General features: G+C 31.9%; 10 protein-coding genes and 1 long non-coding RNA gene across 17 annotated transcripts; 7 read left to right on the forward strand and 4 right to left on the reverse strand.

Moving 5' to 3' along the window:
- Nucleotides 1-17,414: 17,414 nt before the first annotated feature.
- On the forward strand, nucleotides 17,415-18,548 carry LOC130670416 (cyclin-T-like). Its single transcript, XM_057473817.1, has one exon. The coding sequence runs from the start codon at nucleotides 17,415-17,417 to the stop codon at nucleotides 18,546-18,548; it is 1,134 nt and encodes a 377-aa protein (XP_057329800.1).
- Nucleotides 18,549-25,796: 7,248 nt separating this feature from the next.
- LOC130670417 (cyclin-T-like) lies at nucleotides 25,797-26,699 on the reverse strand. Its single transcript, XM_057473818.1, has one exon. The coding sequence runs from the start codon at nucleotides 26,697-26,699 to the stop codon at nucleotides 25,797-25,799; it is 903 nt and encodes a 300-aa protein (XP_057329801.1).
- Nucleotides 26,700-31,755: 5,056 nt separating this feature from the next.
- On the forward strand, nucleotides 31,756-32,889 carry LOC130670418 (cyclin-T-like). Its single transcript, XM_057473820.1, has one exon. The coding sequence runs from the start codon at nucleotides 31,756-31,758 to the stop codon at nucleotides 32,887-32,889; it is 1,134 nt and encodes a 377-aa protein (XP_057329803.1).
- A 9,075-nt stretch (nucleotides 32,890-41,964) lies between these two features.
- On the forward strand, nucleotides 41,965-70,084 carry LOC130669842 (uncharacterized). 2 transcript variants are annotated; one of them, XM_057472951.1, is made up of 21 exons: nucleotides 41,965-42,422; nucleotides 42,493-42,642; nucleotides 46,876-47,186; nucleotides 47,396-47,588; nucleotides 47,672-48,040; nucleotides 49,027-49,197; nucleotides 49,280-49,432; nucleotides 51,681-51,836; nucleotides 56,491-56,606; nucleotides 56,701-56,911; nucleotides 57,937-58,001; nucleotides 58,064-58,274; nucleotides 58,496-58,614; nucleotides 59,205-59,409; nucleotides 59,487-59,792; nucleotides 61,466-61,713; nucleotides 61,816-61,888; nucleotides 66,168-66,227; nucleotides 66,710-67,251; nucleotides 67,339-67,625; nucleotides 69,859-70,084. In XM_057472951.1, the coding sequence occupies exons 1-21, from the start codon at nucleotides 42,194-42,196 to the stop codon at nucleotides 69,992-69,994; spliced, it is 4,311 nt and encodes a 1,436-aa protein (XP_057328934.1). In that variant the 5' UTR covers nucleotides 41,965-42,193; the 3' UTR covers nucleotides 69,995-70,084. The 2 variants fall into 2 exon arrangements, with proteins under 2 accessions (XP_057328934.1, XP_057328936.1); XM_057472953.1 differs by lacking the exon at nucleotides 66,168-66,227.
- A 10,398-nt stretch (nucleotides 70,085-80,482) lies between these two features.
- Nucleotides 80,483-212,169, forward strand: LOC130669308 (neurocalcin homolog). 3 transcript variants are annotated; one of them, XM_057472109.1, is made up of 6 exons: nucleotides 80,616-80,754; nucleotides 170,969-171,227; nucleotides 199,765-199,989; nucleotides 207,386-207,504; nucleotides 209,803-209,991; nucleotides 210,066-212,169. In XM_057472109.1, exons 3-6 carry the CDS (start codon nucleotides 199,920-199,922, stop codon nucleotides 210,264-210,266), a joined length of 579 nt encoding a protein of 192 aa, XP_057328092.1. In that variant the 5' UTR covers nucleotides 80,616-80,754; nucleotides 170,969-171,227; nucleotides 199,765-199,919; the 3' UTR covers nucleotides 210,267-212,169. The 3 variants fall into 3 exon arrangements, with proteins under 3 accessions (XP_057328091.1, XP_057328090.1, XP_057328092.1); XM_057472108.1 differs by lacking the exon at nucleotides 170,969-171,227 and having other exon boundaries at nucleotides 80,483-80,641; XM_057472107.1 differs by lacking the exon at nucleotides 170,969-171,227 and having other exon boundaries at nucleotides 80,614-80,754.
- LOC130669309 (neuronal calcium sensor 2) lies at nucleotides 80,621-170,156 on the forward strand. 4 transcript variants are annotated; one of them, XM_057472111.1, is made up of 6 exons: nucleotides 80,621-80,754; nucleotides 81,156-81,366; nucleotides 128,970-129,088; nucleotides 137,457-137,600; nucleotides 161,531-161,659; nucleotides 169,550-170,156. In XM_057472111.1, exons 3-6 carry the CDS (start codon nucleotides 128,978-128,980, stop codon nucleotides 169,724-169,726), a joined length of 561 nt encoding a protein of 186 aa, XP_057328094.1. In that variant the 5' UTR covers nucleotides 80,621-80,754; nucleotides 81,156-81,366; nucleotides 128,970-128,977; the 3' UTR covers nucleotides 169,727-170,156. The 4 variants fall into 4 exon arrangements, with proteins under 4 accessions (XP_057328094.1, XP_057328096.1, XP_057328093.1 ...); XM_057472113.1 differs by lacking the exons at nucleotides 80,621-80,754; nucleotides 81,156-81,366 and adding exons at nucleotides 110,873-111,206; nucleotides 111,407-111,648; XM_057472110.1 differs by lacking the exons at nucleotides 80,621-80,754; nucleotides 81,156-81,366 and adding an exon at nucleotides 110,873-111,648.
- Nucleotides 94,237-95,208, reverse strand: LOC130670419 (cyclin-T-like). The gene has a single exon (XM_057473821.1). The coding sequence runs from the start codon at nucleotides 95,206-95,208 to the stop codon at nucleotides 94,237-94,239; it is 972 nt and encodes a 323-aa protein (XP_057329804.1).
- An 846-nt stretch (nucleotides 212,170-213,015) lies between the features above and the next one.
- LOC130669306 (uncharacterized) lies at nucleotides 213,016-216,502 on the reverse strand. The gene is made up of 2 exons (XM_057472105.1): nucleotides 216,172-216,502; nucleotides 213,016-215,610 (listed from the first exon to the last, which is right to left on the reverse strand). Exons 1-2 carry the CDS (start codon nucleotides 216,250-216,252, stop codon nucleotides 213,133-213,135), a joined length of 2,559 nt encoding a protein of 852 aa, XP_057328088.1. The 5' UTR covers nucleotides 216,253-216,502; the 3' UTR covers nucleotides 213,016-213,132.
- Nucleotides 216,503-216,707: 205 nt separating this feature from the next.
- On the forward strand, nucleotides 216,708-219,214 carry LOC130669307 (uncharacterized). Its single transcript, XM_057472106.1, has 5 exons — nucleotides 216,708-216,975; nucleotides 217,058-217,251; nucleotides 217,352-217,729; nucleotides 217,807-218,035; nucleotides 218,479-219,214. The coding sequence occupies exons 1-5, from the start codon at nucleotides 216,822-216,824 to the stop codon at nucleotides 218,634-218,636; spliced, it is 1,113 nt and encodes a 370-aa protein (XP_057328089.1). The 5' UTR covers nucleotides 216,708-216,821; the 3' UTR covers nucleotides 218,637-219,214.
- Nucleotides 219,215-282,394: 63,180 nt separating this feature from the next.
- On the reverse strand, nucleotides 282,395-283,507 carry LOC130670421 (piggyBac transposable element-derived protein 4-like). The gene is made up of 2 exons (XM_057473822.1): nucleotides 282,752-283,507; nucleotides 282,395-282,664 (listed from the first exon to the last, which is right to left on the reverse strand). The coding sequence occupies exons 1-2, from the start codon at nucleotides 283,505-283,507 to the stop codon at nucleotides 282,395-282,397; spliced, it is 1,026 nt and encodes a 341-aa protein (XP_057329805.1).
- A 1,028-nt stretch (nucleotides 283,508-284,535) lies between these two features.
- LOC130669320 (uncharacterized) lies at nucleotides 284,536-285,118 on the forward strand. Its single transcript, XR_008990158.1, has 2 exons — nucleotides 284,536-284,690; nucleotides 284,780-285,118. It is a non-coding gene; the product is annotated as an uncharacterized LOC130669320 (long non-coding RNA).
- The last annotated feature ends 3,240 nt before the right edge of the window (nucleotides 285,119-288,358 follow it).

The following is a 288,358-nucleotide window of genomic DNA, read 5'->3' on the forward strand; positions in this document are numbered from 1 at the left end:
ACGTCTCCGTTTGAGACTAGTGGGGAGAGCGCGAATCGTAGAGTCCCGTGAGCATGTATGAGTGACATGTGAGAGTATTAGTGAGCCTGTGAGTACCCTTCCACTCGTTTGAAACTCGCGCTGCGTTCATCGACAGAGCCGTAGTTAGTATTGTTGACGTGAGGAAATAGTCTCCAAAAGTAAGGTTAGAAAAATTAAAAAAATTTTATACATTGCTATGTAATTGCAATATTACATAACTATATTTATAATGAATCCAAATATTGTTCTTACTTTGAATTTAAGTCCTTTGATATTTATTATTTGATAAATTAAAAATAAAACATAAAATAATTGTTACTTCCCGCTTAGGTGAAATTCTTCGCCTTATAATACGGCCCTGTCACATTTGCTTCGCGCTCTTCCTAATTCTATCGGGCTCCGCCAGACCGAAGAGTGGGGTTTTAAGGTCAGACTCTAAAGGGTCAACTAAACAGGCAGTGTTTGAGAAAATAAGATTCTCGAGACTTGTGTTTTTCCCCGAGATCTTACAATTTATTATCTTGGAAAATTCTAAAGTTATTTAAGTAGTTTTCTAGCTATACATTATACTTAATTCGGTTCTATAGTTCGTCTGGCGCCTATAGTATAATTCAGTTCAAAGTCGTTGCTAACATAGAGCCAACTATTTAGTTCAATGAATAAAAATGAATTTAAGTAAAACTTTTGTTCAGCACCCCTGTGTTTGACTAAACGTTTCCGCGCAATTCTTCATTACAATAACCAAGCAAAACATTGTATCAGCATTGCCTGCAGAGTATTTTAGATTATAATTCATTTACAATTAAATTTAGATAACTTTCATACCTTTTTGACCTGGTTCTACTGTGCGCTAAATTGACATAAGTTCTATTAAGGGTACCCTGATTAAACAAAATGATTAAAAATGATTTAAAATGACTTGTTTTTTAATTATTTTAAATACTTTTTAATCCTTCAAATCATTTCTAATCCTGTCTTTTATGGACATTGAACGTGTGAAATCACTTTTAAGCATTTTGTTTAATTAGAGTAGATCAGTATACTTGAGTTCATTAGGTTATGTGCTTATATTTATTAGTTGATTTTAACACGAAAAATGTGTTAAATTTACACATATGTTCTGTTAAAAAAACAGATTTTATGTGTTCAATTTTTTTTAACATAAAATTTGTGTTAAGGATCAACAGAAACGCAATGTGTTGAATTGACGTGAAAATTTGTGTAGACCGTTTGCAACAGACGATTTGTGTTGAAGTTAACACAATATTTCTAACTGTGTAAAATATATGGTTTCAAAATAAATTATTTCACATTTAATTATTACTTACACCATTAGAACCTCCAAGACTGAATGATTTATTTACGTTTTATTTGGTAAAACAATAGTAGAAAAAAGATTCAAGCTTCAGTTTAAATTAACTATCGTAATATGATTGTTTACCCTTTTGTTATACTATTTTGAAAATTAACTAAGAAGTTTTTGAAATTTCGCGCCATTATTTGCAATCGATATATCGATAGTTTCACCCTGTAAAATCAGACTATCGATTGTCATTTAAAATAAAAATCAATAGTCGACTTTCCATATGTGACAAATAAATACCATGTAATATGAACAAAAAACTCTTTTTACTAGATATTCATTGGGACAAAACTCTGTACTAACAGAAGGCATTCACAGAATTTAAACATCTCGTCACTTAAAGAAATTTGTAAAGAAACACAAATACTTAAATAACTTTAGAATTTTCCAAGATAATAAATTGTAAGATCTCGGGGAAAAACACAAGTCTCGAGAATCCGGAGACACGGTAGTGTCTCGCGCCAAGTACGCGTTCCAAACATGTACAACATGTGTGTCGCGTCGGTGTGAGACGACCGTGTCTCTATTCTCGAACCATATGTCACTTTAACCTCACTCATATTTTAAATCCAAATTAATAAATTATTGGGCTTTGTCAGCCTATAATATTAGTTCAGTTATTCATAATTATTATATTCCTATTTAATTTTCATAAATTTAAACTGTTTTTGTTAATTTAATAAAAAATTAAAAATTACAAAATTTTAATGCCCCCGTTTTTCGGATCTAACGAAGAAATTACTACGATAAGACGAATTTTCGGCTATTGGCTACCTTCATGTTACACTTGATGATATGAAGTTAGCTTATGCTTACTTTCCAGCTTTAAATTCTTCTCCTTCGATTTAATTGGCTACCTTCATGTTACACTTGATGACATGAAGTTAGCTTATGCTTACTTTCCAGCTAAATTCTTCTCCTTCGATTTAATAGCAATTACACGTCAAGTTCTGTTTTTTATTTTTCTGAATACTAGTTGAGTGCAATATACAGTGCAACTTGACAAAAAATCTCACTGCAAATCTTTTGCTGTTTTACGTCAGATGTACATTTTGAGCAAGTTGACGTCAACTTGCAGACCGAGTCGCTTTGGGGAAAGTGAGGACATCATCAAGTTGAAAACTTAGCTTGCCCGAAATTAATACCCTACATTTGACGGCAAAATGACGATAAAAAAGGTAAAGAGCAAGATTTGTGGTAAACTCTCTGTCATTTGCACTGTATTTCACACTAATGATGTAGTTAAAATACTAAACAACAGAAGTTGACGTATATTAACTGTTATATTGAAGAAAAATTTGTTCACCCGGGAAAAAATGTTTTTATAAAATTTTATACAATTTTGTAAAATTTTGTAAGATTTTATAAGATTTCACAGCAAAATTTTATAAAATATTACCAGGCCATTTTGTGTATAATAAAATTTTATAAAAACATTTTTTCCCGGGCAGAAATTTTAAAATTCACCCCTGATAGCCACTTTATCCACAACTTAACTTCAAGCTACTGCTGTATTCTAAAGCCAACTTTAAGGAAAGTGTTGGAGAGCAACCAGTTACCTTTAAGTTGACAGTAAATTGTCTGTACCTTGAATTCAATTTGATTACAAGTATTACTGCCAGTCAATGACGTTAAGTTGATTGAGTTTCACTTCAAATTAACGGCAAGTTTTTCTATCAAATTACATTCAGATGACGGTGTTAAATTTGCATCAACTTGCACGTAAGTATTCTCCAGCCAAGGCTTGCCAGAAATTTGTCGTTAAGTTAGCCGTAAATGTTTCACTGCAGAACTTGCTAAACAATTATCTTTAAAGTGTGGCTATCAGGGATTCCGCAGCAATCTAGGATACCACAGTATCAGCTCCGAAATTGAAATGATACTTTTGACATCTCGATGACTACAGTATATATAAAAAATATCAGTCTAACTTTTAGCTCTCATATCATACACGTAAAATAACGTGTACAATTGACGTGAAATTATAGCTGTTTTATACCAAGTTTATATGTGATTTTATGTGTGGGAGAGAGCAATGAATTGAAATGACACTTTTTGCGTACTAGACCTCATCGAGATGTCAAATGTTTCACATCAAGTTTTGAGTTAGAATGTTGATCATCTAGAAAGCTAGAGATCTAGAGAGATCATTCTCGCCACCGGATTGGTCTAGTTAGATTTCCAAGTGTACGACAATTTTTTGCTAAAGTCGTTATCAGGATATATCCTCATTCCGTTGCAATGACCCTAAAGCCACTCTAGGTAGAAATTGACAGTAATTTGACGTTGAAATTACCTGAAATTTGCTGCCCAAGTTCAACTCGCCCGCAGGGTCAACCGATAGACCGATTTTTTTTTAGTCAATATTGGGAAACTTAGAATTCTGATACGCCAACTGGTGGCTAAAGCTATAACTACTCGAAGTAGGCTAAATTATGAATGTTTACGTGTGTCTATACGTCTAGCAGCTAATATGAGTAATAAATACTTAATTGTCTCTATAATTATTGTGTACCTGTGAATTAAAAAATTGTTTTCGTTCAATTAAAAAAAAATTTCGAATTTATAAACATGGAATTTCCATCAAAAACAAGTATATGTAACATATATTGTTTGTATACATCTTTGTTAATTTTGAATATTTATCTGATAATATGTTTAAGATGAATAAAAAAAAATATGTATGTATAATAATTATTATTGTACCTACAATTCATAATAAATATATGTCTTTTTCATAAAAAATTACTTATTTAAAATGTTTATTTAATCCTGTTGACAGCAAATAATTAACAAGATACATATAAAAGTATCGACACCAAAATATAATTTTTGTTAAGTAGAAATTTTCATGACCTAAATTTATATTAGATTTTTTATTTATTCTTTTAATTTAATAATTATATTTTTCATAAAAATGTTTAAACATCTGAACTAATTAATTAATAATCTCGTTATACACCCGATCAACTTCTTTATGTAATTGGACTTAATCTATAACGTAATTAATTTCAAGTATAGAATTGATGTATTAAAGGTATGACAATAATGTAGGATTATTTCCTTTATTTATAAATATATTTAGGATGTATTGAAATTCAACCCAATAATGAACTATTGAACTAAAAAAAAAAAGTGCATATTTGAATGAATTTATGAATTTAAATTGAGTTATTATTTGATTAGTGTATGAATTGATTTTTATCATGTGCTAGTACATTAATAATTAAGAAAATAATCCATCTTATGGATTCAATTTTTCGATTTACTTAATCAAATCATTTATTTTGTCATTATATAAGCCTAAATAATTTATAACTTTTCCTCATTTTTCAATAATTAGTACTGTTTCATACAAGTTTATACTGTAATCATTATTATCCACTCAAACTTATACATTAGTATGTTCTTTATTTTTTTTAATTCCTGCCGCGCTAGAGTTCAAACCAAAAACAATCAAAATCTACATTAACTTTATGGCAATTTCTGGATCCTTAGGCGGGACACAGCTTAAGATCACTTCACTTATGTCATTTAGGGCCAGTTTTTCAATCCGAGTTTATTTTTATCCGGGTTTTAATTATCATTGCTGGTATATCTATATATTATTAATATATAGGTATACTAGCAATATTAATTAAAACCCGGATAAAAATCAACTCGGTTTGAAAAACTGGCCCTTAGTTGACAGAAAGCCTCGCCAGAATTTGACGTCACATTGACCGCCGAAAATTAGTGTCGAATCCTTTGATGGTAATTTGTTATGAATTCGGAAGCAATTCAGCTATCGGAGGTTCTCCCTATACCTTTCCGGCAACACTTTCTGTTAACTTACTTTCCAAAAGCGGGCATACGTTCCCTGATAGCCACACTCTAAATATAATTGCTTAGCATATTCTGTAGTGAAACATTTACGGCTAACTTAACGACAAGTTTCTGGCAAGCCTCGGCTGGACAATTATTGCGTGCAAGTTGATGCAAATTTACTGCCGTCATCTGAATGTAATTTGACAGAAAAACTTGCCATCAATTTGAAGTGAAACTTCCAATCAACTTAACGTCATTGTCTGACAGTAACACTTGTAGTCAAATTGAATTCAAGTTACAGACAATTTACTGTCAACTTAAAGGTAACTGTTTGCTCTCCAACACTTTCTTTTGTTGGCTTTAAAATACGGCATTAGCTTGAAGTTAATTTGTAGATAAGGTGGTTATCAGGGTTAATGACAACTATTCCTAATAGCCACTTTAGCTTGAAATCGACAGTAATTCGACAATTGAAATGACCGAAATTTTATGCCCGAAATCGCTTACAATTTGACAACAAAAGTCAGAAAAAAAATTTGCGGTTAATTTTTCATCAATTTAGAGGTAACTTTTGTCACTAGAAAAAAAACCCTAACAAAAGTTTCCTTTCCTAATAGCCACCATAACCGCAAATTAACTTCAAGCTACGGCCAGAATCTGAAGTCAACTTAACAGCAAAAGTTTAAGAGCAAAAAGTTGCGGTTAAGTTGTCAGTAGATTGTCTGTAACTTGAATTCAATTTGACTTCTGACGTTACTGTCAGATAATGACGTTAAGTTGATTGAAAGTTTAACTTCAAATTATTAATCGGCAAACTTCATAGCTAAGACTTGATGTCAAACTAATTGCATAAAGTATGTGAACAATTAATGAATGTTAACTTGCTATCAGTTTAGAAGCAATTTTAATTTTTTATTTGACTTTTAAAAATGAGTTGCAGATTCGGTTTATGCATATAGGTATATACATAATATAATGTGGATAGTTGTCATTGACTATCAGATTTAAGTATCGTTGAACAAATAATAAACTGTGTCTTAAGAACAGTTTTATTGTTATTCGTTTATTTGTTTTTTAAAAATATTTCAGACCGATTAATTGTTCTACAAAAAGAAATGAAATCCCACCAAAAACAGATTCTCTGTAAAAAGTTGCGCCAAGTACACGTTCAAAATTAATTTTAGACTACATTGAAAATAATATTCTTACAAAAAAAACTAAAATCATAAGAACACCAAGTACCTTAAATTTTTTTTAATTTATTAAAAAAAAAAAATTATCACTATAAAAATTAAAAAAAAAAAAAAATACTTGAACGTACTTGGTGTGCGTTATGCAAAAAATTAATTATTCGGTCGTGTTATATCTTTTGAATGTTTCACAGTTGAATAATATATTAAACTGCCTTTAACCGCGCACACCAAGTACGTTCAAGTATTTTTTTTTTTTTTTAATTTTTATAGTGATAATTTTTTTTTTTTAATAAATTAAAAAAAATTTAAGGTACTTGGTGTTCTTATGATTTTAGTTTTTTTTGTAAGAATATTATTTTCAATGTAGTCTAAAATTAATTTTGAACGTGTACTTGGCGCAACTTTTTACAGAGAATCTGTTTTTGGTGGGATCTTATTTTCTCAAACACTGCCTGTTTAGTTGTCCCTTTAGTCTGACCTTAAAACCCCACTCTTCGGTCTGGCGGAGCCCGATAGAATTAGGAAGAGCGCGAAGCAAATGTGACAGGGCCGTATTATAAGGCGAAGAATTTCACCTAAGCGGGAAGTAACAATTATTTTATGTTTTATTTTTAATTTATCAAATAATAAATATCAAAGGACTTAAATTCAAAGTAAGAACAATATTTGGATTCATTATAAATATAGTTATGTAATATTGCAATTACATAGCAATGTATAAAATTTTTTTAATTTTTCTAACCTTACTTTTGGAGACTATTTCCTCACGTCAACAATACTAACTACGGCTCTGTCGATGAACGCAGCGCGAGTTTCAAACGAGTGGAAGGGTACTCACAGGCTCACTAATACTCTCACATGTCACTCATACATGCTCACGGGACTCTACGATTCGCGCTCTCCCCACTAGTCTCAAACGGAGACGTTTCGAGATCCTCTGACTCTAAAGGATTAAATAATAGGATCACAGAAAATTGTGTAATTTATTTAATAAAAACGAAAATGTTGTGAAATAATGGAATTTTTGCAAGATTACGGAAAAACTCTGGTACCTAAATCAGACGATACTTAAGCCGATGAAGGACCTCGATAAAACCGGGATATTCTATGTTGATCATAGAAGAGAATGTTGGCATAGAAGCGTCTCGGGTCTTAAAACATCATACGACAGGGAAAAATCTTAACAACGTTGGGTGACAGCCCGGGTGCAGAATAGACGGAGCAGCTGGACAAGAGGAGACTCGATCTTGCTGAAAGGAGTCGCTCACGTGACGCCAGATGGGGTAAGCTCCTAGGATGGGCCCAATCGGCACTTATACCATCACCTCAGACTTGAAATTTGCAATAATTTCATGCAGGTTTTGCTCAGACAGTACGACGGAACCTTTTGGTACCCCTAGCTCTCAAAACATAATTTGTAAATTTATTCTTAATAATATATTGACAATGTTGATTTATGCCGCCTTTAACCAAAAATTAACATTATTTAAACATTTTATTTAGTTTATATTTATTTTATATAAAAAAAAATTTCACGCATTCCGCATGAAAAAACTTCATATCTGAAAAAATATATGAATTTTACAATGTGATATATTGCACAATATATAAAATAATATTTATATTTTCGCCATATTAATATATGATAATATATTGAAAAAAATATATTGCTACAATATATTGATCATACACAGAAAAAAAGGATACCTTGGCGCAAGAAATTTTTTTTTAGCGCAAGAATATTTTTTGCAATTTTGAATGAAAACGAAAATTTTCTTGGTTCAAGAAAAAAATTTTTTTAAATTTAGTCATCTTGGCATAAGATTTTTTTTTTATTCAACCGATATAATATATGTTTCTTGAAGTAAGAAATATTTTCTTAAAGTGAGAAAAATAAATATTTTGCCCCAATATATAATCAATTGTCAGAAAAGTAAAATATTCTTTGTTTAAGAATAATGTATTTTGAATCGAGATAATTTGTGACTCGAGTCAAGAATTGAAGGTACTCGACTCAATGGTAAGAAATATCTTGGTTCAAGTATTTTGTTGTGTTGCGGCGAGTAAGCGTAGACGTTTGAACCAACAGCAACTGCGTTCACGGCCCAACGCAAAAATTCTCTTGGGAACGCTAACTGTACGGCGGTAGTGTAGACTCTACGTTGTACAGTGTGCTTACTGCATATAGGTAAAGTAAACGAACGCTCAGGGAATGATCGGATAGCATAACTGGTAAAGTTCTCGCGTGATGCCGAATCGGTCTGGGTTCGATTCCTACCATGAGTAAACCATTTATTTTTTCTTCAGTTGTTCATAAACCATTAATCGAGGATGTTTATTTCTTATCCCCTCTACTGCCGTATCGTGATATTCTGAATATACACATATTATTTCCTGCTTCAAAACATTTAATATTTATACTAGGTTAAATTCACTCAAAAATATAGGACGATATATTTTTTCAAGTAGAGTCATTTATATTCTTGAATCGAGACTACATTTTTTTAAGTCAAAAAAAAAAATCATCAATGGGAGAATTTTATGTCTTCCGTGAAGTAAATATTTGCATGATTCAAGAAAAGTTATTTTATTAAGTTAAGATTATAATTCATTTAAATCAAAATTAAAATTTTCTCATTACAATAGACCGTTGTCTTGAGTCGATAATGTAGTTTTCTCAAACTGAGAGTAAATGTTCTTCTGCCACGCAAAAAAAGTTCTTGGTTTCCCTGATTAAACAAAATGATTAAAAATGATTTCACACGTGAAATGTCCATAAGAGACAGGATTAGAAATGATTTGAAGGATTAAAAAGTATTTAAAATGATTAAAAAACAAATCATTTTAAATACTTTTTAATCATTTGTTTTAATCAGGGTTGAGATGTTGATATATATTGTGACAATTTACTATACTCACCAACCAAGACAGAAAAGTATCTTGTTTCGATAGTTTTTTTTACTTAGTTGGAAACAAAATAAATTTGATTTAAAATAATTATTCTTGAATCAAGATGATTTAACTTGAATTAAAATTTAATTATTCTTGACACAATATTTTTATAGTATTAGTCGAAGAAAAAGTTCTCGGATTAAAAAAACCCAATTGCTCAGCCCAAGAATAAAAAAATGAAGGCAAAAATTATCTTGGGCCAAGTCAACCTTTTTTTCTGTGTATATTTATCAATATAAATTTTTTCATGTATGTTTAGCATATATATCTTGGTATATTTTATTATGATATATTGATATATTGTATTGAAAGTAGTACCCACCAAAAACAGATTCTCTGTAAAAAGTTGCGCCAAGTACACGTTCAAAATTAATTTTAGACTACATTGAAAATAATATTCTTACAAAAAAAACTAAAATCATAAGAACACCAAGTACCTTAAATTTTTTTTAATTTATTAAAAAAAAAAAATTATCACTATAAAAATTAAAAAAAAAAAAAAATACTTGAACGTACTTGGTGTGCGCGGTTAAAGGCAGTTTAATATATTATTCAACTGTGAAACATTCAAAAGATATAACACGACCGAATAATTAATTTTTTGCATAACGCACACCAAGTACGTTCAAGTATTTTTTTTTTTTTTTAATTTTTATAGTGATAATTTTTTTTTTTTAATAAATTAAAAAAAATTTAAGGTACTTGGTGTTCTTATGATTTTAGTTTTTTTTGTAAGAATATTATTTTCAATGTAGTCTAAAATTAATTTTGAACGTGTACTTGGCGCAACTTTTTACAGAGAATCTGTTTTTGGTGGGATTTCATTTCTTTTTGTAGAACAATTAATCGGTCTGAAATATTTTTAAAAAACAAATAAACGAATAACAATAAAACTGTTCTTAAGACACAGTTTATTATTTGTTCAACGATACTTAAATCTGATAGTCAATGACAACTATCCACATTATATTATGTATATACCTATATGCATAAACCGAATCTGCAACTCATTTTTAAAAGTCAAATAAAAAATTAAAATTGCTTCTAAACTGATAGCAAGTTAACATTCATTAATTGTTCACATACTTTATGCAATTAGTTTGACATCAAGTCTTAGCTATGAAGTTTGCCGATTAATAATTTGAAGTTAAACTTTCAATCAACTTAACGTCATTATCTGACAGTAACGTCAGAAGTCAAATTGAATTCAAGTTACAGACAATCTACTGACAACTTAACCGCAACTTTTTGCTCTTAAACTTTTGCTGTTAAGTTGACTTCAGATTCTGGCCGTAGCTTGAAGTTAATTTGCGGTTATGGTGGCTATTAGGAAAGGAAACTTTTGTTAGGGTTTTTTTTCTAGTGACAAAAGTTACCTCTAAATTGATGAAAAATTAACCGCAAATTTTTTTTCTGACTTTTGTTGTCAAATTGTAAGCGATTTCGGGCATAAAATTTCGGTCATTTCAATTGTCGAATTACTGTCGATTTCAAGCTAAAGTGGCTATTAGGAATAGTTGTCATTAACCCTGATAACCACCTTATCTACAAATTAACTTCAAGCTAATGCCGTATTTTAAAGCCAACAAAAGAAAGTGTTGGAGAGCAAACAGTTACCTTTAAGTTGACAGTAAATTGTCTGTAACTTGAATTCAATTTGACTACAAGTGTTACTGTCAGACAATGACGTTAAGTTGATTGGAAGTTTCACTTCAAATTGATGGCAAGTTTTTCTGTCAAATTACATTCAGATGACGGCAGTAAATTTGCATCAACTTGCACGCAATAATTGTCCAGCCGAGGCTTGCCAGAAACTTGTCGTTAAGTTAGCCGTAAATGTTTCACTACAGAATATGCTAAGCAATTATATTTAGAGTGTGGCTATCAGGGAACGTATGCCCGCTTTTGGAAAGTAAGTTAACAGAAAGTGTTGCCGGAAAGGTATAGGGAGAACCTCCGATAGCTGAATTGCTTCCGAATTCATAACAAATTACCATCAAAGGATTCGACACTAATTTTCGGCGGTCAATGTGACGTCAAATTCTGGCGAGGCTTTCTGTCAACTAAGGGCCAGTTTTTCAAACCGAGTTGATTTTTATCCGGGTTTTAATTAATATTGCTAGTATACCTATATATTAATAATATATAGATATACCAGCAATGATAATTAAAACCCGGATAAAAATAAACTCGGATTGAAAAACTGGCCCTAAATGACATAAGTGAAGTGATCTTAAGCTGTGTCCCGCCTAAGGATCCAGAAATTGCCATAAAGTTAATGTAGATTTTGATTGTTTTTGGTTTGAACTCTAGCGCGGCAGGAATTAAAAAAAATAAAGAACATACTAATGTATAAGTTTGAGTGGATAATAATGATTACAGTATAAACTTGTATGAAACAGTACTAATTATTGAAAAATGAGGAAAAGTTATAAATTATTTAGGCTTATATAATGACAAAATAAATGATTTGATTAAGTAAATCGAAAAATTGAATCCATAAGATGGATTATTTTCTTAATTATTAATGTACTAGCACATGATAAAAATCAATTCATACACTAATCAAATAATAACTCAATTTAAATTCATAAATTCATTCAAATATGCACTTTTTTTTTTTAGTTCAATAGTTCATTATTGGGTTGAATTTCAATACATCCTAAATATATTTATAAATAAAGGAAATAATCCTACATTATTGTCATACCTTTAATACATCAATTCTATACTTGAAATTAATTACGTTATAGATTAAGTCCAATTACATAAAGAAGTTGATCGGGTGTATAACGAGATTATTAATTAATTAGTTCAGATGTTTAAACATTTTTATGAAAAATATAATTATTAAATTAAAAGAATAAATAAAAAATCTAATATAAATTTAGGTCATGAAAATTTCTACTTAACAAAAATTATATTTTGGTGTCGATACTTTTATATGTATCTTGTTAATTATTTGCTGTCAACAGGATTAAATAAACATTTTAAATAAGTAATTTTTTATGAAAAAGACATATATTTATTATGAATTGTAGGTACAATAATAATTATTATACATACATATTTTTTTTTATTCATCTTAAACATATTATCAGATAAATATTCAAAATTAACAAAGATGTATACAAACAATATATGTTACATATACTTGTTTTTGATGGAAATTCCATGTTTATAAATTCGAAATTTTTTTTTAATTGAACGAAAACAATTTTTTAATTCACAGGTACACAATAATTATAGAGACAATTAAGTATTTATTACTCATATTAGCTGCTAGACGTATAGACACACGTAAACATTCATAATTTAGCCTACTTCGAGTAGTTATAGCTTTAGCCACCAGTTGGCGTATCAGAATTCTAAGTTTCCCAATATTGACTAAAAAAAAATCGGTCTATCGGTTGACCCTGCGGGCGAGTTGAACTTGGGCAGCAAATTTCAGGTAATTTCAACGTCAAATTACTGTCAATTTCTACCTAGAGTGGCTTTAGGGTCATTGCAACGGAATGAGGATATATCCTGATAACGACTTTAGCAAAAAATTGTCGTACACTTGGAAATCTAACTAGACCAATCCGGTGGCGAGAATGATCTCTCTAGATCTCTAGCTTTCTAGATGATCAACATTCTAACTCAAAACTTGATGTGAAACATTTGACATCTCGATGAGGTCTAGTACGCAAAAAGTGTCATTTCAATTCATTGCTCTCTCCCACACATAAAATCACATATAAACTTGGTATAAAACAGCTATAATTTCACGTCAATTGTACACGTTATTTTACGTGTATGATATGAGAGCTAAAAGTTAGACTGATATTTTTTATATATACTGTAGTCATCGAGATGTCAAAAGTATCATTTCAATTTCGGAGCTGATACTGTGGTATCCTAGATTGCTGCGGAATCCCTGATAGCCACACTTTAAAGATAATTGTTTAGCAAGTTCTGCAGTGAAACATTTACGGCTAACTTAACGACAAATTTCTGGCAAGCCTTGGCTGGAGAATACTTACGTGCAAGTTGATGCAAATTTAACACCGTCATCTGAATGTAATTTGATAGAAAAACTTGCCGTTAATTTGAAGTGAAACTCAATCAACTTAACGTCATTGACTGGCAGTAATACTTGTAATCAAATTGAATTCAAGGTACAGACAATTTACTGTCAACTTAAAGGTAACTGGTTGCTCTCCAACACTTTCCTTAAAGTTGGCTTTAGAATACAGCAGTAGCTTGAAGTTAAGTTGTGGATAAAGTGGCTATCAGGGGTGAATTTTAAAATTTCTGCCCGGGAAAAAATGTTTTTATAAAATTTTATTATACACAAAATGGCCTGGTAATATTTTATAAAATTTTGCTGTGAAATCTTATAAAATCTTACAAAATTTTACAAAATTGTATAAAATTTTATAAAAACATTTTTTCCCGGGTGAACAAATTTTTCTTCAATATAACAGTTAATATACGTCAACTTCTGTTGTTTAGTATTTTAACTACATCATTAGTGTGAAATACAGTGCAAATGACAGAGAGTTTACCACAAATCTTGCTCTTTACCTTTTTTATCGTCATTTTGCCGTCAAATGTAGGGTATTAATTTCGGGCAAGCTAAGTTTTCAACTTGATGATGTCCTCACTTTCCCCAAAGCGACTCGGTCTGCAAGTTGACGTCAACTTGCTCAAAATGTACATCTGACGTAAAACAGCAAAAGATTTGCAGTGAGATTTTTTGTCAAGTTGCACTGTATATTGCACTCAACTAGTATTCAGAAAAATAAAAAACAGAACTTGACGTGTAATTGCTATTAAATCGAAGGAGAAGAATTTAGCTGGAAAGTAAGCATAAGCTAACTTCATGTCATCAAGTGTAACATGAAGGTAGCCAATTAAATCGAAGGAGAAGAATTTAAAGCTGGAAAGTAAGCATAAGCTAACTTCATATCATCAAGTGTAACATGAAGGTAGCCAATAGCCGAAAATTCGTCTTATCGTAGTAATTTCTTCGTTAGATCCGAAAAACGGGGGCATTAAAATTTTGTAATTTTTAATTTTTTATTAAATTAACAAAAACAGTTTAAATTTATGAAAATTAAATAGGAATATAATAATTATGAATAACTGAACTAATATTATAGGCTGACAAAGCCCAATAATTTATTAATTTGGATTTAAAATATGAGTGAGGTTAAAGTGACATATGGTTCGAGAATAGAGACACGGTCGTCTCACACCGACGCGACACACATGTTGTACATGTTTGGAACGCGTACTTGGCGCGAGACACTACCGTGTCTCCGGATCTTTGTTAATATACAGTATGATGTATATTTTTTATATAAGTTTTCCAGTATATTGCAAAATATATAGTACTATACATATTTTTCGTACTATGGTATGTTACATAGCAAAAACCATGCATTTCAGTTTGCAATTTTCATTTCTATGCTATTAGGCAGCTTTAAAAAAATATAGGTGTATAAAGACTATAATTTTCAATATATCGAGAAAAAAATAATTTTTTATCTATTGGAAAATTATACCATAAACCATAGATTTAAACATATAAGTTCTTCCATATACGATCAATTATATACAGACAATATATCACAAATTATATGAGTCAAAATATATGTAAATTTTATGATACTGTACTTTATAAATTACATATATACCATCCATATATGACAAAAATACATTGAGAATTATATGAGATTATATATATAGAGAAATATAAAACATTATATGAAAAGAAATATATTATTAAAAATATATACTCCAATATATGTAAAAAAAAGGCCATTCGGCAGCCGAAATGGAAGGTAGATTTTCCAATTAATCTATATAAAAAGTTTCATACATACATATCTTGTGATACATGTTAGTGTATAGTCATGATATGAAATTAGGCTCGTTTTCTAAGAGTAAGAGTAAAAAAAGACAACGACTATTTTCGATAGAGAACTTCAGATAGTTGGTTTGACAAAACATTATATAGGTAATTTACTAAACTAACCTTCACGTAAACAAAGTATAGAAATTTTAATTAGTATGAGATCATAATTGTAATGACTATTACGATGGCAAGATCAGTTATAATTATAGGACGTACAGGTACGATTGAAACAGCATAAATAATAAAAAAAATACTTTTAAAATATAAAATAGCAGTGAAATTTACAGGTTATTTTGTTCACACTATAATACAACTGACAAAATTGTATTATAATGGGAAATGCATAAGTTATGTGAAATGAAAACCATATTTTCAACATTTTTTGATTCCATTAAAATTTTTAAGGCTATCAAATTATTGGAAGAAATGGTCAAAACATTAAGTTTAAGGTCTTTAATTAAAGCTTATCAGACAATCTTTCAAATAATTTTTACTGGAGTTGTCTATCAGTTTTAGTTTTAATGTTATATGAACTTCAACAGTGAATAAAAACTGATTTTTTCGAAAACTCGTGGAAATTTCAAACAGCCATAACTTCACAACTATTCAAACGATTCAGCCCATCTTTGAACTTGATCAAGATAATCGCCTATAGAATAAGTGTGAAAAATTTCATTAAGATCCGATAAGAACTGTAGGTGCAATCGTAATGACAAGACCAGTTATAATCATACGTCGTAGAGGTACATTTGATACATCATAAGTAATAAAAGAAATGCTTTTAAAATATAAAATAGCTGTGAAATTTACAGGTTATTTTGTGCACAATAAAATACAACTGACGAAATTTGATTATAATGGGAAATGCATAAATGATGTTGAATGAACACCATATTTAAAACATTTTTTGATTCCATTAAAATTTTCAAGGCTATCAAATTATTTGAAGAAATGGTCAAAACATCAAGTTTAAGGTCATAAATTAAAGCTTATTAGACAAGCTTTCAAATACTTTTTACGGAAATCATCTATGAGTTTTAGTTTTAAAGTTATATGAACTTGAAAGTGGATAAAATGTTTTTTTTTTGAAAAATCGTGGGAATTTGAAACAGCCATATCTTCTAAACTAATCGAACGATTTAGCCCATCTCCGAACTTAACCGTGGTAATCGCTCATAGAATAAGTGTAAAAAATTTCATTAGCACCCGATAAGGATTCTAGGCGCAATCGTGTTCTCAAAACTTGGTTCTATTACATATATATATATATATATATATATACATACATATATAAATTTTTCAACGAATGGTATTTTCGAACTCTACTCAACTAACTATGATAGGTTGTGACAAAATTCCTTGAAAAATCGACCATGCGGACAAATACAATACCTAGATTTTTAAAAAAATCTACCTAAAACATATATTCGTGAATATATATTTTTGCAGCCATATATTTATCACATATTCACCATATATATTTTTAACAATATATAACTTTTCCATGCGGGGAACTCAAATATTAATTTTTCCTGTATAAACAATAAATTTTAATATTTATTCTATAGTTATTTGCGTTTGAATTACAAGTTAAAGAATTACTATTTAGAATGATAATATTTACTAATGATTTTATCATTATATTATTTGTCGGCTCTTAATGTACACAGTTTATTTATTTCCGTGTACTTTAATTTTCAGAAAATTTTAAATTCATTATTTGAGACTTCCACATAAATATTCAATTACGTACTTAAATATTCGCCATCAGGTCTTGAGTTGTTCACAGAAAAATTAATTACGTTCACACCTGAATATTCAAACCCTAATGACCATAATATTTTGAGTCATTAGTCTAATGACCTTTTCTACCTCAGGTAAATTTCTTCAGCCCCAAACTATTAGTTTCTAATTACCCCCATATCCATTGTTGTGACAATTGCACTAGGACAAAATCTTAAACTGCTTTGTTATAAAATCCTATAAATATCAGAGTCTTGTCAATATTTTTTCACTTTATTCTCGAACTCCATACCCGACAGTTCGTCTGAGAATATATTAAAATTTACGGAAAAAACAAAATTGTGTTATTTCAAAGTGCGTAAGCTGTTTCAGTATAAAGTACGAAAGTTAACAGTGAAGTTCGATAGATCCTGAAAAATTTTGTATAAAAATGGCGCAAAAGTGGTATTTGAACAAAGAAGAGCTGAAGAACTCTCCAAGCTTCAAGGATGGTATCAGCGCGGAGAAGGAATTAGACTATAAACAACAAGCCGCTTACTTAATAAATGATTTAGGCAAGCGGCTTAAATTATCAGAAGTTTGTGTACATACTGCCATAGTGTACATGCGCAGATTTTTCATTCACCATTCATTGGCCAAGTTTCATCGTTATGAAGTTGCAACGGCGGCAATTTTTGTGGCGGCAAAGGTTGAAGAAGAGCCACAAAAATCGAAGGAGGTAATAAGTGCTCTTCATATCTGTTTGAAGAAAACCAGGGATCAACAACTGGACACTACGACTGCCGAGTTCCAGGAGAATGTCAAAGCACTCATAGTAAATGAGCGTATTCTTCTAGCAACACTGGGATTTAAGATGGGAGTTAATCACCCTCATCATTACATCACGGAATTCTGCAGAGAAATAAAAGCTTGCAAACAACTATGCAAGATTTTTCTGCAGATGGCGAACTACACGTTACAGATGACATCAATGTGCCTGAAGTACAAACCGGCAGTTGTGGCGTCGTATTGTATTTATTTCACCATCCAATCGTCGCAGTGGAAGATTCCCGAAATCATAGATGGGAATCTTTGGTTTTGGCTGCTCGATACAAAAGTGACCTTCGATCTGCTGATAAAGATGGACAGGGAATTCAAAGAAGTCTTAAATAAACTGTCACCGAAAATACAAAAACGCGTGATGTGTTTATTTAAAAATCCACCTGTCCGAATTAACTCAATGAATCGGATTGTGACAAGCTCCAGTTCATCGGCTCAAGAAAGTGTTTCCACTAAAACTGAATTGAAGCAATCAAGTTCTCGGCAGAAAATCAGCTATCAGGAGTATCGTGATAGACTGATGAAGAAAAAATGTGCGGATTCAGATGGGTCCTCGACATCTTTACCTCAAGCTGCTGGAGAAGTACAAGAGAATTCGGTTGGAAGTACCTGTCAATTTGCACCAGCAACTGCAAAGAGTCAGGAAATAACAATCGAAGTCCTAGATGACTACATCCGTAAGCGTGAGAGTTGTCATGATATGGGCAGCATTTATTGTTCTTCTAAAAAACGTAAGCTAGAATAGTTTCAATAAGAGTTTTTAATAATAATTGTAATTTTTTGTAAATAATTTTTCATGACACGGTAATTTATTACTATAAAATATTATTTTAGTTTTTATTATTTTTATAAATTAAATATTGAGTATAAGTTTTAATTGTATAAATGAATCATGATTATATTTTAAAAATGTACATTTTATTTAATAATTTTAATATATTTTTTGTAAATAATGAAATAATAATGTAATTAAAATTAATGATAATGTACCATAGGCTCAATCTTAATTTTTAAAAAATAAAATATTGAAAAAACGAATTCCTCACTCTTTATTATTTATCAATAAATTCTATTTTAATATAGTTAATTATTTTATATAAGTAATTTAATTTTAAGACTAATAATTAATTCCCCAAATTTGTAATCATTTTAAAATCTTCTAAATACACAGAATAACTACAAAAAATTAAATTCAAAATATAACTTTCTAATTTAAAAAAATAAAAATTACTCCGGATAAAAAATTTAAAAAAAAAAATACGATCCTGAAATTAGCAGATAATTCAAAATGTTCTAATTTTTTTTTCAACAATTTAATTAGAAAAATAAAAAAAAAATAAAACAATAAAAATACGCACATGTATCAAGTTTAAAAAAACCATAGGTGTAATTTTTTTAAATGTAATGTTTAAAAAAAAATCCAAAAATTATTAGACCTCGGCTAATTTTAGTGTCATAAAATTTTTTTTTAAGTTGAAAAAAAAAGTAATTATCTAATAATTTCCTTAACAAATATAAGGTAAAAGAGCCAGTTATTGACCCTGGCCTAGTTTCTGACCTTTGTAACTTTTTTCTTACTTACTTAACCCGTTGAGAACACACGGGGTCCAGCGGGGTCTTTTTAGATTTAAAAATGCTTCAATATTTGTCTGGAGTCCATTGGACCCTATGTGTCCTCAACGGGTTAAAAAACTATAACTTCAAAAAGAAAATCAATTTTTTCTTAATTTATTGTAATTTATTCTGAGCCTAATTAATGGCAATTTAAAAAACATAGCAAATATCAACTAAATAAGAACAAATATTTTAGCCATAAGCGGCTGAGGAAGCGATTTTTAAGTGGAGTCTAAACAGTTTAGGTTAGGAGGATAGATAGACAAATCATAAACTAGTCGATAGAATAATTGTTTTTCTCATTAAATTAAATTTTACATTAATTGTTATAATATAACCCCAACCAGCACTCTAAAAAAGTCAGAAACTGGGCCCCTAACCTTAGTAATTTTTCTATAAATTATAACCAAAAAATACCGTAAAATTCTCTCAGTTTAGATTGAAAAATTATAATAATTTTATTTATGATACTGAAGTTAGCAGACGTCTAATAATTCTTTGTTTTTTTTTAGGCGATAAACCATAACAAAAAAATATTTTTAAAAATTGCACCTGTATTTTTTAAAATTTTCTAAATGTGCATATTTTGATTTTATTTTTTTACAATTGATTTATTGAAAAATAACAATTCAATAGTTATTGGCGTAACTAGTAAGGTAAGTGATTCATAATGTGTCAGCGCGATGCGTTTAGCACGAGTCGCAGGTGCGCAGGCACGAGCGAAGCGAGTGCATACTGCGCATAGTCCATCGGCTGAAGAGGAGGTCCCGTAAACATTTTTTTGGGCACCGGGTAAATCCAACTGTATCTTATGTATTTGGGGCCAAGTATCACGAAAATCGGGTCCATTTTGTTCAAAAGTGGTGCAAACAATTGTTTATAACAATTTAATTGTTTAAATCAAAAAAACTCCCGAACGGCTGGTTTGTTGGTGCAGTGTAGAGGAAAAAAATGTTCAGAATAAAAAAATACACAAAAAAGGTATCATGTGTTTTCTTTGCATCTCAAATATTTCGCGAGATATAATAAAAAAACGAGCCGGCGCTCGGACTTCTCCCTCGCGCACTGCCTATGCGCGAGCTCTCTCTCCGCCAAATCGCGTCAGATGCTGGATAGGCCGGAATTTTTCTAAGTTTTTTAAATTAAAAATCATAGAAAAATAAAAAAAAAATCGATTAATTGTCGATAATACCAATCGACAGCATTTTTTCTGAAACGAATTTTTGTCGTATCGTCAAAAGACGTTTTTTTTTTTGTTCACGAATGTTATAAACAAATGGATTTTTTCAAAGTCTAGATTGGGATAAAAAAATCGATAAAATGTTGATACTACCAATCGACAGCATTTTTTATGACACAAATTTCTGTTGTATCCACAAAAGACGTTTTTTGGTATTATCGACATTTTTTCGATTTTTTGAACCCAATCTGGACTTTGAAAAAATCCATTTGTTTATAACATTTGTGAACAAAAAAAAAACGTCTTTTGACGATACGACAAAAATTCGTTTCAGAAAAAATGCTGTCGATTGGTAGTATCAACATTTTATCGATTTTTTTATCCCAATCTAGACTGAAAAAATCCATTTGTTTATAACATTTGTGAACAAAAAAAAAAACTTCTTTTGACGATACGACAAAAATTCGTTTCAGAAAAAATGCTGTCGATTGGTAGTATCAACATTTTATCGATTTTTTTATTCCAATCTAGACTTTGAAAAAATCCACTTGTTTATAACATTTGTGAACAAAAAAAAAAACGTCTCTTGACGATACGACAAAAATTCGTTTCAGAAAAAATGCTGTCGATTGGTAGTATCAACAATTAATCGATTTTTTTTTTTATTTTTCTATGATTTTTAATGTAAAAAACATTTTTTTTCCTCTACACTGCCCCAACAAACCAGCCGTTCGGGAGTTATTTTGATTTAAACAATTAAATTGTTATAAACAATTGTTTGCACCACTTTTGAACAAAATGGACCCGATTTTCGTGATCCTTGGCCCAAAATACATAAGATACAGTTGGATTTACCCGGTGCCAACAAAATGTTTACGGGACCTCCTCTTCAGCCGATGGACTATAACGAAGTAATAGGGGAACCTGGGGCATGAAGGCCCCCCTTAAAAATTTAGTAATTTTTTTTCTTTCATTTTCGGTCAAATCATGTTATTTTTGATATTTTAAGCTGATCGGCGATATCTGGGGCATAATGGACCACCTGAAAAAAAATTTTCTACAAAAAAATTTTTTTTTTTCTAAACTAAAATGAATTTGAAAAATTTACCAATTAAAGCTCTTTTAGGTCAATGCACTAAAAAAAAATTCGCGAAGTGTTTAACAGTTTAATATAAATTCATTGAAATGTTGAAACTCCGGACAGGAGTGAGTTGGGAATGACATAAAATCCACATCACTCCGAGATCACTTCGCTAAAAAAACTCCCAAATTCCCCGTAAAAAAAATTTTTTTTTGTAATAGAATTTTTCATACAATCTATCACTAAAACTATATTTCTATACTATCTTTGTGTATTCATCAGGAATTCATCTGAAATTCATATATTTGTGTCAAAATCTTACTTCCACATGATATTCAGCGGATCACCTGTGGAATACCGCAACTTTTTTACACGGGCAATTTTTTAAGTTCATTTTTTACTTAAAAAGACTTGAAGATTGGGGGTGTATGCAGCCAGTTTACCGGGTATGGTCAAGATGGACCAGGGTTCGGATCTCCCGAATCTCCGTCGGGAAACCCACACGGAAAAATTATATATCCGTATATATTCGGGCAAATCTGAATATATGCCGCATATATAATTTTTCCGTGTGGGAAGATTGGTGGTAAAATTTGAGTTGCGGTTAATCAGAAAAAATAGTGAAAGAGTTACATGAAATTTTGTTAAAAGTTACTTTACTCTTAAAATTCTCTTTATTTATCATTTTAGTTATTACATGTTTGTTGTTACATAGTTTATGTTTCTTAAGTTATATTATTTTGTACCCGTTTGCTCGCAAACTTTACAAAGTTTGTTGATATGTTTTAATTTTGTGTTTTTATATTTATTTAGTGTTTGTGTTTCATTTTGGCTAAAAAATTTTGTTAAAAAAAATCCCTTTATGTTAGAAGTTAGTTCTGAAAAAAATAACAACAATAATAGTCGCATCGGTATTGGCGACCCAATGAGAACTTATTTAGCAGTGGAGGAAAAATTTTCTCATCTGTGAGTGGCTCGCAATTACCGATGCAAAGTAATCAGAAAAATAACTGCGTCGGTATCCGCGAGCCAATTGAATTTTTTTTAAAGAGAGGGGAAATTTTCTCACCTGTGAGTGGCTCGCAGTTACCGATACAAAATAATAACAATAGTAATTGCGTCGGTATCTGCGATTCAATGACAATGTAATCAAAGTCACGAGAAAAATTTTGTATAATTTTCGGTGGCCTATAAAAATTATATGGAATTTTTCGGTGATAAAAATTTTGACACTCGATGATTTTCTTTGACATCTTGGGTACTCAAGTGTAATTAATTTACTTACAGGAATAATAAAATAAAATAATTTTAACTTTTCAATCTACACTTAGAGAATTTTACGGTATTTTTCATGTAATATTTTATAGAAAAATTACTATACGTATTGTATAGCATGACGGCATTATAAAATTTGTAATTTTGACAAAGCAACATATTTAAATTTATTTTAAAAATTTTTACTGACTACATCGCAATTTATTATACTGAATTAGAGTATTGAGTATAAAATGAAAGCAACAAATGAAAAAAAAATAGGTCTGTCAGTTGACCCTGCGGGCCAGCCCCAAAACTTCCCGCTGTTTTCGAGCTCAAGAACCTCGAAAACATTATTGTGAATACATTTTCGAGCTCGAAAATACGTTTGTATGCTGATGTTTTCGAAAAAAAACGTTTTTCACCATTTTTTCTCCAACGATATCTCTCAAACGAATAAACCGATTGAGACGGTTGAGGTGGCAATCGACGCGTTTTATCAAGTTCTAAAGCTGATCAAATTTTGAATTCGATTTATCGAGTTGTTTTTGAGATATTTCAGAAAAAATAAAAATTTTTTTTTTTAATTCTTTCGACAACGGTTTCTTTTGAACGAATAAACCGATTTTGATGGTTGAAGTGGCATCCGACGCGGCTTATAAAGCTCTAGAGCCCAGTTCATTTTGGAATCAATCTATGGAGCACATTAAAAGTTATCCAAAAAAAACATTTTTGAAAAAATTTTATTTTTGGAATATCTCTGAACGAGCCCTACCGATCAAGCTCAATTTTCTCACGGCTTCAAGATATTGACAATCCGCGTCGAATGACACCTTAAAGTTCAAAAGCGGTTCATCCGTTCAAAAGATACAGGTATTTACATACGTACGTACGTACGTACATACATACACTCGGATATGATCTTGAAATAAGTCAGAATAGCTTCCTAGGACCTCAAAACGTCGACATCTGATGGAAATTCGATTTTCGTAAATCGGACAGAAACCAATAACTTCCCGAATTTTTGAAAATTTACAATTTTCTTAGCGGGAAGTTAAAAATTCATAATTTTCAAAATATATTTCGATATTTTTTGTCTGCTTCCACTAATAAACCGATTTTTCTCTTCCCGACCTCAAAAATTCAAGAATTTTATATCAATAAAGTTTCTATTTATTTATTTTAATAATTCTAATTTTTAAGAATTATGAAAATCTGAATTTTCAAATTACGGCTTTCTTTTCAGTCCTAAGAAAAAATAATAAGAGACATTTTTTTTTTTTTTAATTAAATTCTGAACAACTTTTACTCGAAAAATTTGTTTATACGGCCAATATTTTCACCGTAATTCTAAAATTAATATTCATATGAATAATTCAAATTTTTGATAATTGTGGAAATCTTAATTTTGAAATTACGGTTTTCTTTTTAGTCCTAAGAAAAAATAATAAAAGACATTTTTTTTTTTTTTAATTAAATTCTGAACAACTTTTACTCGAAAAATTTGTTTATACGGCCAATATTTTCACCGTAATTCTAAAATTAATATTCATATGAATAATTCAAATTTTTGATAATTGTGGAAATCTTAATTTTGAAATTACGGTTTTCTTTTTAGTCCTAAGAAAAAATAATAAGAGACATTTTTTTTTTTAATTAAATTTTCTAGGACTTTTGCTTAAAAAATTTTTTTCAACAACCAATATTTTTTCCGTAATTTCAAAAATTTGACACCAGTATTTATTATTGCTTGATTTTAAATTAAAGCAAAAATCTTGGCCCTATTTATGACACTGAAAGTAGCCGACGTCTAATTTTTGAATTTTTTTTTCAAACATGACATTTTAAAAAATTGCACCTATAGTTTTTTTAATTTCATATATGAGCAATTATTTTTTTTTAATTAAATTCTTGAAAAATACATTTGAAAATTTTTAACTGTCTGCTAACTTCAGGATCATATTTTTTTTTTAAATTTTTTATTCGAAGATAATTTGTATTTTTTAAAAATAGAAAGTGATATTTTGAACTAAATTTTTGATTTTTATTCTGCATTCATTAAAAAATTTTATAAAAATTTAATTTGGAAAAATTAACTAAGTGTAAGTGCAGTAGACATCCGACAATTTTTTAATTACATCTAAAAAAATTAAATAATTAAAGTAATAAAATTTTTAAAAAATGCATCTACTGAATTTCGAATTGTCTAAATATGAATTTTTCATTTTATTTTGTAAACATTTTAATTTATTATTTCAAAGTTTGAAAAATTGTCAGATGTTCGCTAACTTTACTGTCATAAAAATTAATTATTACTCTTAAAATAAAATTACTTATATAAAATAATTAATTATATTAAAATCAAAACAAAAAGAGGATTTCGTTTTATTAATATTTTATTTTTCAAAAGACATGATTAAGTCTATGGTGCATTATCATTAATTTTAATTACATTATTATTTAATTATTTACAAAAAATATATTAAACTTATTAAATAAAAAGTAAATTTTTAAAATATAATTTACTATTTTACTATTTACTATTTACATAAAAAACTTAATATTTAATTTATGAAAATAATAAAACCTACATTAATATTTTACAATAAAAAATAACTGGATGATAAATAATTATGTACAAAAAAGTAAAAAATTATTGAAACTACAAAAGCTTACGTCTCTTAGCAGAACACAAAATACTGCCCATGTCGTAATTATTTTGATGCTTACGGCTGTGGTCCAGATCCGCTTCAGTTGAGGGTACAAGCTGGCAGGTACTTCCAATGAAATTATCCTGAACTTCTACATCAGGAGGTGAAGAAGTCGATGATCCATCTGATTCAGATTTTTTCTTCATCAGTCTATCACCGATACTCGTGATAGCTGATTTTTCGTCGGGTCCTTGGCTTCTCGACTTCAGGGTTACCGGAAACAATTTCTGGATCCGATGAACTGGGGGTCGTCGCTATCCGATTCACTGCAGTCACTTTGACCGATGAATTTTTAAATAATCCCATCACCCAGTTTTTTATCCTGGGTGACATTTTATCTAAAACCGCTTTGAACTCCCTGTCCATCTTAATCAGTAAATCGAAGGTCACTTTGGTGTCGAGGAGCCAAAACCAAAGATTCCCGTCTATGACTTGGGGAATCTTCCACTGCGATGATTGGATGGTGAAATAAATACAGAATGACGCCACAACTGCCGGTTTATATTTCACGCACATTGACGTCATCTGTAAAGTGTAATTAGCCATCTGCAGGAAAATCTTGCATAATTCCTTGCAAGCTTTTATTTCCCCACAGAATTTCTTGATGTAATGATGAGGGTGACTAACCCCCATCTTGAATCCAAGTGTTCCCAGAAGAAGTTGCTCATTTGAAGTTAGTGCCTTGACCTTCTCCTGGTTCTCGGCAAAAGTAGTGTCCAGTTGGTGAGCTTCGTATTTGTTAAGGCAGACATGAAGAGCGCTGATGACCGCCTGCGATTTTTGTGGCTCTTCTTCCACCTTTGCCGCCAGAAAAATCGCTGCCGTGGCAATTTCATACCGGTGAAACTTGGCTAATGAATGGTGAATAAAGAATCTGTGCATGTACACAATGGCAGTGTGCACACAGACTTCTGACAACTTTAGCCGCTTGCCCAAATCAGTTATAAGGTAAGCGGCTTGTTGTTTGTGATCTCGCTCCTTCTCCGCGCTGATGCCATCCTTGAAACTAGGAGAGTTCTTCAACTCTTCTTTGCTGAAATACCAATTTTGAGCCATTTTTATTCACAATTTTTCACTGTTAATTTAACTTCACTGGAAACTTTCTTACTCTGCACTGGAACAGCTTAAGCACTTTGAAATAACACAATTTGGTTTTTTCCGTAACTTTTGAAATATTCTCAGACGAACTGTTGGGTATGAAGTTCGAGAATAAAGTGAGGAAATATTGACAAGACACTAAAATTTAAGGGATTTTATAACAAAAGAAATTGTCACAACAATGGGTATGGGGGTAATTAAAAAGTAATAGTTTGGGGCTGAAGAAATGTACCTGATGTAATTAGGAAAAGGTAATTAGACTTAGAACTCACAATATTATGGTCATTAAGGTCTGCATATTCACGTGTGAACGTAATTACTATTCCTGTGAAAGACCAAATGGCAAATAATTAAGTTTGTCATTATATATTTATGCCGAAGTCTCAAATAATAGATTTAAAATTTTCTGAAAATTAAAGTATACGGAAATAAATTACCTGTGTACATTAAGAGGCGACAAATAACATAATGACGGTAATCAGTAAATAGTATCATTTTAAATAGGTATTCTTTCATTTACAATTCAAACGTAAATAATTATAAAATAAATATTAAAATTTATTGTCTATGCAGGAAAAATTAATTTTTGGAATTTAAAATTTGTAATTTGAAAATTAAAAAATTATGATGTGTATTATAAAATTTATTTTTTATATTGACATCCAGGTTTCGGGTTTTAATTTTAAACATCACCCGTGTAAAAAATTGCGAAATTTCGCCGGTAATTCACAGGTGATCAGCTGAATATCATGCGTAAGTCATATTTTGACACAAATATGAATTTCAGATGATTTTCGGATGAATATCAAAAGATAATATGTAAAAAAAAGTTAGTAATAGATTGTAATGATTTTATTATAAGTTGACACGTAGAATGGGAGATATTTTTTTTAAATTAGCAGTAATAGTCCATCGGCTGAAGAGGAGGTCCCGTAAACATTTTGTTGGCACCGGGTAAATCCAACTGTATCTTATGTATTTTGGGCCAATGATCACGAAAATTGGGTCCATTTTGTTCAAAAGTGGTGCAAACAATTGTTTATAACAATTTAATTGTTTAAATCAAAATAACTCCCGAACGGCTGGTTTGTTGAGGCAGTGTAGAAAAAAAAAATGTTTAGAATAAAAAAATACACAAAAAAGGTATCGTGTGTTTTTTTTGCATCTCAAATATTTCGCGAGATATAATAAAAAAACGAGCCGGCGCTCGGACCTCTCCCTCGCGCACTAGCGACTGCTTATGCGCGAGCTTTCTCTCCGCCAAATCGCGTCAGATGCTGGATGGGCCGGAATTTTTTAAATTAAAAATCATAGAAAAATAAAAAAAAAATCGATTAATTGTCGATACTACCAATCGACAGCATTTTTTCTGAAACGAATTTTTGTCGTATCGTCAAAAGACGTTTTTTTTTTTGTTCACAAATGTTATAAACAAATGGATTTTTTCAAAGTCCGAAATGGGTTCAAAAAATCGAAAAAATGTCGATACTACCAAAAAACGTTTTTTGACGATACGACAGAAATTCGTTTCATAAAAAACGCTGTCGATTGGTAGTATCGACAATTAATCGATTTTTTGAACCCAATCTGGACTTTGAAAAAATCCATTTGTTTATAACATTTGTGAACAAAAAACAAACGTCTTTTGACGATACGACAAAAATTCGTTTCAGAAAAAATGCTGTCGATTGGTAGTATCGACAATTAATCGATTTTTTTTTTTATTTTTCTATGATTTTCAATTTAAAAAACTTAGAAAAATTCCGGTCTATCCAGCATCTGACGCGATTTGGCGGAGAGAGCTCGCGCATAGGCAGTCGCTAGTGCGCGAGGAAGAGGTCCGAGCGCCGGCTCGTTTTATTATTATATCTCGCGAAATATTTGAGATGCAAAAAAAACACATGATATTTTTTTTGTGTATTTTTTTATTCTAAACATTTATTTTCCTCTACACTGCCGCAACAAACCAGCCGTTCGGGAGTTATTTTGATTTAAACAATTAAATTGTTATAAACAATTGTTTGCACCACTTTTGAACAAAATGGACCCAATTTTCGTGATCCTTGGCCCTAAATACATAAGATACAGTTGGATTTACCCGGTGCCAACAAAATGTTTACGGGACCTCCTCTTCAGCCGATGGACTATCACCACTTTACGACTGTCGCGACAAATTTGTTGCCAGGATTAGTGTTTCGTCTACGGTGCACCTGCTTGCTATAGGCACTACCGCTCAAAATTTTAATGTGACAAATAAATACCATGTAATATGAACAAAAAACTCTTTTTACTAGATATTCATTGGGACAAAACTCTGTAATAACAGAAGGCATTCACAGAATTTAAACATCTCGTCACTTAAAGAAATTTGTAAAGAAACACAAATACTTAAATAACTTTAGAATTTTACAAGATAATAATTTGTAAGATCTCGGGGAAAAACACAAGTCTCGAGAATCTTATTTTCTCAAACACTGCCTGTTTAGTTGACCCTTTAGAGTCTGACCTTGAAACCCCACTCTTCGGTCTGGCGGAGCCCGATAGAATTAGGAAGAGCGCGAAGCAAATGTGACAGGGCCGTATTATAGGGCGAAGAATTTCACCTAACCGGGAAGTAACAATTATTTTATTTTTTATTTTTAATTTATCAAATAATAAATATCAAAGGACTTAAATTCAAAGTAAGAACAATATTTGGCTTCATTATAAATATAGTTAAGTAATATTGCAATTACATAGCAATGTATAAAATTTTTTTAATTTTTCTAACCTTACTTTTGGAGACTATTTCCTCACGTCAACAATACTAACTACGGCTCTGTCGATGAACGCAGCGCGAGTTTCAAACGAGTGGAAGGGTACTCACAGGCTCACTAATACTCTCACATGTCACTCATACATGCTCACGGGACTCTACGATTCGCGCTCTCCCCACTAGTCTCAAACGGAGACGTTTCGAGATCCTCTGACTCTAAAGGATTAAATAATAGGATCAGAGAAAATTGTGTAATTTATTTAATAAAAACAAAAGTGTTGTGAAATAATGTAATTTTTGCAAGATTGCGGAAAAACTCTGGTACCTAAATCAGACGATACTTAAACCGATGAAGAACCTCGATAAAACCGGGATATTCTATGTTGATCATAGAAGAGAATGTTGGCATAGAAGCGTCTCGGGTCTTAAAACATCATACGACAGGGAAAAATCTTAACAACGTTGAGTGACAGCCCGGGTGCAGAATAGACGGAGCAGCTGGTCAAGAGGAGACTCGATCTTGCTGAAAGGAGTCGCTCACATGACGCCAGATGGGGTAAGCCCCTAGGATGGGCCCAATCGGCACTTATACCATCACCTCAGACTTGAAATTTGCAATAATTTCATGCAGGTTTTGCTCAGACAGTACGACGGAACCTTTTGGTACCCCTAGCTCTCAAAACATAATTTGTAAATTCATTCTTAATAATATATTGACAATGTTGATTTATGCCGCCTTTAACCAAAAATTTACATTATTTAAACATTTTCTTTAGTTCATATTTATTTTATATAAAAAAAAATTTCACGCATCCCGCATGCAAAAACTTCATATCTGAAAAAATATATGAATATTACAATGTGATATATTGCACAATATATAAAATAATATTTATATTTTTGCCATATTAATATATGATAATATACTGAAAAAAATATATTGATCATAAATTTATCAATATAACTTTTTTCATGTATGTTTAGCATATATATCTTGGTATATTTTATTATATATTGATATATTGTATTGAAAGTAGTATCTTTGTTAATATACAGTATGATGTATATTTTTTATACAAGTTTTCCAGTATATTGCAAAATATTTAATACTATACATATTTTTCGTACTATGGTATGTTACATAGCAAAAACCATGCATTTCAGTTTGCAATTTTCATTTCTATGCTATTAGGCAGCTTTAAAAAAATATAGGCGTGTAAAGACTATAATTTTTAATATATCGAGAAAAAAATAATTTTTTATCTATTGGAAAAATATACCATAAACCATAGATTTAAACATATAAGTTCTTCCATATACAGACAATATATCACAAATTATATGACTCAAAATATATGTAAATTTTATTATATTGTACTTTATAAATTACATATATACCATCCATATATGACAAAAATATATTGAGAATTATATGAGATTATATATATACAGAAATATAAAACATTATATGAAAAGAAATATATTATTAAAAATATATACTCCAATATATGTAAAAAACATATATTTGTGAATATATATATTTTTGCAGCCATATATTTATCACATATTCACCATATATATTTTTAACAATATATAACTTTTCCATGCGGGGAACTCAAATATTAATTTTTCCTGTATAAACAATAAATTTTAATATTTATTCTATAATTATTTGCGTTTGAATTACAAGTTAAAGAATTACTATTTAGAATGATAATATTTACTAATGACATCATCATTATATTATTTGTCGCCTCTTAATGTACACAGTTAATTTATTTCCGTGTACTTTAATTTTCAGAAAATTTCAAATTCATTATTTGAGACTTCCACATAAATATTCAATTACGAACTTAATTATTTGCCATCAGGTCTTGAGTCGTTCACAGAAAAATTAATTATATTCAAACCCTAATGACCATAATATTTTGAGTCATTAGTCTAATGACCTTTTCTACCTCAGGTAAATTTCTTCAGCCCCAAACTATTAGTTTCTAATTACCCCCATATCCATTGTTGTGACAATTGCACTAGGACAAAATCTTAAACTGCTTTGTTATAAAATCCTATAAATATCAGAGTCTTGTCAATATTTTTTCACTTTATTCTCGAACTCCATACCCGACAGTTCGTCTGAGAATATATTAAAATTTACGGAAAAAACAAAATTGTGTTATTTCAAAGTGCGTAAGCTGTTTCAGTATAAAGTACGAAAGTTTACAGTGAAGTTCGATAGATCCTGAAAAATTTTGTATAAAAATGGCGCAAAAGTGGTATTTGAACAAAGAAGAGCTGAAGAACTCTCCAAGCTTCAAGGATGGTATCAGCGCGGAGAAGGAATTAGACTATAAACAACAAGCCGCTTACTTAATAAATGATTTAGGCAAGCGGCTTAAATTATCAGAAGTTTGTGTACATACTGCCATAGTGTACATGCGCAGATTTTTCATTCACCATTCATTGGCCAAGTTTCATCGTTATGAAGTTGCAACGGCGGCAATTTTTGTGGCGGCAAAGGTTGAAGAAGAGCCACAAAAATCGAAGGAGGTAATAAGTGCTCTTCATATCTGTTTGAAGAAAACCAGGGATCAACAACTGGACACTACGACTGCCGAGTTCCAGGAGAATGTCAAAGCACTCATAGTAAATGAGCGTATTCTTCTAGCAACACTGGGATTTAAGATGGGAGTTAATCACCCTCATCATTACATCACGGAATTCTGCAGAGAAATAAAAGCTTGCAAACAACTATGCAAGATTTTTCTGCAGATGGCGAACTACACGTTACAGATGACATCAATGTGCCTGAAGTACAAACCGGCAGTTGTGGCGTCGTATTGTATTTATTTCACCATCCAATCGTCGCAGTGGAAGATTCCCGAAATCATAGATGGGAATCTTTGGTTTTGGCTGCTCGATACAAAAGTGACCTTCGATCTGCTGATAAAGATGGACAGGGAATTCAAAGAAGTCTTAAATAAACTGTCACCGAAAATACAAAAACGCGTGATGTGTTTATTTAAAAATCCACCTGTCCGAATTAACTCAATGAATCGGATTGTGACAAGCTCCAGTTCATCGGCTCAAGAAAGTGTTTCCACTAAAACTGAATTGAAGCAATCAAGTTCTCGGCAGAAAATCAGCTATCAGGAGTATCGTGATAGACTGATGAAGAAAAAATGTGCGGATTCAGATGGGTCGTCAACATCTTCACCTCAAGCTGCTGGAGAAGTACAAGAGAATTCGGTTGGAAGTACCTGTCAATTTGCACCAGCAACTGCAAAGAGTCAGGAAATAACAATCGAAGTCCTAGATGACTACATCCGTAAGCGTGAGAGTTGTCATGATATGGGCAGCATTTATTGTTCTTCTAAAAAACGTAAGCTAGAATAGTTTCAATAAGAGTTTTTAATAATAATTGTAATTTTTTGTAAATAATTTTTCATGACACGGTGTTCAGTCACGAGCTTAATCATTTTGAAAAGCTTCGTGTACTTTCGCTACGTACGGGAGCAGCCGAACTCGCTACTGACTTGAATGTCAGAATAGTGCCGGGTCACTCGCTATCTGGGCCCGACACCTGCAATTTCTTACTCATGACCGTGCCACGTTGGCATGAGAACCCGCTACCAGCCGGCCAATCAGAGAAATTGGCGGCTAACTATTTCCTGTTGGCGCGCTTTTAAGCCAATGGGAAAATTCGTTACTGCAGCCATGCTGCCACGTCACCACCGAGCAGCCATGAAGGAAGAAGACGACGTCTATTCCTAATCTACATCGAGCAGTACAAACTCAGCTATCCATCCAACCGCTTCGCTCAAAATATATCACTAGTGTGATATAAGTCTGAACCGCTTCGCTAAATCTCTGTTTAAATATTCTCAATAATTAGCTAGTATATCAAGGCTACTAATTATTGAGTATATATTGAATTGTTGCTCGCGTCTTATTAATTATAAATTAATTGTCGCGTTATTAACCGCTACCGACCACGTGTCGAATTTATACGCGTATTCGTTTACAGTCGCATTCGCTATCGCGTATCTTGTAGTTGCATTCGCTATTTTTCTCATAGTTTTAGTGTACATATTGTTTAATAAAGATCTATTCTTTTATCTGTAATTTGTGTTAATTGTTAGTTATTGAATTAACCACACCTACACCAGAATCCCACAGAGCATTCGCTCATTATACACACGGTAATTTATTACTATAAAATATTATTTTAGTTTTTATTATTTTTATAAATTAAATATTGAGTATAAGTTTTAATTGTATAAATGAATCATGATTATATTTTAAAAATGTACATTTTATTTAATAATTTTAATATATTTTTTGTAAATAATGAAATAATAATGTAATTAAAATTAATGATAATGTACCATAGGCTCAATCTTAATTTTTAAAAAATAAAATATTGAAAAAACGAATTCCTCACTCTTTATTATTTATCAATAAATTCTATTTTAATATAGTTAATTATTTTATATAAGTAATTTAATTTTAAGACTAATAATTAATTCCCCAAATTTGTAATCATTTTAAAATCTTCTAAATACACAGAATAACTACAAAAAATTAAATTCAAAATATAACTTTCTAATTTAAAAAAATAAAAATTACTCCGGATAAAAAATTTAAAAAAAAAAATACGATCCTGAAATTAGCAGATAATTCAAAATGTTCTAATTTTTTTTTCAACAATTTAATTAGAAAAATAAAAAAAAAATAAAACAATAAAAATACGCACATGTATCAAGTTTAAAAAAACCATAGGTGTAATTTTTTTAAATGTAATGTTTAAAAAAAAATCCAAAAATTATTAGACCTCGGCTAATTTTAGTGTCATAAAATTTTTTTTTTAAGTTTATAAAAAAAGTAATTATCTAATAATTTGCTTAACAAATATAAGGAAAAAGAGCCAGTTATTGACCCTGGCCTAGTTTCTGACCTTTGTAACTTTTTTCTTACTTACTTAACCCGTTGAGAACACACGGGGTCCAGCGGGGTCTTTTTAGATTTAAAAATGCTTCAATATTTGTCTGGGGTCCATTGGACCCCATGTGTCCTTAACGGGTTAAAAAACTATAACTTTAAATAGAAAATCAATTTTTTTCTTAATTTATTGTAATTTATTCTGAGCCTAATGAATTAACACTATATATTGATATCTGTTCATATATTATGATATCAAGGTTATGAAAATTGTGATTACAAATATTGAAATAAATTAATTAATGTTATCATTAAACTAAAATCATAACTCATGAAATTACCAATTTTTTATGAACCAAAATACAAAAAAATCGTTCAATTTACTTTCAAAACGTTAAAAACGTTCAACTTACGTATAATATTCCAACTCGGGTGATTAAACAAAACGATTTGTGACGATTAAAATTTTAATCGTCTTCAACAGTCATAATCGTCATGGTTTTTCACTTTTAATCGTCTCTAATCGTCAAAAAACGATTTATTATTTTCCCTATCGGTTTTGGTGCCACCGTGGGAACTCGGAAAAAACTCGACAGAAACTCGGTGTTTCGAGGGAGTTTCGACAGTGTTTTCGCGGTAGAAACGTTGCGTTCGTGTGCAGTTACGACACGGAGTTTTTAAGGAGTTTTGTTCGTGTTTTTGAAGAGTTTTGCCAGTTTTCTCTTGGAGTTTTGTTGGTGTTTCCTTGTAGTTTCGTCGGAGTTTCCACAGATTCTAGCGATTTTAGCGCCACCGTAGAAATTCGGAAAAAACTCGAGCGAAACTGGCTGTAACGCGGAAGTTTCGACAGTGTTTTCATGCCAGTAAAGCGGTATTTTTGTATACAGTTACGACGCGGAGTTTTTGCGGAGTTTTGTTGGTGTTTTTACTGATTCGTTGGTTTTTTTTCAGAGTTTTATTGGTGTTCTCTTGGAGTTTCGTCGGTATTATCACGCAGTTTTCTTGTTGTTTTGTGGAAGTTTTCCATGTGTTTCTTCGTAATTTAGTCTGAGTTTTTACGGATTCTCGCGCTTTTAGCGCCACCCTAAGAATTCGGAAAAAACTCGATTGAAACTGGGTGCACCAAGGGAGTTTTGACGGCATTTTCATGGTAAACAAGCCGTATTTTTGTGTACAGTTACGACACGGAGTTTTTTTGATGTTCTCGCTGAAGTTCGTGGGTGTTTTTTTGGAGTTTCATCGGTGTTTTCGCGGAGTCGTGTTTGGACTTACTCGGAATTTCTATGGTAGTTATTCATAGTTTTTGCGGAGTATGTTGAGGGTTTTTTCGTCGTTTTGGTAGTGGTAACTTGGAGTTTGTGTGGCATACTTATCCCTCGCGGATTTGAATCACGGTCGAAACACAGTGTACCCACGGTGATTTTACGGTAAACCCACCGTGGTTCCACGGTGTACCCACGATGGTCCCATGATGTATCCACAAATTTAAAAAAAAAAAAAAATCCGCGCACTCGTAGGCTCGATCCCGAGACCTTTGAATTTGAGGTCTGATCTGTTATCCACTGTGCCAAACCTTTTTTTTTTTTATTTTCAAGTTTATTTATTTAAGGTAGTTCCAGCGTGGTATAGTATAGTCAGGGTATTTACTATAGACAAAAATTTAGAAGCCTCGGCACACAGACATTCACACATACAATTACATATTGCTAGTTTCAGTGATCTGGCAACGTTGCTTTGAGTGTTTATATATTTTTGTTTACGGTCTCAGTATATTCAAATAGTATTGCGCTTTCTAATAATATTAGTTAATTAAAAAAATGCCCAAGCAATTACGGCACAAAGGTGGCAATTGCAAAAATAACGTATTACGAGTTACTTACAACTACGTTCAATAATCTTGGAGGAAATGGCATTGTTGAGTTAATGTCAAGTAAATTAGAATGGAAAACCTAGAGTAACCAAAAATAAGAGAATAATTAACAAACTTATTAATTTTTTAAAACCAAACATTGAGTGAAGTAAGTCATTTATTTATAAATTACCCAAAGTTTATTTTAACGTTATGTTACTTGTGTTAAATTTTTATTTAAATATATTTAAATATTTATACCGTCATTAAAAATTCATGTTTTTACTTTATGTTAATTTTTTTATAAAATATATAAGTTTAAAAGAAAAAAAAAGTGTTATATTTATTTATTTATTTATTTATTTAATCGTTTCTGTATTTATAACTAATTTAAATAGTGATTTAAATATTTTAGTTACGCAGCTAAATTTTACTAAAACCGTGAAAAATTTGAATTTCCCGCTTTTTATTCTACGCTATATCAGAGAGCGTTGCGCACAGCGTTGCCAGATCACTATTATTTGTAAAGGAAGCAGGTTGGAAATGAATCGAAAATTATTTTTTTTAATTATTATAGCTCGATAACAAAATGGTGAGGTTCTACTTTTATTGTTTTCACTTATTCTAAAAACATTTTTCAACACTCTCCTACTTTTTTTTCCAATTCTGTCGAGAGAATTTTTTAATATAATAAAAAATAGTTGGAGAGACCGGACATTTTACATGCTTTAAATGGGACATGACCCTCAAAATCGCGAACTTTGTCTTTAAATATCTCGTGATCTAAACGGTCAAAAATTATGAAATTTTAGGAATTCATAAATAAAGCTATTCTAAACCTGTGAAAAAAATTTCAGCCGAATCTGTCGTAGAGTGGTTTCATGCTGGAACTACCTTAATCCAGAATTGATAACTGTTGCAACGGACGTTGTAAAGTCGAAATGTTTGTATTTTTCATATGGTAATAGTGATTATTTTGTTACTGTACCTTTATTACAATATAACAATTGATTTTGAAATTAGTTTATACATTTTATTTATATGATAATCCTAATCTTTTCAACGTTAAAAGTATATTTAATGCTTGCATTTAAAGATAATTTGTGGTAACTAAAATTTTGACACTACAAGCAAAAATAAAAATTAAGAAATTTTACATGAAATTACACTATCGATTATTAAATCGATACATAATATGAAATAGTATAATACATTGTATAAAATACAGTTTAATAACATAAAAATACCGTTTATTTTTATGCAGTCATGACATTAATATTACCTCAGTGGTATGTAAGAGGATGACCTGAAGCTATAATGCTCAAGTATGACGTTCATCGTACATCAATTTTACGTAAAAATATGAGCCGTTTCTTATGTAAGCATATGACGGTATTATTATATCGCTTTTATGTCAGAATATGACTTGTAAGTTATGTCATTGTATGATTTATTTCTTACGTAAATAATACATAAATTTATGACTTTGATATGACGTCACAGTATAATAGGGATAGGACATAATTTTTAGGTAATATTTAAGTCACCATTATGATGTCATATAAAAGTCAAATTTTAGGTCTGTTCTATGTCATAATTATGTCACACTATATGACATCATCTCAAAGTCATTTTTATGTCATATCTATCCCTAGCAGACCTGATGTACCGTAAATTTACGGTAATTTTACCGTAAATCTACCGTAAAATTCGAGTAGATTACCGTAAATTACGGCGGGTATACCGTAAATTTACCGTCGAATACGATAAATCTACCGTAAAAAATTCAGGTGGATTACCGAATTACCGTAATTTACGGTGGATTACCGTATTTCCGTATTTTACGGTAAATCCACCGTAAATTACGGTAAATCCACCGTAAATTACGGTAAACCCACCGTAAATTACGGTAAATCCACCGTAATTTACGGTAAATCGGTATTTTACGGTGGATTACCGTAATTTACGGTGGGTTTACCGTAATTTACCGTAGTTTGGGTCCGTTAGGGATGTGAAAATTTTATGATCTCTATATGACCTGTCTATGACGTCATATGAAGGTCATGTGTTCACTGGGTAAAGATGCGCGAGCATGTCAGATGCCCACAGTGCAGTTCAACAGTCCCAAGCGGCACAAAAAAAAATTGTTTTGTTGAATTCAAGTTGACGATTGGTTAATTTAAATTCATGATAACAAATTGTCGTTTTAAATTTAACATAAAGTCAACAATTTTTTTTTGTGCCGCTTGAAGTCCTGATGATTCCTTCTCGAGTCAAAATTTAGAACCTATTTTAATATTTAACTACCCAAATAGAGTCTACATGGAGGCAATAGAGTTTGAGCTAGCTCCTACAATACCCCGATGTCCCTGATTAAACAACTGAATTCAATCGAATTAAACAGAATTAAATTTTCAATTCTATTTAATTCAGATAAACTCTATTAATTCGGTACCTAACTTAAAAATGAATTCTGTCTAATTCGGCAGTAACACCAGAATTTGACCAAATTTAAACGAATTTAAATAATTATATTCGGTTTAATTCTGATTAATTCGAAAATAATTCTCCAATTTCTGGTTCTGAATCCGAATTAAACTGAATTGAAACGAATTTGAAATTTTTAAATCGGTTTTATTCTGTTTACTTCAAATTCAAATTTTCAATTCAGTTGAAGTTTGTTTTGCAGAATTCAACAGAATATAACAGAATTAAAATTTTTAATTCGATCGAATTCAGTTGTTTAATCAGGGGTCCTACAATTTTTTTTCTGTATTCAATAATAAAAAAAAAAAAAAAAAAAAAGTTCTAACTACGAAAAAGCAGAAATTCAAGTCACAACTCTTCCAATGATACTAATTAAATTATCAATCCGTATATGATTCCGAAGATAAAGAAAAATAAATTTGGTTTTTTCGTCAGGTCGTTCTCGAGATATCTTGATCATGTATTATTTATATGTTTTTGAACCACAGATTAAATGTGAGTGAGTCGTGGGACCTTGTCAGGTCGATAGTAACGCTCAACCTCTTTGCTTCGTGTTAGAGGTATGCAATACCGTGTGCTACTGATAGGGTAACAATTAGTATATAAAAAAACTATACAATATTTGTACCTACAATAACAATAATCGTTTGAATAAAAATTCTAAAATAGATATATGCTTTATAAAATTTATTTATACAACCGACTCTTAATAAATTCAATAATATTAAATGAATAAATATTTGCATTTGAAATTTTGATTTTCAAAATTATTTATCCGTTATTAATTTTAAAATTTATCATTAGACTACAAATATAGCATGTATGGTTCATCAATTCGACCAATCAGTTTTCAAAATATCATTTTTTAACAAAGATAATATTTGAAATTTTAATAAAATCCCGGGAAAAAATAATCAGACCTGATCAGACACGAAAAATGACCATGCCTGGTCTGATCAGGTATGTTCATGTCCAGCCGGGTAAAAAAATTATCGATAAAAAATGGTCCTATATGATTATATATAATTATGTATAACTATATACATTTATATATAATTATTTCTATAAAAATAAAAAAAATTCGGGCGTGTGCAGGATTTGAACCGGGGACCTCGCGCTCGAAAGTTTAACCCGCAACCCGTTGACCTAAGAAATTGACTTAAAAAGTAAATTTCGTATGAACTTCGAGTAATAAAAATCTTATACATGCTAGATTTTGAGTCAACAAAGTTTCATATCTAATTTATTAATTATTAATTTATAGTTATGTGAAATTATACATAAGTTATATATAATTATAACTACGTTAGATATATATAATTATAACTAAGTTAGTTATATTTAATTATAACTAAGATTTTAAATGTAATCCCATATATCAGGTATGGACAGGCATGAACAGGCATGAACAGGTATGATCAGGCCTGAGCGTATTTAGCGCATCAGATATGAACAGACATGAATAGGCATGAACAGGCATGAACAGGTATGATCAGGCCTGAGCGTATTTAGCGCATCAGATATAAACAGACATGAATAGGCATGAACAGGTATACTCAGGCCTGAGCGTATTTAACGCATCAGAAATGAACAGACATGAACAGACATGAATAGGCATGGACAGGTATGCTCAGGCCTGAGCGTATTTAATGCTTCAAACGTGAACAGACATGGACAGGTATGATCAGGCCTGAGTGTATCTAACGCATCAGATATGAACAGACATGAATAGGCATGGACAGGTATGCTCAGGCCTGAGTGTATCTAACGCATCAGATATGAACAGACATGAATAGGCATGGACAGGTATGCTCAGGCCTGAGTGTATCTAACGCTTCAGATATGAACAGACATGGATAGGCATGGACAGGTATGCTCAGGCCTGAGCGTATTTAACGCATCAGAAATGAACAGACATGAACAGACATGAATAGGCATGGACAGGTATGATCAGGCCTGAGTGTATCTAACGCATCAGATATGAACAGACATGAATAGGCATGGACAGGTATGCTCAGGCCTGAGCGTATTTAACGCATCAGAAATGAACAGACATGAACAGACATGAATAGGCATGGACAGGTATGCTCAGGCCTGAGCGTATTTAACGCTTCAAACGTGAACAAACATGGACAGGTATGATCAGGTCTGAGCGTATTTAATGCACCAGACATGAACAGACATGAATAGGCATGGACAGGTATGATCAGGCCTGAGTGTATCTAACGCATCAGATATGAACAGACATGAATAGGCATGGACAGGTATGCTCAGGCCTGAGCGTATTTAATGCTTCAAACGTGAACAGACATGGGCAGGTATGATCAGGTCTGAGCGTATTTAACGCATCAGACATGAACAGACATGGACAGATATGATTAGGCATGATCAAGTCTAATTTCAGGCCTGATCATACATGAACAGGCATGTTCAAGTCTGATCATTTTTTCCTGGGATAGTTTTATTATTCGATTAAGATTTTCCTACAGGGAAAAAGATATATCCGGGAATAAATACCGACGAAATAGCACACATACGACAATAAAAGATATAAGCGGGATATAGACTATTTTGCTACAATAGAAATTTTTTCGTGCGGGCTATATAAATAGCATACAGCAAAAATGTAGTTTATTAGCTGTAACTTAGCAAAGTTTTCAACGTTGTTACGTTGTTAGACAGGATTAAGTCTTGTTAGATTATCAATTCTTAGATGTAATAGTTTATAGTCAATCGTGAATCACCTTGCCCAGAATCTTTATTAGATAATATTTCTGCCGACATTTATGAGTTTTCCGCTTGGAACTGATCTGTTTTGTGGTTTTATGGTAAAACACTCGGTATTTTTTATATGACCCAAATTAAGTCATTACCTAAATTTTTTTATAAATTTTACAATTATTTTTTGAATTATTGATATAAGTATAAAATCTTTTTGTTACATATTGTATAAAATAAAAATTCTGTAATGAATGTTATCAACTTATGTTTAATTATTTATCATATGCATTGTAAGCGTTCAAATGATAAAGTCATCGGAAACGTTTATCTCAATTTTGAAATAAGGCAACTTATTCTTTCCACGAAATAGACAATTATTAATACAATCTTTATTTTTTTTTTATCATTTTTTCTTTTTTTTTTATAAATATATATCACTGAGAAAAAAAAATTTTTCAGCAAAGTACATTTAGTCTACTCATTACAGCCATCGTTGGCTCAACGACGCGGCGAATATTATTTATTAATAGAAAATCGGCTTATATGAGTAAATTGAATCTACAATTCACATTGGATATATTTTTTTTCATGTGTTTAAATTCGAATTTATGGGTATGCTCGAAAAAAAAATTTATCATATCTCACCCGCTGACCACAAAGTGTTAGATCCTAAAATAGTATCATTGTAAATTAAAAAAAAATATGAAGTTACCATTACTGTTGACTGTTTTTATTACAACTATTGTAGTTGTTTTTAGTAGTAATTTACAAGTATTTCGTCAACAAATCACTATCAATGATCATTATAATTATTATTTACGATATGAAACTAAAAAAATGCTTTGCATTAGTGATAATCCAATGGATGCAATTATTTGGAATGATGTCTTAGATAACAATACTCAAAGAGAGGATGATAACATATTGCCAGGTAAAAATTTAATATTGAAACAATTTTTATTTATTAGTTATTTAATCTTTATAATCATGTTATTTTTTAGAGTCTATCGTGAATCAAGAACTTAAAGATAAGTGTAAAATTTCAATGTATGATTTTAAATGTTTCTCGCAATGGATAAATAATTCAAAGTGGGAGGTAGTATATTCGTTTAGAAATCCTATGGGTCCTGTTTTTGATATTCGATGGGAAAGTAAGTTCATTTTAATAAAACTATAGTTAACTTTTAAATTTAATGTTGGGAATTTAGGTATAGTAATCGTGAATGAAACAAATCAATTTATTGAAGGTTCAAGGTTGAAGTTATGTAAAAGGACTTCAATAATCTTGAATAACTTTTGAAGGAGTGAATTTAGCGAAAATTGTTAAGAGACTTTTTTTGTAGAGCATTCAATTTCCTTCAAGAATATTCATTGTCTTTTTCCGGAAACTTATTTTTACATGAATTACAAAATTCCAAAGTTGAACAATCAAATTTTAAAATCATACCAACGTTCAAAGCATGATTATAAGGAAACGGTTCATCTGACAAAAAATTTCAATCAGACCTTTTTTGTCGAGCATTAAATTTCCTTCAAAAAATGTATCTGAGTCGATTTCGTTTATCTCGATGGTTTGAGAGTTATGAGACAAAAACCCGCTCTTAAAAAAAAAATAAAAAATTGCGATGATACACCTCTTAATATCAAAATTAAGGGCTCAAATTTTCACAATAATTTTTTTTTGTCATCCCAAATAATATTTCCACAGTATCGTTAAAAAAAAAAATAGTCGATTTTTTTGGCCCAGTCTAATATATATTGTAGTGATTGGTATCTTAAATTAATATCACTTATACACTACAATGATAACACACTTAAATTATAAATAATAACACCACAATTAACAGCAGTAAAAGAAAGCAAGAGAGAGCAATATAGTTTATTGAGATACAATGTTTGCTGTTTAGTTGTCAATATAAGACTGACTGACTTTTGTCGCGAATCTATAAAACAAGAGAAGAAGGCATTTGTTTTCTAGCTATTCAAATATTTAAAAGATCAGTTTCACATTCGTTACACTACCCCCTTCTCAATAAAATTATCGTCCCGATAAAATTTGTGTTGGAAGAATCGAACTTAATTGAAATTAAAACTATTTACAATCTTCGTTCGATTCCGCTATGGTCCCAACACACCCTATCTATCACCCTACAGGGAAAAAAACACCATAGCCCAAAAACAACCCTGTAGGCTAACGCAAAGATAATAAAAAAAATAAAGAAATAGTCTATAGTTTAATTGAGCTAAGAATTGATAATAATAAAAAAAATAAAATATTCTGCTAAGAAGTTAATCAGTGCACGTGACTCTATTTTCCTATTCAACGAATCAAAATAAATAAAATTTAAAATGTAACCCTCCTCTTGATTGAATGGACTTTCAATGGGAATGGGATCAGGTACGGGATGGGAACAGGAACTCCTTCCTCTCCTCCTTGAAGGACTAGGAATGGACTCCTTCTCTCCTTCCCCAATGAAATTGGAAATATTATCTGCACATAGTAAACAAACAAAACGAGTATTTCCAATATTTTATTAAATTTTATTGCTAAATATATTTATCGTTTCATCCTATTATTTATTAATTGTTAATTATAAACTTTCATTATCGTGATCAATTCAATAATTTTGATCTTATATGCTCAATGTTCTGCCGTTCGATTCATCCAGACCATTCTCCGATATGTTATCTCGAGCTAACATACCAATGATTCTGAATAACACACGTTGCAACGAATTTCATTTTTCTCCCTAAAAGCTCCTCGGAAACTCTCCAGGGCATCCACCTATCTCTCAGAAGTCGTGGCCATCAACAAAAGAGAAATGTCGACTGTGTCAACTCCGGATGGATCCCAAAGCTCCAGTCAGGTTGCTCTTAGCCATTGATAAGTCCTCAGAATCAAACTTTTGATCCTCGTTGAGCTCACTTAGATCAAAAGAAATATCCAGTCTCCGATCAATGACTGAGGAATCCCGGGAACCCCGCAACGATTAATCGTTCAGGGCCCACAGCCAGACTTCCCTTCAGCTAATATACTCAAACCCAGAACATTTCCAGTCCTTATAGAATCCCGGGAATCCCTCGAATAACGTTACCACCGAGATCGTTCAGAGTCCTCAGCCAGACTTCTTTCAGAATCTCGGGAACTCTTCAGCAACGTCTACAGTGTGGCCATTCAGGGTCCACTGCCAGATTTCTCTTAAGGACTATACCAACATTTACGATCACTATTATCAAATTCTAGCTTTCTTTTTAAATTAGTTTTATAATTATCTAATTGTTTAAAATTATTATTTGGGTGAATTTTATTTCTTTCCTCACTGTCAATTAATTTTGAAATTGATTCTAATTCTAAAGCTCTTTCTAAAGCTTTATTTAACGTAAAAATTTTTTCGGATCTTAAAGAATATCGTAATTTTTTGTCTAGTAACCCACTAATAAATTGTTGAGAAGATTGGCGTTCAATCATATCATCTGTTAAATCGGGATACGCGAGGCGAGAAAGTTTGTCTATTGTTTCAGCAAAGCTGTCAAGAGACTCGTTAAATTTTTGTTTTTTATTTTGTAATTCATTTAAATAAACATAAGAAAATTTTCTTTCTCCGAATCGCGATATTAAAATTTCTTTAATTTTATCGTAATTTTTTAATTCATCCGACGATAATTTTTCTAAAATTGTTTGAGCTTTTCCTCTCAATAAAGCTCCTAAGTATGATGCATTAATTTGATCTGTCCATCCGTTGTGATTTGAAACGATTTCAAAATGTTTTAGATATCTATCAGCAGATATAGAAGCATCAAATGTGTCTGGCTTAATTGAATCAATCGGTTTAAAAACAAATGATGGTTTTGATGTCGCGTACAAGTACTTAAAGCTCAATAACTTTTTAACCGTTAGGATTACGAAAAAACTATTTCAATACTTTTTTGTAGAGAATTAAATTTCCTACAAGGGTGATTGATGGAAAATACAGAAAAAATTTTTTTTCGTCGTTTTACCGGATGATAACGTAAAAAAAAATTTTTTACGTGTTATTTAAATGGGAAAATATAAATGTATTGAGCTTCTTGAAGAATTGAGATATCAAGCTGCGCTTTGGAGGGATTTTTTTTTATACCTTAGAGAAGCTTTTGGAATAATAGCCAAAAAACTTTTTTTTTTTGGTCCACTCTAATATATATATATATTAGGGTGGCGCAAAAAAACCGACTATTTTTTTTTTTTCCATCTCGCATGAAAATTTGTTGGTTTACGATGTTTTAAGAAGCCCTTCCAAAAATCAGCTCGATAAAAAATTTTTAAGAGGTCGCTCACGAATTTTGAAAATATCAAAAATGATCGAAATTCGGATTTTTATTTAAAAAATTTTTTTTTTCTCGTGGCAGCAATAGTTTATATTTGTAAAATCATGACTATGCTGAAAATTTCAGCCCAAAATATAAATATTTAAACGGCGCTCAAGAATTTCGAATATTAACTGATAATATGTAACTAATAGTTTGAATTAGTTTTTATAACTCAATTATTGTTATTTCACTTAAATATAACTTTTGCATATCCAAAAATATACAGGACAGTCTTAAACAATAAAATTTGGTAAGTTTTGAATGAGCGAAAAAACCTACAAATTGGATTAAAAAATAAAAAAGTATGTAAATAACTTATTATTTCTATTTCTCGGGTTATATTTTCATTCATTGTCATGCAAATTGATAGTGAAAAAATCGAGAAGCTTTATTATTAATATTTAAGGGTCGCTCAAAAACGTCCAAGAGACTGCGCTCGGAAACATTCAAAATTCTTGAGCGCCGTTTAAATATTTATATTTTGGGCTGAAATTTTCAGCATAGTCATGATTTTACAAATATAAACTATTGCTGCCACGAGAAAAAAAAAATTTTTTAAATAAAAATCCGAATTTCGATCATTTTTGATATTTTCAAAATTCGTGAGCGACCTCTTAAAAATTTTTTATCGAGCTGATTTTTGGAAGGGCTTCTTAAAACATCGTAAACCAACAAATTTTCATGCGAGATGGAAAAAAAAAAAATAGTCGGTTTTTTTGCGCCACCCTAATATATATATATGAGTGCAAATGAAGAAAAACATATTGCCTTGAATTTACTTGGAATCTCTCGTCGACCCAAGTACCTAAGGTCAGAAAATTTGATCCATGCTAGCTTTCTTTTCCTTAAGTAAATATATACATATTTTGAACTCAACTTAAATATATATACTACAACTTAAATGCAACACTGTTCGAAATATTATTTCGAACAGAATATTTAGTAAAGAGAAGTATTTTAAATAAAATATATATAAGAATAAAGATTGATTTTTGTACAGAGAATCCAACATATAATAATGTTTTTTTCTTATGCAGACTTCCCAGAATATTCTAAACTTTCTGATAGTGATACGGACTACCATCCTGTTGAATTCTATAGAGATGACAGTCCATATTATACAATTTTACGTAAAAATGGGGCTCTAGTAGTTTCTATTCGTGGATCCGCTAATGCACAATTCTTGTTGTGTGAAGACAAAGATTATGAGCACAATTTCTGTTACTGGCTTATAATTGGCGGTTGGAATAATACCATCACTGGAATTAGGGAATGTAGAAAAGGAATACCATTAGAAAATTCAGCCATATATCCTGATTGCCGTATCCTTCGAGCTTCAATAACACAAGTAAAAAAGCAAAATATTATATTTTTTTTCTATAAGATTATTCATTTAATCTTTTCATAATTTTTTAAATAACGTGAAAATTTTTCTAAATATAAAACAGTTTATTGTTCTTAATATATCGGAAATTTCCCACCCGATCCTTTCCGAAATAAATTAATGGTTTAAATTTATAGTTTAAAAATTTATCGAGACGCAGTCATTTCTTTTAGCATTCTCCATTAAGTGCTTTTGAGTGGAAAACTTTTATTATTATATGGGATAAAGAAACACAAAGTATAAACTTATTTAATCCCCATGAATTAATTTTATCATATACTATTTCTAATTCAACTATTGAAAATTTTTTGGTATTTTATGGAAATCCAAATCCTTCATATAAAATGTTATATCGTTTTCATCAATGTAAGTATCATTTTATCATTATCGGATTGATGATTGATTATTGATACATAGCTTTCAAATAAAATATATTTTTGTCTGTTAAGATCAATATGTTCTATCAACTGATCTGGATACCAAATTAATCAGTCCACCACTGTCAACTGATTATTTTTCAGAATTTTGTGTTGACATGCTAATCGGTCTGTGTGCAGACTGTCAATTGATTGTAAAACTAATTGACAGTAATAATACCCAAATACTTACGGAAACTTTTTCAAGCGCAACTGTAAGACAAAAAGTTGACCATAAGCTTCCGATGTGGCAATATGTCCGTTTCAATGTTTCAAATGTCGATGGATTTCAGAATCCATTTAGTTTAGAAATTATTACAAACTCAACTAAGATATCAAGTATTGATCAACATCACTGGGCTATTGCTAATATAAGTGAATGTTTGACATCTAAATCAACAGGTATTAAGTAATAAGACTAATAAAAAGATTTCATGCCCTAGTGGATTCGAATTACAGTAAATTACCGTAATTTACCGCAAATGTACCGTAAATTACACTAATTTACGGTAAGTTGCCGTAATTTACGGTAGATTACCGCAAATTACGGTAATTTGCCGTTAGTTACGGTAAAATGTCGTATTTACGGTAACTCTTCTGAATAGCGTAAATTACGGTAAATTGCGGTAAAAAACGCAATTTTGCCGCAAATTTTACGGTGAATTGCTGTAAAAGTATGGTATTTTACCGTAATTTGCGGTAAATTACGGTAATTTACCGTAATTACGATCTGCTAGAGTGGGAACTATTCCCATAATGCATAGCACAAGTTCCCATAATTTTCTTTCCGTGTACAGAAAATATGCTCGTTTTAAACTCTACTTAAACCGATGATAAACAGGTGTATCAAAACTTCCCTCGCAGATTTGAATCACGGTGGAAACACCGTGGATCCACCGTGGTTACACGGTGGGTTTGTTCCATTTCACCACCGGCAATACACAGTATATCCACTGTGATTACGCGGTGTATCCACCGTGATTCCACGGTGGCTTTGTGCTATTTCACCACCGTGGTTCCACGCTGTATCCACCGCGTAATCACAGTGAAAACACCGTGTATACCCGGTGGTAAAATGGAACAAACTCACCGTGTTTCCACCGCGATTCAAATCTACGAGGGTTTAGATAAACACTATTCAAACTTAGTTTGAATAATTATGAAATATTATTCAGTTTAAAAAAAGTTTGAATTCGGTTAACACTTACAGTTTGTACGATTAATTAAATTTATGTACATTAAGTTTGAAATAGGTTTTTGAAACTAACGATAAACCCTGTTGAAATTTAATATAAACCGAAATCTTAATTAAAACCTTTTTTAGTCTGTTTAACCAATCCGCTAGGGATAAAATATAATTTAAAGTAAGTATTATTTATATGATACAGATTTAGAACATCAAATATCAATGACCCTCTCTACGCAAATTAACAGTGAATATCAGAACAGTGATGATATTAATAATAGCGATGATGTTTGGCCAAATATTACATGTCAAAAGTTTTCATATAATGAACCTCAAGTACTTACAGTTGATTCCCAAAATTTAATTCCAATAGGTAAGAAAAATGATCAGGTGATTTCACTATTTAGACAATTTAGCACTAGTACATTATAATTATATGTGATGTTTTCAATTAGATAATCTTCACTTGTGTCCTGAATCACGTATTGGACCGCATTGTATGACTGATTGTAATGAATATTTTGACGATGATTGCAGTTTCGTATCAATATGTGACAAACATAGTTGTTACTGTATACAAGGTCATGAAGGGCAAAAATGTAATAGCTGTAAGTATTATCAATTTTTTATATGTACCTTAAGTTCCGAACGTTCACTCTACCAAAAAAATACACTAATGCAAAAAATTAACGGAACAGAAAAATTTTAGAAATTTTTTAGTGATTTTTGCAAGACTGTAACTTTGTGAAAAATAATCGTATACGATTAAAAGAAAAACAAAAAATCACATATCGCGTTGGATTTTTCATAGAGCTCCTGTTGAGTCCCCTAATCTGGCAATCGGACTTCTCTTCGATATTTCTGACGCCTTTGACAACGTGTGGTGGCCGCGAGTACTCGAGGGTTTAAAGAAACAGGAATGCCCCAAAAATGTTTACAAGATAGTACAGAGTTACTTTGAGGATAGGACAGTCGCATTGTCATGGGGATTCGGGAGGGAAAAGAAAAAGCCAACAAGGGGATGTCCGCAGGGATCAGTTTTGGGGCCATTATTTTGGAACATTATGTTCGATGACTTGCTTAAGGAATTAGAATTATCAGAACACGGGAGTAAATTTGTAGCCGATGCTGACGACCTCCTCGTCATCATAGAAAGAACCTCACGCGCGGACATTGAAAGAAAAGTACAAGGGACGGTAGATTCGATACTGGAATGGTGTCGTTCCGCGAAACTTACGCTGTTGGAGTCCAAGACCGAAGCGATATTCCTCAAGAGAGATTACACCCGACGAAGTCCACGCAAGGACAAAGGTCCGTACCCCTACGAAGCGAAAAGACAGAAAAAGCCCAAGTATGATTCAAAGTCACCGAAAATCGTAATAAGTAAAACAAAAATAGCATTCAAAAAGAGCGTTGGATACTCAGGGGTACACTTTGACCAGGACCTCAAACCAATCACACACATAAAGACAAGGTGTGCGAAATTAGACAAAACTTTTGGTCGTTTACGCCGTCTCGTACGGACTGAATGTGGACTGCGCTTTCCAGCTATGTCCACCATCTACAGGGGTTACTTCCTGCCTGTTGTCACTTATGCGGCAGCAATTTGGAGTGACCTATGTGGAGTGGAAGGCTCTTAGGGCCCTGCAACGTCGAGCCCTGATTACGATGACGTGTTCATACAATACGGTATCGTATGAGGGACTTTGTGTAGTTGCAGGGGCAGTGCACATTCTGCTTGTGATTGACGAACGTTGCGCCTGTTACAATCGAACTGGCAAACAGGCAACCCTTGGATCCGTGACCGTGCAGCCAGATGACGGAGAATGCCTTGTCTCCCTCAGAAAAGAAATCATTCGCAGATGGCAAGAACAGTGGTCCACAACGGACGACGGACGCATGACATTCAACTTCTTCCCCGATGTTACTGAACGTCTAGCGAGCAAACACATGAGCCCTAACTTCTGGCTTACCCAGATTTTAATTTAGATTTTTACCCCGTTACAGTAGCAAACGATAATTGGTATCGAATTTACTCAATGTTGTCAAAAAATATTTTTTATCGGCATTGATTCTCAACTCCAATAATTCATATTATTTTACTTATTACGAATGCAGGGCTCGTCCTGTGGCTTCAACAGGACTGGCCTTTAATCCTGGTAGAAGCAACAGAGGACTGATCTTGTGATATATTACGGGACTTTTCTGTTGCAGCAACAGTTCTTTTTTCCATGCAGAAATATTAGGGTTCGTTTCATTTTCTTACTGAGTTTTTGAGCAACAAATATTAATAGTTTGCCAGTCTACATTAAACAGTTTCGAAAATATAAACTATCTAAGGCCACAATGTCGTCGGGATGAAAATCGCAGTGAACATTAAAATTTAAAATTAAAATAAAATCATAACTTTGAAAATGATTAAAACGCACTTACTCCACAGTAAAATGTACAATTTTTAATCTTAAGGGTTATTAATTGGCTAGAACGTAGAAATCGATCCCCCGCGTAGGAGTTCAAAAAAAAAAAATCCAGCGGGGCATATTCAAAAACACTATTTTTTATTTTTCACTGCTAATAAAGATGTGTCGTAAGGTTTGTTCCAGTCAATTTATTTTGACGAAGCTTTTTGAGGTTATTCGGAGGGTTGGGGGGGGGGGGGCTAAAAATATGCTCCCGTACAAAATTTAGCGGGGTAATGGAAATTTTTTTATTATTTAAAAAAAATATTTTTTACGTTGCACGAACATTCGAATCTTCAGGTACATAATTTTATTATATCGATATACACTTAGTATATACTAAGCTTCATATGAAAGCAATTGTTCTTTCTTTTTCATACTTATTTACTCAAAATAGCATGTCAAAATGGATTTTATGGATATGGCTGTCAAAAGCATTGTGGTAATTGTGCATTAACTTCACCAACAATTTGTAATTTTTATGATGGAAGATGTATAGATGGATGTATTGACTTACCAGATGTTTTTTATCTTCCACCATACTGTACAATAGGTAATGTTCCAAATTATATAAATTTTTTTAACATTTCTTCCACTTAAATCAAATAATATATCAATAACTATTCTGTAAAGCTTATAGTATTATTTTTCTGTACACAGAAAAAAATAAATCGTGAATGCAACATGATGCAGTTTTGGTAAATAAACATGATGGAATCATGTTGCATCCACATAATTTGTCATGTGTCGGCTACATGATAATCATGTTGCTGTAACATGAGGAAATCATGTGGCAGCAACATGTTTTGTCATGTTTCGGCTCATTTTAAATGAGTTTTCACTAGCCTCTACTAGCTTTTTTTCAAAGGGTATCATTGTGCAACTCTGAAAAAATGTTGCCATCATAAGTCCTAATTAATTGAGTTCCCGGGAAAAAATGTTCAGGCCTGATCAGACATGAGCAGGCATGAGTCTTCAGGCCTGATCAGACATGAAAAATGACCATGCCTGACCAGGCCTGATCAGGCATGTTCAGGTCTGTTCATGCCTGTTCATGCCCATTCTGGTAAAACAATTATTTATAAAAAATGGTTCTATCTAATTATATATAATTATGCATAACTATATACAATTATATATAATTATTTCTATAAAAATGAAAAAAAAAAAAATCGGTCTGTCAGTTGACCCTGCGGGCCAGCCCCAAAACTTCCCGCTGTTTTCGAGCTCGCTGAGCTCGAAAACATTATTGTGAATATATTTTCGAGCTCTTCGAGCTCGCAAATACTTTTGTATGCCATTGTTTTGTAAAAAACCATTTTTTAGCATTTCTTTCTTCCACGATATCTCGCGAACGAATTAACCGATTTTGATGGTTGAGGTGGCAATCGACGCGTTTTATCAAGTTCTAAAGCTGGTCGAATTTTGAAATTGATTTATTCAGCCGTTTTTGAGAAATTTCAAAAAAACCAAGGAAAAAATTTTTTTTGAATTCTTTCGTCAACGGTTTCTCTTGAACGAATAAACCGATTTTGATGGTTGAGGTGGCATTCGACGCGGCTTATAGAGTTTTAGAGCTGATTAGATTTTGGAATCAATCCATCGAGCAAATTGGAAGTTATCCAAATAAAACATTTTTAAAAAAATTTTATTTTTGAAATATCTCTGAACGCACCCTACCGATTAAGTTCAAATTTCTACGGCCTCAAGACATTAACAAGCCGCGTCGAATGACACCTCAACGATCAAAATCGGTTCATCCGTTCAAGAGTTATGAATATTTACATACATACATACGTACGTACGTACGTACGTACACACATACATACACTCGGACATCATCGTGAAATTAGTCAGGATAGCTTCCTAGGACCTCGAAACGTCGACATCTGATGGAAATTCGATTTTCGTAAATCGGACCGAAACCAATAACTTCCCGAATTTTTGAAAATTTACAATTTTCTTAGCGGGAAGTTAAAAATAAAAAATATGGGAGTGTCTAGGATTCGAACCGTGGACCTTGCGCTTGAAAGTTCGCCTCGTTACCTGTTGACCTAAGAGATTGAGTTGATAAATAGGTCTCGTACGAACTTCAAGTACTGAAAGTCTTAAGACTCATGCCTGTTCATGTCTGATCAGGTCTGATCCTTTTTTCCCGGGTTATACGTGATAGATTCTTGGTCAAAAAAATTTTATATCTATGAACAGACATGAACAGACATCACCAGGCATGAACAGGCCTGATCAGGCCTGAGCTTATTCAACGCTTCAGACATGAACAGACATGACCAGGCATGGGCAGGTATGATCAGTCCTGAGCGTAGTTAACGCTTCAGACATGAACAACCATGAACAGCCATGAACAGACATGATCAGGCATGATCAGACCTGACTGTATTTAACGCTTCCGACATGAACAGCCATGAACAGACATGATCAGGCCTGAACAGGCATGATCAGACCTGACTGTATTTAACGCTTCAGACATGAACAGACATGACCAGGCATGGACACGTATGATCAGGCCTGACTGTATTTAACACTTCAGACATGAACAGACATGAACATGCATGAACAGACATGGACAGGCATGGTCAGGTATGATCAGGCCTGAACGCATATAACGCTTCAGACATGAACAGACATGACCAGGCATGGACACGTATGATCAGGCCTGACTGTATTTAACACTTCAGACATGAACAGACATGAACATGCATGAACAGACATGGACAGGCATGGTCAGGTATGATCAGGCCTGAACGCATATAACGCTTCAGACATGAACAGACATGGTCAGGCATGAACAGACATGAACGGCCATGAACAGGCCTGAGTGTATTTAACGCCTCAGACATGAACAGGCATGGACAGGTATGATCAGGCCTGATCATGTCTAATTTCAGGCCTGATCATACATGAACAGGCATGATCAGGTCTAATTTCAGGCCTGATCATACATGAACAGGCATGGTCAGGCCTGATCATTTTTTTCCGGGTTGGTTCGAAAAATATCGTTCATATCAAAGATTTATGCACGTATCAAAATTATTAATATAAATATAAATATATAATAAATTAGTATAAATTAATCCGACTTAATGTACCTTATGCTTAGTAATTAAGTTGCAATTCAACTTGGACATGTTTTTTTTGGCGATTACTGTTTTAGTTTGAAGATGAGCGAAATCCGCCGTATATTTCATAAATGATTTATGAAAATTTTGAAAATACCGAAAATCCATTTTTACTTGGAGTTCCAAAGATTAAAAAAAATTACTTTGCATACCAAGTAAACAATAGAGTTCTTTTTTTAGCTAATCTCTTCTCTGGAGAAAATTCTATAAAATATTATACTATTAAATAAATATAAAATCATTCACCCCGCACTCATCATTCAAAATTCGATTTGCGTTTACTGCGCAAATTGTGTAAATATATCAATTTTAACTCAAAGTCATGTCTCAATTCCGTAAAATGCATATAAAAGTTCAAGCAACAAACTTCAATATTCATTATTCAACTTTCCGCCATGAAAATTGACAATTTTTGAAAATCAAGTTTTCATCAGATGTCGACGTTCTGAGGTCCTAGGGAGCTATTCTGACTGTTTTTATAATTATGTCCGAGTGTGTGTGTGTGTGTGTGTGTGTGTGTGTGTGTGTGTGTGTGTGTGTGTGTATGTGTGTGTGTGTGTGTGTGTGTGTGTGTGTGTGTGTGTGTGTGTGTGTGTGTGTGTGTGTGTGCGCGCTTCACAAGCTCGAAAACAGCGGGAAGCCTTGGGAATGGCCCGCGGGGTCAATCATTTTCCAGATTTTTTTATTTTATAAAATTCAAATTTTTAGTAGAAAATTCTATTTCATTTCTATTCTATTCAAAATTCTATTTAGTAGCAATTCTATTTCATTAAATGTGTGTCAAAGTGAGATGACGGGTTTCAGTTGTACAATTTTATACAATTATTTTTTCGAAGTTTATGATGACTATTAAATATTTAAAAAATAAAAGAAAAATGATAATTTTTAACTTCCCACTAAGAAAATCGATGATTTTCAAAATTTCGGGATGTTATTGTTTTCACCCCGATTTGCGAAAATCGAAATTTCATCAGATGTCGACGTTCTGAGGTCCTAGGAAGCTATTCTGACTATTTTCAGAATGATGTACGAGTGTCTGTATTTATGTATGTGTGTGTGTGTGTGTGTGTGTGTGTGTGTGTGTGTGTGTGTGTGTGTGTGTGTGTGTGTGTGTGTGTGTGTGTGTGTGTGTGTATGTATGTGTGTGACCGGTCTATAACTTTTTAACTAATGAACCGATTTGGATGGTTAAGGTGACAATCGAAAGAGCTTGTTGGCCATCAACTTTTCTGAAAATTTCAGATCATTTGGTCAAGTAGACTCGAAAATATTGGCAAATTACGAAAAAAAACATTTTTTTTTTAGTTTTTTATTGATATCTCAGAAACGAGTTAAACGATCGATTTCAAAATCTAATCAGCTCTAGAATTTTATAAGCCGCGTCGACGCGACCTCAACCATCACAATTGGTTAATTCGTTCGAGAGTTAGCGTGGGAGAAAGAAATGGTAAAAAACGGTTTCTTGCGAATATCTTTAAAACAACTGAACTAAACAACTCCAAAATCTGATCAGCTTTAGAATTGATTAAAACGCGTCGATTGCTGCCTCAACCATCAAAATCGAATCATTTGTCTAAGAGATATCGCGCGAGAAAAAAACGATGATAAACAGTTTTTTGTCAATATCTTTAAAACAACTGAACTAAACAACTCCAAAATGTTATCAGCTCTAGAACTCGATAAAATACGTCGATTGCCGCTTCAACCATCAAAATCGGTTAATTCGTTCACGAGATATCGTGGGAGATAGAAATGCCCAAAAACAATTTTGTTTCGAATACAATGGCATACAAAAGTATTTTCGAGCTCGAAGAGCTCGAAAATGTATTCACAACGATGTTTCCGAGCTCCTCGAGCTCGAAAACAGCGGGAAGTTTTAGGGCTAGCCCGCAGGGTCAACCGATAGACAGATTTCTTTTTTTATTTTGAACTAAACTTTTGCTATCATTTTATTATTTTTTAAACAATGCGAATTTTTATTTATTTTATAAATTTGGAAGGGTCTAGCTTCCATTCTGACTGCCACATGACATTGTTTAAGAACATGTATATTTATTGTTTTCGGTAAAGCTGTTGAAGCACGAGCTCCAACTATTAACTTCATCAATGAAACATCTGTTCAAGTAACTTTATCTGAAATTAATGAATATGATGATGTCGCTTTATTGATTATATTTGAAATTGAGGTAATTTTATAAATCTAAACATTGTATTACGTAAATAAATATTGATAATCTAATAAGTATTGTCAATAATCAGATTTTAATTTTAATTTTTTAGTCAAATTTAGAAAAAGAAAAAAGACAAAGTATAGTAGTATCAGATGAACTCATTAACGTTAAAAATACCATGACGAAAGATTATTTCATGTTTAATAATTTAAATGCTGGCGAAAGCTATTCCATAAGAACATTAATGACTCTAGAGTACAATATAAATCAACATAAACTTTTGGAAAGTCCCTGGAAATCATTCACGACTTTGTGTAATTGTAAGTGCTTTAGTATAGTATATTGTGTGATAATAGGAATAAAACAAGACGATTTCAGACTAGGGTGAAGCTGGCTGACTTTACCCTCGGTCTGAAATCGTGTTCCATCCTGTGTCACACTATATTTTTCATGATTACCTGCATTGGAACTTAAAGTTTTAGTGTCAGCAGACAGAAATTAGCTTGTTACACGATTAGCTGTAGAGACACTGGAACTTGAAGTTTCGATGCTGGTATCATGAAAAAACATTAACTTTTTTATCATAATTTTATTTTTTTATATACTATATATATATATGTATTAGAGATGTGCGAATCGGGTTCGAATCAAATCGAATAGAATAATTCAAACTATTTGAATAATTCTAATCTTCTGGTGTTATTCGAATCTTTTTGAATTATTCGTAACTTTTCAAATTACTCGATTCGAATGGAGAAAATTCTCATCAGCTTTCAAATATTCAGTTTTTGTTTAATGGAGAGCTTAGTTTTTAAAGTAACCAAATAGTATATTACACTACAAGGGCCGAAAGTTGAATTTTCGGCCCTTGTAGTGTAATATACTATTTTCGTTCGTGTCTATAAGCTCTATTTATCTCTGACAAAAATTTGAATTATTCGAAAAACTATTGCAGTTTCAAGTCGTTTTAAAGAAAATTTTGAAATTATTCGTAAATTTTCGAATAATTCGACACTCCGAATTATTCGATACATACACAGAAGAAAAGGATTTCTTGGCGCAAAAAATTTTTTCTTGTTCTAAGAAAATTTTTACTTGACCCAAGAAATTTTTTGTATTATAAAGTGAAAACAAATCTTTTCTTGGGGTAAGATAAAATTTTCTTGGAACAAGAAAAAAATTTTTTAGGCGAGAAAAAAATTCTTGAGCCAAGAAAAATTTTTTTCTTCAATTCATAATACAAAATATTTCTTGCGCCAAGAAATTATTTTTTTCTGTGCATAATTCGTGAGTTTGAACTATTTACACACCTCCAATATATATATATATATATGCATATATGTAGGGGATAAAAAATTTACAATTGAACCTAATACAACCAGTTTGTCAATAAAAAGGATATATGAAGAGGTAGAGTAATATTTTTTAATGTAATTGAGCTATAATGTATTAAATATTTTTAAATTTTATAGAGAATTTATTCCTGCCCTGATAATTGGTATACAGTAAAACTTGAAATGATATCGATTAACAATGAATCTACTTTGATAGCAACAAATCATATGCCTGAAACATTTCCAATATTATTGAATAATTTGCAACCATACACATATTATAATGTATGCATAAATAGTGTCGATGCAAAATTTAATAATTGCCAAGTAGTTCAGACACTTGAAGCTGGTATATAAAGATTTGATTACCCTGATTAAACAAAATGATTAAAAATGATTTAAAATGATTTGTTTTTTAATCATTTTAAATACTTTTTAATCCTTCAAATCATTTCTAATCCTGTCTCTTATGGACATTTAACGTGTGAAATCATTTTTAATCATTTTGTTTAATCAGGGTACTTAAAAAGATAAAAATTTATGAATAAAATATTTTTTGCATTTTTATAGAACCATCGGCCGTTGTAAATTTACATTGCAAAAATGTAAATACTAGTGTAGCTGAAATTGAGTGGCTTCCACCTAATTTTCCTAAAGGAAAAATACTTGGCTATAATTTAAAAATTAATGTAACGATAATTATACTCCAAAAAATAATTTTTTTTCTCCCCTCCGGGCGAAAAGCGTCAACTTTTCTCCCGCTGTGTGAAACGAAGTTTCCGCTTTCCGCCTCCGTCGAGGAGAAAAATAGTATTTACACCTTGGGCAGTAAATAAGAAAGCCTCAGATCACATGTTTGTTGACCTCGGCTTTCCTTCGGCCAACAATCCCTAGCGGATCCGAATTACGGTAAATACAGTGATTTACCGTAATTTAAGGTGCCTAGCAGAATTACCGTAAATTACAGTAATTTACCGTAAATTACGGCAATCTACGGTAAATTACGGTAAATTGCCGTAATTTACGGTAATTCTGCTAGGCGCCGTCAAATTGCGGTAAATTACGGCAATTTACCGTAATTTGCCGTAGATTACCGTAATTTACGGTAATTCTGCTAGGCACCGTAAATTACGGTAAATTACGGTAAATCAATGTATTTACCGTAATTCGGATCCGCTAGGGATTACATGAGATCTGAGACATTTCTTACTTTACTGCCCGAAGTGTAAAATATACTATTTTTTTTATCGAAATATTAAATTTAAATTTTATTTTTTAGGTTCTATATTATTTAGGATGCACAAAAAATTATTTAGATTCTCCTCAACATTTATTGCCATCTCGTTCTTTTATTATCTCTGAAAAATCTTTATCAAGTCAAATTACTGATTTGATTCCATACGTTTTATATGACGTAGAAGTTGAAGCATTTAATTCAAAATTAGGAGACTCGGTCAGGATTGAATTCGAAACTAAGGAGAATGGTAAAAAAAAAAAAAAAATATATAAAATAATTTAATTGATGGCTAATTAATAACACGCAATCAATAAATTACAATAGAAATACCTTCAGAAACATTTGATGATCTTAAATTTAAAAATAATGTAATAACATGGAGCAATCCAGCTGATTGTTCAACAATTACTGGACATATATGGGGTGCAAGAATATTTATAACTGGTTTAAGTGAATATGTTCAACATTATAGTACTCGATATGATATTTCTGAATATTCATTTAATTTACATAATGAAAATCTATATGGAGCTGAAAATTTCAAAATTAGAATACATGTAATCCACAGTCCTAATGGAATCCATAATGAAACTGCCTACTCCGAATTGACATTTATTACTGATCCACGCCGTGAGTTTTTTTAAAAGGTACCGGTAGGTAATAAGGCCTAGCTAAGGTAGATTTTGAATAGAATCGAAAATATTACATTTAATTATCGAAATGTATCATTAATCTTTATTTCAATACATTAGCCATAAAATATAATGGAGTAATGGTAATGTTTACCATGAACAAACAAAAAATTAAACTTTGACAAAAACCATACGAATAGGCCTAATTTTACTACGGTAGGGTAATAAGGCCTACCCGCATGAAAAAAACTTATACTCTGAAATTATATCAGATAATATAATATTTATTATATTATAGTATAGTTTAGAATATAAATAATTATATATTTAAAAATAACTACTTTTTTGCCGTTTTCAATATAAAATTTTATATTTTAAAAGTATATCAATATAATATATAATTTTATATTTTGGCGTATATTATCATTATAAAAACTCCATATAATATTAGATTATATAAAAAAAATATATGTCATTATATAGTATCAATTTATAGGTTTATATATATTATGATTTTATAATTCAAATTATATTATTAACAGTATAATATAATATATAATGCTCGTATATAAGCTTGTATATATTAAAAGATATACATGACACTTTTGTGCTTCGAAAAATTTTCAGTTCCATGAATGCTCTTTCGGTATCCTCTAAAACTTATTTTATTTTGAGTAATTATTTTTTATATTAAAAATTAATCATATAAATGAAAATTTATAGTCATAACGACTCTCTTTACAAACTTCCTTTCAAGTTCGATCTACATACTTAATTTACTCGAATAAAATATATTCTCATTGATACTCACAATCATCGTCAAACTGAAAGTCTTTATTTTTCATATTTTATTTTATATTTTTAGATATGTAATGTATTATATAATACAATATACAATTCAATATCTTGAGATTCTCCAACGTCAATTATATAAAAAAATATATTTAACAATATAATATTTAATATATAAAAAAATATATTCTATTATATATCATTCCAATATATCTAAATTTTTAATGAATTTTATAAGTTAAAAATTATATTTTATAATTATATTACATATTATGAAAATATGTATATATTTTTTTATAATTTAAATTATAAATCAAAGTATAATTTTGAATTTATATAAATATTATATTTTATTATACATACATTTTTGCCGTTTTATAAAATTATATATTTACGGTTTATTTTTTTATATATAATCAAAATATATGTTATTTTCACGTGGGTACGGGTTAAATAAACTGTAATAGTTAAACTATACTTAATAAAATTGGTATTAGAGATAAATCATCACTTAAATTTAGCGACAATACTTTTTAAGAGTCAGAAGACTAGATTGCTTTGCTCAACAGCACTTAAAACTATCAGTATCCTTTTTAAGAGTCGAAAGATTAGATTGTTTTTTTATGCTACGACAGCATATGACGGATGATGAAATATAGAAGACAGGGAACGTGGTATCGGGACTCTATAAACTTGTTGTAACATCTCTATGCAAGAGCCTTCTACTAGAGTAGCCTTTAGTGGAGGTGATTATTTTAAATATCATTTCTGTCACTTAGGCCTTATTACCCGACAGGCCTTATTACCCGCGGGTACCTTATTTATAAACAACATGCACTTAATAAGTTTCATTAACTTTTATGAAAAAATTTTTAATAGCACCACCGAAAGTTGAAAATTTTGAAATTGTTCAAGTTAATCAACAGGACAAAACATTAACTTTAAGATGGCAAGAACCAGTACCACCACATAATGGAGAAATCATTTATTATGGTATCAGATTTTCAGACAGCTATATTCAAACAACTGATCTTTTTTATGTTTATCCAAACGAAACATGTCAGTTATGGAATGACTCATTGTGTAAAAGAGTGGCTCAACCTTTTGGAAAAAGAGAGTTTATAGAAGTAAAATCGTTGTTTTTTATTTTTTTACTACAAATAATTTGAAATTAAATCAGTATATGACTTTAGTTACAGACCTATAATTTTTTAAACTGTTGATTATAGATAAGAGCATACAATAAAGGAGTCAGAGAACCTGGTGATGTAAATAGAATAGAATATCAACGAGAGGAACAAGGTAACGATTTCCCTGGCGGATTTGAATCACGGTGAAAACACCGTGGAATCGTAAACATCGTGGATCCACGGTAGGTTTGAGTCATTTTACCACCGTGTATACACGGTGTATCCACTGTGATTACGCGGTGTATCCACCGTGATTCGACGGTGGCTTCCCTGATGAAAATTTTTCGGACTTCTGTCTGAAAAACTCAGTTCTAGAGTTCTCAAGACTTTTTCAGAGTTCTAAAGACTTTTGCAGAGTTCTAAAGACTTTTTCGGACAAAAGTCCGAAAAATTTTCACCAGGGTTTGTGCCATTTCACCACCGTGGTTCCACGGTGTATCCACCGTGATTACACGATGTAACTACCGTGGTCCCACTGTGTAACCGATTTTTTGGGTACACCGTGGAACCACGGTGGCAACACCTTGTAATCTCGGTGGGAAAATGGAACAAATCCACCGTGTTTCCACCGTGATTCCAAACCGCCAGGGTTAATGTCTACCCTCGCAGATTTGAATCACGGTGGAAACACCGTGGAAGTGGAAACACCGTGGTTTTACGGTGGGTTTGTTCCATTTCACCACCGGGTATACACAGTATATCCACTGTGATTACGCGGTGCATCCACCGTGATTCCACGGTGGCTTGACCACTGTGTATACAGGGTGTTTCCACTGTGATTACGCGGTGTATCCACCGTGATTCCACGGTGGCTTTGTGCTATTTCACCACCGTGGTTCCACGGTGTATCCACCGCGTAATCACAGTGGAAACACCGTGTATACACAGTGGTCAAGCCATCGTGGAATCACGGTGGACACACCGTGTAATCACAGTGGTAAAATGGAACAAACCCACCGTGTTTCCACCGTGATTCAAATCTGCGAGGGTACCCTCGTGGAATCACGGTGGATGCACCGCGTAATCACAGTGGATACACTGTGTATACCCGGTGGTGAAATAGAACAAACCCACCGTAAAACCACGGTGGATCCACGGTGTTTCCACTTCCAAGGTGTTTCCACCGTGATTCAAATCTGCGAGGGTAGTTATAGCGTCAAAATTAAAAATATTGTGTAACATTCTGACTAAATGTTAATTCATATTATTTATTATTTAATTAGATAAGAATTAAATATTTCCCAGGTAGACATCATTGGAAAATCTATAGATTTCCTGTGATGTCACTGTTCGACTCTAATAGTTTTTAAATTTTGGTTGAAGGGTTTAATTTTAAATAATACACAATTTAAAATGAATTTAAGTATATTCTTCAATAAAACATTAAATTTCAAGTCAGTCGGTCACCGGACAGAGGTCCGGGGCCCTAGATGTTCGTCGGCTGACTGACTATTCTGTCTCCGCAGATCCAGTACAAAAAAATTACAAAATTATAAATCGTCCAACGTCGCATCTCAGGTTACCCTAGAGAACGTCGTCGAGGCCCGGGTCTCATGCCTCGTCATGAGTTGAGACTACGGGCCACGACGGTGTTCGCGGAAATCGCTTATCTGCTTTAGTTACTCTGTTGAGGAATTTTTCTTCATCAGAGTGACCAAAATTTTATTATGTATTGCCCAAAAAAAAATTCGAAAATTTATATTTAAATATAATTGAAGCCAGAACGTAACAATTGTTATATCATAATGATGAAGAGAAAGTGTTTTTGAAATAATAATCTTGAAGATGTTTTGGTAACAAATCAATTGTAAAATGTCCTCTTACACTGAGAGAACAATTTATTTGAGCCAAATGAGATTTGTTTCAGGCAAATAAATCCCATATTTGAATGGACCCAATTAGTATCTATTTGAGACAAACATATGGTTCATTTGAATGAAATAATGATTTGTTTATGGTTAACAAATCTGTATTTGACAGCGCCACCAACCGTAATGGAATTTTTTTCAACAAAGATTTGTTAACTATTAACAAATATATATTTTAATGAAATAAATGATTTCGTTCAGTCAAATAAATCTATTTAGTTGGCTCAAATAAATTGTTCTCTCAGTGTAGCATATTTAAAACACAACAAAAAATTTTTTTTTATTTTGATATCATCAATAAGACTCTTTTTCTATTTACATTTTGACAAAATCACGAAAATCATGTATTGATACTCTATTTCTAGAGCCAATAGAACTTTGAAGATCCTCGCTTTCGTATAGAAAGTAGTAGTTTATCTATCGAGTGCGATCGTGTTTAAGACACGAGCGTCTTAGACTCGATTATACTAGATAAATACATTAGTTTTTGTGACAGATATTTGAAATATACTACATTTGATGCCTATAAATGGCAGGTTATAAGCCCGCGTTTATTTATTTGGTAAGATTGTTTTGAGTATTTGTTGAAAATGAGAGAGAAGTCGGTAAGTGTACGAATTAAAATGATAATAAATTTTGTCACAAGATGGCTCGTTATATTACTTCGATATTTTTTGGTCGTTTGCTATCGCACATGTAACCGAAAAATATTTTTTGATCCGTTAATGACGTCACTATTAGAACGTATAGGTATCTTTTTTTACCAGCTGTATCTTATCAGGGGTTCGCACTTATCTCTCTGTTACACTCAAGTCTACGAACGGTAATATTTTTGTTGCACTTGTGCAGTAAATGAAAACTTTGGCCGAGTTTTTCTCTTAAACGAATATTATTAAATAATTGAAGCACACACTTCGCTAGATTAGACAGTAGTGCATCGATGTACAGTCTGTATTTTGTATTTAGAGATTTTGTTTGCGAAAAAAACTCAGCCAAAAATATCTGATAACCCCTGTTATCTAATATTTTTAGCTGCCGGCTATAGGCGCTAAATGTCGTACATTTCAAGTGTCTGTCAGAAAAAATTATTTACCTGCACGGAAAGATTGGAACACGACTGGTTACTGTTCTGCACCCGATTCGGTACGGTGCTGGAAGAAAATACTCGATTGTGGTGCAGCACCACACTGATTACTGTGCGGAACCTGACTGAGTGATATGCGCACACGACTCACCCTGATTAAAAACTGCGATTGAAACCGCTGAATTCCGATTGAAATCCGATAGACTTTCAATCAGAATTCATTGGTTTCAATCGGAGTTTTTAATCAGGGCAGTCAGGTCCCGCACAGTAATCAGTGTGGTGCTGCACCACAATCGAGTATTTTCTTCCAGCACCGTACTGAGTCGGGTGCAGAACAGTAATCAGTCGTGTTCCAATCTTTTCGTGTGTAACTTTTAATTTTATTAAAATTTTTTACTGCTTTTAATTATTGAATAGTATTTTCGTAATAAAAATTTTGAAGCTCATAGTTTTTATAACATTTATCTTAATCATAATAATTCCTTAATACATCCCGACTAGAATTTCTTCCTGATTTGCCTGAAGTACCATAAGGACCTTATCAGGTTAATATAAGGTTTGCCTTATTAGGGCAAACCTGACAAGTTCCTTGTCAGGACCTCGTCAGGATATCCCTATTCAAAAAAAAGTTATTTGCTATCGGGTCAACCTGACGAGTTCCTGATCAGGACCTCATCAGGAAATTCCTATTAAAAAAAAAAGTTATTTGCCATCGGGTCAACCTGACGAATTCCTGATCAGGACCTCGTCAGGATATCCCTATTCAAAAAAAAGTTATTTGCTATCGAGTCAACTTGACAAATTCCTGATCAGGACCTCGTCAGGATATCCCTATTCAAAAAAAAGTTATTTGCTATCGGGTCAACCTGACGAGTTCCTGATCAGGACCTCATCAGGATATCCCTATTCAAAAAAAAAGTTATTTGCCATCGGGTCAACTTGACGAATCCCTGATCAGGACCTCGTCAGGATATCCTTATTCAAAAAAAAGTTATTTGCCATCGGGTCAACCTGACAAGTTCCTGATCAGGACCTCGTCAGGATATCTCTATTAAAAAAAAAGTTATTTGCCATCGGGTCAACCTGACGAGTTTCTGATCAGGGCCACGTCAGGATATTCTTATTCAAAAAAAATTTATTTGCCATCGGGTCAACCTGACAAGTTCCTGATCAGGACTTCGTCAGGATATCTTCATTAAAAAAAAAGTTATTTGCCATCGGGTCAACCTGACGAGTTCCTGATCAGGACCTTATCTGGATATCCTTATTCAAAAAATAGTTATCCCATCCCTTTAAATATTTCATTTACAGGCTAAAAATTAAAAAAAGTACAAAAGAATATTATATAAAAATCACGTCAATCATTGTAGCACAGATTTTTTACTTCTTCATCAGTTATTCTTTGACATCATAATGAATATTATATTTACACTTTCAAGATCACTTGTGTATGTCAGCCCAGTGGATAGCATCGAGGACTTTGAATCGAAAGGACGCAGGTTCGAGCCCAGCAGTTATCGGGATTTTTTCATCAATAATAAATATGTTTACTCCCTCTAATTAATGCTCTCAATACAATAGATAACGTTCTCGATCGAATTAAAATTCTCTTATTTTTTTTTTTGCAATTAAATATTTTTTTAAAAATAATTACTAATAAGGTAATCCTGATAAGGATTTGATGAGGATATCCTGGTAAGGACCTGATAAGGCAATCCTGATAAGGACGTGATGAGGATATCCTGGTAAGGTCCTGATAAGGCAATTCCGATAAGGACCTCATGGGTCTTAAGCGTTACATCCATATCAGGATCCTCGTCAGGATACCCTGATCGGGACCTTATTTGAAATAAGGTTAACCCGATAAGGACCTCGTCAGGCCCTTATGAAAAATTCTAGTCGGGATATAATGCTATTATATCGACAGTATAATATTTTGCTACCAGAGTATTTAATAAACGTGATTAATCATTAAATGTAGCACCATATGCACCTGGAATAATTTCAATAAAAGAAATGGAAAAAGGAGTCGTGGAACTGAAATGGAAACATCCTTTAATTACTGGCGGGCCATTAAAAAAATTTATAATTAAAGAAGAAATACTTTCTACTCTTCTGGAAAATGAATCAGTTTTTAATAACTCAATTAAAGAAGTGGAATTTCCAGTTTATGAATATCAAACCGATTATTCTACTCAGTTATATCTTTTCTCATCTTCATATTATAAAATATCGATACAAGCAATGACAAATATAATACCAGGTTTAATAACAAGCGTTGAAATTACAACAAGTTGTACTTTGGCTTTTGAGTCTGAACCACGTATTTCAGAAAATAAAGAAAATTTAACTATCGATTTAATTGTACCACCTATAGTTAATAGCACCCATGGCAGTATGCTTTATATTATTATAAAAAGCACTACTTCCTTGTGTGATAATATCACAAAACTCGATGATATTTTAGAACAAAATATTAAACTCGAATACAATGAAAATGCATGGCTTGCTGGCTCATTTTTGGTAAATAAATAATTCTTAATCTTATATTCTGCATTCAAATTATAGACATATTCTTATAAATAATTGTATTTTTATATTTTATTTTAGGCTCATAATATAGCAAATCGTTCATTTACTATTGGGGATAATCGTACTTACAATAATATTACCAATTGTTTACTATGTGGGGGTGATTCATACGTCATTATTATTTTACTATGTGAGCAAGAAAACATATGCTCGAAAAAAGGTGATTTAGTTACTTGGGAATCACATCCGATTGAAATGAAAAAAAAAATTAAACTATTATCACACATGTTTTGGACTATTCCGCTATCAATACTCATTATTATTAGTGTCAGTGGATTAATTTATTATTATTATAAAAGAAAAAGGTCAGGGTTTATTATATTGCATATACAATGAATACACACACACATTATGTCATTATTAACGGTGACACGACATTTGACCCGAAGACAAAATACCCGACGACAAAAAAACCTGCAAACCAAAACACCCCTGACAAAACACCCGCAATTTAAAACTCTCGCCACACGGTGTGATGCTTTTTGGGACCAAGACAATTCATCCCGAGAATTAATTAAAAAAAAAAAAAAAAGAACGGAGAAAAAAATCTCTTTGTTTTTTTTTTTTCCGTGAAAAAAGAGTATTTCAATAAGGGGGTCCAGGGGCAAAGCCCCGATAGGGTTCAGGGACCTAGTACAACTTTTAACATTTTTTATGTGTGGGTATATTCTTTTAATTGCACACTCACAAAATTCATGAAAAAAGGGCGCTATTTTCCATACTTTTTTGTGTGTGGGTATATTTTTGTAATTGCACACACAAAATTCGTGAAAAAAGGGCGCGATGTTTTACACCCTTTTGATTGTGGGTACATTGATTTAATTTCACACACACGAAATTCGTGAAAAAAAGACGTTATTTTTCACACTTTTTTATGTGTGGGTACATTTTTTTAATTGCACACACACAAAAGTCGTATTTAATAATAATAATTGTTATTAATATTATATATTAATAACGATTGTTACTAGTATTTTATTTGTTCGTGAAAAAAAAATGTGTAATTAAAAAAATTAATTATTTGCGTTTCTCTCCATTTTATTATTTTGAGGATACAATTATATTATTGGGAGTAATTGTCGTGGGGATCAGTTGTCACTGGGATTTATACTCTAATTTTTTAATTTATTTAATATTATATACATTATAATTACAATTTCTTTTTTGTCTAAATACAATATTAAAGATATTCAACATCTAATGGTTGTCGCGGGTATTTTGGTTTGCGGGTGTTTTGTCGTCGGGTATTTTGTCGCGGGTATTTTGTCTTCGGGTTAAATGTTACACTGTAAAAAATCCGGAGTGAATCCGGAGTGAAATTAAATCCGAATTCACTCCGCATTCACTCCGCCACTCGGAGTTTTAAAAAAAATAACTCCGTATGCGGAGTGAATTGGGAGTTTTTTTTTAGCGGAGTGATTGCGGAGTGACGCGGATTTTATTTCACTTCCAATTCACTCCGGTCCGGAGTTTGAATACTTAAATAAATTTATATGAATTTATATTAAACTGCTAAACAATGTGTGTGCGTGTGTGCGAATGTGTGCTTGTGTGTGTTCGGATGTGTGCAAATGTGTGCGTGTGTGTACAAATGTGTGTGTGCAAATGTGTGCGTGCGTGTGTGTCTAAATATGTGTGTGCGTATTAGGGCGGGCCGAAAATCCGCTTTTTTTGAATTTTCATTATTAATACCAAAAATATTTTTCTTTGTACAAAAAAAAAATTTTTCGGAAAACAAAAAAAATTTTAGGTAGATATCTTAGGCTCGCCAAATCCCGCTAAAGTTAGAAGTTGTTTAAAATTTTTTCTCCAACTTAGTTTTATCGGGAATTTAATTTTCTACAAAAAAGGTCATATAAGAAAATTATGTAAAGTTGATGGTTACCGAGATAATTGCAATTTTGCTCTAAAAAATGAAATTTTTTCAAGATATTATCACTTTTTCAGGGTAAAACATGAATTTTATCATAAAAATTTCAGACCTGAATTTCAGACCTGAAACAGACCTGATAAAAATTTATTTATTTCTAACTTTAGCGGGATTTGGCGAGCCTAAGATATCTACCTAAAATTTTTTTTGTTTTCCGAAAAATTTTTTTTTTGTAAAAAGAAAAATATTTTTGGTATTAATAATGAAAATTCAAAAAAAGCGGATTTTCGGCCCACCCTAGTGCGTATGTGTGTGCGTATCAGCTGATCAATAATGTAATACGCGAGTTTTTACTTCGATTTTATTGAGTGGAGTTATTTTTTATTAATAATATTTACAAAACTCCGCTCCGGAGTGAATTTCACTCCGGAGGGATTTAATTAATAAAAAATTATCTACTCCGCGAAAACTCCCCTCCGGAGTGAATTTCACTCCGAGGGGAGTGAATAATTAAAAATTCATTCACTCCGCATTCACTCCGGATTCAATCCGCATTTACTCCGCGAATTTTTTACAGTGTACGTAGCCATTATTAACATTAATTAACTTTGAAACAAATATAGTGTTGTGGAATATTTATATAATTATATTAATATATTTTATTATAGATATCAAAGACAAGTTGTATCAGAGGCTGATTTTTCATCAGCATATTTTACGAATGAAAAACTTTTTCAAAATGAAGAGACCAATAATGTATTAGAAAAAGAAGAAACAGTTTCATTAACATCTACAAACATATAAACAGTAAAATGTTGAAACAATAAAAAATTTCACACTTCAGATACTGATATGTATATATATTTTCTGAAAATAAATAAATTTTAATAGCATAAATTTATTCATATGAATACAAGTTTAATTAAAAATAATATTATTACTTAAAAACTGTGACGGGGCAGATAGAGTTTGACTTTACACTTGATACTCTTACTATAATTGTTATTGCAGGCCGTACCCTTTTGGATTCCAAGCAAAGCCTACATATCTAGTCCGTACATTTTATAATAATCATAATTAAATTAAAATAAAATAAATTATCCTTAACCATTTCTATTCCTGAATCCAGGTAGTGTGCATATAACTATACTAAATATAAGAACTAATTCGAAGCTCCTTTTATCTGAGATGCTGCTACTGGACAAAGAGAAGTCGGTCGAAATCACAGGAACAGATAAAGTAGGATCTACCTTTACAAAACATTGATGACTATGATCATTTATTAAAAAAATAAAATATTATTCCAAATTTCGAAAATTCTGCTTTGCTCTACCCCCATGGAAAAAATTTATATGTCGAATATATTAAAAAAATATTTCTACATATAAATCATATATAAACGTAATATAACAAAAATATACGTCAAATATACTGAAAATATAAACGAAAATACGCTACATATAAAAAAAATATAAATAGAATATATATGGAATATATAACTTTTGGCCGATTTTTGTATATATAAAATATATGTTCAATCTAATGAAATTATATGTATAATATATTTTGTATGGATAATCATAAAGGCAGTAAAAGTTCAAAGAAATACATACAAAAAAATCTGAAAACCGCCTGACCCTGCGGGCCAGCCTTAAAACTTCCCGCGGTTTTCGAGCTCAGGGAACTCTGAAACATTATTATTTGTAAATTTTTGAGCTCTTCGAGCTCAAAAATTTGTTCGGCCGGTAAAACATAGCTTCACTGAAAAATTATAATTTTTGTCCGACGATATCTTTGGATAGCTTGGTGGCAATCGAAAGGGTTCAACAAGACTTAAAACTGATGACGTGAGGTGAATTGGGCAAGTGGTTTATAAGTTATACGCAAAAAACCAAAAACAAAAAAAATTTTTAATTTTTATTCTTCGTATAACTCGTAAACTACATGACCGATCTACCCTAAAATCTAATCAAGTCTAAGTTTTGGTGAGCCCTTTCGATTGCCACCAAGTACCTTCAAATCGGTTGATTCGTTCCAAAGATATCCTCAGACAAAAAAAAGATCTCACACACACACATACACACACATATATACACACACACATACACACGGACATCCACCCGGGAATAGTCAGAATAGCTTCCTAGGACCTCAAAATGTCGACATCTGATGAAATTTCGATTTTCGCAAATCGGACCGAAACCAATAACTTCCCTTTTTTTGAAAATTTGCAATTTTCTTAGCGGGAAGTTAAAAAACTTGGCGTGTATATGAGTTCAAACTTCATACAGGTCCAAAGAACCCAATACGCCACCCTGATAAAGATTACAGGGTCCCTGGTTAGTACACCTCTGAATGTATTGCTATACATATAGCAGCAGAGCCGGAATTGAATGGCAGAGCTGCATCCCTCACCAGACATTGCTGGTAAGATCAATGGCGAAAATACAAAATCAGCTGGAACCGACTCTCAAGCTCATGCAAGCAGAACAAACCTGGTCAAGAGAAACAAAGAGAAGAAAGGTGAAAGACATACTGCCACACTGTTCAAACTATGGGAATAGGAAGAGTAGCAGGACACCATCAACAGCATGACTATGTAAGGAGGCGGAATTTTTATTCCGTTATTTAAATTTAAAATAGACTCGCGCCAAAAGTTCAAGCGGCCTCCTTCTGCAAAAACAGTCGGCAAGTCAGCACACCACTAACGTCACAATATATACAGGGTAGAGGTACCGTTTTTGGCCGTTTTAGGGCCAGTTTTGGCCACTTGAAAATTTTAATAAAATAATTTGCAATTTACGCAACAACATAATTGATTTTTTTTTAATTCGTTCAAAGACATTTTAATTACTGTATTAGAATGAAATTATTTTCTAACTTTTTTATTAATTAAAATGAATTATTAAATGTCCAAAAATGGAGCAGTGGCAAAACAAAATTTTTTTTTTTTTTTGGGCACTACCAGAAATTGATAGGATATGTCAAAACAAAAATTCCGTCAGTAGATCGGCTCTTAAATTCAAGTTTTAGAGATAGCTCATCGCATTTTTCGATTTCCCATTTAAATAACATGGGAAAATTTTTTTTTGAAAGTTTGAAATTTTATTGCTCACCAGGGAATCAGTGTATCAAAAAAATCTATATATATTTTTGTTGAAAATTGAACGCTCTACAAAAAAATGTCTCTTATTGTTTTTCGATAAATTTAATTTTTCAAAAGTTATTCGAGGTCAAAGTTGAATTGATAGTAAATTTCAGTATTATTTGACTTTTTCGGCGAAACTATCAGACTTATCTTAAAATGTTATAAGACCTTTTTTGTAGATCATTTCATTTCCTACAAATTATCTTCTATTAAGTTTCCGAAATTTTTAAAAGTTCTTTTTGCGTTTAAAAGTAAGCAAATAAAATCGACCAGAATACGATTTCTTAGAACGAATTACAATTTAAATGTTAATTCGTTTTTTTTTTAATAATTCTAAAGATTGTGCTTGATCAGGCCTGAATATTCGCCAGCCGTGAGCATGCGTGGTCATGTATGAGAAAGCATAATCATGCCTGACCAAGGATGATCACGCATGGCTCATGGCTGGCAAATGTTCAGGCATGATCAGGTGTGATGATTTTTTCCCGGGATTAGAAACTTTTATTGAGTTCCAGAGCTGATTAAAGAGACGCTGGTGGATCCAATTTTGAGTAAATTACGGTTTTATAGTTTTACTATAAAATTTTTGAAAAAAATAGTATCTTACTTTGTTTGAAAATTTTCAATCTTATTCTCAGCGGGAAATGAAATGAATAGCAACTTTAAGCCATTGTTCTATTATTAGAATACAGTTTTCAATACAAAAACTCAAATTTCATGCCATGCTATAATTCTACTTCATTTTTAATCTAAAATATTATAGTATCTAAAAATGAAAATTCTAAAATTTTCGAAAACAATTTCAAGTTCGAAAACAATTTTGAAATTATAATCAGATTGGTGCGAGTCCACTAATTTCTATTTTTAATTTTTTAATCTTACTAATATATATTTTTATATATTTATGAAGTTATAAAAATTTACAAAATTATCTATTTTCGTAGATTCCATAGTTATTTACTTATAAAATTATTCGTGCCGATAATTAGTACATCGAAGTCTTTAAATGCATCGTCTATTAGCAGACGGATATTACAATTAACCTATCCTATTTTTAAATGTAAAAGTTCACTTTTAGATTTGTCTATTCGCGTTATAAGAGGTATAGTCATCCCAGAGATAGAATGAGATTAAAATTAGAGGTAGGGGTACGGAAGAATCATCAGCTAACTAAGGACAAAAAAATCTTATTCTTTTGTCTGGACAATTAAAATTTAATGAAATAATTGGAAGCATCAAAAAAATATTTTTTTTAATTTTTCCGGACTTAAATATTTTGATTTAAATAATTACAAACTAAAAATTGATTTTAATAGACGAATAAAAAAATAGTGTTCTGATCGATTTTAAGAGCTTGACATTAAAATGGATATAACTAGAAAACAATGTAGAATTTAAAAAAAATTTATCAGAGATAATTTGTAGAAAATAAAATTAGCTACAAAAAAAATCTCATGATGTTTTACGATAAGTTCGATAGTTTCGCCGGAAAAGTAAAAAGATCTCGAAATTTACTCTAACTTGACTTCGAACTCCAATAACTTTTGAAGAGATGGATTTATCAAAAAATGATAAGAGACTTTTTTTGAAGAGCGTTAAATTTCCTACAATAATGTATGCTGAGCTTATTCCTACAATAAGCCATTGCCGAGGTATAAAATTCCAAACCAAAAAATTTTTTCCCATGTTATTTAAATGGGAAATCGAATTTTTCGCTGCGCTAAGCCCCTAATTGACAGAATTTTTTTCAAGCAGGAATATTTTTTTTGTTCTATAAATTGTTAGTTTTTCAGGTAGGGCAGAAAAAAAAAATATCGCCTAAATATGAAACACCCTAGTGTGTATATGTGTGTGCGTGTACGCTGGTGTGTTTGAGTGTGTATGCACGTGTGTGTTCTTTTCATTTCAATGTCAAGCTCTTGAAATCGATCAAAACACTACTTTTTTAAGAGCTTGAAATTAAAATGAAAAGAACTAGAAAACGATGCGGAATTTGAAAAAATTGTACTGATAATAATTTGTAGAGAATAAAATTGTCAGCAAAAAAGACTTCATAACATTTTGTGATAAGTCTAATAGTTTCGCCGGAAAAGTAAAAATATCTCCAACTTTGTTTCGAGCTCTAATAACTTTTGAACAGATGGATTTATCAAACATGATAAAAAACCTTTTTTGTAGTGTTCAATTTTCTACAAAAATATGTATTAGTCTATTCGATTAATAGATTTATTACACTGAAAAAAATAATCGCTAGCTGTTAGCGATTTTTTTCTTTAGCAGTTAGCGATTTTTAATCGTTTGCTGGAAGCGATTTTTTCGCTAGCTGCTAACGATTTTTCCGCTAGTAGCTTAATAATAATAATAACACCGAACGGTGTATAAGATAACACTCACACCGAGTTAAAAGTACACCGTCCGAGCTACTAGCGAAAAAATCGTTAGCAGCTAGCGAAAAAATCGCTAACTGCTAGCGAAATAATCGCTTGCAGCTAACGATTAAAAATCGCTAACTGCTAAAAAAAAAAAATCGCTAGCAGCTAACGATTATTTTTTTCAGTATAACTAGTTGAAAATACTCAAAGTTAAAAAAAAAAATTTTCCCGTGTTATTTAAATGGGAAATTGAATTTTTCAATGAGCTAGGTCTGTAATCGACATAGAATTTTTTTTCTTGTGCGAAAATTTTTTTTTGTGTTGAACTGTGATTTTTTCCACATGCACTGAAAAAAAAAAAAATGTTGCTTCAAAATGACGCACCCTAATATAGATATAATATTTCGTTGTATTCTCCTTGACTTGCTCAAGATTCGCTCCAGAATTAATCAATATTGCTACTAGAGTTATAGCTGTATGTATAAGGCCTTATACTTAATTAAAGTAAGAGACTGAGTACTCGATCAGGGAACTAGTACCCGATCACTCATGTATATGCATATCTATATTTACTGAATTTCACTAAATATATTATCTATACAAATACATGGAGTGATCGGGTACTAGGATTTTTACCTTATACACCGAGAAAACAAAACCTCTTTTCAAGATTTTGCGTGTTTGTATCACCCCGTGTAAATATTTGTTTAATCATAGTAAAAATATACTCCAACCGAGTAATATTTTCTTGATTTAAGAATATGTATACTTATTTTAAGAAAATATTCTTGGTTGGAGTACATTTTTACTAAGATTAAACAAATATTTTTCTCGGGGGGATACAAAGATGCAGATACTTGAAACAAGTTTTTTTTTTTTCAGTGTAGCACACTTCTCATAGAACTCATTCATTCTTATAAAATCTCTATGGGAATTGGATTATATGAGATTTTCTAAACAGGGTCCCAAATAGAAATTACTTTGGGATCGCCCACTGTATGTATCTGGACCTCTTTGGGCCCCAATGGGGCATTCCCAATAGGGAAATTCTTATGAGAGCCCAAACAGTACCCAATCGGGAAATCCCAAACAAAAATAAAATAATTCATGGTCAGTATTTCCCAACTAGGTTCTGTGTGGGACCTAAGTGGGAAATCCCGACGTTAAAATAAAAAAAATTTTTTCACCTTTTTTAGGGGGTATCTCTTTTTGGCCGCAAAAAATAAAATTTTTTTTTTTTTTAACGGCAGTTGAAAACTTTTTCTGTACACTCCGAATACTATTTTTCGTTTCTTCATTTGTTATTCTTTGGTATCATAATAAATATACTATTTACACTCGCACGTTCACATACGTGGGTCAGCGCAGTGGACAGCATCAAAGACTTTGAATCGGAAGGATACAGGTTCGAGCCCAGCAGTCACCTGCATTTAATTAAAATTATCTTAGTTTTTTTCACATTTTAATATTTTCTTTAACAGGGGTACCCTAGTGGGATCTCTTGGGGATTTCCCTATTGGGGCCCACTTGGGTCTGCCCAATAAGGAGCCAGTTGGGGCTGCCCAATAGGCCTTTGCGTGACATCCCCGTGTTGGGTCCCTATAGGGCATCCCAATAAGGGCCCAATGGGTCTCTCCTAAAAATTTCTAGTCGGGGTAGTGTTTGATTAAATATTGTTATGATAATGCTTAAAATGCAATTTGAATTTAATTTTCAATAAAAATACATAATTCGTTATATGATTTTAAGTTTTTAAGGCAATATAATTAAGTGATTAATAATAAGATATATATGTATTTTTCAAGTCAAAAGCCCGTACGTGCATCACGTAAGCCAAAAATTGATTTGCGTCTAAATATGTGTTCCTTATAGAAATTTATTAATAAAGACATGAAATTCTAAAAAGCAAATTGAGTATATAATTATTTCTTCCCAGTGCAGAAGAACCTAACAAATTGGATTCATACATAATATATAAATATATATATTATTACATATATTTATATTTAATCATATTTTCGCAGGGAATTAAACGCTCTACAAAAAAAATCTTTTATCATTTTTTGATAAATCCATCTGTTCAAATGTTTTTGGAGTTTGAAGTCAAATTTATAGTAAATTCGAAATCTTTATACTTTTCCGGCAAAACTATCAGACAATTCCGGCAAAATTATCACAAAATGTCATGGGAATTTTTTCGTAGACAATTTTATTCCTTGCAAATTATCTTTAATAAAGTTTTGTAAAATTCCACATTATTTTCTAGTTATTTTCATTTTAATGTCAAGCTCTTGAAATCGATTAGAACACTACGTTTTTTAAGAGATCATCATTAAAATGAAAATAGAAGAAAGTCATGCGGAATTTGAAAAAACTTTTTTAAAATAATTTGTAGGAAATAAAATTGTCTCCAAAAATGATTCAATGACATTTTGTGATAAGTCTGATAGTTTCGCCGATAAAGTATAAAGATTTCGAATTTACTATAAATTTGACTTCAAGCTCCAATAACTTTTGAACAGATTTATTGATCAAAAAATAATAAGAGACTGTTTTTATAGAGCGCTTATAATTCCGGACGAAAATAAATCCTGAGCTTATCTGTAGAATGAGCCATCGCCGAGGTATAAAATTCTGAACTTAAAAATTTTTTTCCTGTCATTTAAATAGGAAATCAAAAATCACGAAGAGGCTCCTCGTATTATTAAGGCCGAGCTCTTAAAAGAATAGTGTTCTGATCGATTGCAAGAGTAGGACATTAAAATCGAAATAACTAGGAAGTTATGCGAAAATTGAAAAAACTTTATCAGAAATAATTTATAGACAATAAAATTACCTACAAAAAAGTTCTCATGACATTTTGTAATAAGTCTGATAGTTTCGCCGGAAAAGTAAAAAGATCTCCAACTTTACTTCGAGCTCCAATAACTTTTGATCAGATCGATTTATCGAAAAATGACAAGAGACTTTTTTGTAGAGCTTTTAATTCCCTACAAAAATTCATTCTGAACTTATCTGTACAATGAGCCATTGCCGAGGTATAAAATTCCAAACTTAAAATTCATTTTTTCCCATGTAATTCAAATGGGAAATAGAAAATCGCTATGAGACACCTGTTAATATGAATATTAAGGACTCTAATTTTAACAGGCATCTTATTTTATCTTCCTGCAAGTGTAGAAGCTGTCAGTATGCTGAAAAAAAAAGTTGCTCTAAAATAGCACACCCTAATATAGATATACACTTAGCATGAGTTAAATCGTTTTTCTTAATCAGGGTATTTTCACAGGAGAAAGACTATTTAAATGCAAAAGAAAAATTAGACTTTCGATACAGTACAGCTCATTCATTGTAGAAACCCATAAACTTTATACAATCATCGCAAAAAACGTAGGAAATACATGACTATTCTGCATCACAAAATAACCAATTGTGTAAAATTTTTAAGAGAATAAAAAATAAATTAAAAAGAGAGTTATAATTATAAACAAATAAAATGAATTTTTATTTATTGACTTCAAACATTTAACAATAATTGAAATAGTATCAAAATTTATTTAGAATAATCAAAATATGAGTGTACAATGTCAAAAATCAATGCGTAAAATGATTTACAGAAAAAAAAATTTATTTTTAATTTTCAAAAATCGAAAATAAATAGTAGTTCTGGAGATCCCATTACTGGACCGGGCTAAAAATTTAGGTATAAGTAGAAGTTCAAAATACAAAATTTTGAAAAAAATCAAAGGATATAAACATTTTTAAAAACTTGATTTAAAATTTAAAATTCCAAAATCTTTATAAAAAAAACTTTAAATATTTTTTTCTATAAAAGCCATTTAAAAACAAAAATTTGAAAAAAAAAGGACAAAATTTCCAGTCGGAGGCCCCCGTATTTATGACTATGAGTGGGGGCCGATCCCATTTTGGGATAAGTCTGATAGTTTCGCTGAAAAAGTAAAAAGATCTCGAAATTTACTATAAATTTGAGTTCAAGCTCCAAAAAATTTTAAAAACGAATTCGCTTTTAATTACTTACAAATTTATGAATTTTTATTTAAATTAAGAATTCGGGTATTTTTGATCTTTCACAAAAAATACACGTTTTGAAAATTAAAAAATCTACACGAGTATTTTTTTAAAATTCAAAAATTTTTGTTTTTTTTTTAAATTACAAGATATTTTATTTAAAAATAGCCGGTAACTGTTAAAAATAGCAGTAAACGGGAAAATAAAAAAAACACTTATCAAGATTTCGAAAAATTGCATATAAAAATCAAAAAGTAATAAGGTTTGTAAAAATTTTTAAACAAAAAATAAGTAATCTTAAAATTTAATTTTAAATTCTACCTCTAGTTTTTAATTTTTAATCTTTTTAAAAAAATGCTCGTCTAGAAAATTGAAAAATGTACACGAGCATTTTTTTTAAATTAAAAATTTTTTTTTTTTTCTAAAGTTATAAGATTTTTTATTTTTAAAATTGCGGGTGTCGGCTAACTTCAAGGTCATTATTTTGAGGGGTACTAAAACATATCACAAAATTGAGAAAATCAAAAATCAAAATTTTTAAAACCGTCTGATTTGGCGTGGAACGCCCTATAGTTATATACGATTCATACATAATTAGATCGGACAATTTTTCGTATATAATTCCCGCATGAAAATAACATATATTTTGATTATATATAAAAAAATATACCGTAAATATATAATTTTATAAAACGGCAAAAATGTATGTATAATAAAATATAATATTTATATAAATTCAAAGTTATACTTTGATTTATAATTTAAATTATAAAAAAATATATACATATTTTCATAATATGTAATGTAATTATAAAATATAATTTTTAACTTATAAAATTCATTATAAATTTACAAATATTGGAATGATATATAATGGAATATATTTTTTTATATATTAAATATTATATTGTTAAATATATTTTTTTATATAATTGACGTGGGAGAATCTCAAGATATTGAATTGTATATTGTATTATATAATACATTATATATCTAAAAATATAAAATAAAATATGAAAAATAAAGACTTTTAGTTTGACGATGATTGTGAGTATCAATGAGAATATATTTTATTCGAGTAAATTAAGTGTGTAGATCGAACTTGAAAGGAAGTTTGTAGAGAGAGTCGTTATGACTATAAATTTTCATTTATATGATTAATTTTTAATATAAAAAAATAATTACTCAAAATAAAATAAGTTTTAGAGGATACCGAAAGAGCATTCATGGAACTGAAAATTTTTCGAAGCACAAAAGTGTCATGTATATCTTTTAATATATACAAGCTTATATACGAGCATTATATATTATATTATACTGTTAATAATATAATTTGAATTATAAAATCATAATGTATATAAACCTATAAATTGATACTATATAATGACATATATTTTTTTTATATAATCTAATATTATATGGAGTTTTTATGATGATAATATATGCCAAAATATAAAATTATATATTATATTGATATACTTTTAAAATATAAAATTTTATATTGAAAACGGCAAAAAAGTAGTTATTTTTAAATATATAATTATTTATATTCTAAATTATACTATAATATAATAAATATTAAATTATCTGATATAATTTCAGAGTATAAGTTTTTTTCATGCGGGTTATATAATACATAGTATTATATATAATTTTTTTTACCCGGGAAACTATTCAACATCAGCTCTATTTATTCCATTGTGTTAAAATATTTTACTGGCTTAGTATAAATTTGGCGCGTGTTAGTGTTACTTCGGCAGCTCACTCTATCCCATGTATAGAACATTACGGAGCAAAATATCAATATGGCAGCCACTATCATGTCTGTACTACGAGTCGCTGTATCGGAAATATTTTGAATACGTTGTTTTTTCGTACGGCCGGTCGACAATAAATATATAGGTTAGTAGGATAAAACAGCAAGAAAATAATTTAAATTATCAAGTTTTCGTTCCTTTTACAAAAGAATATAAAGTTAATTGAGTGTTTGAATTATTGAATCAGTGTTTTTAACAGTAAGTAGATATTGAGAATGTTGTTTTTGCAATTTAAAAATTAATAATTCATATAAAATTATTTTCTATCTGGTGTGATATTTTTTCACGAGTTTCATAATATTTCTTATTATCTTTTTCATCATTATCTTTCATTGTAAATATCTCCATTGATTTTTTTTGGGCATTTATTTGCAAGCTTATTTGGCTTTTTTCTTTTTATTAATAAGTTTCGTAAAATTAAGTAGTTTTAATACATGCTTTGAAAATAATTATACGTGTGAGTCGTAGTTTATTTATGTTATTCGTATTTATTTTTATAAAATATTTTATGTTGCTTGTTTTTGTATCATGTTTGAATGAATACGAGAACGGGTGAGTCAGTTTAGTGAATTCTTTGTTTTTAATGTCCTTCAAATAAGTTAAGTGTTGTAAACAATAAGTGAACATGCTATAAAAAGTTCGTAAAATAATTTATTCGATCGATAATAAAAAAAAAGACATAATAACGGAAAAGTGTAATAAACAAACATGAATCTGATGGACATTCTTGTCAGACTGGCTAAGGACAACGCATATTTTTTTTCATCTGGAACTCGTCGTATTGAGATATTTACAATGAGCTGCATGTCGGTAAGTCTACATTTTTTATTTTTTAGTAGTGTTGCAGCAATCGAAGGAACTATTAGATTTTTCTCAATCGAATATAATCGACTGAAGGCAATCGATGATGGCGATTAATCGTTTCTAAAAAATCGATTTATTTCGAAAAAAAATAATTTTTTTTTTATTACAGCTTTAAAGTTGCAGAATCGATAGCTTAACAATCGATTGTGTAAAATAGATTTCATAATTTTTTGTTCGAAATAAGAAAAAGAGTATTGGTCTGAAATCACAAATTCGAAATATTTTTTAAATAATTGAAGTACTGTATTTTATTGATGACTTTTTTTGTGAAATATCGATTATTTCATCGCAACTTTAAAGTTGTAGAATCGTTTTATTAAAAATCGACTGTTAAAATCGATTGTTATTTACCCTAATAGCCACTTTAGCTTGAAATTGACGGTAATTTGATGTTGAAATTACCTGAAATCTGCTGCCCGAATTTGCCGACAATTTTACAGCAAAAGTTGAATATAAAAATTTACGGTTAATTTTTCTTCAATTTAAAGGTAACTTTTGACGAAAAAAAAAAGTCGGTAATGTTCATTCTTACCATTTCAGAAGGTAAGCAAATTTATACATAACATTGTCTACAATTTGACGGTAAAAAAATACTTAACAATTTTTCAAGTCAAATTAACAATAAATTGACAAAAAATTAACGACAACTTTTTTCTAGTCGAATTTTAAAGTGAATTTGCATTCTAATTCGGACAGTAAATTTACGTCAAATTCAGTAGCAAGTGGCATACAAATTATCGTAAAAAATGGAAATAAAGATTGAAGTTGACGGAAATTTGAAGAAAAATTTAACGAAACTTTTGTACAGTAAACTTTTGCTCAAGCAAACTGTGCTAATAGGGTAACTTTTCAAATAGCGAAAAATTTGGATCTATAAAGTTATAAATTGTTTATCTAACTTCAACCGGTTCTCTTACTTGTTTATCATTTGTTTGGCTGCATTGGTCAAGAAATTTTTATAATGTCTGAGTAAATAACTTTTAAAAACAAATTTTTTCTTTAATTAATTTTACAAAAAATCGATGTTAAAAAATTGTTTTCAAAAGAAAGAATCGATTTTTTTCAATTAACTGAAAGGCTTACAATCGCCCGGGAAAAAATGCTCAGATATGGTCATATATGATCATGTATGAATACGCAGATCTGATCAGATCCGAATAATTGCTCTGCATGATCATACCTGTTCATATATGATCACTAGGGTGGGCCAAAAAAATGACTATTTTTTTTTTCTTTAGTTACAGTGAAAATATTGTTTGAGATGATGGAAAAAAAAATTATCTTAAAATTTGAGCTCTTGATATTAATATTGAGGTGCCTATTTGCAATTTTTTATTTCCCATTTAAATAACATGGCAAAAAAATTTTTTTATCTTTAAAATTTTATTACTCAGTATCTGATCAACGGGTTGCAAAGATTGATACTTAATCTTGTAGAAAATTGGATGATCTACAAAAAAGGTCTCTTATGATTTTTCGCTAATTCCACTCGGCTCAAAGTTATTTAATGTTAAAGTTTAGCCTCAAATAGTTTATTGGCAATTTCACAATATTTTTAATTATGACTTTAAAAATATGGTTCGAAAATGAAAAAAATATTTCACTTTATGAAGTACACGTCACGTTTTCTGAAAAAACGTCGAATTTTTTTTGTAATCATTGATTTATCAGGGGTTCGCACTTTTCTCTCTATTACACTCGAGTACACGAACGGTACTATCTTTGTTGCACTTGTACAATAAATGGAAACTTTGGCCGAGTTTTTCTCTTAAACAAACGAATATTATCAAACAATTAAAGCGTACTTCGCTAGATTAAACCGTAATGCATCAAAGTGCGGTCTGTGTTTTGTATTTCAAAATTTTGTATCCGAAAAAAACCCAGCCGAAAATATCTGTTAACCCCTACTAATGTTTAAAACTTGACATTTCTTGAATCTTGAATTAAAGTTAAAATAAAATACAAGTATAATCTTAATTATCTTTCAACTATACTATCACAATTAATACAGCAATTTCATATTTATTAAACAAAAATATTGATTGAAATAAATTAAGAAAAATTTAATTTGTAATACAAATAATTATTTTCAATTGAAAATTTGTGAAGACAATATCTTTATTTCCTAGACTATTTATTAGTTGAGTATAAAAACTGTGGACTAATTAAAAATTCAAATAAATTTAAAATTCTAATTTAATTAAAGCGTAAGAAATGTTAATTATTAGCAATCAATAATTACAAAAACATTCAACATTTTTTCAGAAAATGTGACGTGTACTTCATAAAGTAAAATATTTTTTTCATTTTTGAACCATATTTTTAAAGTCAAAATTAAAAATATTGTGAAATTGCCAATAAACTGTTTAAGGTTAAACTTTAACATTAAATAACTTTGAGCCGAGTGGAATAAGCGAAAAATCATAAGATACCTTTTTTGTAGATCATCCAATTTCCTCCAAGATCAAGTATCAATCTTTGCAACCCGTTAATCAGATACTGAGTAATAAAATTTTAAAGATAAAAAAATTTTTTTGCCATGTTATTTAAATGGGAAATAAAAAATTGCAAATAGGCACCTCAATATTAATATCAAGAGCTCAAATTTTAAGATAATTTTTTTTTTCATCATCTCAAACAATATTTTCACTGTAACTAAAGAAAAAAAAAAACATTATTTAGTTATAAATAATGGTGATTTAAATGTATAGTGATGTCTCTCAAATGCAGGACTTCATTTAAGTATCCCCGCCAAATATTGTAGATAAAGTAGTAAATATCATTTTAATTATCCTCACCATAATAATTAAAATGATCTAACCTGTAAGTCAGTTGTAAACACACTTGACAGACAGATATTGTTGAATTTTATTTTATCTTATTCATTTATTAATTTGATGAATGGTATTTGAGAGAAATCTAAGCAAGTTGTTAACATTGTAATTTGAGAAAATGATTGAGATTATCAATATGCTGTTTTACTCTATTACATCCATTGACTTTGTAAGAACTAGACAAGGATGTTAACCATAAGAGTAACTATTGTTATTTTTAGGTATATTTGTTTCATATGTCAAATATTTCTATTAACAAACAAATTTTTTGATTGTTAGTTCGCCTGATGAAACTGAAATAAATCAGCGAAACGTTTCAAATTTTATAATATATAACATCTTCACTTATTGTCCAAAATTCCCAAGATTAAGTTATTTGAAAAAAAAAAAGGCCATTCGGCAGCCGAAATGGAAGGTAGATTTGTAAAAAGGCACATACAGACATATCTTGTGATACATGTTAGTGTATATAGACATGATATGATATTAGGCTCGTTTTCTTAGAGTGAGGGTAAAAAAAGACAACGACTATTTTCGATAGAGAACTTCAGATAGTTGATTCGACAAAACATTTTATAGGTAACCTAACAAATAACCTTCACGGAAAAAACTATAGAAAATTTTATTAGTATGAGATCATAATTGTAATTGCTATTACGATGGCAAGATCAGATATAATTTTAAAACTACAGGTACGATTGAAACATCATAAATATTAAAAGAAATACTTTTAAAATATAAAATAGCTGTGAAATTTGCAGTTTATTTTGTTCAGAATAAAGTACAACTGACAAAATTGTATTATAATGGAAAATACATAAGTTATGTGGAATGAAAACCTTATTTTCAACTTTTATTGATTTCATGAAAATTTCAAGGCTATCAAATTATTGAAAGAAATACTCGTAACATAAAGGTTAAGGTCATAAATTAAAGCTTATTAGTCAAGCTTTGGAATACTTTTTACAGAAATTATCTATGAGTTTAAGCTTTAAAGTTATATAAACTTTAAAAGTGAATAAAAACTGATTTTTTCGAAAAATCGTGAAAATTTTAAACAGCCATAACTTCAAAACTATTTGAACGATTCAGCCCATCTTTGAACTTGATCAAGATAATCGCCTATAGAATAAGTGTGAAAAATTTCATTAAGATCCGATAAGAACTGTAGGTGCTATCGTAATGACAAGACCAGTGATAATCATAGGGAGTAGAGGTACATTTGATTCATCATAAGTAATAAAAGAAATACTTTTAAAATATAAAATAGCAGTGAAATTTACAGGTTATTTTGTGCACAATAAAATACAACTGACGAAACCGGATTATAATGGGAAATTCATAAGTTATATGGAATGAAACCCATATTTTCAACATTTTTTGATTCCATTAAAATTTTCAAGGCCATCAAATTATAGGATGAAATGGTCGAAATATGAAGTCTAAGGTCATAAATTAAAGCTTATTAGACAAGCTTTCAGATACTTTTTACGGAAATTGTCTATGAGTATTAGTTTTAAAATTATATGAACTTGAATGTGGAAAAAAATTGATTTCTTCAAAAAATCATGGAAATTTCAAAAAGCCATAACTTCTAAACTAATCAACCGATTTTGCCCATCTTCGAACTTAACCGTGATAATCGCCCATAGAATAAGTGTGAAAAATTTCATTAAGATCTGATAAGAATTGTAGGCGTAATCGTGTCCTCAAAACTGCGTTATATCCCATATATATATATATATATATATATATATATATACATACATATATAAATTTTTTAACGGATGGTATTTTCGAACCCTACTCAACTAATTATGATAGGTTGTGACAAAATTCCTTGAAAAATCGACCATGAGGACAAATACAATAGTTAGATTTTAGAAAAATCTACCTAAAAATAGTCACTTTTTTGGCCCACCCTATTATATACTAGCTATGAACGCCCGCTTCGCTGGGTTATTTTTCTAAAATCTAACTATTGTATTTGTCCTCATGGTCGATTTTTCAAGGAATTTTGTCACAACCTATCATAATTAGTTGAGTAGGGCTCAAAAATACCATTCGTTAAAAAATTTATGTGTATGTATATATTAAACTAGAAATAATAACACCACATTTAACAGCAGTAAAAGACATAGTTTATTGAATACAGATGTGTGCTGTTATGCTGTCAAATTAAGCCTGACTGACTCTAGTCGCATTTCTATAAAACAAGCGAAGAAGGCATTTGTTTTCTAGTTATTCAGATATTTTAAAAGGTCAGATTCACATTCGTTACACTACCCCCTTCTCAATAAATTATCGTCCCGAGAAAAATTGAGCTGGAAGAATCGAACTTAATTAAAATTAAAACCATCTACGATCTCGGTTCGATTCTGCTATGGTCCCAACACACCCTATCTATCATCCTACAGGGAAAAAAACACCATAGCCCAAAAACAGCCCTGTAGGCTAACGCAAAGATGATAAAAAAATTTAAAAAAATCATCTATAATCTAATTGAACTAATAATTGAAAAAAAAAATATTCTGCTAAGAAGTTAATTAATGTACGTGACTCTATTTTCCTATTTTTCGAATCAAAATAAATAAAATTAAAACTGTAACCCTCCTCTTGGTTTGATGGACCTTCAATGGGAATAGAAACAGATTCAGGATGGGAACATGAATTCTTTCCTCTCCTCGTTGAAAGATTAGGAATGGACTCCTTCTCTCCTTCCCCAATAAAAGTGGAAATATTATCTGCACATAATAAAGAAAGCAAAACGAGTATCTCTAAGATTTTATTAAATTTCATATTTAAACATATTTCATCGTTACATATTATTTATCAGTTGTTAGTTTATAAACTTTCAGTGTAATCAATTTAGTACTTTTTGATCTTACATGCTCATGTTTTGTCGTTCGATTCATCCAGACCATTCTCTGATATGTCATCTCGAGTTTACATACCAATGATAATGAATAACACACGTTGCAACGAATTTTATTTTTCTCCCTAAAAGCTCCTCGGAAACTCTCCAGGGTTTCCACCTATCTCCCAAAAGTCGTGCACTACTTAACAAAAATGTTGGCTATGTCAACGCCGAATGGATCCCAAAGCTCCAGTCAGGTTGCTCTTAGCCATTGATAAGTCCTCAAAATCAAACTTTTGATCCTTGTTGAGCTCACTTAGATTAAAAGGAATATCCAGTCTCCGATCAATGACTGAGAAATCCCTGGAACCTCTTACAACGATTAATCGTTCAGGTCCCGCAGCCAGACCCCTTTAGCTAATATACTCAATCCCAGAACATTCCTAGTCCTTATAGAATCCCTTAAACAATGTTACCACTGAGATCGTTCAGAGCCCTCAGCCAGACTTCTTTCAGAATCTCGGGAACTCTTCAACAACGTCTACACTGTGGTTATTCAGGGTCCACTGCCAGACTTCTCTTAAGGACTATACCAGTCTTTAGTAAGTCTTCTAGAAAAATCCTTCAGTTCTTTCAGATTGAAAGAGATATCCTAGTCTTACTAATTGACTACAGAATCCCAGGAACCCTTTACAACGTCTGCACTGAGATCGTTCAGGGTCCCAGTCGGACTTCTTTTTTTTTTTTTAACTTCCCGTTAAGAAAATCGACGATTTTCGAAAAATTGGGAAGTTATTGTTTTCACCCCGATTTGCAAAAATCGAAATTTCATCAGATGTCGACGTTTTGAGGTTCTAGGAAGCTATTCTGACTATTTTCAGAATGATGTCCGAGTGGCTGTATGTATGTGTGTGTATGTGTGTGTGTGTGTGTGTGTGTGTGTGTGTGTGTGTGTGTGTGTGTGTGTGTGTGTGTGTGTGTGTGTGTGTGTATATGTATGTGTGTGACCGGCTTATAACTTTTTAACTAATGAGCCGATTTGGATGGTTAAGGCGGCAATCGAAAGAGCTTGTTGGCCATCAACTTTTCTGAAACTTTCGGATCATTTGATCAAGTAGATTCGAAAATATTAGCGAATTACGGAAAAAAAATTTTTTTTTTTTTTTAGTTTTCTATTGATTTCTTACACAGAAAAAAAGGATTTCTTGGCGCAAAAAATTTTTTCTTGTTCTAAGAAAATTTTTACTTGACCCAAGAAATTTTTTGTATTATAAAGTGAAAACAAAACATTTTTTGGGGTAAGAAAAAATTTTCTCGGAACAAGAAAAAAATTTTTTAGGCGAGAAAAAAATTCTTGAGCCAAGAAAAATTTTTGTCTTCAATTCATAATACAAAATATTTCTTGCGCCAAGAAATTCTTTTTTTCTGTGTAGAAACGACTCGAACGATCGACTTCAAAATCTAATCAGCTCTAGAACTCAATAAAACACGCCGATTGCCGCCTCAACCATCAAAATCGGTTTATTCGTTCGTGAGATATCGTGGAAGAAAGAAATGCTAAAAACGGTTTTTTTCAAAAAGAATGGGATACAATAGTATTTTCGAGCTCGAAGAGCTCGAAAATTTACTCACAACAATTTACTCACAACAAAACAGCGGGAAGTTTTGGGGCTGGCCCGCAGGGTCAACCGACGCCCAGATTTTTTTTTTATTATTGATCACAGTAGGGTGCAAGACGAATTACATGCACGATTTTATATTTCACATTTGAAATTTTTCGAATTCTATAAAATACGTTTGTATTCCATTGTTTTCGAAAAAAACCGATTTTAGCATTTTTTTCCCCCACGATATCTCAGGAACGAATTGACCGATTTTGATGGTTGAGGCGACAATCGGCGTATTTTATTAAGTTCTAGAGCTGATAATATTTTGAAATTGTTTGGTTGAGTTGTTTCGAAGATATTCGCAAAAAACCACACGTACACACACACATGGACATCATTCTGACCATTGTCAGAACAGCTTCCTATAACCTCAAAACGTCGACATCTGATGAAATTTTGATTTTCGCAAATCGGGGTGAAAACAATAACTTCCCAATTTTTCGAAAATCGTCGATTTTCTTAGCGGGAAGTTAAAAAGTTATATTGATAAATATATAATTAATATATTGTAGCAATATATTTTTTTTCAATATACACTTACGCAAAAAATTAAAGGAACAGAATAATTTTATAAACTTTTTAGTGATTTTTGGAAGGCTGTAACTTTGTGAAAAATAATCGTATCGAGATTTAAAAAAAAAGCATTTTAGAGCTTGAAATGTCTAGTTTCGGTGCATTTTTTCAAAATGTTTTGAGAGCTCCGGCTATTGCGCAAACATGAGAAATACCGCGAGACAAAAAATTTCAAAATTTTTTTTTTTTCCGAAGAGCCCACGAACCGTAGAAAAATTCTTTCAACTAAACCAATGCATAGGTCGTTTAGCAAATTAATTCAGCTTCAATTTGGCTTTATTTTTTAACCTCGTAGGACAATTTGTCGCAGAGATATCAGCCTTCAAACAAATATGATCCTTTTGGCTTTGATCATTGATATTTCAGGTACCAATGATCGCACAGTAAATTGAAGGACGGCGGTAAAAACTTGAATCAATTCCCTACAAGACCCTCATCATTTTTAAAAAAAAAAAATTTTTTTTATTTTCAACATCCATTAGAAGTAAGTGCAAAAAATGACTTTTTATGGTTTGTTAGTAAATCAACCGCTTCTCTGCAAAAATCGATAAAAAAATAATGTTGCCAGGGACATTTTTATCTTAATGTAACCCTAATAACCCTGTAAATTTTCAAACTGACCTATCGAAACGTTTTTCGGGAATGATCGATCAAAGTTTCGCTAAACAATTAAAGGAACAAGTTTTGTTATTAAGTCATCGATTATTCTTTAATCAAATTAATTATTTAAGATAAACCAATATGATCAATAATTTAATTGAAAAATAGATTTGCTTATAATTACAGAGATATGCATTTTATAATTAGTACTTTATTCTTATTTGAATTAAATTTTTCAATTAAAAAACAAAATACCATTTACTTTGAAACAAAATATCATTTACTTCATAATCAAATTCTAGTATACACTACATCATATACTTAATACCGTTGGAAAGCCGCGAATCTATCAAAAAATTCCAAGAATATATCGACAGTACACCCTTAAAACTCCGAAAAAACTCCATCAAAACTCCGTGTTAAAGCCGCTAAAACTTCGACGATACCCCAACGAAACTCCGCGAAAACTCTAACAAAACTCCGGAGAAACTCCTAGAAAACACCGGCAAAACACCGACGAAAGTCCAAAAAAACACAATGAAAACTCTGGGCGAACTCGAAGAAAACACGAGAGAAACCTTCTCTCATAACTGCACAAGAAACGTCGCCCTTCTACCATCAAAACACGCCCGACTAGAGTTTTTCATGAGGGCCTGACGAGGTCCTTATCGGGTTAACCTTATTTCAAATAAGGTCCCGATCAGGGTATCCTGACGAGGATCCTGATATGGATGTAACGCTTAAGACCCATGAGGTCCTTATCGGGATTGCCTTATCAGGACCTTACCAGGATATCCTCATCACGTCCTTATCAGGATTGCCTTATCAGGTCCTTACAAGGATATCCTCATCAAATCCTTATCAGGATTACCTTATTAGTAATTATTTTTAAAAAAATATTAAATTGCAAAAAAAAAAATAAGAGAATTTTAATTCGATCGAGAATGTTATCTATTGTATTGAGAGCATTAATTAAAGGAAGTAAACATATTTTTCATTGATGAAAAAATCCCGATAACTGCTGGGCTCGAACCTGCGTCCTTTCGATTCAAAGTCGTCGATGCTATCCACTGGGCTAACATACACAAGTGATCTTGAAAGTGTAAATATAATATTCATTATGATGTCAAAGAATGACTGATGAAAAAGTAAAAAATCTGTGCTACAATGATTGACGTGATTTTTATATAATATTCTTTTGTACTTTTTTAAATTTTTAGCCTGTAAATGGAATATTTAAAGAGATGGGATAACTTTTTTTTGAATAAGGATATCCAGATAAGGTCCTGATCAGGAACTCGTCAGGTTGACCCGATGGCAAATAACTTTTTTTTTAATAGAGATATCTAGATACGGTCCCGATCAGGAACTCGTCAGGTTGACCCGATGGCAAATAACTTTTTTTTTAAAAGAGATATCTAGATACGGTCCCGATCAGGAACTCGTCAGGTTGACCCGGTGGCAAATAACTTTTTTTTGAATAAGGATATCCTGATGAGGTCCTGACAAGGAACTTGTCAGGTTTGTCCTGATAAGGCAAACCTTATATTAACCCGATAAGGTCCTTATGGTACTTCAGGCAAATCAGGAAGAAATTCTAGTCGGGACCGTCGTAACTCCGTCGATACACTGTGGAAACACTGTAAGGGAGTTAACACCGTAGAAACTCCGTGTTTTCACCACGTTTTTACGGTGACGTCAATACTGCTAGGGTTAGTATAATAAATTTACATTCAGGAATAGTAAAATAAAATATGATCCTGAAGTTAGCAGGCATTTAAAAATTTTTGAATTGTTATTTTTCAATAAATCAATTGTAAAAAAATAAAATCAAAATATGCACATTTAGAAAATTTTAAAAACTACAGGTGCAATTTTTTCAAATATTTTTTTTTATGGTTTATCGTCTAAAAAAAAAAACAAAGAATTATTAGACGTCTGCTAACTTCAGTATCATAAATAAAATTATTATAATTTTTCAATCTAAACTTAGAGAATTTTACGGTATTTTTTAGTTATAATTTATAGAAAAATTACTAAGGTTAGGGGCCCAGTTTCTGACTTTTTTAGAGTGCTGGTTGGGGTTCTATTATAACAATTAATGTAAGATTTAATTTAATGAGAAAAACAATTATTCTATCGACTAGTTTATGATTTGTCAAATAAAGTCATAATTATTTGAATTGAATTAATAATTTAAATTGACGTTTTAAAAATTGACATTCAGAGACTTAGTTTCTGACCCTCAGAATTTTTCAGGTCGCAGTTTCTGACCCCCACAGTGGCCTAGTTTCTGACTCCCAAATTACACAAACCATGATTAGGTTATGAAGTACTTACCAAGTTTTAATAAACTTAAAGTATTATTTAGATAAATAAATCAAATATTTATCACAACAAAAGCATAATTTTTCAATATTTAAAATATAAATAATTAAAGTCACTTTAGCTAGCGCCTGTTCTCATTATTTTTCATTGTAGCTCGTTATCTTCTTTTTACTCTTGCATAAAAAAACAATAACAAAATTAATTTTGTCATAATAAAAATATTATTAAACTAAAAGAGTCATAACAATTTAATTACTATCGAAATTGACATTTCTTACAATAATTTTATCACGCCAAGAATTTGTATTTTCTAGATCTAATTATGATCTTTTATTTTTAAACATGAATATCAAATGTTAATTTATCACTGTATTGTGAATAATAGTAGAAAATATATGAAGAAAATTATGAATATTGCTATTTTTACATTTTATAGACATGTAATTAAACAGATGATCTCGTTCGCAGTAAATTATAATTTTAGGGTCAACAACCCCAACATACCTTTAAAAATGAGCCTAGTTATTGAGCTTCAAATTTCACAAACAAAACTCATTTTAATATGTTTTATAAATGTATTAAAATAAATTTTAATTAAATATCGATCTATCCATCTATTTTTCGTTAAATTTTTTTACTTACATGATAATTAGTGCACTGATTCAATCATCATACCTCCTAACCTAAACTGTTTAGACTCCACTTAAAAATCGCTTCCTCAGCCGCTTATGGCTAAAATATTTGTTTTTATACAGCTAATATTTTGTATGTTTTTTAAATTGCCATTAATTAGGTTCAGATTAAATTACAATAAGTTAAGAAAAAATTGATTTTCTTTTTAAAGTTATAGTTTTTTAACCCGTTGAGGACACATGGGGTCCAATGGACCCCGGACAAATATTGAAACGTTTTTAAATCTAAAAAGACCCCGCTGGACCCCGTGTGTCCTCAACGGGTTAAGTAAGTAAAAAAAAAGTTATAAAGGTCAGAAACTAGGCCAGGGTCAATAACTGGCTCTTTTACCTTATATTTGTTAAGAAAATTATTAGATAATTACTTTTTTTTTCAACTTAAAAAAAAAAATTTATGACACTAAAATTAGCCGACGTCTAATAATTTTTGGATTTTTTTTTAAAACATTACATTTAAAAAAATTACACCTATGGTTTTTTTTAAACTTTATATATGTGCATATTTTTTTTTTTTTTTTTATTATTTTTTTAATTAAATTGTTGAAAAAAAATTGGAACATTTTTAATTATCTGCTAATTTCAGGATCATATTTTTTTTTTAATTTTTTATCCGTAGTAATTTTTTATTTTTTAAATTAGAAAGTTATATTTTGAATTAAATTTTTTGTTTTTATTCTGTGTTCTTTAGAAGATTTTGGAATGATTTGGAATTTAGGAAATTGATTATTAGTCTTAAAATTAAATTACTTATATAAAATAATTAACTATATTAAAATAAAATTTATTGATAAATGAAAAAGAGTGAGGAATTCGCTTATTTCAATATTTTATTTTTCAAAAATTAAGATTGAGCCTATGGTACATTATGATTAATTTTAATTACATTATTATTTCGTTATTTACAAAAAAAATATTAAAATTATTAAATAAAACGTAAATTTTTACAATATAATCATGATTCATTTATACAATTAAAACTTATACTTAATATTTAATTTATAAAAATAATAAAAACTAAAATAATATTTTATAGTAATAAATGACCGTGTCATGAAAAATTATTTACGAAAAATTACAATTATTATTAAAAACTCTTATTAAAACTATGCTAGCTTACGTTTTTTAGAAGAACAAAAAATGCTGCCCATATCATGATAACTCTCACGCTTACGGATGTAGTTATCTAGGACTTCGATTGTTATTTCCTGATCCTTCGCAGTTGCTGGTACAAGTTGACAGGTACTTCCAACCGAATTATCTTGTACTTATCCAGCAGCTTGAGGTGAAGATGTTGACGACCCATCTGAATCCGCACATTTTTTCTTCATCAGTCTATCACGATACTCCTGATAGCTGATTTTCTGTCGAATACTTGATTGCTTCAATTCAGCTTTAGTGGAAACACTTTCTTGATCCGATGAACTGGGGCTTGTCACTATCCGAGTCATTGAGTTAATTCGGACAGGTGGATTTTTAAATAAACACATCACGTGTTTTTGTATTTTCGGTGACAGTTTATTTAAGACTTCTTTGAACTCCCTGTCCATCTTTATCAGCAGATCGAAGGTCACTTTTGTATCGAGCAGCCAAAACCAAAGATTCCCATCTATGACTTCGGGAATCTTCCACTGCGACGATTGGATGGTGAAATAAATACAATACGACGCCACAACTGCCGGTTTGTACTTCAGGCACATTGATGTCATCTGTAACGTGTAGTTCGCCATCTGCAGAAAAATCTTGCATAGTTGTTTGCAAGCTTTTATTTCTCTGCAGAATTCCGTGATGTAATGATGAGGGTGATTAACCCCCATCTTAAATCCCAGTGTTGCCAGAAGAATGCGCTCATTTACTATGAGTGCCTTGACATTCTCCTGGAACTCGCCAGTCGTAGTGTCCAGTTGTTGATCCCTGGTTTTCTTCAAACAGATATGAAGAGCACTTATTACCTCCTTCGATCTTTGTGGCTCTTCTTCAACCTTTGCCGCCACAAAAATTGCCGCCGTTGCAACTTCATACCGATGAAACTTGGCCAATGAATGGTGAATGAAAAATCGGCGCATGTACACTATGGCAGTTTGTACACAAACTTCTGATAATTTAAGCCGCTTGCCTAAATCGTTTATTAAGTAAGCGGCTTGTTGTTTATGGTCTAATTCCTTCTCCGCGCTGATACCATCCTTGAAGCTTGGAGAGTTTTTCAGCTCTTCTTTGTTCAAATACCACTTTTGCGCCATTTTTATACAAAATTTTTCAGGATCTATCGAACTTCACTGTAAACTTTCGTACTTTATACTGAAACAGCTTACGCACTTTGAAATAACACAATTTTGTTTTTCCGTAAATTTTAATATATTCTCAGACGAACTGTCGGGTATGGAGTTCGAGAATAAAGTGAAAAAATATTGACAAGACTCTGATATTTATAGGATTTTATAACAAAACAGTTTAAGATTTTGTCCCAGTGACATTGTCACAACAATGGATATGGGGGTAATTAGAAAGTAATGGTTTGGGGCTGAAGAAATGTACCTGAGGTAGAAAAAGTCATTAGACTAATGACTCAAAATATTATGGTCATTAGGGTTTGAATATTCAGGTGTGAACGTAATTAATTTTTCTGTGAACGACTCAAGACCTGATGGCAAATAATTAAGTTCGTAATTAAATATTTATGTGGAAGTCTCAAATAATGAATTTAAAATTTTCTGAAAATTAAATTACACGGAGATAAATAAACTGTGTACATTAAGAGCCGACAAATAATATAATGATAAAATCATTAGTAAATATTATCATTCTAAATAGTAATTCTTTAACTTGTAATTCAAACGCAAATAACTATAGAATAAATATTAAAATTTATTGTTTATACAGGAAAAATTAATATTTGAGTTCCCCGCATGGAAAAGCTATATATTGTTAAAAATATATATGGTGAATATGTGATAAATATATGGCGGCAAAAATATTTATATTCACGAATATATGTTTTTTACATATATTGGAGTATATATTTTTAATAATATATTTCTTTTTATATAATGTTTTATATTTCTCTATATATATAATCTCATATAATTCTCAATATATTTTTGTCATACATGGATAGTATATATGTAATTTATAAAGTACAATATAATAAAATTTACATATATTTTGACTCATATAATTAGTGATATATTGTCTGTATATAATTGATCGTATATGGAAGAACTTATATGTTTAAATCTATGGTTTATGGTATATTTTTCCAATAGATAAAAAATTATTTTTTTCTCGATATATTAAAAATTATAGTCTTTATACACCTATATTTTTTTAAAGCTGCCTAATAGCATAGAAATGAAAATTGCAAACTGAAATGCATGGTTTTTGCTATGTAACATACCATAGTACGAAAAATATGTATAGTACTATATATTTTGCAATATATTGGAAAATATATGGAGTACCATATATTTTGCAATACACTGGAAAACTTATATAAAAAATATACATCATACTGTATATTAACAAAGATACTACTTTCAATACAATATATCAATATATAATAAAATATACCAAGATATATATGCTAAACATACATGAAAAAAGTTATATTGATAAATATATGATCAATATATTGTAGCAATATATTTTTTTCAATATATTATAATATATTAATATGGCAAAAATATAAATATTATTTTATATATTGTGCAATATATCACATTGTAATATTCATATATTTTTTCAGATATGAAGTTTTTTCATGCGGGATACGTGAAATTTTTTTTTATATCAAATAAATATGAACTAAATAAAATGTTTAAATAATGTAAATTTTTGGTTAAAGGCGGCATAAATCAACATTGTCAATATATTATTAAGAATGAATTTACAAATTATGCTTTGAGAGCTAGGGGTACCAAAAGGTTCCGTCTTACTGTCTTAGCAAAACCTGCGTGAAATTATTGCAAATTTCAAGGCTGAGGTGATGGTATAAGTGCCGATTGGGCCCATCCTAGGGGCTTACCCCATCTGGCGTCACGTGAGCGACTCCTTTCAGCAAGATCGAGTCTCCTCTTGTCCAGCTGCTCCGTCTATTCTGCACCCAGGCTGTTACCCAACGTTGTTAAGGTTTTTCCCTGTCGTATGATGTTTTAAGACCCGAGACGCTTCTATGCCAACATTCTCTTCTATGATCAACATAGAATATCCCGGTTTTATCGAGGTCCTTCATCGGCTTAAGTATCGTCTGATTTAGGTACCAGAGTTTTTCCGTAATCTTACAAAAATTACATTATTTCACAACATTTTCGTTTTTATTAAATAAATTACACAATTTTCTGTGATCCTATTATTCAATCCTTTAGAGTCAGAGGATCTCGAAACGTCTCCGTTTGAGGCTAGTGGGGAGAGCGCGAATCGTAGAGTCCCGTGAGCATGTATGAGTGACATGTGAGAGTAGTAGTGAGCCTGTGAGTACCCTTCCACTCGTTTGAATCTCGCGCTGCATTCATCGACAGAGCCGTAGTTAGTACTGTTGACGTGAAGAATCTCCAAAAGTAAGGTTAAAAAAATTTAAAAAATTTTATACATTGCTATGTAATTGCAATATTACTTAGCTATATTTATAATGAAACCAAATATTGTTTTTACTTTGAATTTAAGTCCTTTGATATTTATTATTTAATAAATTAAAAATAAAAAATACAATAATTGTTACTTCCCGCTTAGGTGAAATTCTTCCTCTTTTAATACGGCCCTGTCACATTTGCTTCGTGCTCTTCCTAATTCTATCGGGCTCCGCCAGACCGAAGAGTGGGGTATCAAGGTCAGACTCTAAAGGGTCAACTAAACAGGCAGTGTTTGAGAAAATAAGGTTCTCGAGACTTGTGTTTTTCCCCGAGATCTTACAATTTATTATCTTGGAAAATTCTAAAGTTATTTAAGTATTTGTTTTTCTTTACAAATTTCTTTGAGTGACGAGATGTTTAAATTTTGTGAATGCCTTCTGTTAGTACAGAGTTTTGTCCCAATGAATATCTAGTAAAAGGAGTTTTTTGTTCATATTACGTGGTATTGATTTGTCACATTAAAATTTTGCGCGGTAGTGCCTAAAGCAAGCAGGTGCACCGTAGACGAAACACTAATCCTGGCAACAAATTTGTCGCGACAATCGTAAAGTGATGACATTTAGGGATAGGCGATAGTAAGAAAAATATCGATAGTCGACTATTGATTTTTATTTTAAATGACAATCGGTAGTCTGATTTTACAGGGTGAAACTATCGATATATCGATTGCAAATAATGGCGCGAAATTTAAAAAATTTCTTAATCAAATTTCAAAATAGTATAACAAAAGGGTAAACAATCATATTACGATAGTTAATTTAAACTAAAGCTTGAATCTTTTTTCTACTATTGTTTTACCAAATAAAACGTAAATAAATCATTCAGTCTTGGAGGTTCTAATGGTGTAGGTAATAATTAAATGTGAAATAATTTTTCTAAAAACCATATATCTTACACAGTTAGAAATATTGTGTTAACTTCAACACAAATCGTCTGTTGCAAACGGTCTACACAAATTTTTGTGTCAATTCAACACATTGCGTTTGTGTTGATCCTTAACACAAATTTTATGTTAAATAAAATTGAACACATAAAATCTGTTCTTTTAACAGAACATATGTGTAAATTTAACACATTTTTCGTGTTAAAATCAACTAATAAATATAAGCACATAACCTAATGAGCTCAAGTATACTGATCTACCCTTAATAGAACTTATGTCAATTCAGCGCACAATAGAACCAGATCAAAAAGGTATGAACGTTATCTAAATTTAATTGTAAATAAATTATAATCCAAATTACCCTGCAGGCAATGCTGCTACAATGTTTTGCTTGGTTATCGTAATGAAGAATTGCGCGGAAACGTTTAGTCAAACAACACAAATTTTGTGTTAATTTTCGAATAACACAAGAAATGTGTTACATTCTAGATTTTCCGAACATTTAACAAAAAAATCTGTTAAAGTAAATAAACACAAACGGTTTGTGTTGAATTAAGAGATTTCTGTGTTAAAAATCAACACAATAAATTTAACCAAATAATTTTTTAACACAAATACACAAAATTTCTAACTGTGTACTTGTATTTTAACTCATCGTTGAATAAAATAAATAAATTAATTATTACTAAATAATTTATCATAATATATTAATTATATTTAACGTAGATATTTATACTGCACTGGCTGCTTTAATATACTATATTGAAAGTATTATGTTCAATATTTTGAAAAAAGCGTTCCATGATGCAATTCAATTAGCAACTTTTTTTCCACTATCGAATTTCGATATTTTAGAAAAAAAAAATATCAACAATCGATCAATCGAACGCAAAAAATATCGCTTCGATAGTAGTCGATTGTTTGTAAAAACTATCGATAGTTCGATTAGTCGATTTTTATCGCCTATCTCCAGTCACATAGGTATATCCAAGTGGCCAGCTTAGCTTTTTGTTGGCTTTTAGTTACCTATTTGAAGTCAACTTTTTGCTATTTCTAAATGTTATCAAAATGGTAACAAAAAGTACTTTTGAAAAAGATAACTTTTAAAAGTTAGCAAAATGTTACCATAAAATGTCGTGGTAAATGGTGACTTTTTAGAGATAAATAAAAGTTACCAATTTAATGTTGAAAATTTTCATCCCAAAAATGTTACATATATTTTGACTATATAGTATTCAAAAGATAGCATGTTACGGTCAACATTTTTCCAACAATTTTAGGTTAACATTTTGCTATTATTATAGTATTTCATTTTGTTATCAGTTTGTTAACATTTAAATGTTTTCACCTACAAAAAAGGTGGTAAACGCTATATAAGCCGCCATTTTAGATATGTAAACGCTCGAGAGTGATGCGAACAATATAACCTGATATTATTTTGTCTATAAAATATTGTGATATTATTTATAATATTATTTTTAACTATTGATAACTATTGATCAACAATACTCAACGGCTCATAAGAGGTAAATTTTTTCTTATAATCATGGAAAATTTTCGACAGCGGAAACGAAAACCGCTTGATTTGCTTGGACCACGACAACTAAAACGACGTACGCAACATGTATTTATTTAATATTTTTTATTGATAGATATTTAATAATCACGTGGTAAAATGGAACAAACCCACCGTGTTTCCACCGTGATTCAAATCTGCGAGGGAAGTGACATGGTCCGGATTACACGGTGAGATTAAAATCTCAGCATGTTTCTTCTCATGCTTTGCGTTACTCAATCTCAAAATTAACAAACTCAAAATATAAAAGTAAGCTTATCAGATAAAAATAAAACTATAAGTTAGTGTCACCAGTGCTAGTTACAAAAACTAGTCTTGATATTAAGCTCACAATTACTATTACAATTATTGTTATTGATATAAAACCTATGAGTTTGTAACTAGACCTAATTAAAGTAAAAAATAATTTAATAATTTTACAATTATAGTACAAAAAAATAGTGCCTGACATAGAATAAGCCATTTTGTGTTGTAAAAAAATTTTTAATAAATTTAAGCATTCCAATTTTAAAAAATTTTACATTTGTCACAATAAACTGCGAGTGATTACAATTTACAAATAAACATAAACACAATTTTAAAAATGTTGTTTAGTTGATTCAATATATTAAACAAGAAAAAATAAATATTTCATTTCATGATCGAATATTTTTAGAATTTATGTTTGTTTATTTGTAAATTTTCAAATTTCCCGCGGTTTATACTACCCCTGACCTCTAATGATCCTCAAAATTGTTAATATTAAATCAACTAAAATAAGACAAATTTGTCAAATTGAAGTCAACTTTTTTCCATCAATTTGTTGCCAATGACAAGTTAACAATTTGTTATGTTTTTGGTAACATAAAACACATTGTGATTTGTTAGCAAAAAGTTGTAAAATGTCAACATTAAGTTATGAAAATGTCAATAAATAGTTAACAATTTGTCACCAAAAAGTTATCTTTTTGAGACAGAAAAAAGTTAACATTTTGGTGGACATTTTTTTTGTTAATTTTTTCGATACAAAAAATTTAACATTTGGCCACTTCCCAACAAATTGATCACAAAATGAAATACTATAATAATAGCAAAATGTTAACCTAAAATTGTTGGAAAAATGTTGACAGTAAAATGCTATCTTTTGAATAATACTATATAGTCAAAATATATATAACATTTTTGGGATGAAAATTATCAACATTAAATTGGTAACTTTTATTTATCTCTAAAAAGTCACCATTCACCACAACATTTTATGGTAACATTTTGCTAACTTTTTCATATTATATTTTGTTAACATTTTTATGATAACTTTAAGATAACTTTTAAAAGTTTTCTTTTTCAAAAGTACTTTTTGTTACCATTTTGATATCATTTAGAAATAGAAAAAAGTTGACTTCAAATAGGTAACTAAAAGCCAACAAAAAGCTAAGCTGGCCACTTGGGTTGGGTATATAAGGTAAAAGCACCAATTATTGACGGGGGTCAAATTATCGACGCTCTATCCCATTTTAGAACATATTTAATTACCTATTATATTAATAATGATCGTATACATTTTTAAACAATCTATATAATTTAAGAAATCGAAAAAAAATTATTATTAGTGAAAAATATTAAATATTCATTAATAAAAAAAACAAAATTTATTCGAGTCTATCGAAACAGCTTGTAAGCGTCAATTTTCTTAACTATTGCGGTTAGAAAAGCAGTCGTTTGAAACGATAATTTTAAATTATTTTTTCCATTTAATCACATCAATTTTTTTTTTTATAAATAAATAAAATAAAAATATCATATATTTACAGTGAATTATATGCTTTTTAATTTTAAAATAGTGGATGTAAATGATTAGTACATAATATTGAAGTTGTATCTCATATTGACAGGTCAGTAGACAGCGCCATAACGTCTTTTTTTTCAAACATAAATCCATTAAAAACTTAAACCATAATATTCGAGAACCCACGCTGTCATATGTATAATATTAAATTGTTATTAACAAAATGATTAATTGATTTTTATTTAATTGAAAAACATTTTTATTAGTTTCGTGTTTAAAATAAAGGCGAGTGAAAAACATTATAAAATAAATATTTATTTAGTTAAATTAAAAATTAACTTCATTTTCAAAAAGTAAATATAAAGTTCAACAGATCAATGACGCATGCGCATTAAGGGTGTCAATAATTGGAGCAACAGCATGTCAATAGTTAGATCAGTCGGGTTTTTAACCTGTCAATAATTGGTGTATCCGGGTAATTTATTTTATCGCTTTAAATTAATTAGTAAATGCAATTTATTATTATAAAAAAATATGAATTTGTTTAGTTAAAAGACTAAATAAGACAATGTTAAAATTAAAATTCAATAATATCAATCGTTAACATGTTTAAAAAAATGGAATTTTTTTTTTTTATAAATCAGTTTTAATTATAATTTTAAATAAACTGTTACGCTCCCGTAATATTTTATTATTTAACAATTAATATGCATTTAATTATAAATACCCAATTATCATTTCTGAGCCGTTCGAACGGAAATATCGCTGATAAGCATTTTTAGAACGTCGGTGCAGTTCATCTGTATTAGACACAACGAAGTGTATACGTAAATGAGAACTGGACTGTCTCGACCTCTCCATAAGGAACCTGAGAAGTAACACTGTATTTATTTTACCACGTGTTTATTAACTCGCTTTCATGTATCTCTGTTCAGGCGGAATTTTGTAATTGATTTTAATCTATCATTCTGATAAACTAGAGACTTGAAATTTTGAACATAGCTCAGACTTGGATGACAATGCAAGAAAATGAAAAAAAAAATCTGGGCAACAGTTGACCCTGCGGGTCAGCCCCAAAACTTCCCGCTGTTTTCGAGCTCTTTGAGCTCGAAAACATTGTTGTGACTACATTTTTGAGCTCGAAAATACAGTGCTCCCTCTCTATAATTCCCCTCGCTATGATTCTACTTCCCCTCATTTTGAGGGCTCTCGTTACATTGTATACAAAATATATTTGTGTACATTCAGAAAGAATGCGCGCGCATCTCTCTGTTTAGTACTTTTAAGAAAAAGTGGGGTCCTTTAAGAAGGAATTCTTAGAATTTTAGCCCCGAGTTGAGAATTATAGAGAGGGAGCACTGTACTTGTCTATGCAATGGTTTTCGAAAAAAAACCTGTTTTTTAGCATTTATTTCTCCCACGATATCTCGTGAACGAATTAATCGATTTTGATGTTTGAGGCGGCAAACAATGCATTTTATTGAGTTCTAGAGTTGAATAGATTTTGGAATCAATCGATAGTCATTTGTGAGAAATTTCCAAAAAAGTAAAAAAAAAAATTTTCGATCGATCTGAAATTTTCAAGAAAGTTGATGGCCAACAAGCTTCATTCATCAATCAGAGTCGTTGTTATATTAATTTGTAAGAGAAAGATGACCCTGATTAAACAAAATGATTAAAAATGATTTCACACGTTAAATGTCCATAAGAGACAGGATTAGAAATGATTTGAAGGATTAAAAAGTATTTAAAATGATTAAAAAACAAATCATTTTAAATACTTTTTAATCATTTGTTTTAATCAGGGGAGGAGGAAGGATAATTTATAATTAAGTAAATTGTATGTCACAGATTTTATTAATTTTAATTCGGAAAGTTTCGGGACTGGCCCGCAGGGTCAACTGATTTCCAGATTTTTTTTTTTAAATCTTAAATTTTCGGAACGGGTAACTGAAAGCATTCTGACTTCAGTTGAAAATAAAACACAGTGTTTGAATAATTTAAGTCATTGGCTGTCAAGAACTAAGCTGATACGCAGTGTGTTTATAATTACAATATATGAAAATTTCATATAATGATACTTTCGTTTAAGAAATAAATATTTAATCATAAGTACAAATTATGAAAATATATCAAAATTTGCTGTACACTGGTATGATGATGAATCAGAATGGACAATAAAGACCTGAAAGGTCTGTTTCGATGTAAAAAAATCAATAACACTCTACTACATTCTTCAGTTTTACTTTTAAATTTATAGCAAGTGCTGCCACAGCCGTCATTTTCATATACAATTTTTAACTTCCCGCTAAAAAAATTGAAAATTTTCAAAAATTCGAGAAGTTATTGGTTTCGGTCCGATTTGCAAAAACCGAATTTCTATTAGATTTTGACGTTTTGAGGTTCTAGGAAGCTATCCTGACTAATTTCACGATGATGTCCGAGTGTATGTATGTGTGTACGTACGTGCGCATTATGTAAATATTCATAACTCTTGAACAGATGAACCGATTTTGATCTTTGAGGTGTCATTCGACGCGGCTTGTTAATATCTTGAAGCTGTAAAAATTTGAGCTTAATTGGTAAGGTGCGTTCGGAGATATTTCAAAAATAAATTTTTTTCAAAAATGTTTTATTTGGATAACTTTTAATTTGCTCGATGGATTGATTACAAAATCTAATCAGCTCTAAAACTTTATAAACCACGTCGAATACCACCTCAACCATCAAAATCGGTTAATTCGTTCGCGAGATATCGTGGGAGAAAGAAATGCTAAAAAATGGTTTTTTTGAAAACAATGGGATTCAAAAGTAAATTAAATTACAAATATCTTTTGTAAATTTTGAACGCTTTCTATTTAAAATCAACGTACTGTTTTCTAAAATTACAACTCGTGTACGATTTATACATAGAAATGGTAAAATTACGACTCGTCTTAGTAGTTTTTCAAACGCATCATGCAAATTTACTCAAATTATGTCATAATTTTGTAGGGGAGAATGGGGTCAATTGAACCAGTAAGTTTAAAAAATCGAAAAAATAGAAAAGGAGTCGTCCTCTTGGAATTATATTTCAATACACTAAACCTTAGTCTGACCAAAATTTGGAACCAATTGGTATCATATTGATATGATGATTTACTTTAATAAAATTCAAGTTTTTGTGTTTTCAGGCATCTGAACTTTTTTTTCAGCTCTTGACAAATTGTTTAACAAGTTTTTAATTTTCAAATGTAATCATGAACTTTTTTTTTGTAATACCTTCTTTCATATATTAGTCATAAGTTTCCAACTTTACATCTAGTAAAATAGATTTTCAATATTTTTTTTTAAACTAATTATTACAATAAAATCATATGGCGTCAATTGAACCAGTACTCTCGGGGACGGTTGAACCACACGAACATCAGACATGCGGGCGCATCTTAACTGAATGTAAAAAAAAGCTAAACTAACCAAGAAAAAAATCTGGGCGTCGGTTGGCCCTGCGGGCCAGCCCCAAAACCTCCCGCTGTTTTCGAGCTCACGGAGCTTGAAAACATCACTGTGAATATATTTTCGAGCTCTTCGAGCTTGAAAATGCTATTACATGCAATCATTTTTTTATGAGCTTTTCAAGCTCTAACAAGTTACGTTTTATGCTAGAGTTTGAAAAGTTAAGAATTGAAAAACATCAATGAAGAAGCGGCTTTTAAATTTTTAATCTCGATTATGTTCTCTGAAATGAATGTATTGAGGCAGAAATCAATATCAGTGATCAAAATCAAGATGTGAGTGAGTTTTGACTTAGGTCAGAGCAATAATATATGAAATATCCGAGAAAAATATTAAAGATTAGGTTTTTTCAATTTTTTGCTGACAATATGATTAATACTAAAGAACAAGTTAGATGACATTATCTAAAAAAGACTATAAAGAGAAAGAGTTGGTATGATTTCAGACACATTTGAGCACATTATATTTTGATTTATGCGAAAAAAATAACATAAAATGTTATTTCTTTAACTTTTCAGCGCCGATATCTTTCGAACTAATTAACCGATTATGACGTTTGAGGTGGCAATCGACGCGTTTTATTGAGTTCTAGAGCTGATTAAATTTTAAAATCGATCGGATGAGTCACTTCAAAGATAATCGAAAAAAACCGTTTTTTACCATTTCTTTCTCCAACGATATCTCTCGAACAAATTAACCAATTATGATGGTTGAGGTCGCATTCGACGCGGCTTATAAAGTTGTAGAGCTGATTTCGATTTTGAAGTCGATCGTTCAACTCGTTTCTGAGAAATCAATAAAATAAACTAAAAAAAAAATTTTTTTTTCGTAATTCGCAAGCATTTCCGAGTTTACTTGACCAAATGATCCGAAATTTTCAGGAAAGTTGAGGGCCAACAAGCTCTTTCAATTGCCACCTCAACTATCCAAATCGGTTCATTAGTTAAAAAGTTATAGACCATTCACACACATACATACACACACTCACACATACATACATACAGACACTCGGACATCATTCTGAAAATAGTCAGAATAGCTTCCTAGGACCTCAAAACGTCGACATCTGATGAAAACTCTTTTTTCGAAAATCGGGGTGAAAACAATAACTTCCCGAATTTTCGAAAATCATCGATTTTCTCAGCGGGAAGTTAAAAATAATTATATTGACAGAAGTAGTGAAAGTGATTGTTGTAACATTTCATGTTATAAAAAATAATCAATATTATTAGAAGTATTGTAATTTCAGTTGTGAGCAGTAATGAATAGTAAATTATTCATTAAAGTCATTCGTTTGTGGTTCTAATTATCTTGGTTCAATTGTCGCCGACTACTGGTTCAATTGCCCCCACATAGGGGAAGATTGAACCATTTGATGCAGTTGTACAATTTCGTATTTATTAAAAATTTCCATCATTCGTTGTTATATGCTTATGAGAAATGATAGTCTATATTATCAAGTTTAATTTTGTAAAAAAAACAGTTATCATTTTGCTTTTATTCATCTAAAAAAAAAATGTTAAAGTATTTTGGGTTCAATTGACCCCACTCTCCCCTAATGACATACAATGATTGGTATTTTTACCATACCATGACTTTGTAAAAATATTGTAATTTTACATAAATTTTTTAACCGTGTATACATGTATTTGAAGTGTAATAGTTATTTATGTACCTTGGGTGAACCTCGCACCAATACGGTCGAGGTGAGTAATGTTTGCAGCAAGGATAGTATAAGGCTAAGGCCCGACAGGATAATTAAGATGATTAAAGGTAGTTTCCATCCTCGGCGGACGTATGCGGATTTTTACGTGCAGACGAAACTCAATCGGTAAATAATGCGCTTACGTGCTAATGGCTATTGAACTGTAATGAGCTCTATACCGTTGAGGAGGAAGTTGCACAAGCGTACACTGATCTTCATACAGTCGAGTAGCTCTGATATCACCTGTAGTTTCGAGAAGCGTGCCGGCTGCATGTTATGCAGAAAATATAATACAAAATCAAAAGCAAATTCTGAGTGTTACGGTATCTCTTGGTTGTTCAATAAGAATTAAAGTTTTGAAAAATGGATATGTGATCTGTTAAAATGTACTTATGACAAAGAGAAAAAGTACAGGGTAAACATATAGCTTTTCAAATTTCAACCCAGAGTGGAAAGTACCACGGGCCCAGGCTTGGCCCAGACTTGGCCCAACTTTGTAGAACCTTGGGCCAGGCTTGTAAGCCAGTCTTGGCCCAGCCTTGTAAGCCAGTCTTGGCCCAGCCTTGGTAGAAGCCTGGAATGATAATCTCGGGCCAAGCCTGGTTGCCAGACCTGGCCCATGCTTGGTTACCAGACCTGGCCCATGCTTGTTTGCCAGACCTGGCCCAGGCTTCCAGGAAACGAATAAATTTAATTTAAAAAAATTTATTATTATTAACCTCGTAGAATTCATGATCATTAACGTTTTAATTATCTAAGGGAGGTAAATGATGTGAAAAAAACTCGGTGGAAATTCTGCTGAACTCTGGACGCGAACTGCCGTCCTTCTGATTACTAGGTCCGAACGCTAGCTACTGGACGAACCTACTAACGTTAAACTGGTACATTTATATGATCTACTTATATAAACCATAGGTATATCCAAACTTGGGTAATTCTACCTTGGCCCAAGTCTGGGTTGCCATTGGACGGCCAAGGCTAGGTTACCCAGTCTTGGCCCAAGTCTGGCTTGCCATTGGATAGCCAAGGCTAGGTTACCCAGTCTTGGCCCAAGCCCGGGTAATCATTGTAACGGCCAAGGCTAGGTTACCCAGTCTTGGCCCAAGTCTGGCTTGCCATTGGATGGCCAAGGCTAAGTTACCCAGTCCTGGCCCAAGCCTGGGCCAATATAGGTGTGCCAAAGCTAGGTTCCCCAGTGCTGGGCCAAGTAGGGGCCCGTTGTTCAACTCTGGCAGCTCCTGTATGGGAAATAGTAAAAATCATTATTTTGAATTGTATACTTTCATTGGCAGGATGATATTTTTTAGACTGACTATAGTAAAAATTACAACTTAGACCATAAATTTTAAAGTTTCAAACAATAAAAATCTCCAAGTCGATATATATAATTTCATAGTTGATCGTTATTTCATCTTATGCAATCATAGTAATAATTTTTGTTCTAAACCCTCATTTTTATTATTTCAAATAATAAAAATTTATTTTTTTTCGTTGAATTTTATAATTGTTTATTTTGAATTATTCATTCCCGTTTATATCATTCAATTTAACTGTTGGCAATAATAATAAAAATTAAAAACAACTTCTGTAGAGTTTCTTATTTATAGGACTTTACACAATAACATTCTGACTAAATTTATTATTTTGTATACTTAATATTTTCATTATTTGAGACTGATTTCTTAATTGACAAACGACAGATATTTAAGCTTTGGCTGTTAATCTTTAAAGTTTAATTTTTTTAGCATTTACTTGGTCTCTTTTATAGTTTAAAATAATAATTTTATCTAAATAAACTGTATATTTTAGTATCCGATTTATATTTATTATTTATTAAATATTGAAATCACGATATTACTATTTCAATGAATATTAATTGCTAAAAATATTATAATTATTAGACATCAAGCTTTATTTATTACAGTTCCTTTTTTTCCGTGTATACAAACGCAGAATAATTTATAATCAAATCTTGAAAATAAAATTATTTGCCTGACTTTGGGAACGAACCTGGTCCTCACTGTTTTTTCGCACCCTGACCAAGTACGTAGACAGCTCAGCCACAATGACGATTAGAAATTTTGAATTTATAGCAAGTATATGGGTAGGATACAACGTCAATAGTATCATATACCGTGAACTAAAAAATACAATCTTGAAAAGTAATTTTATCTCCCGGAGTAGCAATTTATCTTACCGACATTCTAAAATGTATACTACCTACGTAGAATTAGATTGGAGATGTGACATTTATCAACTACGAAACAAAAATTACGACTAATGTACTAACTATTAATAATTCTAATAACAAATTCTACTTTTTGTAAGATTTAAATATTTTTATATGAATAAGTAAATATTGATTTTTTTCAAGCGAAAATTCAACGAAACTTCAATGTAATTTTTACGGTTAACTTGAATTTTCTACAAATGATAGTAATTTTAAATGTGTGTTGTAATTTTTAATTTTAGATAACATTTTTTAATATCTAATAAAATTAAAAATGAAATTTTTATTGATATAATTGTACTTTTCATTTAGTGAGATAAAACCGTTTTAGTTTCAAATAAAATAAAAATTACAATTTTAAAATAAAAATTATTAAAGTTGTGAGTGATTTTTGAAGTAATTGTCTCTACTTAAGATTGTAATTATTATGATAAATAAAAATTACAATCTCGATAGTGATCCCGTATGGAAATAACATATATGGTCAAAACATATGTAAAAATATATGATAAATATCAGAAAATATATGTGGCGAATTTAACTATATTTTCTGATATATTTTTTTTTATATTAAAAAATATAATACTCATCATATACGAGTCCATATATGTTGAGCATGTATAAAATATATATGTCAATCATATACAAAAATATATTTTTATTCTACATGAAAATATATATTTCTATCATATACGAAAAATATATTCTGATCATATATAAAAACATATATTTATGTTGTGTATGGAAAAGAAAACTTTCTTATTCGGATGACCAACTTCAATTAAATCAGATCTAAATTTTAATATATTCTTTAAATTGCAGTTAAAATTTTCAATATTAGTTAATTTGATGCGATTATGCCTACCCATATACATATACATACACCGAATAAAATATATACTTAAATATAACAAAGAAAATATATGATGTCATATATAATATAAATTATATGCTACCATATATTTCATTTCATATAAAAATTTTATATTTTTTAAATATAACAGGAAATATATCAATACAATATATTATAAGGTAAATGTAAATGTATATATAGCTTAATATAAAAAACATATAAGTAACATATATGAATACATATATTTACTACTGTATGTAATTTTATATTAAATCGGCGAAAATCTCTATATGACTTTTTATAATATACAATATAATATATCATATATTTTTCATTGCAAACATGTATGATTTTATATCTTTTAACCGTATATTATTTTTTCATACGGGATAATTGAAATAAAAAATTAATTTTCTGCTAATCATTGTGAATTTTTTTAAGGATTGTAATTTTTTGTTTGATATATCAAATTTTAAGCTATGGTTGTAATTACTATTTAATTTTGAGCGGTATTTTTCCCCGTGTATACATATAATCGCTTCACGCTTAGTCTCAAATTTCATGAATTATCAATTAAATTGGATAAATGTCGTTACCTCATTTCATTATTTAGTAACATTCGGTCATTTAGGTCATTAAAAGTTTCAATATATTTGAGAATAGAGTAAAATGAAAAACAGGAGTATTAGATCGTAGCATTATACTAGCAGCGGCGGCGCAAAGTACGGTGACCGTAAGTTTTCGTTGTTTAGTACGCAGGATCAGTATCGGAGCAAAAAGCAGTGAGAAATCAGTCTCTCCAGTGTCGTTCTACTTTACTACCAGTGCATCTACTGTTTTTAACTACTAAGGAAGAACAGTTATTTTATATAAATTTTGCCATACATAACTTCTGATTTCAATATAAATTCGGTTTAATTAAAAGAAGTAGCCCATACAAAATAATTTATATATTTATTAGCCTTAAATATAAGTATCAAGAAAGTGATCGATATAAAGGAGTGCCTGCATGTTTTTATAGAATAGAAACAGCAAAGGTGGGTCGAGTTGAGGGTTGGTAAATTGTGACGAGACTTATCAGCGAGAAATAGAGGACAAGTGAAAAGGTAAAAAAAAAAGGCAGAAGGCCATATAAGCAGGAGAGGAAGCTAAAGTTAAGATGGAGGTTCACGTTCCTAACTTAAGTCAATACTAATCACGAATGAAAAAAAACAAGGATTGAAAAATATTTTTTTGATCGGGAGATTATAGTGCAGGAAGTTTTTATTAACATTTCTCTGGCACTTATTTATTTATTTATTTTGAGAACTCTCTTAAGAGCAAATATTTAAATAACGGACAAATAAATTCATCTGGTTTACTTAAATCGTGTCCAACAGTGGTAAATTTTATGGCTGTTGCTTTGTAAAAATAAACACCGAACGATTGACAATCCTTTCAGTCAGAAATTCTCCTCGGTCAATATTGCTTTGTTAAAAATATAATATAACTTTTAATACTGTGTACAAAAGTGTCAGTGTATGTACAGCTTGTAAACTATAGTGACAGGTAAGCTACTCATCAACTTCGTGACATATTGATCAAAGAGCATATTTCATTTTAAAGTGAATAGATCTTGGTCAAGAACTAAGCTTATTTTTTATTGCAATGGTTTAGTAAAATAAATTTTGAAGTCGTTGTAAAAAAGATTTTGCTCGAAGGATTGTCTATTTTCCCCAAGTTTGGATAAATGGGTTTGAATACCGAAAAATTTAGTGAAATCCGATCCTACAGTATAAAAAAATTATTTACTTAAAAATTCTAATGATTTTAATGTCTTTATAAAAACGATAGGATTTTTGAAGTTGAACATTTTATTAAATGTGAAAAAAATTTCAAATAACTATTGCCTAAAGCTAAAATTGAGAAAGTCGTTATAGAAGTTACTTAAGTGTAAGCAACTTTGCATTATTATGAATTCCTAGTGAGCTCCAACAGTAAAAAAAAATGTAGAATTTAAAAGTTGTCATGGACATAACTGATTAGTATTCCATAGAGATTATACTGAACTCCGTAAGTTGTTAGATACTTTTTCATTTGTTAAAGCGTCAGGTTTCAAAATAAATTTTATAATTATTTTAACGTTGCAATTCATTTTAACACAACATAAAAATAAATATGTTTATCGATTTTATGCTGTATCATCAGATGAGAGTTTTATTTTTCAAACAGTACAAGTTACTTTTACCTTTTGAAAATAGATAAAATAATGAGCGTACATTTTATGTGACTATTAAACATTTTTTTACGGAATATATAAACGTAATAGTTTTTCATGTCTAGTACATATTCGAACAATAAATACTTGAGTGGGTAATATAGAATATATTATCGTTCTATAGGTCATTGAACATTCTTTATATTTATTACGAAATACTGTTAATTTAAAATAAAAACGTTTGATTTAATTGGTAGAAGCATCAAACGAGAGAATGCGTTAGAAAAACTGATCCATGCATTAAATACAATGAATAACTCACACTGAGAGAAAAAAGTGTATAGGGGAGACCGGGGCACGGCGTCCCCCTTAAGCCGGTAATTATTTTTTATGACTTTTAATCTATAGGTCAACCTAATTTAGTCCTTTTTCAAGCAAATCCATTAAGGTTTTACCAAAACTAAAAAAAAAAATTTTTTTTCCTGGAGCACGACGCCCCCCCCCCCCCTCCAAAAAAGCTTAGAAAAAATTTTTGTTTTTTTGTTTATTGAAAAAAAAGATTTTAACCACAAATATACTATTTCCGTACCTTTGCACTGTAAAAAATTCGTGGAGTGAATGCGGATTAAATCCGGAGTGAATGCGGAGTGAATGAATTTTTAATTATTCACTCCCCTCGGAGTGAAATTCACTCCGCAGGGGAGTTTTAAAAGTATTATTAATAAAAAATAACTCTACTCAATAAAATCGAAGTAAAAACTCGCGTATTACATTATTGAATAGCTGATATGCACACACACACGCGCACACATGTTTAGACACACACACGCACACGCAATTGCACACATTTGCAAACACGTACCCACACACCCAAACACACACTCGCACACATCCAAACACACACACGCACAAATCCGAACACACACACACTCGCACACACCCGAACACACATGCGCACACAGGCACACACACCCTCACATACACACGCACACATCCGAACACACAGGCACACGCACCCTGACATACACACACGCACACATCCGAACACACATGCGCACACATTTGCACACACGCACATACACCCTGACATACACATGCACACATTCGCACACATCCGAACACACACCAACACCCGAACACACACATGCACGCAAACACACACTCGCACACACACATTGTTTAACAGTTTAATATAAATTCATTTCAATGTTAAAACTTCGGAGTGGAGTGAATTGGGAGTGAAATAAAATCCACGTCTCTCCGAGATCACTCTACTAAAAAGAAACTCCCAATTCACTCCGCATGCGGAGTGATTTTTTTTAAAACTTCGAAATTCCGAGTGGCGGAGTGAATGCGGAGTGAATTCGGATTTGAATTCACTCCGGATTTTTTACAGTGTATAATCCCATGGACTTCGAATTTATTAGAAAAAAAATTTATTTAGCTGTTATAACCAGTTTTATTGAAATTTTTTTTTTTTTATTTTAACCACAATATAATCTCTTAACCTAAAAGAGCTTTAATCAATAAATTTTTCAAATTCATTTTAGTTTAGATAAAAATTTTGTTCTGTAGCAAAATTCTTTTTGGTGGTCCAGTTTGCCCCAGATATCGCAGATCAGCTTAATATATTTTTGAAACATCAGAGGTATCATGATTTGACAGAAAATGAAAAAAAAATTTTTACAAAATTTTTTAGGGGGGGCACCGTGCCCCAGGGGGCTGTAGCGCCCCGGTCTACCCTATTTCTAACAAAAAATGTTTAATTTAAGTATTTTAGATACTTAAATAGTGCCGAGCAATTATTTTCTTCATTGAAGTAAAATAATTACTTTGTTCAAGTATTTTATTTGCTTACTCGAACTGAGGAAAAAATTTGATTTCGTCAAAAAAATATGATTAGACATGCCTTTTTGATCTTAAATTATTTAGATTAGTTTTAGACATTAGCAAACATTTTTTTAACTTCCCGCTAAGAAAATCGATGATTTTCAAAAAATTCGGAAAGTTATGGTTTTCACCACGATTTTGGGAAATCAAGATTTCATCAGATGTCGACGTTTTGAGGTCATAGGAAACTATTCTGACTATTTTCAGATTGATGTCCGAGCTTCTGAATGTATGTGTGTGTGTATGCCTGTGCGTGTGTATGTAAACTCGTTGTGACTTTTTAACTAATGAACCGATTTGGATGGTTAAGGCGGCAATCGAAAGAACTTGTTGGCCATCAACTTTCCTGATAATTTCTTATTATTTGATCGAGTAGACTCAAAAATATTGGCGAATTACGAAAAAAAAAAAAATCTTTTTTAGTCTTTTATTGATTTCTCAGAAATGACTCAAACGATCGACTCCAAATTCTAATCAGCTTTAGAATTGAATAGAACGCATCGATTGCCACCTTAGACATCTCAATCGGTCAATTTGTTCAAGAGATATCGTGGGAGAAACAAATGGTAAAAAACAGTTATTTGCGAATATCTTTGAGATAACTCAATCAAAGAATTTCAAAATTTGATCAGCTCTAGAACTCGATAAAATCCGTTGATTGCTGCCTTAACCTTCAAAATCAGTTCATTTGTTTGCGAGATATCGTGTGTGAAAAAAATGCTAAAAAACGGTTTTTTTCGAAAACAATGACATACACAAGTATTTTCGAGCTCGAAGAGCTTGAAAATGTATTCACAATAATGTTTTTGAGCTCAAGGATAGGAAAACTAACACTATTCCGAGAAAATTTATTGTCTCCAAACAAAAAAATGTAATATTGCTTCAAAAAACTAACACATCTTTTTTAAAAAAAATATCTCTCATATTTAGAAAAAAAAATCGGTCTATCGGTTGATCCTGCGGGCCAGCCTTAAAACCTCCCGCTATTTTCGAGCTCCTTGAGCTCGAAAACATTGTTGTGGATACATTTTCGAGCTCTTCGAGCTCGAAAATACTTTTGTATGCCGTTGTTTTCGAAAAAAACCGTTTCTCACCATTTTTTCTCCAACGATATCTCTCAATCAAATTGACCGATTGAGACGGTTGAGGTGGCAATCAACGCGTTTTAGCAAGTTCTAAAGCTGATCCAATTTTTAAATTGATTTATCGAATCGTTTTTTGAGAAATTTCAAAAAAACTAAAAAAAAAATTTTTTTTTAATTCTTCCGTTAACGGTTTCTCTTGAACGAAAAAACTGATTTTGATAGTTGAGGTGGCAGTCGACGCGTTTTATTGAGTTCTAGAGTTGATCAAATTTTGGAATTGATCGGATGAGTCCCTTCGAAGATAATCGAAGAAATCCGTTTTTCACCTTTTCTTTCTCGATCGATTTCTCTCGAACGAATAAACCGATTGAGATGGCTGAGGCGGTGATCGACGCGTTTTATTGAATTCTAGTACTGATTAGATTTTGGAATTAATCGATTGAGCTATTTCTGAAAAATTTAGAAAAAACTGAATTTTTTTTTTTTTTTTGTATTTCTTCTATATCTTAAAGTCTATTCGATCGATCGATTTGAAATTTTCAAAAAAGTTGACCGCCACCAAACTCACACACACACACACACACACACACACACACACACATATACATACATACAGACACTCGGACATCTTTCTGAAAATATTCAGAATAGCTCCCTTTAGATTTCGATTACTTCAAATTTTACGATGTTCATATCGTAATTTTTACTAAAGAGCTCAAGAGTTTGTGTCATTTGTCCGAAGTATTATTTCTTAAATGAAAACTGCAATGCTATATCGTAAAAATTATGATTTCAAAGGTACTCTCTTAACATGACTCAGTGCTAATTTCATTAATTACGTTAATAAAGCTATATTCACTTCATAATCAGTGTATTTAAACAACAAATTAGTGAATTCTCACTAATAAATTTAGTACTACAATTTTAATTAGAAAATTAGTGAATTTCAGTCATGAACTAGCGATATTTTCATAATTTCTACAAGTGAAGCTATTATTCACTTCTCAATTTGTGAATTTCAAATTTTCACTAGTCAAATTCCACTAATAAATTTGACGCTACAATGTTCCCTAGCAAATTAATGATTTTCACTAATAACGTAGTGAAATCGTCAAATACCCTGGTCATGTTTGGTCATGTCCTGTCATGCTTAATCATATGTAGATACTTACAATCTCTGCCTGAACGTTCACGATTGATGCAAGAGTATTTTCATTATTGATACACGGTCATGCATGATCATGAAGGGTAATAATAATGCATGATCATCCGTTACTTTTTGTCTTTCATATTTAATATCAAATGACTTCTAGTGTTGATCATAAATAATTATGTATATATATTAGGGTGCTTCAAAAAAAAACTTTAATTTTTTTTTTTCGCTCTTACCCCCTAAAACGTTAGTGGTTGCCAAGAAAAAAATCCTCCCAAAAGATGGGCTCTCTAGCTCAACTCTAAGAGGTCGCTATTTTAATTTTAATTTCCCATCTGATTAACATGTAAAAATTTATTTTTTCATTCAAAGTGTAATTACTCGTACGCTGCTCAATATTTTCCAAATTTATACATAGACTTTTAAAGCTGAGTCCTCAAGCTTTCCAAAACCCTATGATAAGTCATAATTATCCCCAATTGGAGCTAGCAAAAAAAAAATCGAAAATTAACAATTTCATTTTGAAATACAAAATCGATACTTTTCAGATAGCTTCAATGGACATTTAAATAATGGTAATTATGACTTATCATAGGGATTTGGAAAGCTTGAGGACTCAGCTTTAAAGGTCTATGTATAAATTTGAAACATATTGAGCAGCGTACGAGTAATTACACTTTGAATGAAAAAATAAATTTTTACATGTTAATCAGATGGGAAATTAAAATTAAAATAGCGACCTCTTAGAGTTGAGCTAGAGAGCCCATCTTTTGGGAGGATTTTTTTCTTGGCAACCACTAACGTTTTAGGGGGTAATAGCAAAAAAAAAAATTAAAGTTTTTTTTTGAAGCACCCTAATATATATATATATATATATATATATATATATATATATATATATATATATATATATATATATATAGTGGAAACCTAAACATGCAAACATGCAAATAACCTTCTCAATAAGACAATTTATAGATAAATTGAGAAAAATATAGATAACCCGAACTGGGAATCGAACCCAGACCAATTCGGTATCGCGCCGAGTGCTCTACTATATATATATATATACACTTGATCATATAAAGTCTTGCATGGGTGTATGTCGCTATTCGCGTGAGTCAGTATTTATTCCATTGACTTCTGTGAAAAATTAATAATTAAATATTTTACTAGATATAAATATAATTATGATGCTATTTTTAATAATTTTAATAAAAAAATTTCAAAATAATAAAAAATAGAAGTTCAGAACAATAATATATTTATACGAAGAGAACGTCAATCATTACATCATTTTTACTTCTTCATCAGTTATTCTGTGGTATCATAATGAATATACTATTTACACTTACGCGGTTACATGCGTAGGTCAGCGCAGTGGATAGCATCAAAGACTTTGAATTAGAAGGGTGCAGATTTGAGCCCAGCAGTCACCGGGATTTTTTCATCGATCATGTATACTTCCTCTAAGTAATGATTCTTATACATTAGATCACATTTCGGATCTAATTGAAAGTGTCTTATTTATTTTTCGCAATATAATACTTTTTTTTTTCACCGATCTAATCAGTGGATTCTCATATTCACTTTTCAATTTAGTGGATTCTTATAATCACTTATCAATTCAGTGGATTCCCTTATTCATTTTTCAAATCAGTGAATTCTAATATTCACATATTCATACAGTAAATATTTACTAATTCTGCGTGGTACGATAGTAGCATTGACAAAAAGTGAATATGTACTTAAAATTAGTGAAAAATCACTAATTCATGTTTAGAGAGTAATTTTTTCAGAATGTTTTGAATTGTTCTGGAAATTCAATACAATTCTGTAAAATTCTAATATATATGTAAATGTTAAAATAAGTTCAAAATTATTTTATCGGTCTGGAACGCACAAGATTTTTTTCAAAATTTTTGAAACATTCGGAAAAATTCTACAATATACAGGCCGAAAAAAAAAAATTACAATACTTCCCATCGTAACGAAGTAATTATTCCCATCTCTACATTTTAATGATTCTCATTCTTTTATGTTAACTATTGCTATCGGAGATGATAAGCATTCTTATCCGTAATGATAATCATTGCTATCGATAGTTGAGGTCTCAGATGACAAAATTTAAAGATTTTTCGGGCATAACAAATATTACTATGTAGATGGTTACTACTACTATCGATAACTGTAAATATTATTATATGAGAAACGAACAGTTAACGTAAAAGCATGATAATGTTTATCACATACAGATGGTAACCATTCCCTATTGCTAGATGGTAATAGTTAGCATTTTTTTTTCAACGTGTATTTAAAATTTATAAATTACACGAATATATTCCAAACAACCCGATCGGGAAATATTCTAGACTGATGAGAATTAATTCCAAGTGATATTCGACATTCAAACATTTTAGAGCTTATCAGATTGTTTTCGGAATTTTTAGGGCAGTCCAGAAAATTAAATACATAAATAAATGCAATACCAAAAAATAACCCAGCGAAGTGGGTGTTTGCAGCTAGTTTATAATAATCGCTGAAAAGTTATCAAACGAAATATTTAAATAAAAGAATTCGAATGTCGAACAATGTATTTATTTTTAGGATAAATAAAAAATAAATGTTAAATTATTTTTATTTTGTTTGAAAACAAATTTATAAAACGTTTCCCTTTCATAAATTTACAAAAATTTTATTTTATTAATTAATTAATTGCTTTTTTTTTATTAATAATAGAATAATTAATTAATTTTATTTATTGGTTATATTTTTTTATTATGTGCCTATTTATATTTTCCCGCGCCTATCTGGTTATAATATAAGCGCTGTTGTCACATCGCGCTACTGTTTTGGTACTTTGAAATTGTCAAAAAGTTTCAAGCGTTTATAAATTATATTTCAGAAACGACGTGGTCAATAGTTTTCATTTCTTTTTTTTACATGGTTTGTAATTTCAGTTTTGAAAACATACAAAATTTTTAGAAAGATTCTACATTGTGTTTTGATTTTATTAAAAAAACATTGCCCGTAAATCTCTATTCTCGATAAGAGCCCGTTTTAAAATTTCAATATTTGAAATATAAAATTGGGGTGGTCAATGTTACTCAGATTAGTCTCATACGATTTGTAGTCAATCAAAGAAGACATTAAATTAATCCACGCAAGTATTACCTTAACCGGAGTAATAATAAAAAATCTTCAATGCCCGTGATATCTGACCATGGTCAGTTTTGTTTAATCAGGGCACAACCCCCACGAGTCCATACCTCTCTTGGGCCAAACACTGCTACCATATCAGGAAATAAAGAGACTCTGATCGAAGTGCGTTTGGAAAGGCCCCCCGTAGTACCATTCTCCCTGCGCTTGTCAACAGGTTGTTCATGGATAAGTGGTGGGACGCAACTTCTCCCCATACCCTAAAAAAGGATTTACTCCACTTGTTATCTTTCGGATTTAGAACAAGCTATTATCCACTTGTTTAGACCCTAAATTAATTTTTTACTTTCCAAGCTGTTGATGCTCTGATTATGTAAGCGGAATCGAAAATGGAGGACAGCTCAGGGGGGTTAATCGAGAAGGTGCTAAATCCAAAAAAAGTAAAAAAAATCCCATTTTCGACGCACATACAAATCCTAATGAGTGATGATTGTTGGAAGAAAATTTTCGCCATTTATTTTCTCATATTGTGGCTAATATTCATTTGAAATTTCAAGTTTGTAGGTCATATGGTTGAAAACTATGCAAATTTCCATTTTAGACGCTCCCGCAAACCCCCAAAAAAGTTAATTTTCTGAAAAAAATCGGTCTATCGGTTGACCCTGCGGGCCAGCCCCAAAACTTACCGCTGTTTTCGAGCTTCTTGAGCTCGAAAAAATTATTGTAAACACATTTTCGAGCTCTTCGAACTCAAAAATACTTTTGTATGCCATTGTATTCGAATCAAACCGTTTTTTAGCATTTATTTCTCCCACGATATCTCGCGAACGAATTAATCGATTTTGATGGTTGAGGCGGCAATCGACGCATTTTATTGAGTTCTAGAGCTGATTAGATTTTGGATTTGTTTGGTTGAGTTATTTCAAAGATATTCGCAAATAACCGGTTTTTACCATTTTTCTCTTCCGCGATATCTCTCGAAAAAATTAACCGATTGAGAAGGTTGAGGTCGCATTCGACGCGGCTCATAAATTTCTAGAGCTGATTAGATTCTGAAGTCGATCGTTCAACTCGTTTCTGAGAAATCAACAAAAAACTACAAAAAAATTTTTTTATTTTCTCGTAATTTGCCAATATTTTCGATTCTACTTGACCAAACAATCTGAAATTTTCAGGAAAGTTGATGGCCAACAAGCTCTTTCGATTGCCACGTCAACCATTCAAATCGATTCATTAGTTAAAAAGTTACAAAAAGTTTACACACACACACGCACATACACTCGGACATCATTCTGAAAATAGTCAGAATAACTTCCTAGGACCTCAGAACGTCGACATCCGATGAAAACTCGATTTTCGAAAATCGGGGTGAAAACAATAACTTCCCGAATTTTTGAAAATTTACAATTTTCTTAGCGGGAAGTTAAAAAAGAAAAAATTCATCCCTAGCGGTTTTGGTGCCGCCGTGGAAACTCGGAAAAAACTCGACAGAAACCTGGTGTTTCGAAGGAGTTACGACAGTGTTTTCGCGGTAGAAATGTGGCGTTTCGTGTGCATTATATATATAGTTATTATTATGTTCAATCACACAAAACTTTACTTAGCAAATTTTTATCCTGAAGTTGAGGTTATTTAGTATATTATGTAAATGTAAATACACCGTGACGAAGAGAGTACATAGGTGTATGCAATGTTTAATCAGGGCATCACTTCCAAGTCATCGATTATTCTTAAATCAAATGAATTATTTAAGATAAACCAATATGATCAATAATTTAATTTAAAAAATAATATACTTATACCCTGATTAAACAAAACGATTTGTGAGGATTAAAACTGTTTTTATCGTTTTAAATCGTCATCAATCGTCAATTGATGATTATAAACGATTACATTTCTAATCGCTTTAAATCGTCACGACTCGTCAATCGATGATTAAAGAGGATCAAAAATGATTACATTTGAATCGTTTTAAATCGTCATTGATCGTCTTTAATCGTAAAATAATATTGCAATTTCTGGTTACGCATAAAGATTAAAAACGATTTATGACGATTTGAAATTTTAATCTTCATGAATCGTTTTTAATCGTAAAATAATATATCGTCTTTTGACAATTAGAGACGATTAAATGTGAAAAACCATGACGATTATGACAGTTAATACTTTATTCTAATTTGAAATAAATTTTTCTATTAAAAAATAGAATATCATTTACTTTGAAACAACGTTTTTCATAATCAAATCCTAGTATACACTACATTATATACTTAATACCGTTGGAAAGCCGCGAATCTATTAAAAAAGTTCCAAGAAAATATCGACAGTACACCCTCAAAACACCGCAAAAACTTTAACAAAACTCCGTGTCAAAGCCGTTAAAACTCCGACGATACACTGACGAAACTACGCGAAAACCCTAACAAAACCCGGAGAAATACCGATAAAACTCCAAGAAAACAACGGCAAAACACCGCCGACAGTCCAAAAAAACACAGTGAAAACACCGGGTGAACACCGACCAAACTCGAAGAAAACACGAGAGAAACCTTGTCTCGTAACTGCACAAGAAACACCGCCCTTCTACCATTAAAACACCGTCGTAACTCCGTTGATACACTGTGGAAACACTGTAAGGGAGTTAACGCCGTCGAAACTCCGTGTTTTCACTACGTTTCTACGGTGTCATCAAAACCGCTAGGGATCCTATTGAGTTTCTCGTATTATAGCTAATATTGGTTTAAATTCTAATTCTGCCGTTCTCTTTATTGAAAAACGTGTTCAGTCGAGTTAAAGGTTTTACCTGGTGAAAATGTCCGGTAACCAAATTTCTCCTTAAAACGATTTTAAGTAACCTAGAACTATGGCAACTAGAAAAATCCAACAAAAAAATCGCATCGTAAGTTTCTTTCTTCTGTAAAAAAAAAAGACCAAAATTCTGATTTTATGCAAATATATGCATGCATGTATAAATTTTTGAACCAATGGTATTTTTGGACCGAACTCGATGAATTATGATAGATTATGACAAAATTCTTTGGAAATTCCACCATGAGGACAAATGCAAAAAAAAGATTTCTATAAAAAGCGCGATTATGCTTGAGGAGTGCAAAAAATTGATTTAAGGATTTTTATCAGAGAAATCGATCAACTTAGCTACTATAAGCCCGACTAGAATTTTTCATAAGGGCCTGACGAGGTCTTTATCAGGTTAACCTTATTTCAAATAAGGTCCCGATCAGGGTATCCTGACGAGGATCCTGATATGGATGTAACGCTTAAGACCCATGCGGTCGTTATCGGGATTGCCTTATCAGGTCCTTACCAGGATATCCTTATCAAATCCTTATCAGGATAACCTTATTAGTAATTATTTTTTAAAAAATATTAAATTGCGAAAAAAAAAATAATAGAATTTTAATTCGATCGAGAATGTTATCTATTGTATTGAGAGCATTAAATAGAGGAAGTAAACATATTTATTATTGATGAAAAAATCCCGATGACTACTGGGCTCGAACCTGCGTCCTTCCTATTCAAAGTCCTCGATGCTATCCACTGCGCTGACATACTCATGTGATCTTGAAAGTGTAAATATAATATTCATTATGATGTCAAAGAATAACTGATGAAGAAGTATAAAATCTGTGCTGCAATGATTGACGTGATTTCTATATAATATTCTTTTGTACTTTGTTTAATTTTTAGCCTGTAAATGAAATATTTAAAGGGATGGTATAACTTTTTTCTGAATAAGGATATCCTGACGAGGTCCTGATTAGGAACTCGTCAGGTTGACTTGATGGCAAATATCTTTTTTTTACATAAGGATATCCTGAAGAGGTTCTGATCAGGAACTCGTCAGGTTAACCCGATGGCAAATAACTTTTTTTTGAATAAGGATATCCGGACGCGGTCCTGATCAGGATCTCGTCAGGTTGACGCGATGGCAAATAACTTTTTTTTTAATAGGGATATTCTGACGAGGTCCTGATCAGGATCTCGTCAGGCTGACCCGATGGCAAATAACTTTTCTTTGAATAAGAATATCCTGATGAGGTCCTGACAAGGAACTTGTCAGGTGTGCCCTAATAAGGCAAACCTTATATTAACCTGATAAGGTCCTTATGGTACTTCAGGCTACTCAAGAAGAAATTCTAGTCGGGAGAAATTTTTAAGAGCAATAAACCCGTAATAATTATAATTGAATATCATAAAATGGAGCTAAGTTATAGATAATTGAATGAAAACATTTTAAATTTCCATCTTAAATGAATGGGAAAATTTTTTAAATGGATAGTGAGTTCTTAAAATTAAAATGAAGGACTAAAATTTTGTGAGAGTTTTTTTTCGATATGTACAATAATATTTGGTCACGGTAGTTATACGAAGTATGGTAACCGGTTGTCCGAGTTGGCCAGCTCCAAAAGTTCTTGTGGTTTTAGAGCTTCCAAATTCTGAAAATTGCATTGTGTGACGCATTTGCTATCACAATCGAATAATTTGCGCGAGAGATAATCTTGATGAAATATTTCCAAAAAAGGGTTTTTGTTGGATAACATTAGAATCACTTCATTAATTGACTCTCAAATCGGAATAAAGCCTGGTAAATCGTATCGAATATTGCATTGAACATCAAAATCGGTGTATTTGTTAAGAAGATAACGAGAACAAAAATATTTAAAAAAGTAATTTTCCTCTTTTTCCTAAATGGCATAATGTAATTCATCAAGAAAATTCCAAAAATTATGTCATATCTCTGTAATTCTTCTATTTTTCGATTGCCGCATGATTCCTTGTAATCGGTATAGTTTTGAAAAGTCGTCAAAGCCCTGATTAATAACTCCGATTGAAAACGTCCCATCGGATTTAATCGGAAAGTAATAGAAAAACTCTGGGCATCGGTTGGCCCTGCGGGCCAGCCCCAAAAATTCCTGCTGTTTTCGAGCTCCCTGAGCTTGAAAACATTAGTGTAGTTATATTTTCGAGTTCTTCTAGCTCAAAAATACTCTTGCATTCGAATTTTTTTTCTTGAGCTTTTCAAGTTATAACAAGTTACGTTTTATGTTAAAGTTTCGAAATTTATGAATCGGAAATCATCAATAAAAACGCGTTTTTTAAATTTTTACTTCATTATATTCAATAAAATAAATGGATTTAATCAGAAATCAATGTAAGAAATCAAACTAAAGATTAAAATGAGTTTTGACTCTGATTACAGCGTTAATGTATAAAATATCTGAAAAAAATGTTAAAAACTACGTTTTTTCAATATTTTTGTGGATGACATGATTTGAACTAAAGAACAAGTAACATTACTGTATGTAGTGATCCACAGAGACCATAAACACAAAGAGTTAGCATGATTTAGAATACATTATATTATATTGTATGATGATTTATCAGGGAAAAATAACTTAAAATGTTATTTTTCAAACTCTTCGACGCTGATATCTTTTGAACTAATGAACCGATTTTGACGTTCTATGTGACAATCGACGCGTTTTATTTAGTTCTAAAGCTGATTAGATTTTGAAGACAATCAGTTAAGGCGTTTCGAAGATACTCCGAAAAAACCGTTTTCCACCATTTCTTTCTCCAACGATATCGCTCGAACGAATTAATCGATTTTGATGGTTGAGGCAGCAATCAACGCATTTTGTTTAGTTCTACAGCTGATTAGATTTTGAAATCAATCGATCGAGTCATTTCTGATAAAATTTGAAAAAACTAAAAAATTTTTTTTTTTTCGTATTTCTTTCATACTTCAGAGTATATTGATCGATGTATCTAAAATTTCCAGGAAATTTGACGGCCAACAAGCTTTTTTGATTGGTGGAAGAATCGTCCTGATCGGTTAATTAGTTAAAAATTTATAGCAAGCTTACACACGTACATACACCGACACACACACACACGCATACATACAGACACTCAGACATCATTCTGAAAATGGTAACACTTGCTTCCTAGGACCTCAAAACTTCGTCATCTAATTAAAACTCGGTTTTCTAAAATCGGACCGAAACCAATAATTTCCCGAGATTTTTAAAACTTTCAATTTTCTTAGCGGGAAGTTAAAAAAAAAGATTATTTTCCGATTAAATCTGATTGAAAATCTTTAATCAGATTCAAAATCGGAAAATAATTGAAAAATAAAACTTATCGTTTTCCTATTGAATCCGTTCGAATCTGATTGAAATTCAATTGGAGACTTTGAACGCTCCTGAGCATTTCCGATTGAAAATTTTGTTCCGGTTGAAACTGATAGAATTTCGATTAAGTTTTAATTATATTCAATCGAATTCAATCGGAGTTTTTTAAAAGGATAGAAACGTCCATAAAATGAACAGTATTTACAATTTTTCTGATATTTAATACTCTAACGATCCGATCTGATTCATAACTAGTAAAATTATTAATATATAGAAATTCTATCGATTTCTGTCAAAATTCATTCATTTTGTCAAGAACAATCATCATAGAAGGGATCTTTTTTTGAGTTTGAACAGAGAGAATCGGTTTCTGTAGTCATGAAATATCATGAATAAAAGTTAAAAAAATAAAGTTATTGGTATTTTTCATTGAATAACTTCCAACTTTGAACGAAATTGCGAAAAAAACATGTTATCTTTCTCTTCTGTATTTATTGCTCTACGAATCACTATAATAGCTTAATTAGTTTTAAAGAAATTTTCATTCAAAGATTAAAAAAATAATATTTATTTTCTATTATCGTTGAATGTGTTGTAATTTCAAAAGCTTAAGATATCAGCGGAAAAACTGACTTCCTCTGTAAAAAATGGCGCAAAGTATGCATCTATCGCAGTAAAAATTATTGAAATCAAAATAATCACAAAGTACCTCAGTGGCACATAATAAAAAGTTAAAATTTTTCTTTCCGCCGATTAGGTATAATTTTTATATAATATAAAAAAAAAAGTTGAATTTAAAAATAATATGGATAAACTTGGCGAGTCAGTACTATATTCATTTATGACTTATTCAAGTTGATACTGACTCGCCAAGTTTATCCGTATAATTTTTTAAATTTCATTTTTTTTAGATTATATAGAAATTATACCTAATCGGCGGAAAGAAAAATTTTAACTTTTTATTATGTGCCACTCAGGTACTCGGAGATTATTTCGATTTCAATAATTTTCAGTGCGATAGATGTATACTTGGCGCCCTTTTTTACAGTTGAAATCTGTTTTTCGGCGGACTCCACTTGTTTTTGTTAAAAAAAAATCAAAGATAAATCTCCAATTCATAAAGTATAAAAACTTCGTAAAAATATTATGATTATCTATGCCCATATACCGTGATAATTCTCTGGTAATCCTATTGGGAATTTTTAATATAAATTTGCTCACTCAAAGTTGCGGCTTTGCGAAAAATTACTCTATCCACGGGATGAATAGAGTGCTTCAGAGCGAATTTTTCAGTATACATCAAATTAAAAATAAATTCTTAACAATCTTGTAAAGAATTATAAAATAAGCATAAACAAGATCTAGGTTATTAAAATTTCCACAGAATCTACTTTAAATGAAATATATTAGCATAAAAATTATTTTCGTAGACTACAATTTGTTAGAGCCAGCAAAAAAAATGGTTTAGATCTACGTAAATCTACACGGAAAAAAATAATCGGTAGCCGCTACCGATTGGCAATTGGTAGCCGGTACTGATTATTTTTCGATAGCCGCTACCGATTAATTTTCGGTAACAGCTACCGATAATTTCGGTAGCAGTTACCGATTTTTTTTCGGTAGCTGCTACCGATTATTTCGGTAGCTATTACCGATTTTTTTTCGGTAGCTGCTACCGATTATTTCGGTGGCTATTACCGATTTTTTTGGTATCAGTTACGTACACACACACACGCACTCGCACACACGCGTACACAAACGCACACATGCTTACACAGGGGAACACACGTGCACACAGGCGTGCACACATGCACACACGCACGGATACACACACACGTGCACTCGAGCACACGCACGCACGGACACACGCGCGTATGCACACGCACACTCGTGCACACACACGTGCACTCAAGCACACGCACGCACGGACACATACGCGCGTATGCACACGCACACTCGTACACACATCCCGTGTAACATCTCTCAGAAATAGTTTTTTTATGTCCATTGAAATTCGTCTGTAGAACCGAAATAATCGGTTGCAGTTACCGATTTCAACCGGTAACTGCTCCGAAATAATCGGTTACAGCTACCGATTATTTTGGTAGCTGCTACCAAAAAATAATCGGTAACGGCTACCGATTATTTTTTTCCGTGTAAGAAGTAGAAAAGAATAGATCCGTGTATTTTTTTTTCCTACCTCATGAGAAAATTAAACTAAGTTCAACTGACAGCAAAAAAATGAAGTATCTCGTAAAATTTTTATTGAAAAGCTGTATTGATATTTTGAGAAAATTATCCGTTCAAAATTTATTAACGTTTATCCATATATTCATTAAAATAAACATATCTAAGAAAAATTAAAAGACAGATTTTTATTCGTATATGCGGCTATTTTAATTAAAAAAGATGCTTTGTATTTTAAAAATTCATTTGTTTGCCGCGTTTTCTTTCTCTTTTTAATATACGTTTACGGCTATTTCTGTCTCTTTCTACAATATATATATATATAGCACAAATGTCGATAGTAAAATTATAGAATTTGAAAAATACTTATATTTGGCGCATGAGACGTTTCTATGGGGTATAACTTCTTAAGTACTAGACCGAATGATTCGATTCAGGTTGCAATCGAAAGCAAGTCATTTATTTATATGATGTATCTAAGGTCATTTTAGATCGAAATTCAACAGATTTTTTCAAATTTGATAATTAAATTTATATGTCAACATACTAATGGTTGGTTCGGGTATAGATACACGGCCAAAATTCTTGCGCTCTCACATTGTTCGATGCATACTTGGCGCGAGACTTGACCGCGTCTCTTGATTAGCTTCATATTGAAAATATTTTAGCTTGAAAAGCTCAAAAACAGTAGCATAAAAATAATTTTGATTATAAAATTTCAAAAATATTAAAAAACTTATGATTCACTTAGCAGCGTCAACAGTTTTTTTTAACCTTATTGATCAGGCCGAAATTTCTCCGATCTGTGGGGAGTTGAAAAATATTCAGATTTTCTGAGTTCGAAGAGTTCAATATTGTGAGAAGTTTTAGTTTTTAGCCCGTAGAGTCAACCATTTTCCAGATTTTATTTTTTTTATTATTCGCTGTGATTAAATGAAGAATTTCAATCATTTTTTAGCTATAATTTCTGGGATTCAAAAAATAATCGACTCAGGTCTTTGCAGACTCTAACTTTAAATATTTCTGTTCATTTTTGGTTACAGCACGTAAAATGGGTTGCTTTGGAAGTAAAGATAAACTCAGCAAAGAAGACATGGATTTTCTCAAGTCACATACGCGTTATGATGAAGCGACTATCAAGGAATGGTATAAAGGGTTCAAAGTAAGCCAATTTTTATATTTTTTTACTTTAAATTTGAAAGTTTCAATTATATAATTAGTTCATATGGAACCGAAACATGTGCGATCCGAGTAGAGCCCCGTAAAAATGATTTAATGTTATGTTCACAAGAATTAATTTACTATTCAAGAATTCAATGTCAAATGAATTAATTTTTCTGAATCAGCCATTTTTTATATTTTTTATATAAGCGAATGCTTATAACTTTCTAGAATGCAAAAATTTTTTACTTCCCTAATGGGCCATTTTTTTTTTGCTTTTTAGATTAAATTACAGAACAAAAAATTTAAAAAATTTAAAGGTTTGCATATCGAACGCTTATGTTGTATTTCGAATAGTTAATTCAATTTTATACATGATCGATATAATATTCCTCTTTAATAACAAAAATTTTTTTTATACGATTAAACCGTGTATTCCTTCAATGTACGATATCGGTGAAATTTCATTACTTAATTTATAAAATAATATCTTATACATCTTGTGGAATCAGTATTATATTCAAGTGTTGGTTTGGTGGCACAAGCGAAGCGAGTGCTGTCAATCCACGAGAGTATAATAAATATAAGCTAATAATAAGTATAATAACTCAAGCTTAAATAACTTTTGAACAGATAGATTTATCAAAAAATCATAAAGGATTTTTTTTTTGTAGAGCGTTAAATTTCCCACAAAAATATATCCTGGGCTTATTTGTACAATACGTCATTATAGAGATATAAAATTTCAAACTTGAAATTTTTTTTTTCCCATGTTATTTAAATGGGAAATAGAAAATCGTAATCAGGGAGTACTTAATATCCTACCAAAAACAGATTCTCTGTATAAAGTCGCGTCAAGTACACGTTTAAAATTTTTTAAAAGTAAAGGAAAATTATTTTTACACGAAAAGAAAGTCAAATCGAAAAATACCAAGTACCTAATATGATTCAAAATCATGGTAAACATTTTCATAAAATTTCAAAAAAAATTAAATAACAAAATTTCAATTTACTTGGTGTGCGTTACTACATTTATTGAAGTAAAATTAGTTTATAAATAAAATAAAAAAAAAATCTTTTTAACTTCTCGCTAAGAAAATTATAAATTATCAAAAATTCGGGAAGTTATTGTTTTCACCCCGATTTTCGAAAATCGAATTTTCATCAGATGTCAACGTTTTGAGGTCCTAGGAAGCTATTCTGACTATTTTCAGGATGATGTCCGATTATCTGTATGTATGTGTGTGTGTGTGTGTGTGTGTGTGTGTGTGTGTGTGTGTGTGTGTTTTTAATGAATTGACCGATTGAGATGGTTGAGGTGGCAATCGAAAGAGTTTGTTGGCCGTCAATTTTCCTGAAAATTTTAGATCGATCGATAAGATAGACTAAGACATTAAAGAAATACGAAAAAAAAAAAATTTTTTTTTAGTTTTTTTTTTAATTTTTCAGAAACGGCTCGATCGATCGATTTTAAAATCTAATCAGCTCTAGAACACAATAAAGCATGTCGATTGCCACCTCAACCATCTCAATCGGTTAATGCGTTCAAGAGATATCGTTGGCGAAAGAAATGGAGGAAAACGGTTTTTTTCATTTATCTTTGAAGTGACTGATTCGATCAATTCGTAAATTTAGGCAGCTCTAGAAATCAATAAGACGCGTCGATTGCCGCCTCAACCATTAAAGTCGGTCAATTCGTTCGTGAGATATCGTGGGAGATAGAAATGTTAAAAAACGGTTTTTTAACTTCCCGCTAAGAAAATCGACGATTTTCGAAAAATTGGGAAGTTATTGTTTCGAAAACAATGGCATACAAAAGTATTCTCGAGCTCGAAGAGCTCGAAAATGTATGCATGACAATGTTTTCGAACTCCAGGCAAAGTCAAGATGCCAACCCACCAGCCAATCATACCAACGAATGCAGGTATCCGTACGGGCAGAAATTGGTAGAGGACATATTTTTATATACAATATACCATTATTATTATTACATATATTGAGATATACATATCATAAAGTAAACTATACGTCGTAGCATTCCATTCTAAACTAATTATTATTGCATTTGTAATTAGTTTTAAGGTGATAAATAAATAAATCAAATAAAATACAACTTGTTGTGAATAACTAAACATTTTATTTAAATGTGGTAGTATAAGCACCGACTTTGTCGCGAATACATTTTCGAGCTCGATTTCACTCGAACGAATAAATCGATTGAGATGGTTGAGGCGGTAATCGACGCGTTTTATTGAATTCTAGTGCTGATTAAATTTTGGAATTGATCGATCGAGCCGTTCTGAACAATTCGAAAAAAACTGAAAAAAAATTTTTTTTTTTTGTGTTTCTTTTATATCTTAGAGTCCATTAGATCGATTTGAAATTTGCAGAAAAGTTGACGACCACCAAACTCTTTCGATTGCCACCTCAACCATCTCAATCGGTCAATTCATTAAAAAGATATCAAGAGTTTACATCCATACACACACACACACACACACACACACACACACACACACACACACACGCACTCACACACATGCGTACACAAACGCACACACGCTTACACAGGGGAACACACGTGCACACAGGCGTGCACACATACACACACACACACCAACACACACACACACACGCACTTACACACATGCGTACACAAACGCACACACGCTTACACAGGGGAACACACACACACACACACAGGCGTGCACACATACACACACACACACACACACACACACACACACGCACTCACACACATGCGTACACAAACGCACACACGCTTACACAGGGGAACACACGTGCACACAGGCGTGCACACACACACACACACACACACACACACACACACGCACTCACACACATGCGTACACAAACGCACACACGCTTACACAGGAGAACACACGTGCACACAGGCGTGCACACATACACACACACACACCAACACACACACACACACGCACTTACACACATGCGTACACAAACGCACACACGCTTACACAGGGGAACACACACACACACACAGGCGTGCACACATACACACACACACACACACACACACACACACACACACGCACACACACACGCACTCACACACATGCGTACACAAACGCACACACGCTTACACAGGGGAACACACGTGCACACAGGCGTGCACACACACACACACACACACACACACACACACACACACACACACACACACACACACACACGCACTCACACACATGCGTACACAAACGCACACACGCTTACACAGGGGAACACACGTGCACACAGGCGTGCACACATACACACACACACACACACACACACGCACACACACACACACACACACACACACACACACACATACAGACACTCGGACATCCTTCTGAAAATAGTCAGAATAACTTCCTAGGACCTCAAAACGTCAACATCTGATGAAAACTCGATTTTCGAAAATCGGGGTGAAACCAATAACCTCTCGAATTTTTGAAAATTAACAATTTTCTTAGCGGGAAGTTAAATAGTATATTACACACCTGGGAAAGTAAAGTAAGAAATGTCTCGGCTTCGCCTCGGCCAACAATTACATGTGATCTGAGGCTTTCTTATTTACTTCCCGAGGAGTGTATACTATTTTTCTCCTCGACGGGGCGGAAAGCGGCAACTTCGTTTTGCACAGTGGGACGAAAGTTGACGCTTTCCGCCCGGAGGTGAGAAAAAATAATTAATATTTAAAAAAAAAAAAATTAATAAAAACAAAAACATCAAAGTATTCGAACGTACATACCTAAATAGTTCATACGAGACTAAAATATAATAAAATAGCTTATAACAAAAGACAATAATGGAATCACCTTCCAAATATAAAATAAAATATGTAAGAAACAATTCTTGACATTGATAGAAAAAGTCCCGGAAAAAGATCCAAGTAGCGAAAGTTGCTTACAAATTAATTAAAAGTTAGTGTCAAGTAATCGGGATCTTCATTTTGAATAGTAATTTTATTTTTTCAAACGCGGGTGATAATTTCATCATAACTGTTGGAAGTAAATTGTTATTTTATGTTTAATAATCAGATAAAAGAATGTGTATTTACTCTGTTTAGAAAATCTTATAGAATCCAATAAATTCTCATAAACTCCTAAAGAGATTTTATGAAGAATGAATGAATCCTATGAGAAGTGCTATTGTTAAGTATAAGGGGACTTGGCATGAATAACTCGGTCTATAATAAGTCTGATCAGAACAACTCGGTCATTACAACTCTGGTAAAAACAACTCCGTACAAAAACAACTCCGGTCAAAACAATTCGATACAAAAATAGATTTTCTACTTTCAAGTATAGGCATTGCGAGAGAACATGAGCATGTATGATTAAGGCTTGCTCAATCTTGCATGATGTATGAGTAGTTATTTTGGGGGTAATAGGCGTCTCGGTCCCCGGACAAAATATCCCCGACAGAATATCCTCACCAAAATATCCCCAGACAAAATATCCCTGGTCAAAATATCAACCTGGGTTGGATATACACAAAACATGTGAAAAATGGGCACAGTACTATTTCAAGCATATAGGTTAATATATTTTATAACTAAATACACACGAAACATGTGAAAAATGCGCACAGTTTTATTTCAAGCGTCTACAGTGAAGAATGGTTTTCGACAAAATATCCTTATAATCCTTATAGCATATTTAATATTGATTTAAAGTGATTTGAAATAGTCATAGTTAAAAAGAAATATTATTTTGTTTTGATTACGTAAATTGTAAAAAAACGTTATTATCGTAATCATAAAGTTATAAATTCAGTTGGAACTGACAAATATACATACATGAGTAATTAATAAAAACTATAAAATTATATATATATATATATATATATATATATATATATATATAAGGGCGAGCAATTGACGATTAAAACAGTTAGTACACACTTAGCAGGGGTTCTAGGCCAGAATATCCAATGTAAAAAGATCCAATGCAAAAATAACCATGAAAAATATCCAATGGAAAAATATCCAGTAGAAAAAATATCCATAAGTAATAATTACCACTTGAAATAAATCCTTGTTCAAAAATATCCATAACCGCTTTGCCGATCGGTATCCACTAATTATAAGATTTATTATCAGTAATTATATATTAAACACATTTAAATTATAATAATCCATCAAACATATCATATTATTAACATGTTCTATATCTATTTCATGAGCCATTAATAAAAAAATACCCTATTTTCTAACAGTTACAACACATTTGTTTTATCATTATTGCATATATAAATATTCATTAAAACATCTATATTTTTACAATAATCGTATTAAAAATATCCATGTATAAATTGTTGTTTTCATATCAATGAACCACTTTTGCAAAGAATTATTATTCGCAACCGAATGGCCTAAATATCAAATAATAAAAATTTTTGTATGATCAGTCCTGAGTGTATTTAACGCTTCAGACATGAAAAGATATGACCAGACATAAACAGGCATGGACAAGTATGGACAGGCCTGATCATTTCTAATTTCAGGCCTGATCATACATGAACAGGCATGATCAGGTCTAATTTCAGACCTGATCATACATGAACAGGCATGGTCAGTTCTGATCATTTTTTCCCGGGTTCCTTAACCTTGATCCATAATCATTATGGCAAAAACAGTTCCAAGAATTGCTATTTTGGATATTTTTGAGAATTGATTATTTTCATTTGGATATGTTTATTAATGGATAATTTTTTCAATAGATATTATTGCATTGGAGATTTTTCATGGATATTTTTGCATTGGATATTTTTATGATGGATATTCTGACCGGTCACCTTAGCAGGTACTTAGCACCTAGAAATCAGCTGGGAGGTGTAGAGAAGGGCTGAGGACGCCTATTAGCGAGGTTCTTACTCTACACTCTCCAGCTTACCAAGTACATATATCTCTACTGTACTCTTCGTGCTAGTCAAGTCCAGTCCACTTATTGTAAACTCTAGTTCGTTAATCTATTGTAAAGCTCGTTTGTTTATATGAAAATCTAGTCAGTTAATTAATTTAATTTTAAAATGCATGTTAATAAAAATCAGTGCCATGACGCAGAGTCATCTCTAATAGTCTCGTCAAAATGGCAATCAAGTATTTTGCAGTCCACGTCCAGAATTTCCTACGTTTAATTTAAGAGATCATCGATGTGAGTCAGCATATAATTTAATTACGAGTTCTCTAAACGCGAAGTTCTCATATTTCAAATCTTGTTACATTTTACTTTTCCTTAATTTGTTTCGTATTATAAATCTTGGAATTCATTGATAATTTATTGGTAAGAAATGATTTAGAAAAATTGTTTGAGCTATATTATTATGTTACAAAAAGTCATAACGAACAAATCGTAATTGTGTAAGATAAATTATTCAAATAGATTGTATTACTCATGAGATCAGATCCAGGATCTCCTATTAACTTATATTAATTATAATAATTCTTTTAATATCTTTCTAATGTACATGTACATATATTTCAGTCATCTACGTTTGTTAAATAATCAGAATGTTAATGAAATCAATAAAATAATATTATAATAATAAAAATATATTATAAAATAAATTCCTTACATCATTTCCTCATCCTGTAATCAAGCTGCGTACTCAGTTATGCTAGGTATTTCAAAACCCAGTTGCTCACTCTTTGAGTAGCCGGACAAGAAGGATTGGTCGAGTTTCCCAGTACGGGGGAATAAGGGCATACGTTTACAAATTTTTATTTATTAATTAAATAATGTTGAATGAAATGATTTTTAAATGTATATGAGTAAAATGAAACACTGTTTTTATAAATTAAAAAAAAGTTTTATGTACTGAATCAATTCATAAAATCGTCCTTGAGAAATTATACAAAATCTAAAAAAAAATTTTTTCGTTTATTATTTTTCACAGTCTATTCAATCGAATGATTTGAAATTCTCTGGAAAGTTGGTGGCCGATGAGTTCTTTCAATTGCCGCAAAAACCATCTAAATCGGTTAATTCATTAAAAAGTTATAATGAGTTCACACACACACACACACACACACACGCGCGCGCGCGCGCGGGCATCATTCTAAAAATAGTCAGAATAGTTTCCTAGTACCTCAAAAAAGGTGAAACTTGAAATTGCGATTTTCGCAAATCGGGGTGAAAACTATAACTTCCCAAATTTTTCGAAAATTGTCGATTTTCATAGTGGGAAGTTAAAAAATAATGGCTTTCTTGGACGAATCCGTTTCCCATAATCGTTAATTTTAAAACAATTTTGCTTATAAAATGAATATGAGCGAAAATAAATAAATTAGGTCTCTATAATTTAATAAGTTCGACTTCAAACTAAGACACGTAAGTTATTGGAGATCGGTTGTTTGCTAAGGAAAGATTTTTTCATTTGTCCGTTAGTGTACATACGGTACTTGATTGAGATAGATCCCATTTGATCTCTTGATGTTGGTTGAATATAGCTACTATCGACTGTAAGCAAAGGTGGTATTTGTGGACGACACAAACACAAAACAGCTATCACAAATAAGGTTTGAAATACGACAAATCATTTAGAGATGTACTTTGTACTAGTTATAGATGATTAGATGTCAGGATACTAGATGCAAAGTAGGAACCTCATCAAGTTTTATCGGTTTTAATTATAGTGTCTACAATAAGTAGTGACTAGAATCCAAGTCGATTAGCAAATGCTAGCTTGTTCTTTTGTAGAGTAAATTGTACAATGAGACACTAAAGTGTCAACTTTCGAGCTGCAGCATATAATTTTTAGAACACTGATTGGTAGGTCTCTTGTGGCAAGAGAGTGTTAGTAAAAAAACTATAGGGCTTTAAGGACTTCTTATAGAGAGCCGCCGACTAGGCAGTCATTCCTCAAACCACTCCGTTGCTTTAATGTCTATGTATTTAATTATTTCAGCGAGAATAATGCAATAATAATCAATAGTGAATTTTTTGTGCACTTAAGAAAAAGTACACAGTAAAGAATTTTCGTAGAATTAACACAAATCCCGTGTTAAAAAACGTTTTACGCTTATTTATGTGATATTTTAACATATATATCGACGTGTGAAAAAAGTTACTCATAGGTATGTTAAAAGTAACAGAAATGAAGCTTAAAATATTGTGTGTTGATTTGACATTAACATTTAAAAAGCGTTTCTTCTGTATAAAATAATATCTGCGTGTATTAACAACAGATGTTATTTTTTACTGTGCACATGATGTTACTTTCTTTTTCTGTAAAGTATAAATTCAAATTCCGCAGCTAATTTCTTTATTAATTCAATGTTTATCTAATGTTAGACACTTAGAAATTATTGCTAATATCGTACTTTTATTTTTATTTTGCAGCAAGACTGTCCTAACGGTAGGCTGACGCCTGCCAAATTTGTTGATATGTACAAAATGTTTTTCCCTTCTGGTAACGCCGAAGAATTTTGCGATCATGTTTTTCGAACTTTTGACATGGATAAAAATGGTTACATCGATTTTAAGGTTAGTACCAATACAATTAATGATAAAACATATATTTTGATGATAAATCATAATAATTTGATGCACAAACTCACACACACACACATATACACATATATATACACGCGGGTGCGTGAAAGCTAGGACGTCATTTTGAAAATGGTTGAGATGACTTTCAAGTTGACATTTAATGAATACTCGGCTTTCAAATTTAAGACAGAAAACAATAACTTTTCTATTTTTAAAAAAACTTTCAACTTTCTCAACTGGAAGTAAAAAAATTCTCACCAATTTTAGATCTTTATTTAAATTTCAAGAACTTATATTGGAAAACAAAAATTTTGAACCGCATGGCAGCTCTTCTGATTTTAACCCGTTGCTAATCCATTTTTTATTTTTTCCATTTAAATAACATTGAAAAATAATTTTTTAAAACTTTTTCCTTCCGCTCACCGTTTTAAAAATTTTTTTTTGCATTTTGACTTATGAGCTTTTGTAGAGGACTAAATTTGCTACACGGTAAGAAATATTTTGCGGATCACTATCCCTGTGGAAAAGGTCTTATAAAATCTCATTAAAAAAATTGGCTATAAGAAAACGATCAGTATTTGTCCACGAAAAATCTCAAAAATTCTGATACCATTATTTTCTCATAGATGGTGCATCGAAAAAAATTTTTTAACATATCTCAGTTTGGGCGTAGACGCCATACTGTACGGTATCGAAGATTTTTATAGGTTATAAAATTTTATGTATAGATGATTCGACCATTGCGGGAATAGTAACATTGGCCATAGTTGTCGCGGACGCCGCAATTTTTGTATGGCCGTCAGGCCCATACTGCGTTGCCGTATTCACAATGCTTCTGGCCGATAAACCTAGTCTAACGACATCTATGTAGTTTTGGTGGTAATACGATAGTATACATTGATTGACACGCCAGAAATTATGGCGGGAAAAACTAGTAGCATTGTGCCCTCGGCATTGTAGTATGGGTTTCAGGGCCATGCTGTTTCGCCGTACCTGCTATGCATACGTGTAAGCAATACAATAGCTCCAGTACTATACAGTATAGTAAATAACGCCATACTTCTGGGACTCGATACAATACTGTCTTGGAATACTTCACATACTATTTTAGTATCTGTCTCGAGGCCATACCAGCATGGTGTTGAACGTCATGCATTTCTTACCGTGTACAAAAAAGGTCCTTTGAGTCGAGTCCGTAACTCAATTAGATTTCTACACAAATCGCTTCTTAGATTAAAATTTCGTAAAAATAACACTAAATCTCATCTAGCGGCCAATTATTGATAATGGATAAAAAATGTAAGGAACAATTTTGTAGAAAATTTTATGCCCTACAATTTTTGTAATCAAACAATTTATCCTAACTCTCAAAGTTTAGTAACTACAGTCTTTTAAAATATAAAATCGGGGAAAAATTTATTTTTTACGTCTCCAACAACTAATTTAATAGATCTACGTGAAAAAGACGAACCGAAAAATTGTGATATAAATACTGATACTGCATAAGTTGTGCGTGAATTTTAGACCTAACATAAATAATCAAGTTACTTAAACAGTTTAAAAAAAGTTTCTTAAATATATAAGACTTACAAAACCAGTACTATCTGTAAATTTATTAATTTAAACAATTTTACTGCCGTCAGATTTTAGTAAGTCCGATGACATACTATTGCTGGGTTCGACTTTTTCACGTAGATCTATAAAATTAGTTTTTGGAGACGTAAAAAATAAATTTTTTCCCGATTTTATATTTTAAGAGGCTGTAGTTACTAAGCTTTGAGAGTTACGACAAATTGTTCGATTAAAAAAAATTGTAGCGCATAAAATTTCCTACAAAATTGTCATTTACATTTTTTATCCATTATCAATAATTTGGGCGCTAGATGAGATTTAGTGTTATATTTACGAAATTTTAATCTAAGAAGCGATTTGTGTAGAAATCTTATCGAGTTACGGACTCGACTTAAAGGACCTTTTTTGTAACAAATTAAGTCCTACAAAAGTTCATAAATCAAAATGCAAAAAAAAAAATTTTAATACGGTGATCGGAAGGAAAAAGTTACAAAAATCTGGAAGTCGGTTGGCTCGGGAGGCCAGCACCAAAATTTCCCGCTGTTTTCGAGCTCAAGGAGCTTGAAAACATCACTGTGAATATATTTTCGAGCTCGAAAATGCTATTACGTGCAATCATTTTTTTATGAGCTTTTCAAGCTCTAACAAGTTACGTTTGACGCTAGAGTTTGAAAAGTTAAGAATCGAAAATCATTAATGAAGAAGTGGCTTTTAAATTTTTATTCTCGATTATGTTCTCTGAAATAAATGTATTGAGGCAGAAATCAATTTCAGTGATCAAAATCAAGATTTGAATGAGTTTTGACTTAGGTCAGAGCAATAATATATGGAATATCCGAGAAAAATAGTAAAGACTGGGTTTTTTCAATCTTTCGCTGACAATATGATTAAAACTAAAATACAAGTTAGATGACATTATATGAAGATCAGAAGACATTATAAAGAGAAAGAGTTAGCATGATTTCAGACACATTGTAGCACATTATATTTGGAATTATCCGGAAAAAATAACATAAAATGTTATTTTTTTAACTTTTCATCACCGTTATCTTTTCAACTAATCAATCGATTTCGATGTTTAAGGTGACAATCGGCGCGTTTTCTCGAATTCTAGAGCTGGTTAAAATTTGAAATCGATCGATTCAGCTGTTTCGAAGATATTTGGAAAAACCCGTGTTTCACCATTTCTTTCTCCAACGATATCTCTTGAACAAATTAACCGATTCAGATGGTCAAGGTCGCAATCGACGCGGCTTATAAAGTTCTGGAGCTGATTAGATTTTGAAGTCGATCGTTTAACTCGCTTCTGAAAAATCAATAAAAAACTAAAAAAAAAAATTTTTTTTTTCGTAATTCGCAAATATTTTTGAGTCTACTTGACCAAATGATCTGAAATTTTCAGGAAAGTTGATGGCAAACAAGCTCTTTCGATTGCCGCCTTAACCATCCAAATCGGTTCATTAGTTAAAAAGTTATAGACCGGTCACACACATACACACACACACACACACACACACACACACACACACACACACACACACACATACATACATACAGACACTCGGACATCATTCTGAAAATAGTCAGAATAGCTTCCTAGGACCTCAAAACGTCGACATCTGAAGAAATTTCGATTTTCGCAAATCGGGGTAAAAACAATAACTTCCCGAATTTTTCGAAAATCGTCTATTTTCTTAGCGGGAAGTTTAAAAATTATTTTTCACTGTTATGTAAATGGGAAAAATAAAAAATGGATTAGCAGCGGGTTAAAATCGGAATTAAGAGCTGCCATGCGGCTCAAAATTTTTGTTTTTCCACCGACTACAAGATTTTCAGGTGGGACTTAATAAAAAAAAATGAAGCACCCTAATACATATATATATACACTAATGCAAAAAATTAAAGGAGCAGAAAAATTTTATAAATTTTTTAGTGATTTTTGGAAGGCTGTAACTTGGTAAAAAAAAATCGTATCGAAAATTTAAAAAAAGCAATTTATAGCTTGAAATCTCTAGTTTAGGTGTATTTTTTTCAAAATTTTTTAAAAGCTCCGATTATTGTGCAAACATGAGAAATACCGCGAGCCAAAAAATTTCTAAATTTTTTTTTTTTTCCGAAGAGCCTACGGACCGCGGAAAAATTCTTTCAACTAAACGAATGCATACATCGTTTAGCAAATTTATTCAGCTTCAATTTGGTTTTTTTTTAACCTCGTAGGACGATTTGTCGCAGAGATATCAGCCTTCAAACAGAAAATGATCCTTTTGGCTTTGATCTTCGATATTTCAGGTACCAATGATCGCACAGAAAGTTGAAGGGCGGCGTTGAAAACTTGAATAAATTCCCTACAAGACCCTGTCATCATTTTTTGAAAAAAAAAATTTTTTTTATTTTTAATATCCATTAGAAGAAAGTACAAAAAAATGACTTTTTTTGGTTTTTTAGTAAATCTACCGCTACTCTGCAAATATCGATAAAAAAAATAATGTTGCCAGGGACTTTTTTAGCTTAATGTACCCCCAAGACCCCTGTAAATTTTTAAATTGATCTATCGAACCGTTTTTTGGGAATCATCGATCAAAGTTAAGCTAAACAATTAAAGGAGCAAGTTTTGTTCCTTTAATTGTGTAATCATAATCAAAATGAAAAACATTTTTTTTTTCGACTTTTCTCAAATTTTTGCGTTGGTAACTCAGCAAATGCAAGGAAATGACAAAAAAAAATAAAAAATTTCCAAAAAATGTCAAAAAAAATCAAAGAAAAAAAAAAAATTGAAACTTGTTTTTTGTGTTCTAAATTTTTTTTTTGACATTTTTTGGAAATTTTTTATTTTTTTTGTCATTTCCTTGCATTTGCCGAGTTACCAACGCAAAAATTTGAGAAAAGTCGAAAAAAAAAAATTTTTTCGTTTTGATTATGATTACACAATTAAAGGAACAAAACTTGCTCCTTTAATTGTTTAGCTTAACTTTGATCGATGATTCCCAAAAAACGGTTCGATAGATCAATTTAAAAATTTACAGGGGTCTTGGGGGTACATTAAGCTAAAAAAGTCCCTGGCAACATTATTTTTTTTATCGATATTTGCAGAGTAGCGGTTGATTTACTAAAAAACCAAAAAAAGTCATTTTTTTGTACTTTCTTCTAATGGATGTTAAAAATAAAAAAAATTTTTTTTTTCAAAAAATGATGACAGGGTCTTGTAGGGAATTTATTCAAGTTTTTAACGCCGCCCTTCAACTTTCTGTGCGATCATTGGTACCTGAAATATCGAAGATCAAAGCCAAAAGGATCATTTTCTGTTTGAAGGCTGATATCTCTGCGACAAATCGTCCTACGAGGTTAAAAAAAAAACCAAATTGAAGCTGAATAAATTTGCTAAACGATGTATGCATTCGTTTAGTTGAAATAATTTTTCCGCGGTCCGTAGGCTCTTAGGAAAAAAAAAAAAAATTTAGAAATTTTTTGGCTCGCGGTATTTCTCATGTTTGCGCAATAATCGGAGCTTTTAAAAAATTTTGAAAAAAATACACCTAAACTAGAGATTTCAAGCTATAAATTGCTTTTTTTAAATATTCGATACGATTTTTTTTCACCAAGTTACAGCCTTCCAAAATTCACTAAAAAATTTATAAAATTTTTCTGCTCCTTTAATTTTTTGCATTAGTGTATATATACATACTGTGCAAACTCTATATAAGGACACTCGATTTTACGTCGAACTCCGTAAAACGTCGAAATTTCTTGACTTTGGTTGGTTTACATTGTTGTCTATACAATAATACACTCCATATAGCATCACGCTCACTCTAATTAACGACAACAATAAGGCATTACTAATTACTAGGTAGTATTGACTAAGTTGCCATAATCAATAGAAATGTAGTTGTGTACGTTCTCTAGTTTGCTGTTTTATTGCTCTATTACCTGGCCCGTATTTACTTTTACTGAAATACCGAAGATTCTAAGAAATGCAGTTTTTTGCTTGTTGTATTAATGAACTTACACATGTTCTCAACTGCTTGGCTTTCGTTAAGTTAGTTACACGTTATCATAATCTCTCAGTTGCTTACAAACCCTCAAACTGCAAGAATGGCGAGTAAAAGAAAATCTTTGTGTGCTGACGAAAAAGTTTTATTACTACGCTCTGTAGAATCTGGTAAAAAAATTAGTGATGTTGGGAGACGGTTTGGATTTAGTCACTCTACCGTGTCTACCATATGGAAAAATAAAGAAAAAATTCTGCAAGCCGAGGAAGATTGAAGATCTGTCAAAAGATTGAAGAAACCTCAATATGAAGACCTTGATCAGGCGATGTTAGCGTGGTTTTACAGATAACGGCAAAATAATATTCCTATCTCGGGACCAATCATGAAAGCTAAAGCAGAACATTTTGCTGAAGAACTTTCATTAAGTGCTTTCAAAGCATCAGAAGGATGGCTTGGAAAGTTCAAACGATGTCACCATATCAATTGTGGTCAAATAAATGAAGAAGCACGCAGTGTCGATATCAGTGTGACTGACGACTGGATTAATAGAGTGTGGCCTGAATTGAAAGAAAAGTATGCTCCGAGTGACATTTTTAACATTGACGAAGCCGGTATTTTTTTCCCGTTGACTCCTGATAAGGTAAAGTACCCAGTAGTTGAACAGGTTCCGAAGTAAAACGTATTTGACCCTACTTTTAATATATAAAGTTGTATTTATTAGTTCAAATTAATGATTTTCATGAAAATATAAACAATTTTGAATTGATTGAAGCGCAAAATAACGCAGATAATCGAATATTTATATTTTGACAACGTTTTTAAGATAGACTATGAAAGGAGTAGTAGTTGAACGATCAACTCTGACAAGCCGCAGTAGTTGAACACTCCGGGAGCAGTAGTTAAACTAATAAAATTTATGGCAATAGGCACACCAAAATTTTTCAACGTTTTATTGAAATATCAAAAGAATTATAATATGTTATTGAATAATATTAAAAATAATACTCTGAATACGTAATATGATGATTTATAAATGAGAAATATTTGAATTTAATTTTTTAATTACATTTTCTATTACTCAAGGTTGAATTTGAGTCAAAACGATTTCAATAACGTAAATAACTTTCGAAGGAGTGAATTTAGCAAAAAATATTAAGAGACCTTTTTTGTAGAGCATTAAATTTCCTTCAAAAATTGGTCATGGTCTTTATTAGATATTTATTGATTCGTCAGTTACAAAATTCAAAAGTAAAAATGTTAAATAGAAAAAAATATATCAATTTATTAAGTTTAATTAATCGAAAACGGCTTGTCTGACGAAAATTTTCAATCAGACCTTTTTTGTAGGGAATTTAATTTTACATAAGAAAAAATGGAAATTAATTTTTTTTACTCCCATGTTTTAGCAGTTCTGACGTAAAACATCAAATTATGAATTAAAATTAAAAATAGAGATGATAGACCTCGTAAAACTAATATTAAGGGCTCAAACTTTCATGAAATTTTTTTTTTGTCATTCTGAATAATATTTTCGATATAGCTATGAAAAAAAAAAAATTGTAAATTTTTTGGCCCAGTCTAGTATTTAGAAAAGACTATTTCATTGGGTGGTATAATTTTTTTTACTTAAAATGATGATATACCGTTTTTTTTACTGATTGTTCGGCTTACGGTATAGTATCTTATTCATGAAATAAATAGCATCTATCGGCTATTTTCGACATGTCAACTTTAAAGTTAAAAAATATATAATTTTTTTGAGTTATCATTGAAAAAACTTACAGTAATCAATTACTCTATCATTGAATAATTATAACATGCGCATATTACTCATAATATATATACGGATTTTGTATAACAACAATTTTAAAAGTCTGTTCAACTACTGGTCCCTTTTTTAGAAGTGTTCAAGTACTGGGTACTTTACCTCAAGACATTAAAATTCAAAGGAGAAAAGTGTGTCGGTGGAAAACTCTCGAAAGAGCGTATCACGGTGCTTGTAGCATTGAATATGACTGGTACCGAGAAAAGAAAGTTATTGGCTATAGGTAAATCAAAAAAGGCCATTCGGCAGCCGAAATGGAAGGTAGATTTTCCAATTAATCTATATGAAAAGTTTCATACATACACATCTTGTGATTCATGTTAGTGTATAGTCATGATATGAAATTAGGCTTGTTTTCTAAGAGTGAGGGTAAAAAAAAGACAACGACTATTTTTAAGAGAGAACTTCAGATAGTTAATTTGACAAAACATTATATAGGTAATGTAACAACTAACCTTCACGTAAACAAAGTATATAGAAAATTTAATTAATATGATCATAATTGTAATCGCTGTTACGATGGCAAGACCAGTTATAATTATGGAACGTACAGGTACGTTTGAAACAACGTAAGTGATAAAAGAAATCTTTTTAAAATATAAAATAGCGGTGAAATTTACAGGTTATTTTCTTCACAATAAGATACAACTGACGAAATTGAATTATAATGGGAAATGCTTAAGTTATGTGGAATAAGAAACCATACTCCCAACATTTCTAGATTTCATTAAAAATTTCAAGGCTATCAAATTATTGGAAGAAATAGTCAAAACATAAAGCTTAAAGTCATAAATTAAAGATTATTAGACAAGTGTCCAGATACTTGTTACGGAAATTGTCTATGAATGTTAGTTTTGAAGTTATATAAACTTTAACAGTGATTAAAAACTGATTTTTACGAAAAATCATGAAAATTTCAAACAGCCATAATTTTAAAACTATTCGAACGATTCAGGGCATCTTTGAACTCGATCGAAGTAATCGCCTATAGAACAAGTGTAAAAAGTTTCATTAAGATCCGATAAGAACTGTGGGTGCTATCGTAATGACAAGACCACTGATAATCATAGGGATTAGAGGTACATTCGATACATCATAAATAATAAATGAAATACTTTTAAAATATAAAATAGCAGTGAAATTTACAGGTTATTTTGTGCACAATAAAATACAACTGACGAAACCGGATTATTATGGGACGTGCTTAAGTTATGTGGAATAAAAACCATATTTTCAACATTTTTTGATTCCATTAAAATTTTCAAGGCTATCAAATTATTGGAAGAAATGGTCAAAATATAAAGGTTAAGGTCATAAATTAAAGTTTATTAGTCAAGCTTTAAATTACTTTTTACAGAAATGATCTATGAGTTTTAGTTTCAAAGTTATATGGACTTTAAAAGTGATTAAAAACTGATTTTTTCGAAAAATCGTTAAAACTTCAAACAGCCATAACTTCTAAACTAATTGACCGATTCAGCCCATTTTCGAACTTAACCGTGGTAATTACACATAAAATAAGTGTAGAAAATTTCATTAAGATCGGATTTGAATTGTAGACGCAATCGTGTCCTCAAAAGTCCGTTATATTACATAAATATATATATATATATATATATATATATATATATATATATATATATATATGTAGTTTCAACATTTTGGTAACGCATTTTTTTTAATAGCTTAAAATGTTTCTGATTGCATGTCCTTTGATGGCTTTTTCAGGATTTTTGATGTAACTTCACTGTTATTGATATACATCAAATTTATGATCGTTTCAACATTTTGGTAACTATATATATACAAATTAACCGAACTATGCATTTTGGTAACGAACGGTATTTCTAGTCCTTCGGCTGAAGAGGTGAGCCCGTATATTTTGTTGACACCGGCTAAATCTGACTGTATCTTACGTATTTTGGGCCAAGGATTACAAAAATCGGCTCCATTTCGTTCAAAAGTGCTGCAAACAATTATTAATAACAATTTTATTGTTTAAATCGAAATAACTCCCGAACCACTGGTTTGTTGGGGCAGTTTATTTGAAACAAAATGTTCAAAATGAAAAAATACACAAAAAAAGTATCATTCTTTTTTTTTTGTATCTCAAATATGTCGCGAGATATGATAAAAAATCGAGCCGGCGCTCAAACCTCTCTCTCTCGCACGAGCAGCTGCCTATGCGCGAGCTCTCTCTCCACCAAATTCCGTCAGATGCTTGATAGGCCGGAATTTTTCTAAGTTTTTTACATTTAAAAATGAAAGAAAAAAAAAATCGTTAAAATGTCGATAGTACCAATCGACAGCATTTTTTCTGAAACAGATTTCTATCGTACCGTCCAAAGACTTTTTTCTTTTTGTGAGCTCATGTTATAAACAAATGGAATTTTCCAAAGTCCAAATTGGATGGAAAAAATCGAAAAAATGTTGATAGTACCAATCGACGGCATTTTTTTCGAAACGGATTTATATCGTATCGTTCAGACGTTTTTTTTTTTTTTTGATAATTAAAGTTATAAACAAATGGATTTTTTCAAAGTCCAGATTAGATTGGGAAAAATTCATTTGTTCATAACATTAGTTAACAAACAAAAAATAGCAAATTTTGCAGCCAACTTTTTATCAATTTGCACAGCATATTGCACTCATGTTGTAGTCAGTATCTAATAAGTCTGAAGTTGACCTATATTTGCCGTCAAATTGAAGAAAAATTTTGGAAGCAACTTGAAATTTAACTTACCCGAAATTGGACAGCAAAATAAACCCTAATCGTACAGTTTGCTTTAGCAAAAGTTTATTTTACAAAAGTTTCCTTGAATTTTTCGTAAAATTTCCGTCTACTTCAGACTTTTCTGTTTTTTACGACAATTTGTATGCAACTTGCTATTCAATTTGACGTAAATTTACCACCCGAATTAGAATACAAATTTACTACAGAGGTTGACTAGAAAAAAGTTGTCGTCAATTTTCAGGCCAATTTTGTGTCGATTTATTGTTAATTTGACTTGAAAATTTGTAAAGTATTTTTTTACCGTCAAATTGTAGACGTTTTTATGTATAAATTTGGTTACATTCTGAAATGGTAAGAAAAAACATTACCGACTTTTTTTTATCGAAGAAAGTTACCCCAAAATTGAAGAAAAATTAACTGCAAATTTTTCTTTTCAACTTTTGCTGTCAAATTATCGGCAAAGTCGGGCATCAGATTTCAGGTAATTTTAACATAAACTTACTTTTGATTTCGAGCTAAAGTGGCTATTAGGGAAGATCAGAAGTTTGCTAAGCAACCTTGGTTATCTGGGTAGGCAGGTAATGATTTAGTTCAGCCAAGCACGTCCATTGTTGTTAAAAATTTATAAATCTGAAGCTTGCAAAAACTTGCTGCCAAGTTCATCAATTGAGATTGTTAAACTAACATTTCATTAAGTTTTCCTGGCTATCTGGTTAGTTATTTTCTTTTGAAGCGCTAACTATAATGAAAGTTTACGGTAATTTTCTATGCAAAAGTGCTGAATTAACTGGCAGGCATTTTAAATAGACATCTACAAACGAATGACAAGAAATTATTCTTAATTATAACTAAAATACTATTCGAAATAAATTTTTTTGGCTATTATTAATAAACGTGCATAATTTTTATAAAAATATAAATAATAATAATAATCACATCTTTGACATCGATCTAACAAAATTGGAAAATTATTCAATAATAGGAAGTTATTAATTTAACTTCCGTTTTGAAATGTCAAATCGTACTCCGTTAAATCAAAATTTTGAAATTTAGTGCCTCGTGATTCTACGGGACGATAATAATCTTTGAATAAAGAACAATAAGATAATCAATAGAAATAAGTAAATTAAATAATTTGATGAATAACTATGTTATCTATTAGAATTGTTTAAGCTATTTTATGAGAAAGCAGACAATTATTTGATTATTTAAATTTAATTTATCGAAATGTCATCGGCTGTTTAATTTGCATGCATTTATGTTGAAACTAAAATTTTTACTTAGAGAGTCGAAATTTGAATTAATATAACTCTTCCGTTATTCAGCAAATTAAATTATCTACTAGATTTGTTCATACTATTATCGAAAGAAGTGTATGATCATATAATTATTTATACGGAGTAATTCACTTCCATTAAAAGTATATATGAATATTGTTACATATTGATAAATATAAATAAATGTAAACATAAGGGAGATCCGAGCGAAAGAAAATTATTTGTCTTTATTTATAAGCAGTCTTAACAAGCAATAGATTTCGCCTTATTTATAACTAAAATTTTTATATTCTAAATACATGATCATCTCTTTGATTTGTTTTTCAAAGCGTTTGAGCCCAAGTTTGAATTTGTTCGAACCTTCCATTGTATGAAAAATGTTTTGCAAACGATACCGAAATGTTGAATATAAAAAAATATACCTTTCCGTAATGTGACTGAAATGTTGAATTTAGTAGATTGTATTTCAGTATAATATTTTGGAAAATGCATTGGACTATTTTGTCGGCCAAATGAATTATTCAATAGACTTTCTTTAATTTTCTACAAAATAACACAGTTATATTACTAACTAAATTCAAATTTTCAGCCTAGCATCAGCTATTCAATTTTCGTGTGATGACGTTCAAACAAAAAATGCGATTTTGATGATCAGAATTTGTATTATCAATATTCATTTATTATTTAAATGAAGTGGATTATTTACAAGCGTTCTTCAAACTATTATCTAAATAAGAGTGACATTACATTCTTATTTTTGACTAAAATTTTGATATTTAATCCATCGTCAACTCTTTGATTTTTTCGTTAAGGAATTTAAACTCAAATTTGAATTTATTCGATTGTTCGATTGTATCGGATCGATACTCCCAACGATACCGAAATGTTGAATCCGACAAAAAAAGACCTTTTGGTAACGTTACTGAAATGCTGAATTCAGCTGATGACATTTCGGTAACGTTACTGAAATGTTGAATTTGCCAGATTGTATTTTGGTGACGTTACTGAAATGTTGAACTCGGTAGATTGTATTTTCCCGGGAAAAAATGATCAGACCTGATCATGCCTGTTTGTGTATGATCAGGCCTGAAATTAGACCTGATCATGCCTGTTCATGTATGATCAGGCCTGAAATTAGATATGATCAAACCTGATCATACCCGTTCATGTCAGTTCATGTTTAAAGCGTTAAATACACTCAGGCCTGTTCGTGACTGTTCATGTCTGTTCATGCCTGTTCATATCGGAAGCGTTAAATACGCTCAGGCCTGATCATACCTGTCCATGCCTGGTCATGTCTGTTCATGTCTGTTCATAGATATAAAGTTTTGTTGACCAAGAATCTATCACGTATAAGATTTTTATTACTTAAAGTCCATACGAAACTTACCTTTCAACTAAATCTCTTAGATCAGTGGGTAGCGAGTTAAACTTTCAAGTGCAAGGTCTACGGTTTAAACCCTGCACACGCCCGATTTTTTTTTATTATATATAAAAATAATTATATATAATTGTATATAGTTATTAGGGTGTTTCATATTTAGGCGATATTTTTTTTCTGTCCTACCTGAAAAACTAACAATTTATAGAGCAAAATGAATATTCCTGCTTGAAAAAAAAGTCAATTAGGGGCTTAACGCATCGAAAAATTCGATTTCTCATTTAAATAACATGGGAAAAAAAATTTTTTTTGGTTTGGAATTTTATACCTCGGCAATGGCTCATTGTACGATTAAGCCCAGCATACATTTTTGTAGGGAATCAAACGCTCTACAAAAAAAGTCTCTTACTATTTTTTGATAAATGCATCTGTTTAAAAGTTATTGGAGCTCGAAGTCGAAATAGAGTAAATTTGGAGATCTTTTTACTTTTCCGTCAAGACTATCGAACTTATCGTAAAACGTCATAAGACCTTTTTTGTAGACAATTTTATTCCCCACAAATTATTTGAAATTAAATTTTTTCAAATTCTGCATTGTTTTCTAGTTATTTCTATTTTAATGCCAAGCTCTTAAAATCGATCAGAACACTATTTTTTAGAAGCTTGGCATTATAATAGAAATAACTAGAAAACAATGCAGAATTAAAAAAAAATTAATCAGAGATGATTCGTGGGGAATAAAATTGACTACAAAAAAGATTCCATGACGTTTTAAGATAGTTTCGACGGAAAAGTAAAAAGATCTCGAAATTTACTCTATTTTGACTTCGAGCTCCAATATTTTTTGAACAGATCGATTTATCAAAAAATGATAGGAGACTTTTTTTTTTTAGAGCGTTTAATTCCCTACAAAAATGTATGCTGGGCTAAATCGTATAATGAGCCATTGCCGAAGTATAAAATTCCAAACCAAAAAAAAATTTCATTTCCCATGTTATTTAAATGGGAAATCGAATTTTTCGATGCGTTAAGCTCCTAATTGACTTAGAATTTTTTTTCAAGCAGGAATATTCATTTTGCTCTATAAATTGTTAGTTTTCCAGGTGAGACAGGAAAAAGATATCGCCTGAATATGAAACACCCTAATAGTTATACACAATTATATATAATTATATAGGGCCATTTTTTATATATATAATTCTTTTACCCGGATGAAGATGCCTGGCCAGGTCTGGTCAGACCCGATCATTTTTCATGTCTGATCAGGCCTGAAGACTCATGCCTGTCCAGGTCTGATCATTTTTTCCCGGGATGGTATAATCTTTTGGAAAATGCTATTAGACTATCATGTTAACAAATTGAATTATCAAATAAACTTCTTCAAACTTGTCACGTGAAAGGACAGTTATTTTACCAATTAGATTCGAATTTTTGAAATTTTAGCTGACATCAGCTATTTAATTTTTGTGTCCTCATGTTAGAACTAAAACTGCAATCTTAAGAATCAAAATTTAAATTATCAGTATTCCTTTGTTATTTGAATGAAATCAAATATTAACTAAATTTCCTTAAACTATTATCTAAATAAGTGTAACATCACATTCTTTTTTAAGACTAAAATTTTTCTATTGAATCCATAGTCAGCTCTTTGATTTGTTTGTCAAGAAATTAAAGCCCAAATTTATATTCATTCGAATGTTCGATTGTATCAAAATGGTATTGCCAACGATACTGTCCAACGTTACTGAAATGCTGAATTCAGCTGATTACATTTTGGTAACGTTACTGAAATGTTGAATTTACCAGATTGTATTTTCGTACCGTTACCGAAATGTCGAATTCGGTAGATTGTATTTTGGTATATGTTTTAAAACATGCTATTAGACTATTATATTGACAAATAGAATGATCGACAAGAATTCTTCAAACTTTTCACGGGAAAGGACAGTTATTTCACCAACTAGATTCAAATTCTCAAAATTTTAAGACGAGCATTAGCTCTTTAATTTCCGTATGCACATGTTAAAACTGAAACTGCAATTTTTAGGATCAAAATTTAAATTATCAGTATACATTTGTTATTCAAATCAAATGAAATATTAACTGAATTTTCTTAAACTATTATCTAAATAAGTGTGACATTACATTCTTTTCGTTGACTAAAATTATTCTATATAATCCATCGTTAGCTCTTTGATTTGTTTGTCAAGGAATTAAAGCCCGAATTTGAATTTATTCAATAGCTCGATTGTATCAAAATGGTACTGTCAACGAAACCAAAATGTTGAATCCGACAAAAAAAGACTTTTTGGTAACGTTACTGAAATGCTGAATTCAGCTGATTACATTTTGGTAACGTTACTGAAATGTTGAATTTGCCAGATTGTATTTTGGTACCGTTACCGAAATGTTGAATTCGGTAGATTGTATTTTGGTATATGTTTTGAAAAATGCTGATAGACTATTATATTGACAAATTGAATGATCGATAAGAATTCTTCAAACTTTTCACGGGAAAGGACAGTTATTCCACTAACCAGATTCGAATTTTTAAAATTTTAAGACGAGCATTAGCTATTTAATTTCCGTATGCACATGTAAAACTGAAACTGCAATTTTAAGGATGAAAATTTAAATTATCAGTATTCATTTGTTATTTAAATAAAATGAAATATTCACTAAATTTCCTTAAACTATTATCTAAATAAGTGTGACATTACATTCTTTTCTTTGACTAAAATTATTCTATATAATCCATTGTTAACTCTTTGATTTGTTTGTCAAGGAATTAAAGCCCGAATTTGAATTTATTCAATTGCTCGATTGTATCAAAATGGTACTGTCAACGATACCAAAATGTTGAATCCGACAAAAAAAGACTTTTTGGTAACGTTACTGAAATGCTGAATTCAGCTGATTACATTTTGGTTACGTTACTGAAATGTTGAATTTGCCAGATTGTATTTTGGTACCGTTACCGAAATGTTGAATTCGGTAGATTGTATTTTGGTATATGTTTTAAAACATGCTATTAGACTATTATATTGACAAATAGAATGATCGACAAGAATTCTTCAAACTTTTCACGGGAAAGGACAGTTATTTCACCAACTAGATTCAAATTCTCAAAATTTTAAGACGAGCATTAGCTCTTTAATTTCCGTATGCACATGTTAAAACTGAAACTGCAATTTTTAGGATCAAAATTTGAATTATCAGTATACATTTGTTATTCAAATCAAATGAAATATTAACTGAATTTTCTTAAACTATTATCTAAATAAGTGTAATATTATATCATCATTTGAGACTGAATTATTTGAGGCATTAACACAAAGTGTTACTGTTGTTACGCATGCTATAAAAAAACTTTAGGTAGCGTTACTGAATTATTCAATTGTATTGAAAAAATTTTGGTAACGTTACCAAAATGTTTAATCCAACGAAAAAATACCTTTCGGTAACGTTACTGAAATGGTGAATCTAGCTGATTGCATTTCGGTAACGTTACCAAAATGCTGGATCCATCAAAAAATACATTTTGGTAACGTTACTGAAATGTTGAATTCGGCAAATTGTATTTTGGTAACGTTACCAAAATGTATAAAAGTTACCGAAATGTTGAAACCGTTTGAAAAAAAGTTACCAAAATGGGGAAACCACATATATATATATATATATATATATATATATATAAATTTTTTAACGGATGGTATTTTTGAACTCTACTCAACTAATTATGATAGTTTATAACGAAATTCCTTGAAAAATCGACCATGAGGACAAATACAATAGTTAGATTTTTAAAAAAATCTACTTAAAAATCCACGTTGTTTTAAAGGTATAAAAAAATTACCAGTGACTTATAAAGCTAATAAATCAGCCTGGATGACCAGTCAAAATTTTGAAGCGGAATTGTGAAGATGGGATATCGAATTAAAGGGACGAAAAATACTGCTTCTTGTGGACAACTGCCCTGCTCACCCTTTCGTATCTAATTTTCGCAATATAGAGTTAGCGTTTTTTCCACCAAACACAACAAGTATTTTACAGCCCATGGATCAGAGCGTTATTAAAAGCCTCAAAAGTTACTCCTGAAAAAACTTTTTAATGGAATTGGTCGAATCTGAGGGCAAAACATCTATTAATATGCTGCACGTAGTGAATTTTTTATCAAAAACCTGGGAAAAGGTCACAGCAACAACGATTTAGCACTCTTTTCGCCATGCTGGACTTTATACGACAAGTGATGAAATAGATCACGAATCAGAGTTTGAATGTGAAGACCTTCCTTTAACTGAGTGGGTTAAACAGTTTAACGTCCCTAAAAATTTATCCGAAAATTTACAAACTTACATAGAAGTTGACGACAGTCTGGTTACCACAGTTTCATTGACAGATGGAGAAATTTTAAATTCTGTGAAAAATATCGAGAACCAGCAGGTGGATGAAGAAGATGAGACAGACGACCCTGAGCCTCCACCAAACATCAACGAAGCACTTAATGCAGCCAAATTGTTGGAAAAATATTTTTCATTCAATCAAATTGACGCGACAGTATCTCGTGATATGAGTAAAATTTATAATAAATTACAATTAGAATATTGGTGTAGCAAAAAATATCAGACTAAAATAACTAACTATACGCAATAAGCGTTGTTATTTGTATAATACACATGCACATGTTAGAACGTTAAAGTTATGCAATTTCTTTTTCTTTCCATTTAACGACCACTCTCTATAACATCAAAAAATGCACGGTCCCTTAAGTGTCGTTATTGGCAGGGTGCGGAGTATAGGGTGGGGACAATCGAATCGATTGTAGCGCCTGCAGTGGATAAAATACGCGTTAAATCGCACTTGTCGTGTGAATAGTTAAATGAAAGCAGTGTTAAAAAATAAGAACAAGTAGTTTTTGTGTTGTTAATTGCAAAAATACTGACAGAAATAGTAATTGCAAGTTTTATACATCTCCATCCATGATGTTCATCTTTGGCTAAAAATTATTACGTGGAATTTTTTAAATTACAAATTTTTATCACAAAGTGTTTTTAATTATTGAGTTTTAAAATTTAAAATTACGAATAATTGAAATCACTTTAATTCCTTTACTTAATGCAAATTAATAATTTTAACTTTGAAAAAATTATAATTATAATTATTTTAACTCATTTGTTATCATGACTATTATTGTTGTTATTATTATTATTACAAGCTAACCTTATGTCGTTCAAAATAATATTTATTTTGTATTTATTAAAATTTTGTATACTTATTTTTTTCAGTACAATCTACTCTATATTTTTCCACCTTTCAAATGTGGTATCACTCATATATTTCGCAATCTTTAAAAATTTTAATTATTTGTTTATAAAAACTTTCCGTATTCTCTCTGTGCTTTTTGAGGATGATTTAATGCGGTCGACAGATGTCGTTTTCGTCGCGCACTGCCAATATAGAGTTTACACTGTGTATATATATATATATATATATATATTATATAGGAATGGAAAATAATTACTGTCGATATTAAAAAGTTTAGTATAGATGGATGACGTTATGTCAGCCAGTTTACATTATTGAATTTCCAATTCTGACTTCATCGCAGTTAAAAGCATTACCACATTGTATTATATTTTGATTGTCGCATCGACGAACAGGAGAATAACAGTAGTTTTGTTCGTTCTTCAGCTAAGACATGATATACGAACAATAATGAATGGGATTGTGCTGTTATGAATTCAAAGTAGCCAACATCACATTATTTTTATAAAAAATAATAACATTGAAAACAGTTTCATTGTACACTACTTGCACTGAGTCTATCTCTGAAAATACCTGCCGTTGTAAAATGTTAACAATTCATTCAATGTCTGCATAAATTTTTAAGATTTTCAATGATTACTTATTCACTATGAGATTTATATTAATATTTTTTCATTATGTTAAAACACAATCAATACCTGAGTATTATTTTCATTGGGTTAGTGCTATAAACTCATCTGGTAGTATCAGCTACAGTTTTTTGTTCTTTTCAATTAAATGAAACGTATACACTTCTCAGTGATGAGTATATAAAAGTGTATGTATATATTTGCTCGAGTTTAAAAATTTAGCCTCATTTGAATCTTTACAACTCTGTAAAGCCTCCATTAAACCAGCACAAGTATTTCTGAACGTAATTAAACTTCTTTAGTGTTATTATGTTCAATTCATAATAGGTTCTTTAATATAACCTTACTTTTAACGCATCAACTTGATCTATAATTTTATAAAATTCTCATTCTCAATTCGCATGTATGGAAAAGTATATATTGTTAAGTCCGTAAAATAGTGATCTTTCATCCTCCCACCATTTTTCTACAATTAAGTCATTATTACACTTGCTCATTAGTGCAAATTCATGGACTTCATCACAGCCAAGTAGTGGGAGAAAATCCCTTTCTTTTGTAGACTTAACTATATGTAGAAAATATTTTAGATCTATTTGACTTACATTTTGTTAGAGCAACAATAAAAGCCACATTAATGTCAACTAGTATTGTAAAAGCAGAAATGTCCTTGTCAATTGGCCGATTTGAAAATGATCTTTGGTCATTTTTTAAACCCGAGTCGCAACCTAAAACATGGTTAGAAATTCTAGCATCAAGAGAAAAGAGAACTTACTAAGTACTTAATGGACATAGAAAAACAACTCTTATATAAAGCCTATATAAAAAACAAAAATAGATGAGTTGGGAAGAATAAATAATTGAAAACCCTTTGGTTGTTGTGAATGTTCAAAAAGTAAAAATTCATTTCTGTTTAACAATAGTTTAAGATAAATACGTGAAATATACACTGGTCACAATAATTAAGGGATAGAAAAAAAATTTGTAATTTTTGGGTGATTTTCAACATGCTGTAACTCGGTAAAAAATAGTCGTAGAAAAAAAAATTAACAAAGCAAATTGTAGGCTCAAGTTTCTAGTTTCCAGATTTGGACCTCAAATTTTTAACTTCCCGCGGAGAAAATCGACGATTTTCTGAAAATTCGGGAAGTTATTGGTTTCACCCCGATTTTCAAAAACCGGGTTTTCATCATATGTCGACATTTGAAGGTGCTAGGATGCTATTCTGACTTTTCCAGAGCGATGTCTGTATGTATGTATGTATGTATGTATGTATGTATGTATGTATGTGTGTGTGTGTGTGTGTGTGTGTGTGTGTGTGTGTGTGTGTGTGTGTGTGTGTGTGGATGTAAACCTCTCATATCTTTTTGATGAATGAACCGAATTAGATGGTTCTTGCGGCATTCGAAAGATATCTTCTGAACTTAGATTTTCAATAAAATTTTAGACCATTTAGTCAAATAAACTCTGAGATATTTAAGAAATACGAAAAAAAAAAATTTTTTTTTCGTTTTTTTTTAATATTGTGAAAACTGTTGGATCGATCAATTCCAAAATCTAATCAGCTCTAGAACTCGATAAAAGCTTTCGATTGCCACCAAGAACGTCTCAATCGGATAATCCGTTCAAGAGATATCGTCGACGAAAGAATGGAAAAAAATTGTTTTTTTCCGTTTTTCGTGGATATTTCGGAATCTATCATATCGATCGATTCCAAAATCTAATCAGCTCTAGAGCTCGATAAAAGCATTCGATTGCTGCCAAGAACGTCCCAATCAGATAATTCGTTCCAGAAATATTGTTGACAGAATAATAAATTTAAAATCTATATCTGCTTTTTCCATTGATCAACATCATAATTACTGAACAGAATTACTCAAAACTAATATGTTCTTCTTCATATAAGTCATTGAAAGTGATTGCTCAAAATTCGTCCTGTTCGCTGGTATCACGATATACTTACACGATGTAGATACAACGTATCACGTAAATACTTATTTTTGAGCTAATTTTTTAACATAATTGTAAATAAATATCTAAAAAACATTCATTCATAAATTTTTAAATTTTAACATAAACCGTAACCCTTTTGAGCTTGAAAAGCTCATAAGAAAAAAGAAACAAAGGTATTTTCGAGCTCGAAGAGCTCGAAAATGTATTTATACTAATTTTTTCGAGCTCTCAGAGCTCGAAAACAGCGGAAAGTTTAGGGGCTGGCCTGCAGGGCCAACCGATGCCCAGGTTTTTTTATCATGCACAGTTCCGGAGTAATCTTAAAAAAACCGACGAAAAAAAATTTTCAAAATGTTTGCTCGTCTTCCAACAAGTCTATGGGCTTCAATAAATTTTTTTCGATAACCTGACTTTATGACTCTTTTAGAAAATTTTATGCCCTTTAATTTGGCGGCCTCAAAAAGTCTCTACAACGATTTGGCGTTGAGTTATCATTGATCACAGCAAAAAAGTCTATTTTGGCTTTGATAATCAATAACTCCGGACGTATTCGTTGTACAGAGAATGGAAGTAGGGTTTTGAAAACTGGAAAACATTCTCTCTGTATATTCAAGTCGGGAGAGGTGATTGATATTTATCCCAATATTTAAATAACGTCAAAATTTGATTTTACCATGCCCCTCAACTTGGATATATTTTATTTGTCCATCTTAAATTACTGTTAAACAGAAATTATTTTTCAATTTTTAAATATTCACAACAATCAGAGGTTTACAAATGTTTTAATTTTTTTAACTTGTTTGTTAATTATATTAATTAACTAATGTGACGGGACCGAAGTCCACTTTCGTTTTACGGGAGGCCGTTTTCACGCCCTCTTGGGCATACACGCGTTACGGGGTCATCCTCATCTTCTGACCCAGACGATACTCTTAGCCGAAAAATATAATCGAGTGACGACTAAGGTGAACATGAACAGGAGGTATAATCAAAATCCTCATTGCGTGTGGTATCTAACCACAGCCACCACGAGTCCTACCTCTGTAGGCTAAACACTACTACCATCTCAGGAAATAAAGAGACTATAGTCGAAGTGGGCTTGGAAAGGCTTCCCGTGGTACCAGTCTCTCAGCGATGGTCAACATGGTTGCTTATGGATAAGTGGTGGGACGCAACTTCTCCCCATACCCGATGTAAAAGGCTTCCTCCACTTGTTATCTTTCGGGTTCCCAACAAGCTATTATCCACTTGTCTAGTCTCTGATGAATTTTCTATTTTTCGAGCTGTGAGACAATCAGATTATTTAAGCCAAATCAGAAATGGAGGACAGTTGGGGGTTTGTTAATTGTATATGAATATTAGACTGTTTCAAAATAAGGGATTTTTTTTTTTTGAAGACAGTTATTGTATGTATAACTATATATAATTAGATCAAACCAAAATTCATATCTTATTTTATTTAGGCATTTATATAAAATTTTCTTTCCTTCGGACGAGGAGAAAAATAGTATACACACCTTGGGCAGTAAATAAGAAAGACTCAGATCACATGTAATTGTTGGCCGAGGCGAAGCTGAGACATTTCTTACTTTACTGCCCTAGGTGTGTAATATATTATTTATATAGTTCGTAACGGGTTTTTCACCTCCGGGGATCTACCGGAGTGAAGTCCGAGTACACGTACAATTTGGCAACCTTGTTCAAAATATTTAAAGCGGGGCGCCAGGTGATTTAATACTCACCAAATAACAATTATTCAAAATCGACTCAGGGTGGCGGATCGGGGAAAGCTCAGGCACTTAAGATTACGATAAATAATTGATCAGAATTAACACAAATAATTATTCGTATTTTAAACAAACGAAATAATTGATCGGTATCACAAAAGTTATCGGTTACAAACAAAATATAAACTGCCGTCGTTGGCTTGACTCGATATAAACAAAACAAATACTCGTACTTAATCGAAAGACTAAGTTAGTTCGCACTCAAAACAAAACAAAACAATCGGTTGACGAAATAAAATAAACTTATCTTATTTTTCGAACACACATACAACGTAGTTCTTAACGGAATACTCGACTGGTGGCGTCAGAGTATCTAACACAGCAAGACTCGGCTGTCACAACGAATGAGAAAGAGATAATCCGCAATTCTCAGAAAATGCCGAATAAAATAAAATAAAATAAAAATAATATTTTATTTCGGTAACGCGTTAAATTGTTGTATCATATCATTATAACGCGTCATTAATTAATTAATCATTATTATTACACGAGACGCAATTCACTTATTTAATACAAAAAAAAAAAACAGTCGTACACTTATCAGTTTCGCGCTGATGCTTCGGCTTGTTCACTTGTTCCCAAAACTCGGATATTTGTTCACAAAATTTTCTTTTAATTAAATTTATTTGCTTGCTTGGCTGATTGCTGGCTACCATTAATCGGCCGATAGTCGAGTGCCATTAATGGGCCGAGGTTATCATTCCGGCTATGACCTGTTTATTGGCCAATAAAAGTTGCCATTGCTGAGCCATTAATCGACATTCTTCGCCCAGTAATGGCCCGATTTAGTGCCGATTTCCAAACTTTGTATGGGTTGGGCTGTAAACACATCACTTATGGCTCTCGTTGGAGAAATATTCATACGAATATTTCTCTAGCTGACTACGGGTCCTTGGATAACCTGCAACAAAGAGAGGTACATCTCTGAACGGCCACGCGGATGGTTTAAATAATAAGTATTTACTAGATATGACGAACGTCTTGTCACAAACTTTTCAACACCGATTTTAAAAAATATTTTATTAGTTCAAGTAATTCATTTTAATGTTTATTATAAGTTCATTATCGAAAGTATTAGCCATTTTTAATGATGGCTCAGGAACAAAAATTTAAATTGTCGACTTATGTAAAACCATAGTAAATTATTTAAAATTATATGAAGTTTCATATCATCATCTAAAACTTTATATAATTAATGTAATCACACTCAAAAGTTGAAGTTAAAGTGAATATTACTATGTAACATGATTTTATTGTTAGTAAATTAGTAGAATAAACCATTCAGTGCATATTAATTTTTTTATTAATAAAAAATCATGTGTTATCACTCGGGCTCGATCCTGGATCCTTCTACTTATGAGTCGAAAATTAGCAAACTATTCACTCGATGCATACATTATGAAGGATAATAGGATTCAGACCAGGACGTATTCTTTTAACTTCAAAAGTCCATAAATTTCAATTGTGTTTAGTTTATTTTTTGCGAAGTTAATTCAATACCTTTTCTTTCAGGAGTTTTTATTGGCAATTGATGTAACATCCAGTGGTACGCCTGAAGAAAAGTTAAAATGGGCGTTTCGCATGTACGATGTCGATGGAAACGGAGTTATCGATATTCAAGAAATGACTAAAATTGTTCAGGTACTGTACATAAATATAATAGATTTTAAAAAATCATTCTATGTTGTCCGCTACATATAGCCATCTGAATTCATACTTTACTTATAAAACCTATTCAGTTCAGTGTAAAATTTCGTTAAAATCGTAAAAAAATTTCGTTGAATATTAAAATAGCTTAAAGTAATAGATTAAAAAATTATTAGAAGTTCATTAAATTTTAAAAGTTGTAAGTATTTTCAAAATGATTATTGAAATACATTTGAAGTCATTTGACACTAGGAGTTCTGTTACTGTAAATTGATAAGAATAAAACTTAAATTGACTTTATACTATTTTTTTACAAAAACAAAATTTTTCGGAAACTATGAAGAAAAATTCAAAACAATGCTTAATTATATTTACAAAATTTATTTTGGAATTTTTAAAAAACATTTAAGAAAAAATTTATTTATAAATTTTTTGGGGCACCCTGTTTTGCCTCCCTCTCCCTTATATATAATTTTACCGAGTTTTCCACTATCGGGGACTTACTGGAAGTGAAGTCTACTCACCTGACAAGGGAAGACATTCGAAATACGGCGAATAAATAAAATACATTCCGTAATTAAAAAAATAATAACAATGAATTCATTTATGTCAATACATGCGTAATCGCACTCAATAATACCGCTACAACGTATCTTAGCTCGAAATTTAATTAACATGGTAATTCAAAAACTTCGTTGATCAACATTAAAAATTAACAATTGATTGATTATACAAGTTACGATTGGTTGACACAATAACTTAATAATTGATCGAATTAATAACGAAATTAACAATTTTTCGAATCAACACAAGTAACTATTGATCGATGGTTCAAATTCTCAAAGTGTCGATTTTATTAGCTGAATTGAACAATACTTGCACATTCAATACCACGTTCGTTATTCATATAGCACAAAAAAACAGTCATATTTAACTTTAAATGTTATGGTAAGAATAATTACTACGGCTTACTCAAAGTAACTTGAAGTCACGTACAAATACAGTCGAACTCCATTAATTCGGACATTTAGTCTACGAATGAGGACCGAGATAATGGAATCTGAATTAATGGAGTTCAACTGTATCCGTCGTTATCCAAGCTGGAATTGTCGGTTCACTTTGGTTCCGTCTTCTTCATCCGTATCGGCGATGGCACTGCAGTTGACTCTCAAAGATCCTTGGATTAATTATTGATTTGATACACCATCGACAGTCAGCCGTCAGGCTTGTATAACAGTCAACAAGCCCCCTGAGCTGCTTCAAGTCATATCTGCTCCAGCAGTACGGACTTCTTGTAGCCAAAGTTGGAAGCAGTAATCTATACGTGACCAAATACAATTTTTCAGCCCACGTCCGTGTCGTAATCGTCAATACGGCTTGCTAGTTGCCTATCAGGGCCCTTTCAGTGGCATTTCGCGATATTGAAAAAAAAAATCAAATGCAAATAATCAATAAACGTTCATACTTTCGCATAAACAACACTCAAACGGTTGGATTCGGGCTTGGACGACGTAATTTAAATTAATTAATTAATCCTAAATTAATTTCTTTAAATCGAATTTACGACGTATTAACGCATAAACACATCAATAACTCGTTGATATGTATGATGGGCCGAAGATAGGACATGGTTTTCCACATTTCACTATATATATATATAGGATATAACGCGCCGTTCTCCAACGATAGCGTCCACCGATCTTGATGAAACTTAGTATACTTGTTCTATGGACGGTTCCCTTGGATGAGTTCGAAGATGAGCCAATTCGGCCAATAAGTTTAGAAGTTATGGTTAATTGAAATTTTGTCAAATTTTCAAAAAAAAATTGCTTACTAATTCAACTGGATGTAACGTTTAAACGGAAAGAGATAGCTTATTTTTGTTCGTTCTATGTAAAGCTCGTTCGATTGCATTCAATTTTCACTATGCAGCTCATTGATTTAACCATTTTTTCTATGAGATAAATGGTTTTGAACATTTACAAAATATTATAAAAACTAATTTTATGTAGGTTTTCACTTTGATTATAGCCACAATTTTGAACCGATTGCCTTGAAAATTGGCATACGTATTTTGTGGGTGACTACCTTGATTGAGTTTGAAAATGAGCTCAATCGGTCGATTACTTTAAGAGTAATAGCATTTTAAAATTTTCAAAATGTCCAAAATTCATATTTTCACTTATTCTTTTTTCAATATCTTTTGAAAGTGTTAACTTATTGACTATCGGTAAAATATTCATCTGAAAGCTCTTCAAATAAGCTTTCATTTTCATGCCTACATATATGCAGGTCTATAAAACTGGCAGTGAAAAGTGTGCAGAAACCAATGCGATTTGCGCCAGAATTTGTCGCTAAATAGTTGCTAATTAGTTGCTGTAAAGCCGATTTTAATGCTCAAACCGATTTCAAGAAAATAAAGTTACAACTAGCTTATGCGTAAGATAGCAGTGAACTCGCAAAATCGGTGTTGCATAAGACGACTGATAGGTAGAAATTTGTTGCTAATTTGTTGCTGGAAAACAGTAAAAATCGCATCAAATAATTGAGAATCAGCTGAACCTAACCACCAAGAACTAATGCTTAAAGTTCCTACAACCTTCACACGCATTTTCAAAAACTAGGGACGGTCATTAATTTTGTTGCTGCCCCTAAATCAACTCAGTAATACTGAAAGAGCCAGCAACGGAATAGAAATAGAGGATCAAGAGGTCTTAACGATCGGCAACTGAAAACTGTTGGCCCTGCTATATTAACCGGTGGTTTTTATGGACTGAAAGTGAAAGTTTATTTTATTTCTGCTCATAAATAAACTCAAAAATAATAAAAGAGTCAGCAACAAAATAGAAATAGAGCATCAAGAGGTCCTAACGATCGGCAACTGAAAACTGTTGGCCCTGCTATGTTAACCACCTTGATTTTCATTGTTATAAAACTATTATAAGCAATAATTATAATTTATGTCTATAACATATTTCTGAGTTTCAAGAACCAACTGAAAGCAGTGTGGCAAGTTCAATGGTTAATGATTTTCATTCTATACAAAGAAACGATAGAGATGATACAGACGAGAGTAGTGCCGATTCCAGCAAAAGTGATAATAAATCCTAGATAAAGAAATTAAAACACACAAACCACTGGTCAGAAATAGGTGTGGAAATTATGAACGAAATTAAAATAATAGGAAAAAACCAGATAGGTGATAGGACAAATGCACATTTCATGCCTGCATTCCAAGAAAAGTTATTAAAAGGTCTAACAGACTTGCCATTATGGTCATGCGTTGTAAGGGATAAATTTAATTTTAGACATATACCTGCTTCCAGCGCTTATGTTGAAATCGATTTCAATTTAACTAAAAATTCATTTTTAAGAAATGAAGTATTGCCCATGAGAGTGGATGAATACATTTAAAAATATATTACATATATAAATGGCGAGCTGAAAATTATAGAGGCCAAAATTAATCAAACTATTGATGATGATCTAAAAAATGATGAAACTAATGATTACTTGAATCCTGATGATGAGTCGAATGTAAACACTCATATAGATGTCGAAAATCCTATTTTGTGTCCTGCTTGCCTGAATAATAATGTACCAACCGATATGCACAAGTGCTCTCAAAACGCTACTGTAAGAACAGGTGATAAACTACAGTATTTAGCGGTGCTAATCAGAATGAAGTAATGACAACCGATCTTTAGACATAACCATGTGTAGTATCCGCGTTGATGCTGACCCTTTAAGTTGAACTAGACTACATCTAAACAAGATACAAAATATTGTGTGGGTCAAAACATAATCGAACGAGAGTTGGACTATCATGTTCCCTGTAAATTGTACCACATTTTTTAACACGGCCGATTTCTCCGTGCGAATTTTTTGCTAACTCTCCAAGTTCTAATGATATTCTCTTAGACAAGCAAAAAATCGTTTAACGGGACACGTCAGTGCCAAACCAAAATCGAGCTGGCATGTTCCCTATTATTAGGTAACCCACTGTTTAACCCCGCCAATTTCTTTTTACTAATTTTTTACTAAGTTTTTAAGTGATGCTAGAAACTCATTGGGCAAGCAACAAAATGTTTGACGTACCACGTCATTTTCGAACAAAAATCAAGCTGGCGTGTTTCCTATCATCAAGTAACTCATTGATAAACTCAGATAATTATTACCTTCTAATTTCATGATGACGGGGAATGTCACACAAACATTTAACTGGCATCGTCCTATTTTTAGATAGCCCACAGTTTGACTCAGCCAATTTGTTTTTGCTAATTTCTTGCTGAGTCTTTCAGCGTTGCTAAATACCCATCAACCAGCAACAAAAAGTTTGATGGATGACATCAGTTTTTGACAAAACTCTTGAAGAATGACGTCATTGTCAAATGAAAATCAAGCTGGCATGCTTCTTATCATGCGAGAATTTGTTAGTGAATCGAGCCTATTTTTATTCGCAAACTTGTTGCTGACTCTTCGAGTGTGGCTCAATACATCTTAGATCATAAATGAAATATTTAAAGGGCCACGTCATTGTCAAACATGTTGAGTTTCTATTTTGTGGCTGGCTCTTTCAGTATTTCTAAGTCTATTCGTGAACAGCAACCAAACAAACTACTGCTTTCACTCCATAAAAACCACTAGTTGACATAACAGGACCGTCAGTTTTTAGTTGCCGATCGTTAAGACCTCTTGATGCTCTATTTCTATGTCATTGCTGGCTCTTTTATCATTTCTGAGTCTATTTATGAGCAGCAACAAAATCAACTTTTGCTTTTAGTCCATAAAAACCACCGGTTAACATAGCAGGGCCAACAGTTTTCAATTGCTGATCGTTAGGACCTCTTGATCCTCTATTTCTATTCCGTTGCTGGCTCTTTCAGTATTAGTAAGTTGATTTAGGGGCAGCGACAAAATTAATGACCGTCCCTAGTTTTTGAAAATGCGTGTGAAGGTTGTAGGAACTTTAATCATTAGTTTTTGGTGGTTAGGTTCAGCTGATTCTCAATTATTCGATGCGATTTTTACTGTTTTCCAGCAACAAATTAGCAACAAATTCCTACTTATCAGTCGTCTTATGCAACACCGATTTTGCGAGTTCACTGCTATCTTACGCATAAGCTAGTAGTAACTTGATTTTCTTGAAATCGGTTTGAGCAACAAAATCGGCTTTACAGCAACTAATTAGCAACTATTTAGCGACAAATTCTGGCGCAAATCGCATTGGTTTCTGCACACTTTTCACTGCCAGTTTTATAGACCTGATTCATGATCATCGATTAAGCAAGATTCTGAAGGTTTACCGTTTGGCACGAAAAAAAATCATTGTGGCGTTTTTATGGTAACGAGCCTTAACTTTAATTACCGATTCTATATCTTTCAATTGGTCTAATAGTATACTAGATATATTATGCATATGCGTTCAACAATGATTTAAGAGTTGAGTTTTAAAATGTTCTTGCTGGACACTGCGAATTTCCGAATTTCTGATAAAACAAATGAGAAACAAAAAAAACACAATTTCTTGAAATTAAATTAATTTTTACATGTTGCAACATTTTGCATATCTATATATTAGACCGGTTCAAAAAAATTGACTATTTTTTTTTTTCAAAACCCGTAGTGAAATATCTTCCTAGTCATGAAAAAAGAAGCCTGTGAAAACGGGAGCTCTTAATATCAATTTTGAAAGGTCGCTCATCGTAAATTTCTATTTTACGTTTAAATAACATGGGAAAAAAATTTTTTTATTTTTTTATTTTTCTAGCTCGGCATTCGCACGTCATTTAAATAAGTACATAGCATGTTCTTGAAGAGAATTTAACGCTTTACAAAAAAGGTCTCTTATCATTTTTTGATAAATCCATTCATTCGAAAGTTATCGGAGCTGGATGTCAAATCTATAATAAATTTCCAAATCTTTTTACTTTTCCAGCAAAACTATCAGACTTATCAAAAAATGTCATAGAATCTTTTTTATAGACAATTTTATTCCCTACAAATTATTTTCAATGAAGTTCTTTGAAATTCCGCATTGTTTTCTAGTTATTTTCGTTTTAATCTCAAGTTCTCAGAATAGAGTAGAAGACTATTATTTTTACGAGCTTGGCATTAAAATGAAAATAGTTAGAAAACAATGCGGTATTTCAAAGAACTTCATGAAAAATAATTTGTAGGGAATAAAATTGTCTATAAAAAAGATCCTATGACATTTTTTGATAAGTCTGATAGTTTTGCTGGAAAAGTAAAAAGATCTGGAAATTTATTATAGATTTGACTTCCAGCTCCGATAACTTTCGAATGGATGGATTTATCAAAAAATGATAAGAGACCTTTTTTGTAGAGCGTTAAATTTTCTACAAGAATATGCTATGGACTTATTTATATGACGTGCGAATGCCGAGCTAGAAAAATAAAAAAATAAAAATTTTTTTTTCCCATGTTATTTAAACGTAAAATAGAAATTTACGATGAGCGACTTTTCAAAATTGATATTAAGAGCTCCCGTTTTCACAGGCTTCTTTTTTCATGACTAGGAAGATATTTCACTGCGGGTTTTGAAAAAAAAAAAATAGTCGATTTTTTTGAACCGGTCTACTATATATACAGCTTGAAGATGAAATAAATTGTGTTAGAGGTGCAATTAATTAATGTGACGGGACCGAAGTCCACCTACGTTTTGTGGGAGGCCGTTTCCACGCCCTTTCGGGCGTACACGCGCTGCAAGGTTATTCCCTTTCCCGACCCAGACAACACTTTTTGCCAGAAAACATAATCGAGTGACGACTAAGGTGGACATTATCCGGAGGTATAATAAAAAAATCCTCGATGCGCGTGGTATCTAACCACAGCCACCACTAGTACATACCACTCTTGGGCCAAACACTACTACTGTCTCAGGAAGTAAAGAAACTCTGGTCGAAGTGGGCCTAAAAAGGCCCCCCGTGGTACCAGTTCCTATGACTGGTAACCAAGTTGCTTTAAGATAAATGGTGAGACGCAACTTCTCCTCAGTACTTTAAAAGGAGCTTCTTCCACGTTATCTTTTAGATTTCGAACAAGCAATTATCCACTTGTTCAGGCCCTGATGAATTTTCTACTCTCCGCACCTTTAGGCTCTCTGATTATTCAAGCCAATTCAAAGTTTAGAACAGCTCGGAGGTGTTGGAAGTACAGATATAGTTACATACTTTTTTGTGACTGCGTATTTTTTACGACAATCAGTATAAAATTTTACATTTTATTTACCGCCCCAATCGAACCATCTAATACCGTCCTTACCGTCAAAATTGATATGTTCTATACTTGTGATCGGTATAGACCGGTACAGGCTGAACTCCAAACATTGACCGGAAATGGCTTACGGCTTCGTAGGTCAGCTATAATTATCGATCCCAGGTCGATAATTTTTGAATCAATGGCTGTAAGTTCTGGCTAAAGAATGCCAACGGTTGTTAGACGTTATCAACGCGTTGTTGAAAAACTGCGCTGATTCTGATTTTGTGCTTCGGTAAAAACTGCCTAATCGACGTCTGCTCTTGGGTGCACGAGGTGTAGCATCAGCGGAAAATCGTTTAGCTGCATCAAAGGCGTTTTGCAATTCGATTGTCTATTTGATAGATTGCAATCGTTTGATTTTCGGACTTCCCAGTATTTTGTTAAGTGGCGACAAAATTTCCGCAATGTTCTTAATGAACTCTCCATAGAAATTTATGGTGCCCAGAAATCCAATTGGCAGTTTTAAAATAATAAAATATTGGAACAAAACTTTTTTAAAATTTCAACTTGAGACCCTCTACAATAACTATACTTTTAAAAGAAATAACACCTACAAAATGTTCTCTTGTCATTTTCGTAATAATTATTGTTTATTGTTCTTAGGCAATTTACGACATGTTGGGTGCATGCTCAAGTAACCGGCCAGCAGATAGTGCAGAAGAAAGAGCCAAGAACATTTTCGCAAAAATGGATGAGAACAACGACGGTCAATTAACGCAGGATGAGTTCCTCAAAGGATGTCTCCAGGATGAGGAACTTTCCAAGATGTTGGCTCCTTAATTTTAACGCATCTCAGTCAGCTAATAATTGAAATTTCACATCAGAATTTCATGATCTATTCAGTGATAATGCTAACCGCTCCAAAGAACGAAACATAATTGTCGATGTTGCATGCACGTTTCTTTAGCATATTGTTCTTGTGTAGTGGAGCTATTCAATTTCATTGATGCGGAAAAATTCACGGACATGTGTTGACCCGCATTTTCGTATTAACGATATGTGATAATATATCATTTATATATGATGTATTGGATTAGAGTTAATAAGCTCTAAACCATTGAAAATTGTATCGATTTTTATTCCAAACAACACTTAACTCATTCGATACTTAATTTAACTTAATTAAACTTTTGAAACTTCTATTGCACTGACAGTATTACTATCAACTTACTACTTTTTCTAATACATATAAAATAAACAACTATCCATTTAATAATAATAATAATAATAATAATAATAATAATAATAATAATAATAATAATAATAATAATAATAATAATAATAATAATAATAATAATAATAATAATAATAATAATAATAATAATAATAAAATAATAATAATAATAATAATAATAATAATAATAATAATAATAATAATAATAATAATAATAATAATAATAAAAATTATAATAATATTAATAATAATAATAATAATAATAATAATAATAATAATAATAATAATAATAATAAATAATAATAATTTCACCACTATTGATGGTATTTTCATCATTTTTTTCATAAATCTTGTAATTGTGTTATCACCAAGCCAGTAAATGGAATTTTTCAAATATATTTTTTGTTCACCCAAGTTACGGTTTAATATTGAGACGAGTAATTCTTTCATTTTTATTTATTGTGTTTCATCATGCTGCTGTCAGATGCATGCTTACCAAATTTTAATGTACATTGTTTTTCCCGGCTTCTATATATTATTTATTGTTCGATATCCGTAACAATTAGATAGATAATTAAAATATTTTATGTAGTTCAAAGTGCTCATAAAATATTACCAATATATGGAATGAGCTTTTATTAAATTTTTTACATAAAATAAATCAAAGAAAATTTTGCACTTTTTTTCGTACGAAAATGTCATATTAATACAAACATAGAAGTTAAACTATAAATGCATGTTAAAATAAGAGAATAAGGGAAAAGAAGTAAATAACTACCTGCACGAAAAGTAGTAGATGATGAATTTTCATCAGGTTACTTTATTTAAAACAAACCAATGTATTTCAGTGGTACTTTCAAGAATTCAACGCTTTCCATATGCTTGTAATTTATGACTTCTAACACGATGTTATAAGAAATAGTCGAATCAATTTCATATCCTATTTCTTTTCCTAGTTGTGATAACTTGTGAGTGAATTAGAGAATTATAAATACATGATTCTTCATAATCAACTCACACGTATAGTTATTAAAGTGCATGATAAATAGCACTTCTAATGCCCGATTTGTGTAAACTTTTAACTCGTCTTTAGTGGTCATCAATAAGGTAAGCGTAATAAATTCAACTGACTCATTATTTTGTTTTTATAAGACTTAACTTATTATATCTCTAATCGATAACGGGCTCTGGTCAATAATATATGGTCTAAAAAAAAAATTTCCGATTGCTCAAATAATTTTTTTCATTGTTTTTAAGATTCATTGAAATAATTCACTAATTATGTAATCTCAAACCATTTAAACCTTGGTTAGAGTTAACGATGTACTTTTCTTATTGATTTATCATAAATGTTTTTGAAATCTACATTCAACATCTTTTGAAATTCTAGTAAATCAAGAAATTTCGTTAACTCTAATTTTCGTTACAGTCTTCTTTGGGATAAAAAGTAAATATATTTCGTAAAAGATATTGAACATTTATATAAAGCATAAAGACTGTTTACAAAAAAAAAAAAAACGTTTGTTAAACTTTTTAACATAAAAAAAGCCTTGTTACGAAAATTTTCTTTTTTAAGCAAAATATTTTTCAAGTCATGCGATATAAATTATAGGCATTCTTACAATTTAATGATTATGTAGGTCAGTTGTAGGTAAATTTCTTTCACTATTGCCTTATCAGCTTATTCTGGTTCTGTTGTCTAATTTCAGAATCGCTTAACAAAGTTAAGAACAGAAATATCGTGGCATATTAAAAATGGCATAATATTATATCTGACGTCCGAAAAAATTAGCTATCCATTTATGTAATAACACAACTACTTCTGTGTTTTCATAATGAACTAATATTTGTTACTTTAATCTTAATATAAACTTATATAAAGTAAAATAAGTATTGACTTTTGTTTTTCGAATGAGAAAGTAAAAAATAGTTTTGTTAAAGAAAATCTTTTTGTTCTCACCATTACACAGAAAAAAAGGATATCTTGACGTAAGAAATTTTTTGCTGCCGTAAGAATATTTTTTGCAATTTGAAATAGAAACAATAATTTTCTTAGTTCAAAAATTAAATTCTTTAAAATTTAGTCATTTTCATTTGAGATTTTCTTTTTTATTAAGCCGACATAAAAAATATTTTACGGATTAAGAAATATTTTCTTGAAGGTAAATAGATTTTTCGCCTAAGGATGAATTCAATTGTTCAAAGATTAAAAAATGTTTACCTTAAAAATAATTAATTTTGAATCAAGATAATCTGTGATTATAGCCAAAGACAAAAAGTGCTCAATTCAAGAGTAAGCAATATCTATGTCACTTGTTGTGTTGGGACGTAAATATATTGAACCAATGGCAACTGTGCTCAGCCCAACACAAATTTTTTTTTGAGAAAGGTTACTAAACTATACTAAAGTGACAGTAGTGTAGAGTTTGCTAAAAATATAAATGGACTCGAGATGAAATTTTTTTTCTTCTAATTTTCGATCGGGAAAATTATAAAAAAAAAAATTTAACTGTCAAAAGACAAAATTAAATAGGTATTTTCATACATATTTCCTGTATGATATTCTGCGCGTACACATACTTTACTGCTTCACACACAGAAAGAGCATGCTTGTTGGAAATGCTATGGTGTCATAGTAAAGCCGGACTATGTTGGCCACTTGAAGAAAATTAAAACAAACACATGCAAAAATTACCACGGTCATAGTGAAATTTACAACAATTATATCAACAATTACTGTCTATTGTGAATTTTACTGTAGTCATAGTAATTTTTGCAATCTGTTTAATTTAATTTCCGTCAGGTAGCCAACATAGTCTGGTTTTACTATGACACCATAGTATATCAAACAAGAATAATTTCTCCGCGCAGCATTTAGTATCTAAAAATGCCACTGTTTGATTGTTTGTGTGGCTCACCGGACATATATAAATTGAACGGAATTTGGCATAGGTTTAAATAACGTAACTGGTAGAGCACTCAGTGCGTAAAGGAATTAGTCTGGGTTCGATTCTCAGTTCAGGCTATCCGATGATTATTCTCAATTTCTCTGTAAAGTCTTAATTAAAAAGCTTCCTTTCTTAATTTTTTACCTATTGTAATTTTCTTGAAAAAGTGGGAAACACTTCACGTAAATTTTCTGTATGATATGTTCTGCATGTATACAAACGTTCCTGCGTAAAAGAATTCAATATTTAAACTGTGTCATATCTAATCAAGAGTATAAATACACTACTTACAGAAATTAAGATATAAAAAAAATAGTAAATTTTTTAGCGATTTTTAACATGCTGTAACTCAAAGGAAAATGGTCGTACAGCAAAGAAAAAAAAGCAAATTGTAGCTTCGAGTTTCTAGTTTTCAGATCTGGCCTTCAAAATTTTTTATCATGCACGGTTCCAAAGTAATCCTAAGAAAACCAGCGCAAAAAAAATTTTCCAAATGTTCGCTTGTCTTAAAAAAGGTCTATGGGCGTCAATAATTTTTTTTTATAATCTACTCTTATGGCTCTTTTAGGCAATTTTATGCCCGTTAATTTGCCGCCCTCAAAAAGTCTACGACTATTTGGCGCCGAGTGATCACTGATCGAAGCAAAAAAGTCCATTCTGGCTTTGACAATTAATAACTCAGGACAAATTGGTCGTACAGAGAATGGAAATAGGGTTTTGAAAACTGCAAGACATCCTCTATAAGACACAAATAGTGGCTATTAATGAATAAAAAATTTTTTCGAAAATAAGGTTGTTGATTAAAAATAAGGTAAAAACTTGCATACTAAGGGATATTTGGAAATCTTGGTATAACTTTAGATATAACGCATAAACAAAAGATAACGTCGGTTTTTTTTCCAACCTCAAAGTGTCCCGAAAAAACCCTGAAAATTTCAAAGCGCTGCCATTTTTTTTCTTAGTGCTCCGAAGCTTTAAATCGATTTGCCAAAAATCGCATAATGAGCGATTCTTTGATTTTTGATCATTTCTTCAATGTCAGCTGGTTTTTTTTAGCGACAAGCTTTATTTCTTCAATCAAAAACATTAATTATTGGAAAAAATAGTAAAAAAATTTTTTTTTTTCTTCAATTTTGATTTTTTTAGAAATTTGTGTTTTTTTTTATATTTTTCTTTCTCGTCATCATCAAAACGATTTCGATGTTAAGAAAATAAAATGTGAAGATGATAAGGAAGAAAGAATTCGAAAAAAAAAATTTCGTGAAAATCAAATTTCTTCAAAAAAATTTTTTTACTATTTTTTCCAATAATTAATGTTTTTGATTGAAGAAATAAAGCTTGTCGCTAAAAAAAAACCAACTGACATCGAAGAAATGATCAAAAATCAAAGAATCGCTCATTATGCGATTTTTGGCAAATCGATAAATTTAAAGCTTCGGAGCACTGAGAAAAAAAATGGCAGCGCTTTGAAATTTTCAGGGTTTTTTCGGGACACTTTGAGGTTGGAAAAAAAACCGACGTTATCTTTTGTTTATGCGTTATATCTAATGTTATACCAAGATTTCCAAATATCCCTTAGTATGCAAGTTTTTACCTTATTTTCAATCAACAACCTTATTTTCGAAAAAATTTTCATTCATTAATAGCTACTATTTGTGTCTTATAGAGGATGTCTTGCAGTTTTCAAAACCCTATTTCCATTCTCTGTACGACTAATTTGTCCCGAGTTATTAATTGTCAAAGCCAGAATGGACTTTTTTGCTTTGATCAGTGATCACTCGGCGCCAGATCGTCGTAGACTTTTTGAGGGCGGCAAATTAAAGGGCATAAAATTGCCTAAAAGAGTCATAAGAGTAGATTATCAAAAAAAATTTATTGACGCTCATAGACCTTTTTTAAGACAAGCAAAAATTTGGAAAATTTTTTTTGCGCTGGTTTTCTTAGGATTACTCTGGAACCGTGCATGATAAAAAATTTTGAAGGCCAGATCTGAAAACTAGAAACTTAAAGCTACAATTTGCTTTTTTTCCTTTGCTGTACGGCCATTTTCCTTTCAGTTACAGCATGTTGAAAATCGCTGAAAAATTTACTATTTTTTTTTATATCTCTTAATTTCTGTTAGTAGTGTACAATGTACACTGTACATATTTTCAAGAAGGAAACTTTTTTTCTTTTAATTTGATAAACAAAATGCTCAATTCAAAATATTTTATCTTATTTGAATAAAGCAGTTATATTTTCTGAGAAGATATTTATATCAAATGAAAAATTGTACGTTTTAAGTTGTTAAGATTTACGTGATTCAAGCTTATAATTTATTTCATGCAAGATTTTAATTTTTTCATTCCGAAAAAACATTATTGTCTTGAGTCGAAAAAATTGTGTTCTCAAACTGAAAGTAAATATTCTTCCGCAACACAAAAAAGTTTTTGTTGTGAGATATTGATATATATATATATATATATATATATATATATATATATATATATATATATTAGGGTGCTCCAGAAAAAATCGATATTTTTAACTTCCCGCTGAGAAAATTGTAAATTTTCAAAAATTCGGGAAGTTATGGGTTTCGGTCCGATTTACGAAAATCGAATTTTCATCAGATGTCGACGTTTTGAGGTCCTAGGAAGCTATTCTGAGTATTTTCAGAATGATGTCCGAGTGTATGTATGTGTGTACGTACGTACGTATGTAAATACCTGTATCTTTTGAACGGATGAACCGATTTTGATCTTTGAGGTGTCATTCGACGCGGCTTGTCAATATCTTGAAGCTGTAAGAAAATTGAGCTTGATCGGTAGGGCTGGTTCAGAGATATTCCAAAAATGAAATTTTTTTAAAAATGTTTTTTTTTTGATAACTTTTAATGTGCTCGATGGATTAATTCCAAAATGGACTGGGCTCTAGAGCTTTATAAACCGCGTCGAATGCCACCTCAACTATCAAAATGGGTTCATTCGTTCAAGAGAAACCGTTGTCGAAAGAATTAAAAAAAATTTATTTTTTATTTTTTTTGAAATATCTCAAAAACGACTCGATAAATCGAATTCAAAATTCAATCAGCTTTAGAACTTGAAAAAACGCGTCGATTGCCACCTCAACCGTCTCAATCGATTTATTCGTTTGAGAGATATCGTTGGAGAAAAAATGGTAAAAACTATTTTTTTCGAAAAGCACGGTATAGAACAGTATTTTCGAGCTCGAAGTGCTCGAAAATGTATTCACGACAAAATTTTCGATCTCAAAGAGCTCGAAAACAGCGGGAAGTTTTAGGGCTGGCCCGTAGGGTCAACCGATAGACAGATTTTTTTTTTCTTTCGACTGTTGTAGAAAAAGCTAATAGCATGGAAATTTTATTTTTTTCTATAAAAAATCTCATAACTTCATATGACGTTGAGGAAAAAATTTGAGTCATGAATATTTTTGTAGGAAATTTTATGTTCAACAAAATTGTCCATTAGCTCATCAGCTCTAAAATGTACGATTCAAAAGTTACAGGTATTTGAAGTTGATAAATTTTTAAAAATCAATTATTTGGTTGTGATCTTTACATAAATCGATTCAAAAATAAATGAAAAATATGATAATAGTATAATAAATACGTTAAAATAATAATTTTGATCGTAGTTGAGTTTTATTCAAAGTAAATTTAGTAAAAACATTTATTATCTTCATGTCACACAAGCAGAAAATAATAATTTCTATGAAAAAGTATTTATAAAACATATTAAATAATCTTTAAGTACAAAATTTATATTGATGTTTTTAAAGCCTTTCTGTAATAAATGAAATTCGTTACAGAGCCTTTGTTTGATACTTTCGATGAGAGTAGCAGTTAGGGTGTGAATACCGTTGGAATGGTGATTTTCAAAAAGTCATCAACTTTAAATACCTGTAACTTTTGAACCGTACGTTTTAGAGCTTATGAGCTCATTGACAATTTTGTAGAGCATAAAATTTCATATAAATTATTCACGACTCGAATTTTTTCCTCGACGTCAAGTAAAGATATAGGATTTTTTATAAAAAAAGTGAAATTCCCATGCTATTAGCATGAGAAAATTCGAAGAGCGAGCGCTACCTTTCAAAATTGAAATAAAAAATCGTCCTTTTGACAGGATTTTTTTTTCGATATATAGAAACCGTTTTACAACAGCTGAAAAAAAAATTTCGATTTTTTTGGAGCACCCTAATCTATATACATATATAGATTTATCAATATTGAGGTACGGCAATACGCTCACAAATTAAAACAGAGAAGAGTGTTGCTTCAATAATTTTTTTTTTCTTAAGGGAAAACAGAATAGACTTGATTCAATATTTTTATTATATTAGTCGAAGAAGATGTTTTAGAATTGAAAAAGCGTAACTAGTTACACCAAGAATATAAAAAATAAATACAAGAGTTATCTTGGGTCAAGTCAACCTTTTTTTCTGTGTAAATATGCCACAAAAAGTTACTCATTGCAAAATAAACAATGAAACGAAAAATTATTCATCAGTTACATTGTACGAAATACAAAATTCAAATAATTTCATTTGACAGTACTAATAGCAAGCAAAGACAATCGAAATAATAACTGTTTTGAAAGTCATTTTTATAAATAGCAACAGATCTTGCATTTAAAAATAGCAAAGTGAATTTAAAAGAAATGCAGTTTATAGAAATTTAAGAACAGAAAACGTTAAATATAAAGATTATAAACTCGTAGCTTCAGAAGTTGAATAAATGTGGGCAGAAAAAAAATTATAAGTATGTATGTGAACTTTTATTCTGAAATTCATTATAATGCATAGTGGAAATTATGTAGTCGAAGTTAAAATGAGATGAATTTGAGTGACTTCGACCTTTCATTATGGAGGTGATAAGGTGTATAATTAATAAAATTATTTCATTCAAAAACAGAAAAAATACCAAGTGTATGACTATTTATAGAATTTAGTACGAGTTACCTTAATTTATTTAGAACTCTTTTGTCTTATTTGATATGTCCTGAGCTATTTCAACTGTACAACAACGTATTGATTGATATTTTATATAGTAATAGACACTGAAATAATTTATATTAAAGAACTCTTATTACTGATTATAGCTTTCATTCATTTTAAATTAAATATAAAATTTGTTTAAGCAAGGAGCAACATCACGGTGAACATCACGAAAACGAGTATATTTTTTTTTGATCCAAGGAAAGAGTATGATATTTAATTTAATGATTTGTTTTTGTTTGTACTTATAAAACAAAAGTTCATCAAATTATTGAAAATACAAAAGAAAATTTGATTTTTCAAATATTTCAATAATTTTAAAATACTATTAATATTTAAGTTCTCGTCCATGATCGAAATATTTCAAATAACTTAATCTTGGGAATTTGGACAATAAGTGAAGATGTTATGTTATAAAATTTGCAACGTTTCGCTGATTTATTTCAGCTTCATCAGGCGAACTAACAATCAAAAAAATTTTTTTTTCTTTATACCTTAGTCGAAAGTACGCACTTCCCTCCCTAATTTTAAGGCCTAAAGTCTTATTTCCCTCTCCTGGTGGAGTTACTCGCGCCTCACTTATATCGCCGGGAGCAAAAAATTTTTTTGTGCCTACAGAAACAGCCGGTTGCTGCCATCTAGTGATCGTCTACCACTTTATAAATAAAATTTTTCACGATAACGACGTAGATCGTTGCTTTATATATACGTCAGTATTTTTGTGTCTCGTTGTATATAATATTTTAATTAAACAGTGTAATTACAATAATAAGATGAATGAAAAAGTTTCATCGGATGAATCTATGGACGGGGATGAGGTGATAAAAGATTTTGATGCAGAGGCGAATTTTATTATTGAAAGTTTATGTATTTATTTATATATTTTTTATTGGCAGGAAAAAAAAACTTGTTCATAGGCATAAATTTATTTCCTTCGAAAAAAAATAATTATTTTTTATTTTTTGTAAGTTTAATTATGTCTTTTTTTTTGTTTTGTTTTTGATGCCTTCCCCCGCCGACCATACGCACTCGCTTCGCTCGTGCTTTCAAATGTCGTGGGGCAGGCATCAAAAACGCAAGAAAAAAAAAAGAGAGACAGAAAAAAATTAAAGTTTTATGTATGTCCGAAAAAGGCGCGTCAATAGGGAGCAAATAAAAAAAACATGGCGGACCTGTCAGCTGAAGGCAGAACGTGGTTGTATTGTTAATAGTATTCAAAAATGTTATTAATAAACGTACTTTCGACCAGGTATAAAGAAAAATCGTATACACCACACGGGAAGATAGTTAAAAGCCCTGCCCTGTGTGTCATGATGCCCTCGGCTTCGCCTCTGGCATCTTATCACACAGGGCAGGAATTTCAACTTTCTTCCCTTGTAGTGTAATATACTATTAAATTATCCTCACCATGATAATTAAAATGATCCAACCTGTAAGTCAGTTGTAAACACACTTGACAGATAGACATTGTTGAAATTTTATTTAATCTTATTCAATTATTAATCTGAATGGTATTTGAGAAAAATCTAAGCAAGTTGTTAACATTGTAATTTGAGAAAATGATTGAGATTATCAATATGCTGTTTTACTCTATTACATCCATTGACTTTGTAAGAACTAGACAAGGATGTTAACCATAAGAGTAACTATTATTATTTTTAGTTATATTTGTTTCATATGTCAAATATTTATATTAACAAAAAAAAGTTTTTTTGATTGTTAGTTCGCCTGATGAAGCTGAAATAAATCAGCGAAACGTTGCAGATTTTATAACATAACATCTTCACTTACTGTCTAAATTCTCAAGATTAAGTTATTTAAAAATACTATCCAAAAATTACAGTTTGCTGAAAGTTTATTAAAAATAATTAAAGTAAATTCTGATTCTAAGTAAGTAAAGAATAAAGATTTTTTTTCTTTACGAACACAAAATAGCCTCACACAAAGTCAAAATTCGAACAGTTTTTCACTAACAAATTGATGCAGTTTAATTTATTGTTTTGAAAAAAAAAAGGAAAATAAATAATGTCCCTTTAAGAAGGTTTGAGCAAAACGAGTCAACCCGCATAGAAAAGCTATATATTGTTAAAAGTATATGAAAAAATATATGGTGAATATGTGATAAATATATAGCGGCAAAAATATCTATATTGAAAAATATATGTTTTTTACATATATTGGATTATATATTTATCATAATATATTTGCTTGTATATAATGTTTTGTATTTTTCTATATATATAATCTCATATAATGCTCAATATATTATGATAAGAATATGTATATACTATCCATATATGATAAGCCATATATGGATAGTATATATATAATTTATAAGTATAATATAATAAACTTGATATATATATCCATATATTTTGGCTCATATAATTAGTGGTATATGGTCTCTATATAATTGATTATATATGAAAGAATTTATATGATTAAATATATGGTTCGCGGTATATTGGAATTATATTTTTCCAGTATATTAAAACTTATATTTTTCGCAATATATTGAAAATTTTATTTTTTCAATATACTTTTTCAATTTTTACACAATTCCACAAAAAAAGTCAAATTTATTATTTTTTCTCCTTCTGTTCATTGACCTTATATTTACTGGCAATAAGCTAAGAAAAGTAAAAAAAGTGCCATATATTTTACAATATATTGGAAACCATATATTTTGCAATATATTGAAAAACATATATAAAAAATATAAAAAATACTATATATTAATTAATATACTACTTTCAATATAATATATCAATAGAAAAAAGATATATTAAAATATATATGTAAAACATACATAAAAAGTCATATACTGATAAATATATTGATCATATATCCTAGCCATATATTTTTTTTCAATATATTATCATATATCAATACGGCAAAAATATAAATATTATTTTATATATTGTACAATATATCACATTATAATATTCATATATTCTATCATATATGTTTTCACATATAAAGTTTTTTCATGCGGGAATTTTTAATAAAAGAAAGCAATCAAATGGCTTCATTATTTTTGACATATGGTCTTATAAAAAGACGTGGCAACAGCGCGTTTTAACTTCTCAAACATCGATATTCGAATTAAAGCGGCAAAAATTTATTTCTAACCTCGTCTCTCTTTTTAATGTATTTCTATCTTCGTCTTTTCTCTCAGCTGCTCCGCGACGTTGCCAAAGCCTCGATAATATATTTCTCTGTCAATGAAAAAGATTAAGGACGTTCATCCATGAGACTTGATAGTAGATAAAAATTTTTATTTTTTAGTTTTGATAAGTTTAAGTATATACTAATTTTTCCTAAAAATTTGGAAGCTCGTTATGGATCATTTTGAAAAGTTATTAACGATTGAAAATTAAATTTTTAACATACAGTCTTATGGCAGATCAGATTTTTTTTTTGTTTTAAATTTTATATTTATATTATTTAAGTAGATACCATAATAAATATTGTTTTAAAAAATTCTTTGAAATATATAGTTTAGAGATTTGTTATAAAAAGTTAGTGTTATCGAATGTTTTAATTAATTAATAACTTTTTAAACTGAGATATTGAAAATTATTTAGGTGAACTTTCCACCATTTTGAAAACTGGCAACAGCGCACTGCACCGAAAGCTACACATACACATATACACACATTGAAAGTGTCAAAATATTACATAGGTTATAATCAGAGCTGTAAGAAACAAGTATACAATCTCCAAAAAATTATTTTAATAACGTTGAATGAAATATATAGTCAACTTAGATAGTTCCGTTACTGAAAAGTTGATAATGAGTTAATTCATGATCCAAAAGAATTCTTTAATTTGTCAACAAAATGAAATTACTTAGACTCTACAGGGTATATGTGTGTTTGCCAGCTGAGAGAGGCGTTGTTGCCAAATTTATTTAGCTGTTAAAATTAAGTCAAATCAGTCATCAATTGAAATTTACTGATATCTGCAAATAAATACTTGAAAAATATTCGATATACATTAATAAAATCGATAAATCATTGTAATATTTTTAATATTTATTGAAAATTTTTCCAAGAGCTAAATAAATTTCATAAAAATTTATTACTCATTTGAATCTAGCGTAGAGAATGAACGTCCTTAAAAAATTAAGTTCAACTTCAATTATTTAAATAATTACAACAGTAACACTATATTGTTAAAATGTTATCACATTTTACTAATATTCAATTTATAATATGTGATTTTTTATTTCTTACACTTGGAAGGTTAGTAATGATAAAAATAGAATAAGTCATGACGGATGCTTGTCAGCTATAAGAAACTGAGTATAAAAACTTTGGAAATGTCGTTCGTAAAACTTTGTTTTATAAGAAACGAGACGGTGGATCATTTTCAAATTTTGAGAATTCATTGATAAAGTACTCGTATAATCTATACATTAGGGAATTTCAAAAAACAACAAAAAGTTTTTTTTTCTTCTTGGAAGTAGGGTCAAAAGTTCCATTTAGATATGAAAAGACGTATGTGAAAAATATAGCCCTTAATATTAACATTAAGAGGTTCCTCATTGAACTTCTCTATTTTCCATAAGAATATCATGGAAAAAAATCTGTCTATCGGTTGACCCTGCGGGCCAGCCCCAAAACTTCCCGCTGTTTTCGAGCTTCTCGAGCTCGAAAACATTGTTGTGGATACATTTTCGAGCTCTTCGAGCTCGAAAATACTTTAGTGTGCCATTGTTTTAATAAAAAACCGATTTTAGCATTTCTTTCTCCCACGATATCTCAGGAATGAATTGACCGATTTTGATGGTTGCGGCGGCAATCGGCGTATTTTATTGAGTTCTAGAGCTGATAAAATTTTGGAATTGTTTGATTCAGTTGTTTCGAAGATATTCGCAAAAAACTGTTTTTTACCATTTCTTTCTCCCGCGATAACTCTCGAACGAATTATCTGATTTTGATGATTGAGGCGGCAATCGACGTGTTTTATTGAGTTCTAGAGCTGATTAGATTTTGAAGATGATCGTATAAGTCGTTTCTGAGAAATCAATAAAAAACTAAAATAAAAAAAAATTTTTAATTCTTATTCTTTGTATAACTTGTAAACTACATGACCGATTTACCCCAAAATCTAATCAAGACTAAGTTTTGGTGAGCTCTTTCGATCGCCACCAAGTACGTTCAAATCGGTTCATCCGTTCCAAAGATATCGTCGGACAAAAAAAAGTTCACACACACACACACACACACACACACACACACGGACGTCCACCCGGGAATAGTCAGAATAGTTTCCTAGGACCTCAAAACGTCGACATCTGATGAAAACTCGATTTTCGAAAATCGGACCGAAACCAATAACTTCCCTTTTTTGAAAATTTGCAATTTTCTTAGCGGGAAGTTAAAAAATTTTTTAGTGTCTTCTGATTTTTATAACTAGCTAACAATGCGTCATTGGAGCCAGCCCCAATACTTCCCGATGTTTTCGAGCTCGTTGAGCTCGAAAACATTATTGTAAATACATTTTCGAGCTCTTCGAGCTCGATAATACTTTTGTATGCCATTGTTTTCTAAAAGATCTGTCTATCGGTTGATCCTGCGGGCCAGCCCTAAAACTTCCCGCTGGTAAATATTACTATCGGCAATAGTAATCATTACTATACGAGAAACGAATAATTAACATAAAAGCATGATGGTAATAGTTACCATTTGTTTTTCAGCGTGTATTTGAATGAAACTTTTGAACCTGTGTCCAAGAAAAAAATAAAAATTTGTTATTTTTTGAAACGCCCTAATATATATATACTAAGTTTCAAATCTTAAAATTGAAAATTCTTTTTGCATTAGATTCGATCGAACCCCTTAAATACTAATGTTCGATGAATAAGCAGCAGTTGAAATTTTAGAATGTTCCGATAGATAAACGTGAAATATACGTACTGCAAAATCGAAAAATGTATTCGGAAAAAAAATATAGCTCCTCGAACTATCTGAAGTATAGCTATTCGTAAATCGTTACTACAACAGTACGTAGACTAATGGTATCCATACTGTATGGTTCTTTTAACGAAATATTAGACAGATGTGGGACTTACACGACTTTCCATAGCTGTCACTTCACACGTCCTCTGTATAACCTTATTGTCTACAAATAAGTCCAAAGAATCAAATCTGTGCACTCAATATTTCGTCTATTAATGACGTTAGAATATGCGAATTTTACGAAAATTCGTTATTTTTACATCTGGAAACTAAACCGTTGGTCGTAGAAAAAAAAGTTAGATAGTAATTTTGTAGTACATTTGATTCTCTACAAAATTGCCATTAAGGCCTTTTTTGTATGATGAAAAAATCAATAGTTATGAGTTCTTGAAGTCTTATTATTTAAATTATTTACTTATAACAATTAAAATATTGACTATAAAAAAAAAGTGTGTGTGTGTGTGTGTGTGTGTGTGTGTGTGTGTGTGTGTGTGTGTGTGTGTGTGTGTGTGTGTGTGTGTGTGTGTGTGTGTGTGTGTGTGTGTGTGTGTGTGTGTGTGGATGTAAACCTCTCATATCTTTTTGATGAATGAACCGAATTCGATGGTTCTTGCGGCATTTGACAGGTATCTTCTGAACTTAGATTTTAAAAATAAATTTAGACCATTCAGTCAAATAAACTCTGAGATATTTAAGAAATACGAAAAAAAAATTTTTTTTTTTGTTTTTTTTGGATATTGTGAAAACTGTTGGATTGATCAATTTCAAATTCTAATCAGCTCTAGAACTCGATAAAAGCTTTCGATTCCCACCAAGAACGTCTCAATCAGATATCGTCGACGAAAGAAACAGTAGAAAACGGTTTTTTGCAAATATCGTCGAAACGACTAAACCAATTATTCCCAAAATGTTATCAGCTCTAGACCTCAATCAAACGCGCCGATTGCCACCTCAACTGTCTTAATCGGATAATTTGTTCGAGAGATATCGTCGACGAAAGAATGAAAAAAAATTGTTTTTTTCGTTTTTCGAGAATATTTCGGAAACTATCAAATTGATCAATTTAAAAATCTTATCAGCTCTAGAACTCGATAAAAGCTTTCGATTGCCACCTCAACCGTCTCAATCGGTTAATTCGTTCGCGGAATATCGTGGGGAAAGAATTGGTACAAAACGGTTTATTCGAAAACAATGGAATACAAACGTATTTTCGAGCTCGAAAATACTTTTGGATGCCGTTCTTTTCGAAAAAAATAGTTTTTTACTATTTTTCCTCCTACGATATCTCTCGAACAAATTGACCGATTGAGATTGTTGAGGCTGGAATCGACGCTGTTTTTTGAATCCTAGTGCTGATTAGATTTTGGAATTGATCGATTGAGCCATTTCAGAAAAATTTGAAAAAAACTGAAAAAAAATTCAAGGAGCTCGAAAACAGCAGGAAGTTTTACGGCTGGCCCGCAGGGTCAACAGATAGACAGATTTTTTTTAATTAAAACAAAAAAAATTTATTTGTTTAGATTTTTGTAATTCAGGAATAGAAAAAGTAAATAAACAATCAACTATTAATGATATGACGGACTTTTTACGAGTTTTTTCATATATTTAAAATAGTGCTACAGAATCTTGATTCAAATTATTCTTAACAGATAATAGGTTAAACTGATAATTTAAATAAATCTATAATTGAGAATTTTGGAGCTCAAATTTATTGAGCTGTGGAAGATAAAATTTCCGCGTATATTTGTAGTGTATGGGATTTCTTTACCGAATTTTCAAATAACTGTTGTCTCTATACTCAATACTTTAATTGTTATAAGTAAATAATTCAAATAATAAGACTTTAAGAGTTCGTAACTATTGAACTGTTCATCATACAGAAGAAGTCATAAAGACAATTTTGTACAAAATCAAATGTTCTACAAAATTACCATTCAACTTTTTTTTTTATAGTCAATATTTTAATTGTTATAAGTAAATAATTTAAATAATAAGACTTCGAGAGCTCATAACTATTGATCTTTTCATCATACAAAAAAGGTCTTAATGGCAATTTTGTAGAGAATCAAATGTACTACAAAATTACTATTTAACTTTTTTTTCTACGACCAACAGTTTAGTTTCCAGATGTAAAAATAACGAATTTTCGTAAAATTCGCATATTCTAACGTCATTAATAGACGAAATATTGAGTGCACAGATTTGATTCTTTGGACTTATTTGTAGACAATTTATTGCTTAAGAAGGTTCATTGATCAATAATGTCAAAAAATAAAAATCTTCACAGAGTGCAGCCATAAATAATGTCAAAAAATAGTTTTCCCATGTTATTTAAGTGGGAAAACTTTGAGATCGATGATGGACCTCTTAAAATTGAAATTAAGGGTTGAAATTTCAACTGAATTCTTTTTCAGGGCTGACAAACAAATTTTTCGTGGGAGAGTAAAAAAAAAAGTATCGATTTTTTTTGGCACACCCTAATGTTTATACTGTACTTGTTGTAATGAAATATACGTTGTTTATCCATTAAATGTATCATTTTCTGAGCGAAACAATTTGAGTCAGTTTAACTATCTGTAAACTTACTGATTCTTCATCTAATAGTTAATTTATTAATAGTGGTGTTTTTACATTAGGGTGGTCCTTATTTTGGACATTTTCAAAATTTTATGCTCCCAGAGGCTTATGGGGTTCGAAATAAATAAAAAAAAATATCTTCCAAGTTTCAAGTCTCTATCTCAATTTAACCCGTGCCGCACAGCGATTTAAGTTTCATATTTGAATAACATGGGGTTTTTGGCATTAAACGATTAATTTTTTATTCCGACTGATTCTACGTAACGGCTGCGTTTTGTCTTGAAACAATTTTGATTTCCGATCAAAAAGTAATTTATATCGCAAGTAATGACTATTACATAAACAATATCCCGAGTTTTGTGAACAATTGAACAAGTCAAAGCCTCGGTACGGAACTGATCAACATGTGGGTGATCTTCATATAAGACCGATCGTACTAGTGGAAATATCTCGAGCTGTTATTCGTAACAACTCGCAACTACCGGTTAACGAATATTTTATTGAAGCAAAATGTTGTTCGATAGCTCGAGTTATTTCTCGGAATAAATTTATAGATGACTCGCTCACCGGTCGAAGTTCTCGTTGATCTAAGTTGTCGCCACGTGGTCGTCAAAATGGCGAGCCGTCAACGGCGTCTCAATTCCAATGACTATTGAAAATTTATTTTATCTAGAAATTTATTAATTAAGTTGGCTTGTCCAATCGGCACCAGCAAGATGATAATTTGCGTAAATATGACAATTATTTATAATTTCTATCTGCTCGTGGAATAATGACTATCAAGTCGGTTTTTATTAATTATTTAATTAATAATGTCGGCACAATGTCAATGTCGATTTAATTAATTACACTGAATTTTGAAATAATAAATTAATAACAATGTCGGTCAAAGGATAATTATTTAAATAATTATTATCGGTCAATTTTAATGTCAAAAGCGCGTGTTGTCGCCACCAGGTAGGTCCAGAACCGTCCTATCGTTCACTTTCGTCGATGCAACTCTCGGTTCCGAGTTCTTACTAATTACGAATTTACTAATTCATTATTAGTTGCTCATTGAGATCTCGGTATTTAACTTTATTCCAGAACAAAATGACTGTAGTCTAATTCGGTCGTGGAGTTGACGGTGGGTATTGACGCCAGTTTTCGATGTTGTAACTTGTTTAGTAGCAAGCTGCTACATACTGGCAAATTCGGTCATTTCTGCATTAGGTCAGATGACTATTTGTTATCAATATTTTGATTATATTGCGAATGACAATCAGTCGGGCCGGATTAAATATTGACGTCGGATGGTGGTGTAGTCCTCTTGGGCTCTGCTGGCCAGCAAGCAAGTATCTAGATACCAGACTAAGGGTACCAACTGACAATAAACTTAATTTGTAATCTAAAACTGATCATTAGTATTATTATTATTATCGAGCCTCAGATCCTTCTCATACCAGGTCGTCAACATGAACACAAATTTACGGAAAAATCATTAATATATCAGTGATCGATTACCTATTTGGTAATTACGAATTGTTAAAATGATCTCACCTTACATTATTGAAATACAACAAGGAGTTTAAAAAAAACTGAGTAACCCCGTATTGGCATCGAATTATTATAATAAATTCATCACGCCACAATATATATATTAGGGTGGCGCAAAAAAACCGACTATTTTCTTTTTTTTCGATCTCGCATGAAAATTTGTTGGTTTACGATGTTTTAAGAAGTCTCTCTAAAAATCAGCTCGATAAAAAATTTTCAAGAGGTCGCTCACGAATTTTGAAAATATCAAAAATGATGGAAATTCGGATTTTTATTTCTAAATTTTTTTCTTTCTCGTGGCAGCAATAGTTTATATTTGTAAAATCATGACTGTGCTGAAAATTTAAATATTTGAACGGCGCTCAAGAGTTTTGAATATCAACTGATAATATGTAACTAATAGTTTGTATTACTTTTTATATTTTTTTACAACTCAATTATTGTCATTTCACTTAAATATAACTTTTGCATAACCACAAATATACAGGACAGTCTTAAACAATAAAATTTTGTAAGTTTTGAATAGGCGAAAAAACCTACAAATTGAACTAAAAAATAAAAAAGTATGTAAAAAACTTGATATTTCTATTTCTCGGGTTATATTTTTATTCATTGTCATGCAAATTGATGGTGAAAAAATCGAGAAGCTTTGTTATTAATATTTAAGGGTTGCTCAAAAACGTCCAGAAGACAGCACTCGGAAACATTCAAAATTCTTGAGCGAGGTTTAAATATTTAAATTTTGGGCTGAAATTCTCAGCGTAGTCATGATTTTACAAATATAAACTATTGCTGCCACGAGAAAGAAAAACATTTAGAAATAAAAATCTGAATTTCGATTATTTTTGATATTTTCAAAATTCGTGAGTGACCTCTTGAAAATTTTTTATCGAGCTGATTTTTGGAGAGGCTTCTCAAAAGATCGTAAACCAACAAATTTTCATGCAAGATTAAAAAAAAAAATAGTCGGTTTTTTTTGCGCCACCCTAATATATTTATGTATATATATCAGGGTAGTCGTTAGAAATTAAATTTTCTTAGATGCCCCATAAAAAGCTTCTTTTTAGTGAAAAAATACGTGGGGAATTTGGTTTTTTTTTTTTTTTAATAAAAAGATCACGTGCCTCAGGATGATCAAAGTTCATTTTTCGATACAATCGCGGTTTTTTTTAATATCTTATGAAATATGGAGATTAAAGGAAAAAATCATAGGACCGATTTTGTAGGAAATTAAATTCTTGACAGTAAAAGTCATGTTCATTTTTTTATAAAATGTGTACTTACGAAGATATTTTTAAAAAAACTTTTGGAGATTTTATCAAATGAGCATTTAAAGGATTACTAATGTTACGACGTCATCAAGAAGTTGAGCGTCAACTCGAAGCTCAAAAGCGAGGATCAGCCACATTTGGTACGCTTGAACAGCCAGGCGAGTGGATTGCCGATTGAACGGTAAATCAAGTTTTCGAGATCTTGGTAACACTAAACAAAAACCTGAATAGAGCTATTGACGTTTTTCGTAACCGTTTACTATCGTGCGGATAATTTACGACGTAATCCTGACACGAGATTACGGACGGAAGACGATGTGCCGCTTTTCGATCGTGAAATGATGAACTTGTTTGCACAAATGTACAGCAATGCGGGCCACAATGCAGGGGTTAGCGTAGTAACTGCATGCACTTTGACGATCATGACAGTATCCAATACATCCAATGCGATGCTGATGATGGATACCACTCGAATACAACCGATACGATCGATTCTGTCAATGACATGCCCGTTACTGTCGACCGGTTTGGACACTGGTCACACGAAACCAATTTCAACTTCAGAACCGTATCAAGCAATCGGAGGAGAAGCCGCGGCAATGACGGACTCGATGCATGTTCCACGTCGTTATCAGCCAGCGATGCTGGAACACGTTGCAAACTGGCACTCAAAGTTCTGAAGACACGAAAATGATCGAATCGAGACGTTCCTGTTATGACTGAAAGAATGCCAAGAGACATATGGTCTTAACGACGCTGATATTTTGGAAAATATTCCATTATTGTTGACCGGAGCTGCCAAGACATGATGGTCTTGCAAGAAGTTCCAGATTGACACGTATAACCAATCCGTTATCGAGTTACGAACACGTTTTAATGAACCTGACTTCAAATGCCGCTTGCTTGGCGATATCGTCAACCGAACGCAAAGTGCGTTGAAACCCGGCTTGAACAATTTAGATGCTCTAATCTGTATATGGTCTCAAGTATTTAGACAGTTGCCGTTGGAGCTTCTGTTGGATTTCGCCTTTAACTGTCTGAGATCAAGGTATCATTTGGTGATACGACGATCCGATTTCGATTCGTTCGACCGGATATACGAGCTAGCTCGTAAATTCGACATTTCGCGTAACCGACGAGAAGCACAATACCTGATATCTTCGGTAGAAAGCGTGATTCCGGAATGTGTTTACCATCTAGATCGGTAACGATCAACGATCCGCAATGAAGATCAAACCGAAGAACAAAAAAAAGAACAAGATGAACAAGTTCCAAAATGAACCCACCAAACAGAGCAGTTGTAGCTCATCAAGTTCGTCTACCAGTTCAACGTTGCTGACACCGACAATACCGCAAAATTCGGCCCCGAGTAGCTTAAACGGACAGATAGCTCAGATTGTTACAGTGGTTCTGAGACAAAACGTTGCCACTGGAATCCAACGAGATGATTTCATGCCGATAACGATCGACCTTAAACTACGTAGTAAGTGCTTCAATTGTAAATAGACGGGTGATGGACATCATGAATATCCGAAACCTCGCTAAATTGGTTGTTGCTGGTAATGTAGTACCGAAAACGGCCCAAACCCGATGTGCAGGACCTACAATCGATACTGGTCAAGGTCCAGGAAGTGTTAATGAACAGGTTTTGAGGTTCAACTTGTCGAGGAGACCACCGTCGAAGGATCAAGAATACTGACCAAACCGACGATCAAACCTTTTGTAACCCCATGTTGACGTCTGGGGAGAAATGTAATATGTGGGAAGTTCGGCGCCGACTCGTGGTCCGGCATAATTTCGAATTTTGAATAGTTACTCGTTAGCAATATTTTAGAGCCATCTCTGATTGAAATTTGGAGATTGTCTAATCATTCTATTATACGCATGAATTAAAGGAGTTACGTTTTGGGCTTCGAGCGTAACGGTCGTATTTCACGTCTTAAACAATCTCGATTTCCGATCAACGAAGTGCTGAAAGTTTTCTTTTTGTTGAACAAGGAGTGCGAAGTGTGTTATTGTGCGTTTTTTTTTACTAACGGATACTATCTAATTAATTACGTATGATTACTGAATGGTAGTACAATTTGAACGAGTTACCGAAAGAAAATTTATGTTATATTATTTTATTTTATTCGGTACACTTCGGAGAGTTGCGGATTATCTGTTTTTTATTCTCTACGACAGTCGAGTCTTGCCGTGTACTATATTCTGACATCACTCCTCAAGTATTTGGTTAAGACTTACCATTGTATGTGTGTGTCGGAGAATGAAATAGTATTTCATTTTATTCCGTCAAGCAAACTTTTGTATCGAGAGTATGCAACAGGTTTCGTAAATTAAATCAAGATAAATTGTTATTGAATCGAGCATTATTGTTAATAATTACCGAGAGTTGTGCCTTTCTGACTGTGACCGACTTGTATGATCAAATTGTACGTTAAATGGAATATGAATCTTATGATGTAATGAGTAATTTTTTTGGTTTGTTTACATTTGTAAACACTTCTCAAGAAATGATGGACACTTCTAAGTGATAGAAACATTGGTTCTAAAGTTTAAGCCTGCTGGTCTGTTGATTCAAAAACGGAAGTATGTCTATCTAAAGTTGATTTTCGAAGAACCACCTATTATAAAAAATTCTTATAAAGCAGTTCCTTTAATTTTTATGCTCCTTAACTTGAAATTCCCTTCACTCATTTTTTACGAAAAAGCAAAATAAGTATTGTCTACTTCCGAGTATTCTCTAATTTTGATTCTAGGTTCAATCCTTTCGTAGTCAAAGTTAGAGAACTTCTATTGTAAGTGTGAGAACAATTTGTTTGAAAGTTCGAATCTGTAGGTCTTATATTTGGAAAATATAAGTGTTTTCATCTTTGAATCTGCTGCGATCATTGAGCTCGGAAAGTAACGTTTTCTATGAAGCTTCAACAGTTTGAGAAATCGAAAATAATTAGTAAATGAGCGTCCTTTAAATTCTTGTTCACAATCATACTTGATATCATGAATGTATTTGGACAGAAACTAATAAGAGTGATTGAGGGAGAGAGTTAGATGACTTTTAAATCAGATCAGAGCGTTAAAATATGAAACGTTCAATAAAAATGTGACCAATTGTGATTTTACATGTATTTCAAATGGAAGAATGAACTTGTAAACCGCCAGCTCAATTTTCGAGATATCGAGCTGATTTTTTAAGAGGATTTTTTTTAGGTCCCAAAGAAACTTTTGAGACTATGAGACTTAGAATAAAAAATCATTCTTTTTACACACCCTAATGGCCATGTATGATTCATTAGTTATGGGCATACATGATCATATATATATGATTCTTTATATGATTCATACATGGCCACGCATAACTTTATTAAAATTTTGGTATGGCCCATGCATGGCCATATATGCTTAAATATGATCCATATGTGCCCATGTATGAACTATATATGGCCACATATGACCATATATAATTCATTAACTACGGCCATACATGATCATCTATTGGCATACATAACTACGTATGGCCATATATAGCCTTACATGATTCATATATGGCCATGCATAACTTGACTGAAAAGTTGGTATGACCATGCATGGCCATATATAATCCACATATACGGGCATATAGGCCATGTATGAACTATATACGGTCATGCATGACCATGTATGTTTTATTTTTCACGGACATGGTCATATATGTTTTATTAATCACGGGCATACATAACCATATATGTTTTATTAATCATAGGTATACATGGTCATATATAGTCATACAAAACCATTTATGACCATATATGGCCTTATACGATTCATATATGGCCATGCATGACAGTACTAAAAAAGTTGGTATGCTCATGTATGACCATATATACGCCATGCATGGCCATATATGACGTATATGTGAACTATATACGGCCATACATGTTCATATGTGTTTTATTTTTCACGGGTCGTCAAAAAATTCTCATAACACGCTCTATTGTCCATCTAGAGAGTGCTGCTGTTTTACTGTAAATTATACTTTTTAAAAAACCGGTGTTTACTTATGTGTCTACAGATTAATTCATAAAAATAAACTTTACGTTCAAACAAAAAAAAACCCCACTGCCAAAATGACATATTCTTCGTAAAAAATTCTCAGCTTCCAGAAGAAAATATCAAATTTGAAGTAAAAATCGTCGCAAGGCCAGAAAAATCACTTTATTCGCTTTAATTAAAGTTTTGAAGATCTTTCGTTACTTATAATGAACCATCAATATTTTTTTGAAAAAGCTGAGAATTCTTCACAAAAAAATGCAGAGCTTGAATTTTTATTGAAAATATTTTTACTATAGAAAAAAATTAATGATAAAGTTGAAAAAAAAAACCGTCAAAATACATAATCTTATCAAACTTCATATATATTATGTATGACATTATATATAATTTTTTCTGATTATGTCCAAGTACTCTTTATCTAGAGCTACAGATTAAGATATATGTAGGTCTCTACATGATCAGATTTGATCAGATCTGATATTATCTTCTCTTAAATTTTTTTTTTAAATACATTCTATCGAATTGTGTTTTGGGGATATTTTTTCCGGGAATCAAGAATTATGGAATCATTATCTACTTGTTCCATCCTTGATGATTTTCTGCTCTTAAAGCTAAGATGCTTCGATTATATGAGATGAATTGAAAGTAGTTCCTTGTTCGGTATGTCGTCAAAAGAACAGCGTCTCTCTTGATGTATCTGAACTGAAAATAAAGATAACCGTCTATTGGATGACAGCGACTTTTGAGTTTTTGGAAGGTAAGAGGCATAATTGCAAATAAGTTGATGGGAGAAATGACTATCGCTCCAAAGACTATTCAATTTGGCTGTACAGTCACTTTGCTCCTGCTCGCTGTTTTCATAGCATATTAAGCGATCAGCTCGTAATTTCTCCACCCACCTAAAGTTATTCCTTTGGTTGGTCTTCCATTGATGTTATTGTTTTTTTATTATTTGGTTTGGTTATGATTTGAACCCTGATCTCCCGCGTGTAATTTATAACCTGTGTCTATCGGTCTGATCTTCCCTTCGAAGTTGGACAGATGGGCTTGAAATATAGTTTTATGAGCTTCTTCTATCAATTATTGATTTGTACCTGTATACTAGGGTGTCCGTAATTTCCAAAATTAGATTTTATTACTTGGCCATGTTATAAATTATTTATTTGTGGTCCAAATAAAAAAATCCGTATATCGGTTGACCCTGCGGACTAGATCCAAAACTTCCCGCTGTTTTCGAGCTTTTTGAGCTCGGAAATACTATTGTATGTCATTGTTTTCGAAAAAAAAAAAACGTTTTTTACTATTTCTTTCAGCAACGATATCTCTCGATCGAATTAACCGATTGAGATGGTTGAGGTGGCAATCGACGTGTTTTATTGAGTTTTAAAGCTGATCAGATTTTAGAATCAATCCATCGACCACATTAAAAGTTATCCAGAGAAAACATTTATGAAAAAATTTTATTTTTGGAATATTTTCTGAACGCACCTTACTGATTAAGCTCAAATTTTCACAGCTCGTAGAAATTAACAAGCAAGTAACAAAAGTTACAAATAGTTCGACAGAACCTATTTAGACCACACATGATCATAAAATTATTCAAAAATCATTTATTGTTACTGAAAATTGGATAGAAGCCAAAACCAAAAATAAGAATTTTCAGCAGCGGTAAAAAAATCTGGTCTATCTCTTTGACGAAAATTTTTAGAATAATTGGATCCACATGTATTTTTTTCTAATAATTTCAATTTCTCGTTTTCTAATTTGTAGGTAATTTGTAAGACTTGAAAAATGCATAGTAATTCCCAGGTCGAAATATCTAGCCTCGATCTAGCCTCATTGAACCCAAGCAAGCCTCAATTTTGAGCTTCAAATGATGTTCAAAAAGCCTCAATGAGCTAAATGATGCTGAATGATCCTCAACAAGCCTCGATGAACCTCAAGTGAACCTAGTCTCGATTATGTAATTTAAATTCGATTAGCATTATTTGAGGCTCATTGAGGCTCTTTCAGCCTTATTTAAGGCTCAAAATGCTTTTTTATTTCATTGAGGCTTGATTGAGGCTTACTTGAATTCGATGAGAACTGACTGAGACTAGATATTTCGACCCAAGAAATTAATCATCTAGAGAATAAACTAATAGAAGGGCTCATGCATTTTCCGATAGGTGTTGAAAGATTACATCTTATTTTTGGGTTTGTGAGCAGGGTTATCGCAAACAAAAAATTTATTCATTTGATTTGAGTCTAAGTAGTTTCTTTCCACGTTTAAGAATCACGTAAGTCCTTCTAACATTTTGGTTACACCTAGTACATTTAATAAGAGGAATTATTACCGTTTGATAATCTCAAGGTTCAATTTACATTTTCACCCAGGAAAAATAAATTCTAATTACGGAGATCTAAATCCAGCATTCTACTTAAATCTACATGATTATAATTTTTCATTTTACATCTATGTCGGTATATAGGGATGATAGATAAAATCCTGTAAACTAACAAGTTTACGAAATCACAGTTTCGGTTTTTGAAGAGGTTTTAGAGTTTCATTACATGAAAATTTTACAAAATTTTAGATGATCTAAGGAGATCAAAATGGATAAAAATTGATCTACTGATACCAATAAAGATTTTCAATCAGAAAAGTAAGACTTACACGGAAAACGAATTATTGTGATTGAAAGCGTCTAGCGTAGCACTATGTAAATTTTGTGCTAGGAGTAATCTGTATAGCTCTACTAGTAATCTAACCTAACCTAACCTAAATAATCTCCGAATAGCTACCCAGAGAGGAAAGTAAGACGAGTCCAGGTTTGGCCCAGTCTTGGTTCAACTATGTAGAACTTTGGACCAAGCTTGTAGCCAGCCTTGTTCCAGCCTTGATAGGAGTCTGGAATGATAACACTGTGCCAAGCCCGGTTGCCAGCCCTGAAAAATTGGTGAAAAATAATCGTATCGAGATTAAAAAAAAAAATTTTATAGCTTAAAATCTCTAGTTTCGGTGCATTTTTTTCAAAATTTTTTGAGAGCTCCGGCTATTGCGTAAACATGAGAAATACCGTGAGGCAAATAATTTCTAAATTTTTTTTTTCCGAAGAGCCCACGAACCGTGAAAAAATTATTTCAACTAAACCAATAGGTCATTTAGCAAATTTATTCAGCTTCAATTTGGCTTTTTTTTAACCTCGTAGGACGAATTGTCGCATAGGTATCAGCCTTCAAACAAAAAAAGATCCTTTTGGCTTTGATCATTGGTGTTTCAGGTACCAATGCTCACACAGTAAATTAAAACGCGGCGTTAAAAACTTGAATAAATTCCCTACAAGACCCTCTCATCATTTTTTGAAAAGAAAATTTTTTTTTATTTTTAATATTCATTATAATGTAAGTACAAAAACATGACTTTTTTTTTGTTTTTTGAGTAAATCAACCGCTACTCTGCAAATATCGATAAAAAAAATAATGTTGCCAGGGACATTTTTAGCTTAATGTACCCTCAATAACCCTGTAAATTTTCAAATTGATTTATCGAGCCGTTTTTCGGGGTAGATTGATCAAAGTTTTGCAAAACAATTAAAGGAACAAGTTTTGTTATATACACTTATCCAAAAAATTAAAGGAACAAGAAAATTTTATAAATTTTTTAGTGATTTTTGGAAGGCTGTATTTTCGTGAAAAATGATCGTATCGAAAAAATAAAAAAAGCAAATTGAAGCTTGAAATCTCTAGTTTGAAGATCTTTCAGCAAAATATTTTTTTGAGCCACGGTTTTTGCGGAATCAGAAGAAATAGGTCGAGACAAAATTTTTCTAAATTTTTTGGTTTCGTTTTTTAGGTCTACGGGGCCGGGAAAAATTTTTTCAAAAAAACGAATTCATAGCTTGTTTAGGAAATTTATTCAGCTACAATTTGCTTTTTTTTGTTTCTCTGTACGACAATTTGCTGCTGAGATATCAGCCTTCAAATGAAAAAGGATCCTTTTGTCTTTGATTATTGATATCTCAGCAAGAAATAGTCACACAGTAATTTAAAGGGCAGTTTAATAAACTTGAATAAATCCCCTACAAGCTCCATTTTTGATTTTTAAAAAAAAAAATTTTTTTTCATCCTTGATATCCATTTGAAAAACCTTTAAAAAATGGCCATTTTCTGGTTTTTTAGTCGACTCATCGCTACTCTGCAAATATTGATAAAAAAAATAATGTTGCCAGGTAATTTTACAGTTTAATGTACCCCCAAAAACCCTGGAAATTTTCAGATTGATCCATTGAACCGTTTGTCCGGTCCGATTGCTCAAAGTTTTACAAAACAATTAAAGGAACAAGTTTTGTTCCTTAATTTGTGTAATCGTTATCAAAATGAAAAAATTGATTTTTTTTTTTATTTTCTTTCATTTTTGCAGTAGTTATTCAGTAAATGAAAGGTAAAAAGGAGAAAAAAAATTTTTTTCCGAAAAACGAAAAAAAAAAATTGGAAAAAATTCTTGTTTGGTCTCATTTTTTGGAAAATTTTTTTTTCTCCTTTTTACCTTTCATTTACTGAATAACTACTGCAAAAATGAAAGAAAATAAAAAAAAAAATCAATTTTTTCATTTTGATAACGATTACACAAATTAAGGAACAAAACTTGTTCCTTTAATTGTTTTGTAAAACTTTGAGCAATCGGACCGGACAAACGGTTCAATGGATCAATCTGAAAATTTCCAGGGTTTTTGGGGGTACATTAAACTGTAAAATTACCTGGCAACATTATTTTTTTTATCAATATTTGCAGAGTAGCGATGAGTCGACTAAAAAACCAGAAAATGGCCATTTTTTAAAGGTTTTTCAAATGGATATCAAGGATGAAAAAAAATTTTTTTTTTTAAAAATCAAAAATGGAGCTTGTAGGGGATTTATTCAAGTTTATTAAACTGCCCTTTAAATTACTGTGTGACTATTTCTTGCTGAGATATCAATAATCAAAGACAAAAGGATCCTTTTTCATTTGAAGGCTGATATCTCAGCAGCAAATTGTCGTACAGAGAAACAAAAAAAAGCAAATTGTAGCTGAATAAATTTCCTAAACAAGCTATGAATTCGTTTTTTTGAAAAAATTTTTCCCGGCCCCGTAGACCTAAAAAACGAAACCAAAAAATTTAGAAAAATTTTGTCTCGACCTATTTCTTCTGATTCCGCAAAAACCGTGGCTCAAAAAAATATTTTGCTGAAAGATCTTCAAACTAGAGATTTCAAGCTTCAATTTGCTTTTTTTATTTTTTCGATACGATCATTTTTCACGAAAATACAGCCTTCCAAAAATCACTAAAAAATTTATAAAATTTTCTTGTTCCTTTAATTTTTTGGATAAGTGTATATATATATATATATATGCATGCAATGTCGAATTGAACCCTTCGCGGAATTTTGGAGTGTCATTGAAAGTATCCTATGTACTTTTCTATGACAAGATGTACCTCTATGCCAAATTTCATTAAAATGCCTTCAGTCATTGAGGTGTGATTGACGGACAAACATACAAACTTTCCTATTTATAATATTATAAGGATATATATATATATATATATATATATATATATATATATATATATATATATATACATACACATATACAAATACATATACATATAGATGAGGCATTCCACGTCAATTCGATTTGGTTGAAAATTTTTTTTCCTTTTTTACCCCATTAATAGTATATTACATACCTAGGCCAGTAAAAAAGAAAGCCTCAGACCACATGTTTGTCAGCCTCGGCTTCGCCTCGGCCAACAATTACATGTCCTCTGAGACTCTTCTTATTTTACTGGCCTAGGTATGTAATATACTATTTTAGGAATTTTTCAAATTTTTTTACCGGGCGGCATTTTCTTCAGAACTGAACAAAGCTTTTTTAAAGATAAAAAAAAAATGGAAAACGTTGGATTTCGGGATTGCGATTTTTCTCAAGAAAGTGAAAAATTCCAAAGATTTTAATATCTCAGAATTTTGCCGTATTTTTTTTCGGAAAGTACATTCAAAGACAAAAATTTAAAGAAAAAAACGTCCCAAATAGTCAATTTTAAAAGAAGTTATAGCTATTCGAAAAAATAAAAGCTTTTTTTTTTTAAAAACTCATAACTTTTCTCGGGTTGGGTAAAAAAATTTGAAAATTTCCTGAAAAATCATTTTAATGGGGTAGAAAAAGAAAAAAAATTGTAAGCCAAATCGAAAGGGGTCGGGTTCAAAAGGGGTCGATTTGACGTGGAATGCTCCATACATATGTATATGTGTGTTTGTCATTGGATATCTACATGTTAAATAATTTTTTTTGCAGATAAGTGTTCTGGCGCATTGTAACCGAGTTCAATATTATCATCGTTTATCTACGACTCAAAATTAAAAAGATTCGAGAATTGTTGTTTTAAAATTTATAATTACCACGTCTTTCAAAACATCAATTTTGTAGTTAATAAAAATTAATGAAACACAATGGGAAAACAAAACAGTAAACTTAAGCCGGAAGTACTTGAAGACCTCAAGCAGAATACGGAATTTTCAGGTAATTTCTGATTAATACAATTAATAGTTTCTTAATCCGAAGCTTTATCTTCCTCATTCATTCATATCATTTGATGAATATGAATTTTAATTCAAAATTCAAAATTCCAATGTCGATGTTATTATTACAGTTACAAAGTATTAGATTTATACTTGTTGAAGAAGCCTCCGGCCCGTGCACGTGACCCTACGGCATGTGCTGAAAACATTGCACTCACCTCATAAAGACTATCTTAGTAACCTAACTATGCAATATACTGTTAGGCTTATGATATTTCGGATAAGAGTAGAAGAGACTTCGATTTACCGATCTATATATGTCACATTCTAATGCAATTTTTTTAAACACAAGTATTTCATGTTTTAAATTGAGGCTCAATACTTTATGATCAGATAGTAATGTTGATTAACATTTTAATAGTGATAATTACTTTTTTTGTTAAATGAGCTTTACAACACTATCGAAAGTAATTAGTGCCGATCAATTTTTAACAATGTTAACTAGTAATATGATCACTATTAGTGGTTATCCTGCATAGAAAAATATATTACCGGAAAAAATGAATCATATATGACCATCTATGGCCAGATATGGTCATATATGATGATCTATATATGGCCACATATATAAATTGGCAATATATGGCCAGATATGACCATATGTAGTCATATATGAATATATATGTCTATACATTGCCAATTTACATATGAGATTGTAAATAGTCATATATGACCATATGTAGTGCTATATTTTCCAAAAAAATTGATAAAATAACGAAAAAAAAAATTATGACAATCAGATGTCTCATGTATTCTAATAGTCTCTGAAGTAGGTCATTATTTAATTTCTTCGATGAAAAATCGCGGCGTTGGCTGGGCTCGATCCTCGGTCCTTTAGATTCAAAGTCTGGTGCGCTAACCACTATGCTGGGTGATGAACATGAAATACAATTTTGTATTTATTTAGATGCAGGTGAATGACCATCCATGACCATATATGATTCGTATTTCCCGGGATTCTTAAGAATTCCTTTAAATTTTATTAAACTTTTAGAACCACATACATTTATAAATTCTTGTTTGTAAGAAAAAATATATTCTCGGAAATAAAAAATTTAGATCTAGCTAAATCTAATCAGAACTACAACGATTTCGTCTTTTACATTTTCCCCGGAGGCATGGAGAGTGAAAATTCTCTTATTTTTAAATCAAATTTCCTACTGATTTGAACATCTATTTCACGCAGTCCCCTGGACCCTCTACGTGATTACAGCTTATTTCAATTTTACCAAATTTCATAACGACACTTTTTACACTCTCACACCCTTTTAACAATATAAAAGTCCCTTTTCCTATTTTCTTATATAAAATTAATTTCCATATAACTATTTACCAACTTTAAAATCCTTTAATTTAATAAATCGTTTTCAAAATCACTTATCGATTTAATTAATTATTTATGACCACTAACCATTTCCTCATACCATTTAATTCATAAGTTCGTTTCAGCCGAGTTTACAATTTAATCCAGAATCACTTTACCGCGTTTGGCTCTATGCCACTTTTTACGTTAACAAATTATTAATTGATTTTGTTTAATTCATTTATCTAATTTAATTATAATTAATTTATTCTAATCTTAATGCTTAATTATATGTGACTAGATCCGTGACTAGGTTCGCATGAATATTTCCGGTGCGTGGTTTACATGACCTGCTTGGAAATTTCTACTGCGTAGTAAATCCGGCCTCCCTGCCTGGATATAACGAAGCTAATTTTGTTGTCCGGTTTTTGATTGTTTTTTTACACGATAATTGACACGGCAATAACCAGCGGACACGACGTTTATTTACGTATTTTAATTAATAAATATTCCGGCCTCTCTGCCTGGAATATTTTATGAAATACCTATCACAATTTACGTTGTTTTTTTTCTCCGTCGTTCGTGCTGTATGAGTTGTTCTGGTCCATGTCTTGTTCTCTCTAGTCCGTATTGTAGGTTCTGGACCGTGTATATCTCGTGTAAACGGGTCGACCCGAGTTCTTTTCTTTTGGTTAACTTCCTTCTCGAATCAAGTTCTCAGTTTTACTCGTCTTTTCCAAAATACTTAAACTCTCCTTCAATCTGCTATTCAGACGCAATCAGTAATAGTTGATTAAGAATACCGGCTTCCTGGCTGGTATTCGGCTCTCAGATGAATGAAAAATATCGCTTGGTTCCTCAAGGAAAAGCCAAGTGCGACTAAATTAGTACCTGATGTTCGGTAGTCAGCAGCCGTACGTCTGAATGGTTACCCGGTCCTCCCGGCTCTCTGTGTCCGAGCGTCTAGATGGTTACCCAGTCCTACCGGCTCTCTCCCGTCTCCGCTGCTGTTTTACAGTTTTAGTAATTTCGCTTGATGATTATCGGCTGTTATCGGAAAACTCCTCCTCTACTTAATTATGATTGGTCCTAGCGTGCGAGTATTTTCAATTAGTGCACCCGGCGACAAGTCAAAAAACTTATTTGGATGCTCTTTTGGGGTCACAGGAAGGGTATGTGACCATTGGTGAAAAATCACGATGTTGATCGATAATCCCGAGTCGAAATGTCAGGTCTGTTTTAATTGTATTTTTTGGCAAGTCAGTTTCAGAAAATTTTTACGATTAAAACAGACTTGCTGCTCTTGGTTGCTTTATAGACGCAGGCCTGTTTTTATCGTAATCATAGGAGTTTTGTCCCATTCTGACGCGTAGTTAATATACGTAGATTCGATGAAAGTAACTGCGAACAGGAACGCTGTACGGGTCCTTGGGCGCAGAAGTGGCACTGAATAAATCGCTGACTGAAAACACAAACACTTTTGGACGCCATTTTGTTGTTTAGGCTGCGCGAGGAGAAGTTGAAATTAAGTGTACGGGGTAGAAGATGGAAACGATGTTGTCCACCACGGACCGAGACATTGTACCGAGGGTGGGGGCAGAAATCTGCCTTTTTCCACTACGTTTGTCCATTGCTTTTGATTGCAGCCCACATCGTATAATCTCCATCTTTTCCCTCAAGTATCTCCTCAATTTACAACAGTGCTCACCATCAATCAAGGACTTTTCAGCGCCATAAGCCTTCCTGCATTCCTTTAAGGACACCGTAGCTTCCTGAACAGCAGACAATAATCCTTCGTAACTAAAACAGGATGAAAATAAACAAGTGTACGAATATCTTCATAGAGATGATTACGTATACTTTTTACCTGTTTCCATTTGAATTGTTAATTAAGCACAAAAGATATCGCTGCTACGTACGTAAAATAAAATTGCAGCTACTTTCACCCTCGTTTGGTTTAATCTGGTCAATTTAAGTTAAAATCTGCTGGTCTGATTTACCCGAGCCCAAGGCTCAACAAAATTCTATTTCAAATTGCTCATAAAATCCTCCAACGTGTAAAATTTTAGTCGTACCAATGTAATACTCGATTCTGCCATAAATAGCTAATGAGATGTAATATTTATATATCCGACCATTCCTCATGGAAAACTCTGACTTTAACAGATGTTTTAAAATCATTAGTCGACAAACCGCCTTGTGGGAAGCGTAAATACTATATATTTAACTGAGAGAGTATTTCTTTCCACCTTGTAGATGGTCCGAAACCTCTACATGGTATATTTTGTCTGTTATAAAATGTTTGTTGATTATAATCATTATTCAATAATTATTAAAGCCAGAATTTTCATGAGAAAGGTCATCAAAATTATCAAAACCCATTTGTATATCCAGATCATCTCTACTCGGGTCGCCTAAACAACCCAGAGGAGGTATCCGAATATTTCTCAAGCCCGATAGTATGTTGGGAGGCGTTCTTTTTCCAAATGATCCAAGTATATCCCTCTCCCCCCTACCAGCACCATGATTAGATAGAATCATAGGGTTGCGGAAAGATTGTGATAAACTTGGACATTTATATGCCCCATGAGAAGTTCCTGGAACGTTTAGGTCAAGAACAGCTGGCAGACGATCATGTACATACAATAAATTTTGATTTTGTAAATTATCTGAATCATTTGGTCAATTAGTATTAATCATGTAATTTTCAGTTCTATTGTTAACTAAATTTCTTCGTTGAATCATATTTTGAAATAAATTATTTTGAGGTAAAACCGGATTAAGTGTCACTAAGTTATTATTTGATGCTAAGTGATTCTTTGAATTATCTTGAGCCGGATTATTGACATCATTTGAATTATTTTGAGCTGGATTGTTATTGTTATTATTTACCTCATTATTATTGAGATTATTATGATTGTTGTGTACATGAACATCTAACCGAGCTTGTTCAAGAACCATCAGCCGTTTTAGGGCTTCAGTTAGTCTCCCTACTTGAGCATTTACTTCTTTTTGATTTTGAGTCCCAATTAAACCGGTCAATTTTCGACCCGAGCTCGAAATTTGTATTTAATTATTCGTTACCAAATTATCGATTCTCACCCCGACTTGAGCCAGAGGAAAAAGCGAAACTAGTTCTCGTATTCGACCGAGATTCGATTTGAATTATTTTGCAAACTACTAGCTGGCGTTATTACAAGTTACGGGACTGATGAAGTTACTATGCTCATTGCGCTAGTAGTTGTAGTGATATTGGTAACAGTGGCGTAAGCGGATGGGGACAGTGTTATACACGCCCCGCACCCTGCTATGCCGGAAGCGGCTCGGCATTGGGAGCACTCGCTTCAACTACGACTATGCCGTCGTTGGTACGGCGTCCCTCAGCCCGTGCAACGCTTGCTGTTTGAAAACGAGTCGCCATTTTCTGTACACCGGTACTTGTTCACGTAAACAAGGGATTGAAATCTGTTTTTAGAAATGAGCCTCCGAGACAGAGCTGACGTCAATTAAAATAATATTTTCGGAGCGATTAAATATTTAACGTAAAGTAAAATTTACTAGAATAAAATAAATAAATAATAAATACAAAATAATAAATAAATGAAATGAAATTTTTCCATAAATAAACCCCAAAATTAAGCCTATTTCCCTCTTTATTTATGTACAATTACCATGGACCTTCCATCCTCCAAACCTACTCCCTCCGGCGCTCACACCGCGTTCCGACGCTAACTATTTATTCCAAAATTTTACAACCTCCCAAAAGTTTTAGTATAAAAAATCTCTCTGAAATTTTTGATGTTAAATAAAAAATTTACGTTGGGCGCCAATGTAATGGGTGCACTTATTACATTAAATTGAATTGTGGTCTCAATGTAATAAGTGTCCCACACATGTGCAAAACTTTAGGTGTTTTGCAAACCTGTCTAGCTGGACTCAGTGCCTCAGGACGAGGATAAGCTCCGTACTGGACCACACAGTATTAAAATTAGGAGAGAAGTCTTATACCTAACTTATCAGGAAGGTTGTGATAAATTAATTTTATATGTAGTAGATAGAAATTTGTAGTGGAAAACCAAGATGTTAGTGGTAGTCGTAGTAAGGCACGTCCGTCCACGGCGGTTGCTGCGAGCCAAGAGACCGATAGCTCGTCGTCTCTGGCCCTCGTACCTCTCCACTCAGGTTGGCCAACCCCTAAAACCAAATGTCGGGACTAATTAATTAATTAATGTAACGTGGACCTAAGTCCGCTTCCGCCAACCGGAAGCCGAGGCCTCGCTCTTTTGGGCATACTCGTGTTGCGTAATCCCATCTCTTCTACCCAGACGACACTCTCAGTCGAAACCAAGAGTGGACATTTACCGGGGGTATAATCAAAAATCCCCATTGCGTGTGGTATCTAACCACAGCCACCACGAGCCCTACCTCACTCGGCCCCCATCCCTTCCATCCCAGGAAATAAAGAGACTCTGGCCGAAATGGGGCTTGAAACGGGGCCCCCATGGTACCAATTCCCTGTATTGGTCTACAGGCTGCAGATAAGTGGTGAGTTGCAGCATAACTCATTACCCTAAAAGGGTTTCTTCCACATTATCCCACTTGGATCGTAGGACGGCAACTAATAAAGATTGCCCTCTACCGTCATCCCCAAGTGATTATCATTTGCTAACTATAGCTTGTAATAGTATTCTGTACGGGCTTGTATACCTTAGAAGTTTAAGACAGTCAAAAGGGTAGGTCTCACCCGCGCAGAGGTACCTATTGGCTTCCTGCAACCACGGAGTTGCCACATGTTACAAGGTGCAAAACAAGTGGGCACCGCTAACGGTTGGAGTAATAGACTCAGAACCCGCGAAGAGGGTGGTACTTGCTTGGTCTGACGCCCCCTAGAGGGCGCCAAAACCTCTTCTGAGAAATGTCGGGACTTGACCGTAGCGACCCCAGCGCTTCAGTGACTGTATTTTCTTCATTTATTGACAGTTGTTGAAGAAGGAGGGCGGATCTTTTGGCGCGAGTCGAAATTGAATTTAAATGTAATGTGGAAGCATTCCACCCCGTTACACAGTTACGATCAAGCCAGGCCCGAAATAATAATAATGTAAAATATAATAATAATAGTAATATTATATTTAAAAATACCTAGCGACTCGGGTTCGAATCCCACTGTGGTCATATATTTTTTTTTATAATTTTTCATTTAAATAGCATAACATTATCCATAATTGCTAATAATAATTATTAGTTGTATTATGTATTGATCATAATTATATAATGATTCATTAAAATTAATATTAATAAATACATAATATGAAAAAAAACTTTCATGTTCTTTGCTATTCAAAATCAGGATTAAGAAGCAAAATTTTAATTTTTTTTTACTCGGGATCGTAGGTGGAGATAGGATGTTATAGCTTCAAGGTCAGGAGAGGTGACGTTTATTCGCTTTATAGAGATATAATCACACTACACACTTAGATATTACATATACGCTTAACTTATTAAATATTTTCGCCCTACCCGAGATTCGAACCTACAACCTAACGCTCGCCAGACTATCGCTTTACCCCCTACGCTACGGCCGATATATTCGGATCTTGTCTGAGGTGGGTTATAAGTTAGTCGTTATGAGGTTAGTCGGGGTATGAAAAATTGGCTCTATACTACGTCATTACCACTTACAACTTTTTTCACGTAAGAAGATGCCGGAGAATCCGAATATTTATGGATCTTTAAACGGTTAATGCTAGGATATTGATACCAATAAAAAGATATATAGTCATTTAATATTACGAAATGCCCGGTGAAGCGGACTCGTAAAAGCTAGTATTAAATAAAAGTTGATTAATAAGTCAGTTTGTAAGTTGCTATCTGTTGAATGAGTTATATTGTCACATTACTTTTTATCTAGTTATTCTGCTCACAAATATTTTTATTTGGGTTATTCTGTCTCGTATAGCTTGTCCACAGATCTATTGTTATGAAACCATTTTTTTTTATGTCAAATAAATACAACTTTATTTTTTTGTTCATTCAGATGCTGAAATTCAAGAATGGTACAAAGGGTTTTTAAAGGACTGCCCCAGTGGACATTTAAGTGTGGAAGAGTTTAAAAAAATTTATGGCAATTTTTTTCCTTATGGTGATGCTTCTAAGGTAACAAAATGAGGTTTAAATGTTTATGTTTTTTGTCTTTATAGTCCATACGCCAGTCACTGCTCTTGTCTCCAAGTTAAAAAATTTACAGTATACGGGATTTGAGAACAATTTTTATTTTTTTTCTAAGCATAAGGATTTTGAATACGAGGACTAACTTCGAAACTTCCCGCTGTTTTCGAGTTCCTTGAGTCAAAAGTTATCCTAAAAAAGCATCTTTTCAAAAATTTTATTTTTGAATAACTCAAAACGTTCTGTACCAATCAAGCTCAATTTCTCGTTGAATCTAGACATTAATAAGTCGCTTCGAATCCTGCATAAAAAATGCGAATTGATTAATCCATTCAAAAGTTAGAAAACATTTACATACATACGTAACTACACGCACACATCTAGACATTCGAACATCATTCTGAAAGTACTCAGAATAGCTTCCTAGGACCTCAAAACTTCGAGATCTGTTTGATTACGTCTCTTCTTGTTGAAATTTTACAGTTTTTTTAGAGGAAAGCTAAAAACTTAACTTAAAAATGACTGCTAAATGTGCTATATTTGTTATATTATATACGCATTCATATAAGCACGCGCCAGACAGCCGTACATAAGCAGATCATGTTCGTGCTCGTATTGCACATTTTGACTAACATTAAACATCGAAAAAACTATTAAAATTGCAGAAATACTTTTCAGGCAATTTTTCTTTTTTACTCAATTAATATACAAAATAAATGCTAAGAGAATTTTTTCGCTATCGGTAATAGTTTAACTAATATAAAGGTTTAAACAGTTAAACTGTACACGGAAAAAATAAATAGTAAATGCAACATGATGCAGTCTTGGTAAATAAACATGATGGAATCATGTTGCATCTACATGATTTGTTATGTTTCGGCTACATGAAAATCATTGCTGGCACATGATTTTTCTCATGCTATCCCAACATGATTTTTATGTAGCCTTAATAGCATAAAAGTAAGCTGCAACAACTAAATATTTATGCTTTAGAAAAATGATTTATTATCAAGCAACTAGATTTTTTTAGATTTATAATATTGCAGATGAAAATTAGAGTAAATTATCAAATTGAATCATTTGTAAATGATATTTTTGCTTAAGGGGTTAGGGGTAGTCAGGATTTTCAAAAAATCGATTTTTTGCTTGATTGCTGCTTGATAATAAATAATTTTTCTGAAGCATAAATATTTAGTTGTTGCAGCTTAATTTTATGCTATTAAGGCTACATGAAAATCATGTTTCTGCCACATGATTTTCTCATGCTACTGCAACATGATTGTCATGTAGCCGGAACATGACAAATCATGTGGATGCAACATGATTTCATCATGTTTATTTACCAAGACTGCATCATGTTGCATTTACTATTTATTTTTTTCCGTGTATGTAACATACATTATCCGAATTACACTATCCGAATTACAACAAAAAGATACCTATCATAGGTTATTTGACAAAACATAGGTTATATTATTTTGATTGTGAAATAGTAATTTATACTACATGTGTACTAAGAAGTGAATAATTTGACAATCATGTTTTTGTTTATGTCTGACTGTTCTGGTTCCGTCTGTCTAGTTGGTTACCTAGTTGTTCCGGTTCTCTCTGTCTCGGCTTCTGTCTTACGCTTACATCAAATTGCGCTCGATTTTTTTCGGCCATTATCGGAAAATATTACCCCTACTTAATTATCTTTGGGACTGATGTGTTGGCCTCTTCAATTAGCGCGCCCAGCGACGTCGAAAACTCATTTGAATGCTCAATAGGGGTTACGGCTTGGGCAAGTGAGCATTTGCGAAAAATCACGATGTCGATCGATAATGTTACAAATTTTCTCGCGTTACATGAGCTTACATAAATAATTACAGTATAAATGGAAGAGGTATAAAATAATATATATAGAGTAAGAGCACCAGTACCCAGCCCCTAACCAGTAGCCAGCCGGTCATATACTTTAACATTGGCTCAAAATATATATAGATATAATTTAACATAGGGTGGCTGGCTACCGGTTTGGGGCTGGGTACTGGCGCTCTTACCCTAGAAAGATTAGTTTCTGTTTAAATAATATTGGTTAGATAAACCAACAAAATGATTAAAACATATTCTTGAAAACTTGTTTTTTCATCTATAAAAACAATTGATAATAATAAAAAATTCATGCGACTTTTCTATTGTCCTCAAATCCCGTAGACCATACAATTTTTAATTTGGAGACAAAAACAATGGGTAGCGTAAGGACTATTACATATTATGTTAATAAAGTAGGATATTCGTTATCAGTTTGCAGAACATGTTTTCAGAACGTTTGATGCAAATGGAGATGGTACGATTGATTTTCGGGAGTTTCTGTGTGCTCTAAGTGTAACCTCTCGAGGGAAATTGGAACAAAAATTAAAATGGGCCTTCAGTATGTATGACCTTGATGGGAACGGTTATATTTCTCGACAAGAAATGCTCGAGATTGTTACAGTATGTTGGTTTCTTATTATAATATGAAACGTTGTCTACTGATTATCATTAATGAATAAATTTTTCATTTGTAGGCGATCTATAAGATGGTAGGGACAGTAATGAAAATGCCAGAAGATGAATCTACTCCTGAGAAAAGAACTGATAAAATATTTCGTCAAATGGATAAAAACAAAGATGGAAAATTATCTCTAGATGAATTTATAGAAGGTGCTAAAAGTGACCCTTCTATCGTGCGACTATTGCAGTGTGACCCAAGCGCACAGGCTCAGTGAGCTCTTAGACAATTGAATATTATTCAATAATGCCTTTTATGATCCTAATTTAGGGTCCGGCTCAATGATTTTACTAATAATTAATCCAATTAATGACTAGTATCATAGAAGAGTCAATTTTTATCTTTAATGATGAAATCTTGCTCACTTGTTAAAAGCACAAGTTATGAGAGATACGATATTTCTGTTTCTTATACTTTGGCAAAAAATATATAATAAATTTGTAAATTCAGTTAGAGAAAGATTAAAAGAATATGTTTAAATTGCATAACTTATCATAATAAATTGTAGGCTTTTCTATGATAATTTATGTTTAATAGAATTATATGCATCAATATTCATTTTTTAGTTTAAGCCGAATCTGCGTCTCAGAGTCATTGGGTCTAGCGCGCTTGCGCAAACCGCAAACTAGTCTATAAGGCTAGTCCAGTCGCTCCGTCACATTTGAAATTTTTGCGGAAAAAACTTATTGACAAATAACTATTAATATACATTACATATTTAATACTTTAAGCTTCGGAATTTATGAGATGTATCGTTTTACTGTAAAATTTTAAATGCCAAAGCTAATCAACGATCCTTTTTCGATACATAAGTATAATTATGTCGATACATTATCAATTCTATTGCAGTTCTTGTAATAAAACGATTATTAGGACGATTGGGATAGAAAACCTTTTCAAAGACGAATACATGCGATCGTTTTTGAGAGGTATAATATAGGAGTCGAATAATGTTATTTAAGTAAAAATACATAAATCAAATCAAGTCGATATAAGTCAATATAACTACAATTTGCAATATTTAATAATTTATATAGAAAATTAAATTACGATCAAACTTTTATCTAGTATTATTGGCGTTCAGAATGTGTTTTAGTTTGATACTCAGTGTTTCATTATCGTTTAATATTGGAAATAAGGTGATTAATATAGTACAAAAGTTGTAAAAGCAAAGCCATGATGAAAATGACATGTCTAAATATTTCATCGATAATTTGAAGTAAGTAGAGCCTCTATTAAAAAATAGACACACTGAAAATTTCATGTGCGAATTTCAGTCAAAGGATGAGTAAAGAATAACTAAATAGTGAACTTACAAGTAACTATATTTATTTCCATTCAAATTGGCTGAACTCATTAAATTTGTAAAAAAAAAAACAATTTTGAGTAATATTAAAATTCAAAAATTTAAAAAAACGTTTTCAAGAAGTCAAAATTCTAATAAAATAATGTGTATTAAGCTTACTAAATTTTTTAAAATACTTGTTTTTCAGTGAAATCGTTTTATCTTTAAAACATACTTTAATAATTCTTGCTGATGATTATCAATCTAATTATATTTCGCTGTAACTTTGAAGTCTTATTATCTATACACTAAATAAAATCGAAAAGCGAGACATCAAATTGTGGAATTTATCTTTAATCAATCAATAAAAATAAAACTATAAATTAAACTATGGCAAACGTTCTTTTTTTTTTTAATTAAAACTTGTTAAATCGTTTTGTATGGGCTTATTATAAGGAAAGAACAGTTATGAATGAAATCAGCAAATAAAAAAAAAATAACAAAAAAAAAATTTACGCATAATTATGTTGTTGGATATACTCACAGGAATTTAAGTTATCTCAAGTCAAGAAAATATTTTTGGTCAGACGTTTTTCGGAACCAAGTCAAGATTTTCTTGAGCCAATAGAATTTGTCTTGGTAAAAGAAAATTCCTATTGGTCAGAAGAGATTTCTATGTTATCCAAAAAATTAGAGGCTTTAAAAAAAATTTCTTGAATCAAGAATATTTATTTTCAGTCAATAATTTTTTTTTCTGTGTACATTTAATAAAGATATTAAGCACATTAATTAACAACTATTCATAATATCCCGGGAAAAACGGATTAGATCTGACCAGATATAATTATATCTGGTCAGATCTAATTATATCTGATCAGATCTATTTATATCTGGTTAGATATGGGATTTGAGATATAATCAGATCTAGTCATATCTGATCAGATATAAACAGATATAACTATATCTGGGTTGAAAAATTCATCAGACATGAACAGATCTAGTCATATCTGATCAGATCTAAACAGATATAACTATATCTGAGTAGAAAAATACATCAGACATGATCAGATCTAGTCATATCTGATCAGATCTAAACAGATATAACTATATCTGAGTTGAAAAATTCATCAGACATGATCAGATCTAGTCATATCTGATCAGATCTAAACAGTTATAACTATATCTGGATTGCAAAATGCATCAGACATGAAAAGGTCTTATCATATCTGGCCAGATCTAAACAGATATAACTATATCTGGATTGCAAAATGCATCAGACATGAAAAGGTCTTATCATATCTGGCCAGATCTAAACAGATATAACTATATCTGGATTGCAAAATGCATTAGACATGAAAAGGTCTTATCATATCTGGCCAGATCTAAACAAATATAACTATGTCTGGATTGCAAAATGCATCAGACATGAAAAGGTCTTATCATATCTGGCCAGATATAACTATATCGAAGTTGTCAACAGCATCAGATTCGATCAGATCTGATTATTAAGTAGTTATTATGCATATATTATAGTAAATCATATAAAGAATGAATAACAATAGGTCTTTAATTCTTTTACCATTTTATTTATTGACAAATATATTCCATTACATATTTGTTAAAGATTATAATTGATACATGTAGATATTTTTAACTAGATTCTATTTAATAATTTTTTTTTTAGTAATTGATCAAGACAGATACGCAAAAAGTAAAAAAAAAATAGTATTGACTGAATATTGTTCCATAAAAATGTTATTTTTATTGATGTGATTATTTATCTATCATTTTTTATTCTTTAATAAATTTTGTGTAAGTTATTTGGAGCTTGACATAAATAATTTTCAACTTTTATAAGAGTATTCATCGATTTAATATCTTTGAATTTAATTAAACAGAATTCGTTTTGTAGCTCAACTGGTATTATATGATTTATTTTTTCTCTACAATTGTGATTAAAAAATATTTTTACATGCATAACGCGATAATACTGTAAAGATACATATAAGTTGTTGTCAATAACAAAAAAAAATCGTATAGAACCATATTTCACTTTATTATTACTGGTAGTAATAATAACATTAGAACTGTCATTTTTAGTTTTTTGAAAAATTTGAGAGGTAAAAACTGTTTTATTTATGTTCGCTTTTGTGTAAATTGATACGGTTTTATGATCAAGACCCATAGTCTGGAAAGTTTGTATCTCAAACTCATTCAAAAATTCATTTTTTTTAACACCACTTACTTTAAATGCGTTCATTTTATCGTCTATACGATCCAATTCAGTACTCGAATCAACCTGATTCTTTAAAATTATAGCTCCTTGATAAATCGTTATATTGTTTATTACTTCGGAACCGATATTTTTAGTTCCGTGAATTTGTGAAACTATAAAACCATTGGCGTTTTCGAAAGAAAATGCAGACGTTGCCCAAAGTGGGCCCCACCGACGAACACATAGTACTAGATGCAGAAGTTGATGTACATTATATGTATACTCTCTGTCACCATATAACTCTTCGATATTTTTTACAAAAGTTTGTAAGCATTTCTCTGCCACCTTAAGATCATCTTCAACAATCTGACGTTGGAGCAAAATGTGTATGGCCTTTACGAGTAATAACCAATGGTCCAAATATTTTTTTGGTAAAAAAAGCGACAGAATCGGAATGGAATAGTATAGAATCCAATTATAAATTTCAGAAGCTTTGTAATGAGCGTGTAGAGAAAGTTTTCGTGGTAGTCTATGAAAAGAATGTGGAGGGCAAATATTCAATAACATTTGGTCAATTGCTTCTAAGTGTTCAGAAATATTCCAGTCGCCTTTTTTACAAAAATAAATATTCATAAATTGCTTGCCCACGCCCAGTAAGACCGAGTGCATGTACTCTGGCATAACACACGTAGCTAAATCTAAAAAAGGCAGTACATCGACTACTGATAAACCTTTGACACCTTTAATAAGTTTTCCTGGATTCTCAATAAGTTGTTCAGCTTGATCGTACATCCTTAACTCATCACGCAATTTGATTCTTTTATCAGTAAATTTATAAATACGAATAGTCTTACTCCCAACAACAGGTTGACATCGTTTCTGTTTTATCTCACAAATATTGCAACCATATTTTCCACTAAAATATTGAATATTTTGTATTTCAGCTCTTGCTGGTGCATCAGCAATGAATAAGGGTGCAACTACTTTAGAAATAAATTCCTTACGCGTAATAGGATCAATCCATTTTATTCCTTTCGTAAAACAAGTTACCAATTTTTCACAGAAAGGACGAAGAAAAGTATTCATCGATGGTTTTTTGTCTGAGTCACACCAAAAACCAATCATTACTAAATGAGATTCTCGTAGATGCTCTGGGAGTTCAGCTATTGTGAACATCAAGGGCCAACAATTTAATTTAGAACTATTGGATAGTGAAATACCATCTGTATTGAGTATTAATGTTAGATCATAGATATTTCTATTTCTTCTAGAGTTCACTCTAATGTACTCTGTTCCATCAACAATATCTTCAATAATACGATTTTCACGATTACGATTAAATTGTTTCAACTTTTTCGCTAAGTTTCTATGTTCAAACAGGAATTTAATAGCATCTTCAACATCATATTCGTAAAAATATGACATTACTTTACCATCCAAACAAATTTTACAATTTTTAGATTTACCCAAATCTATATCCTTGCCAATATCCAACGGACCATAGTATTTTAAGCATCGGTTGCAATAAAAATGTTTTATTGTTTTAGTTAGAGGAGCTCGATCTTTTACAAATTTAAATAAATTATGAACTGTAGCAGGCATATAGTTTGGTTTCGGCAAAAGATGTTGCAGTGTTTCTAAAATCTGTTGCAATGACTGTTTTGTCAATTTTTTTTCAATATATAAATCCATTAAGTACGAAACAGCTTTAGGAACATTGATATCACTACCATCGTATAACATTTCAAACGTTTGTCTGTTTACTTCTTCATATCTATTAGAATCATTATCATTATCATTAGTGTCATTTTCAATATTTTCTTCATGATCTGAGTCTGCATTAGAATCCACATTTAAGTCAACATCTGAGTCCGCTGAGACCACGTCTGAGTCCGCATCAGAATCCGAACTTGAATCATCATCAGAGTCTATATTTGAATCAGGGTTTGAATCCACATTCAAATCTGAATCCGTTATTTGTTCGTTTAAGCCTTCACGAATCTCTAAAGCATGGTTATTTTCCATACTTTTTCTCCATCTTTGTTGTGTTTTTAGAGGAACCTAAAAGATGAATTATAATTAATATTTGATATTATGTAAAGGCGTAATTACATTTTAATAGTGTATAAAAAAATAAGATATTTTGAAAATTTCATTACAAGTAAATTGAAACAAAAAATGTTGATATAAATTATTATGATTTAAAAATAAGAAAATATTGCAAACAATAAATATTTTTCGTTACAAAAATTAATTCGTTAATTAATTAATTAAAAAAAAGTACTGATGTACTACTCTATGCTATGACTTTAAATTAAGCAGACAAATTTAAATACTCCGAATTTGAAATACACAAACAAATAGTTAATTGCAAAAAATGCATTGACAAGTCTTCCAATTTCTTATATGTACATTTTTTTTCCAAATAAATGCTTAACATTAGACTTGTTATTACTTAATAATTATTTAATTTGTGTAATTAAAACAAAAGGAGTTAAATATATTTCATATTTTTTATTTTTTTCCAAATAAATGAAGAGCTCATAAAGGTAATAAACTGGGATATTAATCACATAACACTGGAAAATCTAATGAAAAATCACATGAAAGTTAAATTATTACCTCATGATCACTGTCCTTCCATAATTTATATTTTTTTCTAACTGCACCAGCATTTAAGTGTTCATTTGCTTCTAAAGACATTTTTAAGAAAGATAAAAGCTGTAATATATGTAATATATTCCTCAAATATATTTATTTATTTATGGTTATTTACTCTATTTATTAATTTATTAAATAATTATTTATTCAATCACTTTTTAATGGCTGTTTATTGACTAATTTTATTTAGCTGTTTATTGACCGTGTTAATTTGCACCTAATAAAATTACATTATTTTTTAAATTCGATTAATTAAAACACGAATGTAATAAGGTTTGACCAAAATTTAATATTTAAATTAAAATTAAAATTTAATATTTAATAAATTAAATTTAATATTTAAAGTAAAAAAATACTGAACTATTTTTCGCATTCATTTTTGTTTATTATTTACTCTTTAGTTTTTTATACTACATTCAGGTATACTTACCTACACGACTTGAGCCGAATCTCTCCGAACAATACTATTTGACTGGTTCAACTATACATTTCATCATTTCCTTAACCCTTTCATCCCGCCAAAATTATACAGAGGTTGTAAGTAGGGTACACAATACAGAGCGTCATTTCAGTTAATTTATATCATATTGATAACAAATAATTATTCCGATATGTTTTTAATTGAATGTAAGGCAGATAATTCTTTAACATTAGTTGAAGATCATGATGTGATATACAATGAGAACACAAAAGTAAGAGATGGTGATCTTGTCGTATTTTATGTTGGGAAAAAAACTTTTCAAGGTTATGTTAGAGAATACGGAGGTAAGGAAATAATTTATTAAAATTAAAAATAAAAAAAATAATTATACTAATTCGAAAGTAAATTTTGAAATAATTATTTAAGATGATGAAAAATCATTAAAAACTAAACAAAAGCAACTCCTTAAAGAGTATAAAAAAAATCAGAGCAAACCGAGTAAAGTAGTTACACCTGTGACATCTCCTGTTAAGACTCGACGAAAATTAAAAAAAGAATCTCCTATAAAAGAGACTAAAGAAATAGAAAAGGCTAAAAAGAATAAAAAAAAAGAAGAGAAGGTAATTATTTTTAGGATTTTATGATTTAAATAAATGGGATTATCACTAGAATTTTTTACTTGAAATCAATTATTGAATAACGTTTATTTTGCTTTGCTAGGTCACATTAAAATTAAGCCATGTCGAAACTCAAAAAGAGGTCGCTAATTTAATAAAGAAAAGTAGAGCCAATGTTTTGTCTAGCTGTGAGTCATCAGATGAAGAAGAACGTAGTCCAACCAAAGATGAGCTTAAAGCGGAATTAAAACGCTTTCGTGCTGCTCATAGAGGCTATAATTCATTACAATTAGCTAGTAATGCACAATCAACCCAGCAAAATGAAGATGTAAAAGTAATTTCATCAGACGATGAGAAAAAAACTGAAGAAGTGAATGAATTACCCGCAAAAAAAATGAAATTAAATGAGAACAATGATGAGAACAATGATGGTGAAAAGTCGGTCCCAAGTCAATTATTCGGAAAAGATCATTTGACACCAGTAAGTTTTATTGTAAAATTACATTATTGAAAAGTTTATTTATATTAATATTAAATATTGATTACTTAATTATTTAGATGACTCAGCTTGGAAACTCCGGAATTTATTGTATTACTAATATTTACGACTATGCATTGAGTGGCAAGCAAGTGACACATATCGCTCGTCGTTTAATTGATGGTGTATTTACTAAGAAAGCTATCGCTAGTTGTACTTTTACAGGCCAGGCTCCCAGAGCGCAAGGAAAAGAACGGCAAATAATTCCTGTTTCAGCACTGGACGATGCTGCTAAAAACGCTATTATAGGTTTGTTGATAGTTTTTCTTTTCCATCAATTTATTACTTAATAAAAAAAATAGATTTGGGTTTCAAACAAAAATTAAATTCAGTTTTGTAGTAATTTGTTTACTGGAAAATATCGATATCACTTCAGTAATATTTATAGTACAGTGATAAATTAAAACTTCATTGTTTTAGTTCATATATGTTCATGAAGTGTATATCAGAAACAATTCTGTGTCTAGTTTTACCGAATAATCGATTGTAGATTCTAATAATACGTAAATTAAGACGTATTTGAAGTTAATAAATATTTTTTGCCTAAATTAAAATACTAATGTTTTGATTGGTAATTTTTAGATCTTAAAGTACTTCAATATTTCGCGAAAAAATATTTGTTCGATTACTGAACAAAAATTGAGTATTTGTATTTATTTTAATAACAGTAATTATATGTTTTCCTCAAACAGATTTCGCTATTCAGAAAGGAGAATCAAGGCAGATCAAAATTCCAGATAGGAACGTTATTGTAGCTCAAATGTCTCAGAGATTGGGTGAAATAAAGCGTGAAATCTCATCGAAGGCTGCACCTGCACCACCTTTGCCTGATCCGGCGAGCCATGAATAATTTTCATAATTATTTGTGTTTACGCGAGAACAAGTTCATCTTTTATTATTTTTATTAATATGTTTTATGTTTAAGAATTTTTTTGATTGGATACTGACTCAAAGATTTTGTACTGGACAAATTTGTTTATGCGTAAACAATTTTTTAATTTTATTTTCTTTAGTTATACGTTTTACGTTTCAAAAGTTTGTAGATTGAGCAGTGACTCAAAAATCTCGCAGGAGTTAAATTTGTTGACGTGTAAACAAATTAAGTTTTTATTATTTTCATTAATACAATTTAAGTTTGGGAATTTTTAATATAAAAGTGTGTTTAAAAATGTTATCTCAAGCGAGAATGAGAATAAAAGACATATCTATTAACAGTAATCATCTTTTCTATTCCATAATAGCATCTGGATCTTATACATAAACATTTAAAATTTATCTAGGATATAATAATAAAAAAAATTGCAACTGAAAGATCTAGGTAGAGATCTGTTTGAATCTATCTGTTCAGATCTAGTTATATCTGGCCATGTCTTGCCAGATAAAAACAATTTAGAAATCTAACCAGATCTGGTGAGATCTAATAAGATTGTTTTTAGTTATATCTGGTCAGATCTGATTATATCTGGCCAGATCTCGTCAGATAGAGACAATTTAAAGATCTGACCAGATATGACCAGATCTGACCAGATATGACCAGATCTAATAAGATTAATTTTTCGTTATATCTGGTCAGATCTGGTCAGATCTGAAAAGATTATTTTTTAGTTATATCTGGCCAGATCTGATTATATCTGGCCAGATCTCGTCAGATAGAGACAATTTAAAGATCTGGCCAGATCTGCTAAGGCAGATCTGGCCAGATCTTTTTATATATGGCCAGATCTAATTCGTTTTTCCCGGGATATAATCGATCATAAAGTGAGTTGAAAACAAATTGATTAAAGAACTTCTATACCCATACTAGAAGCTATAATAAAAAAAAAGTTTGTGACGTTTAGAAAAATGAATAAAGTTAATCGTTGAATATACTATACCAAGTAATTTAATGCCATTCATGATAGAATACGATATACTAACAAGTTCCTGTAGTCGGTATCATGACAAAATATCCGACAACACAATAGCGACTCACATATATGTTATGTATATGACATATATATTATGAATGTCACGTATATGTACCCCAGTAATACGTACTTAAGCAAGTGCTCTTGTATGAGAGCCCTGTGCAAGGCCCATAGTTACTACTAGTGTGTCTTCTGCTACGTATGTGTCTTGCGTAAGATTGTGTAGCAAGAAACTGACTTGAAAATTGTCTATGATTTATTCATGGTATTGTAGGAAAGAATATTGAAGATATTTTTAATATCCCGGGAAAAAATGATCAGACCTGACCATGCCTGTTCATGTATGATCAGGCCTGAAATTAGACCTGATCATACCTGTTCATGCATGATTAGGCCTGAAATTAGACATGATCAGGCCTAATCATACCTGTCCATGCCTGTTCATGTCTGAAGCGTTGAATACGCTCAGGCCTGATCATGCCTGTTCATGCCTGTTCATGTATGATTAGGCCTGAAATTAGACATGATCATGCCTGTTCATACCTGTCCATGCCTGTTCATTCCTGGCCATGTCTGAAGCGTTAAATACGCTCATGCCTGATCATACCTGTCCATGCCTGGTCATGTCTGTTCATGCCTGTTCATGTCTGAAGCGTTAAATACGCTCAGGCCTGATCATACCTGTCCATGCCTGGTCATATATGTTCATGTCTGTTCATGGCTGTTCATGTCTGCTCATAGATCTAAAATTTTGTTGACCAAGAATCTATCACGTATAAGATTTTTATTACTTGAAGTTCATACGAAACTTACTTTTCAACTAAATCTCTTAGGTCAGTGGGTAGCGAGTTACACTTTCGAGCGCAAGGTCCACGGTTCAAATCCTGCACACGCCCGAATTTTTTATTTTTTTTATTTTTATAGCAATAATTATATACATGTATAATTGAATATAGTTATACATTATTATATATAATTATATAGGGCCATTTTTTATATATAATTTTTTTACCCGGATGGGCATGAACAGACATGAACATACCTGATCAGACCTGAACATGCCTGATCAGGCCTGGTCAGGCATGGTCATTTTTCATGTCTGATCAGGCCTGAAGACTCATGCCTGTTCATGTCTGATCAGGTCTGATCATTTTTTCCCGGGATGATGGAGCCAATGTTTCTGACGCATTTTTTTGCCCAAGAAACGCAGTAGATACTTGCGCATGGCTTGATCAAGATCTGCTTAAGACACGTGATACTCCCCATACTGTTGCTTCCCCCATCAGTTTTCACTTGAGCAGATCTTGAGCAAGCCATGCGCAAGGTAGATTCAACATGTCCTTGTCACCGATTTTTCTCTAGAATTGAATAATAGCTTCACCAAAATTTGTGTGTGAGATTAGCATAAGACTTGTAATTTAAATCTGCCTTAAATATCTGAAGCAAGACGCATAGGTGAATGGTGATGCTAGCAACTATGGAACTTGAGAGCAGGCTCATGCAAGCCTTGAAAAAAACTGCTATATGGGTATATGTTATGTATGTGACATATATATATTATGTATGTCACGTATATGTTACACTATTTAATCTCGCGACGACTACAATATCAGTTTGTTATGAATATTTTGTGGCGTGATTGTTTTGTCAATGGATATTGTGTTACGGAACCCCTGTAGTCTTCATCAGATTTTGATAATTTTTTTTTTTAATTAAGAAGAAATCTATGATGTGATTAAGAAACAAATAGTGCATTTAAATTATTTTAAATAGAAATTTTTTCTCTACTTGAATGAAAATGCCTCGAAGACTGTTATGAAACAAATAAGAGCCATTTGAAAGAATTTTCAGAAATAAAATACAAAATTTTTTAAAGTAAAAATAAGATGCCAGCTCAACAATGCTACTCGGTAATCATTACTCACAATCCGATATGGACATGCTTAACCATGAATAAACATAAGAGTAGTTGAAAAAAATCTATCATTGTTTTTTAAAATTTCCATGTTCAGCAGTCGGAGTCAGATAAAAAATGTATGGAAAGTTTAAGTGCATACCTTACCATTCTACGTGGTAACCAGTCCTTTTAGGTAGATTTCTTTAGAAATCGGACTATTGCAATGGGTCTCATGATCGAATTATCAAAGAATTTTGCCACCATATATCTTATTTTACCTACCCGATAAAAAATGATTTTATCTGATTATATATGAGTATATATGAGTATTAGGGTGCTTCATTTCGGAGCCAGATTTTTTGTTTTTAAGTGCATGTGGAAAAAACCATAGTTCAATACAAAAAAAAATTTGTCGCGCAAGAAAAAAATTCTATGTCGATTACAGACCTAGCTCATTGAAAAATTCGATTTTCCCATTTAAATAACATGGGAAAATTTTCTTTTTTAACTTCAAGTATTTTTAATCTCGTTAACAAGTTAATAGATTAAATAGACGAATACATATTTTTGTAGGAAATTGAACGCTCTACAAAAAAGGTCTCCTATCATTTTTCGATAAATCCATCTGTTCAAAAGATATTAGAGCTCGAAGTAAAGTTGGAGACCTTTTTACTTTTCCGGTGAAACTATCAGACTTATCTCAAAATTTCGTGAGTCCTTTTTTGTTGACCATTTTATTCTCTACAAATTATTATCAGTAAAGTTTTTTTAAATTCCGCATTGTTTTCTAGTTATTTTCATATTAATGTCGAGCTCTTGAAATCGATCAGAACCACTTTTTCAAGAGCTTGAAATTAAAATGAAAATAACTAGAAAACAATACGGAATTTAAAAAAACTTTACTGATAATAATTTGCAGAGAATAATATTCGCAACAAAAAAGACCCTATAACATTTCATGATAAGTCTGATAGTTTCAACGGAAAAGTAAAAAGATCTCCAACTTTATTTCGAGCTCTAATAACTTTTGAACAGATTGTTTTATCAAACATGATAAAAAACCTTTTTTGTAGTGTTCAATTTTCTACAAAAATATGTATTAGTCTATTCGATTAATTGATTTGTTAACGAGTTGAAAATACTCAAAGTTAAAAAAAAATTTTCACGTGTTATTTAAATGGAAAAATCGAATCATTCAATGACCTGGGTCTGTAATCGACATAGAATTTGTTTTCTTGCGCGATAATTTTTTTTTGTGTTGAACTATGGTTTTTTCCACATGCACTGAAAAACAAAAAATCTGGCTCCGAAATGAAGCACCCTAATGAGTATATATTAGAGTGTCTCAAAAAAATCGAATACTTTTTTTTTTTTTAATGAACGTTGAGAAATCGTAAGAGTATCTCTGGAAAAAGATCCTCTGAAAATATGAGCTCTTAGTATTAATATTTAGAGGTGGCGTTCAGTAATTTTCTATTTCCCATTTAAATAACATAGGAAAAAACTGTTTTTAGCTTCGGAATTTTGTAACTTAACAACGAATCGCTAAAGAAGATTGATGAAAACATATTCTTTTAGGAAATTGAACGATCTATAAGAAAGTTCAAAACAAAGATTTTCGTAAGTCAAGCCGTTTCGAAGATATCAAGCCTCAAAGTTAGACCTATTCAAAATTTTTGGATTATTTATTATTAAATGTGACAAAATTAATTTTTATCACTTAACCATCAAAATCAGTTCATTCGTTCAAGAGAAACCGTCGTCGAAAGAATTAAAAAAAAAAAAAAATTTTATTTTTTTTTAAATATCCCAAATACGACTCCATAAATCGAATTCAAAATTTGATCAGCTTTAGAACTTCATAAAACGCGTCGATTGCCACCTTAACCGTCTCAATCGGTCAATTCGTTTGAGAGATATCGTTGGAGAAAAAATGCTGAAAAACGTTTTTTTTTCGAAAACAACAGCATACAAAAGTATTTTCGAGCTCAAAGAGCTCCAAAATGTATTCACAATAATGTTTTCGAGGTTCTTGAGCTCGAAAACAGCGGGAAGTTTTAGGGTTGGCCCGCAGGGTCAACTGATAGACCGATTTTTTATTTTGAATTCGATTATTCTATACTGTAAGTAACTTAATGAACTTTTGAAATGATTATAGGTTTTATTTGTATTATCTCAGCACTATATACATTGTTTTCAATAGCTATTAATAGGATTGACAATCTAATTTTTTAAGATTGATAATACAATGCTAGGGGGTTTGATAGTGTATGCATTATTCACGCCTCTTCCAATGCAGGAGCTGCCAGAGTTAAACGACGGGCCCTTACTTGGCCCAGCAATGGGGAACCTAGCTTTGGCACACCTATATTGGCCTATGCTTGGCTTAAGATTGGGTACTCAGTCCTGGCTGTTACGATGATTACCCGAGCTTGAGCCAAGACTGGGCAACCTAGCCTTGGCCGTTACAATGATTACCCATGCTTGGGCCAAGACCAGGTTTCCCCCTGTCTTGGCCGTCCAATAGCAACCCAGACTTGGGCCAAGGTAGGATTACCCAAATTTGGCTATACCTATGGTTTATTTTAGTAGATCATATAAATGTATCAGTTCAACATTAGTAGGTTCGTCCAGTAGCTACCGTTCGGACCCAGCAATCAGGAGGACGGCAGTTCGTGCCCAGAGCCTAACAGAATTTTCACTGAGTTTTTTTCACATCATTTACCTCCCTTAGATAATTTAAACGTTAATAATCATGAATTCTACGAAGTTAATAATAATTCAATTTTTTTTTAATTAAATTTATTCGTTTCCTCGATGTATGGCCCAGGTCTGGCAACCAAGCATGGGCCAGGGCTGGTAACCAAACATGGACCAGGTCTGGGAACCAGGCTTGGCCCGAGATTATCATTCCAGACTTTTACCAAAACTGGGCCAAGACTAGCTTATAAGCCTGGCCGAAGGTTTTACAGTTGGGCCAAGTCTGGGCCAAGCCTGGGCCCGTGGTACTTTCCTCTCTGGGTTATTGGCTATCAAACTAACAACATCTCGAGCTTTTGCATCACACGTTTCTTCTTATTAATCTTACGCTGCTAATTGTTTTTTATATAAAAAAATAATTAAGATAATTTTTCGTTTAACCCGTTAGTACTCCGGTTATGAGCATTTTGCTTACAGGGCACTATTCAACTAATAGGATGTCGCTGTAGTGCAAGCGAGACACTAAAAATCACGAGAGTGCTGACGGGTTAATAATTTTTGAATAATTCAGTGCATTGAGTTATTTAATTATCAATATGACTTGAAATAAATCATTTGCATATATTATATAAAAATTTCTGATTATTTTCGCCCTATATCAGTGATATATTAGTAATTTTTGTTAAAAATAGATAGAATTGATCATTTATTATTAATTATTATGGATTTCTGATCATTAGTTTACTGAATATTTAGAGATATTCCTTATTGAGTTGATCATATTTGGTATATAAGTGATAAAAATTAATTTTGTCACATTTAAAAATAAATAATCCAAAAATTTTGAATAGGTCTAACTTTGAGGCTTGATATCTTCGAAACGGCTTGACTTACGGAAATCTTTGTTTTGAACTGTTTTATAGATCGATTAATTTCCTAAAAGAATATGTTTTCATCAATCTTCTTTAGCGATTCGTTGTTAAGTTACAAAATTCCGAAGCTAAAAACAGTTTTTTCCTATGTTATTTAAATGGAAAATAGAAAATTACTGAACGCCACCTCTAAATATTAATACTAAGAGCTCATATTTTCAGAGGATCTTTTGCCAGAGATACTTTAACGTTTTTTCAACGTTCATTAAAAAAAAAAAAAGTATTCGATTTTTCTGAGACACTAGTATATATGATTATATATGAGATCGTACATAATTATATATAATCATATATGGAATTATATATGATTATATATGGAATTATATATAATTATATGTGAACCTATATATAATTAGATCTGATCAGACCTGGCTGATGAAGACTAGATATAATCATATATAAGCCTATATATGATTAGATCTAAGTATATATAAGTCTATATATAATGAGATCTGATTAGATCTAACTGATGAAAGGTAGATATAATCATTAGGGTGATCCAAAAAATAACAAATTTTTTTTTTTTTCTTGGAAACAGGTTCAAAAGTTTCATTTAGATAAAATATGACGCCTGTGAAAATTAGAGCTCTTAATAATAACATTAAGAGGTTCCTCATTGCACTTTTATATTTTCCATAAGAATAACATGGAAAAAATTTTTTTTACTCCTTCTGATTTTTATAAGTAGCTAACGATGCGGCATAGGAATAATTGGCAGGCATATTTTTGTAGGGAATTGAATGCTCTACAAAAAAAGTTTCTTATCATTTTTTAAGGAATCTATTTGTTCAAAAGTTATTTGAGGTTGAAGTCGAATTCAAATTAAATTTTGAGATTTTCTTACTTTTCAGGCGGAACTATCAGACCTATTACAAAATATCATTGGACCTTTTTTGTAGACAATTTTATTCCCCAGAAGTTTTTTTTCATAAAGTTTTTTTAAATTCCTCATTGTTTTCTAGTTATTTTTATTTTAATGTCAAGCTCTTAAAATCGATCAGAAGAATATTTTTTTTATGAGCATGACATTAAAATTAATATAACTAGAAAACAATGCGGAATTTGAAAAAACTTTATAAGAAAAAACTTCTAGGGAATGAAATTGTCTACAAAAAAGGTCCAATAATATTTTGTAATAGGTCTGATAGTTCCACCTGAAAAGTAAGAAAATCTCAAAATTTAATATGAATTCGACTTCAACCTCAAATAACTTTTGAACAAATAGATTCCTCAAAAAATGATAGGAAACTTTTTTTGTAGAGCATTCAATTCCCTACAAAAATATGCCTGTCAATTGTTCCTATGCCGCATCGTTAGCTACTTATAAAAATCAGAAGGAGTAAAAAAAATTTTTTCCATGTTATTCTTATGGAAAATAGAAAAGTGCGATGAGGAACCTCTTTGATGTTAATATTAAGAGCTCTAATTTTCACAGGCTTTTTTTTTATCTAAATGAAACTTTTGAACCTGTTTTCGAGAAAAAAAAAATTTTTTTATTTTTTGGATCACCCTAATAATCATATATAAGCCTATATATGATCAGGTCTAATTATATATAGGTCTATATAGGGCATTCCATGTCAAATCACCGATATTTTGACCCGACCCCCTTCGATTTCGCTGAAACTTTTTTATCATTTTTTATCCTACCGAAGACATTTTTCTGAATTTTTTCAGATTTTTTTACCCAACCCAAAAAAAGTCACGAATTTTTGAAAAAAACCGCTCTTTTTTTTTAAATTGCTATAACTTTCTCACAAATTAACCTTTCAGCACTTTTTTTTAAAAAATTTGTGTTTTTCAATGTAGTTTTCAGAAAAAAATACAAAAAATTTTTCGGAAGTCACGATATATGAAATATTTCAGTTTTTTCGATAAAACCGTCATTTTTTCGAAGTCCGAAACCTTCGATTCTCAATTTTTTTGTCTCAAAAAAAACTTCAACCAAGACAGTATTTAACCCCGCCATTCCCATTTTGTGCCGACTTTCCTTTATATTTTTTTTTTTTTTCGATTGAAAATAAAAAAATTTCTAAATTTGGCTTATTTTTTATGACTTTGCGCTGAAGTTTTTTTGGATTGTTTTTAAAAGCTCAGAAGTTGAATAAAATTGGATAAAAACAACCGTAAAGTGTATAAGGGGCATAGATTGATTTTTTCGGAAGAAAATTCCCAATTTTTAAATATAGTGAAACCTAAACCTACAATTAACCTTCTCAATAAGACAAGTTTTAGATAAACTGAGAAAAATATCGATAGCCTTATAGACAGTTTTAGATCAAATTGAACGGAATATAGTATAGTACCGGATATCTCAACTGGTAGAGCACTCGGCGCGATACCGACATGGTCTAGGTTTGATTCTCAGTTCGGGCTATCGATATTTTTTCTGAGTTTATCTATAAATTGTCTTATTGAGAAGGTTAATTGTAGGTTTAGGTTTCACTATATTTAAAAATTGGGAATTTTCTTCCGAAAAAATCAATCTATGCCCCTAATACACATTACGGTAGTTTTTGTCCAATTTTATTCAACTTCTGAGCTTTTAAAAACAATCCAAAAAAACTTCAGCGCAAAGTCATAAAAAAGAAGCCAAATTTAGAAATTTTTTTATTTTCAATCGAAAAAAAAAAATATAAAGGAAAGTCGGCACAAAATGGGAATGGCGGGGTTAAACACTGTCTTGGTTGAAGTTTTTTTTGAGACAAAAAAATTGAGAATCGAAGGTTTCGGACTTCGAAAAAATGACGGTTTTATTGAAAAAACTGAAATATTTCATATATCGTGACTTCCGAAAAATTTTTGTATTTTTTTCTCAAAACTACATTTAAAAACACAAATTTTGAAAAAAAAAAGTGCCGAAAGGTTAATTTGTGAGAAAGTTATAGCAATTTAAAAAAAAAAAAGAGCGGTTTTTTTCAAAAATTCGTACCTTTTTTTGGGTTGGGTAAAAAAATCTGAAAAAATTCAGAAAAATGTCTTCGATAGGATAAAAAATGATAAAAAAGTTTCAGCGAAATCGAAGGGGGTCGGGTCAAAACCTCGGTGATTTGACATGAAATGCCCCATATATAATTAGATCCGATCAGACCTGGCTGATGAAGGCTAGGTATAATCATATATGTCTATGGGTCATTCCACCAAATAAAATTATTTTTACGGGGCGACCCTCGTCGATTTGGTTCAAATTTTGTGGAGTCGTTCTATATATTAAAAAAAAAATTCTCTGAAAATTTGAGCCTTTTATATGCAGCTGTTTCAAAGTTATGATTTTTTGGAATTTTTAAAAATTTTTGTTTTTAACTTTTTCATTAATTTTTTTGAAGGAAAAATTTTTTTTTAAAAATTGAGCACATAGCAGTTTTTCGTAGGAAAAATTCTCAGCTTTCCAATAAGAATATCCATTTTTTATTTTATGTTACAGATGACCTTTTAAAATTCGATTAAAGACGAAAAAACGATGTTTATGACTGTGCGGCGCTTGATACATCTAATTCGATATTTTTTTCTGAAAGCTGAGACTTTTTCCCACAAAATATGTGATTTTCACGATGTGCATATTTTTTGTTTGAACAAAATTAAATAAAATATAAACTCTCTATGATTATAAAAGTTAATTCTTATTTGTTTTGAGGATGTTGATACATTTTTAACACATATATATCTTAAGCTATCAACAATAGGTGAGATAGGGTGCACTGCTTGTGTTTTTTTCACCGTTTTTGACTCCAAGTATCGTACGTCTAAAACATTTATTTTCTATAAAAAATCGTCATTCCCTGATCAAACGAAACGATTTGTAATGTTAAATGCCCATTAAAAGGGTGATTCAAAAGTATTAAAACTATTCAAAAGCATTAAAAAGTATTTAAAATTTTTTTTCCAATCGTTTTAAGTCGTTTCTTTTAATAAGGGTTGGTTATAACAATGAAATCAACGCTGGTAGAATTTTGAATATCCGGATGTATAAATTTTGTGGTGTGAGGATATGGTTTCAGGTATGTATCTGCAGTAAAGCTCTAAAAACAAAAATTATAAAACTATTTTTCATGATACCAGCATCAATGGTTCAAGTCTAGGAATCTGTAATTTGAACTTTGATTCTTGAGTTTTGTTCTATAGTGATTTCAAACTATTGATGTCATCTGCGTTAATGACAGTTCTGACTTTGTAATCAAGTTTTATAAAAATTTGTGTACATAATAAATAGTATTTATGGTTTCTGTTTAGTTATAAATTGCAAATCATAAGTTAGGCGTACACTAATGGTTGATCACACCATTGGTCTTAATATAACTTGATTCTAACTGGCTGCTGACACTGATAATAATTTTCAATGCAGGTAATCATGAACAAAATAGTGTGTAACACTAGATGAAACACGACTTCAGATTGCAGTTACTGTCAGCTTTTGCCTACGGCTCGGGCAGCCTACTTTACTATCGTCTGACATCGTTTTGCTTCATCTCTTGCCGCACAATGAACTATTACAGTTTGTTAAAACTATAAAATCAATGACTTGCATTTAAATAATTATTGATTTTGTTCAAACAAAAAATATGCACATCGTGAAAATCACATATTTTGTGAGAAAAAGTCTCAGCTTTCAGAAAAAAATATCAAATTAGATGTATCAAGCGCCGCACAGTCATAAAAATCGTTTTTTCGTCTTTAATCGAATTTTAAAAGGTCTTCTGTAACATAAAATAAAAAATGGATATTCTTATTGGAAAGCTGAAAATTTTTCCTACAAAAAACTGTTAAGTGCTCATTTTTTAAGAAAAAAATTTTCCTTAAAAAAAATTAATGAAAAAGGTGAAAACAAAAATTTTTAAAAATTCCAAAAAATCATAACTTTGAAACAGCTGCATATAAAAGGCTCAAATTTTCAGAGAATTTTTTTTTTAATATATAGAACGACTCCACAAAGTTTGACCCGAATCGACGAGGGTCGCCCCGTAAAAATAATTTTATTTGGTGGAATGACCCCTATATATGATCAGGTCTAATTATATATGTCTATATATGATTAGATCTGACTGATGGAATATATATATATATCAGGGTGGTCCTTATTTTGGACATTTTCAAATTTCTATGCTCCCAGAGGCTTACGTAGTTCGAAATAAATAAAAAAAAATATCTTCCAAGTTTCAGGTCTCTATCTTAATTGTAACCCGTGCCGCACATCGATGTAAGTTTCCCGTTTGAATATTATGGGGTTTATGGCATTGGCCGATTAATTTTTTATTCCGGGCAAAGTAATTGTTCAAAAAATTTGAAACTCCTTAGACTTTATCCTTATAGTAGTAGCTACTTCTCCGAATTTTTACAGATTTTTAGCTACTATAATTTTGAAGGTACAGCAAGATGAAAAGAAAGAAAAAAAAAATTTTTTTATTTTTATCCAAAATTTTGTATAAATAACAACACATCACTCTGCATCCTTATCAGGAGTTCTTACTTTTTTTCATTCTCGCACCCAAGTAAGTAAACGGCATATCTGTGTTGCACTAATACAGTAATCAGGAACTTTTGCTCACGAACAAACAAATATTTCCGAAAAATTAACGTGCACTTCGCTAAATGAAGCAATTTTGCTCGTTTTTTGCTATTGATTTTTCCAGAAAAATTTTGTTTTTATATTTTTTGATTTTGTGTCTTTTAAAAAGATATATAATGCTTTCAATCGATATCTGAGATCGGTATATCTATGCGACTAATCATATTATGCCTTGTATTAATATTTAATAAATAATATAATTAAATTAAATTTCTTTTAATACTTGCTTCAATAAATTAGTCACCTTTAAGTTTATTATTTATTTTAAGCAATAAATAATAAACAAAAAGTTTTTAGTTTTGTGTATTATAATGTCAAAATATTAATTTATTTACAACTTAATAGCTATAATAAATTATTCCTAAAATATATCTATTACTAAATAAATACAATAAACTTAAAAAATCACAAAAAAATTTTTGCGGCACACAATCCCGTTGGAATTAAAAGCTTAAACTTGAAAAGAACTGTTTTTCCGTAATTAAAAACGTTTGAGAGATAATCGTAATAAATTAAAAAAATCATCCTTCAAAGGACCACTCTACTGCACATTGATGCAATATTGCCTCATTTAGTGAAGTGCGCGTTAATTTTTCGAAAATATTCGTTTGTTCGTGAGCAAAACTCGGCCAAAGTTCCTGATTACTGTATTAGTGCAACACAGATATGCCGTTTACTTACTTGGGTGCGAGAATGAAAAAAAGTGAGAACTCCTGAAGGATGCAGAGTAATTTGTTGTTATTTAAAAAAAAATTTTAGATAAAATAAAAAAAAAATTTTTTTTCTTACTTTTCATCTTGCTGTATCTCCAAAATTATAGTAGCTAAAAATTTGTGAAAATTCTGAGAATTAGCTACTACTATAAGGATAAAGTCTAAGGAGTTTCAAATTTTTTGAACAATTACTTTGCCCGGAATAAAAAATTAATCGGTCAATGCCATAAACCCCATAATATTCAAACGGGAAACTTACATCGATGTGCGGCATGGGTTAAAATTGAGATAGAGACCTGAAACTAGGAGGATATTTTTTTTTATTTATTTCGAACTACATAAGCCTCTGGGAGCATAGAAATTCGAAAATGTCCAAAATAAGGACCACCCTAATATATATATATATATATATATATATATATATACATATATATATATATATATATTGAGACAAATCGCTTTTTGTCTTCGCGATTTTAACCAGCAGCCACCAGAATTCGCGGGTTGAACCCTGGCTTAGGCTAGCCTCTAGCAAAATTTTTATTTTTGCCGGGACAAAGCAATGGGCTAGGATTCTTGCAAAGCAGAGACTCACAGTTATTCGAACACGGCGACGTATGTTAAAATTCATCAACTTACCTCACGGCTTATATATTACTTATAAAATATTTCCTTTTAGTTGATTGAGTTATCGTTTATGACTTAAGTGATAATAATTCTATTAAACTATTTAAGAATCTTACCAGTAAATTAGAATATGAATAGGATCAATGGTGATAGATAGCGTAAAGGAATTAATTAGAAAAATGTGCAAGTTTATTGCCAATTATAATAAAATTCAGTTACTTACAATAAGCGTTTCCGCAAGATACAATATCAGAAATCGTCCTGGTATACACTGAATATATAATATCTCTTCACGTGGAACAACGCAGTTACAGCACTGAATTTATTATTAAATTTTACATTATTTACAACGCGAGTATATCGCCGGTAACGTACAGTAAAAGTTAATTTGTTTAAACTTTATTTATAATACTAGTAACTAAACAGTAAAATATTATATCGCAAGACAATTGCCAGTAATGTATGAAATATGAAATTGCAAGTGAAATTGCCGGAGTAATAATTGATTTTGCAAGTAAATTGCCAGAATTGATACTGAATAACACCGGCCCACAAAAAAAAAAAGTGGTCAGTACTTTTGACCGGACCTACCTATCTTTATGTATTTCGACGCGCCGAATCTAAAGTCAGTTTTGCCCGTATACCCTCAAAATTTTGAGTAAATTGCAAAAAACCATAAAAATCGCCAAAAATTCGCAGTTTCGGTAAGAAAAAAATTTATGGAACTATAGACCAAGTATGATTTTCTTGTATTTTGGTCCGATGAATCCAAAATTGAAATTTATTTAACCATAAGCCTTTTAAAATTCAAGTAAATTGCAAAAAACCCATGAAAATTGCGAAAAATTGCAGTTATTGTGATAAAATAAATTCTATAGAGCTAGATTAATAGGTCAATCATGATTTTTATGTATACATATATCAGGGATAGAGAGTATCTCTTCAAAAGCCGCGCGCTCCTCGATAACTCCCCACTCCTTATGAGTTAAACTCATTGTAGGATTCGGACGCATGAGAGTATAGATGCCTAAACTCTCCCTACTCATCGCTCTGATGATAAGTAACTCTAACGAAGAGCAAGAGAATGTAGCTCGTCACGAGTAATACTCCTTCTACGAGTTACTCACTAAGGAGTTTTTCAAGAGAGACTCTTCTAGCAAAAACTCCTTAAAGGAGCGAAACTTGGATGCTTAAATCGAAGACTCTTTAAAATTGTGGTGGGGTAAAAATTGAGAAAGAGCTATACCTATACAATTTTAGCACCTCATTTTACGAATTTGGCAACCAAAATGACCTTAATCGATAGGTCCCCGTTAGGTCTGTTAAGGTCCACCAATTTTTTCGTTAGGTCCCCTTTTGTTTTTTCAAAAATAATTTTTCAAATTTTCCATAAAAAAAATTTACTATTTAGCACCTCATTTTACGAATTTGGCAACGGAAATGACCTTAATCGATAGGTCTCCGTTAGGTCCGTTAAGGTCCACCAATTTATTCGTTAGGTCCCCTTTTGTTTTTTTTAAAATGATTTTTTAAATTTTCCATAAAAAAAATTTACCATCTAGCACCTCATTCATGATTAAGTTGTTATTTTTTATCATATTCTTTTTTTTAATCGTTAGGTCAATATTGGTCCATCATTTTCATCATCGTATCATTTGTTTTAAATATTTTATTAATAATTATATTATAATGTAAATAAAATTCGCGCATGCGCATTTTACGTTTGTTCTATATATGGCGCGGAATTTAAATTTTTCCCCTTCCCCTTAATTATTATATGAATACTTATTGCACGCCTCATAACGCGAAGCGTTTGAGGTAGTGCATTACTCTCAACATGTCGAAGTCAAGCAATTTTCCAGATTTAAATTACCTTTGTATAATTTATTTAATATTTGTAAGGTAATACAAGTACACTATTATCAAGGGAAATGCTCTTATTACCACACTTGATGTGTTCAAAACACATATATTTTGCTTAATACTAAAAAAAAGTCTGATTAAAAAAAATTTTTCGTGGACGTCCGGATGTCTGTGTGTGTGGATGTACCACGATTACCCCTGAAAAACTTAACGCATCCTCTCCATTTCTTTTTTATTATCTTCAGAACGACACCGGATTATTTGCTATTTTAAATGGCAGTTTAATTCGGTGTCGTTTAGTTATAATTATCGAAAAATATTGAAAAACACTGTTCAATATAGGCATATATCTATGTTTATACGACGTCCAGCCTGTGGCCGTGTTCGGGCGCTGTTAGTCAGGTACATGGAGAATAGAGAATATCTTTATTCTCCATGGTCAGGTGATAAATATATACGCACGTTTGCTGTATGTTTCTGATCTGACGCCCATACCACCAAAGATTGAACCCTAAAATTCAAATAACTAAAAGTAATAATAAAAAAAAAAAAAAAACAATAATAAATCTAATAGCATTTATTTTTTTAATTTTAATTCTTTCGGTAGGATACTTGAATAATAAAATATTTTATATTTTTGAATAAGCGTTATGAGGCGTGCACTTTTGGATTTTCGAAACTTTTTTTTTGGATTGCATTGAGCTTTTACGGTTTTTTTCAAATTTATTTTAATAGTACGTTATTTTGTCTCTCCCCTACCCCTCCCTTTTTCACTATATATGTTTATATATACAACAGATTTGACTATGTCTATCTGATAAATTCTATTTTAATTTATGTGCAGAACCAAATTCATTATTTGGTGCTTTATTTATGTAGAATGTAGTAATTTGATCATTTAAGTTAAATATTGCCATGGATTTTTTCAATTTATATTTGTACAGTAGACGTTAGGAGCAGACAACAGTGCATCGATATTAAAAATTAAGCAGTATTGACGGGGCATTAGTTGAATGGGTAATCGCTTAGTACAAAAACGGTTAACCGATAGATAGTGAATTTTTTTTTTAAATCTAAATGTTACTGACATTCATATTAATCAAGACGATAAATCTCAATTTAATTATTTAATTCATAATTTGCAGATCATTTTAATTAGATTTTACCACACTGATAGAAGAATTTCTTAGTATTGAAGAAATCATTTCTTAAACATCATGTCTTTGTATTTAACAAACATTTCTTACTATTTAAGAAATGATTTTTTAATAGTTAAGAAATCATTTCTTAAATAGTAAAAAATAATTATTAAATACAAAAAAATGATGTTTAGGAAATGCTTTCTTAAATACTAAGAAACTTTTTTTAAATGCGAAGAAATCCTTTTATCATTGCAATGATATATATTCGTTCATCCATGGTTATATATAATGACATATAATCATATATAACTTACATATGATTACAGTCAAACCTGGTTATAAGACTATTTGTTATATTTTTTATAAACCAGGTATCGCAATAGTTTAAGAGAAAAATAATAGTAGTATAGTGAGGTCCTACTGTATGCATAATTAGACCTGGCCAATTTTCAGGTCTAATTTTATATAAGTTATTATATATAAATCACATATAGATAAATAAGATTAAGCAAAGTCATTTTTTTCTGGGTTTATGAATTAACATGAATGAATGGTGAGTAAAATAAATAATCTAAACAAATAAATTATAAGAGAAAAATTTTTTTTAATTGTTCTTATAAATATTTAATTTTCCTACATGTGTATTTGAAAATTTTTTTTCTGGAACACTTTTAGTTACATCTAACACTTTCATCATCTTCACTCAGTTAGAGCTTTGTTTGCAATACCAATTATCGTAAAATTAAGGCATTTTCATGTTTGCGAATCTTGTATATTGTACTTGCAGGCATTATAAAATGTCAGTGTAAAATCTAATAGTAACCCTTCTGATTTCCATAACCATTTATTTTCAACATTAATTCTATATTTTCATGTTCATTGGCTGTTTAACAACTTCATGATAATCTGGATATTCATTTTTATTCAATAAATTCATAATTATTAATTAACAATCGTCGACCGTTAGAATCGTGATCATTTTTAATAGTGTCAACTATTGTACGTAATTTTTGTAAATGAAGTAGTTCTACTTTCTTTGGTTTTCCTACATTACGTGTGGGTGTTAATGTTGCTAATTCAATAGGCCTAGAAGATTTTAAACCCGAGAGGGACCCAATTCTCTAACTTTGTCCAGTAAAACTCTTTTTAATGTATTTGCATCTTCATAAATTAATGGTCCTTCCCCGGGAAAAATGTTCAGACCTGATCAGACATGAACAGGCATGAGTCTTCAGGCCTGATCAGACATGAAAAATGACCATGCCTGACCAGGCCTGATCAGGCACGTTCAGGTCTGATCAGGTATGTTCATGTCTGTTCATGCCCACCCGGGTAAAAAAATTATATATAAAAAATGGCCCTATATAATTATATATAATTATGTATAACTATATTCAATTATACATGTATATAATTATTGCTATAAAAATAAAAAAAAATAAAAAATTCGGGCGTGTGCAGGATTTGAACAGTGGACCTTGCGCTCGAAAGTGTAACTCGCTACCCACTGACCTCAGAGATTTAGTTGAAAAGTAAGTTTCGTATGAACTTCAAGTAATAAAAATCTTATACGTGATAGATTCTTGGTCAACAAAATTTTAGATCTATGAGCAGAAATGAACAGCCATGAACAGACATGATCATATATGACCAGGCATGAACAGGCATGGACAGGTATGATCAAGCCTGAGCGTATTTAACGCTTCAGACATGAACAGGCATGAACAGACATGACCAGGCATGAACAGGCATGGAGAGGTATGAACAGGCATGATCAGACCTGACTGTATTTAACGCTTCAGACATGAACAGGCATGAACATATATGACGAGGCATGAACAGGCATGGACAGGTATGATCAGGCCTGAGCGTATTTAACGCTTCAGGCATCAACAGACATGAGCAGGCATGGACAGGTATGATCAGGCATGAGCGTATTTAACGCTTCAGACATGACCAGGCATGAACAGGCATGAACAGGCATGGACAGGTATGATCAGGCCTGAGCGTATTTAACGCTTCAGGCATGAACAGGCATGAACAGACATGACCAGGCATGGACAGGTATGATCAGGCATGAGCGTATTTAACGCTTCAGACATGACCAGGCATGAACAGGCATGGACAGGTATGATCAGGCCTGAGCGTATTTAACGCTTCAGGCATGAACAGGCATGAACAGACATGAGCAGGCATGGACAGGTATGACTAGGCATGAGCGTATTTAACGCTTCAGACATGACCAGGCATGAACAGGCATGGACAGGTACGAACAGGCATGATCAGACCTGACTGTATTTAACGCTTCAGACATGAACAGGCATGATCAGGCCTGAGTGTAGTCAACGCTTCAGACATGAACAGACATGAACAGGCATGGACAGGTATGATCAGGCCTGATCATGTCTAATTTCAGGCCTAATCATACATGAACAGGCATGATCAGGTCTAATTTCAGGCCTGATCATACATGAACAGGCATGGTCAGGTCTGATTATTTTTTCCCGGGATTATATCCTATGTTTAATAACAAATAAAAATATTTTAATAACATATAATCGACAAATACGTCAAAATGTACGTTCTTTTCATTGTTTTGTTTTTAATAAAAATAAATAATTTTCAAGTTAATTCAGTGAATGAGTAAAGCACCCTTGAGTTAATTCGATAAAATAATCAATTCCACTGGAAGTTGCCACGGAATCTGAACAATTAAATGTTTTAACCACTTATTTAAGCACTTACAGTCTACAAATTATTTTATTTTCAAATTGTTACAGTGTCATAGAAATAAACAAATATTTATTTATAAATTAAAAATTTGGAGTTAAAATATTTGTCTGAATTTACGATATGATAGTACAATAATTTAACAAAAAATAATTGAAATTTATAAACTGAAGAGTTAAAAGTCAAAATAAAAAGACTCGCTCAGATTTTCATTTTAATAATTATTAATGTAATCAACTAATTTTTAATTATTTTAGAAATTAAATTTTAATGTAAAATAAGTAATTTAATTGCATTTAAGCAAAATTTACTTATAAAATATTTAGCACCAGAAGCAAAAATAATTTTTTACTGAATTCTAGTATAAATAGCGGCATCAGGTGTTACTACTCTCGTGGGTGAAACCGATGTTATTTTCCCCGCATTATCATCGTGTAATCCCCAATAACCTTTATTTCTTCGAGAGTAAGCTTTAAAATGGCCTGTTGTACATTCAATAATACCTCGCAACCTATGAAATGAAGCAAATTATAATTTCTGCTGTATAAAAAAATTTTAAATTAATACTCACTGATAATTATTATTATTTAATCGGAGAATGGTTGGCATACTTTCTAGTTTGCATGTTAATGAGGTATTTTGACCCATTCGGACATCTAATTCAATGCACACACATCGATTAAACAAAAGTGAACGTGTAATCATATTTAATCTGCATTTTGTGCATTGTATGCAAGGTTGATATGATTCCAATATTGCTTCCTGTAATTTACTAAATTTGTGTTCCCATAATGTTTTATAGTTTACTTGCACCATTGGAATATTAACTTTATATTCTCCACATAAATTACAACTGCAACTAAAACACGCGCTATAAGGGAAGCATCTTCGCCATATTTCATTAGTGCTTGACCACATATCTAATTCATTACCATATAAATTCGACACTTCACTTTTCTTTTTACTTTCTCTTCGAACAATTTTGATAATAAAGTAGGTCTTTTCTTGTATAAAGATGCAATTGAACCACTCTCAATGAAGTCACAAATAATATTCATCGTGGGGTTTGAATTTGTATTCATATATAATAAAAAATTATAATCGTCTTTTCCAGTCGTAGCAAGTACTTGTATTAATGAGTCAAAAACACAAGTATTAAGGAGTATAATAGGAATTCCATTCACAGAAATAGCATTCCGCTTGTTCTCATTTTGTAAAACTTCAATTCTTTTCTGTTTTTTAGCAGTGATTTTAATCGAACTAGTAATGTTAGTAGGGCTAATATTCTGATGTAAAATATCTGGTTTCGGTTGAAAATGAAAACTTTGTTTTTTAGGTTTTCCATTAATCTTTTCCGTATTTTGACTGATTTTATTGTTATTAGAATTCAACGATTCAGTAAGTACTTCGTTTGTAGGAAGTAGTGGATTCAATATTTCAGAAGTTAGAACTTTTTTTTTAAATACTGATACCAATGGTTCAGTATTTTTTTCATTATCATTAAAAGAATTATTGTCATCATAATTAGAATTACGAGCTTTATTTCTCCAATTATCAAATGAACAAATGTCAGAATCGTCCAATAAATTTTGTTTATTATTATTCAAACTATCGGAATATTTATTGAAAAATTTTGTATTATCTTCTGTAATAACAGTGTCATCAAAAAATTTCTGTTCATCAATCATTTCATTAACTTTTTCTTTTGTAGTATTAATAATATTTTCTGTACTATCATCCATAGATTCTTTACAATTACCATAAGAAATTTTATCCTCATTTTCCAAATTTTCGAATAAAAAAGTATCAGAATTATTAATTTGAATATCTCCATTAGATTCATCTACAATGATAATGCTATCAACAGATTTTACTTCATTAAGCATTTCATTTACTTCATTTTTCCGATTAGTTGCAGCAAAGTCATCATTTTTGTTTACCTCACTATTATCATCATCTTCATTTGTTTTCTTATTATCGCGTTTACACTTATCATTTAAATCTTCTTCTTCCTTAAGTTTAATTACATTTGAGTGCAACTCTGCAGAGCTACCATCGTAATCTTGATACTCAGCTTTTAAAAAAACATCAGCCCGCAATAAATTATTCCAGTTTTTCAGAGTCCTTGTTTTTTTGTCTCCGAAAAATTGCTCAATGTAGCTAGTTGTAGCATGTTCAGCTTGATGGGGTAAACAGGAAGAAGTCCAAAGAGGAAATTCATATGCTCTTGGTAAAAAATCGTCCATAAAGATTTTAAAATAATACGCATTCGCAATAAATCCTAATGTATTGACATCTTGCGCTGATTTATAAATATTATTGATAAATACTTTAATAGGACTACATTCACCTTTTTCGTCATCAGTGTCATCACTATAATTTTCATTTTTATAAAACTCAGTTTCTTCACTTGTTGCTCCGTTCATTTTATCTAATTCTACCTTTTCCATAAACTCCGAAAAATCTCGCGATGCTATGAGCAATTGTAATTCGGTTCGAGCCTTTATCACTGTTTGTTTAGTATCTTTAATCACTGAATCTTCACATTCATTCAACGCAAAAATACATACCAGATTAAATATTGCTTCAAATTGTTCTACAGTCTGACAATCTATCATCAGAGCAACAGAATGCATGTAAAATAGTTTTACAAGAGAATTCTGTTGATGTTTGAAGCACTTCCACCTACTGATCATGTGGATGAAATGCGCGAAGTCTAGACGAATATGAGTGAAAATTGCTGGTCTCGTAAAATAAGAAGAATCTCCAATAGCTTGTAAAAACATAGTATCAATATAAACCTTAATTGATTGATCATTAAATGCAAATGAAAGAGCATTAATTAAAGCTCTTGAACTATCGCAGTTCGCTTCTTTTGGTTTCGGGGCTCCGATATGTAGCCATTGTTTGAGCCACTATATTAATAGTTGTGAACTTTGGCTTTCCGTTAGTAACTGATGAACAGAATGAGATTTTTTTTTAAAATTAATGACAATAGCATAAAAAAAAATGTGACCAGATTTTTTTCCATTAGGATTAATTATTTGTTTAACAATGCTTCCAGTACCATCTACTGCAATTTGAGATCTTTTGACAAGGTTACAATAACGCTTATAAGAAACTAACTGATTACGAGTACTGTAGGAGACATAAAACTTATCTCTTTTTACTTCTTGGATAAATTCTGGATACATTGGACTATACCTCATATTTTCAATTGTGTTCACAACATCATTTCCATCATCTGACTTCACTCCTAGTTTCTGATGAAGGAATTCATTTTTACATTGTCGTATGACATTTTGTTTGGGGAATATCGGCGGTAGTCGTTTATTATTTTCTGCATGCATTGCTGCTTGCCGCTTCGTATAATTACCGACTCCTTCATTTAAAGCTTTCTCTCCAATAATTAATCGTTGGAATTTCCGTACTGGCCTGCGCATATCTTCATGAGGCAGCCAAAACGTATCTTTTGTCTTTATCCGGATATGACACGGAAAACTAAAAGGTTTTTTTGTCTAAGAATCCATAGATTTTATTGCCATATAATTTACTTTTGCACTTTTCTCTGATTGTCAGATAATGGATGCTTCCTTCATCAGGATAAATTTTTGAATTTTTGAAGATAAACGCGCAAGGTAAATAAGAAAACGCATATAATTTTTCTGCTATTAAACTGGTCCATTCACAACGTATTAAAATATCATACTTTCTTTTTTTATATTGTACAGGTTCTTCTTCATGCAAAGCTTTAAAAAGTTCTTCAGAAATTGGTAAAAACATTTGTTCCATTCCTGGAAGTTCCCAATCTGTGACAGTACAATCGTTGTCAGAAAAATCATCACTTACTTCGTCGGATGATTCAATTCTTCATATGTCGCGAATGAGCAATGATTTTTAATCGAAATTCCAACTTCTTCACGAGCTTTCATTAAGATTTTGCGCCGGTCTTCTCTTATTTCTCGATAGATATCTTTTGCATTCCATCTGCCACCTAACCGGAGACTTACTTGTTGCCATACTTCTGCGCTTTTAATTGGGAAATTATTGTCTACAAAATGTCCCATTAAAATAAATTCCTTGACAACGTCAACTGCATCGCCAACAGGTACTTTTGCCTCTCTTGGCATGTTTTACAGTCCTAAAAAAAAACCGCATTTATAAACAATGTATAATTAAAATAGTTAATTAAGTAGCGTTTCAAAACGTCCCGACACAGAGAATAACTAGATTCTTTTAAATAAGTAAAATTGATATATATATATATATATATATATATATATTGTAACGAATGTGAAACTGATCTTTTAAATATTTGAATAGCTAGAAAACAAATGCCTTCTTCTCTTGTTTTTGTAGATACGCGACAAAAGTCAGTCAGTCTTATATTGACAACTAAACAGCAAACATTGTATCTCAATGAACTATATATTGCTCTTGCTTTCTTTTACTGCTGTTAATTGTGGTGTTGTTATTTATAATTTAAGTGTGTTATCATTGTAGTGTATAAGTGATATTAATTTAAGATACCAATCACTACAATTTGGTGTCAGAAGTGCGTGAGTGAGTGAAGTGACATATATAAAAAAAAAACAAAAAAAACAATATTAATAATTATGCCACGACAAACAAGACGAACAATTTCCGATGATGTCTCGGATATCATCGAGGACGCTCGGGACAATAAATTATGGAGCGAGCTTGACAACAAACTGGAAGATTTCTGCGAGCAAATTACGTGTTATTTGGAGGAGAAGAGTGAGGAAGATAAAAAGAAGAGAGAGGAGGATGAGAAGAGGTTCGACAGCCTGGAATCCAAATTCTCCAGGATGGAAGGATTTCTAAGCAGGATCGCGGATAAATTAGAAGATACATCAAAAGGAAACAAATCCGGTGATGTACCCCTTACTAATAATAATAATAATAATAATAATAATAGTCGCGACTCAACATTCGATGCGGTTCCTCTTCGGAACATTAAGTTGACGCGGAAATTCATGTTGACGCGGAAATAAATAAAAATTTAGAAAATAAATCGGGCGAAAAATTTGATAAAAACAAACCAAAAATAATCGCGACATCAAACCCATCATTTGTTTTTAGACCAATTGATTCAATTAAACCAGACACATTTGATGCTTCTGTGTCTACTGATAGATATCTAAAACATTTTGAAATCGTTTCAAATCACAACGGATGGACAGATCAAATTAAAGCATCATACTTAGGAGCTTCATTGAGAGGAAAAGCTCAAACAATTTTAGAAAAATTATCGTCGGATAAATTAAAAAATCACGACAAAATTAAAGAAATTTTAATATCGCGATTCGGAGAAAGAAAATTTTCTTATGTTTATTTCAATGAATTGCAATATAAAAAACAAAAATTTAACGAATCTCTTGACAGCTTTTCTAAAACAATAGACAAACTTTCTCGCCTCGCGTATCCCGATCTAACGGATGATATGATTGAACGTCAATCTTCTCAACAATTTATTAGTGGATTACTAGATAAAAAATTACGATATTCTTTAAGATCCGAAAAAATTTTTACGTTAAATAAAGCTTAAGGAAGAGCTTTAGAATTAGAATCAATATCAAAATTAATTGACAGTGAGCAAAAAAATATAATTCGCCCAAATAATAATTTTAAACAATTAGATAATTATAAAACTAATTTAAAAAGAAAACTAGAATTTGATAATAATATTCGTAAATGCTGGAATTGTAATAAACAAGGTCATGTTATGAGGGATTGTAGAAAACCACAAACTAACAATCAACAAAATTTTCAACAAATTAAAAAGCTTAGATTTAATCAAAATAATATAACAAACCAGCGTCAGGGAAACTAAATGAGGTTGATTCGACGGGGGACGAATCAACCTATTCTATTAGAAAAATTAAATTAGATAATTTAGATTCGGATATAAATTTAAAATTACACGGAACAATTAATAATATTCCTTGCGAAATGAATATTGATACTGCGGCTGACATTACTATTGCTAATGTTAATTTATTTAATAATCTAAAAAATAATAATTATAAACCTTATAAAATTTATACGGCATCTAATGAAGAATTTCCATATAAATTTATTCATAAAAGTCAGATTAAAATTTCGAATTTCTCCATCGATTTAGATATTGTTTTTGCGGAAATTGGACAGGATTGTTTACTGGGTAAAGACTTTCTAAAAAAATCAAAATTGATAGAAGATTTCAATAAACTTTTAAATGAAAAATTTAATAATAACAAAAAGATATATGTAAATCAATTAAAAACTAAAACAAATTTATTATTACCAGAATTTTTAAAAGAAGTTTACGATTTATCAATTAAAAATTTGAACGATTCACAAAAAGAAAAATTTAATAAATTTTTAATAAAATATCAAAGTATCTTTGCAAAAAATAAAAATGACATTGGCGTCTGTAATTATATTGAACATGATATTGACACAGGAAATGCTCAACCCATTGAACAATCACGTAGGCGTATTCTATTACATTACAGGAAAGAAGCTTTTGAATTATTAAAAGACATGAAAAGTCAAGGTGTTATTCAACCTAGTTCTAGTCCATGGGCATCTCCAGTCGTATTTAAAAAGAAAAAGGATGAGACTCTTAGAGCTTGTGTTGATTATCGACAATTAAATTCCGTGACAAAGAAAAAGGCTACTCCAATTACTAATCAATTAGAAATTATCGATTCTATAGTAGGTACGGTTTGGATTTCAGTCGTCGATTTTAAAAGCGGATATTGGCAGATCCGTATAAATAAAAAAGACAGGGGAAAGACAGCATTTTGCATAGGTAGTCAACTTTGGGAATTTTTAGTTCTTCCGTTCGGGTTATGTAATGCCCCAGCTACTTTCATCGAATTAATGAATATTGTTTTAGAAGAACTAATAGGAAAAATTTGTGAAGTTTATATTGATGACATCATCGTTCGTAGTAAGACTTTCTCAGAGCACCTCGAACATTTAGAAATCATATTTGATAGACTTCTTCAAGCAGGCTTAAAGATCAATACTAAAAAATGTGTATTCTTCCAACACAAAGTTCCATTTTTAGGTCATGTAATTTCCGGAAATAAAATCGAATGCGACCCAAAGAAAGTTGAATCAATCACCAATTGGCCTATTCCAAAAAATAAAACCGATCTTCGAGGTTTCTTAGGACTCTGCTCGTATTATCGGAGATTTATAAAAAATTTTTCCCTAATCGCTAAGGATCTTAATTAATTAACCGAGGAGAAAATACAATTTATTTGGGATGATAAAGCTCATCAAGCCTTTGAAAACTTAAAGAAAGCTTTAAGTACTGCCCCTGTTCTAACACCTCCAGATCCGAATCTTCCTTTCATTCTAGATACTGACGCTTCCTATTTCCAATTAAGTGCAGTTTTGTCTCAAGTTCATCGAATTAAAACTCCTGATGGTAAAGAACAAGAAGTTGAAAAAGTAGTAGCTTATTATAACAAAATATTAAACAAAGCGGAAAGAAACTATTGTGTAACTAGGAAAGAATTATTAGCTGTTGTAAAATCAATTGAGCATTTTCGTCAATATTTGATAGGGGGAAAATTCATTATTAGAACAGATCATGCCGCACTAAAATGGTTATTAACTTTTAAAAACCCTGAAGGTCAAATGGCTCGTTGGTTAGAGATTCTATTTCAATATTATTTTGAGATTATTCATCGCCCTGGTAAAAATCATCAAAATGCTGATGCATTGTCTCGTCGTCCTTGTGATTGTAAAAAATGTCAAAAATTAAATTCAAAAATTTCAGAAGATTGTTTCTATATCCAACAAATAAATTTAGGTATTGCAGATCCTATCAATTGGAACAAACTCCAGAACGGAAACGAATTATTAAAAGTTGTCATTGATTTTAAGAAAAAAAATCTTGTACCAGATTGGCAGTCTATTTCTCATCTTAACTCCACCTTTAAAGTTTATCTACTCTATTGGGATTCTTTAGACTTAAAAAACGATATACTTTATAAAAAGTGGGAATCTCCAAACCTCTCAAAAATTGTTTGGCAAATTATTGTTCCAAAAAGTAAAATTAACGATATTCTTCATGAAGCACATAACTCTTCATCTGGTGGACATTTTGGAATCAATAAGACCCTTGACAAAATTCGTCAAAGATTCTATTGGGCAACTTGTAAACAGGACGTTGAGTTATGGTGTAAAAATTGTAAAGTCTGTTTCTCGAAAAAAGGTCCTCATCGTAAAACTAAAGCAGAATATCAGATTTATAACGTAGGCTCACCATTTGAAAGAATTGCAATTGACATTCTGATCATCAAAGCAACGTCATCCGCGTAGCCCACTGCGTGTACTCCTAGCTTTTCCAGCCTTACTAGAAGCTCGTTAATGACTAATAGCCACATGAGAGGAGAGGTCACGCCTTCTTGCGGACAGCCTCTTCTAACACGGGCCCGTACCTTAGTGTCACTAAGTTCGGTTGTCACCATTCTCGAGCGGAGCATATTGTGGGCCCACTCTGTGATAGATTCCTCTATCCCAAAGCGTTCTGCTGCTTCACAGATGGCTTCGAAGGGTGTATTATCAAATGCCCCTTCGATATCAATGAATACTCCCAGAACTGATTCCTTCTGCCGAAAGGCCCTCTCGACGGAGCTAACTACTTCGTGTAGAGCCGTTTCAACGGATTTACCAGCCTGGTATGCATGTTGTGAATGATGCACTGGTGTTCGACTCAGCGCTTCGTCCCTTATATGTCTGTCTACCATCCTTTCCAGGGTTTTTAAAAGGAAGGAGGTTAGACTAATAGGCCTGAAGGATTTCGCCAGGTCATAGCAGCTTTTCCCAGGCTTTGGTATAAAGACTACCCTGACCTCACGCCATGCCTCGGGCACATAACTTAGGGCCAGACAGGCCCTCAATATGTGTAGGAGGTGTTTGCGAAGTGATTCTCCACCCTCTTGCAGGAGAGCCGGAAAAATCCCATCCACCCCTGGGCTTTTGTACTTCTCAAAATTGCCAATTGCCCATTCAATTCTGCTGGGCGTTACCACCCTTGCAGCAGTTCTCCAGTCACCATGTCTGGTAACTGTGAGGTTTCTCTCCTCTCTTTGATTTCCTTCCTGTCCCGTCAATTCCGAGCCAGGGAAGTGTACTTCAAAGAGATGAGCGAGTATTTCTCTGTGGTTTGCTGTTGCCCTCCCATCCGGGAGAGTCAGACCACCTAGCTTAACTGTAGGGCCCGAAGTGAAGATCTTACGGAGACGGGCCACCAATGGTAGATCCTTAATCTCCCCACAGAACTTTCTCCAGGCCTCAGCTTTGGAGACCTTAATACACCTTTTGTATTGAATCTGGGCTGTTTTATACTCAGCCCAGTTTTGGTCTGCTCTCGTTTTTAACGCTTTGTTAAGTAGTTTCCGGGACCAGGAACGGAGCCTGCTCAGCTCTGCATTCCACCATATTACCCGCTTGCTATATTTCCTAGTTTTCAGAGGACATGCAATTTCATAGGACTGAACAATGGCCGTTTGTAAATGCTCGACCGCCTGTTCAATCCTACCAGCCGTTCTTAGGGTCCCGCAAGGCTTTCCCAGCCTACCTACTAGCTCTTTCTTATAGATGAGCCAGTCTGTGGCCTTAGGATTCCTATATGTGCCCCCAGTTCCGCCGTTCCTGCTGCCTTCCAACGAAAAGTGAATTCGACGGTGATCAGAAAGAGAATCTTCTTCGCTCACCCGCCAATTCGTGACAGACTGTGCAATCTTATTAGAGCCCAGCGTGATATCAATCACTTCTTGCCTCCAAGAGGTAACAAAAGTGGGCCTAGATCCCACATTTAGGATCTCTAGGCAAGTGGTGGAAAGGTACTCTAGTAATGTTGAGCCTCTTTCGTTTATGTCCGAGCTACCCCAAACCGTATGGTGTGCATTTACATCACAACCTATCAGGAGTGGTAGCCCTTTGGACCTGCAGTATTCTACCAAGTCAGTGACCTCCTTGGTAGGTACATTGGCATCTTCATATGGAAAATAGGCAGAGCCGACGATCAGCTCCGTCCTAGTCCCCTCTATGGAGATTATCATGGAAGCAACGGCTAGATCCCTGGTGCAAAGCTGGTGCAACTTGAGCGCTGTGTGTTTCTTATTGATAAAGATACAGGCCCTAGGCCCCAGCTCTGCATCACCATGGATCAAACAGCCATTTCTTCTGTCTATCCCTAAGACTTGACCCTTGTAAACCCAAGGTTCTTGGATTAGGGATACATCTGTCTGCAACACCGCCAGGTCTCTACTAAGTAATGCAGAGGCCGCTTTGCAGTGTTGCAAATTTATTTGCGAAAAACTAGTCTGTCCCGCAGTTACAGAATCTGCAGCACTGGTTGTCTTATCGCTTTTATTATGGGGAGGGAAATGGGAAATAGGATGGGGAGGGGTGGGGGCTGGTGGGTTGGAGAAGGAAGGGGACAGTTTAGTGCCCATCGTCTTCCTTCTTGTTGGTCTCGGCTATCCCCTCTTTTGGTGTGCCGGACAACTGGAGGGTTCCCGCCAGGGCCTGAGCGAGGGTAGCTTGCTTACCCTGCTTAGTCCCTGACAGGCCCTCTTTGGCAACCGCCTTCGCCTTTGTGGGCCTTCCTCTGGATCCAGATCTTGCCGGAGGCATGGTCTTTTCCCCATCGGAAGTCCCACTCATTATCAGGCGAGGTGGCTTGATGATTGGCCCTACTATCGAGGTCCAAAGCGAATTGTGACGTTCCTCCTCCCTCTCCCCCCACCGAGGGACCCAGCAGGTTCCTCAGCTGGAGGAGGTGGAGGCGGAACGACCACAATTTTTGGAGGTATGGGAGCAGTGCCAGTTTCCTGAGCAGCGCCAGCCGCTTCAGTCTCCTGGCCCCGCCCCCCTACCTTTGCCTTATCCTTTCCAGGAGGCACTGCTCCGGACGTGGTCTTCGTTGCCTTTCTAGCAGCCCCTCCCGAAGCACCCCCACTCGCCCCAGCTGCGTTCCCGGATGTGACCTCGTAAAAACGGGCCTTACCAAGACCGAAGTGGGGACAGTAGTTGCACCCCGAGAGTGCCACCAGCGACCGCTGGTCCACACCCAGAACAAGGTGGACAGTTTTACCTACCACCCTACGATCCCAGACCCGCCACATTTGAGTGGTGAGCCCAGGATTTTGTCGTGCCAGCCTGTTCAGGATGACCTTGGTATCCTCAGTGGTACTGAGAACCGCCGTCAGCTTCTTAAGTCTAGGGAGTTTTTCATTCTCCAGAGCTTGAAGAACGAGTCCCCCCCTGCCTTAATAGCCGGAACAGTCCCCAGCAAGCACTGTTTGGCCTTGACATCGGCGCAGGTAACCCACAGAGCTCCTTGGTCCCACCGGCATCCGTCAAAGCACGGGACGGGCTGTCCTGTAGGGACAGCGTCCAGCGCCCTGACTAACGCCTGTGTGATCAGATCACCCGTCTCCTGGCTCAGCAACGCGTCAGGGTATTCAGAAGGCACAATAGCTACCTTTCTGTCCACCCTAACTGCGTCGCCGAAACCAGTCGGTTTGTAGGTCACCTTGCCACGTTTGGTCACTTTTTTCACCTCTGGTGGGGTTTGGTCCTCAGGTCTGGGCCTTTTAGAGCTACCAGTTCCTGAAGAGCCATCCTCCACCGAGGTTACGTTGATGGGGGAAGAAGCGTCCCCGCTGTTTTGCTCCGAAAATTGTTCCCGTGCGGCCAGTTTGGCTTTCCAGGCCCTCTTTTTCGCGGGTCCACTGCGGTTCTTCGTCTTGCCTCCATCCGCTGGAGTTCCAGGAGTCCCGGCGTTAGCTGAGCCTCCCGTGCCCTCCACTACGTCCATGTGGACATTTAGAAGATCGGAGTCCTCTTTCGAAGCCTCCGATCCAGAGTTTTTATTTGGTGTTGTTATTGTTGTTTCCATTTTGGTCCCACGAGTAGTCAAGGAAATATACGGTCACCGCCGGCAGAGCCTGATTGCACAGTGGAAGGTGCATAGATACAATGGGGTTGCACCTGGTGCCCCAAGGTGCATCGTTAGCGACACAGTACCCCTGTGCCATTCAGCCCTCAGCACGATCGCTTACACCTTGGCTTGGGAAGTTGGTCCGCGACATGGCCTTGGTCCCCCTAGGCTGGTTTTTATACCTGCCGGGTTTCCTGTAGCACATGTTTACCAAAGTAGTCGTGGCCTGCCCACAATATCCCTCCCGCTGGAGGTCATCGTGAGCCGCCATTTCCCAGCTTGGCCGTCCCCCTATCCGCCACCTGGGGACGCGCCCGGTCGGCCCTCAACCTTGTTGTCCGCTCTCCTTTACGGAGATTAGACAACCCGGGAATAATAATAATAATAGTAATAATATAAATACGAAAAAAAATTGATAATAAATAAAATTTGAAGTAATTGATTAGAAATATTTGGTTTTTTTTTGTCTTTAACTTTTTGAAATTTATAAAAAAAAAAAGAAAAAGTTGATGGAAGGCTAGGGTTTTGGTCGACAAATAATACGCAAGTATTTATATTTAAAGAATAATTATTTATTAATAATCAGAGAGAAAAAGTAAGCGAGGTGCTTCGCACAAAAGTAATCTTCAGAATGAACCAGCGTGCCCCGAACAAGAAGTCGGGGGCTCTCGGTAAGACGCTGAGCGCGCGCAAGGGCGGCTAATCAGGGAACTAAATATAGGCGCTATTTCTAACACTCCCTCCCGTCTATATTTAGTTTACTTATCTTATTTTTAAAATTATTATTAGTATTACATAGTTTTATATCGTATTATAAAGAAACTAGACATAATAAGTAACATCATATAACTCTTTGATTTCTTTAATACTGGACATTATTTTTACTTTGGTTTTTCAGTTCGTTCTGTCCTCACGTCCCTCGTTCGTGTAAGGCACTCGTATCAACCCTGCTGATCTGATTCATTATCTGTAATTTGACAATGTTTGATTATAAATTTGTTATTAATAATTTCATTCGTTATTATTTCTATCAGTCGTCTCATTCGTTATCGTTTCTGTCAGTCTTTTGTGCAGTTCAAAAGTTAGAGGTTCTGTGAACAAGTCAGCCACCTGATGCTTAGATGCAATCCATTTAATTTTTACCATACCACGTTCAACACACTCTTTAACATAGTGCTCTCTTACCTCTGTCATATGTCTCAGTTTGTTACCACCACTCGTTCGCGCACTTGCTTCTGCAGCCTTGTTATCGCACCAGCGCTGCATAGGATAGAATGATTTATTCAAAATAATTTTAAGAGAGTTGCTCATGGCTACCAACTCCTGACTCGCTTCACTCATTGCTACATATTCAGCTTGGCAAGTTGACAAAGCAACATAATTTTGCTTGTGTGACCTCCAAGCTATAGTGTCACCAAACAGCTGGATTAAGAATCCGCTCGTCGTTAGGGAACCTTTACAGTCTGCAAAACTAGCATCTGAAAAAGCTTGCAGATTATCTTGTTTTGATAAATTTGTCAACTTTAAGTTTACAGTACCTTTTAGGTATCTAAACACTCGTTCTACCATTTTCCAGTCGTTTTCAGTAGGGTTCAGTTGATGTCTGCTCAAGACGTTCACTGCATATGAAATATCAGGGCGTGTTGCTCCTGCTAAGTACAACAAACTGCCTACTGCTTCTCGATAAGGTATGTTTGCACTCGTTTCAGTCGCTCGTAATTGCTCAATATTGCAATCTTCTTCTCTGAGTTTCCTTTCTCTATTTGCAACCTGAGTAGTTACCATAGGAGTTCTCTGAGGATGAGATTCACTGAAATCAAATTTGTTAATTACTTTCTCAATATATCGTTTTTGGCTAAGATTCAATATCTTCTTTTCTTTGTCTCTCATAATTGAAATCCACTCATTAATTTGTTTTTCACATCGTTCAGTTTGTACTCGTCGTTACATGCAATTAAGATATCGTCTACATATAGCAATAAAATGAGAAATTTCTCATCGTTACGCCAAGTAAATAAACACGGCTCATCGTTACAGTTTTTCAAACCAATATTTAGAGCTACCTCTGTGAATTTTTTGTTCCAACGCTTAGGACTTATTTTTAAGCCGTACAACGCTCGCTTAAGTTTACAAACTTTGTTTTTCCTCTCGTCCGCGCATATGTGAGTTCCTTCGGGAATCTCCATAAAGATCTCTTCGTCAATCGTTCCGTTAAGAAACGCTGTCTTAACATCTAGCTGGTATACTGTCTAATCGTACTTATTCATTATTGCTAATACCGCACACACCAATGGCAATCGAAATACCGGTGCATATGTTTCTTTTAATTCGTAGACATTTCTGTCTTTGAAACCTTGAATAACTAGTCTAGCTTTGAATTTAAACGTGTTGTTACATTCTATTTTTCGTTTAAAAACCCATCGCGAATCAATTATATTTGCTCTTTTTCCGTTACACGTCGTTTTGGGTCTTTCGACAACTTCCCACACATCGTTTTCAATCATTGAATTTAGTTCGTTTTCAATTGCCTGTTTCCACTGATAAGCTTCGTCGGTTTGCATTGCCTCCTCATAAGAAGCTGGATCCTCATTTATTTTAGCTAACAACGCATAATACATCTCGTCTTCCACATCGTCTTTAATCTGGTCATATTTATCATTTAACCTAGTCGTAAATAATATTTTGCTTTCGCATTCACTGTCGTTAGTCTGTAAAGTGCTCGTTTTCGTATTTTCACTCTTCATGCAGTCACTCGTTTCGTTCTTTTGATTACATACCGGATGTTTACGCGGTCGTCCTCTCTTTCTTTTAATAGGAATTTCTCCCTCCGTTTTTAATGATTCTTCACACTCGTTTTTGTTATCTTGGAATTCTACGAACCATTTTTCTTTATCAATTTTACTTTCCTCAACCGGCCAGTCTTTTATATCAGATCGTTTCCATTTATCACCGTAAACTAATTTTTCGTTAAATCTTACATCGCGACTTTCATAGTATTTACCTTCCTCCGGTTTTAGGAATTGATATCCTGTAGGCGTATAACCTACAAGAATAACACGTCGTCCCTCAGCTCTGAATTTTGGTCCTGTTTTCCGTTGTACTTTAATGTACGCTACGCATCCAAAACGTTTCAGTTGGTTTATGTAAAAGTTATGATGAGGAGCAAATTTGCTCATCGGTGTTATCATATTATTTGATTTATGTGGGGTCCTATTATACGCGTAAACTGCTGCATTTAAGGCTAAGTCCCACATACTCTCTGGCAATTTCGCGTCGTACATGTATGACCTGACTTTCTTTTGGATAATTTGGTTAAAGCGTTCTGATACACCATTGTGTTCTGGAGTATCAGGGCTTGAACATTGTAACTCTACACCTAGTTTGTTTAAGACTTCACTCGTATAACTACCCGTAAATTCTGTGCCTTGGTCTGATCGAAGATAGCATACTTTCGCGTCACGGCCCAATAGGTTTCGTGCACTCCTTACGAAAGCTTCAAAACACAAACTAGTGTCGTTTTTATTTTTCATAGGGTACGCCATTGCAAGTCTCTAAAAATCGTCTACGAAAACCGATATGAATCTATATCCCTTTGGATGAGTAGAGGGACTTATTGGTCCTATTGTATCCGAGTGTATAACTTGCAAGGGTTCCGTCACACGTTTTCGCGTCGTGTTAAAAGGCAATTTATTAAATTTAGCGATCCTACAAACCTCGCAATCTAAGATCGAGTCGTCAAATATCGTTTTTCGAAGTTCATCATTTTCAGGAAATTTCTTTTGTAGCGCTTTAAGATAATTTACCGACGCGTGCCCGAATCTGACATGCCAAAGTAGTGCTTTGTTATTAGACTTTCTCTCGTTATTACTGTCGTTAAGTGGCGAATCAACATCTGTAATTTCAGTTATAGGCAACTCGTTAACATCGTGAAATTTCCGGTCCCAAATAGTTGTGTCAAAGTTTGAGTTTTCGTAAAGTAATTTCTTCCCTGTTTTAATATTTTGAACATTATCTTCACTAATTTCTTCCCTTTCAATCAGTCTGTTGTCGTCAGTCATTTTGTCTTTACTCTCGGTCTCCACTGAGCGGTTAATTTATAGTCACGTCGTGCACCCGAGTCTCTAGTAATTACTTCTAATTTAATTGCTTCTTTCACGTCATCTACAATTTTATTTTTCCCACTGTCTTCTCGTTTTTCATTATTGTTTTTATGGCCACTAAGTTCTCGTTGTACTAAATAGGTTACTCGTTTTTCTAAATCAGCATTTAAATTACACCCGTTATTATTTACCTGAGCCTGCATACACTCTTTTATTTGCTCCATGTTTCTTTCCATTTCACTCATTCTCTCGTTTATTTGGTCCTGGACCAAACATTGCTAGTTCTTTGCGTTTGCAAACTCCTTCTGCACTCGTTCCAACCTTTTAATAGTATTTACAGCGGTTGTGAGCAATTTAGTATGCTGTTGCAGCATACTACTCATAGCTTGAAAGCATGGCTTCCAGTCCCCACTCACATCGTTTGCCTGAGTTTCTTTCGTCTGAACAACCTTAGAATTACCTAAATTAGGAATGTTAGATTCAGTTTTTTCAGGGGTTTTGTTAGGAGCCCGGGAAAAAATGTTTTTATAAAATTTTATAAAATATTATAAAATTTTATAAAATATTATAAAATTTTATACAATTTTATAAAAATTCATACAATTTTATAAAATTTTATAGAATCTTCTAAAATTTTGTAAAGTAAGATCTGAGTAAGGAATGTAATAAATAAATGTAATTTTATAAAATTGTATGACATTTTATAAAATTGTATAAAATATAACAAAATTTTATAAAGTTTTACATAATTGTATAAAATTATATAAAATTTCATATGGTAAGATCTTAAAAGGGAAGTCATAATTAGATAAAATTTTATATAATTGTACGAAATTTTATAAGATTTTATGAAATTGTATAAACTTTTATACGATTTCATAAAGTATATAAATTTTGATACAATCTTATAAAATTATATAAAGTAAGATCTTAGTGAGGGAAATGATAGATTAATGAAATTTGATATAATTGTATGAAATTTTATGAAGCCTTATCCGATTTCGTAAAATTATATAAAATTTTATACAATCTTATACAATTTTATATAATTTTATGAAGTAAGTCCTTAGAAGAGAAGAAATATTTAGATGAAATTTTATAAAATTTTATAAAGTTTTATACGATTTCATAAAATTATATGCGATCTTATAAAATCTTATACAAATTTATACAATTTTATAAAGTAAGATCTCAAAAGGGGGGTAATAATTAGATAAAATTTTATATAATTGTATGAAATTTTATAAAAGTATATGATATTTCATAAAACTTTAGAGAACTTGATGCCACTATTGCATCTCGTGTAGGGTAGCATTTTGTAAAATTTGATAAAATTTCACACAATTTTATAACGTTTATTACAAATTATTATAAAAATTGTTAAAAATTCAAAGTAAATAAATAAAATTTTCAATGGCCATAAAAAAAAAAATTTCATTTTTGCGGGCAAAATATGGTGATAAACAAATATGATTTATTTTGATTTATTAATTAGTTCAAGCTGTACAGTTTATCACTATTTTACATTCCCATCCCAAAATGCCCTTTGTATCTTACTTTTTATACATCACTTAGTTTAACTATAATAGCATAATTTACTTCCATACTTCAATACTTATGTATGACTAGGGAACGGTTTTACATTCATAATAACATAAAAACATTTAAGTAACTTCAGAAGCTACCTTCATATAAAAATATATTTTATTTTAGTGTTTATTGCACTGCGTCTGTTTACTCTTCTCTTTTTCCGGCTCTCTCGATTGCTGCGATCAGGCTGCACAGCTCTCGAACTGGCGGACCTCTTAAAAGATCTTTAACCAAAAAGTCTAAGTCCGCCTCATATTTATTCACAGTCAGGGCCTGGATTGCCTGCGCTGTTTTTTCACTGCATAAGTTTCTGGCTTCTCTACAAGTTAGAAGATGAGCAAGTGTTTCCTGCTGATTGTTGCAAATACGACAGGTCCAGTCCTTGAATCCTTTTTTGCCACAACGGTCAATATTGCCACATCTTAGTCTGGCCCACGTTTCTTTTACCCAACTTTCACCAGATTCGTCCTTCCAATAGCCCTCGCAACCTTCTGAGGTCTTTGTGAATTTGTAGAGTGGGCAGTAAGTTGATTTCTGCACCATTTCTCTAGTCTTCTTCTCTTCTAGGACCCGTAGCACTTCGAAGCCGTCATCTAGCCTTTGCTGCACTTTGTCTGGATCGTGTCGTCTCCAGATGAGCTCTAATATGTCTTCGCATTTCATCAACTCCAGCGTTTGTGTTACTGCTTTACCCCACTTGGATGGTTTACTATTCAATATATTTCTTATCTCTTCCCTCAGACATAATTTAGGCCACCTGGTGTCTTCCATTCTCAGAATGTCCACTAAGTATCTGCTGGCTCTCTTCCGTGTCATGTACAGGCTGCTTTCTACTCCCGCCTCCAACCTCCAGATATACTCTGGTGTGTTTTTAGCCACACCAAGCGCCATTTTGTGTGCTCTTGTATACAACCTATAGTAGTCTTCATTGAAGGCCCAACCCCACACTTCAATTCCATAGAGTGCCCCTGAATTCGCCAGAGTGTTGTACAGGTGTAGTCTCTTTCTTAGCGTAGCTCTTCCCGCTCTTTTGATAAGTCCCCAAGTCGCGTTTATTGCTTGTTGGGTCGTACTTACTAGCCATTTCGTGTGCTTCTTGAAAGAACCTGAGGCTGTACACCAGTATCCTAGGTATTTGAATTCTGAGACCACTTCCAGTTTTTCTCCCTTGAAGCTCCATATTTGTTCCTCAACCTCTCTGCAGCCAGCTTTTACTATCATGATCTTTGTTTTTGAAGCATTTACTACCAGGTCGTTACCATGAGTGTATTTTTCCAGCTCTTTTAACATTTGTTTCAACCCTTTAGCAGTTTCAGCAACTAGGCACATGTCATCTGCATACTTTATCACGTAATATATCCTACCACCCATCACTGCACCACCAACGTCCTTCGTACTCCAGATTTCATCCACGTCATCCGTAAATATATTAAACAGGGTTGCGCTTAGTGCGCAGCCTTGTCGCACTCCTTCACACGATTCAAAGATCTCAGTGTCTATTTGGTTCACAGTTCTGCTATATATTGCCTTGATCATCTCGAACATCCTTCCGTTGATGCCAATTTTGTTCAGTTTGCTGAAGAGTTTTTCTCTGCTTACACTATCAAAGGCGCACTTGTAGTCCACGAAGCAGTAGAAGAGTTTGCCTCCTGGCTGTCTCAGCTTATTTTATGAAAGCGCATTAATCACGAAGATGTTGTCCCTGGTACCTCTTTTGCTACGGTATCCTGCTTGACTTTCTTTCAATATCTTGTTCTTTTCTATCCATCTGTTCATCCGCCTAGCCATCATGTTGGTCAGGATTTTATATCCTGCTGTCAGTAATGATATTTCACGATAGTTGGTTGGATTGTCAGGATCTCCAGCCTTGAATATCGGCACTATTATTGCTGTGTCCCATTTTTCAGGTAGTTTACAGTTTTTCCAGATGATGTTCAGTAAGTTTAGTAGCTCATCCAGTCTTTCTGCTGGTATTGCTTTTTAAACTCTATTGATATTCCGTCTTCGCCAGCTGCTTTTCCATTCTTCATTTTGCTGAGTGCTTCGTCTAGCTCTGACTTCGTGAACTCAGCGTCAAGTTCCTCATCACTTATTTTCTCAGCAGGTTCAGCGTTTTCTTCTGTATTGCTCCTTCTATGTATATCCGTGTCTGACGATGAGTTTTTGCTGTTTAGGATCTTCTCGAAATGTGCTTTCCACTGCTTCGCGCTGATATTGTCACTAGGAGTACTTCTTTTGTTTCCGCGGAAGTAGTTGACTTTTTTCCACCACTGGGACATGTTTCGCGTTTTATCAAGCTCCTTCCATAGGTCTTCCCTCCATTTTCTCTCTTCTTCATCGCAGATTTCTTTTAGTTTTTTTTTGCTGTTTTTCAGTAGCTGTTTGTTTTCCTCGCATTTATTTTTTAAGAACTTTTTGAGGTTCACCCAAGTTTGTTTCTTGGCAGTTCTGCATGCTTCATTGTACCAGGGGTCTGTGCTTCGTGTCTTAGCCGTCTTTCTTTTCTTGTACATGCCGCAGTTTCTCACCGCTTTCATTAATAGCGCCTTTAGTTGTGGCCATTCTACTGGGTCTTCTTCCAAGTCGAACCACTCCCATCCTTCTCTTATGTAGTCTTCATACTCTTCTTGCTTATCTGCGCGCCACTTTAGCCTTTCTTTACCCGATTCACATTCCTTTTTTGCCTGATCCTGGTCCTGGGCATCTATTATGTCTTCTTTTAGTGTAATTGTTACTGGTTGATGGTCTGATTCTGGCCTGGGCTGAATTTGCAGACTGCTTACTTTGTTTAGTGCCATTGGTCCAAGGCATACCACCAGATCGAGTACTGACGCACACACTTCATCTTTTCCTCCAACAAAGGTGACCTCCCCCGTTAAATCTCCATTGACTCGGCCATTTGCGATGTACAGTCCCCATTCTTCACATATCTTCAGCAGCTTCCGACCTTCAGTATTAATAGTTTTGTCTTGTGATCTCCTTATCTCGCCTACATGCTCTTCCCATTCACTGTCGCTATATCCAGTTTCTTCGCCGACTCTCGCATTGATATCTCCGATCACATATGTAATCTTGCCAGATTTCACAGCTTTGAATAACTGCTCTTCAAGATCATTGTGTGCTACTTTAAGTCCAACGTTATTGTACATTGTTATTATGTAATACTTATCAGACGTGGCCAGCAGTCCTAGCTTCCACTCTTTGACGCTCCAATTTTTGGGCATACTGCTCTTGATGCCAAGAATCTGTCCACCGCTAGCTCTGCCTCTAGTATTCTTTCGCTTTACTGCCGCCTTGAACCACCAGTGATACTTACTATTTAATGATTTTACAGCCTTGTTTTGCGCTTCCTTGGTTACCCATGTCTCCTGTAAGATAATAATGTCAGCAGGTTCTAAAAAGTTCTCTGCATACTTAGCGTTTTTAATTCCTGCGATATTCCATAGTATGATTTTGATCCCTTGTTTACTGCTCTCCATGGTTCCGAAATGGCTGTTGCATTAAGTCGCCATTTAGATCTTCCCATCTCCACCAGGTGCCATTTGCCCACATTCTCATGTAGTTGGTTTTTGCTACTCTTCCTCGCGCGATCTCTTTGTCCACTTCCTACCTGATCCATGCTTGCACATGGGCTTCTCTTCTAGTATAGTCATCATTTATCCATAAGTTCGATCCTTTCAGTTGGCTTTTCTGCGCCATTATGACTTTCTTCGGGTTGATTGACTCTAGCGTCGTTATCAGTGATTTTTGACTTGTCACAACCTTCTTTACTTTTGTACTGATACCGAACTCTGCATTCAACTAGTTGGACATGTTGTTGCTGTCCTTCCAGTCAGGGTTGAAATCTCCTATGATGACAATATTGTTTCTTCTTCGACGTCTTTCATCCACCTCTCTCTTGAGCTCTCCAAACTTCATGGCATCTGGCTTTTCTACCATAGACTCAGGTTTACGTTTTCTGCTTCCATCGTCGTTGCTCTTTTGGGTATCTTTTCCGTTATCAGTACTGCCTTGTTGTAGTTTTTTATCTCTTATATTTTGCGTTTTACCACTCTGCAGCACTTGTTCCGGATCAGGACTTATTCTCGTGTTTTTATGTTTTGTCCGCTGACTAGTTGACGGTACTTTTCGCAGGTAGTCGAGGCTTTGTAGCAACCTATCGGTATTATCCTGGGCTGTTTTCTTACTTATTGTGGGGCTTGGATCTGCTTCTTTATTCTTCTCTTTTAACTTACTCATTTGCACTTTCAAATTATTTATTTCTTGCTTCTTTGCCTTGAGTTGTTCTTCTGTTCTTCGCATCAGCTCCTCCTGCTCCTTCTGTATTAATTGTAGCTGTCTCTCTTTCTCCGTACATTCAATGCACCTGCCTGCACTATGACACCTTCTTCTCACTGGAATAATTGTCCTATCCAGCGCCTCATCATTTTTTATCATATTGCCTTGCGATCTTTCTTTTTTCGGCGTACTGCACAATCTGCCTAAGCTGTTCAGTCCGCTTGGTCTAGGTGTTGATACATACGGGCGCCCGTTACACTCTGTGGAATTATTCAGGCTGTCATCCAGAAAATTTGGGACACTATCGTTGAGGCTGTCCACTTCCAGTGTCTCCATCTCATTGCTCGGGAATTGCTTTTCCCATAGTTGCATAGGTTTTTTGAGGAATTTATTAATCCTTTGCGTGTTACCTGCTCTTATATTTTTTTCTGCTTTGGATTTTCTTCCTCTTTTTCTCTGGCTCGCTTGACCTCCATATGTGTTGTCACTCACCTCTTGGCTGTTGTGATTTGAATTTACCGCATTTAAGCCGCTTGTTGCGCCTGCGCTTCCTGTTCGTGTTGTTACCATGCTATTTGTAGGTTAGTATTCTCTCCGCAAATACTAATGGAATATTAGAAATATAACTTGCCTCAATTTAGCACATTTATTTGCTGAAAGTGCAATTTTTATTTCTAGTTCTTTGTCGTAAGTTGAGCACTCGATTTTACTGTCTTATAACTAATGAAATCTTTAAAAAGCCTGTAGCACTCTGTCACGATGCGCACATCACGCCACCTCTCTCGCATCTCCTCGATAAACAAATATGAAAATTATATTATAAAAAATATAATTGGTTACCTAAATATATGCAGGGTACCCCTAGAAAAATGTAGAAAAAAAAATTCTGAATATTGAATAAGTTTGATTTTATTAAAATTTTTTGGAAGTTATTTACATTAAGAAAAATTATATTTTACACAATTATTGGATGCAAAGGAAGATAATAAAGTTTTTAATTGTTTTTATCATAATACAAAAGTCTTTAACGTTTTTCGACCGGCACTTGATTGTTGAAAAAGTTTAACGAAAAAAATTCAAAATAATGCTCAATTATATTTACAAAAGCAATTTTGGGGTGGTTATAATAGATTTAAAAAAAAAAAATTTTTTTTATAAAATTTTAGAAGTACCTCGTTTTGCCTACCCCTGCCGCCCCTTTCTCTTACATATTTATATATATATATATATATATATATATATATATATATATATATATATATATATATATATATATATATATATATATATATATATATATATATATATATTACATGATGTGATAGTTTTGAATTTAATGTTTTTAAGCTTTTATTTTGTCAACTAGCAATTCAAATTAAATCGTCGTTACTCAAGAAAAAGTTCAAAGGTTTCGCCATTAATTCAAAAATAAAAATCATGAAAAATCAATAAATTTAATTAATTTTAAAATTTTATGTCCATTAAACAGTCGATAGTTGAATTATTAAAATCTTTTTTTTATATATAATTATAAATTAATACTATAAAATATGGCTGATAAGAATTCATGAGTAATCATAAATACATCCACGAATATTTCTAAGCTACAAGTGACCAATAGACGAGCGTAGCAGACTATGATTCTTCAATAACAAAAGTTAAGTAGCATCGAGGGTGGCCAGTAATTGGATGGGTGACCCGTCCCGGAAAAAAAAATCATTTTATAAAACTTCATAAAATTTTATAAAACTTTATAAAATTCGATAAAATTTTACCAGGCCATTTTCAGTATAAAATTTTATAAAATTTTGTAGAATTCGATAAAATTTTACCAAATTTTATAAAAACATTTTTTCCCGGGAGAATTGATTCGTTTAAATTTATTCAGCGATAACTGAACCGGTTTTATATAAGTTATTTTAGGTAGACCTTTACCTGTTGTTTCAATTACTGCCTGGGTCGTTATCACTCGTTTCGTTTCACACTCCTCATTATCACTCGTCCCATCATCATCTTTAACATTCGTTTTGTCCTCATCGGCACCTCGCAGCAGTACGTTCTCGACAATCTCCTCAGAAATTCGTTGATTTAAAGTCCGAGGCATCACTGGTGTTTCACCCTTCCAGTTGCCCACCCACTCGACTAGGGCATTCCACTCGTCAATGGTTAAAAAAGATTTATCTGAAATAAATTGAAAGATTATCAAATTTTCAATATTTACTTACGCCATGGACTATGCCCCTAACCCGGTTTGCTGAACACAAGCATCACCGAATTGAGACGAGTTTGCATGTATGTATCCGAACACAAGATATCATACATCCAAACCCTGATCCCCTGCACAATAGGTTCGTGCACGGCACTGACCAAAATACAGGTGATCCAACGAAATATTATTTCTTTAATTTTAATTAAAAGAAATATTATAGGTCTTATCCGATTTCTTTCAAAATCAGGAATGTCTCGAGACTATTTTATTTTAAGCAGGTGTATTTATTTCTGCTTAATAGCAACAGATAAACAAAAGAAATTAGGGTGCGCACCCACCTGCTTTGTACTCAACCTCCGATTGAGTCTTAAGAGAGTGCACCAGGTGATATTCAAATGAACCGTTTTCACAGGTAAAGACCCAAATTATTAAACGAAATACGTCATTCGATGTGTAAACTTATTATTTATCGAATGAAATGTTTCTCGTTCGGAAATTTCAGTTTATATCTGAGAACGGCTGATTTGAAATTTCCATTTGCTGATGTAAGTGCAACAAGGACAGTTCCGTTCGTTCACATGTGTGTAAGAAAGAGAATAGATGGCACATCCTCTTAAGGATAACATTGTTTCCTTGAATTTTAACATCCACTGATTCATTAGGAAGATTTTCGTCGAGCTTAAACACACTCTGAAGTTTAGCTACGACGCACTCGAATACCAGGTTTCCATACATTTCGTTCATATGTTCGTTTTCTGGTACTGAATAAAATAAAAATTAATTTAATAAAAATTTAAACGCATCGTCATTCGTTTATTTTATATTTTTTTAGTATAGCGTAGATGCTGTTCAGGCGAGACGAGATCCTTTGTTCCTCAATTCGTTTTATTTTTATTTTATTCAAGTGTGAGAATGTATTTGGTTAGCCAACCCTTTCTCAGATCAACATAACACTCGACTTGCTTCGATCAACAAAGAGACCATTCTCTGTCTCACTCGCACTAGTACACATCGTCTGTCTCTGTCTCTCTGCAGTCATCACTCGTCTATGAGTTCAGACTTTCGGTCTCCCGCCAAAACGACACCACGCTACACAGTCACGCCATTTTTTTTATTTTTTATTTCGACTAGTCTACTTAGAATATTACTCTCGTTTTTATAAGCTTATATTTCAAGAAACGAACAATGACCATCAATTCAATAAATATTTTATAGCACTTAATTTTTCCTTTCATCTAACCCTCCTTTTTAATTTTTTACTCGTTTAGTCATTGTTCATATTCTTAACATAAAATAAAAAAGATAATTGCGTGTCAAGCTCAATTCGCTCTCCTTATCCACTTCCGACATCGTCGTAGGACTTTGACTCCTTCACAATTTGCCGGGTTCACTATAATTCACTTTTCACAATATTTATAGATAATACACTGGTCACAGAAATTAAGGGATAGAAAAAAAATCCGAAATTTTTAGGTGATTTTCAACATGCTGTAACGCGGTGAAAAATGGTCGTATAAAAAAACTAAAAACAGCAAATTGTAGCCTCAAGTTTCTAGTTTTCAGATCTGGACCTCAAAATTTTTTATCATGTACGGTTCCGGAGTAATCATAAGAAAACCAACGAAAAAAAAATTTTCATAATTTTTGCTGGTCTTTCAATACCTCTATGGGCGACAATAAATTTTTTTGAATAATCCGACTGTCTGACTTTTCTCGGAAATTTTATGCCCTTTAATTTGGTGGCCTTAAAAAGTCTCTACAACGATTTGGCGCCGAGTTATCATTGATCAAAGCAAAAAAGTCCATTTTGGCTTTGATAATCAATAACTCCGGATGTATTGGTCGTACAGAGAATGGAAGCAGGGTTTTAAAAACTGGAAAACATTCTCTATAAGGCGAAATTAGTGGCATTTGATAGAAAAATTTTTTTTAAAGCGATATTGTTTGGTAAAAAACAGGTCAAAATTCACAAATTTAAGGATATTCAGAAATCTTGCTATAACTTTGGATATAACGGATGAACAAAGGATATCTTCGACTTTTTTTCAAATTGAAAAAACGACTAAAAACCGAGAAACTACCAATTATGGTGATTTTTGACAAAATCGATAAATTTAAAGCTTCGGGGCACTAAGAAAGAAAAGGCGCAGCGATTTGAAATTTTCAGAGTTTTTTCAGGACACTTTGAGGTTGAAAAAAAGTCGAAGATATCCTTTGTTCATCCGTTATATCCAAAGTTATAGCAAGATTTCCGAATATCCTTAAATTTGTGAATTTTGACCTGTTTTTTACCAAACAATATCGCTTTAAAAAAAATTTTTCTATCAAATGCCACTAATTTTGCCTTATAGAGAATGTTTTCCAGTTTTTAAAACCCTACTTCCATTCTCTGTACGACCAATACATCCGGAGTTATTGATTATCAAAGCCAAAATGGACTTTTTTGCTTTGATCAATGATAACTCGGCGCCAAATCGTCGTAGAGACTTTTTAAAGCCACCAAATTAAAGGGCATAAAATTTCCGAGAAAAGTCAGACAGTCGGATTATTCAAAAAAATTTATTGTCGCCCATAGAGGTATTGAAAGACCAGCAAAAATTATGAAAATTTTTTTTTCGTTGGTTTTCTTATGATTACTCCGGAACCGTACATGATAAAAAATTTTGAGGTCCAGATTTGAAAACTAGAAACTTGAGGCTACAATTTGCTGTTTTTAGTTTTTTTATACGACCATTTTTCACCGCGTTACAGCATGTTGAAAATCACCTAAAAATTTCGGATTTTTTTTCTATCCCTTAATTTCTGTGACCAGTGTATTTAATTTGCGCCGTGGAAGCGTTCTCGGCCCATAACCTGGTGGAAGGCTAGGGTTTTGGTCAACAAATAATACGCAAGTATTTATATTTAAAGAATAATTATTTATTAATAATCAGAGAAAAAAAGTAAGCGAGGTGCTTCGCACAAAAGTAATCTTCAGAATGAACCAGCGTGCCCCGAACAAGAAGTCGGGGGCTCTCGGTAAGACGCTGAGCGCGCGCAAAAGCGGCTAATCAGGGAACTAAATATAGGCGCTATTTCTAACAAAAGTACTATCCAAATGTATTTTTAGTGATCGGTAAATACTTTAAGGAATTAAAAATGCTAATTTGAAAAATTACTGACGGGGAGCTGGTACTCCACAGTCTCTTGACATCATAATTAAATCACGTTGAAGGGCGTAAGACAAAAATAGATTCTTGTTGAACACATAGAGATACTATCAAACAATAAAACCTCCTTGAGCTGGTCACGTCATCGACAAGGGTGTCGGGAGGTTGATTTTCACTTCTTTTTTACTTTTATCACTGTCTGCTAAAAAGTAATGCTCGTACGGTGAATAGGTGATGCAACCACAGCATCTGAAAAAATGAAAATTATGTTGATTAATATTCTTATTTCTGTTTATTTTGATTTAAAGTAGGTTGTTATATGAAAAATATGGACAAATCGTCTGTGCAAAACTTATTTTAATTATTGCCGACAATTCACTAGGTGTTGCTGGCTCTATCATAGCTCAAATTATTACACGTCTTACACATTTGTCGAATTAACTATAAATACGATAGCTACAAATAGCAAAATTGCTCCTGTCTACGCCACATAATTATAGAACGTTAATACCAATTTAAAAAAAATTTTATCTAAAAAAAAAACTAATTTCGCAGTTAATTTTTAACATAATTAATTATTAACAATGGTCCATTCGCGCTTGATAACAAAATATGTAAGAAAAACTCAAACTGAGTTTTTTATGTAATTTTTTGACATTTATGAACGAAATATCATTATCATTCATAATTAGTTACATAAAAAGTTAAATGTGAAGTAATTTTTTTCTTAAATGAACAATTTTTTAATTGTTATTAACGCTCTGCAGTTATTTGACATTGGCAGAAACAATTTTACCGATTATTTGTAGGTAAGTTTTTGTATTTGATTTGACAAATGTGTGAGAGGTGCAATAATTTGAACTATGATAAAGTCAGCAACACCTGATGAAACATTGGCAATAAATCAAAAAAGCTTTGCACAATTAATTTGTCCATATTTCACATAAAACAAGCTGCGTTAATATGTATTTTTAATATTTTAATTAGTATGTCAAAAAATAGATGATTTAAAAAAATAATGAACTAATAAACCGTATTCGGTTCCACAATGATTAGGATCATGACAGACATCCATTCTGATCACCATTGACCTTAGTACTCCAAAGTCAAGACTCCAAAAAGCATCACTAAGCTTGTTTAAATACGTCATCCTCAATAATGTTCGTTCGATAACTTAATTCTTGATTATTTGAAACACTTTCAGACACAGCATCAAAATAATCATCGATGTCTTTATTATCAGTGACCGTGGGATAGCCGCAACTTCATTTTTGAGAAAAAACTTTGTGATATTTGTACAATTTTTTATTAAAAATTTTATAGCCAATAAATGAGCGTTTTTTAAATATTTATTTACAATTATGTTCAATAATTAGCTCTAAAATAAGTATTTACGTGATACGTTGTATCTATATCGTGTAAGTATATCGTGACACGAGCAAACATGACGATTTTTAGGCAGTCACTTCCAATGACTTATCTATAGAAGAACATATTAGTTCTGAGTAATTTTGTTCAGTAATTATGATGTTATTCAATGGAAAAAGTAGATATAGATTTTACATTTATTATTCCGTCGACGATATTTCTCGAACGGATTATCTGATTGGGATGTTCTTGGCAGCAATTTGATGCTTTTATCGATTTCCAGAGCTGACTAGATTTTTGAATTGATTTATTCAATAGTTTCCGGAATATTCACGAAAAACGAAAGAAAAAAGATTTTTTTTCATTCTTTCGTCGACGATATCTCTCGAGCGGATTATCCGATTAAGACGATTAAGAGGTGGCAATCGGCGCGTTTTGTTGACGTCTAGAGCTGATAAGATTTTGGAATTGATCGATCTAACAGTTTTCACAATATCCAAAAAAAACGAAAAAAACATTGTTTTTTTTTCGTATTTCTTAAATATCTCAGAGTTCATCTGACTAAATGGTCTAAAACTTTTTTTAAAATCTAAGTTCAGAAAATATCTTTCGAATGCCGCAAGAACCATCTAAATCGGTTCATTTATCAAAAAGATATGAGAGGTTTACATCCACCCACACACACACACACAAACACACACACACACACACACACACACACACACACACACACACACACACACACACACACACACACACACACACACACACACACACACACACACACACACACACACACACACACACACACACACACACACACACACAGACATCGCTCTGAAAATGCTAGAATAGCATCCTAGCACCTTCAAATGTCGACACATGATGAAAACCCGGTTTTTGAAAATCGGGGTGAAACCAATAACTTCCCGAATTTTTTGAAAATCCTCGATTTTCTCAGCGGGAAGTTAAAAAATCTGTCTATCAGTTGACCCTGCGGGCCAGCCCTAAAACTTCCCACTGTTTTCGAGCTCTTTGAGCTCGAAAACTTTGTCGTAAATACATTTTCGAGCTCGAAAATACTTTTGTATGCCGTTCTTTTCAGAAAAAATAGTTTTTTACTATTTTTTCTCCAACGATGTCTCTCAAACGAATTAACCGATTGAGATGGTTGAGGTGGCAATCGACGCGTTCTATCAAGTTCTAAAGCTCATCGAATTTTGAATTCGATTCATCAAGTCGTTTTTGAGATATTTCAAAAAAAATAAAAAATAATTTTTTTTTTAATTCTTTCGACAACGGTTTCTCTTGAACGAATGAACCGATTTTGATGGTTGAGGTGGCATTCGACGCGGCTTATAAAGCTCTAGAGCCCAGTCCCTTTTAGAATCAATCCATTGAGCACATTAAAAGTAATCCGAAAAAAACACTTTTGGAAAAATTTTATTTCTGGAATATCTCTGAACGAGCCTTACCGATCAAGCTTAATTTTTTACAGCTTCAAGATATTGACAAGCCGCGTTGAATGACATCTTAAAGTTTAAAATCGGTTTATCCGTTCAAAAGATACAGGTATTTACATACGTACGTACGTACGTACATACATACATACATACATACACTCGGACATCATCGTGAAATTAGTTAGAATAGCTTTCTAGGACCTCAAAACGTCGACATCTGATGAATATTCGATTTTCGCAAATCGGACTGAAACTAATAACTTCCCGAACTTTTGACAATTTACAATTTTCTTAGCGGGAAGTTGAAAATTCTAAAATTTTTATTGAAATGTAATGAGAGCCAGAATGTGACAATCCCAAATTTCTTTCGCCATGTTGCATTTTGACACCGTTTTTAATTCCGCGTTCCCAATGGATAGTATGATGTCCGCCTTTGCCTTCTCGTCGTTGGTCCTCAATTTGGCCAAATCACGTGGCGTTGCATCACTTACTGTTGGAATTGGAATATCGCCACTTACGTAGTCCCATCGGTCATGCTTCACCAGAATTGACCTCATCCTCACCTGCCAGATGTCGTAATTCCTTTTGTCTAGCATCTCGATGCGCAAAGATCCGTCGTAATTCATTTTGTGGGTTATATCCACTAACCCTTCTCTAACTCCTCTACTTCTCATGGTCTCTATAAACTTTCCCCGATCTACCAAATCAAACGCCGCTTTAAAATCCACAACTAACACTACCAACTTTCCTTTTTTCTTCGCAATCTCTCTGTTTAACACATAATTCGGCACGTATTTATTATCCATCGTCCCTCTCCCTCCCTAAATCTCACCTGCCTTTCCGGTAGCAACCCTTTTCCCCTCTACCTCCTCTATCAGCCTTCTCTTCAAAATCACTAAGTACACTTTGTACACCGTCTGCGTTAACGTGACCCCTCTATTATACCCACCCCCGTTTTTCACTATTGGAACCAGTACCCCTTCCTTCCAATCCACCCTCCCCATTCCACACCCTCTGGCAAACTTTCCATAACTCTATCATTATCGTTTCTCCTCCATACTTACATGCCTCATTTGGGATTCCGTCCTCTCCCATCGCTTCATTCTTTAACCTTCTGACCATGTCCCTTACTTCTTCTAAAGTGATATCACCCTCTTCCGCGCTTAAGTGTTCTTCTTTCCTCTCCTCATTTGCCCTAATGCTCCTCACCGCTTCCGGTAACATAGTGATAAAAGGCGTTCAGATATTTGGTGGTAATTTAAGATAGTTTTTGGTGGGTGTAGACAAAGTGCAAAGGAGATTTTGGTTTTGAAAGGCAGGGGAAGGTAACAGAAGATTTGGGGAATATAAGAAGTTGGGGTAGGAAGGGAGAATGGGCGTAAATTAAGGGTGTTTATAGAAGTGGCAGAGAGGACGTAAGAGTGAATTTGGTGGTAAGGGGACAGAGAGGTAGGAAGTGACTATAGAGAGTAGTGGTGCAGTGGAGTAGCTAAGAAGGGTGTCACGTAGCGATTCAAACATGAATTGCTGCGTGCGCTCTCTCATCTCACCGTGAATTTAACAACAGATCCAAGCTAATTAAGCGCATTTAATTACTATAATATTTTATTATTTAAGTATTTATGTTATTTTGACTAATTATTTAATTATGATTTATTTATGATTTATTGGAATTATTGTTTACTGTATTTATGTTTTAATAATTATTTTGAATTTTATGTACTAAATCGATATTTTCATTTCAGTTAGTAGATTAAAAAATCGATTCTTATTCATGATTAACTTCTAAATTGATAAAATACAAAGCTTTTGTGAATATTGTACTGGTAAAAACAACGAAATAAATTCAGAACGCTCATATAAAAGTAATTGTTTACATATAATGAACTATATTTATTATTATAATCTTTATTTCTAACTACAATAATTAAATCTGTATCAAATACTATTGTTTACATAATTCAACTAGTTTTCAGATAATTTATGCTTTCCCGCTTAACTTTCAGTTTATTCAGAAACCATGAAATGGCACTGTAATTCGAAACTAGTGACACTGTTTTTTATTTTCATGAAAATCCACTATTTCTGCCGATAACCTCAAAATTACGTACTGTTGACATTCTAATCAAAAACTGGTCGTGCGTTCATTTGCATTCAATAGTTCATTTTATCTGGTTATATTCTTATTTAAGTAAAAATATGTCGACACCTAGAGCAAATAATTCAAAGTGTTGCATTTGTTCAAAATTCATAAAAAAAAACGAGAGGAACTCCGAATCATATACATTTTGATGAAGATTTTGAAGATTTTCCAACGATTTTTGATCATCTAATTGTAGTTGGTCATATTTTATGTTTTAATTGTCGTTCCAAAAAATACAAGAAACCGAGACTTGATGAGGATCAGGATACAGCATTGGAGGATCAATTACCTTCAGATTCGAGTGAATTATTAGAAAGAACTGAATCAAACCTATTGTATCAAATGTGAAACTGATTTTTTTGAATATTTGAATAGCTAGAAAACATATGCCTTCTTCTCTTGTTTTATAGATGCGCGACTAAAGTCAGTCAGTCTTTGAAACGAAGTTGAGGTCCACCCCTCTAGTAGGGATGAATCAACCGTCCGTTACCCATTTTAATTAAATGGGCCCGTGTCCCTTTTAGCTAGTAAGCTAATAATTCGGTAACTGATCCTGGTGTTACCCGGTTTGTAAGGACCAGACGACCGGTTGGCCATAAATTTATATATGCAAAATGCATATAAAGGATCGGGAGTCGTGGGGCATGTTATATATCAGTAACATATGAGAAAAAGAAAGTAGACTACAGGTATTTGCAAAGCGAGCCAAACTAGTGAGAAGCACAAGAAATTACAAAAGGTATAATAATAGTATTATTATACTTACCTGTGAGTTGTTGGTTCACTGGTATTGATAAATAAGAGCAATAAGTAATTAAGACAATTGTGAGCTCTGTATCACAATTGTCTGGTACAGCTACAAGCAGGTATTGTAGGTGGACATCGCGGCAGGTACGCGCTTCTGTAAGCAGGTATTACAGGATAGGTCGCGGCAGGTACGCGCTTCCACAAGCAGGTATTGTGGGATGATATCGTGGCAGGTACACGCTTCTACAAGCAGGTATTGTAGGAAAGGAGTGCAGCAGGTATGCACCTCTACAAGCAGGTATTGTAGGAGAATATCGTAGCAGGTACACGCTTCTACAAGCAGGTATTGTGGGAAAATATCGTGGCAGGTACACGCTTCTACAAGCAGGTATTGTAGAAAAAGGATGTAGCAGGTATACATCCTACGGGGTTACCGTCTTCTATAGGCAGGTACTATAGGCTAGGATGAGGATACAGCAGGTATGCACCTCTACGGGGTTGCCGTCTTCTATAGGCAGGTACTATAGGCTAGGATGAGGATACAGCAGGTATGTACCTCTACGGGGTTGCCGTCTTCTACAGGCAGGTACTGTAGGCTAGGAAGTGTAGGTAGGTTTACACAAGAATAATCATTGCAGTTAATGATTATTCTATTATTTAAAAAGTACTTAAATACTACTGGATACTTAGTCGTAAACAGGTGGTAAAAAGTTAAAAAAAGAGTTAAAAGAATAAACTGTATTTATTATAAAGTCATAATGAAGTGAAAATGAGAAAACTAGCTGATGATAATCGGCGCGCAGGCCTTTTTATAGATTCACGTCGGTGCCTACGCGCCGACGTGGTGCGCATCCCTTCCATTTAAAATGCAAATGGAGAGGGATTATGTAATAATAATAATAATTTAATAATACTAGAGCGGGTAAACCAGATAACATGTGGTAAATACCCTCGGTAACCGTCTATTATCATGGTATGATAATGAGGTATTATAAACCTCGTTACATCTTTTATTGACAACTAAACATCAAACATTGTATCTCAATAAACTATAGATTGCTCTTGCTTTCTTTTACTGCTGTTAATTGTGGTGTTGTTATTTCTAATATAAGTGTGTTATCATTGTAGTGTATAAGTGATATTAATTTAAGATACCAATCACTACAATTTGGTGTCAGAAGTGTGTGAGTGAGTGAAGTGACATAATTCAAAAAAAAAATAATAATTATGCCGCGACGGACAAGACAAACAATTCCCGATGATGTCTCGGATATCATCGAGAACGCCCGGGACAATAAATCGAGGAGTGAGCTTGACAACAAGCTGGACGATTTCCGCAAGCACATTTCGTGCTATGTACAGAAGAAGAGGAAGGAAGATGGAGAGCGGTTCAACAACTGTGAATCTAAATTCAACAACTTCGAATCTAAATTCTCCAGGATGCAAAGATTACTTGGAAAAATTGTGGAAAAATTAGAAGATACATCAAGAGGAAACAAATCTGGTGATGTACTCCTTACTAATAATAATAATAATCATAACAGTCGCGACACAACATTTGATGCGGTTCCTCCTCGGAACATTAATGTTGACGCGGAAATTCATGTCGATGCGGAAATAAAAAAAATTTACAAAATAAATCGGGCGAAAAATTTGATAAAAATAAACCGAGAATAATCGTGACATCGAACCCATTATTTGTTTTTAGACTGATTGACTCAATTAATCCAGACACATTTGATGCTTCTGTGTCTGCTGATAGGTATCTGAAACATTTCTAAATCGTTTCAAATCACAACGGATGGACAGATCAAATTAAAGCATCATGCTTAGGAGCTTCATTGAGAGGAAAAGATCAAACAATTTTAGAAAAATTATCGTTGGATGAATTAAAAAATTGCGACAAAATTAAAGAAATTTTAATATCGCGATTCGGAAAAAGAAAATTTTCTTATGTTTATTTCAATGAATTGCAATATAAAAAACAAAAATTTAACGAATCTCTTGACAGCTTTGCTAAAACAATAGACAAACTTTCTCGCCTCGCGTATCCCGATCTAACGGATGATATGATTGAACGTCAATCTTCTCAACAATTTATTAGTGGATTACTAGATAAAAAATTACGATGTTCTTTAAGATCCGAAAAAATTTTTACGTTAAATAAAGCTTTAGAAAGAGCTTTAGAATTAGAATCAATATCAAAATTGATTGACAGTGAGCAAAAAAATATAATTCTCCCAAATAATAATTTTAAACAATTAGATAATTATAAAACTAATTTAAAACGAAAACTAGAATTTGGTAATGATATTCGTAAATGCTGAAATTGTAATCAACACGGTCATGTTATGAAGGATTGTAGAAAACCACAAACTGACGATCAACAAAATTTTCAACAAATTACGAGGCCTAAATGTAACCAAAATAATACAACTAACTAGCGTCACGGAAACTAAATACTAAATAAGGTTGATTCAACGGGGGACGAATCAACCTATTCTATTAGAAAAATTAAATTAGATAATTTCAATTCGGATGTAAATTTAAAATTACACGGAACTATTAATAACATTCCTTGCGAGATGAATATTGATACTGCGGCTCACATTACTATTGCTAATGTTAATTTATTTAATAATCTAAAAAATAATAATTATAAATCTTATAAAATTTATACGGCTTCTGGTGAAGAATTTCCATATAAATTTATTCATAAAAGTCAGATTAAAATTTCGAATTTCTCCATCGATTTAGATATTGTTTTTGCGGAAATTAGAGAGGATTGTTTACTGGAAGTTTTAAAAGAAGTTTGCGGTTCATCAATTAAAAATTTAAACGATTCACAAACAGAAAAATTCAATATTTTTTTAATAAAATATGAAAATATCTTTGCAAAAAATAAAAATGACATTGGCGTTTGTAATTACATTGGACATGATATCGAACATGATATTCACACAGGAAATGCTCAACCCATTGAACAATCACGTAGGCGTATTCTATTACATTATAGAAAAAAAAAGCTTTCGAATTATTAAAAGATATGAAAAGTCAGGATGTTATTCAACCTAGCTCTAGTCCATGAGCATCTCCAGTCATATTTAAAAAGAAAAAGGATGAAACTCTTAGGGTTTGTGTAGATTATCGACAGTTAAATTCCGTGACAAAGAAAAAGGTTACCCTAATTACTCATCAATTAGAAATTATCGATTCAATAGTAGGTACGGTTTGAATTTCAGTCGTCGATTTCAAAAGCGGATATTGGCAGATCCGTATCAATGAAAAAGACAGCATATTGCATAGGTGGTCAACTTTGGGAATTTTTAGTTCTTCCGTTCGGGTTATGTAATGCCCCAGCTACCTTTATCGAATTAATGAATATTGCTTTAGAAGGATTAATAGGAAAAATTTGTGAAGTTTATATTGATGACATCATCATTCGTAGTAAAACATTCTCAGAGCACCTCGAACATTTAGAAATCATATTTGATAGACTTCTTCAAGCAGGCCTAAAAATCAATACTAAAAAATGTCTATTCTTCCAACACAAAGTTCCATTTTTAGGTCATGTAATTTCCGGAGATAAAATCGAATGCGACCCAAAGAAAGTTGAATCAATCACCAATTGGCCTATTTCGAAAAATGAAACCAATCTTCGAGGTTTCTTAGGACTCTGCTCGTACTATAGGAGAATTATAAAAAATTTTTCCCTAATCGCTAAGGATCTTCATAAATTAACTGAGGAGAAAATACGATTTATTTGGGATGATGAAGCTTATCAGGCCTTTGAAAACTTTGAGAAAGCTTTAAGTACTGCCCCTGTTCTAACACCTCCAGATCCGAATCTGCCTATCATTCTAGATACTGACGCTTTCTATTTCCAATTAGGTGCAGTTTTGTCTCAAGTTCATCGAATTAAAACTCCTGATGGTAAAGAGCAAGAAGTTGAAAAGGTAGTAGCTTAATATAACAAAATACTAAACAAAACGGAAAGAAACTATTGTGTAACTAGAAAAGAATTATTAGCTGTTGTAAAATCAATTGAACATTTTCGTCATTATTTAATAGGGGAAAAATTCATCATTAGAACAGATCATGCCGCATAGAAATGGTTATTATCTTTTAAAAACCCTGAAGGTCAAATGGCTCGTTGGTTAGAGGTTCTATTTCAATATGATTTCGAGATTATTCATCGCCCTGGTAAAAATCATCAAAACGCTGATGCATTGTCTCTTCGTCCTTGTAATTGTATTGCAGATCCTATTAAGTGGAGCAAACTTCAAAACGAAGACGAATTATTGAAATTTATCATTGATTTAAAAAAAAAATCTTGTACCGAATTGGCAGTCTATTTCTCATCTTAACTCCACCTTTAAAGTTTATCTACTCTATTGGGATTCTGTAAAGTATGCGAATGCGCAAAAAGGATCTGGTTTAGGTGTGATGGAATTTTAACAATTAAAAATTACACAGATTTTATCAATAAATAATTAAGTTATTTATTTACACTTTATACAGTTAAATATGGTGAGAATTAACATTAGATAGCGAATGCGACAAGTAAAGCGGTTAAAAACGCGTGGTGGTTAGTAAGACTGCACACGATGTAGATTAGATATTGAGACGGCGTCTTCTTCCTTCGTGGCTGCTCGGTGGTGACGTGGCAGCATGGCTGCAGTAACGAATTTTCCCATTGGCTTAAAAGCGCGCCAACAGGAAATAGTTAGCTGCCAATTTCTCTGATTGGCCGGCTGGTAGCGGGTTCTTATGCCGCCGTGGCACGGTCATGAGCAAGAAATTGTATGTGTCGGGCCCAAATAGCGAGTGACCTGGCACTATACTGGCATTCAAGTCAGTAGCGAGTTCGGCTACTCCCGATCGTAGCGGAAATGCACGAAGCTTTTCAAATTGCCTAAGCTCGTGACTGAACAGATTTTTTAGAATTAAAAAACGATATACTTTATAAAAAGTGGGAATCTCTGAATCTCTCGAAAATCGTTTGGCAAATTATTGTTCCAAAAAGGAAAATTAACGATGTTCTTCATGAAGCACATAACTCTTCATCTGGCAGACATTTTGGAATCAATAAGACCCGTGACAAAATTCGTCAAAAATTCTATTGGGCAACTTGTAAACAGGACGTTGAATTATGGTGTAAAAATTGTGAAGTCTGTTTCTCGAAAAAGATCCTCATCGTAAAACTAAATCAGAATATCAGATTTATAATGTAGGGTCACCATTTGAAAGAATTGCAATTGACATCCTCGGTCCAATTACCAAATCTTCTTCGGGAAATCGTTTTATTTCAGTCATCACAGATTATTTCACTAGATGGCCAGAAGCAATCCCTCGTCCAAATCACCAAACATCCACAATCGTTAAAGCATATATGTTTGTCACGTTATTTGTCGTCATGGTCTTCCTTTAGAAATTCATTCAGATCAAGGTAGAGAATTTGAATCTTTCATTTTTAAAGAATTGATGGAATACTTAGGAATAAAGAAAACTCGAACAACTCCTTTACACCCTCAATCAAACGGTTTGGTAGAGAGATTAAATAGGACAATTCTTCAATACCTCTCAAAATTTATCTCAAAAAATCAAAAAGATTGGGATCAATGGTTACCACTTTTCCTCTTAGCTTATCGCTCTTCTAAACATGAAACTATAGAATTTTCTCCTGCAATGCTCATGATGGGACGTGAACTCAGGATTCCTTTAGATCTTCTTCGAGGTTCTCCGATAGATCTGGAGAATTCGGGGGAGTCTGAGACACTGTCTGATTTTGTGAGTCAATTGAAAAAGAAAATGAATTCTATTCACAATATTACGAGAAATAAATTTGAAATTAAATCAAACAAAGCTAAATTAAATGATGATTTAGAAATGAATATGTTAACTTTTAAGGAAAAAGAATTAGTTTGGCTCTATTTCCCCCATAGAGTCAAGGGAAAATTTCCGAAACTTCAATGTGATTGAGAGGGTCTTCATGAAATTGAAAATAGGCTAAATAATGTAGTTTATAGAATCAGGAAAATTCCCAATGGGAAATATAAAATCGTGCATGTAAATCGTCTTGCGCCGTATTGTGATCAATAAGAGGAAATAAAGGAGAAGTCTGGCTGGGACCCTGAATGATCTCAGTGTAGACGTTGTAAGGGGTCCCCGGGATTCTATAGTCAATTAGTAAGTCTAGGATATCTTGCAAACTGATAGAATTGAAGATGTCTGAACGACTTACTAAAGACTGGTATAGTCCTTAAGAGAAGTCTGGCAGTAGACCCTGAATAACCACACTGTAGACGTTGCTGAAGAGTTCCCGAGATTCTGAAAGAAGTCTGGCTGAGGGCTTTGAACAATCTCAGTGGTAACGTTATTCGAGAGATTCCCGGGATTCTATAAGGACTAAAATTTTTTCGGTTTCATTATATTAGCTGAAGGGAAGTCTGGCCGTTGGCCCTGAACGATTGATCGTTGTGGGGTTCCCGAGATTCCTCAGTCATTGATCGGAGACTGGATATTTTTTTTTATCTAAGTGAGCTCAACAAGGATTAAAAGTTTGATTCTGAGGACTTATCAATGGCTAAGAGCAACCTGACTGGAGGTTTGGGATCCATCTGGAGTTGACATAGTCGACATCTTCCTTAAGTAGTGCACAACTTCTGGGAGATAGGTGGATGCCCTGGAGAGTTTCCGAGAAGCTTTTAGGGAGTAGAATGAAATTCGTTGCAACGTGTGTAATTCAGTATCATTGATATGTTAGCTATAGATAACATATCGGCATATGAACTGAATGGATCAAACGGTAGAACATGGAGCATATAAGATCGAAATTATTGAATTGATCACGATAATAAAAGTTTATAATTAACAACAGATTAATAATAGGATGTAGCGATGAAATATGTTTAGCTATAAAATTTAATAAAATGTTGGAGATATTCGTTTTGTTTGTTCATTATGTGCAGATAATATTTCCAATTTAATTGGGGAGGAAGAGAAGGAGTCCATTCCTAGTCCGTCAAGGAGGAGAGGAAGGAGTTCCTGTTTCCATCCCGTACCTGATCCCATTCCCATTGAAGGTCCATTCAATCAAGAGAAGGGTTACATTTTTAATTTTATTTATTTTGATTCGCTAAATAGAAAAATAGAGTCATGAATACCGATTAAGTTCTTAGCAGAATATTAATTTTTTTATCAATTCTTAGCTCAATTAAACTATAGACTATTTTTTTATTTTTTTATTATCTTTGTGTTAGCCTACAGGGTTGTTTTTTTGGCTATGGTGTTTTCCCTGTGGGGTGATAGATAGGGTGTGTTGGGACCATAGCGGAATCGAACCAAAAATTGTTAACAGTTTTAATTTCAATTAAGTTCGATTCTTCCAACAATTTTTTATCGGGACGATAATTTTATTGAGTGGGGGTAGTATAATAAATGTGAAACTGATCTTTTTAAATATTTAAATAGCTAGAAAACAAATGCCGTCTTCTCTTGTTTTATAGATGTGCGACTAAAGTCAGTCAGTCTTATATTGACAACTAAACAGCAAACATTGTATCTCAATGAACTATATATTGCTCTTGCTTCCTTTTACTGCTGTTAATTGTGGTGTTGTTATTTTTAATATAAGTGTGTTATCCTGGTAGTGTATAAGTGATATTAATTTAAGATACCAATCACTACACAATCAGCGATGACTTTGTCTCAGTAAAGTACTGATGATCCATCATTTAATTTAGAGTTTGTATGTGATGGTGGTACAGAAGAATATATTGAAGTTCAAATTAAAAAAACAGTTGCAACTCATAGACATTGTTGTGTATGTTCTGTTTCAAGCCGGAATATAGTAGTTGTTTCTCAAGATACCCGTATGCAATGCTTTATTAATGAAAGAACTTTTATTCCGGATGGAAATCGATGTTGCTTTACGACTTTACATATTTACTGGATTGAAACGTGAAAAAATAATCGAATTGCGGGATTTATTATTGGTAACAGGTTAATATAATTAATATATTTTTTCATAGTTTACAAGTAGATATTATTATTGACGTTATTGAATGAAGAACAAATACTTTTATATGAGCGTTCTGAATTTATTTCGTTGTTTTTACCAGTACGATATTCACAAAAGCTTTGTATTTTATCATTTTAGAAGTTAATCATGGAAAAGAATCGATTTTTGCGCAAAAAATAGATTTTTATTTTTTTTAAATATGTGGTACCCTTAAAAAAAATTTCCCAAGCTCATACTTTCGTCGAAAATTGAATGGGGAATTCAAAAAAAAAATAGTCTCATATTTTTACGATTATCGTAACACGCTTAAAAATCAAAATTAAGAATGAAATCTCGTTTTTTTTTAGGTTCTTACGGACAAATATGGCTCTTATTTTTTTCCAAAACGCTACCATCATGCCCCAAAACATATCCGGTTACTAGATCATTCGATTAGCAACACGCAGAGAATAACAATTTTTACTAATTTTCAGTATTTTTTAATTTATTCAGACGTGGTAGTAGAGAAAAATCTTAAACTTGCTGTATCGTAGTATTTCATGGGTATGAATATTTCATGAAGTTATAAGCCCGATTCCTTTCTGGGGCCGATCCGGTATTCTTATCGTCTCAGGGCCTTTACTTATTATACTCAATATAAAACGTATATAAATAAAAATACTAATCTTTTCTTTATTTTAAATTATTTACTCTGGGGAGAGATAGACGCGGGAACTCAAAATATATTTGGCAACACTGGGTTGCATACCATCAAATTGCAAAATAAATTTTACCCAGAGAAATAATGTTTTTTTTTTCTACATTAATACAAGGAACCAAGTACGCTATTCTTGTCTAATTTTTTAAGGAATTCATTCGACGCGTCTACGCACGTATACCAAACTCTGGGACATACGCCGAATATACTCAACTTATTATTATTATGCCGATTCGGTATTCTTATCGTCCCAGGGCCTGTGTAATTTGAGTTCCCCCGTGGATAATTGAATTAGTTTGATTTTTATTATTATTATTTGACTGTAATGAGTATAGTAATATTTGATAAAATTTATGGTAAAGAATTAATGTATAGTAAATGATATTTGGTAATGTAAAAATATTTTGTTGGATTTATATTTATAAATATATTTAAATTAAATAACATAAAAGAAGGATTCCAGTGATAGCCAACATTTGTTTGTTTATTTCCTAGATATATTTTTGTAAAATGAGAGGATAACTAAATGGATCTGGTTGTTGGCGTGAGGTTTTAAGCAATTAAAAATTACACAAGATTTGTCATAAATTAAATCATAGATCTATTTACACTTATTTACACTTAAAACTCTTAGAAAAGGTATTGAATAGCGAATGCGACAATAATACTCGAGAGCGAATGCAACGAAAACTCACGTATAAGAATTAACACGTGGTTGAGCGCGGTTAAACGCGTTGAGATTAATTTATAATTAATAGCACGCGAGCAACAATTCAATATATACTCAATAATTAGTAGCCTTGATTTACTAGCTAATTATTGAGAATATTTAAACGTAGATGATTAGTATTTTATATTACAAAGAGAATTTATAATAGCACGGTGGTTTTAATACACGAGGTTGTATAGCACAAGGTACATAGTACAATAGAATGATGAAATCGCAGTAGTGTCGGCGTTACCACTCGGTGCTGACGTGGCAGTTTTGCTGCATAAGACGATTTTTCCCATTGGCCTAAAAGCGCGCCAACGGGAAGCAGTAAACAGCCAATTTTCTGATTGGCCGGCTAATAGCGGGTTCTCATTCAGTTTTTACACGGTCATGAGCAAGAAATTGCAAGTGTCGGGCCCAGATAGCGAGTGACCCGGCACTATTCTGACTTTGAAGTCAGTAGCAAGTTCGGCAGCTCCCGGACTAGCGGAAATGCACGAAGCTTTTAAATTTACTCAAGCTCGTGACTAAAAAATTTTAGTAATATTTATTCCTTATTATTTTCATTTATTATATTTATTTGGTTGTCTTTCCGCTCGGTACATACATTGTCGCCCGAACTTTGGTCTGTGATATGCGGTGATGCGAAAATTATTTCTTTACTGAATTATTTAAGAATGATAAGCATATAACGTTTCAATACGCTATCTTTGTTTATGATTTTTAATCTTTATTATTTAAAAATAGAAAATAAGTTCTTAATCTTAAATATTTTTAATTTTGTGATTTATGGGGTGGTCACAATCATTATTATAAAATTAGAAATTTTGAGGAAATGCAAATGTTTAGACAAATTATTGTGATAATCGAAATAAATTCATATGAATCCAAATTCATATTTGAACTTCGAAATTTTTATAGTATGTAAACAGTAATATATTTCATAATTGTTATTATAACGATTTTTTATTCCATGCAGTGTTGTCAGTTAGAGGAGTTGTGCAAACTAGAGTAAAGTCAACTTTTCTTCGAAACTCAATTCTACAAGCGTATCCAATCAGTCGTCTATGTATCTCTGTCTTTCCTGTATGAAATTAAGATATCTCGGAATCTTGGATAAATCCAGCGAAGCTAAATGAAGTATTTACCTAAAAAAATATGTTTATGCTTAAAGTCACGCGTTCATGTTGTTCGAAAATGTTAACGATTCAATGAAGTTGCAAAATTCTTAAACTGTTATATTTTTTCTTTTTTTTTAACCCTCTGAGGCTTCTGGGCGTTTCCCCCACTTTGCGGACACTTCGGCGGGCGGCCCATATCCGCGTTAGTGTGTGTCCATGTGCTCTTATGAGCAGTAGCGTACCTATTAGACCAGAGAACGGACAAAAAGTATTTGGTAAATTCCAAATTTTTGAAAAAGCTAATATAATTTTTTTTTCAATTTAATGCTTTAAAGAAATATTTGATTGTTATTAAATAATTATTTTACTTTGAGAAAAGTTTAGAACATAATCTGTTACATACTAAAATATGTTTATATGTATCAATAAACTATTAATTAAAATAAGAAAATTATTATTATATAATATTAATATCAATTTAGATAAAACCAAATATAAAATTATTATTGTTTGTTGTGGAAGTCAAAAAAGCAACCAAGTCGACAAAAGGGTACATTGCATTGAAGACATTGATAAGATGTTCGAATGCAGCCTCCTTTTTTGGTTTTTTTTTCTGGATTGCACATAATGCACATGTACGTCGTAAACCAGGGATGTTGATTAACGTGTGTGACTGTTTGGAGTTTTCATCAGGCTTAGGTACATTGCGGATAACAGTAGCGTTACGTTCCCGGTTAGAAAAATTGCCAATTAGCTGTTTTGCTAAATTTTTCCGGTATTCTAACTGACGTATTGGTTTAGCTTCACTTGCATTATAAATAATATGACTATTTATGATACATAAATCCAAGACAAAATAAAAATAATATTTCCACCATTTTTTTGACGGACGAAATGTGCTGTAATAAGTATTTTTCTGATCTGAAAGATCTACTCCACCCATAAATTTATTATAATGAACTACAGGTGAGGGGCAAGGAATGTCAACGTAATGTTCGTCTTTTCCTGAGTATTTTTCAACATTACTATATCCGTAGGATTACAATTAGTAGACAAAACTGTCACTGGTTGATTATCCTGCCATACAGTCGCAGTTATATTTCCTATTTGCTTTTGTAGGAAATCACCTCTTTTCAATTTCAGATTCTTTGGATTTTTAAACTGCACAGGCCATTCTTTTCTATTTTGTCTTATGGTACCACAGCCGTAAATTTGGTTATCTTCTAATTTCTTAAATAATCTTATTGAAGTAAAAAAATTATCACAGTAAAGGTGATGATTTTTTTAACCAAAAAAATCCGATAAAGTTAAAACAACCTGTTCACCTAATAATAAATCTTTATTAGTCTCTTCTTTTTTCCCAAGATATGGTTTTGCATCTAATGTATAACCAGTTGAGGCTTCAGCTATAACCCAAAACTTCAAACCCCAAGGTGTTGGCTTGTCTTTCATATATTGTTTCGCAGAAAAATTGCCTTTGTATGCAACCATAGCTTCATCCACTGAGATATCTCGATCAGGTCGATACACATATTTAAATTTATCAATAACTTCCAATACAGGTCGAATTTTATAAAGTCTATCATAATCTTTTGAACCAAGCTTTGGCATTTTAGAGTTATCATTAAAGTGCAAATATTGACTAATCAATTTAAATCTATCACGTGTCATTGCATTTGAGACTAATGGACACTGTACAAAATCACTCTGAAAGTACATCTTTAATTGTGGCAACCGAACAATGCCCATGTAAATAAGAATGCCTACAAATGCTTTCATCTCATTAGATGTTATAGGCTTCCAACGTTTATTAGGACGACCAGCATCATGCACTTCCTGTGCGTACAAATTAGTTTGTTTAGCCATCATTTCATAGAAATCATTATCGAAAAATAATTTTAAATATTCTTCCTCGGTAGATCCTTCAGGTATCGTATGAAGAGGCCCAACAAACGCAGAAAATCTTCTTACTTCTGTTTTTTCTATATCATCACACCATTCGTCGACAGTACTCTTATACTCATTATCATCTATAAACAATTTTCTTTTAATTATTATTTCATTCGATATCATTTCAACCATAAAAAAAAATAAAACTTAGTCTGCTGTTAGGAGTAGCAACAAACTCAAACTCAGAAATGTATTTTCAACAAAACATTGCAAAAAGGTTATCAGTTAATCGGATCAAAAACAAAATTATTGTTGCGAAAAAAAATTAATTGCATTTTTATATTGTCAAAAAAAATTTATAAATAAGAATTACATTATTTTGTTTTTGGTTTTAAATTTTACTTATAACCTTATTTCTCTATTTTGTATAAATAATAACATCGATACTTTTTTTTATTTACCTTCAATATTATTATTTTCAATATTTATATCATCATCGTCCATAAATGAGCAATTCGAACTGTCACTATGATAATCATCATATTCTTGTATGTCATCATCACAAACTTTTTTAGCTGGTTTAACCTTTTCTTTGTTTATAATTTTTTTCTTTATCGGTTTCTTTAATATTTTGCCTGGTGTATTTTTCTCTTTTAATTTTGATGAATTTTTAGGCTTCATTTTGAAAAGCTTTTGTAATGCATAATTTTTAAATAAATAAAATATATGACTAGCTCAAACGCTCTTGGTAACAATGTTTTGAACGGGGCACCAACAGAACCCATTTAACAGCTGATAGACGGCACTGACTGAGCACGAGTCTCGTAAATTCAGGTAGTGGGGACAATGAGCGCACGTCATTCGCAATCCCTACTCCAGCGACGCGCGGCTCATTTTGTCCCATCTCGGCCTCAGAGGGTTAATAAGTCCTTTCGCCGTATTTTATTTCTGAATTTTCTTGTGGCTTTTTCTAAATTTTGCAACAATTTGAGTTTAATCCACAATCAATCACATTTGTGTTTGTCTCTGAACATCTTATTTATTATTTCGATTTCAACATATAAACACTCATTAATATTTAAGTTAATATTAATATCAGTGATAAACGGTGAAATGAGGATTATTATTCTCGCTGAGTTATTTACAGGTATTTAAAATCTCATCAGTTCTGATACACTGAAGTATTTCTGATGGACACAGTTGAGGTTAATTAATTTTTACGTTTAATAATTTCAATATCAAATCATTCTTTTTGTTTTATATTAATAAATTTTATTTATTCTAAGCATCTATGAAATCGTTAAAATATTATATTTACATGATGCAGTAGGTCTTTGTTAATCATTATTCTGATACGATCAAAAAAGTAATGTATAATATTAAATGTTTTTATTTTCATTGTTATTGAATAAATTTATATGATTTCACTCTAACTTAAATAATATTTTTTTTCAGTTGATTTATACGGAAAAAGCAAAGGACATCATCTTAAGATAGTAATGTCATAGAGAATGATCTGGAGGAATAGAAATAGTTTTATTCGAACTAACCAAGCAAAGCGAAAAACTAAATCTTGTAAAGACATTATTCGCGTATTAAAATTATTTTTCTGAGTTGATTACTAAACATAATATAATTTAATATTCTACAGAGTAAATTTGTGTCAACGATGCTTTTATCGGAGAACTAACAAGACAACAAGATCCGAGATACTATGAAGCTGTACCTTTTTTACTAATTAGATTTAAAGAAAAAAAAATGTACAGTACGAGTAATAAAGTTATTATGAATATATTTAATTGAATTGAATATAAATTTTTGTTTATATAGTATTTTTCCCCTTGTATTTCGTATTCAAGCTAATTTTGAATATTTTATTTACAATTTTAGTTAATTTTAAATCTAGAAAAAAAAGTTTACAAAAAAATAACCACGTGATATCTATAACTTATAAAGTGTATCATTTAAACATAAATAAAAAAAGAATTCATTTCAATGATTGATTAAATTTAATCAACAAACACTTATCACTTTAATTTTACTCAATACTACTTTTTTACATTCATTATTGAAATTTGAAAAAAAAAAAAAAAAAAAAAAAGGATATTTATTGATGATGTTTTGCTTTACAATTATTGTCTAGTTGTCGAACGATTTTTTAGAGTTTCAATCAAAGTTTCTAGATAGTCACTTTTCTTTCTGATATTAATAATTAAGTTCGTGATTAATAATTTTGAATCAGTATTATTTGAACAACCATGTAGTTTTAAAGCTACGTACGGAAGTTTACATGAATAACCTGTTTCAACTATAATCGTCGTTATACTCTGCCTAATGTGATTAATATGAATTAATTTTTATAGTAAAAATGACCTGTACTTTCAAAGTTTTGTTTGTAATAATTTACATAGCTTCAATGTTTACATATAAATTTAGAACTGAAAAATTATTTATTTCACGGTAAACAACCACGTGGCTACCATAACCTCTATGCGACTTTGTATTTAATTATTTATAATTAAATGATATTAGTGTAAAGTCCTTGGTCGTTAATTAAATTATGATGAATAATATATTTTTTGAATAAATTATTATTTTAAAATAATTGTACATTTCATTATATTACTATTTTCCCATTATTATTTATGAGTGATCTAACCAATATTCATGAAATTTCGAATGACAAATAAATATTTAATAAAGAAATGGAAATTAAAAAAAAAACTTGGATAGATTTTTTAATTTTTTTAATGCGAATTTTTTATTCTTTCAATTTATTAATATTTTTATCATAAAAAGAAAACGTAAATTTATATCAATACATGGTATGATACATTCAGTTATCGATAATAAATTTGCAAAAACCATAATTATAAACAGTAATATTTAAGATTATACACAGATATTTTATTTGACTGAAAACTATAACAAACATAGTTTTAATCCTGTTCAAAAAAATGTTAAATGGTTTACCCTAGTCATTGAGTGTCTTTCATCTTTTATATAAAGCTGCGGTTCTTGATATATAAATTGATATACAATAATAAAAAAATTTGATAATTTACAAAAAAAGGCATATGCAAAAAAATTTCTTCCATCAACTCTTGAAAAACTACTACTTTCCTTAATATAAAATTAATTTACACACTATTGCACTCGTAAAAAGTAAATATTTTTGATTACCTTATACATTGATTTCATAAGTTGTTGAAATTTCTAGAGTAATTTAATATAATTAATACATTAATTTAATATATTAATACTATGCAACTCGATTTTCATGCACATTTTTACGATCTCTTGTTATCATTATTCGAAATATGCCGTCATAATCATGGTGGGTGGAAAAATTAATTTCATCATCATTAGAGTTCTGGATCAATCTGAAAATAAAATTATTTTATTAATAAAAACAAATCATGACTAGTAATTATTACTTAGTTGTAGAAACTAACAAATATAGTAACTTTATTGATTTTTAGACATCTAGATAATCCTAAAACCAGAAGAAAATTTCAAAAAATTTTTTACTTAGTAGTAAAATTTGATAATTACACAATAATTTTTTAACCTGTTGGAACAAATAATACATGAACAAGATAAATACATGAAAAGTTGTACATATTCTTCGAAAAATAAATTAAGCTAAAAGCATTTTTTAAATATATTGTTTTTTTACATGTAACATTCGAAAATTACTGACAGTCGGAACTCTAATACCATACAATTATTCATTAATTTTTTCTATTAATATTTTTAAATTTACAGATTATTTATTACAATCAATCAGAAGATTAGTTAGAATCAATTACTGTGAAACTGAATTATTATCATGATTCAAACATAATTGTGATAAATTGTGGATGAAATGCAAATTGTTGCAAAATTTAAAAAAAGCCACAATAAAATTCAGTAAAAATAAAATACGGCGAAAGGACTGATTAAAAAAAATATAACAGTTTAATAATTTTGGAAATTCTTTGAATCGTTAACATTTTTGAATAACATCGATGCGTGACTAAACATAATAATTATTATGCTTAATCATAGTTTTTTTGGTAAGTACGTTATTTACCTTCGCTGGATTTATCGAAGATTCTAAGATATTAAAATTTGATCCGGGAGAAGCAAAGCAACATTAATGGCTGATTGGATACTCTTGTAGAAAAACTAGGTTTCAAAGAAAATTTATCCGTCAAACATGAAAATGCCATTAATGAAAATGTAAGTAGACACGTCCCCGGCCTTTTTAACACTAACAACCGAACTTTTAATAATGAGGAAAGGGAAGTAATTGAAGCATCACCACTATCGTAAAGCCCTTATTGAACAAAAGGATTCAAAAGTATTAAAAAGAATTTGATTTTTAATCATTTTGAATACTTTTTAATCCTTCAAATCCTTTTTAATAATATCCCTTATGGGCGTTTAACATTTGAAATGATTTTTAATACTTTGATTTAATAAGGGAGGATAAGGATATGCTTGCCTTTGTTATACAAGAGTTCCCCATATCATTCTTAGAATAAGGTACAAAGTATTGAAGAGCAGCATTAGACACGGTGTTTGATACGATAGTAACGTAGTTAACAGACATTGCTGTCAATCTTTTCACGATCTAAGTTACTGTAGAATTTTTTCGACTCATCAATATACAAAAATTTCAACTTTTTTTTCTCCTGATCAACATCATTGATACGCTTCTAATTGAACATAGTACGAATAGCAAAAATAGTCTTTCCAGTAGCTCATCATCAATGACCATCTCTTACACTGTCTATTGAACCAATTAACACCAATGAGTATATATTCTTGATCTCAGTTTGCGCATCCTCTTTTATTTTGACACTTTAGAATAAATAATCGTTATGATAACATAATTATAAGATATATAACTGTTTACTTACTACCATAAAATTTTCAAATTTCAAATAGAAAATTGGGTTCATATGAGTTTATTTCAATTATCACAATAGTTATCCTCAAAATTTTCAATTTTATAATAATGACTATGTATCATGACCATATATCAAA

The sequence above is a fragment of the Microplitis mediator genome, chromosome 6 (assembly GCF_029852145.1).
Source record: "Microplitis mediator isolate UGA2020A chromosome 6, iyMicMedi2.1, whole genome shotgun sequence".
Lineage (NCBI taxonomy): Eukaryota > Metazoa > Arthropoda > Insecta > Hymenoptera > Braconidae > Microplitis > Microplitis mediator.

Bases quoted from the DNA above. Each gene is read 5' to 3' on its own strand.
- LOC130670419 (XM_057473821.1), bottom strand. From the start codon at position 95,208: ATGGCGCAAAAGTGGTATTTGAACAAAGAAGAGCTGAAAAACTCTCCA.
- LOC130669308 (XM_057472108.1), top strand. From the start codon at position 199,920: ATGGGAAAACAAAACAGTAAACTTAAGCCGGAAGTACTTGAAGACCTC. The intron at 207,505-209,802 runs GTAACAAAATGA...ATTCGTTATCAG, and splicing joins CTTATGGTGATGCTTCTAAG to TTTGCAGAACATGTTTTCAG. The intron at 209,992-210,065 runs GTATGTTGGTTT...TTTCATTTGTAG, and splicing joins AAATGCTCGAGATTGTTACA to GCGATCTATAAGATGGTAGG.
- LOC130669307 (XM_057472106.1), top strand. From the start codon at position 216,822: ATGTTTTTAATTGAATGTAAGGCAGATAATTCTTTAACATTAGTTGAA. The intron at 216,976-217,057 runs GTAAGGAAATAA...TAATTATTTAAG, and splicing joins TTATGTTAGAGAATACGGAG to ATGATGAAAAATCATTAAAA. The intron at 217,252-217,351 runs GTAATTATTTTT...TTGCTTTGCTAG, and splicing joins ATAAAAAAAAAGAAGAGAAG to GTCACATTAAAATTAAGCCA.
- LOC130669306 (XM_057472105.1), bottom strand. From the start codon at position 216,252: ATGTCTTTAGAAGCAAATGAACACTTAAATGCTGGTGCAGTTAGAAAA. The intron at 215,611-216,171 runs GTAATAATTTAA...TTCATCTTTTAG, and splicing joins GGAAGGACAGTGATCATGAG to GTTCCTCTAAAAACACAACA.
- LOC130670416 (XM_057473817.1), top strand. From the start codon at position 17,415: ATGGCGCAAAAGTGGTATTTGAACAAAGAAGAGCTGAAGAACTCTCCA.
- LOC130669842 (XM_057472951.1), top strand. From the start codon at position 42,194: ATGAAGTTACCATTACTGTTGACTGTTTTTATTACAACTATTGTAGTT. The intron at 49,433-51,680 runs GTAAGTATTATC...TACTCAAAATAG, and splicing joins AGGGCAAAAATGTAATAGCT to CATGTCAAAATGGATTTTAT. The intron at 56,607-56,700 runs GTAATTTTATAA...TTAATTTTTTAG, and splicing joins TGATTATATTTGAAATTGAG to TCAAATTTAGAAAAAGAAAA.
- LOC130670417 (XM_057473818.1), bottom strand. From the start codon at position 26,699: ATGGCTCAAAATTGGTATTTCAGCAAAGAAGAGTTGAAGAACTCTCCT.
- LOC130670421 (XM_057473822.1), bottom strand. From the start codon at position 283,507: ATGATATCGAATGAAATAATAATTAAAAGAAAATTGTTTATAGATGAT. The intron at 282,665-282,751 runs GTTGTTTTAACT...AGATTATTTAAG, and splicing joins ATTTATTATTAGGTGAACAG to AAATTAGAAGATAACCAAAT.
- LOC130670418 (XM_057473820.1), top strand. From the start codon at position 31,756: ATGGCGCAAAAGTGGTATTTGAACAAAGAAGAGCTGAAGAACTCTCCA.
- LOC130669309 (XM_057472111.1), top strand. From the start codon at position 128,978: ATGGGTTGCTTTGGAAGTAAAGATAAACTCAGCAAAGAAGACATGGAT. The intron at 129,089-137,456 runs GTAAGCCAATTT...TTTATTTTGCAG, and splicing joins AATGGTATAAAGGGTTCAAA to CAAGACTGTCCTAACGGTAG. The intron at 161,660-169,549 runs GTACTGTACATA...TATTGTTCTTAG, and splicing joins AAATGACTAAAATTGTTCAG to GCAATTTACGACATGTTGGG.